This window comes from Catharus ustulatus, chromosome 10 (genome assembly GCF_009819885.2).
Source record: "Catharus ustulatus isolate bCatUst1 chromosome 10, bCatUst1.pri.v2, whole genome shotgun sequence".
NCBI classification, from domain to species: domain Eukaryota; kingdom Metazoa; phylum Chordata; class Aves; order Passeriformes; family Turdidae; genus Catharus; species Catharus ustulatus.
In genome coordinates this window covers 11,692,977-11,981,334 of record NC_046230.1, presented here as the reverse complement: position 1 = coordinate 11,981,334, position 288,358 = coordinate 11,692,977, and the positions used below count along the sequence as shown (strand labels likewise).

The window sequence follows — 288,358 nt, the reverse complement described above, 5'->3', positions numbered from 1 at the left end:
GTTCTTATTTCTGAGAGAGAGGGAGGAGAAGGGAGAAGACAGAGGAGGCATTACTGTTATTCTTGGCTCTGGGTCAGACGGGTCTGCTTTATTTGCTGACTGAAGAGTGGAAAACTACTTAAAGCTGAACAAAATAACATTAACATAGATTTTTGCTATTTTTTATCTGGTCCTCTGGCAAAAAAAAAGAAAAAAAAGACATTCACATGCTATTATTTTGGTCTCAGGGAAAATATGATGAAAAAATTGTTTAGATGAAACAGTGTGCAACCGTTTCCTTTTGAAATGAGCTGAATTGAAAAGAAGTAGCAACTAAAAGGTTAATATCATCATTAAAATAAGAAAAGGATGCTAAAGATCAGAACAGCCAAAAGCAGATGCTCAAAAGCAGACTGCTGAATCTACACTCAGCCACATAAATTAGATCCTGGGGATTTATGTGATTAGCCATATGAAGACACATTTCTAATTCTCATCTCAAAGTGAAAAAAAGAAACAATGATGTGTCAAATATTATTCAGACACATTTGTCTGTGATGATTTGAAGTATTCATGTTTAGTGTAATATATATTATTATTCGAATGGCAAAATTTGAAATCAAAATATACTTGAAGTCTTTGCCCTCTGCTCGTTGTATGTATGAGTCATCACCTTTTCAAATGAATTCAACAAAGTTCTTGAAACCTCTGGTGAAAATACATTAATCTAATAAAGGTGTATCATCACCTCATTCACCACTTGGTGATATGAATTCCTGCTCACACAAGCATGCATGCAGGATGCATATAGAGAGAGAAATATAAAATAAATAAATTAAGTAGGCAAATTTTGAGATGGTTCCTAGAAGAACTACCTTGGAAAACACTAGTAATACAGAAAAGCTGCAATTACACAGAGATCAAGGCTGGACAATTCTGTACCAAACCTCAGAATTCTCTGAATATCAATATGGCTGGAGTGATTAATGTGATAAAACTCACCCAGGTTTCAGAATTTAAGTATTTAAACCCCAGATTTTACATTGCCTTGCCCATAGACAGTGTGCACAGACAAATCTCCAGCCTGCAGCCAACTGCCTGAGATAACAGAGATAGGAAAGGAGGAGAAAAACAAAAGTTCAGCTGGGGTGAGCTGTCCTGTCATTTGCTGAGGGAAGATTTGCCAGTGTAAGCATGATAACATAACAGGGCAAAGTGTGAGACTTGTAAGGACTCACCATTGCTGGTTACCACAGCTATGAACCAGCACTGCTCTTGCATATTCCTTGACAGGAAGAAGTTGCTCAGCTCTGTGCAATTCAGAAGTCCTTGCTCTGCAGGACTATGTTCTACACTGAACAGTGCCAGCTCTTTAGCTCTGCTGCACCAAGCCATTAGTACTGAAATGCTCTGCAAGAACAAAATTACAAATCTCTGATCTGGCAGGATTAGGATGTCAGTGCATACAAAACAAAGATATAGATGAGAAAGAATAATGCTTCAAGAACAAAAAAATCCAGAGGTTATCAAGAGACTGAAAAACCTTTCAAAATACATCCAATGAAAACGAAGTACGATATCACAAGATGATGTGGTTAAAAATTAGTTTATATAAAGCTTTGTGGGACCAGGAAAACAGTAAGGTTTTTTGTCAGTATTTAATCATCACTTTCTTTGATAAAGAAAAAATCATATGCAGTGAAACTTACACTGAATTCTTCACTTAAAGAAATTCTAGGGCACTGGAATTATTACTAAAAGAATTAATTAGAAATACCAGACACTATTTCTTCATGTAAAAAATATGAAGATCAAAGTTTGTTCTCTCTGTTGTTCACTTTGCTGCATCCTATTTTCAAGGGCAGACTGAAAGAGGCAGTGCTAAGGCAAACAAAGCTGGGACATATAAAGATAAAACAGAGTGATACTGAGGTAGTCACAGACACTAATTAGCCACAGTTATTAGTGTCTGCAGGTCCCATCCCAGAGATGCTCTGCCAGCCATGGCATGGTCACACAGTGCCAGCACAGCCCCAGAGGGGGCTCTGCCTGCAGAACATGGTTTGTGCTGCCTGCACCCACTGACAGGACACAGGGACAAGCAGCTTGAGGGAACAGGCTCTAACCTCTCTTCCCTAAATCTCCTGTACTACAGTGGTTCAAGTCCTTTAATTTTTGTCTCCCAAACACCCAAATTACAAAACACAAGGTTGATTTCAGCCTTGGTGAAAATAGGTGTGAGTGCAAGGACATAGGAGAAATTTTTCAATTGCACCAAGGCCACAGGTATGTATAAAAAGTTATTAACCATATGGCAAAGAAGGAGAGGAATTAGAAAGAAAACTCCCCAATAACTTACCCATATTTCAATTGGTTTCTAATGTGCAATTATTGTGACAGACATTATTTCAGACAAAATCATATATATGACAGCCATGGATAAAGTAAACAAGGGCTTAAGAATTTGAAAGCAAGCAGAAGAAATATTTAGATTTCTAAATTACCCTCCAGAGCTAAATGTTTGGTTTTCTGCACAACTAGAATGACTTCAAAGTTCACATTAGAGAAGTGGAGGGGGGTGGGGGGAGAAGACTCAGTGCTCTCTCACCCCAATCATAAAACTGAAAATGCAAATAAAGATTTGTGGCTTTGCATCTGCAGACAAGCAGAAATTGCACTCCATCAGTGTTCACCCAGAAAGTCACAAACAAGAGCTACCATTAAAAGCTTCGAAGAAAGAGCTCCTTTTCATGGCTTCCAACTGCTCTGCTCAGTGCAGTACAATCAAACACACTGATGACTTGGTGACCCAGCCACTTTGACAGGGCCCAGGTAATGAGGGTAAATACCAATGTAATCTTGTTAAGCAATATGGTTTTCAACTTCAATCCCACCCATATTGTAGGGATTTAAAGAGATTGGAATAAACTTGCTGAAGCCAGCAATTGGAATGAGAAATGTAGACATAAGTTTTTTTTTACCTCTTCCATCTCAAAACAGTTATTTGCTCTCTTCTGTCTCATTTTAAGTGGGACCACTGCAGCGCTTTACAGGAAGAGAGAGGACCATAGAATAAACCCTCAGGTAAGCTGGCTGCCTATGTCACCTGTGCCCTTCTTGTGGGTGACAATTCCCATTGGTTTCCTTTAAATTTTCCACAGCTACTGTCAAGGAGGAGTGCTTTTCATCAGCCCTCATCAGGATAGCCCTTACAAGCCTCTAAACCAAACAGCCTCAAAACCTGTTGCTGTACCCAGGCACACACCAGAGCATTGCCTGGAGCAGCAGATGCCAGGGTTATTATTGAGGAGAGGAATAACACAGACTCAGCCTCACAGCATGCACCTACCCCTGACCCCAAACAGTGTTTTTAGAACAATAAAACTCAAATGTAGATCAACTCCAGTGGAAAGCAAATTTTCACTGGTCAATAGCAATCAATTTTGTTATTTTATGTTAATCATTCCACAGACCTATTAATTGAAAACAACTGAAAAAACAGAATTCCTGGGGAGGCCCAGTATGCCAAGCAACACCTACAAGTGCAGTTCTAAGAGCACCTTTTCCAGTGGCACTGCCAATTTGAGTAGTGCCTTTCTACCTTCTTGTAATCCCCTTAACTGAGCCATGCATTAAATAAATTAACCTGCACATGTTCACTGTGCTACCACATGAGCCAGGCACCATCAAGGGCCATGGTGATCCCCCAGTTCCATCAGCACAGAGAGGGGGTGCTTAAATCAGCATTAAATCAGTGGCACTGATGGAAATTCAGCTGAGTGTATGGCATAACTGCAAGCAAGCCAAAGTACAACTCCATGGGGATATTTAAGGCACTCAGACTAGAATGTGGTGTTGAAAAAGGCAAAGAAATTTCTGATAGCTCTGTAATGTAAGATTTGGTTCTTCCAGGTTTGCCTTTTTGGGTTGTTTTTTTTTTTGGTTTTTTTTTTTTTTTGGTGGGGGGCAGTGTTTATTCGAAGGTTGGCTGATGAGAGGAAGCAGAGTGTTTAACATTAAACCATCTGAATAAATGTGAAAAAGCACCAAGCTCTGGGGTGCCTCCCTCGAGAAATTCTGAAGAAAATAAGGCTTTAGGACTTCTGTCCTTTAGCAGCAGGGGTAGCTCAGGCCATTCCTTTCCTCCTGCCCACCCACTCTCTTGCTGCCACCTTCCAGTTGTGCCAAGTTAACCATTTGTGGAGCTGCTCTGGGCAGCTGAACAGTGAATTAATTGCTTGGTGTTTTATAAAAAGACACCAGAGATTCTTTGACTTGCATGAATCTGGGTACAATGTGCTACATCAGGAACACAAGTGGTGGGAAGCAGGAAGAACAAGCACAGGAACTGCTCAAGAGAAAAGGAACTGCCAAGAAAAGGTTCCTCAGTATCACTGCCTCCAAGACCATGATTTAACCTAATTAAGTTAATTAACTGGAAAATTTGAGAGAAAGTAGTTGGCATATGAGAAAGGGAAGACAAAAACCATGGAACAGAGAAGGCTGTTAGCAGGAATTGCATAACAGATCATCAGCATCTACAGAACAGAGAATAACACTGTAAACAGTGAGATCTGAAAATTTTTCAGGGACTGATTGACAAGCAAGTATGTTCACCCAACTGAATTAGAAACTAAATATGCAGAAAAGCCTTATCTTCTAACTTGTGGCTTCAAGTCATTTCAAATCTGCTGAGCTCCAGTGCTCACAGTCCAAGCCTGAGCTTTAAATCCATACATCATGCTCAGCACCAGTCACATGAACTATATCACATGAGTATCAAAATAAATCTACTACATACATGTAAAATTTAAAATGTTATAGAGGTCATGATCTTAGTGAAGTATAAAGAGATTTTTTGAATAATTTTCTCAATGCACAAGTTTTCAGAGTCATGATATCCCAAATGACATAAAGACTTTAATAGAATTGATTTTTAAATCTCCTTTTGTGAAACACAGTAATACAAGTTTTTAGGACAAATAAGTTAATCATAAAATCATGACCATCTCAGAAAAGCAATTTGAAAGGAAGGGACTTTATCACCTCAATTACAATAGAATAACAATTCAGCCATCTCCTCACCTATATGCAATTGCAGTGTTATAACTATAAATCTAGCATCAAAACACATCAAAATAGTCAGAAGATTCCTCATAGACAATACAAAAAAAAGGCAGGATTAATGCCTTAAGAGCAATGGCAAGCAGCATTAGAAATATCCACCCAGTGATGACCTGTTCCCCTAGGTTTCACTGCTTGTCACTAGATAAGGCAAATTATTTCAGTAAGCTCTTTCTCTCCTCCCTCTCCACAGATGGAGCAGTTTTATATTTTAGGTTAGATGGATTGAAAAAAAAAAATAAGTTGTGTCATTATAAGACCTCACAGAGAAAGGCAAATTGGCAAGGTGTGGACATCACCAAGTCCAATAACAAAGTTTGGGAAAGATGCATCCTCCTGAAGCAGGAGAACAGAATTATTGTGTTGGGCCTATAAACAGGCCCAAATGCATTGCCTTGGGAATACCACAAGACTAAACATTTGATACCTTTAGATACCCAGGCACTACAGGATTGTGTATTTCTGCCACCAACCTCGACAGTGTTATATACACCTGCACTCTGATAGCTGCAATGCAGACATAATATATTAAATACTGAACATGCCATTCCACCAGGATCACTTATAAATATCCTGAGAGTGCAAAGTGGGACTTGATATGAAGCAACCAAAATTAACAGGCCATTCAGGAAATTTTCACAACTTAAAATAGAAGAACTTTTCTTGGAGTACTATAAATATTGCAGGAAAGGGCCTATTGTCACTATTATTTAACATTGTTTATAGATGACCACACAGAATCTGACTCCTGGCTAAACAAAAAAAAATCCTTTATTTACTCTATTTATTTCCTTTCAGCCATAGTTTTAAGTCATGACAAATACAGAGACAGGGAAAAGGTGCCAAATAAAATAAGGCCTAAAATATCACTCAATTTAATTTCTCTTTTCTCTGCACAAGAAGTACTCAGAGGTAGGGGGAAACTGCCTCTGTTTGGGGACAGATGAAAATTCCTCCTCTACTGAGTTTCCAAAACAGTAAGACACGTTCTAAGGGTCATTCTAGTTTGAGCTGCATAAAGCTGGGATTCACACTCACACTGAAGATCATTAAAAACACTTTTGATTGCTTTTATAATGTATGGTGACAAGCCTAACTCCATTAACCTACTGAGGCTTAAAATTATTATTGTGCTCACTGTCCTCATCACTAAAGGATAATAAAGATGTCACAGCATATTATTTAAAGAAAGTTACCATTAAATAGACAAAGAAAGAGGCAATTGATACTGGTGCAAGGTTTCAAATGTACTCTATCTATACTTAGGAAACCTTTCAAGGGATGCTTGTATTTTAAACCAGAAAACTTCATGGATTTGTGCTCACATTTGCAAAGATTAAATAAGAAGTGCAGCCTTGAGCTTTTCTACAGAGAAACATCAGCCACCTGGGGCAGAGCCTGAACACAAGGCAAGCAGAACAGAGAAGTTGCTTGGGGGAAAAAACCAAAACAAAACCACGTGTAAGGAGTGGAAGGGAACCAATTTGCAAGCAGTGGGGAGAGAAACCACACTATCACCCAAGTCCTCTCTGCTGCAAAGGCAAGTCAGGATTCTGAGCTCTTTAGATCCTCACACCTTTCCTGCAGGTCAGCATTTCCTCCTGTTACACAGCAGGAGCACGTGCAACTCCTGTTATACAACAGCTTCATTGTGGTACTTCCCTCTTTTATACTAATACTGAAATCCTTTTTGCATTATTTTCTAATTTCAGCATTGTGCCCTGTTGTCCAGTTTCTATTATTCACTCTCACAAAGGAAAACTAGAACAGCTTCAGTACAGCCTTTTCCTTTCTCTCTACTACATATGACCTCAATAGACTCAGAAAAACATGCAGCACTCTAATCAGACTACAAACAGCATATGCACCAGCCAGTACTTAATTTCCACAGGGCTGTTGGTTTTGCTGTTTACTTCTTGTTTGATTTTTGGAGATTTTTTTAATTATTATTTTTCTTCTGCAGAGAGTATGCACTGTAAAAACAAAGGCCTGAGAGAAATGAGAGCTAGAAACCATTGATAGTCTTCTTCCTAAATCTGTAAGAGTTTTTAACCCCAAGACAGCCAATTAAAAATTAAGAAAAAAACACCTCACTTCATATAAAAATAAAAACAACAAAAGAAAACCTGAGAAAAACCAATGAACCAAATCCCAAATAAGCAAAATAAACCAAAAAGAAAAATCAAAGACACAAAGAACACAAACCCAAAGTGTTCAAGTATTCCTAGATCCCCTGCCAGGTGGAGGGGCTCACCTCCCTGCCTGCCTCAATGCAAAAAAATACACTTGTGGACAGGGTAGAAAACAGGTGAACATCTCTCCCTAATAAAAATAAATAAGCAGCATATTTAAAAAGGGAGGGCAATAGAACTGTTAAACTAGCAACAGTTTAGAGCAGCTTAATAAGCAGCATTTTAAACAGCATCTAGACATGCCTCTGGTATGTGCAATTTTAGCTAAGGGTGAGTCACTTCTGTATGCTTGGCTGCAATGAACTTGAATTTGGCCATGCCAATTAAAGCTCAGCATTCGAAACTACTGAACTAAAAATGTATTTTGAAATCTCTCCTTCTAAATATTCTTCTCTTCCAGGAGGTGGGGGGAGTATGAGCACCAAATGCAGTGTTTGGAAATCAGCTGAGTCATGAGCTGGAATTAGAAAAAGGCTATCTCCAAAAGAATACTTACTAAATTAAATTCAACCAAAAGCCAGGAGAAATTAAGAGAAAAACGCAGAAAAAAAATTTATTTTTTATCTTTCATTTGCATAGAAAGCAGCAAAGCTACAGATAACTTACCAAGAATAAAAGGAAATGCAAATAATTGTGGAACTTAAATGTGTTACAATGTCCAAATATAGCTTAATACATCCAGTTATCAAATTAAAACACTAAGCATGGAATTCTGATGGACTTTAAACAAAGGTCAGACACATGCCTACAACAGCAAATCTATGCCAATAACAGAAAACACAGATATTGCAAAACTGGAGTAATTTGACCAAATCCAAATGGAAAAGTAAAACTTCTGCCCTTTTCCTTTTTTCTTTTTAAAGGTTAAGTTTCTGCTGCAGCTAGACAAACAGTAGCCAGAAAAAGATTGGCTTTAAAGTGAATCATTGTATTATTACTGAACCATTTCTCCAAATTTTGCAATACATACATTTGTAACAAACAGAAGCAAAAGAAAAGAAAGCTTATACAAAGTATGCCATGTCTCAATGGTGAATCCTGTCATTTCAAGGCTAGAGCAGATGAATAAACATTTTCTTTAGAAAAGGAATGAGAGCCAGTGCCTGGTGGCCCAGCACAGCTGCAGTGCAGCACAGAACAGCTGGTTCCATAAGCCACAGCCCCAGCCTGTCACACGTGCTCAGCTGAAATTAGAAACTGCAGAGTTCAGGGGTTAGGAGAGAAGTTTCATGACACACCAACTGCCCAGAGCATTACTGGAATCTGCTGCTGAACTCTCACTCGGGGGAAGAATTGGTCAGGGAGATTTTCAGAGGAACAATGGATGGGAGCTCTCAAGCCCTCAATTTTTAACATGCTGTCCTGGCAGTGAGCAGGCTGGAGAATAAGAGACAATGTTTAATCAGGCAGAAGCTTCACAGTACATTTCTATGGGTTCTGGTTTTAATTTGATCAGTGCAGCCCACGCTAACATACTCTTTCTAAATTGAAATGCAGTGTTGTGTGCATAACCACCAGGAGAGCAGTGAGACATCCACTACTTCCTTCCTCTACATCTCATGTTCAAGCTTCTCTCAAACTGCTCATCCCACATGGAAAAACAATTTCTACTCTGATTTCTTTTCCCAATCCTCTGCTGCTTTCTGTAGTCGGGGCAGTTTGTACTTCCCTCTCAGCAGGCAGGAGACTACAAGAAAAGTCTATAATCTCATGTGGAACACAGATTATATTTTAAATTTAAAGTCACTATTTTAATGCAATGGAGCTTCCCCAATTTCCACACCCAAAACTTCTGTGCCATTTAGCAGAGTTTTTTCTACATGTAAGGAGTCTCAAGATCTGCTAGTTTATTCTTGGAAAGACATTGCAGTCTCCTACTCTGTGTTTCATTTATCTGCTTTGCTAAAGGACAGTTGCAGGAAGGTAAGAAGTTACTCACTTCAGAGGCTTTACCAGCAATACCAACAATGCAGCCTTTGAAGAGACCATGCCAAAACAACTCCTCCAGTCTAGACCCTCTTGGTCACCTGGGGGAGAACAAGCACCTCCCCACCGCTGGGAACTCCAGGCACCATCCTGCTGCAAAGTCCTATTGCCAACACCACAGACCAGTGCTTATTCCTCAGAACATCCTCGCTGCCAGAACTGTCTCATGCCACTTGTCACACCACTTAGGTGAATACTCACCATTTGTGGGTTCCCTCTCCTGACAATGGATATGCTGACTAAATGCTTTCATTTCAAAAACAGAATAAAGGGGAATGAGTGGCATTGTTTAACAATCAGCCCTATAATGTGGATCTTACTGAAAGTTATTGGAACAACATTCATGCAGTCACATCATCCTCAGGACAAGAGCCCTGCATTCCAGCCTTCCTCATTCATTGTCATAAATGGGTAATTGGCATCATTAACATTCTTCCCAGCTGGAAAGAATGCCCTTCTACATTGCAGCTACAATAATATGTTGTTCAGAGATGCCTGTTCTTCCACAGACATTCAATGGCAACTGAAATTTTCTATTTATTCCTTTTATGTAGCAGTATTTTAATAAATAAAGTATTCCTTGTACTCTTAAGGAAGCTAAAATACACCATTCAAAGAACAAACCCTGCAACCACTATAACCAGCAATGACTATTTTGGCATTTCAGCATGACTATATCATACCCATTCCTAAGACTGGGAAAAACAGAACTATAACTACTGAAAGAATCTCACTGTATGAAACCAAAACCACAAATCCCTTTTAAACAGAAAGCATACAGTGGAAATTAACACCAAGTGACAGAAACTTAGTTTTTTCTTATGGAAGTTTATGCAGGCTGTGATTTGTATGTCTATTTATATGAAAAGCCAGTTCTCTTTATATAATTAGAACAGCTCTCGAGGCAGAAAGAATATAATAGGCAGTAATGACTTCGAAGGGAGAAAGCCTCTCAGGAGTTAGCACTACATCACAGCCAAAGCACGTTGCATAAGGAGGGTTCTCAAAACAAGAGACAAAAGCAATCTGGGGGAGGAGCAGCATTCAGCTGCAGACATTCTTCCTACTCCTTGGCTGTGAACATGAATGGCTGGAAACCTGACAAGTTTTCACAGGCATGACTGAGCCCAGTCTTGACTCAGAATTAAATGGGACATAAGGCTTTGGCTGGCCAAAATCACTAAGCATGAACAAAAATTAAAACTAAAATTACCTTCACTATTTGTATCAGTGTAAGAAAAAAAAAATAAAAAAGAAAGCCCAAAAGCAATTGGGAATGGCACTGTTTATTGCTTGGCAGGAATCCATCATTACTATGGGCTAATGAGAACTAAAAAGAACGAAAATTAACCTGAGTGTTGCTCCATCCTGAACAATGAAAAGTAGTAAATTCTTTTTTGCCCAAATTGAAAAATAAGTTAATTTTGTTTACACCCATGATTACAATTAATTATGGCTTAATTTTGGTAAGCTAACATGATCACACTTTGGGCATTTCATACTTGCTCTGCATTTGGATTTTCAGCTCCTGCAAGAGCCCTGCTAGGGTGCACAGAGCCCCTACATATCTCCACTGGGCTGCTGAATCAATCAGCAGGAAGGGTCCGTGGTGAAGCTAAACCCAGAGTTTCCGTGTTAATGACACTGCCCCACAGCAACATTGCTGTGAGGCAATTACTCCAGCTGTACCTCCAGGACAGTGAAGACCAGCACCAGCAGAGTCCCCTGGGAGTGCTGGCAGCTCTCAGCCCCTGCAGGCACAGGCTCAGGGTGTCAGAGGTAACTGAGCTCTGCCTGCCTGCCCATCCAGAACTGTGCAGGTCAGAGCTGCTGCCCTCACACTTCATGGCTTCATAAGGTATGGGTTACAGACCAAACTGAACTTCTCCATTTGCTCCTGTCAGAAAATAAAAGGTTTGTAGCACTTTGTACTTCTTAGAAATGAGGCTGAGCTGACAGGCACTCTGACACTTGAAACCATGCTGACTGGACAAAAAAACCTGATGAGCAAGTTCCCTGGTGGAGTCTGGAAAGCAGCTTCCAAACATGGTTATCTCTTTGCAATCAACCAGAAAACTGCACTGCAGCCACACTTAAATACAAGCTGGAAGAAAAATAAACAATATTAATGAAGTCCTCAATTTCTCTTAAACTCTAAAAATCTGTGTCCATTTATATAATTTGGCTTACAAAATTACCACTCTTACCACCCCTATTCCAGCCAATATAAGCTTAAAAAAACTTCAGCCTACTCAACATTAAATGACACAAGAACAAAAGCTTAAAATAATTGTTGCTATCTTAGGTTTCAATCTTGAAAAAAATTAGGTGGATGAATAATTCTGTATCCAAGGTTATCCCCATTGACTCAAATACACGTAGAGTCAGCTTTAATATCAAATTCCACCTATATGTAAATTCCATACACCTGAGGAGATTCTACAAACACAGAGTAACAAACATTGGTTTAGAGGGATGTGAATTGCACAAAAAACAGACAGGATAAAAACAGTATCTAAAATTGCAGCTCTAAAAGTTATGTCTACACAGCAACATAGTCCTGGGACCAGTAAGAGAAAAGTGTGACTAGGAAATAATTAATTAAAAATGATTTGCCAGTAAAACTGCAGAATTATGAGCAACTTCTTAGCTAAATGTGGGACAATGATGAAAGATGGGAAAGGTTGTGGAAACCTGCAAGTTTAAAACCAAGATAAACCAGTGCTGAATAATGGGGAAGTCTGAGTGGAGAGCACACACATAAAAGTTCACAGTAATACTGATTAGCTTTCTTCAAATATTAGCATTCTTCTTCTGAAGACTGCTCATAAGATATATGACTGCATTTCCCTGTTTATTTGGTTTCATATTCTCCACTCCACATATGCTGCTGTGCAGCAAAACAACTCACAAAATATGCAAAAAGAAGGTTCAGCACCACTTTGATCTTACCATCTTTGACAGCAGCGGCTTTTTGTAAAGCTCTTTAAAAATTTTATGTTTATAGAAACAAAAGTGTTGCTGCTAGAGCTGCTGTGCTATGAGATCATGGCAGTGATGGAAGACAGTAGCAAGGCCACTGGAAATGCTTGCTGTTATACAAAAGTCCAGAAATCATCACGATGCCACAGCAGTGCGTGTGGCTGTGGCTTGGACAGGGGATCAGAAGTGTTGACCACCACAGGAATGTTTCAGCTGTTGCTGCTCCATGCTTGCACAGCATCAAGGCCTTTTCCATTTGCCATCCTCCTGCAAGCAAGGAGCCTGGGGGTGCAGGAAAAGCTGGGAGGGGGCACAGCCAGGACAGCAGACCTCAGCTGGCCACAGGGATGTTCCATACCAAACCACATCACACTCAGCATATGCAAGAAGAGGGTGATGTTCCAAAGTCCAGTCTTAGGAGTCCCAAGCAACCATTACCTATGGCAAAGCTCAGCTTCACTGAAAATGGCTGGATACCTGCCTTTCCACAGGAAGCAGAGAATGAATTCCTTATTTTACTTTGCTTGTGCACTCAGCTTTTGCTTGACCTAATGAGCTGCCTTTATCTAACCCCTGGAGTGCTCTCAGGTGTAGGACTCTGTTCAGACAGCTCTATAGACATTGCAGAGCTTCTGGCTAAGGTATCCAGTCAGGGAAATCAGAGGTGGCTAATGCCACTGAACTGCTACCACACAGTTCACTTCTGTTCTCAGTGCCAATGGAGGGCATTTTTTGATGTAGATGACAGTATCCCTTCCCACCTCATTTATACTCTTTCAGCTGCTCCCATTTCCCTCAGGAATCTCTTGTGCAATAGTCTAATCTCACTGAGCTAAACTGAAATGTGGACTCCCTTCCTAGGGAATAAGAACAAGGTACAATTTCCCTTTCATTTGGTGCTGTACTCAGACCTCAAGCTGTAACACACAAAATTCAGCAGGATACCTATGACAGTACTGAAAGAGCCAGGTGAGCACTGGAGAGAGGTTGGGCTCCAGTCTTGCTTCTCAAGAAGGGCAGCTGAAGCAGCACAGAAGTTAAATATCACTGGCATGTAAATCACTATAGCCCTAAACAAGTGTAGAAAAGATACTTGGGACTGTTTCTGAACTAGTGCTTCCTGAATTTTTCCTGAAGTACTTGCAACTTGTTCAGTGTTTTGCACCAACAAAACTAAAAATTATGAAAAATCACCACCACAGAAAAAAAAAAATATTTTTTTGCACTACTGAAAAATCAGTTATTAGAAACACAAATTAAATCAGCTGTAGTATATGAATACTACACTCAATCATTTTAGTTCCTTGTATGACAAGGCTGCTACTCTTAACATTTTGAGCTGCCTTCATAAGCTTTAGGTCCACAATTTCTATCCACTTCCAGAGGTTCTTAATCTGAACCCAAGTCTGTAAGATCCTATTAGCTAGGCAGCTTCTATTTGTCCCTTTTTTTTATTCTAACCACAAGAGGAATGAAACTATAAAAAATTTTCAGAGACCTTTTACAGATTCAATTATGCATTTTACAAGACATTTTGGCACACTGGCAAATCATCTCTATCAGCCTCTATACTCAGGTGAGCCTTTTCCTCTGAATAACTGGTAAATGCTCCTCACTTCCAAGGCAGCACATCCAGACTGATACCCTGTGTCCCCTGGCTCTGGGGACAGCTGGGTTCATGGCAGGGAGGCCAGTGCATGGATCAAATACTAATAAATAACAGAGGGTATTTAAATCTTATTGTTTTGAGATTATTCTTTAAATTTCAGCTCAAAACTCTGAATCCAAGAGAGAATCCTGGCCTTGGAGAGTACAGTAAATTCACGAATACAAGCCGCACTGAGTATAAGCCGCATCTCTGGGTGTTGGTAAATATTTCGGTTTTTGTCCATAGATAAGCCGCACACGAATATAAGCCGCTCTGTCGTTCGCAGCGAGGACCCACGTGCAATTAGTAACAGAACCGCGGGAGGGCGGGGTTTACTGGCTGAGCTAAGGCTGTGCAGGCTCGGCCCGCTAGGGGCCGCTGACGGGGCCAGGTGGTCCAGCACGATGCTGCCACTCGGGGCCGGCCGCCGCTGCCACTGGGCTCGGTCACCCCGGGTTGGCGCTGCCCCGCGGTGGCAGGCAGGGACGGAGCTTCCCCCGCTCCTACGGCAGCGGCGGCGGGCGGGGACGGAGCTTTCCCGCGCCCGTGGCGCCGGCAGCGGGCATGGACAAAGCACCCCGCCTCCTCCCCGAGACGCGGCAATGGCGGCGCGCACTTCCCCCCCCCTGCCCGGGCCGCGGCAATGGCTGCGCAGGGCTCTCGTCGGCTCCCGGAGCCGCGGCAATGGTGGCGCCCCCCCCCCCCCCCCCCCCCCGCCCACCTCTCCTCCCCGGGCCGCGGCAATGGCGGGGCCCCCCCCCCCCCGTCCCCCGGGCTGCGGCAGAGGAGGGAAGAAGAGAGCTCTCCCGCCTCTCTCCCCGCCCCCCGTGCTGCCTGCAGGGAGCCAGGGCAACACGGTAACACTGTAACAATTGCGAAATGCCGGCTTTTACTGGCCGGTGCTTGGCTCGGCACTCTGGCTGGCACGTCTGGGGTTGTAAATGTCAGAAAATTATTCACATATTAGCCGCACCTGACTATTAGCCGCACTTCCGGGTTTCCACCAAAATTTTTGTCAAATTGTTGCGGCTTGTATTCGTGAAATTACTGTAGCTAATGTTATGATTTTTTTGTTTAAGGATTCATAAGAGAAATTTCACTTCCTTCTCCCTCCCTATTAAGAAAACAGACCTTACACAGATCCAACTGTTTACCTGATAATTTACCACCTTGCCCAATATTTTCAGCAGCCTATTCTAGCTGATCAGAGCCAAGGCTGATATCCAGACACACAATCCATTCTCCAATACAGCAAAAGGCCAAAATGACATTTCACAAACAGCAAGTTGTTTTTAAGTAGGCATCCATCAAAAATGCATTTTTCCTCAGTACCTTGGCCTTGAAAACACTGCATTTTCCAATTTCCTACATGCTGCCTAATGTTATGCAGTGTCAGTCACACCACATTGTGTCATTGTCTGTAGCAGGTCAGCAGGAGCCACCATGTTCAGAGGTATCTGAAATTTTGCCAAATCATTTGGCACATCTCACATTCTCATCAGTTTGAATTACTTGTAGATCATTTCAAAAGAGGGACATAATTATTGGCAATCATTCAGAAAATGGCAGACAGTCTGAGTGCTTTGCTGGACTTCTCCTCCCTCTAGAAACTGCAAGATAGACAGATTTCCCTGAAACAATATACTGCATGTCAGATTAATACCTGTGCAATTCTTGCTTACATTTACTATTTTGGGGAAATGGTTTACAATTCTTCCTTGCAGTGAATATTACTTCATTCTTCAGCTTCCCTAAAGGCAGCTCATAATCAGTGTTATTAGGGATACCAGATTCTGACCCTGAGGCAGAGATTAAATAATACTGGATTCAAGTATTAATTCCCCACCATACATTTTCTAAACTAAGCATGTCTTTCATTCTTTAAAACATTTAATGTTTACAGTAATTCTACACCAACTAGAATAATGAAAGCATTCTTTACATCGATAAATAACCCCCTCATTATTATGCATGTCTGGTTTTGTGTCACTTAACACGTTGCATGTAGGAGGACAAGAGGTAAATGGTGCCACATTGATGGTTAAGTTCTGCTTACACAAACAGGAACATTCTCAAAAAGGCCACAGGTAGTGAGAGGAAAACAAATCCCAGACTGTGTGTATCATAACAGTGAGGCAACTTTCCATAGATGGCTGCAAAACAGAGCTGCTTTCTGTGCAGAAGACCCTTGCCATTGGGAATTACAGGGAGCTGGACAACCACAGCTGGCTGCAGTCAGCAACAGCAAAGCACAGGGCGTGCAACTGGAGAAGCAGTCATTTGGAGTAAAATAATACAAGCTCTTCTATTGCAAAACAGGCTCCCATACACTGAGAAAAGCCTGCAGAGCAGCAAATAGACCAGGGGCTAAATATCTGTAGTGAGTTTGCAGTGATGAAAACACAGGCCAAGAAGATCGACCAGCAGCTGAAGTCTGATGGATCTGACAGACGTGTCTGGGGATGTGCCAAGAGCTGCAGCCTCACCCAAGGGCAGCCAGTGAGATCCTAGACTGAAATGTCAACACACTAGAGCCCATTTATGAAATACAAACCCCCAAGCAGAGAGGACTTGACATTTTCATAGGTTCTTTGGCATACCTGCTATCTCAAGTATAGTTTTTCTAATTTAAAAGCCTTGGTTTTAGTAAACAGTAATTTAAAAAGGGGCATAAAATTCGATCTTTAGCAAACAAAATTTAAAGAATATACTCCAAATCAAAGCCAAATCCAAAGACCCCCTGAACTGAATTATAAGAGTATCTGCATGCTACAAGCACATAAAAAGAAATGTTTGTGGTGTTTGATCATGACAGCACAAGCTGGCCATTGAGTGCGTGTTTGGAGAGATAACAAGGAAAATGGAGCCTGTAAATCTCATTCCACCTCGAAGGTGTGGCAAATCTCCTCACAGGCAGGGAATGAGAGCAGTTCAAGACTGAACAAGCAGCTTCCATTGTGATCTGCCAAACAGTGACAATTATTTCAAGTGAGAATATTTTAGCTTGTGCGGGGGATAAAATAATTTTTAAGTGTTGCAAGGCAGCTACGGGTTACTCAAAACTTTATCTAATGTTCACCTACAGTTTTCCTAAACCCAGGGATTCAAACATAAGGAGTTTGAAAGCAAACCTGAAACCTGTGTGACCTCATGGACTGCTAAGAAGGTGGCTTGTTATCAGATACAGCCATCATCTGCCCAAGATGAAGAAGGAATAGTCCATCAAGTGGAAGGGAAAAGGGAGGAGAACTGAGAGTTAGGAGAGAAAAGGAACAGTTGTGTCTAGCAGAGGCATAACACAAACCTTATAAAAAACTGGTTAAATTTTTTTTGTCAAATGAAATCCATTGTCAATTAAATTTTGCAAATTCTCAGTACAAAAGGTTTGCTTAAGACATGGTGAAAGTGAGGAGAAAATTATTTTTTATATTCCATCCTATATGGAACAATAGCACTTGTCTAAAAATGGGCTTAGACTCATATTACTTGTAATTGTATTTTCCTTTCAATCATCTTCTATTCCCAGTGAAGTTCCCTCTAAGTGAATGCTCTCTTTTCTCCACTGTCTATAAAAGCAGCTGTGCAGCAAATCTCAATAAGGGTAGACATAGGAATATTCCACCAACATTTCTTTACTAACTTCTCCTGTTCTATGGGCACTTCAGTTAGGCTACCATCATAATATTAGTAATTTGAAGCCTAGCCCAAAAAAACCCATTACATGAAGTTTTCTGATCAGAGGTGACACTAAACAAAAGGTTCATCACTGAAGAATATATGTGCATTCAAATTTTGCTTCCAGAAATGAATTCTTAAAAAAAAAAGTGATTCTTTTCAGTCAAGAAAAATGTTTGATTTTTCTCCCAAAGTAATTTTTTCTCCTTTCCTAGCATTTAAAGAATAGCAGCAAAATCTTTGGACATGAGTAGTCAGCATGAGATACAACCACATACAGTGCTTGTGTCCAGATGTTCATTTGTTCACAAGCTTGAGCATTAAAAGTTCCAAAGAGCAGCAATGTGAAAAGCAGAAGTACATGGTGAGAAAGATAAATCCTTTCAAAGCCCATCTAGTACCCACATTGGATAGATAAGGAAACATCAGCATATGTCCTTCTAATTCCCCAAAAATTACTGCAATTTCTGGTTTCATTTAAAAGAAATGACATATTTTTCTTCATCAAAATAGAATTTCAGTACAGACATGAATTTAAAAGCAGGGCAGGACAGGGGTTACAGTCTTCCAAAAACAGGCAGGTATTTACTTCATTTCAAATTGGTGTCTTCTTTACACATCATGGTTCAGCCTTAACAGCCTTAATATTTGACTTGGACTTATATCTTGCATTATTTATGCAGACAATTCATCTGTTTCCTTCTTTTCTACCCAGATTTGGAGAAGTTTAGGAGCAGAGAGCTGCAGTCAGTCATTAGCACTGTCAGAGCTCATAAGAACACAGGCAAGGTCTGCTCTGGAGCAACCAGGCACTTTGGAAGGGGCCTTTGGCCCAAGGAGCTTAAACTTTTGAACTAATGCTGAAAGCTCTTCTGCACAGCTTAAGCCAGGGTTAACTGCACTGCAAACACAAGTGTCAGGCTCCTCAACTGCAAGATTTTAACAGATAATTATGGAAAAAGAAAGGATCAAGCTGAAAATAAGATCACTTAATTATACAGCTGGGTATTATATAAGTACAGCACAGGCTGATGGCACCTGAAGGTACTAATTATCATTACTATTTCAAGAAATATCTTCTGTGCAGATGTAAGCCATCACTTATTCATACATTTTGCCAGTTACAAGTATCTCAGTGGAATTTTTTTCTTCTTTTTTTAAGTTTGTTTTGAAATAACAATAAAAGTTTAATTTAGTAATCATTTTTGTTCCATCCTAGTACTTATTTCACTAGGAACACTTTTGGTGCCTGAAATTGAAAACATATTTTAGCACTTTTCAGAACTAAGCAAGAACACAATCCATAGGCAGTCCTATGAGACAGGGTCCAACAAACACAGGCAGCATCCCTGCAGCTCATTGAAAGAGGCTCAATAAGAATCCCTGGGGAATATTAACTAACAATAAAGCTCTTCTCAAATAATGAACATACAGAGGACTTGGCAGCACCGTGGCAAAAGAAGTGCAGACAAAAAGGTTGTTTCCAAGGTGCTGTGTGAACAGATCCCACGTTCTGTCAAATGAGCTGCTTGCATAGGACTGATAACACAGCTCTGAATGGGATGCTGTGCTGGGGGGCTCCTAAGACAACCCTGCAATGCCCCCTGCATGGGGAGAGGCAGATGGACTCAGCATGTTTTCATGCTTGGTCAGGTGTTATTAATCTATGACCAAGAGAGCAGGTGGCTGTCATAAATTGCAAGAATTTCTCAAAAATCATTCAGGCTCTCCAAAGCCTGGATATGCTTTTAAAAATAGAGGAAAGGAAAAAAGAGGAAGAGATTTTTGCAACCAAGAGCTGCTTCAGTAATTGCTAAGTTTAGACAATGGTACATAGTGTGGCAATTTTTCCCCTCTAAAACTTAGTCTAGAATAGTGCTTGCTCAGCACAAACAAACATTTCAAAATATTCAGTTTAAAAAAAAAAAAAAAACTTAAACCACATATCCTCTTGATAGTAGGTTCCTCTGAAGAATTACTATGATAAACTGTAACCAAACCCAAATTGCAATGTTCCCTGAAAGAACATATACAAAATCTCATGTAGAGACAACACAGAGAGGTCAGGTTATTGTCTCATAAGGGTGCCTGATACACAGTAAGCAGAACAATTTTTTACTGGGATAATATAGGAGACCATTTATCCAGTGGGGATTTTATGGACTGGTGTATTTAAGTTAGCAGTTTGTACCTTCATAATAAAAGTAAAATTTTAAAATACGTTTCCCTTTTTCCTAAGTTAATGCATCCAGTTACAGTTTTACTTTGCTCAGCCTCAACAACAAAAATAATTTTGAATGAGCATAGAAAAATCAGTTTCAATATTTCATGGGCAAAAGTGTCTCAGAAACCTTATCTACACTGACTCTAGTATCCCCATTCAATATAAACTTCTACATTGCACCTGTTTACATTTCAGAAAAGACTCCATCATATAATGTACAGAATAGCTAATGAAAAGTTTAGAAAAGGCAGTGTCATTCAAGCACAATGGAAACAGATGCTTTCCTCAAAAACTTCTAATACTGCTACTCTTCTATTTAACTTGGATCCCATGAATTAAACACAGCTCTGCAATACTGACAGGACTTGCAGTACTGTTTCTCATTTCCACTGTGCTGGGGGATTGGAGGGTTCAGTTAGGAGAACAAATAAAACAGGAGCTAAATCCATCTTGTGTTTTAATCTAGGCAATGTCACTGGACATAACAACTCCATTTCCCATAATGTAAAATTATCTACTGCAATACATGCAGATTTAAGCAAAAGCATCCTTTCATTGCAGAACCTTTGGACTAACACAACCTTTCTCCAAGCAAGGAAGTGGCTGGTTTTAGCTCAAATGAGTTCTTCACTCTTGTCACCAAGCTGACTGCTCAAAAATGGGAACTGAGAAGGCAGGGCAGAGAAGAGAACTGACTAAGCCTGTACCACAACTGAAAAATAACTCCTGGATATGTATCTTCAGTGTCAGTGTCTCCAAGACAGACTGTGTTAGAAAAAGAACTCCAGATTTGCTGGCTAAGCACTGGCTAAAAATCCTTTTGAGAACAGCAGCAAATGCACATTGTCTGCTAATACACACCAATCATGTTTGAAAGTAAAGGAAATGCACTATTTCATTTACAATTCAGTTACAATCTGATTGTTATTATTTCCTTCCTAAAACCAAAGGCGCTTTTCTTTTGAAGAAGGAAGAGTGTAAAAACCAAACAGAAGAACAACCTTGCTACATTTAACTGCAATGATTATTTCTGTCAGCAAGGTCATTCATTAACTGCAGCACTGTGATAATTGCCTCTTTTTATTGCAGGTGTTGCTCAAGACTTTATAGTCTGTTACCACATTGTTGAATAGTAGAAATTGGACACAAGTTCAGGCAAACAATGTGGTCATGTAACCACTACAAATATGAATTTTTGTTTCTCCCCTGCTTGCAATAACTGATTATCTCAGTAGGCATTTTCTATATGGAGACTAGTGGATTTAATTTTACATATAATCATTAAAATCTAATTGGTGCAGTCTTTCCTTAGAGCAGACAAGGTCTTTAATATAGTAGTAATTACTGCTTAAAACTTAGATTATTCCAAGCTATTTTAAATGCAAAGGAAGGAGTACTGTTATGACAGTCCCAATCTTAGAGTTACAAAATATGACCATAGGAGAGGAGCAGAATTCCCCTGAAATATATCCTGAACAGGCTGAAGAACTGGAGATGGCTCTGAGATGTACAGGTCTGCAAAGCTTGGTAGCATTAACCTCAGCATGTCAGGCAGTACTGTCACAATGGCATAGTGCTGCCTGCAAGCAAATAACCCTGACACACCCCACCCAGCACCACCCATGACACAATCTGTAAATAATTGCATGCTGATTGCCTTCCTTCCCAAAAATAACAGTTTGAAATGCTGCTTGCCAAAGTATTTGAGAAGTCATGCTGACATATTGAGGCACATGTTTCAAAAAATGTGAGTTTCTTCAACTGTTTAGCAAAATATATCAGGTTACACTTTCAAAAAAAGTCTTTGGTATTACAGAATTTAACACAAAAAAGCCTATTTGAATATTAAAAGGATGTCAGTTTTTACATTACTATCTATACTGGGTGGTGAAGAGTTTATATAAACTCTTTGCATAAATGTCTTCAACAGACATGAGCCATAAGACAGTCACCAATATCAGAACACCAAATGGTTTTAGGGAATATGCACAAACTGCAGAATAAGGCCCCTTTACTAAAAGACACAATTCTCAGACACTTTTGCTGGGAATAGCCTCAGTGAGACTCCAGGCAGATGCAAGGATCCAAAACTGAAAGAAGAAATGAGCTTCCTATTACCAAGCATTTAATAATAAAGAAGAAATGAAGAGTATTTCTATAAAAACTGAGGTTTATTTTTCTCTAGCTTTCATCTCTCATTGCTGCTGTAGGCCTAGATTAGTATTTGCAACAATCAAAATCTTTATGTAAAAATATCACACTATTTCTCCTTGCAAATTACTTTGGCTGCCCTGTTCTCTGAACAGTGTCATTTTTAGCATGCTTTTAACACATACTTTTCCTCTAAAAGCTGTTAAAAGGTCTCAGCTCTGCTAATGCAGGCATCCCTTTATCTGACACCAATGATTTTTACCAGGTCACTGGTTTAATGCCTTTAAGCCCTTTATAAATTAATCATCAGTGTGGCCAAATGATTTTGTCAACTTCCTAACAGTATCTGCAGTTCTGAATAACTGGCTTCCAGTGGAAGATCTGCAATGAAAACCCCATAGCAATTTTTAAAATCTGCTGTCCATGAGAGTTGAGGACTGCAAGGAGCACAGTGCTGTCGTTCCAGTGCCACATCCCACCCTTGTGGATGGCAAAGGTGGGGTGTGGAATTAATGCAGGGCAACTGAGGCAGTTTTATTCCTTAGGAATAAACACCCACCCCTGTCTGCCCCCCTGGACCAAATCCAGGAAACCATTTCAGCTGGAGACAGCCCTTGCTGATCTCAACTGGTTGTGTGCATTTTTAACATTAGGTATTGTTTCAATGCTTGGATCAAGCTGCAGCACTAGATCCTAGATGAAAATGCAAAAGCACAGTGCAGAAATCTTTTTCCCATGTAAATGCACTTATAACTCAACATTATACATATTTGTCTATTTAACAGCCCTTCAAAAAAATAAAAAGAGGTGCCATAATATAAGAGAATTTCAGTCTCCCTTTCAAAAATCAAATTCCTTCCTAAAAGAGTTAGAACTCAATCCTGTACAAAAGCAGTCTGAAATCACTAATAAAACAGTGCTTAAATGAAGAAAATTTATATTATTGAAGGTTGTCATGACCTATGAAGAACTGCTGGTGAGAAGGACAATTCCAGTTACTAAACCATTCAGCACTTCAATGGGATCTGCTTTCCTACTTAGAGTATTACAGGATTTTGGGAGCCAGACTTAAACAATGCCTGCAAGAAATATCTGTGTGGGAGCTGTACAGAGCGTACTGATCCGGAAGCACATCTGGCTGGGTCAGGAATCAGCAGCAGAGAGGCAGATTTCAGATTTGCAGTCCCTGGCAGTGCTGCCCCTCCCTGAAGAGCACAGGGCGTGGGCAGGGCAGCTGAGTGACCTTGGTGCACTGAGCAGGTCACACTCAGCATCACAACACCAGCTCCAGGGAAGCTGTGACGTTATCAAAGCAAGGCAACAGGAGAAACACTGCCAGATGTGCTGCTCTACAAAAAGAATTTGTGAGAAGGGGGAAATTAAAGAAACAGAAGTTGTTGGGAAAGAGGATTATGACAGAGGATGAGTAACCAGCAGGCCAAAGAGAAGGAACTATGTGATCTGTATACAAATCTATTTCATAAAAATAGCAACCTGTTCTGTATTTTTGCAACGTTATTGAATGCCAGGCATGATGCAGTTAAGGTACCAAGGAGCTGTGCACAGATAAAAATGTGTTCTGTGTGCTGCAGTTGAGCTGAACAAATAATGAATTACTTTTTCCTTACAGCAACTAAAAATCACTGGAGGTAGAACTGTCTGTATAACAGATTTTGACCAGAGAGGCACTGCATTTCTCAAGATTAAATGTAATGTCTGAAGTCATATGCAAGTGTCTAAAGCAATTTTTATGATACATATTTCTTTCCCCCCTCACTCATTGCTAGCTTTCTATTAGTTTGAAAAGGTGGTAGAGTTACAGCACAAACTCTCATTTAACACCCCTGAGCATATTTACAATTGCCATTGCCCATTCCTGTACCAACACAACTCCAAATTAAACAGGAAACTAAATTCACACTTAGAATCAGCAAGTTCATAATTTTCTATTCTGGACACTTACGCTGAAACCTCAAAATAGGACAGGGGAAGGGGTGAGAGGAAGAGGCAGGGTCAAGTCTCATTGCTTTGACTTGTCTTATAGTAGCTGTTGTCCTCATTCTTTGTTGGAAATATGAACCCCATGGTACTTATCACCAGGCTAACCAGAAAATGTTTGGTTCACAGCATTGTAACTTCAGCATTAAAGTTCCTTGCTGGCAATTTCTAGCAATTTGTAGCTGTTGTTGCCAGCAAGTGCTAACAATCACCAGGAGCCAGGCTCCAGCTAATCCTGTCAGCACTTCAGTTTTTGGCCAACATTTCACAGATAATGTTTTGACACCTCTGTGCTCACTTGCCAGTCCAGTCAGATTAGAGATCACAGGTTGAAGTACACTGTACTATTGTGCTCTTTACAACGATTACCCTCTGCTAATCTTTGAAATGAAGGAAACAAGCTCTGGCTTCCTAAAGGAGGTTTCAAAAGTAGCATACAGTGTATATAACCTTGTAGGTGAATTGCACCCACCACTAAACACACAAATGGGTTGAACTAGATGACCTTTGAGCTCCCTTCCAATTCAAATTGTATTATGATATGCAGGAGAAATGGGTTTTCATTGGAACATGGGAAAATTTCAGTACACCACCTTAAGATTCAGAAAATTTCCACATCAAGAAATGCAATGGCACAAGTAGCACCTTTGCATTGCCAGGGCACCTTGCAATTGTATGCTTGTACTTAGTTCAGACTTAAAGTTCAAAATGCCATGAACCTCAGTAGCCAGCCAGCGAGGCATCTGCAGGTATGCACAGTAAAACTTCAGATCAAATTGAAACAGAGATATATCCTAAAAAGGGTTCATCCTAAATCTAGCATCTTACTCTCCCTCCTTACCTCCAATCTGGATCTCAGCTTCTTGTGGCCTTCCCTGTCAGATCCACATTTACCTATTGAAAGTCTCTCACATATTTCTTGCCTGACTTCACCTTAGAGGAAAGGCATTAATATATTGAACTCTAGCCCCATAAATGTTCCCACTGGAACACATTTTGTACAGGAATATGCCCCATTGTGACAGCAGCTGGAAATTTCAGACAAGAAAATGAAACAGATTTTCAAGAAAGTAAAATAATGTGCAATTAACCTTTAAACAGCTTATCAAGGTATGTGGCAGGTTTCCAACACTCACCATGTCTCAAATCAAAAATTGAAGATTAAAGATCAGCAATATTTTAGCTAGTGGGCATGATACTGGAGCTATCTGTGAAATATTCAGACATCTTATATAAGGTCAGGCAGTAAGATTCCTCTTAAACATACAGACAAGAATATCAGCCTGTAATAACCAAGAGAGCTTTGATTATGGAAATCTATAAAGATTTCCACAAGAGAAGACTATCATGTGTGTTTTGGCTGCTCAGACCTCTATGATCATTTTCAACAAAATAGTTTCATTGCTTTATCAATAATCTTTGGACAAATTCTGTCCACGACTACCTTAGGAAAAAGCAATGAAGATCTAAGACTAGAGTCTAGATAGATTATTAACAAGGCACTCACAGGACACAAAGTACAAAAGGCATCTTGTTTGCAATCCAGCAACCACAATCAAAATAGAAGGACAATAAGGCAGATGGAGTTAATACAAAGTACTAAAATGTGTTGTCTCTTTTTAGTGATCCCAATAGCATCATTCAGGTAGAAAATAATTCTCTCTTATTTTGCAGAGTTATACTTGATAGTAGTCCTAACATTTTAGGTCATGCAGTTACATCCAAACAAATAAAATGGTACAAATAGTAATTTCATATATCCTCCTTCAACATACTATATGTTCTGATATTAAAAAAAAAAAAACAGACAAGGTTGCAAATAATACTCAGACTAGAAACGTTACAGGTATACATGATCAGGGAATAAAAGAGCTACATATACTAACATATTGACACAATACCAGAACCTACTGTTGTCACTTGAAACTGATAATACAAGTCATCTTGCCTTTAGCATCACTCCAGTGTTTTAATAGTATGCAAAAAACTGAATCTTATTAAAATATGGAAGGGTTAACCTTAAATTATCTACATAATCTGAAATTATGTCTGAAGAGTGTATTACTCTCCAGAGTACTTTTGTTTTCTGACAGCTGCTTAGGCAGCCAAGCTGTGTGCTGAATACACTGATGATGAAGCATTCATGAGCTTAAACTGGAGCACCACTTCACCATATACTTGTGCATCACTTTCACTGTGTGCTTTTGGGATGACTGTTTTTTTAGAAAGTCTGTAGACCAAAAAAAAATTTAAAATTGAAAAGTTTTTAGTTGAAAAGAGCAGCCACCACAGTGAGGTACTTGGGTGGTTTGTGCCTCACCCCAGGGCTCCCATGGCTGGGCCCTGGCGCACAGAGGTTTGGATTCAGTGCTGCTGAGTGTACAGTGTGGCTGCTCTGCACTTACAGACAAACCAAAGCAAGGTGCAAAGGACAGCTCTGGAGCAGAGCCAGGACAAACCTTCACCAGCAGCTCAGCCTTGTCTTCCTCAGCCTGGCTGTCACAGCGGTGGCAAGGAGCACCCTGCACAGGACACTGCCCTCCATCAGAGCTCCAGCACTGTGCCCCTGGAGCTGGGCTGCCACATCACACTCTGCTCGTCCTCACGAGTGTCACAGACACATGGAACACACACACAGACACCATGGAACACACTCACCACAGAACATGCCAACCATGGAACACACCGACCACGGAACATGCCAACCATGGAACACACCAACAGCTCCTGCAGCAACAGCACCTCACACAGCTCCTCCCTGGGGTCTCCAGGTGAGACAGGGCTGCCAGGGCCAGCAGGATTCGTCCATTCCCACCTTCTCCCAGCCATGCCACCCCTTGGGCTGCTGGCTTTGGGTCCCTGTGCACTGGTGTGATGCTCTCCACCATGTCCCTGTGTGCCCAGAACAGGGCTCTGCTGGGGCAAGGCAAACACTGCACACCACAGCCCAGGGCCTGGCCCTGCAGCATTCCCAGGAGGGACACAAAATCAGAAAAACAGAAACAAAGATAAAAAGGGGAGAAGGGTGTGAAAAGCAGGACTTTAACAGCCAAAACACTCAGTGAGTGTTGACCACAGCACAGTGCAAGTGATGGTACAGAGACCAGTGGTACCCTTTAGAGACTGACAAACAGCCAGCTTGCTTCAAAAATAATTGTTCCTGGAGGTGACTGACAATCAAATAGATGCATGAACCAAAAGCTTTACACAAGCATATGCTTAACCAAGGATTTACTGCACTATTTGTTTTTTCCCACTCAGCCAGTGAGTTATCAAATTCTGAGAAGTCAAAAATACTATTGGAAAACTGAGCAGTCATCTCCAGAATCTCATTGCCAGTATATTTCTTTATTGGAATTATGTCAAGGAACATCCCTTGCTGGTAAAAGCTGTACCAGGGCAGCACAGACATGGAGCTGGCACATGGTGCCTGACCCCACATCACAGCTGTGCTAGGAGGTGTGACAGAGGAAAGAGCAAGGCAAAAAGGTCTAATTGGGACAAATAAATAATTCTGAGAAGATCATGATGTTTCTTCAGAGTTTGTTTGTGTTGATGAAAAAATGCTGAACTGTTGACTCTCCTTTTCAAGCTAGACAGCTGCTAACTCAGCTCTTACTACAAATTTTAGGTGATGTGTCTTCAGGGTATTTTGCCAAACTAGAAACTAGTAAAGTCATAGCACAAATAGCTTGTGAGATTAAACTGTCACAGGTTATAAAGAGGGTCAATCATCAAAGTATTTAAATACAGATTTACTCTGCCGTACATTAAGTCACTTTGATATGCAAGAGGGCCATTTCCTTATTTCCTTCTTCATTTCTGTATTACCTGAAATAAACCAGAAACTTGGTACCTGACACAAAACAAACTGAAGCCTGAAAAAAAAAATGGAGTATTGAATTCTCCAATAACACATCTCATGGGATACCTGTAAGCTTCATTAAGCATAGTTTTGAAGAGAAGATTAATTAATTGGAAATCTCTGAAATATTCTGTAAGATCAATAGACAAGGCAAAACATAGTTATCTCTTTCTTCAAGTTAACAGTAAAAATACTTAAATTAAAAATAAAAATAAATAAATAAAAACAAATAAAAATAAAATACTTAAACTGTCATTCTGAATTCGTTTCTTTTAGGATTAGAAGTTCTGTACTCACAAGGTACTATGCTTTGACCTCACTCTCCTACAATAGTACACAATGCTTGCAATACCAAGGAGGAAAATATCTTTACACAGACCAATTTTATGTTATATTTCATAATTGAACATATAAATAGTTCCACACCCAATATGTCCAGCTGAATAATCAACATACAGGCAGCACAGTAACCAGCCAAAATCAGATCTCAGGAAGGAGAACTAGACAGAAAAAGCAAAAAAAACTATTGCATTTTGGATTTACTGACCCATGTTTTTCTACACAGCCCATAAAACATGTTTGCTGGTAGACCTTTTAAACTGCTGGACCAAGATCAATCTTGTTTAATGTAAAACAGAACTACATCTATTGTGTATTTTAAATAGTAATTGACTTTGAGATCATCTGAAGAAATGAGCTAAATTTCATTAAAGATGATAGTATCTTTAACCAAGAGGCCCCAGAAATGATGGGCTGACATGGGCAGTAAGTATGCACAGCAGAGATAACAACCACCCTTGCAGGAGGCAAATTGATTTTCTGCTTCTGTGAAGCCTAACAAATGCTACCACATGCTTTGTTCCCAAATCGCTCTCAAACCAACTACCATGTTTGTCAGATTTACTCATTCTCTTAAAGAAAAAACTTCAACTTTTTTTTAAAGTTAGCTATTTATCTTTCAAACCTAGTGTCATCTTATTAGACCTCTAAAAGCACAAGCTGGTGACTGTGCTAGTTTCCCTTCATCCCCATCATAACAGATGCAGTTTCTAAAGATATTGTCAAGCATAATGAGATGATTAGAAATGATTGACTGGCTTTCTGCCTTTATACAATTTACTTGCTCCTGATTTATTATGTACACAGCATTACACATACAACAATGGTAGACAGATCCAGTACAAGACTGACAAAAGATCATTTATTTCTCTTTTGCTGAGCTAGTTTTTTGGTAAGAACTATCCCACTAACATATAGCTGAAGCACACTGGCATAAGTTCCTGCTTCTGTTTTCATGGGCAGTGGGGGTACTTGCTATATTTAAAGCAGATTACTGTCCATAGGAAAAATAATTCATTTGAATCCAGCAGAAACGCACTGAGGTGTACAGCACACTTGTCAGAGAGATTAATGTAGACCTCAGTAATAAGATTCACCTCAGCCCTAGGGTTAAGCTCTATCAGCCTCCCTGCAGACACGCCAGGAAAGCCACAGCAGCAGAACACCCCACAACACTTCCCCACACCAAGGCCAGCAAATGCCAAAAGCCACACACAGCCCACACAAAACCAATTAGTTCCTTGGGTGACCCCAGCAGCTGTCTCTGCCGGGGTTTAGGCAACATCTCTGAGCTGCTCTCAGGACTGTTCAGCCAGGTAAAAGGCAGAGGAGCCAGTGTCCAGCACACTGCCCTAGCCTTGGGCTGAGCTCCAGTGGGAGTGGGGCTGAGGCAGACACCAGCTGGGGAGCCCCAGGCCAACATGCTCCCAGTGCTTTCTGCCAACTGGTCACAGCTCCAGGGATTTCACCCCAAAATGTTAAATGTGCACTCATATGAATCACCTCTCACAATAGCAAAAGACAAAAAACATCCTTGGTCTTACCTGCAGCCCTGTATTCTGATTTATCCAATGTATTGTCCTTAAAAAGCAAATGAGAAGAACTAGGACATGCCTAAATGGACTCCTTCTAGGCAGCCACCTAGAAAACTCTCCTAATTAGGCAGGCACAATTTAAACCTTCTTGATGACAACAAAAAACTCAATTAACAAGAATCAGCTCCACAGCTGCCAGTCACAAAGGTGTTAACCCCTCCTCCAGCACAGCTGATTCTGCAAGCACAAATTACCATCATCTTCCTCTCCCATCAAAACCTGCAGCCCTCAAATAGTTACTGTATTTGAAGCAGTTTTTATTTCCCAGGTATGAATTCAGTTTCCTATAGCATAATTGCATCACTGGAGGTAACTCTGAAACATCCCAAGCTGTCTGTCTGATTAGGCAGTCCCAAAATCTGCTATGCCAGTCTTGGATCAAAAGCCAGTTTCTAGCCAGATGTGCCATAAGTGAATAAACTAAATGGGGTTACAGAGAATAAAACACAAACACATTTTGTAGGTGTTCCATACTTCTTAAAGACATTTGATTCCTATGAGCACCCAGGAACACCAAACTGCTGTGCTTTAACAGTAATTGGAACTGAGAACAGAGAATGAAGTTTCTTTAGTTCATTACTCCCTGTGACAAGAACAGGTTTTGTTAATGTAAAGTTAAAAAACAGAGAAGCTGCAAATTTCCCCTAATAGAAGCTAATAAAATGAAATAGTCTTTGAAAAGCAACAATGGACCACCTGTAGCTTGGAGAATTTAAAACAGCCCTAGCCAAAACACCAAAGTTGGTACATAGCAATTTTCTTCTGGCAGGAAATTGATCTAGAAGAGGAAGAGAATCTTATTGGTTACATCGAATTAATATTTATTCCACTTGTGTTACAACAATGCAACTGTGCTGAGGCAGTAACAAGTGTTTTATTTTGTGAGACTCAAAAGGCACAGTAAAAGACAGAGATGTTCAGGGCCTGTGTTGGGTATGTGTGTTGTCATGTGCTGTCACCTGCAGAGCATAAACTGCTGCAGGCCAGGCTGTCCTTGGTTACACCTCTGCAAACCCTGCTGAAAGCTAATAGGTTTGGACAAGTTTATTCAAAGTTGTCTCTTAAGAAAGAAATAAATGGGGGCAAAAAAAATTTTAATGATGGCCTCATTTAGCCTGTGGTGCTCCTGCAAACAGCAGAGGAGCTGAAAAGGAAAATATCCACCCTGGTTTTCAGATTTAGGCGAGGCTTACAGAGTTAGCAGGCATCGTAGAAAATCTTTTATGCATAAGGAGAGGACAGCTGATAAAATTCCATGACAAAAAAGAAAAGTCTCCTTGAGTCATTGACACCTTTACAGATGTAGAATAACCAGGTTTGATTTTGGCTTGAGAGATTTTTTTCAGACCTAGCTGTAGAAGGTAAAAGTACACTCTTATCCTGTCATCCCCTGTCCACAATGGCACACCACGTTCTCTTTCTAGAAACTACATTGACTGAGATAATGAATATTAAAAAACTGACCATTTTTCATGCCACAGAAGTAATAAGTACATGTATCTACATAAATTAATAAATTAATTAACCAATCTTAATAATGCTGCTACCAAACCCAAAGTAAAGCAATAAGGATAAGGCGTGACTTGCACAGAGAAACAGCTCAAAATGAACAATGAAAAGAATGTAAAGAAGATTATTATGTCATCTATCATCAAGGAAGCCATGGCATTCCTGAGGGATTACTGTTACTAGGGAGGAACATGACTCTTAGACTAAGGTCAATCAATACAGAGCTAATCAGAAAACCATTGGCTCATATTGATCTGGTGCAGCAGAGCTGAGGTTAAGAACACCCCAGTGCTTGATCTATTGGCATTTGAAGATGAACTGAGTAACATTAACATTTCCATAAGAATAAATTCTTTAAAGCAAATTAGTAGTAAGCTGGCCTCTGCACCGCAGTATAGTAACTATGCCATTGTCCTTCCAGAAAAAAAAACTTTCTCCAGCTTTTTATGGATTTTCTTTTTGCCTTCATATTTGATATGAGAGTGAGCCCTCTGATCTAACCAAGCACTTCTACTGCAACTGGAAAATCAACAGAGACTGTGAATGCCAAAGGAGGTGTGATGACCAGCTGGAGACAGTAATCTCTGGGATCTCTAAGAAGGATACAAACCACAGTCTCACCCTAACATTTTTGCTTGTTGCTCTGAGAGAAAGGGGCTACAGAGCCAGTTTTCCAATCCTGTCCTGGCTTGTGGAGCAGCATTTACTCCACTTTCTGTTTGGAAACATGCCCAGAAAGTGTGTGTGAACTGCCTCAGGAGATGAGCAGGTCTTTGCCAAAGCACCTCTGAAGAAAGCCAGGATCTCTGTTCTGTCTCTTGCATGTGGAGCTGACAGTGCCTCTTACAGTCAGCACATTCAAAGCCTTCCATGATAAGACCTATTTTTAGTTGTTTATAGCTTTGCCAGTGTTGACCATTCTGAGGAATTTCCTGTGCTGCTGGGTGCTTGCCGCAAGCTGAAAGATTTTGGAAAGCGTCAGCTTAAACAAATGTGCCAATTTCAAGGAAGATGCAAGTGAATAATGATCTACAATTCAGAAAAGGAAAGAGAACAATTCATTTTTTGATACCTTTAAGCTAGAGAGTAAGAAACTAAAATGTGGCAGAAGGAAAATATCACTGCAGTGTCATGGTGTGAAAATCCTCCCAAATTTGTTTAAAATATAAGCTTCCAAAATTCCAGTTTCACATGAACAGTTAACACTTTTGGTACAGCCTGACAGTAAAATGCTTTGAATATGCAATTTCTGGCCTGAATTAAAGAAAGGGTTTTTTCTGCAACTGCACAATTGCCATGGTTAATTTAACACCACACTTGAGAAACAAGAAAAGAGAACCTCCTCCTATGTTTTTGTAGTTTTGGCTCTGAGGACAAAAGTGAGCTGTGTAATTCAGCAGAAAAAAGCTGGGACAATTTGGAAAGACAAGAAGTTAGAAAGACTTGACAGTGACAAGGAGAAGAAAAAAATCAGTAAGAATGACTGAAGAAAATAAAAATAATACAATTTAGAAGAGAAGGCATAAAAACAAGTGGGAAATGGTGCAGAAACAGGACAGGTACAAACACAGTGCCAGGACAGGGCAGGGAAGGTGCTGCCAAGGTCCCTGGGGACACCCGAGGCAGTTGTCCCAGAACAGGTGACATCCCAGACAGACACGGGCTGACACATGCAAATTTTTGGTTTTGGACCTCTGTTATTTATGAGAGGATCTGTGATGCTTCACATCCTTTCTCCCCTGGCACAGCTCTGGCACAGTTGGGAGGATTTGGGTCCAGTCTGGTTTGTCTAAAGTCTTCCACTGTGCTCAGTCTCAAATGAAAGGAAGTGATCTGCTGGAAAAAAAAAAAAAAAAAAAAAAAAAAAAGAGAGATCAAAAGTTCATCAGCATCTCCTTTTACCTAACTCACAGTTGTAAAAGATGGAATATTTGAATATTTTGTGGGTTTTTTTAAGGATTATAGAAACAAGCAACCCCTTGGCAGGTATTTAGACCCAGCAAGGGCATTAAATTGCATAATAGCACTCTTCTGTTCTTTTTCTCAGCAGGGTTCAGTTTCTCCCTTCTCGTGCCAGTGTAACCCTTTGTGGTGGGTATGGCCATGCCCCGCCAGACTTCAGCACAGTTGTTAGTTATTGAATAAAACAACAATACATTCTCTAGTTTGCAGGTTTCAGAAATTTGAAGTGGTTGACCCAGGTATACACCATCTTGGAAGGGCAGTTTTCCTCTCCTGTTTTCTCCTGGAATGTGTAGGACTGAAGGCTGTCCAACAGTATCCTGAAAAAATTGATCTAATCAGAAATCAGAGGCATGCAATGAAGGAGATAATTAATTACCTCATAAGTTTTATGTGGAGAATGATTATTTTGTACAGTATGACAGAGGAACAGAAGGGTAAAACTTACCAGTTGTACTTATCAAGGCAATGCAGACTTCACTAGAACCATAATATAATTAAGGAGATGTCTCTGATCAAAGAAAGTTGTGCTCTTGCTTTTGAACTCATTCTGAGGAAAGGCTCAGTCAGCACTTTGCTACTGTAAAACTGAAGCCCTCAACCTTTGAAGTTATTAAAGATTTTAGAACATTTTTTACAATGAAAAAAGCAAGTTTAGCTAAGTCTCTAAGTACATTATATTTGAAGTAAGCATTTCTTCCAAAATCTTAACTAAGTATTTCACTTGCTGTTCTGAAGCATTTCTGTGATGTTACTTCACACAGCTAAGCAATAACTGCATCACATTTTAGCTTTTAGTGGTTTTGTCAACATTGTTCAATTTACATAGAGAAGGACATTTTGGAAAATACAAATTTACTCCCTTCAGCTGCCTGCAGAATTAGATTATACATGTGGTTATTTTATTTCAGTGACATCCAGTTCTACCCTACCCTTAAGGAAAGGATGTCTGGGATATTAGGTAGGTCATTTCTGCGACAAAGTCTAAGATAACTGCAGTGCAGGCACAAGCTGCAATGCTGCCAGCCACTGCTAAAGACAAATACTGTGCTTGTTCTTGTGCCCTAGATAGGAAAGTGGTGCATTAGAGGAGCTGTATTGAATCAGTGTTTTGAATAAGTGGCAGTGGAGATCACCATGCTTTAATTACACGTCTGTCTCCATAGTCAGATTGGCCCTCAGTTTCCTCATGGATAATGGATACAGAAAGGCAAAAGACACATGCATTTCTACTGCTTGATTATGGATGAAAATCAGATACATGTCAGATTAAATTACAGATTTGGTGTTTTGATTCTGTATGAGTAAAAACCTTTCCATTTTCACAGGAAAAATGCTCTCAAACTATGGGTAACTTTGCACCAGTTTGCCATTCCTTGAGCAGAAAATCCCACAGAGGTTACTGGTACCTACATGAGGCTCTGGCAACCTCCACAGCCATCTCTGGGCACTCTGGACTGTTTCCTTTGATGTTAATTAAGACTTGGATGTTTGTGTTTCCCCATACCCCATAATTTTTTAGCCAGCTCTTAGCCCATGCCATTTTCTGTTCATCACAGACCTTCCAGCCACCAGTCAATGGCTATTCAGCTGCTAAGGAATAAATGACCAAATTTCATCAGGATCCTTCAGGATTAATTTAAGATTCTGCATGAGAGAAACAGGTTTATGTGAGGCTTTAAACCTATTTTTAATGCATTTGACCAGATAGTTGTTTCTACTGTCAACAATAAAATATCTTGAACGTACACTCAGTGAAAGACCAGAGTTGATTGAGTTTTACAGCCAAACAGTCACTGCTTATTTAGTTCCACATTTAATGAATGTGGCCTTCTTTCATTTTCCTTTCCTCAAAGGAAAGAAAAAAGATAAAAGAGAAATGAGCATAAATTAGTTCTGTTCCTTACCTCTGAGCTCCAAAGACAAGTCTTCTCTAGCAGTGATTTGGACTCACTTCCCCAGTCACTGCTGTGCCTGGACACACAGGAATGCCACCAGGTAAGCTCAGACTGTACAGAGCTGGACCTTTTAACCAGCCCCCCAAGCAGCCAAGCTGCCACTCGATGGGCAGCTGGGGGTCACAGTGCTTCCCTAGTGCTGCTCCTGCTCACATCATGTATTTGAGACAGTGGCAAGACAGCCTCTGCTTCATTGATCAGCTTTTCCAGTGAACTGCTGTGCTTCCAGTGACATCTGAGGATAATATTATTATGAGTGCATAGCTTCACTCCTTCACCACAGACATTTTACTGACACCATGACATTTTAATAGTGCATCAACTTTGTAAGCTACATTTCATTAATTATGCTAAATTACTAAATACACACAGATACTAAATCCAGATAACAGAAAATGAGGCTTCTGTTGTAAAGCAGTTTCTCTTGAGAATAAAGTAATTTTGGAAAGCTTAAATACATACTTTTGCTTGCTAATAATAGTGTTCTTGATATACAGAATATTTTAATTCTACAGTCTTTAACGTTCCCTGAGTTGTTAATTTGACTAGTAAATTCCACATGCCTTGAAGCAAAATATTCTTGTTGCTTAAGTCCACAATGAAAGATAAAGACAATTAAACTGCATCTCAAATTATGGGTTTAAGACAACATCCAAAAGTCTTAGAATACGCCTGAAAACTAATATGAAAAAGGACCTGCATTTTTCTTGAGCATTTGACAGCTTTTGTTCCTTATTCCACAGTTTTAAACATAAAATTGCTTTTACATTGACTGTCTATTGAACTTTAAACTTTTTAGCCAGTAGACTTTTTGGGAATATCTGATAACACACTGTATTGCACACTCTGACTTCACAGATTCCAAAGTTTCAGCTCTTGGATAACAAAGCATTTCTGAAAACTTTCAAATACCACCCCAGAAATATTATCTTTTTTGCTTGCTTCTTAATTTAGAATTTCAATATTTAGACTTTCCCAAGACATTTTCAAAGATGAGTTAAAATTTGAATTTACATAACTTCTAAGTTGCACTTTTTAGATATATTTCCATTACCATCAGTATCATGAGTCAAAACTATTGTGAGGAAAAACAGATTATTCTGCTTCAAGTATCAAGTAGCAAGTTTTCTATTTTCTCATGGCATGAGAATATTTCTTGTTAATAGTTTTTGCAGTCTTTTTCCAAGACCATTTAAAATACTTAATCTTCCTCTTAAAGCCTAATTCATTTGGGATACTAATTGTATTTAACAAAATAGAAGAAACAATTTCTGCTTGGCATGATTTATAAGTCAGACTGTTTTACATTCATATATTCCACAATGATTGCTGACCACTCATAACAGAGACAGGGTCCTGGGCTGACTGAAATTTGCATATTGCAGTTAAACTGATAATCTAAAAATATTCTAGTATGAGAAGCTGCTTTCCTTGGTAGCATTTGCAAGGGCATCTCAGTGATTTTAAGGCCTGAATATCCTTTTTAAAAATCAAACTGGCATTTATGTAGGAGCCCAGTTCTGAGTGTACCCCCAGCGTTCCATGCACAGACCTGCCGCCCACTGGATCACACTGGAAAGCATTTGCACAATTTGGGAAAGCCCAGTGTGTTCCTTAGCTGGTCTTTAGGCAGCTAAATACATCCCAAATCTGGCACTAAGTCATAACTGACAGTGAGGCTTGGTTTATAAACTTCTTTGGTTCTCTGCGATTTGACCTGTAGAGAAAACCAAGCAGCCTCCATGCAGCACACTCATGTTCTGTGGGGGATAGGAAAGCCAGCCTAAATCACTGTAAGGCCTTGCATTGACTTCAACAGCTTTTGGATCTGCCCACTACTGACAAAAATCTCTGTTGATTATTTTCAACTTTTCATCTATTTAATTATTCCTCACAAAACTCCTTAACAGGATTTATTTTCTATATAATGCGTAGCTAAATTATACTGATAAAGCATAACATGACACCATTATTTCCCAGAAAAAAATGGTCATGCCTTTTGTTTCATTTTCTAGATGTTTTATGCTTAATTCTTCAATTTCTCTGAACAGAGAAACCTATGTATATGGTGGTTTCCAGCAAAGATCAAAGAAGAGCTTATTTTCATGGCTTATCAATAAGAAAATCTTTCATTTTCCTAACTAATGTTTTTATTCATAGGTTGGAAACTGAGATAAACTCCCACAGAAGAATAAAAAGGCATTTACTCTCCTGTGAAGGCTGCACAGTTAGAAGGAAAGCAGTTCCTCCCTGACTAAATGGAGGGCAGAAAACAAGGACAGGGTTAGTGCTGCTTCTTTTGCAGCAGTGCACCAATTAGCACAGGGAATTCCTCCACCAAATAAAGGGGGAGCAAGGATTAAGTGTGACTTCCTGGCTTGAGACAGCCAGAAAGGTGTTGCTTTTTTTTTTGCAAATGGCATTGCTGCTGTTCTTCTGTTTGTTCTCCCAAAAGATGAGGAGAAGAATATTTACCTTATGCAATATGCAGGGATTTGAGGATAAAAGCACAGAAAGCACTGATATTATAAGCTGCTGAGCAGCTCTCTCAGATAATATGCCATTAGTCCAGGAGCTGACAAGGATCCTAACCTTAAATCTTCAAAGAATTCTGCCATGAAAATCAGACCACTAGAGACACTCATGTGTATTTGACTACAGTATAGGAACAGTGTGTGATAGAAGATAAGAATTTATATTAACATGTCCTGAACCTGAATTCAGTAACAAATTCAGAGCATATTTAATTACTAGCCAAGGTTACGTCTCCAAAAATAACTAAGTATGACTGGCAGGAGCTCTGATTAAACCAATGTCCATCCTAAAAACGAGGGAGCTGTGAGAAATAAGGAGCACACAGAATCCCAGGGAGAGTGAAGCACATTCATCTTGTCTGTACTTGCAGAACCCTCAGCCTTGAGTAAGAAAAGACATATGGCTACAGTTTTCTAATAAAAGCCTGCTTTATATGAGAATGAGATTCATTATATTGATAAGGATTTTAAAGTATTCATTTTGGTTACTGGGGAAAAGTCAGAAGCAGAATTGTTAAGTAGTAATTTTTTAGCATAAGAGGCAAGTATTGGGATGGGATGATCCTTGACTGGCAGTACTGCCAAGTGAGTAAACACTGCTCAGAGTAAGTGTGTGCTCAACCCCAAACCTCTCAGCGAAACACGGGGGGCTGTGCTCACAACTGCAACCCACAGCTCATCACCCAGGCAGCACAGAGCCTCCAGAGCCTGCTGCAAGGACACAAACTTCCAAGAATGTCATTTCCACTTCAAATCCACTTCCATCCTGGATAAAAAGCCACGTGTGAAAGTACATTTCCTTTGCCTACAAGAGGCTAAAGAGCTGTGTTCAGGTCTCCTGGCCTGCAGCCCTGTGCCATTCCACGAGGTTTAAAAGTTTTCCAGTGAGGAGTGTGAATTGCAAGTTCTCCAAATGACCAAGATGAAGTTAGGGAAAAATGAAATATATATATATACATATATATATACACTTTAATTCATCACAGAGCTTTTTATTGGAAGAAGATGGTTTGGCTGCAGTAGAATCCTGCGCTTAAAATGTAGAAAAGGATTGTGGGTTTTCTTCCCTCTGGGATTTTGTTTTGTTTATTTTACAAAGCTAACATCTCAAAAAGGTGTCTTATGTTCCAAAGCCATGTGTAAGTAATTTCTATAATTTGGTATAATTTAGGAAAAAACCGAGATCACTGAAACTCTGAGTCAGTAAAGTACTGAATATGTGCTTGAATGCCACTGTGAATAGTTGGCTTTTCCTAAAACTAAGCTGAGCACTTGAGCAGGCAGTGGCATGAAGAAGTAACTTGCATGAAATCCATTTATTCATTCAGCAGCCCCACAGTGCATCCCCTGTGTGTCCCCAGTTGCATCAGCACATGCCAGCAAAGGCAGACAAGTGCAGGACACTTTGGGACAGCCCTTACAGGCAGCACTGCCCATTTTTCTTTCATGGAAGTGCCCAATTGTGAAAGAGAAGTCAGGAAATGAGAAAAGGAACAACTACAGAAAACCAGTGTACTGGCCCAAACTCATAGATTAGATTATGAGGTAAGAGATAGAAAAAAAGTTTGCAGTAAATAATATTCTAGCTGAAAGTCTAGAACACCAGAAAAGTTGTGCTGACAACCATTTTCACACAATGCTTTCCTATATTTCTTATTCTATCTTAATGTGTCAATGTAACAATATTGCCTATCTTGTCAAGGCTTAGAAGGAAAGGCAAAAAAAAGGAAAAGCTTAAGAGACAACAGTGAAAGAGTAAACATCAGTAAGAAAAATGTGACTTGACAGGAATGTTTCAGGGGTTTTTTTCTCCTTTCTCCTAAATATAACTGTATTTTCCTAGGGTACAGTAGTGTTCAGACTTTGACCCAGCAGTGTTTATTATACAGCAGTCAATGTCACTCAGCCTTCATTCTGATTACATTAGTCATTACAACAAGTCCATGTTACAGACTTCTCACCCTTCACTTCAGGTTCCTGGTTGTTTCTATCAAAGCTGGCAGCTCTCACCACCAGCGAGCTCTGATGGGCACAGGGAGTTCAGCAATTAGGAGGAGCCGAAGGCAGAAGAGCTGAACTTGCCCTGCCCTGCAGAGGCCTCTCGCATCACTCCAGCCAAACACGAAGTCTAACAACTTGCTGTGTCTTGTTTTCCAAGATCTTGCTTTAGAAAACTTACATTGTTTCTCCAGACTGCTTCTGCCTCCAAACAAAATGGATGTAACCTGGCCTCTCCTCTTTTCTGCAAGGGTGGCGTGCATGGTCGCATTTTGGGAGGAAATTCACACTTCTTCATGAAATAGAAAAAAAAACCACAGAAGTACTGCAGCTAAGCTGCACAGCTAAATTATACCAGGGAAGAAAATATGACAAGGGCAACTAGGGCAGGACCAGTTCTTCAAAGTGTAAGGTTTATACAAGTCTGTGAGTAGTGAGGAAAATACATCTCTAGAAATTACTGCCTGCCATAAGCATCAGTATTTCACAGTGGTCTAAAACTTTGTGTTCATATCTATCATTTGAAAACACAGGGACACACAAAGCAAGCCCATGTCCAGCCAGATGCAGCAATACAATTTTCAGAGGTAAATCATGACCTTTAAATGTAAACACTAGTCCCAACTCCACTACTTGTGCTCAGAAAGAGCAACTTTTAAAATAAATTGCACTGGTGATCTTTTCTTTTCCAACCATTCCTAAATATCTTTGTTTTCCCCCTTCTCAATAGACACACTATTTTTTATGTTTCTGCTTATAAACACTTTAAAGTTAGTTCTGTCATTTCCCATATTACTTGAGGGGCAAACAACAGGGGTTTCTAAAACAATGTCAAAATTTCACTGCAATAATTTTTACATAAAATATGCCAGTAATTATTGTCATTGCAGCTATCCACTGTTCCCAGCACTGTTTACAGTCCTTGTCATACATGGTGCTGGAAGTGTTCTCTCACAGTCACTGTCATTGACTGTGCCAAAGCCTTTGGACCTGAACCTGGTTCCATCCAGGTGCATTTTCCAAGTTAGCCAAAGCAGCAATTCTGAAAATCAAGTTGCCTTAGACTTTTATGGAACATTAGTCTGTCTGCAGAAGACAAATAATACCTGTTCAACATAAATGAACTGGTACAATGTTAACTTGTCAATAATCTAAAAACTTATCAGAACATGCACAGGTTTTAGACAGAGTCAGCATCTTTGCCATGTGCCCACAGCAATTTTTTCAGTACTAAGAGGGAGTGCTAAATAGGGATTTATTATATCATTAAAACACATCCCTACTCTGCAAGCTGAGTATCTGGACAGAAGTACAGTCTTCCCTGAATGGGAAGGCCTTAAAACCCATTGACAAATTTAGGAATTATCATAAAGCGAATATATAAGGTGATAATGGAGACACAGGAATGGAACAGATTGAAGTTGAACACTGTATCTGTCAAGGTTTAATACTACAAGAATTATAAAAGGCCCAAGTATCTCCAGTGCATCAGATGCTCCAGGTTCCACACTAGGAGCTGCAGGGAATTGCAGCAGGCACTGAACCCAAGTTCTGTGGGACACTGCACAGCTGCACCTCGCTCGGGCACTGTCCTCAGATGCAGCAACACCCAGATGTCCCTGCACAGCTGGGGCTGTGTGCACCTCCCCTGCTCACATCCCCAGGCATTGGGAGACACCAGCACCTTCTACCTTCCTTCTACATGTCAAAACCACCTCTGAATCCATGGGAATCCACCAACATCACCCACATTTAACACCTCAAGCCTAAAGCCTGCTGCTCTCTTTAAGGATTCAACAAGACTTGGCAGCGTTGCCAAGAGGCATCGACCTCTAAGAGCAGCTTTAAATTAAGTAAGAGCCTCTAAACTTCATTACATGTGGTACCCTGGAAGGCTCAGCTGAATCAAGAGGTTGCAATAATAGCTCAGCACAACAATTACACCAGTCCCAGATCTTTTGGTTTGAAGCTCATCCATAACCTTCAATTTGGGTTTCACACACACAGCTACCATGGTAGAACTGTCATTTTAGTTCTGGTTTGTGCAGATTTTTGTTTAACAGTCTCAGTTTCAGCTACCACTTGTGCTACATCACTTCTTTGTGACAACCTTCTCTCAAGCTCTCAGTTCTTGGCAATCCACAGTAGATTAAAATAATTGTTATTAATATTTTACCATAGTAGTTCTTTTCCAGTACAGCTTTGTCATCTCATCTGTTTCTCAGCACTGGTGTGTTTTTCTGAGCTCAAAATCACCCTAAACTGATTATTTTTAAAATATGTAATTTTTATTATAGAAATTTCTATTATGCAGTATTTGAGTAAAGGGTGTAATGATCAAAGCACTGCAGTTCCTAGAACATGTTCTTCTCACATAGTCCTTTTTTTCCTATTCCAACTAAAATAAAAGTAAAATTTTGTTACTCTGAAAAGCCCCCTTGTCTGATACAAAATATATATAACATTATATAACATTTTAATGCAACACCTTCTTAGTTGCTAGAGCTCTTAGTCTAGCATTTCAGTATGATCTGCCCTACTGATTTTACATTCTAAGTATTTAAGCCACTTTCTAAAATAAATTTTAAAATCTGCATATATGAGAAATTATTAATCATTTATGGTTTACCATACCTTTCATGAAGAAAAATTTAGAATAGTTTTATGGGTCATAGAGTCGGTTGCCTGCAAAGAGATGTTGAATATAGGGACCCCTTAATGATAGCAACCTCTCACAGAAAGTTAATAGTTATTTATCCAGCTGAAACTGGAAATTCAATAACTTAATGTCAGTGCAGTACCCTAAATCCACACTGGGGCATTGGCTGATACTGGAGTGGAGAATGTCCTGCATGTAACCCTTGGGAAGCAGTGCCTTTGGGCACCCAGGAGTGAGCCTGTGCAGCCCCTGCTGCTGGGTCAGGGCTGTGCTGCTGGGTCAGGGCTGTGCTGCTGGGACAGAGCTGTGCTTCTGGGACAGGGCTGAGCTGCTCTCTGGGACAGGGCTGTGCTGCTGGGTCAGGGCTGTGCTGTCTGGGACAGGGCTGTGCTGTCTGGGACAGAGCTGTGCTGCTCTCTGGGGCTGTGCTGCTGGGACAGGGCTGAGCTGCTCTCTGGGACAGGGCTGTGCTGCTGTCTGGGGCTGTGCTGCTGGGACAGGGCTGTGCTGCTGGGACAGAGCTGTGCTGTCTGGGACAGGGCTGAGCTGCTCTCTGGGACAGGGCTGTGCTGCTGGGACAGGGCTGTGCTGCTGGGACAGGGCTGTGCTGCTGGGACAGAGCTGTGCTGTCTGGGACAGGGCTGTGCTGCTCTCTGGGACAGGGCTGTGCTCTCTGGGACAGGGCTGTGCTGCTGGGACAGGGCTGTGCTGCTGGGACAGGGCTGAGCTGCTGGGACAGGGCTGTGTTGCTGTCTGTCTGGGGCTGTGCTGCTGTCTGGGGCTGGCTGTCACGGCTGTCACGGTCAGGATGGCTCTGCCACGGCCATGCTGAAAAACAAACTCGGAATCTCAAATGTCATCTATTGTTCCAAAAGCCACAAGCATGGATGAGAGCCTTTTACATGGATGAGCCTGTTACAATGCTAGAATGGATTTCAGCTATGGCCTAAATGATTTTGAGATGCCGGTGGCACCTCTATATGTTTCAGGCAGGACACGTGGCATTTCCTCTGTTGGGGACCCCATATGCTTAGAATGTATGCATGTTTTTGGTGCACAAAATGACACCTTTTTTCATATGATTCATTAACTGCTATTCACATTGCCTTCTGCAGTGTCTAGTCAGCTTCTACAGGCCCAAAGACAGGGCACAAATCCATCTTCAGAATGAAATAGGACAAGACAGAAACTCAGAGGGAATTTCTGTAGAGTGCAAGCGAGTGACATGAACACATTCAGTGGGTGTTTCAGAGCAAGCAGGAGAGACCTGCAGTTTTCCAAGGTGCAGTTTCTGACCTAAGCCCTGTCAGACCTGCCACCTGCCTTGCTGAGAGGCTCCCTCTGGCCCCCAAAAGCACTGAGGCAGCTGAAAGCAGCTCATGCCCCAAGGCCAGCCCTGCTCTGTAAAAATAAGAAGCTGCTTCAGCATCCCCACTATGTCTCTGCCTTACTGACTTGAAACAGCCCATTGTGTGACCGAGGGATGTGCCTTGAGGGATTTGGGTATTGTGTTCTAAAAGTGCTGAAGGACAGCTGTGCCACAGGAACTGGACATGAGTTAATTATTGGCTCTGCACAGTTACTCAGTGAGATATTGGGTGTTTGCTACTCTACTTGTTTTCTTTCTGCACTGACTGTAGTGTTTATTCATCAGTTTTCTGTGCTTTAATTTGGTTGATTGACATGCCCAGAGAACAGAGAGTTCTGGTCCCTTTATAAATTCAGAAGAAATACTAACACAAAATAAATCAGCTCTGACATTAACCTACATTCAAAAAAAAAGTGAACTACTTAGCTGATGTGCAGTTTTAACTGTGCTTTTCCTGATGCACGGTAAAACCTTATCCTGAGTGTAAAATCCAGTCCTCAGTGGAAGAAGCCATTCTGGGGACAGGGACAAGTGCCAACCACACATTTCCAGAGCCACCCCACCACCCTAGTTCAGCATCAGCCACTCTGGGCACAGGGCACACGCTGCTGGGTTTGGGAATCACTAACATATTACCCACCAGAAATAACATTAAGCTCCCTGCTGACCATCCATGCTCACTCAGGCCAGCTCCAGGAGTGTCCTGTGTCCTACCCCAGCCCCACCCAACCCCTCCCAGCCTTTTTCCCAGCAATGGGGAAAAAAAAACGAATGTAACTGCTAGGTGGAGCTGATTCAGAAATGCTGGAGCTGGAAAGCTTGGTTTTCCTCATGAGTTTTCAGTTCAGCTGCCCAAAGAGCTGCAGGTTTGCCAGTGCCTGAGTGAAGACGATGGCAGCACTACAGAGCCCAGGGTGCCACAGGGGACAGGCAAACCTGCAGGCTCAGCTTTCTGGAAACTTTCTTCTGTGTTTGGTTACCTTTCCACAGCTACAAAGGCAGGGAAGGAGCAAAAGGTTCTTCTCCCAGTAGCATATGTGCAGATCAAAAAGGATTCTTTGCTCTTATTTCCTGAACCAGTGTTTTAAATCTTTTCTAATACATAAACCTGAATTTACTATCAGAAGTATCACAAGTATTTGGACAGGAATTAAGATCTTCCTCTCTAAAGTCTCATCTCCATCCTACTCATCAACAAATACTGTAGCTAGGTTCTGTTTTTCTGTCCCATCTAGTCTAGACTAACAGCCCATGAATATTTAATTATTCTAGATTCGTATCAGTATAATTGAAAGCACAATTTCTCTGTCAACTAACCAAGCAAAAAAAACCCAACCCAAACAAAAGCTCTCTTCAGGAAAAACAAAATAAAATTAAACTCCATAGCTTCAAGCCATTTACAAAGAACAAAACCTGAAAATGGCAAATCCTAAAATCTCACCTCCCATAACACTGGCAAAGGTTGCCAGTTTTTGCCCCACTGCTATCAACTTTCTCGTGCAACCTCTTAAAAATATTTTCCAGTTTGGTTTTGCATTGTATAAATTAAAATGAAAAGGTAACACACATGTCTTAAGCCATCTAATAAGCTTTGATTGTAAAACCTAAGTTGCTCAATAACTTATAAACAATAACAAACTTTCCTGTGTAGCAAAGTGCCAACTTCGTAGCCTTAGAAAGCCCTGAGATCCTGAACTTTTTAACAAGAAAGTAAAAAGTTAAGAAAGTGTTATTGTTTTAGATAATTTGGAAAGGTTTCTGAAAGTTAGATACAGTGCCCGAGGCCACTACACTTGAAATCTTAATCATCAGTGTCTCCAACACTTTGGATATGAAGGTTTTATTAAAACAGGGCTAATAGATATTTTTAAGAGTCTCTAGCCTTTAAAAGTGCACACATAATGTGCCATCCCCTAAAGAATTACTGGCACAGATTTGATATGACCTACAAAATTAAGCCACAGCTTCACTACTTCAAACTTGAACTCATGAAACCTCTGAACTCATTACATTATTCCTCTGTTCTACAGATACAGAATTGAACTTCAAATCAATATATAATCCAATTACCAACCTTGTGAGCAACAGAGAGATCTGTCTCAATATTCTTTCCCCTTACTGCAAATGCATACAAGGGCTGACAGATTTTAGATGTTTCATTGTTTATAATTTGGTTCATGATTGCAAAAGGAATGCAATTTTGACAGTTCTCAAACCAGAAATGTCTCTGTTTAGAAAACATTCACCAACCAAAAATGAGCAACATCTAAACAAAACCTCCTCAAAAATCTGAAATGGGGCATCCACATCAGCACCATTTGAAAATAAAGCTGTGGGTGCATACTAGAAAGACACATAGCATCAGTTAAAGCCAAGGGGCAAGCACTGCACATGAGCTCTTGGGGGGATGATCTTTTGATTCTCTGTGGTTTGCACAGCATCTAGATTGCCAGGCTAGACTTACCAGTCTGGCCCTCACTGGTGTGCTGTAGATCTCACCTGGGAATTAAGAATGGCAATTTCTCCTCATTTCTCTTAACAGTGTGCAATCTCCAGTGCAGGGATAACTCACAGTGTGGCTCCAGGCAAAAGCCTCCTGCAGACACTCTGCTAGAAATGCCATTAGCACAGCTGATACCAAGGTCACCCTCAAAGCCTCTCCAGAGCAGCTGCACAATTCCCACCTTTCTGCCCATGCTCCAGCTCTAAGACTGATTGCATTAACAGTTGCACATAACATCTGATTTTACAGAATGAGGTGTAACATTTGTTGCCAAATTATTTAATTGCCTGGGAAGCAGAAGCTCCAGACATAAATGTATCTCCAGCAGAATCATTAATATTCAGCCTCATTTAAAAGTTTGCAAAGACACTATATCTTGGTATCCTGGCCTATATAATAGTTTGGGCACTTTAGGGAGTTGAAATGTGACCTCTATATATTCTCTTACATAATGATAAAATAAACTAAAAACCTAAAACAACTCATTACTTCAATTGCTTGCAAGTTTTAGGCAGCTGGCAGTAAATTTCCTTTTATATAAATAAATGTTATCTCATTACCAACAATCTCCATTAGGATCTAGCAGACCATGAAATAGACTTTGCAAGATCAAGCAGTGTGCTAAGGCCCAGAAAACCATTACTTTAGCTCCCAGCTCCAGAAATTATGTGGGAAATGAAGCACTATATTATAGTGTGAAGCACACACACTAAACAAGCCTTTTTAGTCAAGGCATTAGGAAAAGAAGCACAGATTACTCATTACTGTGAAAAGTACAGTTGGGTTATTTGGCACCTGCCTCTTAGCTTAATTTCCTACTGTTATTAACTTCTTACAGAATGTGCTTTTTGCAGAGGAGAGGCTGTAACACTTCTGTTACAGGATTGTGAAAAACTCACTTTAGACACTAGGGGAGGCAAATCTATTCTAACATATTACCCAAAACGACTTACCTGTTCAGAGAATAAAAAATATTTACAGATCTATGGTAAGAAAAAAAATCCAAGTATCACAAGAAAAAAATAAAATATTGCCCTGAATGCTAACTAAAATATTTGAGCTTCCCTACTGTTTGAATAGAAATCATGTCCAGTTTATGAAACACACTCAGCTTTAATCTCCCCATGAGGCTAAAAGGATATATTTTAGGTCAGTTCACTAAAATAACAGAGGATCACATTTGGTTCCCTGGATGCCACAAGACACCTAAAGCTCAGGCAAAATGCAAACTGTCAACCAAGCCCAGTGCTGAGCCATCCTAGCCACACATGGGGGGACAACAGGGATTTTCCTTTTGTAAAGGAGCTGGGACTTCAAACTCAACCGGGCTTCTCAAGGTTTCTTTTCAAGGTGGGTTGCAGAGAAGAGAGACCCAAATTAGTAAATCTCAAGAGGGAAGATTAGCAAAATCAAAATCTAAAGATATTTGCCCATCTGCAGCCATTGGAGGGTCAGCAGTCTTCCCTCCAAACCCCAGCACTGCTCTTCTTGCCCCGTGGTGGGGTGGAAACAGGGAAAACCAACTTCAGGGGGCTTAGGGTACAACAACAGTCCACAGCAAACGTTTAATTCATGTAAGAACTTAAGAAACAACTTGTTTCCCTTAGTTTAAAAAAAAAAATCCAGTCCATGAATATTTAGAAAAAAAAATTCAGAAACATAAAATGTTATGATCCACAATAAGAATGCTTTTGAAATTCTGTATTTAGCACTTCTTCCAATCTTACTTTTCCTGAATCCATATTTAAAATTATCAGAATCAATTTTTAAATTGCTGTTTAATTTAATATGATCTTACATGGGCAACAATAGAAACCAAAGTTCTGTGACACAGAAATCAAGCCATCACAATAAGATTATAATAATCATAATGGTAATACAGTAGCTTCTACAAAGGCATTCAAATACAGGTCTACAGGAGCTTTAAAATGTCCTTAATTGATAAATTAAACATGTTTTTGTGAGAGTTTATAGTGCAGTTATGCAGAAATTCCAGCTTTTACTTTTCAAAATATTGACAATGATCAAAATTCTTTTCAGAATCCGCAGCTACTCTGTGCAATTGGTTTTGTTATAGCTATAGCATTATTATAAAATCAGAACAAAAAGAAAAAATGTAATTGTTTGCCATGATAGTGATGCTTACAGCAATTCTACAGGTTAAAAGTCAAGGAATTATGAACACTGTATTCTTAAAAAAATAGAGGGAGACATTTGCAACCAATTTTGCTGTATTCTACCCTTCAAATGTCTCCAGAATTACAGTCTGTCATGTATTATATTATTTCTTGCAGTCACACTCTTGAAATCAGTTGAAAAGCTTCTAAACTGAGAGATCCTGAGAGCTTAAGACTAAGACTGTAATTCCTTTGGGTCATTATAGGTTTTTCAGCTTTAGCTGATAAACAATAGAGGCCAGAAAAAACAAGGAACACTTTTAGTGCAAGTCCCTCATGCTCCATTCCTGCAGCTCCCCAGCCCTGTCACCCCTCAGAGCTGGCAGAAGAACCCAAAACAGCCACTGCCTCTCTCCTGCCTTGTCCAGCTCCCAGGGCTTTGGGGCATTTGCCACCAGTTTCTCTGTCGTGCAGCCAGCAGGAAATGTGCATCATGTGTGGGGCTCAGTGGAAGATCACACCCTCCCCACTGCTTACTGCCACATTTCAGGGAATTTGAAATAAGAACTGAACTGTGCAGCCCAGGGGACCTCGTGTTCGAAACCAGCACAGCCCTTTGGGGCTGCTGAGGTAATGGCAATTGCTCTTTTCTGTGGAGGGAATTTCAACTGCTACAAACTCAAACCCAGCTGAGAAAACTACTGTGGCCACTAATTTATCTGAGAGATATAAACTCACTCACTGCAGGGCACTCCAAAGAAACTCAAAAATCACGCTGCTGCTCTGAAGGGGATTTAATCCTCCAGTGAGTCCCAAACACAGCTAACTGCTCCATCGGGGTTCCTGTGTAGAACCCATCACCCAAGTGCCTGATCCAGTCTCTCAGGAGTGAATTTCCACCCATCCCCTCCTGCCACACCAAGGCAGCCTTGGGTAGCTCTTTCCCACGAGCTTTTCTGAACCTGTCAGAAAATATTTCCCATTTCCCTCACTATAATTAGGTCATGTTCAATAAACCACTCATCATCTGAGCTCATTCACCAGCCCTCCTAACAGGAAAATATCACCCCCAAAATCCAGGAGACTTGAACTAAGTGTAAATTGTTGAAATAAACACATTTGCCCTTGTAACAGCCACCTTTGTGAGTGTCTCTTCCAGGGTTCCACCTGGATTAATTCAGGATTGCCCTTGGCCAGCCTGGGTTAATGTTTCATGGCAGCCCACACCCTGGTGAGGTTTGGGGTTGTGACTGAACCAGGCTGGAGAATGCCCCAGTGTTCCAGCTGAGCCCTGCTGGCACCCTGGCAAGGCTTTCTCCAGCCCCCTCTCTGTCCCCAGGGCACAGCAGGCTGGGAGGGGACACCTGGGGACACCCCACAGCCCCAGCACCATCGTGGCACAGCAGGAGCTGGGGCTGGATATGCGCCAGGACTGGCTGGTGGGACGTGGTGGGTGACTCCTGTGTGTCCCTGAGGATTCTCCTCCACCCACTGGAATGTCTTTATGCCAAGCCCAGCAGGTTTTTTGCCTTTGCTCTCCCTGTTGTCTCCACCAGCCAGAATCTATTTTTTTTTTACAAGACTTCAGTGCTCAGGTGCCAAAGCCAGTGGACATTTAGCACAGATGTTTCTGCATTCAGCTTCCTTCCCCCCTCAGAAATGATTGTCACAATTTATAGAATAAGAGTCATAGGAGCAGAGGGATCCAACTGCTGCTACATTTCCGCCTCAGAACAATTTGTCTTTGTTCTTTCAAAAATATCTCTGGAAATGTTTCTATCCCCCCAAAGCAATGCAGCTTCAGTGCCATGTCATGCAATGACCTATATATGCACAGAGGATGCTTGGTAAATAACAAACTCAACAGAAAAGCCTCTCTTCCAAAACACTGAAAAAGGTTGGGGGGATGCAAGCTAGCACATATTACACAGGAATTTTCAAACCAAGAGAGAAAATAGATTTCTTGGCCAAATCTCTTTTTTAACAGTCAGGTTGAAAGATGGACAGTTCCAGATGGCACTTGGGTGAAAACATGCAGCTTCACTGACAACGTTTACCAAAGATATTTAAAAAAAACACAAACAAATAAAAAGTTTTATGGCAGCACTTTAAAAAATGGTTTCATAGCTCTTGAAAGTTTAACAGAAACAAGAGGGTAGCACTGCAGATTGTAAAGAGCTGCTTTCTTTTGAGGACAGATTTTTCTCAGTTTCTTTAGGGAGAAAAAAAAAAAAAAATCTGTGTTTACCTGCTGAAAGGCAGAGTGTCTCTGTGGAACAGACCTGTGGAAAACCCCAGTGACCGTATGTGAATGCCTGGAGAAAATGACAGCTCTGCACATCTCTCATCAAGGTGTGCTGAATCTGAAATACATTTTGGTTTGCTGTAACCACACTTAAAGGTTATGAGCCATATGTAATGGAACTGTGACATTTCAGGAAATATTCATCTTCAAAGTTCAAAATACTGAAGAACCTTTTTCAATTTCAGCCAGCTCTCCTGTGCACACACTACTAGAACAATCACTTCTAACTTTTACCTTTTCAATTACATTTGGGAAATATTAAATGACAGTCCCACATTCATATATATCTCTTATGTCAGTCAATCCATGGCATTAAATTTCATATCCAAGCAGCAGCATTTTTGCTTTGTCTATTCCTTTAGCAGAATTTCCTGAATATTATTGTTTCTTTTTTTTTTAATTTATTTTCTTTTTTTAGGTAATATTGAATAATTCATATTTCTAGAAGTAGGTTTTAAATCACTGTCTGAAACAGCCTCTTCATTATGCATGGAAGGACCAGAATATAAGAACTTAGACAGTTAAGGGGTGGTATTGAGGTGCATCCTCAATTAAACCAATATTTTATAAAATGACTGTTGTTATGTCAAGCTAAAACAAGTTTTATTTTCACTAAGATTAGATTTTCATAATAACTACTCAAAAAAAAGTTTCAAAAAATTGAACAATTAAATTATGTCTCCTTTGTAAACCAAGGAAGAACTGTGCTACACCACCTACTACGGAGACCTCCTCTCCCTCTGCAAGTTTATCCCATAGATACAGGAGCTCTTTGCTGAGCAGGTGCTACCAAAACATGAAAGGATGATGCATTCTATTAATCAGTCTACTCAATTTGCTGGCCCCCTTCAGTCAAATGTTACTCCAACTATAAGAGGAAGTTTGAGATCAATCTTCCTTTAAAGAGTTGTTTGATTATAGACCTCAGTTAGCAGAGAAGCAAAGCTGAATGGTACTACCAGCTTCTGGAGATTCAACAGCTGAGAATGTAACACACACTCTACAATTTACAGAGCATAATCTTCTCACTATTATTAAAGCCTTTCACCTGCATGATTAGTTGGTTATAGTCATAATAATAGTTTCCTAAATATTTTGCTTCTTTTTAATTTTCAGTTCTGATCTTTAACCCAAAAACTAATGGACAGCAATCCCAGTGCATGTTAAGGCTATATAAAAACTAGATGTAACCAATTTTTTCTGGTGTCTAATATGGGTTTCCAGAAAGGATGAATGTGCTAATGGTCCTCAAATGCATTTTAAACAAACACAAATGTAAACTGCATTCTGTGCAACTTCATTCAGACCTCAATTTAAAGTGTGTGTTTAAGTGTTTTGCAGAATTCATTCAGCTCTGTGGTACAAGGGAAGATCACAGTGTTCAAATCTTAATCTTTCAAAACCAGTTCTAGTGAACAGAACTCCTCTGATCCTTTCAAGCTGACAGGAAAGCACTGCAGTAAATGGAATTGGGAGCACAAATGTTTATCTTTTTCCCAAAACAGAACAAGGAAATGTTTCTGCTGGAGCTCCTGATTTACCTTTTTCCACAGAGGTTTGCATTGTGAGACTCTATATGGGAAAATATGATATTATGGAACAGCACATAAATGCATTCACTTCACAGCATTGTACATCTGGACTTAAAAGCTGAAGAAAAACTATAAAGAAAACTCTCTACACATAACCTGGGAGAAAAGTGGGAAAGAAGCAAATAATTTTCTGAAAATCAGAATTATAATGCAGATTTTTCATGTGCTTTACATTTCACGATTAACCAATTCTTTGCCACTTCCCAGCCTTTCTCCTGCACTTTGACTTACTTGCTACAAAAAATCACAAGTTATTTCCAAGCCATCTTCTCAGAGGACTCCTGGACTGCTCTGAGCCCACACACCTCTATTTTCCTTCTGTGAAACCAGGAATGTGCAAAGGAAACCAGATGGGAGATTATTATGCCTTTCCTACCAGGCTTGGAATCACTTCCTGCTTCATTCTTCAAAAATAAAGAAGTATATAGATGTTGTAGCACAAACCTTGAACATTCAGTCCTCTGTGAGAGATTTTCACAGCTGAGCCCCAAGTGTGGCACTTGACTCACCAAAATGATTGCTTAGTGCCTTGCACAGCTTCAGCAACTCCCAAGAGTTCTCTTTGGGGAAAGACTTGGCCTAGAACAGTCTGCTTGAAATCCCCACGTTGTACAACAACTGCAGTGATTTCTGTGTCCTTCTCTGCTGGGAGCTCACCCTTTCCTTGCTGAATGGAGCAGTGGAGAGATTCCCTCACTCCCTGCAGCCAGGATGGGACAGGCAGCAGCTCAGCCAGTGGCTGCAGCAGCAGCTCCCAGAGCTCACCAGGCTTGTTTGCTGTCACCTCCTCCCACATCATTTGCTGATGCAACCACAGCCACATCAACACTCAGCTTGAGCAGATTCTTTTTTCTTTATCTTTTTTTCCTTTTTAATTTCTCCAGTCACTGTTTTGTTCCACGGAAAACCAAGGTGGTATCAAAATCTTTTTTTAAACAGAATTCTTGCTGTTGTACATGTAACTGCAATGAAAAGATTCTCTATCACACAGCATTGTACAGACTAGTATAGAGACATCATGCACAGCAAAGAGAAGTGAGAGGTTTATCACAGCCTTTTGTACAATTTAAGCAGCAGTTAATGCACATGTTCTTTTATCTATCTTTTTTCCCTAAGAAAACAAGCTGGCAGTTAAGTGGCTATAGTTGAGAATTTACACTATCAAAGCAGTTAAGTATGACTGGATTTCAGCATAGTCAGCAAGTACAGTAAATGCTACCAGATTCCATTCAGCTTTGAAACGTGATCTTAAGTATTAAAACATTCCCAAACACACTGGGAAAAATACCTGCAGATCTACAACCAAGAAGAATATAAAGGCTATTTGTGAACATTTTAAGCCCAAAACTGTACTCAACGTATAAAATAAATAAATTTTAGAAACACTGCTTGGCTTTGAAGCCACTGAATGCATTTCTTAAGAGACCAAATTACTTCAAAGCACTTCTGACACCTCGGACATCTATCCAAATTACAAAAGGCATTGATGGGCTGTTGCTCGTGTTTTCCCCTGTGGCTTCATACAAACATCAAGGGCTACTTAGCTGTCAGTCAGTAGGACAACTAGCAAGAACCTGGAGGCCTTGAAAAGCCTAGAGAAGAACAGGCTTCAAGAAATGTAACATTAAATAACAGATATTTCAATTACAAACATATGGTCTGAATACTCTTAAGTGGCTTGCCTTTAGGGGAATCATCTGACCACACTTTCAGTCACTGTGAATATCTGATAGATATTGGTGGAGAAAGAGTTCCCTGGAAACTGGGCTCAGTCCAGCTACAGGACTTGCAAAAGAATTTTCAAGACACGTGGCTATCCCACAGTTAAACACCATTTTCTTTGTAACTGGTACCTGACAAGGTGCACTGGTACCTGATAAGCTGTCCCAAAGCTTCCTTTGGCAAGCAATTGCTTCACGTCAGCCTGAACTAGGAAATCATTTCCCCAAGGCCTTTGCAGTCTGGAGGGCTGTGGAGGTGAAGCCCCCTTGGCTGCCCCAGCTCCTTTGTCACTGTGCAAGGAAAAGCAGAAGTCAAATTTACTCTGGCTCTTGCATGCAAAGCAGAAAACAGCTACCAAAATGAAATTAATAGAACAAAAAATCAACATCTGTGGAACACAGGATGATCATGGGCTGCTGAACAGATTTCCTTCTGCAGACCTCTGACAGCTGCCTGGACTGAGGTGCTATTTCAGCAAACATCCTCCTTTCATTGTTTCTGCTTTGGAAAAAATACTCTTATCCTGGTTCATGGTCTTCTAATTATACTTCTTTTCTTTTTGCTAAATATTAAGTACAAATAAATCTTAAAAACAGATCCTGACCCCCCAGTACCTGCTCTTCCTGCAATTCATATGCTGATACCATTGTATACCACATGCAAATTACCATGGTCAGCTCATGGAAACAAAAGCTCTTCTCTCTGGATGACTTTCCAATGTGTGGGTTATTTTAAACATGGTTCACTCTGCCTGCAATGCATGTGAAATGAGAGTTAAACTTCAAACCCATTGCTTCTGTATACTGTTCATTAATCCACTTTCTCTAACTTTGCCAGCTCCTTTCAATTCACACCAACACACCTCAGACTGTGGCTCATGTGTTGGGACCCAAACAATGCATCACATTGTTTGTCTGTAAAATAGAGAAGTTCTGGTAATGTACCACTGAAGAGCTGTGCTACAGACCAGAAACAAGCACTGCTCCATGTGAAACTGCAATTGTGTCCTTACTGCACATCAATGTTAGTGATAGCAGATAGAAAAAGCAGTGCCTCCTGGGCAAATCCAAGAGTGATGCTAGTGATGGTTTTGGTGAGCAGGCAGCGTTCAGTGTACAGAATAAACTGCTAGCACACACACAGAAAAAAGCACATAGAAACCATAAGATAAAAAATGTGGTTACACTTAGCAAATTTTTTTGTAATTACTGCTTACTTATGGAAATACATCACACTAAAATTTAAAACTTCTACTTAAAAGGCACTAATACAAATTGTTAAAAAGTGACTTTTGCAAGATTTAAACATTATAGAAGCAGCAGAATTAGATTCATCTCAGAAAATGTAATCAGCTGAACTCCAGGTAAGTATGGAATAATGAAAAAAAAAAAAAAAACCACTCATAAAATCACCTATGAGAATGTATCTTCTTTTCAGAATGTTTTTGCCTTAATGGAGATGGGTTAGGGTCTCATGTCTCAAAAAGCCAGGCATCAAAAGCAGCAGTCTGCCTCAATGCTACACCTAGTGAATTAGTAGAGATGTGGTTCTTGTGGGAGCATTTCAGAATTCCTACAACAGATTCAGCTGAGGAATGCTGGACATCTAAAAGCCAGAGCTCCAATCTTTCCCTTACAGAACTATCAAGACACTGCAAGTCTGTAAGAGTAATATTCCAAAACAAAATACCTTTGTAACTACCAAAACAATCAAAAACCACAGTTCCTTTTCAGTAAATCACCAAAATATAAATACAACAGTGCCATGCAAGCTCAGTTATTACATTGCAAATCAAAAATTTAAACTTGAAAATAACTTAAGAATAGGAAGATCCTTAGTTTGTTCCAAATAATAGCTGGTTACAGATCAGTTTTTAGGTCCTCAAGACATCAGATCTGATGAACAAAGTCACAAACAAGGCAGGGAAATTAGGTTATCAGACTTTCCACAAGTAAAGCAATTGAGTAAAGCATCATTTGTGAGCCTGAAGTCCAACGTGAATTCTGTAATAGTAGCTTATGCTAAATACACATATACATATACATTTATATCTACATTTGTATATACAGATCGAATTTGAATATGACATTAGTGAAAACTGATAGAAAAATAATATACAAACTTAACTCTAAGAAGCTCAGTCAAAATGAGGGTCCCCATTCTGCCTAGTGAAGAATATATTCAGCTCTCAGAGCCTGGGTTTACATCAGCCCTGCTCAGGAGGAGTAAAGCAGATTTGAAACAAATGCCTCAGTCCTGCTCCTATTTCCCAGTGCTGGTTTGGTTGCAGAGCAGTGTTGATGCACATGAACCAGGTTCCTTGCCACCAGCTCTAACCCACGTGCACACCCCATGTCTTCCAAGCCCCAACAAACACAAACTGGAACTGCTGATTGAGCACCAACACACTGAGGCTGTTCAGTGGAGGAGCCAAGTCCCAGCTCAGGCTGAGGCAGTCTCAGACATGCACACACTGAGGATGCAGAGGCTTTGCTGCAGTCTGCTGAGCCCTGCACTGAAGGTGCACCACAAGCCCAGGGAGCAGAGGGCAGTGCCAGGGGACAGAGGGAGGCCCTGCTCAGGGCACACAGACTCCTCAGCCTTTGTCTCCTACCTACTGCACATGCTGTGAGGCACCTGGATAATGCAGTCATGACATTGCAAACCTTTATAAATTCAGACAGCTGTGTCCACAAGCAAAGAATTTCTACAGAATTCTTTAAAGAACCATTTCTGATAACATATGTGGCCCTGAGGCAGGAGCATATCATAGCAAGTATGTGAAGGTAGCACTTCTATAGCATTTTCACATTCCAGTGAACAGCAGCACACTTCACCAGCCAGCTCTTTTCACCCAACCCCACCTTCCTGAAAGGAACAGGGAATGAGGCGACCCAATACTTCTACTTCAATTGCCAATTAACTATTTAGAAAAGAAGACATTGTTAGCAGAAAGCTAATTTGGTCTATTTATACTATAATAGTGCTAAATTAAGCTGAAAATAAACAGGTTATATAAAGATGAAAGACAAACAATTTAATAACATATGTAGACATAATTTTACTATTTGGCAGAGACAAAATACCATCTCTTCTAGGAAGTTGTTAACAACAACCCAAATATGAAGTTTTCTATAATACCTTTGGGGGAAAAAAGTAATTAGAAAAATAATTAGGAAAATATTTTAATGGACTGCTCACAGTATCTACAGGAGACACTGGGGAGAACTGCAAAATATGTACAGCTGAGAAGGACAGGAAGGCAAACAGCTGAAGGGATAGCTATTAAACTGGTTTTATCTTCCCAGTCAATTCTCCTCCTTTGTAAACTAGGAAGTTTTTAAACAAAACATCACCACCAACAAAAATAAACACAACCAAGAACATCTAAGTAAAAGAATATAAGTAGCTGGTCTGAGAAAGAAATGTGTTTTTCTAACCTTTGTCAAGTCTCACCTTTCTCTGAAACAAATTGAGAGGTGGCAGGTGTTTACATATTTTGATTTTATAAAACAGTAAGTAAACTGAGATATTTTTTTCAAGTATATTGATTCATAATGAAAGTGGATAAAAAGTAGGATGTGAATTCCAAGACTAAAATGCAGAGTATGCTTTGCCATATTCCTGTTATTGTACCAACTCCAGTCGTCTCTATGTGCTGCCTGTCAATAAAGACAGCAGCTCTTGAAATTGTTAAATGTGCTTTTTGCCAGAGCTCTAAATTGACCCTTAGGAAAGCAGGCATGAGTGTGCTCAGCTGAACCATCTCCACACAGTTTCTCAAATGAGTGTATCTAATAAACAATTAGAACTGCTCCCAATATTCTGCAAGAAGTGGAATAATTAGGCCCATTATTGGTATTCTCATTTTCTACTGTGAGGAACTGAAGTCAGCAAGTTTCCCTTCATTCAACTCCCCAGCAATATTCCCCCAATTTTTTTTCCTCAGAACTCTGGTCCTATTGATGCCCTCCCCTGATGGAGGTAGTCCCTTCTTCTCACAAAAAAATGAAAATTAATTTGAAACAGGAAACAATTTAGTATGTGGAACTACCAAAAATCACCACAAAATAAGGAAAGCTTTAAGTTTTCTTGTAAGGAAAATACATCTACTGGGGTCCAGGTGAAATAGCTGCACACTGAGAACCTGGCACATTTTACAGAAAACCAGACATTCCTATCCCAGCCTGAAAAGCAAAGCTGAGACCTTTCAATTCAAAATTAACCAGCATTCCTGGTTAGCAGCAATGGTATCAGCTGTTTTAACTGTTTTGAGGAGTTTCACAACTACTTTTGGAGAGGGAAAATCCCCACAAAATAAAAATGCACTACATTTCAAAAATCCCATTCTTTAAAATTATTCAGGGTATCTATCTGGGAATGTGTTGTCATACGGAGGATGCATTAAATGGGTGCATCAAGCCTCCATGCTTATACATAAGCTCATGTTCAGAACAGAAAGATATTGTATTGCTTGACTAATATTCCCCCCCCACCCAGAAAAGCTCTTCCTCTCTGAAGAGAAGCTGTTTATTAAACAGCCTGTTTTGCTTTGAAGCATATTCTTTGAAGCTTTCACAGTGCTGTCCTCAGAACACTAGAGTTCACTCACCAAATATAAAAATCCAGCCTCAGATATTTTACAAGTCAGAACATTCCTGCTCTGACCTGAACATGCAAGTCCCCATTCCCTGGCACTGTCCACTACTAATGCCCCTAAAATCTGCCTTGATTTCCAGCCACACAGAACAGGCACTTACTGTTACCTTCAGCACAGACTCACCTGCTGCCAGACCAGCCCCTGCCCTGTCCCAGCCAGCAGCTGTCCCTCTGCAGCCACCCCAGAGGCACAGGGCCCTCCTGCAGCCAGCCACAGTTCCCCAGGGCAGGGACAGCAATGAGCCAGCCCACCAAGGGCTCTGCCTGCAACACGGCAACCAAGAGTCCTGACACCACTCACACTCTTCATCAAACTAGAGAGGAGGATGGGAGAAGTTCCTGTCACTTCTGGTGATGGTACATGAAACACTACAAAAACTAGTTCTATGTGTATTTTAATGCATCCTAGACTAAGACAATGCTAAAAGACTTCCTGATCTGAAAATGAATAGCTGAGATGAGGTTCTTAAAGTATTCTTTATTAATATCATTAGAAGTTGCAGAAACAACTTTCTTGTAATATAAAGGCACAGGGAGACAGTTTTGATAAAATATTCCAAACAAACAGTAACTTACAGTACAAAAGGACAATTTTAATGCACATACAAACCCCAAACATCTCATTCAAAAATATTTCACCATGTTCATCAATAATAATGGGCAATGACTAAAAATATAAATTGTTATTGTACAATAAATATCTGACAGGTGCAAATGGAACAAGATTTATTGCTCTCCACAATGTTTTCCCTGTAGTGTTTTTGTTGTAGTGGGGGGTTTTGGGGTTTCCTTTAACTTCCAAGTTCCTTTCACAAGCAGCTTTAGTAGCTTGCTTCTGGAAGGACTAAACCCCAAACAAAATCTAAGAGAACATTCTGACAGTTACAGAACTGTCTCAAGTAGCAACCAAAACTGGCAGTGTTTATTTCTTTCACAACTTGAACAATCATAGTCCACTCTTTCTTTGAGAAATGTGGCAGATGTTTAAAAATCAACTGTAGTGGTAAGTCAAGGCTTTTATGGTAGGGTGGTAGTGATGCCTTGAGAGGCTGTCTGGAACAGAGGCTAGAAAATGTTAAAGGAATAAAGTAGGTATTTATTAAAAACACCTTCAAAGGATACACCTGGGGCAGTACAAGAGCCTGGCTGTGGCTACACCCAAGATGGACAGTGAGTCAGGAGTTTTCACACTTTTACAAGTTTTGGTCCTTTGACATATTGGGGTTAATTGTCCAATTACAGCTTCAGGTTATGCAGTCCCATCCTCCCAGATTGCTCTCCTCAGTTCACTGTTATTTCCACTTTTTGGGCCCCAAGCTGCAAGGGTGTCCTTGGTTCTCAGGCTGGAAAAGGATTGTTTTGTCTAACTAAACTGTGAAGAGAACTTGCTGACACTTCATATGAAGTTCAGAGTTACATACTAATGCAGTACAGAACCTGGAAAATATGAAAGCTAAAACTTAAGGCATCAGTAGTACCTACTCTGAGGGTTAGTCTGTTTTCTTCAAATAAGTGGATTTTATGAAGAAAAGTAACACGAACCTTCTCCAAAAGCTTGTACCAGAACAAGCGCATAAAACTGTTCAAGTGAGGAGAGAAATTAATATTAAAAGTTGCACTGGGCATTCCAACTTCAGAAAACAAGACAAGGGACTGGGAACAAATTAAGACAACATGAGGCAATGATGACTAAGAGTGAGAATTTCCAATTCTAAAATATCCTTAATCATAGAATCTTTAAAGTTGGAAAAGACCTTTAAGATCATGAAGTCCAACCAGCAACCTACCACCACCACCACGGTCACCATTAAACTGTGTCCTCAAAATACAGAGACCTAAGAAATCAAAGAGCATTCTGCATCTCTGTGTGGCTCCACTCTGAGCTTTGAGTGAAGAGGGCAAGCCAGTGAATTTGCCCTTTTCCTCACTTGCAGAACAATTTCCATCAGGCTTCAATGTAGAAAAGGAGGCAGAGCAGCTCTGCTCTTGGAAGTAGCACCCATTACCTTGCTCAGAATTCAGTTTAGCTTGTACAAAATAGTGTTTTATACACGCATTTAAGAAATATTAGTCTCCTTCATACTGTTACTAGAAGTAATATGCACACATTTCCTAAGAGTATCTTTGCATGAGCAGGATTTCAGGAAAATGAAGCATGGTAGTTGTAAAAAACAAAAGGCAAAACCAAAAACTAAGGAGCAAGCTTTCAAGTGAGTTCTTGTAGCAGTAACTGAGGCTTTTATACAAAAACTGATTTATGAGAACAACTCCATATTTACACAAACCTCAACAAATCAATTTCAACTGTACTGGAAATAGTCAAATTTAGTTCAAGAAAAGGTACCGAGAGTGAGTACAGCTTACTGGTAAACCCAAAGATGAATATTCAGAAAATTCCATTCAACACTTGGGAAGGATGTAAAACATCCTTGACATTATTATTCAAATTAGGATTTTCTCTAGCATGAGTACACAGTTTTAGAAGTTCTTCAGAAAGTAACCAAGGACCATCAAAATCTGAATTTTGAATATTATTAGCTTCACTACAATTCAGCATTCTTTGTTTATTATATGTTCAAAAACTAATAAACAAAACCATTTTCTTTGGCTTAAACTACACCAGACTAGTGATTTTTTAGTTTTGTCAATCTTTTATCCCCAATTTAAATTAACACAGATCTTTTTATTGTAGTGTCTTTCCAATTTTCAAATTACCTCTTCTAAAAATAAGAGCTTGTTCATACCACGATTTCCTGTTAAACAGCCATGTGTATATACTGGCACGAAGGGTAAGTTTTGTACAATAGTTACATTAAGTGATATTTCCAATGGCAGAACCACAGAAGACATGAAATTAATGTTAGTTCAAGTGAGATTTGAGCTTATGATGATCTTAAAAAAAAAACAAACCACAATGTCTAAGCATAATTAAATACAGTGTAAAACCCTCTAAAGTCAGACAGTAAACTCAGGAATCCTGCACTCACAGTAGGAATGTTCTGCACAGCACTAACATGAAAGCCTGTTCAGTTTGAAACAATGCAGACAGCTAGATACCCGGATGTAAATGCCACTTCAAGGTGTTTAAACAAACACAAAAATGAGACAATGATGTCAGAAAAAAGGCCTTTAAAACAGGCCACCAGTCTAACTTGACTTTCCAAGTAAGAACATCAGTTTCACAAAACTGTGACACTAATGCAGTTTTATGTAAAGTACCCTTTGACACACAAGCTGTCAATTAAGCTATCACAGTCTTTTGTGACCTACTCCCTTTTAAACAGTTAGGGAGGCCAGTCAATAGTAGCTCAAGTTTTAATTCAGTAAGTACCTTGTTTGTTTGCAAAGGAACATTATAACACCATAAAATTCTATTTTTACAGTATTAAGAAAACTGATAAACTAGGGATTTTTATTCTCTCTTTTTAACACAGGAGTCCAAAACTTTGTTTTCTATGTGTCTTTGCAATAGTGTTTCAGCCAGTGTTGCCAAAGAATTTCACTGTGGACTACCTCACGTTGTTACTGAGCTGTGCGAGGTATTCCCGGAGTTCCTTGGCGGCCTGGAATCGACCGTATCTCTTCTTTGGGTTGGCACACTCATCCAGCAGGGCCTCCAGGCGCCCCTCTTTGGCAATCTCAGCTGGGGGGTCGTGCAGCAGCCCCCCCGAGGTGCCCCGCCACGTGGCGTGTCTGGACAAAAGGTTCTGACACACGGCGTAATAGTTGTGGTCCACAGTGACACGAGCACAAAGAATCTCCTTCGAGAAGGACAGACAAGCTTCTTTATCACAGTCATCAAACTTGCTCTCATACCACACATCCCAGTTCTCAGGTTTATCTGTGGAATACAAGGAGACAGTAAAACAAGTGAGAGAGGGGAGGCAAGAGCATACGTGTGTCTGAACACAATCAGAAGTTCAACACACAGCAAACTGGTAATATTTAAACTACAAACCAGTTTTGTTTAGATAAACTCAGAAATGTTTGAGACTAAAACTGCATCTGACAGTCTGATACATCCTTCTGCTGAAATGGTCCTGGCTAATCAAAAAATAAGGGAAAGAAAGAGCAAAATAGATAGCAAAGAAAGGGCAAGAAAAAAAGCAGCACAGTAAACACATGAAATCTACATTTACACATACCCAGAGGAAAATATGCAGCATGAGCAAGTACAAGAGAACAATCCAGAGCCAAAGCTCAGAGAGAAAAACAAACAAGCAACATGATTTATTTTAGCAACATAGATTTGGGTTCTCCAGTTGCCCTGGAAACTACTGCTGGCAAGTGGTCTACCAAAGACTAAAACAACACTGCAAAGTAATTGCTCTAAACTTCTGAAACTTTATCTTCTTACTTTCGACATGGCAGTAACCAGAAAGAATATAAAAAAGCAGATACACTACTTACAATTTTTGAAAAAAGTAAAATTCAACAAGGCAAATGGCATTTAGGCACATGTACAAACCCTTCTCCTTGTCACAGCTTTCTTTAAAACCTGATTTACATAGAATACCTCATGCAGTAATAACAGTTAAAAGGTTACTAAGTGGGAGCTCTCCTGAGTTCTTACTGCTTTTTGTCAGAAAACTTTCAGCTTAAGATTCCAGACTACTGCCAGTTGGAGAAGAGGTCCTTATCATGCAGTCCCAGTTTTGCAGATCTCTCTTAGCAGTGTGAGGTACAAAGAAAAACTAATCTTTGCTAGTCTCTGAGCTGACTACTGGTCTTCTCATTCACAGCACACTGAGACAGTTTAGGGAAAAAAAAGAGTACTGAAGGATGACAGCTAAAACAATAAAAAACATGATATAAGATCTGTAGAATTAACAGCAAACTCAATGTGGAAAAAAAAGCCAGCAAAGGAGAACGGGGAAAATGGGCTTCAGCAAACTCAAATGAGACATCCCACATAGAGTACAATTAGGCATTAGTGTACAGTGCAACTGGACAGAAGGTACATATTGAAATATCTAAACAGGTATATTGATCACTCTGGACAGAGACTGTCCAATGGAAATTCCCAAAAGATCCATGAAATCAGTATTAGATGTCAACCACAGCACAGTTTTATACAAAGACGAAGAATTTTCTCATGTCCTCTTTTGTTTTCTTCATTGTTACATCATAAATCACACCAAAACCCTGTTTTCTTTTTTGTCCTGTTGGGACAACAGATGTGACACTTGCAGCATTCACGTTCTGCAAGGACCTACTTGTTCTTATTCCACATACATATCAACATTTTCAGAGCTCATCTGGACTTCTTTCTGCCTGAGCAATTCAGACATGCTCCAACAATAAAAGCTTTCAGTAATATTATTTTAATAGGGAGGGAAAGGAACAGAAGAGAAAGGAATGGAGCGGAGCAGAAAGGGTTCTACAGTAAATGTACTGAATATTCAATATATTAAAAGGTTTCCTTGGCAGGCTCATATAGTTTTAATCTAAGCTGCTTGAGAACATAATAAATCTAATTTTAAAAACCCAACCAAACAACCCTAAAACACACATTCTTGTAGAAAAGTGCGTGGACAGAAAAACACAGTCTAAAAGTTAATTCTGCAGCACAATACATGAAGTCTATTTGCAAAGCTTAGAAAAATCCCTTCACCCAAAGCAAACTGGAATCACTTGGGCTATTGCCATGAATTTCTGCAGAATCCAGAGTATCATGATGAATGTCTCCAGCCCTTAGGTCTCTAAGTTTTCTTTATAAGCTCAAAAAGAATATAAACCTACGTGATGCCACTTTGTCAAACACCTCTCCTGCTGCCACTGCTTTGAGCTTTTACAACTGACAGGAAAAAAATGAATTTGTAAACAGCATTAGAATTACCCATTCCTTTGGTTCCATTATTACAGAGAACCAACGGGAAGCAAAGTCAGCCCATGGGACTAAGGCAAAGCAGGCACTAACACTGTTTGCCATTCACAGAAAGTAGAATTCCACTACTTCCGTTGTTACATAGGTATCTGGAAGAGATAAAAAACCCCTCTCTCTCTTAGCTAAGGTGGTCAAGACAGTCAGGCTGCTAATGTGTCTGTCCATCCACTTCTCCAAACACACTCTCTTCCTCTCTTCTGAGCCAACAGCCTCTCTTCCCACCCCCACCTCTTCCTTTATGCAGGTTTACAGTACTTAAACAGTTCATAAAATTGACAAATTGGTCAAGCTAATTAGTAGTCTAATTGCAGAAGAAAGTTAATTCCTTCGTTAATTAGTAGTCTAGTTGTAAAGCAAAAGAAAATGCATTGACTAATCACACATACTTCAAATATTGCAGAGAAAGAAGTGAGCCACACAGGGTGAGGGGAGTGAAAGAAGACACTTACTCTGTCTGATCAGCCTTTTGTCTGCTACCAGAACGTTTTCTGCGTCTACAATGATAACCTTCCCATCTCTTGGTCCCACTGCAAAGTTGTCGAAGCTGACATCAAGGAGGTAGAGTGCAAATTCAAAGTCATTATTTGTCAGCTGCTCAGCTATTTCCATCAATTGCCAGGCCAGATCCACTCGTTTCTCCCATGGTGCATTGAAGTAACTCCACAGCTCTTCTCCAACATAGTTGACAGCCACCATTCTTCCACATGCTCCCAAATACTTTGCAAATGGCCAACCCTCATCAGAGGGAAAACTCTGCATATAAAAAAAATTTAAATTGTTATTTAATACAAAACAGCTTATGTTTTAAAAGGTTTTTCAATAAAACTAAGAAGAGAAAACTGCAAATATCCAACACAATAATCCATGTATTTCTAAGTTTTGAGGGGAAAGGAAAAATGATACAAAATGCATTTATGTGACCAAGAGGCCTTGCTGGACTAATGCAGGGAAAAAATTGGATGACTGAAACAAATCACAACCCATATCTAGCTTATATGCTTATAGCTATAGCCATCTATACACACACACTCACATATATTTACACACACAATTTCACCAACCATCTTTTTCTCTTGGTGTTTAATTACACATCTGTTGTAGTAATGCAAGTATATTTCCCCAAGTATTTTTGCATTTGATCTTTTAATTAAAACCAGTTCATTTAATAACCTAAAAAAAAAACCTCTACAAAGTGGCATGTCCTCCTCCTCACCACCACCCCTTCCATTTTCCCAGTTGATGGGATTCCTTTGAGGTTTCTTAATTTTCTAGTGTACCTTCACAGTCTCTTGATTAATTGCTACATATATACGGTGTGTTTATTACACACAGTCACATAACACTTTTATCAACAATAAAATCTGTCTCCAACAGTACCTTTCTTGGGAAAAAGAAAATCCTTTCTTATGTTAGCTTCCTTTCTTGGAGGTTAACATAAGAGACTGAATAGAAGCTGCAAGCAATTACAAAACAAGCCACAACGCACCAGCATGGTTTTCCCAGTTCAGTTCTGCTGGATGTGCCCTACGACTTCAATATGAACAGACAAGCACGTAAAAGCTACCCTCCAAACTATGGAGGAATGCAACAGGAAGAAACTACAAAAGCACTCATTTAAGAAACCCAAATTTATAGAATATGATGTACACCAATTTTAACTATTGGGAGATACCACCACGTGCCCATGCTCCTTCCTCCTGTTCTGCCTCGCTGTGGTGTCACCAGACACCGCTCATGATCAATTCTGCAGTAAGAACATAGCAAAGGTTTTACCACAGCTGGGGTGAACAGCATGGTGGGTTTCAGGATCAATGAAAGGTTTACACCTTCTGGAACCCCCGATGGCAGAAAACATTTGCTGTCAATTGGGGAAAGAGACTGAAGGAAACACCATGCAGAACAGGTCTGAACTACAAGGCCATGCAGGGAAGATGTGCCTAACATAACCAACATTGTCTGTAGAAACTAAAGAAACTAAAATCATAATTAATATCCATAATTGACAATGTTTGCCATTTTTATGGCAAAAGCCATGAAGCTGCTCTCTAAGGTGGCAAACCTTAGAAGACAAGTAACCATATCTACAATTACAAAGAATAACCTTGGCTGGGCAAAAGGACATCAGAACCATAAGAACATAAGAGGTTCAAATTTTTTTACATGTCTGCATGTCTGAACTTCAACTCTATTTTTATCACATGATCTACTCACAGAAGCAAAACAGGTTGTGATAAATCCTGAGGATAATACAAACTAATTTGACAGGTTTGAGAGCAAGTGTCAAGCTGTGACATCACATAACTCAGCAGAACTAAATCTCTCTCAGTAATAAATGTACCATGCAATGGGAAGACATTATCCAGCCTCCAGGTTTATTTACCTGTAGGATTCAGGGCAATTAATGAAGGCAGAAGTACAGCCACCAGTTCAGGTCAAGTCAAATGTCACATTCCACAGTTAAGAGGGCTTGAGGGGTGGTTTTTTCTCTTGTTTTGCAGTTAACAACCTTCCAACAACTGAAGTATGTGCTAATTCACTATTCCCTACTTATTCTGAACAGACTATATTATAAAAACATGGTTGTGGCATCAATGAATGTCACCAAAGAGGTATTTCATGTGCATTTATCGTGACTGTATGCAGTCCTGGATCAAAACAAAACAAGAAGAAAATAGCTGTTGTCCATCAAATGAAATTGTTTGACCTACATCATATAAACGTCTTTCAATTGGAGAAAAGTTATCTGACTACATTTCCTGATAAACACACACTTAACTAATTTCACCAACTGTGCATGACATTTTCACATTGCTGGATTTTATCAGCACTCCATGAGGCTTAAATATTTTTAATTAAATATTACTTTGGACCACTCCACTTCCTTTCCACAGTTCTCCTTCACTATGTTCCAATCCTGCCCTGCTGATGACTTTGCCTCCCTTTTCAAACCCTAATTCAACCACGAACAGTTGAACCTGGCAAAGGACATGCAGCCATAGGAAGCAAGGGTGTCCCTCCCTCCCTCCCAACCCACCAAGCACACTCATTTCAACCCCCTGCACATCATTAGGAAAGCAGGGCTGGTACTTGCTGGGCTGGTGCTCCCTTGGATCAGAGCTTGATCCACACCACATCAGCACCCCCTGTTAGGATGTACTGCTGAGAGGAAAAGAGAAGGCCTCGACAGCTGGGTGCAGAAGAGAGGAGGAGCTAAGAGGACTTCCCCTTTCCAGCAGCAGCAGGGATTTATGTAATGCATTAAACTGATTTTCAATGATCATTTAGTCACTGATTTTTCCAAACACATCTATTATGCTTCCTGCACTGTGTACACTGAATTTCATTCCAGACAAGAAATTCCAGGAGCAGTTTGGTTTATTCGGAAGCGCACACCTTCCTGTTACCAGTAGAATAGCTGCATGCCATGCTGCACCAGATATATTTACAACACTGTGGCAATAAAAACATCTTTTGACAACAGGAGAGCAGGGAATCCTGCCAACATCTGCACATGTACAAACAACATCTCTGCTTTGGCTCCCTTCCAACTGGCATGTAACAGCCACATCTACACTTCATTACCCAAGTCAGTAGCGGAAGGAGGGGATAAAAATATGTACAAGTGCCTCATTCAGTAGGTTTTATATTCACTTGGTGAATTTGACAAGAATATTAATTGAAGTGCAGATCTCTTGTCTTTGCAAGCAGCGGTTTGTAACTTTTTGTACCATTCTATTTTGGAAGCTGCTTTCTAAGAGGAAACTGCACCTAACTTGACCAGGATTTTTGGGTTCATGTATTAAAAGTTTGAAAGGCACTAAGAAATGAAAACAAATTTATATTCTTAATAAATACGTTTTCCATTAACAAGTTGCATTTAGAAACAAAAAGCTTCTTAGATCACTGTCAAAAATCTGATTTCTGGGGAATAATACATAGCTTTATTTTAGGTTTTATTTTAGTAGTCTGCATATTTAATTGGATGATTTTGTACTTGAATATGCTATTTGCGGGCTTAAAAACCTGCATTTGACAATCAAGGCAAGAAACTAAGCTCTTGCTCAAAACCAGAAACAGCTGTTTGACAAAAGAATCTGATTCTGATGCACCCACTCACATTTCATCTGTGAACATACACACAAGTGCCATGGAAACCACAGACAATTAAACTTCGTAAAGTGTTTTAAAATCAGTAACGCATATGAAAATCTAAAAACAGATGGCTTAGTAAGGTTCCCCTCATTAATGTTGTTGTCTTTCAGTATTCATAGAAATATGTATAATCTTCTAAGAGAAAGATAGAAAACAGTAATGATGCCAAAAACTTCTGCTACCTCCATTCTCAATGACACACCCCAAAACATATTCTGCTTGCTCTAATTAGTGCAGCTCCAAGATATCTCTCTAAGCAAGGCTTAAAAACCCAAACAAACCCTGTCAAAGGGACAATGGACATGCTGTTCCTGAAAGAATAATACTGCATTTATGCCTTTAAAAAAATACACTGTAGTCTCAGAAAAAAATATTAAGAATTAACAAAGCAGATTTATCACTTCATTGAAGCACAAAACACACTATCAGTGCATTTGTCTCCCTCACTTCCATCTGTCTAAACCTGAGAAGATACACAAATGTGCCAGTGCGTTTTGTTCAGAGTGTGAATTAGATCAGGCAGTGAAGACTCACCAGCTTGAAGCTGATAAGGCCTATTGTGTTCTGCAGTAACACAAATCCCCTTTGAATTAAACACTTAAAAGAATATTAGTTTATCATAATGAAGCATATAATTCATCCTCATTCAAGACCAAAAAAGCCAAATCAATTTAAGTAACAACTGACATTTTTGTACTACTGTACCACTAAAAACCGTGCTTTTCATTCTCAAAACTACTCCAGAAGATGCTCTATTTGTCACCTCCAATGTTTGCATAAAGTGAGTTCCAGCTCAGAAAAAACACCCCAAAGCCGGCCCAAACAAAGAGCTACATCTTATATCTGATGAAATTTAAAAAAAAAAAACCACACAGAGGGGGGACTTGTCTCTGTAAGACCCTGGCAAACTTCATGGCAAGGTGATCCTCTCCCTGCCACCTTCACTAAATCATCCTGCTGAATGCATCTGCCCAGGCACAAATGGACAGGGCAAGGAGAACTCTAATAACATGTTCTTCCTCAAAAGGAAAATTAGTTCTCTCTGAGTACTGCTAATTCTGCAGTGTAAACAAAAGCAGTCACCAAGGCAAATAAGCAAAGCTCTGGAAGCAGGAAGAGCTGGAGAGCAGATTTTACAATGACATTTTTCAGATCCAAGGACTTACAAAGCACAGTCAGAAGAGATGCCTCCTTTTGTCAGGAATTGATCTGCATTCTGGAAAATACATACTCAAATGGTTTTTTGGATGCTAGTGAGTACAATGAAAACCATGTAATTCTCAACTATATGCCACACCATTTGACATTTACCTAGAACTCCCACAGAAATTATACATATATAGCCTACACACAGAGCATGAACAGTGGATTTCATTGAGTACTGCAGATACTGGTGTTCCCACTGAAACTATGTTTTTGATTTATTTGACTTCTGTTCGAGTTTGACTACATTTCAACCAGTAACTACATAGAATTCATGCCAACAAGAAGTTCACACCAGGCTTAATTGACACACTACAGAACAAAACTACACAAAACTCCAAATACTCAGTTGTTAAGATGAAACTTCAGCTGCAAAAGTTGTATTTCACCATCTCAGCAGAGATACACCTCTTTTCCAAATAAATTAATGAATAATGCTTATACTCAAAAGCCACAGTAAAGCAAATTTAATGTCATTATTGGTTGCCACCTGTTCAAATTGGTTTGTAGTTCATAAAAGTTTTTTTTCAGATTACATTTGCAACAGAGGAAAATAATCACTGTGTATTTACTTCTCATCAGTAATGAGCCTGGAATATGTCACTATAAAGGAGTCGTAGCAGAGATGGCCTTATTTTTAAAGTTACTTTGCAAAACTGAAGGCTAAAATAAAGCCTCAATTACTGAATTCAGGGAAGCAAAACACAACTCCCCCTATATATCTGACACAGCAGAACAATATTGATATTGCAAGGTTTCTAATGTGGGGTAACAAACTTTTTTCTGCTACTGAAAACTGCAAGAGTGAGAATTTCTCAAGAGAATTTCTGTTTAAGTCTGTAGAGTGACTTCCCAGCAGCCTTTAAATTCAAACAGCCATTCATCATAATATACACTCCAAAATAACTTCAAGAATTTCTAGACTATGTTAAAATATCCCTTGTAATTCACCCTACGTATTTTCACTCTAGGGAACCTTCACTAAGAAAGAAGGATGAAAATAGTTTTGATAACTTAAGGAACATAATTAAACATGACAGTTAACATGACAAGTACAAGCCAGTTCTGGTCTAATATGTACAGTCACATGTCACTGAAGAAAATGATTTTTCAGTTTTCAATCCAACCACATCAGGGGAACATTCTTGTAACATGAGGCCACTCAATTTGATTTCAACTAAGAACAATTTTTTGTTCCTTTTGAAAAGGTTCACAATGGAAATTCAGTCTATTAAAATCCTAGTACCTGTATGAGCCAGGACTTACAGAAATTTCACGAGTATAAGCCGCACTGAGTATAAGCCGCACTTCCGGGTGCCTGCAACTTTTCATTCTTTGTCCATACATAAGCTGCACCTGATTATAAGCCACACATTACAATACAGAGTGTGATAAAAGGTATCTGTTCTATGACCATCTGTTGAGGGTGGGGGCAGTGATCCTTATCTCAACGGCAGATATTCTGCTAATGGGCCATCCATTGAAACCAGGCAGGGCATTGTTCTTTATCTTTTCACAACCCATCCTTCCTCCAGAGAGTCATTTTCTCCTCATGGCCATTGAGTCCCACTGTGGGACTGATAAAATTACTGCATCCCATTGGGAGTTGCTCCAGCCAGGGGGAAGAGCCCAACATTTCTTACCAAGATAAAAACAGAGGTTTTGGGACACTAAGGGAGCCCCTTTCTCCACTGGACTCCAGAGGAAAACCGGATTTCTCCACATCACCACTGGAGTTCTGGACGGAAACTGCACCTTGTACAGGAGCACTGCTCCAACTGAGCCACATCTGTCACTGCAGGAGGATGCAGCCACCATGGAATGGGACTGCTGCCAACACCCTGCCTGACAGGGTGTCAGGCTGTACTCTGACTTTGTCAGAGTTTGGGGTTTGTTTCTTTGTAGTGCTGTATTTCTATTTTGATTTCCCTAGAAAAGAACTGTTATTCCTAATTTCCATATCTTTGCCTGAGAGCCCCTTGATTTCAAAATTATTATAATTTGGAGAGAGGGGGTTTACATTCTCCATTTCAAAGAGAAGTTCCTGCCTTTCTCAGCAGACACCTGTCCTCCAAACTAAAACAGTAACTTTTTGTTCTTTGTCCATATATAAGCCACACCTGATTATAAGCCGCACTTTGGGTTCGGACCAAAATTTTAGTCAACATGGTGCAGCTTATAATCGTGAAATTACTGTAAATTAAACAAGCCCAACCAAGGACATGTCAGGTAGTGCAGACAGCCAATTTAAATCTGCTACTTGGTTTATGGCTTCAGAATTACACAGAAACACCAAATTCAGTAATGAAAAAGTTAAAAGGGTACCAAGTATTAAAACTGACTTGTTATTCTACATCCTGTCAATGTATTTAGAATAGAACTGCAGAAAATAACTTCTAATCAGAAGAGTGTGTACAAAACAACAAAAAGGAAAGAGGAATTTTCCCATTCACTTCTTACATATGGATCAGCAAAAAGATTTTGTGGAGCATTTGGCTAAATTGCTACTTGGAGTGAATTCTGTGTAAGAAATTGTTTCAAATTGATCAGTTAAAGTTTGAATATATGTTTACCAGATGTCAACTATTGCTCTTCCCATAACAAAACCAAACAGAAAGCCCAATGATGACATGCAGAGAAACCAGAAGAATTTTAGGCTATGTGGCAACAGACTGTTCATGCAGAATAATTATACTAGGAACAGAGATACAGCTGTTGGGTTTGTTTTGCTCTTTCCCCACAAGGAATAAGAATGATCAGAAGTCGTGAGAAAAATAAAGCCATTAAGCTTCAGCATTTAGAATGCTAAAACCATATCTGAGGGAGGGGCAAAGATTTACAGTCTATTAAAAATGCAGAAATCCTGCTATTTGGCACATAGAGATTGGCATTTCTCTTAGAGTCAGAGAAATAAACGTCCTTGAGACTTGTAATTTACAGACAAGACACAAATGTTCACCATCATTCTTTGAACAATGTTCATTTAAACAGGTTGTTAAAAGCTGCAGCTCAAGACAAAGTTGCATTAATGCACTCTGGATTTAACTGACAGATTCCTTTTAGAGTTTGAAAAAATCTTCATTACATGCAAGCATTTTATTTTAATTGCAAAAGTATGTGTGCAAATTTCAAGTTTGCTTTGTGTGCTGGTCTAACTTCTCCCATGGTAGCTGGTATGGGTCTGTGTTTGGGATCTGTGCTGGAAATGGCACTGATAATTCAGGGATGTTTCAGTTATTGCTGAGCAGTGATTACACAGAGCCAAGGTCGTTTCTGCTCCACACCCACCTGCCAGGGGAATGGGGGTGCCAAAGAAGCTGGGAGGGGACACAGCCAGGACAGCTGATCCCAGCTGATCCAAGGGATATTCCATTCCATATGGCATCCTGATCAGCACGTGCAGCTGGGGGAAGGAAAAGCCAGGGGGACACATCCAGAGGGACAGCATTTGTCTTCCCAACTCATTCCATGTGATGGAGCCCTGCTGTCCTGGCAATGGCTGAGCACCTGCCTGCCCATGGGAATTGCTGAATGAATCCCATGGTTGGCTTTGCTTTCCTCACTCAGCTGTCTTGGTCTCAACCCACAGGGTTTCTCACTTCTGCTCTCCCAATTCTCTCTCCCATCCCAATGTGAGAGGAGGGAGCTGTGTGAGGCTGAGTTCCCAGCTGGGGTTAAACCACAACACCGAAAACCAAAGCAAACAACTGACATTTTCATATGGCCCCTGGCAATAGTGTAAACCAACACCACAGCCAACACAAAGGCATGCCTGAGGGTTGCAAGACCAGCTCTAGATGCACTTTTGTCAAAACAATTTATAAATCCTGTATTTCAGTTTTGCCAGTACAGATGTAAACTGTTTTTTCAGGTAAGCATAAGAACTTAGCAGAAATACAACCACCTTACTGAAAAACAGCTTTCTTATCTAGAAACAATTTCTTATTGCAGCAGTCTTGAGTCACATTGCACTTTTCCTAACTGCAAGAACGAGGATTTGGGGCATTGTTGTTTTTCCATGTTTAAGCACAAAACATAAAACTTTGCCACTGGCAAAACGTGTCAGACACTGCGTGGTTGCACCCCACGGCTCTCAGCACAGCAGCTACGGTGGCACCACCACAGCAGCAGCTCAGGAACTGTTATCCTAAACTGTCACAGCCTCCAAAGAGGAAATCTGGAGGCTGACAGGGATCAGAGGAGCACTCTGAAAAATGAGATATCACACCTTTCAGTTCTATTAACAGTAAGTTTATGTTCCAACTTGCAAGTGAAGATAAAAATTAACCAAGTTACTTGATCAAGTTGAATAACATCCACTATTTAAGCAGATATCACTGCTGAAAATATTTCAAAAACTTTCTCCATTACATCTATTTTACAAGACAAACTAGAAGCTGAGTGGTTTGTAGAAAGTCACAGGACAAGGATAAATCTGCTTACTTCCACAACGGTTCTATGAATTCTGCAAAGAGTGAACAGTCACACTGCACTCAGTCTCTAAGTTATTTTTACAATTTTTCTATTTCTTCCTAAGGCAACTTCAGCCAGCCTATCTTTGCAAGTGCTTGATGCACACCACCATCATATTCAGTTAGAAATGGGATGCCATGCACAGATCCCACCCTCTAGGTGACTCCCATTTAAAACACTCTGTTTATCATTGAATTAGTTGAAATAGCAGCAAGTTTTGTTGCTTTTGTCCCAATAAGCTGTTCATGCCTATATGAAATACTGGTTTAGATGCAGCATTCTGATTACAAATCCCACCTTATTTTACTAAAAAGTAATCATCTTTATTGCAAAAAACAACTATGGGGGGAGAGGTGAAAAAACCCCAAACCTATCAGAAGTTAAATCTTTAGCATATAAGTTATTTGGTTCGAAAGTGAATTCAGATTAAAATTGTGAGAGGATTTAATTAGCGAGCAGTTTTGCAAGATTCTACAGAAGAAAAATTAGTATTTTAATACCGAAAAAATACGCAAACTGTACATGAACAATACTACATCTGTCATTCCATTTGCTTAACAAAGTAAAATGGCAAGAGGGGCTGAGTTCTTCTTTGAGTACACCTACACAATAAGTAAGTGTGAACAAAGAAGGTTAACAAGAAAGCTACAGAAAATACAAATGGCGAGTTAAGATTACAATATGTAATCTATACTAAACTGTGCAGTGTTATACTTCTGATACAAATCCCTGAACAGTAATACCATGCTATGGGTTAAAGCCCTGCCTGAACAGCTCCCACAGCAGAAGCTGTAAATCACTTGTGACAATGCAGCTCACAAGCAACACCACTTCAGGAATAATCCATACTCTGCACAAGCTTCAAGCTAAAATCCCAGGCTCTGATGAGAAGCCTCATAATCCACAAATTGCTAGCTCTTGTAGACAACTACAGTGAATTTTCTATTATAAATTAAAGACCAAGCTTTGAATTCCTACTAAATTGCCTATTTAGATTTGTCTATAACACAGTTAAGCAACACAGAACTTGCATGCCCTGTACACCAAGAGTTTAGACATTATCTCCATTTCTAAACCAAAACTGTTATGAATAACAGCGCTCAGTCACTGTAGTGTTCCATGAAAGGCTTGAGGCAAAAACAAGCAATATTTTTCCTTGTGCCCTGTGGTGACAGACAGCACAAGTTAAATTGATCAATTTATTGATTGCTTTATTTTAAATTAAAATCTTGATTCTTTATACAACATCATGTAGGTTTCTTTTCCTGGAAACAGCTGATTTTTAAATCAAGCTTACAAGTTTCATTCCTATAGCACTACCTGCCTTCATCCATACTGTAGAAACTACACCATAAAATGTTTTACAAATGTTACTTACAGACACAACCAACCTTCTCAGTAGTCAGCAATTCTAGAAAGTAACCACCTCTCAGTGTCTGGCATGTTGCTGTTGCAAGAGCTGCACAATACAGAATTACCTACTCCTGACATGTTTCTGAGATGGAGACTAAACCTGGAGTACTGTGGAATGGGAAGAGTTCATAAAGATTCACGTATTTTACATATGTCATTCCTAACTGAGGGAAGGTCTTCAAATCTCAACCACCCAATTAATTAATTAATTAACACTCTTCTGGAGAAACAAAACCACTAGGAATGTTTAAGCACACAAAGCTGGCCTGAATCTCCTCAGAAATATTGTCCAAGATGTGCCTAAACATGAGCATTTACAAGACTCTATGGAACACTTCTGATCTGTTAAAAGGTGACAGACTTGCTTTACCTTGCTCTGAGCTGCTAAAGGCTGCCTCACTTCCCACAAACGTGACCTGCTCTGCTCTCAGCTGCACCCTTATTAAGGTACATCTCGAACACAGTGCTCAAGTCCACCCAAGATTTTCTCCAACAGATTTGCGCCACAATCTCAGGACTCATCTACAGTTCAAGAAGTTGAGAGGAATGAAGGCTGCTAATCAACCCTCTGCCCACTATTTATGACCCAGCCCATTACAGTAAATGCCACAAGTATACCATACCCTTTGTCTGTAAAGAATTATGAAGAAATACAGCTGTTCCCTGGCCATCGAGGTCTACACTCAGTATGTTGGAACCACTGTTCAAAACCAGAAAAGTAAGTTGTATGAAACACAGCCAAAACAAATCACTTCTCAAAGAATTTCCGAATACACTCAGCAGAGCAAAGCAGTTTTGATTTTCTTGCTTAAGTGGAGTTTCCATTCTCTGTGCTCAGGATGAACTTCACAGCAAAATGAGAGACCTACTGTTCCCTCAAGTCTGCTGAGAAGCAAACTGAAAACACCTCAGAAACAAAACTAAAGAGCCCTACATGGAGCGACTGAAGGGCAGAAGGCATACTACTGAAAAACATACTTGTAATTAAGTTCATAAATTGATTTTCTAGAAATCAGTCAGTAGGCGAACTTTCTGGAGGGTAAAGCCTGCAGCACTGCTTTTTAAGCATTTCTTGGCCTCTCACTAGAGAAACAGCAGATGTTAATAGTTATCATGAGGTAATGTTTTCAAAACATATTTGCAAAATATTGTTTTAATCATACATTGGATAAAGGCAAGGACAGTTCAGTAGTTAGACAAAACAGTTCCGATTCCAAACGTACATGCTAAAGGCACACTTGGGAGTTCCCCTGATAACGTTTAAAACCAAAATGCAAAGCTCCCCATCTAAATAGACATGGAATAAAAATAATCCCGTGGTGCCACAGAATGGAAGTTTCCTACACATTTTTTACCTAAAAATTTACATAACATATTAAAGCACAAATTTCAGGTGTGTGCCCTGAACCGCCCCCCTAATTAAAGACTACAGGACATGTAATCGCTGAGAAGAGAACATTGCTCATTTATTTGTGGGTCTATTTTCAGGCTACAAATACCTATCTCTAATTTTTACCAGCACTAGCTATATTTAGTTCACATTAAGAACATGACAAAGCACATGAATCAGATTCTGACAAGGAAAGCTCAACAGCATCGCAGCAAAGCCTTTATGCACTCCTCTTAAACTAGACCCTAAGAAATGACTCACGGGCACCCAAGAGCTGCCTGGGAATACAGGAATTGTGGAACACGCTGACACCGAACTGTGCCAAAGGCACAAGTCAGCGGGGAGCAGTACCAGCCTCCAGCACTGCCCCGCACGCTCCTGCGGGACCGCGGCTGCCGCTCGGTACCCGAGGGCACAGGGGATGGGGATGGAGCTAAAACCCTGAGGAGGATGGCAAATCGGGAAAACATGCAGTCTTTGAGGGAAGAAAGAAGGAGGAGAGCTGATCAAGGCTGAGTGAGCTAAAGAAACGCCTCCTGGCCGGAGGCAGGGACCGGGGACCCTCTGCTCTTCCCGCCCTGCCGGCACCTCGGCAGGAGAGTCAGCCAGGGCACAGAGCCCCGCGACCCGGCGGGGCTGGGGCCGGCTGCCCGGGAGCCCTCGCACACACGGCGAGGGGCAGGCAGGGGCATGCCGGCGAGGGTCCCGCCGGGACGGGCGCTGCCGGCCGCGCTTACCTGCAGCACCAGCGGCTCGGGGTTGAAGGCGAGGGTGATGAGCAGCTGCATGCGCTCCGAGTCCTTCAGGTTGCGCAGCAGGAAGCTGCCCGAGTCCTTGGTCTCGGCGTAGCGGCGCACCAGGCGGTCGAGCAGGCGCTGCGAGGGGCAGTGCACCAGGTCGGACCAGCCCTCCACGGCGCCGGGGGTGAGCAGCCGCACGTCGCCGTTCAGGCTGGCGAACTCGGTGGCGGGCAGCGCCTGCAGCAGGTCGCAGCGGCCCCTGCCGGTGGCGCGCCGGCAGATCTTGGTGTCGATGTCGGCGAGCTCCTGCGCCGAGCCCAGGCGCTTCAGCACGACGCGGCGGGAGCCCTCGCGGGGCTCCCCGTACCGCGCGAAGTACACGTTCTTCACGTTGAAGAAGTCCAGCAGGCGCAGGCGGCCCCAGCTCTCCAGCCGCAGCTGCCCGTTGAGGAACTTGCGGCACCAGCTGGTGCCCCAGCAGGCCGGGCACTTATTGAGCTGCAGGAAGCGCCGCTCCGACAGCTCGTTGCGCTGCAGCGAGGCCAGCAGCGAGTGCGTGTTCAGCACCAGCGCCGCCGCCAGGCTGCCCAGCACCGCCAGCTTCACGTAGCGGTACAGCCGCCCCAACTTCAGCGACACCAGCCGCAGCATCGTCCCGGGCCGCGCCGGGCCCCCCGCCCTCCGCCGAGCTCGCTGCCCGCCCCGGCCGCGCCGCGGCTCCGGCTCCAATAAACTCCCCGCCTCGCCGCCCGCCCGATAAAAGGCGGCCAAGTTACTGAGGGGCCGGCGGGGAGGGGGAGGGCAGGGGAGGGGGGGCGGCGCCTGCAGCGCGCGGGCCCGGGCGGCCCCGCCCCCGGGGAGGGGCTCGGGCTCCGCCGCCGCCGCCGCTCCCGCCGCCGCCGCTCCCGCCCGCCCCGGGGGCTCCGCCCCCGCCCGCCGCCGGACACGCCCCCGGGGGCGGGGCCCAGCACGAGCGCCGCCGGCCGCCTGCGGTTGGCTGCGCGTGACGCGGCGCGGTCGCGTGCGGCCCCGCCCCCTCCCCGCCCCAGCCCGGGGGCGGGGCCGCCACGCGCGCGAGGGGCGGGGCCTGGCGCCCTTCCCGCCCCCTCAGCCCCCGGCCCCGCCGGAGTCCGGAGCCGCCGTGGGAGGGGGCGCGGGGCTGGCGCTGCCGCCATGTTGCGTGTGGCTGTGTGGCCGTGTCTGTCCGTGTCTGCCCGCCCCTGCCTTGCCCGAGGCCGGCCCGGGACGGCTGTGCTGCCCCAGCAATGTCCGCCACCCCCCGTGTCCCTGCCCGCCCTCACGGTTCCCGCCGCGTCCCAGCTTGGCTCGCTGGTGCCACGGGACAGGTTCTCTCTCTCCCAGGGCAAGGGGCAGTTGGTGTGTCTCGCTGTATCTTGGAATGCCAAACGCGATGCTCTGCAGTGCATTCCCCGGCCCCGCTCCGTGCTGAGGAACGCGCCGTGCTCTGAGGGGGATCCCCGGCACTGCCTGCGGCTGGAACCCTTCCATAAAACACAACCGAGTAAGAGATTAAGAAAAATGTGAAAGTCTTAATCTCGTCTGACACTATGCTCGCACAAGTTAAAGACAACCTTCATATTGTGAGAAGTAACTCACTTTATTACCTGTTCAATCCCAAAAGTGCAGTAGGGATATGCTCGTTGGGAAAGAAGTGTAGCAGACTACATAATTTCCAGTTATTTTATATGCACTATACAAAAATTTAGCTGCTCAGTATCTAGAATATTGGATATATATTTGTCTTTTTATAGTGGCATGTACTGATATCCCTGTGTACGGTGTTCCTGTGTCTCTAGTCTAAAGTACTTCTCATACTTTTTTAGTTTTTAGTTTTTTTAGTTTTGTCACTGACCAGATCTGTTTCAATATGCCTTGTTAAATGCTGCTGGTAGGGTCAAAACATTCCATCAGCAAATTCTGGTCTACAAACCAGTGGGTTTATTACAAAGTAATGTTTAGTACAAAGTAATATTACAAAGTAAGTATGTATGTAAATATATATAATCTCTCTTAATTCAAGTCTTCATTAGGGGGTGCACTGTTTGATGCCATATTTCAAATAATCATAATTGATTCTGAAAGATCAACTGGTTTTTCTGCATGGAAACTCCAGGCTCACTAGTTAAACGTGTTTGGTCTTTACATGTTGGTAGTGGGTTTTTTAATCTAACGATATCTACTCTGTATGTTATTAAATCACTAACAAATCTAAATATAAACAAATATACTGAATTAATGTTTATTTTCTGCATTGCTTATTTCTCAAGCTTTCTCATTTGCTCATTTATAGGGAAACAGCTTGATCCTTCTGAACATGAACAGAATATTTTAATCTTTACTAGATGAAAACATTTTAAAGTACAAAGAATCATTTAAATAGTTTAATGCACTCAACAGCAATATAGTGTAAGTGTTCTTAAAGCATTTGACATTGCAAATTCATAAACAAATACATCTGCTGTTTCTAAACAGATCAGAAAACTTGTTCTGTAGCTATTTCTGGTTTCACTGGCATTCACTGGAGTGGGGGTTGTTCGTGAGGGATAAGGGAAGGCAGAGGCTGCCTCTCTACACAATGTGTCTTTAACTTGGTTCCACAGATTTACGAATTTTGGGTAAAGAAAAAAAGGAGACTGAGGGGAAAATGCAACCATTTGGAAGATTGAAATGTGTGGGGAGAAAAGGTTGAGGCAGAGTTGGAAAGAAAAAGCAAAGGAAGGGGACCAATTGAGTAAAAAAATGGTTACTTCTGAAAGAATGACAGATATATCCTGTAGTTTTAAAAACCCTGATTTGTGAATGATCCATTTCAAACTGCAAAGGAATGCAAAATAAACTAAATAATGCATTATAATACATGCATTTCCTGTCCTTCTAGAATTGCCACCTTCTGACTAGCCTTCAAAATCAACTACAGTAGTTTTCCTGTGAAGGCTTCATTACATATGAGAGTGTAATTCATCACAGGTTGCAGGGGCTGGGATGCAAACCCAGGCCAGCAGCGGCGTGCCAGTGCACCACGTTCTCCGATGTGCAGCGGGCTCTCCCAAGGGCTGGGCTACAGCACAGCAACAGGCTCTGTTTGCTCTGGGGGATGGAGGGCCATTCCAACAAGTCCCTAACATTGCTGCCTCCATCCGGGGATTTTTTTACATGTCCTGTAACAATGGTGTGTTGGAGTTATGCACAGACGTTTTATACAAGCAGACATAATATATTCCCTCTGTTTCCAGAGACATCGAGGCCTCATGGTGATCACAGACTCCACAGCTGCAGAGACGTCCCACACAACGTTAAATTATCGCCTATATTGATTTGAAAGAAGACTTGAACAGATCCCAGTCTCCATAATAAGAAAGCAAATAACCCTCATAATTTAAACAGTTTAGAAATAAAAGATAATCCAGCAGCTCTATTGAAAAGTCTGATAACAGACTCTCGCTCACTAGGGCACTTCACTCTGAGCTCTTATTGCAAACTACAGAATAAGCAGCTGTTCAAAATGGCAGATATCTCAAAATCCTTGCAGATACTGCAAAAGAGTTTGGAGTATCTTTTTTTTCTTAATTGTCTAGACACTCATTCCCACACTCAATCACCAAATCACTTTGCCACTTTTAAAGTAGGGATCTTTGTCCCTTTAGCCAGGCAGGTCTGAAAGATGTGCTGGGAAGAACAGTTCTGAGTTCTTCACCTTTATAACCCAGAGTGGATCAGACTGACTGCATACACAGAGTTCAGAAGCCTGTGTCCCAGCAAGGGCTGCAATGGGCATGTCTGAGATTTCCAATATTTTCCCTTTTTATGTTTGGGGAATAGCCACGGGTTGGGACAAACATTCAATCTCCTCGAACATCTTTCTGATTTGATCCTTGAACAGACAGTAGAATGTATCTGAAGGAATCTGGATATATGGCTGGACTGTGTAAAGGATCTCTCCAACCAACCATCCATCACACTCAGAGGGACACTGTTTGCAGTTCTCTGAGGATGTGTAGTACAACTTCTGTTCTGTGCTCTACCTTCCACAGACTGAAAATCTGTTTTATTATGTTGTGCCACTTACTGATGGCAAAATGAAATTAGTATTGTGCTTCTGGAAAAATAACATCTAAACGATGGGTTAGGTTAGTCTGTTAATCTTACTAGTGGAAGGGAGTATCTTCCTTTAACCAGTAAAACATTGCAGTAAATTGAAGTTTTAACTGTCTGTGTAAAATACTAATTGTAGCTTAGAGTGCAAGCAAAAATGAAAAAAAAAGCTACAAAATGACAATTTTTTAAAATAATTATAAAAATTTTGATGTGTTGAATTTTATGCACATAGCATACTGTATTTGGTGCAGTGTAACAGAAATACTGGCTCTGTAGAATTTTTGCCTTTAGTAATCTGGCATTTTTCCTCAATTTTTTCTTCCTTTTAATTGCTGGCTGACTATTACAGCCTTTGAGCAGCTGAAAAACATCACAGATTATTTTGCTGAATCAACATCCTAGCAAATGTGCTTTATCATCATGAATCAGACAGTGCCTGTTTATTGAACTGAAATTGAATATAAAAAGCTGCAAAAGTATTTTCAAGTTCTCCTTTCTCTTTTCTCACACCTTCAAGTACAGATTAAGGATGATCTTTGTCCTTTAAAGTCAACATCTATTTTTATCCTTTATTCTTCTTTTTTGTATAATTTTGTATAAGTATGAACCTGATAAAACTGCACCAAATTTAATATATCATTCCTTGGATATTGGCTTGGACTTCTATGGAGTTGTCCTGTGTCTGAAGTAACTGATTCAAACAATAATTTACTTCATCATGTTCCTTCAGTGGGGACTGTCCATCTGATAATGAAGTTATTTAATTGTAAACATCTCAAATCCATAATATAGGAAACCACATGAATGCTATCAGCAACTTTGCATTCTTGTTTACTAAAGGCACTGTTATTATAAATGAATTTGAAAATGTCTATGGGAATGCATTGCTATGGTAACTGGGATCCACAACAGCAGCTGCTTGCTCTTCATTGCTGTTGCATATATACATTAAAGCTGACAATGCCTCTTCATTCAATTTTAACATGTGCAGCCTGAAAAAAGACATCAGCATTTCAAAAGCTACACATCGGATGTCAAATGCAGCCAATCTGTGAGTTAGGTTTATTCAGTTTTCTAGCTTCAGTCTTGAGAGTTGTTGAAAAATAGACAGAACCTTAGCTTTAACATGATTTTGTACCATGAGCAGTTACTCTTATGTACTGTTTTGTCAAATTCAAAGCATTAGAAGATTTTCCAGTAATTCAATTTCAGAAAATGCCTTTACTATCCATACTTACTGATTGTTATAGCAATTATAGTCAATAGTTATGAAGAAGTTTTGTCCCTTGCCAGCCTTTCTGAGAGGAATCTGTAACTGGGGCTTCTGTTCCAGTTTTTAATGTCCCATACTCTAAGAACCAGCATCCAGTCAGTTGTCCCCCAGCTCTGTGCTGTATTCTGTTTTACATTTCAGAGATGTCTTTAGATCCAAACTATGCCATTGTGCTGTGCCAATGAGACACTTCCTAAACAGAGTGTCTTTTGGTCCAGTGGGCAGAGGAAATATGAAATGTGTTCCTCATGTCAGTAAGAGTAAAATAATCACAATCATCTTCTTAAAAATCTTGTCAGAGAACTATTTTATCTCTTCCTTAAAAAATGAGGAAAATATCACACAGAGAGATTACAAGTCAGATTGAAATCTCTAGTATTACTTCTATAAGTAGAGTATTATGTGGCATAGAAGAGGGTTGGAAGAATTAAAATCTCAACTTACTGTTTGTTGTGCTGGTCCTGTTAAAAAAATAAACCATAAACTAGGACTAGAAGAGATTAGGAGAAGAGTGGCAGGTTGACCAAAAATATCACTTCCTCCCTAGGAGCCATGAAGTAAACTAGGACTGTTGGATTTGAGAAAAGATATCCTGGAAGGATATGATAAAGTTCAAGATGGTGAGTGTGATGGAAAGGCTGGATATGTCTCAGAAGTTCTTCAGCTTTTCTACTACCAGAACTACAAGAACCAAATAACCCTGCCCTCCCAAATTAAGCTCATAGGATCCTGTTTCAGAGCAATGAATGCTGCACTGGGTGACAGAGCTGTGGTACTCCATGCCAAAGGCATTGCAGATGGCCAGCGTTTCTGTTGGTTGTAAGGAAGAATGCAGAGTTCACAGAAGAGAAGCACATCAGGTCTAACCAAGTACATGGAAAGTGACTTTGGAGGTCGCTGAGCTGAAAGGAGTGCTCAGGTGCAAAAGGTCTGCAGAAATATTTGGTGACAGTACAGGTACACCCTGTTCCTGCTGCTTCCTAGACATCCATTTCCTGGATACACTTAATGACAGCCTACTGGTCTACAGGGATATTTGCTTTGGCCCAGTAGCTTGTCCCTAAGTGTCCCTGCTCTGCAAACAGCATCACCTTTCAAAGTGTAAAACAACTATAAGATATTTAGTATTACTATATTTGGTTTTCACACATGAAACAAATGCAAATATTTGAACATTGTTGGCAGATGAACTGTTTGACAGTTAAGTCCATTATTATTCTGTTTATAAAACATTGCATCTTCAAATGCTTCAACTTCAGTCAAAACTGAAGGGCTAAAACACTTGCTTTCATGTCCATTTATTGATACATTTTTTAAAACCTAATTGAAAGTTTGCTGCCACTGGCATGAATCTTCTAAAGATGTAGAAGTTCTCTTAACTGCATTTTGATACTTCCCAGGAGCAGGGAACATAATGTGAAATCACAGAGCTCATTAAAATTAAGTCATACTGGAAGAAACAAAGAAACAGTTGGTGGTTCTGAAAGTACTTACCACAGTCATGAAATACTGAACTAGACTTAGAAAGAGCTGCCACAAAGGATGCTTCTTTTTTAACAGACAAGTTTTTTTCTATTCCTTTATCAGTATCACTTAAGATACATTCATACCACCCCTGCAGCACACACACCACGCCCCTGTGAGCAAAATCTTGCCACATAAACCCAATATAGAAATCGTTGAGAAAATTAAATATTTGAATATGCTATACTTGCCAAACAATCCTGAAGCTTCACCTAGAAAACAAATATTTACCTAAAGTAGAAGAGAAATTAAATACATTTTACTGTGGTACAAAGTATGTGCTAAAACCATTTATGACAGCTAATGAGAATAATAGTAATGAGAAATATAAAACTAAATTTTAAACTACAATAATAGGAGTTAAGTTTTTGTAAGGAGCGTTAAATACAATTAATGAAAACAGAACATACTACATGGTGATAAATATGTTTAAAAATTAAGATTTGATGTAGAAAAGATAGAACATAGGTAGGAGTTGGTAGATAAATTCAAGCTTTAGCATAGGGCTGCCAATATAATTGTGTCTTTAAGCAGAGCTTCTGAAAACACTGCAAACTATTGTAGATAATTATAATCAGGAGACTACACCATTTTAAGAATATTTGCTTAGGAAGGGAAGATCTGAAATTAGTTTCTAATTAGAAAATGTTGCAGTCAAAATCAGATTTCCAAAGTAAAGAATTAAACTGTGAAAGCGTTACCAGGATTCACTAATGGCCTACATGTCCCTCCCTAACTAAGGCTACTCTTTTTTCCTGTGAGGACTCTTCCCAAGTTATTTTCTCCTGTGTAGGTCATAATTGAAGTCATCTCAGACATCTCAGCTATCAGCACTGCTGCAGTGTTCTGGACGCACCAGTCCTAATTCCTTACAGGTTCAAGTGTCATTGATAAATGAACACTCATTTTAAACACAATTATATCTGATAAGTCAGAGCACCAAGGAAGTATGTGTTAAAGGAACAAACAGCAGAGGGTGTTTGAAAAGGCATGGAAGACTGAGTCACTGAAAACAGCACTGCTGAAGGAAATTAAGGTATTTCTGCTTTAATGCTAAGTGTTGGATAAAGCTTTAATTTCTATGGAATGGAGAAAATCCACAAAAGGTGAAATGAGGCTTTTACATCTTACAGTAGTGGATGAAACCAAACTAGTTTTGTTACTCTTATTTGAAACAGAACACACAGAGAAGCAACCTGAAGAATAATAAACCACACCAGGATACACAGCTTTAAAAAAATTGTAAGGGCCCCGCTTTCAAAGAAAAGTCTGACCACATAAGAAATTAGCACACATCTTCCCCAAAAAATACAATTTAAAAAGAATTTAATTTTTTTTCTTAATTGTTAAAAATGTTACTCAGTGCAGAATCAGCACTATTACTATACAGGAGCTATGAAAAGTTCCACATTGTCTCATGAGTTGGATTAGTTTAGTCTAGGAAAAAGTCTTTCCGAAGTGTTTGTCTAATAAAAGAGAAATTTATCTCCAGCAAGGAAATAATTCTCTAGAACAATTTTTCCTTCTTAGTCAAGCAATCACTGAGGATTCTTAAAAATTTAATAAAACAACCAAGGTGTATTGGAAACAGAAGAGTTTTCTTTCAATGTTGCAGGCTGGTTTAAAAGTTTGGAAAATAAATTTTTGCTGACAGGTGGAATCGACTGTGTCAGTCAGCACCTATTGCAGCCAGTGCCTGTTGGTCCAGAGTTGACACCAGCTCCTGCCACAGAGGCACAGTTCATTCCCATCTACCTGCAAAGTCCCACAGAACCATTCCACTGCTGTCACAAGGGCAAGTTGATAGCAAGGGCAAGTTGATAGCAAGCCTAGAAGAGTTGAGGTCTCATGGAATCAGCTGAAATCAGCCCACAAGGCGCATGCATTAATCAGGGAAATGGACTAGATGATCTTCTGGCTTCCTTTGCAATCTAAATTAATCCATGATTCTGTCATTTTTTCAATTCACACTTGCAGAATAAACTGTTGGTCAGTTAAGCAATAGATTTAACTTAATCAAGAGGCAGCTTTCTTAAATTTAATTGTATGCAGTATGTTCAGGCACCAAACTGATCTAGTGTCCTTTCTGGTCTAGGAAACTATGAAGCTCATGAAAACCCAACTTTCTATGTTGCCATAGTAGATATACTGGAAGGAGAAAAATGTATTTGATATATGTAGTCATCTGCTTAACACTCTACTGAGGCTTTGCTGAGAAATAAATAACAAATTGCTGTCAAGTTAGTGTAACTTGAAGCCAGTTCTAGCTGGTTCAGGCTTCAGCCAACAGTTTCACATATGGAAAAATGTACAAAACGTACAGTGCTTACCCAGCTTTGCAGATGGACAATCTAACAAGGTCTATATGTTTGCAGACCTCATAATAACGATGACTAGAATTAAGAGATCATGGTTATTCAGGCTTTCCTGAAAGGTGGTTATGTCAAACTGAAGTGGTTTATCCAGGGAAGTTGCAGATTAATTACAAAGCAGACTGATTTTGTGTCTGAAGTTTGACTTAAAGATCACAATATGAAATTACACAATTTCTAGCATGCGCTCATGAAAATGAATAGAGCTGTGGTTTGTGATTTGCAGTCCAAAGGAACTTACTTTTAGGGATTTGAGGTCATAGGATTGAGCAGCATTATTGAAGAGTGCTATTTTACTAAAATGGCATGTCTTTCAAGTTCACAAATCATTCGCATTTCAGAGCAAGTTGTGCAGCAGTCCTTATCAACCACTGATACATCTCGTACGAGGGAGAGAAGAAAAAAGGAAACAGCCTCACCAAGAAAAACATCAAGAGTTTCATCCTCTGATCTGGAAATTCCTACAGAGACAAGGTCAGTTAAACTACATACTTTCTGTACTTTACTCCAGCTGACAATCTGCTGGTTATAATGCAAGAACACAAGGGCTCAAATAGATTTTTCTGCCATGGTGTGCCATCTGGCTCAGAGCAGCCTCACAAATGCTGCTTCCCTGCTCTGTTTCTGCAGATCCAGTGACAGCATAATTGTAAACCCTGTCAGTTTTCAGCAGCAAAGTCAGCTTAATGCAATCTATCTGTAGGTATCAAAGTCACTCATGCCAAATGCAAATGTTTCATTGCCCAGACTTAAAGATGTAATTATATTTCCATGCAGAAAAAAATCTCCAACACTGGAAGTACATTTGAAAGTGCAGGAGGATTAAAACAAAAAGTAGGGGATTATATCTGGGACTGGTTGGTATTTTGGTGCTTAACGGAATAATGCATTAGGCAGCAGATGAGTTATTTCACTGCTGTGGTGCCAAATTGTGATCCTGTTTTCCTCTGATACAAGAGAGATGAGGACCTGCTTTTAATAAGTGAAGCAGTAACACAATGAAGCTTCATGCAGTCGCTGCTGAAGTGCTCCCCAGCAGCACTGTCAGTACCTCTCACTGCTGAGGCAAGGATGCGTGTCCTTGTAACTTGGATTTCGGAACGATGCTCGAATGTGTGCTAGTGCTGGGATGCTGCACAGATGGTGACTGGCATAAAATTACTCTTTCATTTGTGACTCAACTCAGAATCCAACCTTGTGTCTCCAGCAGGGACAGGACAGAAAACCAACTTACTGCAACAGCTTTTTTTTCTTTCAATTAAATTTTTTAAGTATCTGTCCAAATGCTGCTGTTGCAGATAAAAATCTTGCTTCCTAGACACTAATGTTACAAGGAAAAAAAAAACAAAACATTGCAGAGTTTATAGTAAAAATATCATGTATGAAGACCTGCTAAACATCAAGGTCTGCTTTTCTGAAAAACATCTTTTAATACACAGATTCCATCCTAGTGTTTCCCCACCCTTATTTATGTATGGCACTGACTGGTGTTGATTTCATCTCCCTCAATACATTATTCAGTATTTAAGTGAACAGAAGGTGCTCCTTCATTTATGATACAATATTGTTCAGTGGAGCTAATACACATCTCTCACTTAGAGGTACACAAATAAATTGTGTATGCTCACATTTGACAACCATCATTTTATACTCCTACAGGCAAGGTTCCAGCTTTCTGTGATTCTGCAGTTTTAGAAATGCCATTCTCCCATGGAAACCTCTGTACACTGCAGAAGTAACTTAAAAATGGAGGCTTCTGAATTGCACTCCACAGTTAAGTGCTTAGAGAACAAAGACACCTTAGATTACTGCAAGGGACTGAAGCAGAGGGCAGCTGGAAGGGAAGTTTTCCATACAGCTATTGGCAGCATTTCTTCAGTAGCACATCCAAATAAAGTGGTGGGCACAGTGACATCAAAATATGAAGCTCCTCTATAGCTAGATGTGTTACTTTAGAAAAATGTTGAATTATTTGGCAATTCTTCAACTACACTTCTGAACACTTGAGCTGTAACTTCTCAGGAATCCCAAAATCATTTGCAAACAGAAATAAATTATATCTCACAAAGACATAAATGATAACTACCCTATGGAAAATTTGTGGTAAAGTCAGGAAAGGCATTCAGATGTCTCAGCTCTCTCATATCTGGACTTTAGAAGAAGTTGACTTTATAAGTTCTACATTTATTGTTAGCAATTTTCATTCTGAGTTTGTCCTACCAGAAAGATAAATTTCTGAAAAAGAAGTTCCATAGCTCCCAAAATAGTAATGCTGTGTTTAAAGAAAAAACGAAACCACTCAGTTATTGGGAAGTGGCTTCCTAACAGCTCTGTGCTTTTGAGGCAGCTTTTCTCTTGATTTACAGGATCCATATTTTGACTGATGCTGCCTAGTTCTAGCTCCATCTCAACACTAGTCTTGGTATTGAGGGCTCAGAGTTTTTCCTTGATTATACATATGAGCTGAATTTGCCTATCCTTCCTGTATGAGATTTCTTACAACACAGTGTGACTGGCCCATAGGAAATGGTTTCTGTTTCTTCATGAGAGAGAGATGGGACCAATTCCCACTTTCTTTGTAGATCTACTGCCATGAGCTGCAACAGTTGTCCAATGTCTCAAAGAGCTCAATGGAAAAATACACGGTGATTTGCTGTGAAGAGTAGTTTAATTCTAGGACCCCTTTTACATTTTCCTTCAAGATTTCTTAATCACTGACTGTTTTTTGTTGTTGTTTTTTGTTTGGTTGGGATTTTGTAAGAAAACCCTATGAAAAGGAGTAGAAGGAAAAAATCCTATTTATATGGATTTTTACTGTTATTTAAGAAATAAATATCTTTTTCTCCACTAAGTCACATTATATTGACTTTTATTTGCTTTGCAATGGAAGCTCAGAAAACAACTTTTGCTTACAGATATGAATGCTAGAAACAAAATCCATTATTTACAGTACTTTTGGAAATGTTATCTCACTTACAGGAAGTTGTTTGGACTATTTAAAGTAATTTTACTGCTTCCTTAGGAGAAAGAACATACTCTTTTTAACCACAGTGTTGGCATTTTAAAAAAACAAAGGCGGCCTAAAATGGCTAAATTCAGATGTAAAATTACCAAATGTGATTTATTTCTCTAATTAATTTAGGTAGAATGACAGAACACAAGTAGCAAGTAGTCACTGTTTATTTTCCTGGCAATATTACTCTATGAACTGCAAAAAAAAACTGTTTTTGGTTTAGATTTAGATTGCACAGAAAGAAAAAGCCAAGCTGAAAACAACAATAATTTATGGCCAAGCAGATGGCAAATCAAGATTTAGTTCCTAAGTAAAAGTTCTGTTTAAAATACATTGTTTATCTGGCTAGCTATTCTTATGGTCTCTTCCCAACCACTGCAAATGAGTGATAAATTAGAGGATTGTCTCATAGGGTTCTTGCAATATCAGAAATTGTACTATTTTTCTTTACAAAATTGTAATTTTAATATGAATTCTAAAATTGTAAATGAAGGACATAAAAATTTGCCAGTTGCCCTTTGGTATCTATATATTCCTCTCTTTCAGTTTAAAATTGCATCTACCTACCTTTTAAAATGCTGTATGTGTTGAAATATTACATGAAAAGCTACATTATACATTGTCTTTTGAAGAAAGCAATATAGTAAGAAGTATTTCTCAGCACACAATATTTCATTTTGAGGATATGCTGAATGATGTTTTAGTAACTCTAAATAATATATGAAAACATTTTTGCTAACTTTTTTTCCTAAGAAGTCTAGCTCTTATGTGAGATGGGAATTATTGAATTACATGGAATTCTTTTCTCTGGGGGATTCAGGAGGAGATTTTGAAATCTGAATTTTCACTGGGAAAACACAGCCCATTGTATTATCAGAATACCAACATAGTGTTTTCTTTTACTATTTTAACACATGAAAAATACCTATTGCTATAAAACATTATGGTAGCCACATTCCAAATGTTGTTTGTAATAAGATTATATTTTTAAATTCATAATTCCTAGATAGAGGAACAACAACCAAAGCCACATAATGGTATTTTCAGTTTTACTTCTTTTAAAACCCCTACAATTAAATCAATATGAAAGATGGAAATGGAACTCAAGGAATTGCTTTCTTTCACAGGCAATAAGTGACCATTTGCTGCTCACCCATGTTGAAATGGCTCTTTCAACAAAAGGCCATATTCAAAACCAGAGAACAGATAAACATAATAGTCTGTGTTTTTCTGGCAGAGTCTTCCAGAGTCACAAAGAGAACCTTTAAGCCTGCAGAGGAAAGTGGCAAACATGTTTTATGATGTAATATATGCCATTTAACACCCCAGAAGTACCCTGGGTTTAGTTTTGTTCCATGGGGAATATTGTGAAATATGTGAAGAACTACATTCAAAGACTTTTTCTCTATGCATTTAGAAGGTGGGAAGAAGATCTAAGCAACATGAGGAATGCTCAGTCTTTATGACTGTTCTGCTTTCATATCCAGTGAAAGACAACTGGTCAGTAAGTTCCAATTTCTTCTCTTTTCCAAGACCAATTCTGTTGATTCCTCTTCAAAGTGACAGAATATGTGGATGCACAAAAGTTCTGGGGATTGCTGCTACCAAAACAAATTCTAAAAGGACTGCTGTGAGACATTGATCTAATAATCCCTTACTTAGGGCTCTTTCCATTTCAGAGAAGCTTGTTCCTGGTGGGTGAGGCCCTACCCTGCAGTCTTCTGCACACCTGCAGGGCTGTGCTCAGCAGGTGCATTTTGCCAGACTGTCAGACATGGTGGAGAGAACATGAATGGAAGAGTTCAAGCTGTGCTCCAGAGAAGCCATGTCAAGCACCAATACTATGTAAATCTAAGTCCAGTGCCCTTTATCCTTTTTTCTTGCTAGAGATGCTTTATAAGGGACAACTCTTTCTCCTTACAGTGGAGGCAGAAGAGTGGCAAGAGAAAGGACAAGGTGGATAAAGAACACTGTTAACAGCAAATCTGAGAACAAAGCAGGAAAGCCACAAGTGCTGGCTCATCTTCAATAACTTCCTACCCCTTTCTGTCTGGGATACTTAGCTGATTTATCCTAACATTGTTTTCTTGTACTTCTAAGGATGTTGAGCAGATATGCTGTTTCTTTCTAAGCAGTGTCTAACCTGTGAGAGACAAGAACATCCACAGCAGTCTCAGTGTCCTGGGAGTGCATTGTTTCATCAGTTGAGCACTTGTCAGAAAACAGGTGTGATTTGAAGACACACAAATCTAGCTTATTCCAAGCCTCCAGTACCTTGGCATGGTGAGCCCCTGCAGTTGCTCTCCCTACCAGGGCCAGAGCACTGCTGCAAGTTTTAATATGGGGTGTGGATGGAAAGAGCAGCCCCAAACAGGGAATAAGCATCTGTTTGCCCTCTGATAGCAACACACACAGCCTTGAGCTTGTTTGTTGCTCATAGCAGATAAAGTAATTTTCTTAGAGGGGCATAGAAAATAATACCTCTCTTTCAAATACCAGAACACAGTTTGTCTGTAAATCATACAAGAATTCACTAGACAGCCAAGCAGACTACATGAATAATCTAAAATACATTGTGCATGCATGTTAGAAGATAGGAAAAAATTCCTCACGTGGCTCAGATACAGAACAGATTACACAGAACACAATTCATAAAGTTTTTCTAGCAACACATAAAATCTCACAAAAATTAATGGTCCCCAAGAATTTTTAGTATTTCAGTCTCATGTGTCTTCCATGGTAGAAGATGTGCATGTAAAGCCTAAGAAAGTGAAACTTAAGCAAGGAAAGCAGCAGCTCTAATGTTATTCCATGTCCAAACTGACAGAGGAATGAAAATGCTGGAGTCGTCATAAGATGCTTTGATTACTATGGAGTTTATGTATGACTTTTGAATTTCATCTCTACATTATGAGGTTTTTTTGTGTATATAACTCAAAATGCTAACACTACTGAATGCAGTACATTTTGCTTTCTCTCTGTTATACCTGTAAATTAAATACCCACAAAACAAACACAGTGAGACACTGAGCATCTTGGAGCCCGATCTAAGCTGCTCCAGACTTTGGACAAGGTGACCCTTGAAGTCCCTTCAAATCTGAATTATTCTTTCATTCTGATTTTTTGGTGCTAAGTTAATCAGAAATTCAAGAAGATAATTGCACAGGATTCACAATAGATCATTGTTTACAATTCATGAGCTTCTACTCACAGAAAGCCTGGCATTCATAAACAGTAAGAACAACACTTTGACCAACAGGCTTATGTGAAAACAAAGGAATGCCTAAATGGTCTTTGATCAGCAGATGAAACTGATCCCCAGAGGAGAGCAGAATTCATAAGAAAAGATTTTTTTCATGATTCATCTTAGGAGACTTCCACAGCTTATCCTTGGAGAGCAGAAGAAAGAGAAATAAAAATGACTGCTGCAGAAAAAATGCCAGGTTTTGAGGAAATTATATGAATGGAAAGGAGGGATAAGTGAGTCTGCACTCCTTCTGTATCTCAGTCTGGGTACAAAAAATGCTACAGAGAAGTAAGCTCATCAAAAGCATGGGAGTACACAGAGTCCTGATGTTCTGCAGGTATCTGGCTGTGCCTGGGGAGTGACTCTTGTAGAAATGTGCACACAGTATGCGTTGATATAAGGTGTCACTTGAGTTTTTCAGCTGTAATGGCAATGCTTCTCCATTTCTTACTTTTCCCTTAGCAAAAGAAGAATTCTACTCTGTTCATTCTGGCCTAGCTTTTTCCAAAGAGATCAATGGCATTTATTTCAGGTACTTTTCTTTCATCTAGTCATGACTGCTTAAAATGAGCAGATTGTCACACAAAATATGCATGGTAGAAGTCTGTAAGGGGACTTCGTAGGTTTTTAATTTTGTAACAGCTGTTGAAGTGGGCATGTCAGAGTTGTTATTCTGGGCATGCTGAAAATGAGACATTTTGTAATGTTGCCTGTAACTTAACCCTTACAGATGGGATCAAGGGTAAGAACTGTTCTGACACAAACTCAGAGCAAATTTCCCCATACCTTCACAGAAACAGTGAGGGAGAGAGGTGAAAGAGAACAATGAGTTCCTGAAGAGGCTCCCAGATAAAAGCACAAATGACTACAACAGTCATAGTATGTGATAATTTGGGTATAACCTAACAAAACTAACATTTGTGGATGGACACATCAAATACAGTGCTTTCCAACCTCAACTTCCACTTGAATGGAATTCCTGTGACTTTGAAAGTATCTCCAGGATACCTTAAATAGAACAGAAATAGCTCAAAGACAAAGTTTACTTTAAGGCATTCTTCAGAGGTCATTCCCATAGTGTCAAAAAAATATTCAGGGATACTGCCAAGAAATAACCTCCTTTGGAAGAACAGCATTGTATCTACCTTTTCAGTAGGGATACCTCTTCTGTAGAGTGATGATATCTCCTTGAAAATACTTGCTTTCTTTTCACAATTTCCACGAAGCAACAAAAGGGAAACGTTCCTCTTAGAAGAAAAACAAATAGTCTAAGTCTTTTAAAGATTACATTTTTGTTTCACAGTTCTGTTTAAAAGCATACACATCAGTCCCCACAAGGACTATGATGTATTTCATCTGAGAATTGACTATTTAGTCACAGAATTTCTATGATATTCAAAAGAAAAAGATCATTTAAGTCAGACTTTACTGAAATACAGTCACAGACATCAAAGCTTTGTTCCCAGGTTCAGCTGTTACTGACTGAATGAAGCCGTACCCTGTTGGCCACAGTACAGAAAGTGGATTCCTTTTGTTATTTATGGGCAGAGGAGTTTAGGATCAAATTGTGGCCTCACTGAAGTTAATGGCAAAACTCCCACTGACTTCAATTAGAACAGAATTTGGCTCACAGTCTCATTACTGAGCATAACAATTAAAAGAAGCTTTTACAAGCTGTATTGCTGTGTAAAAGGGCATGAACCATGTAGCAGATTTCATTGAACCCACAGCCAACAGTCATTGCTATAGCAACTGAGGTTCTAACAAAGGTAGTCACTGTCTCTGTAATCATCAGGTGTCTCTATAGCAACTAGAGTTTCCAGAGAACAAGAGAAAAATAGTTGAAAACTGTCAGCTGGAAGAAAAGAGGTTTGTGAATAAGGAGGTTGAAAGAAAGAGCAACGTAAGGGTAAAACATGGCTCGGAGTAAAGAGAAATTATTGTCCCAAACATACACAGAGTATGACAAAGGAAGAGAGAGCACAGGCCAAGGGCTCAACTGGAGATGAGAGAGGGCTTTCCCTTGGGTAAGGAAAGCAATATGGCACTCCAGAGATATTTCCACATCTAAATTAGTTATGTTTCAGACATAATTCTCTTAAAGAAAAACTGGTTACTACAAAAGAGTGCAGGGCCAAACTTTGTCTGCAGTAGGAGTTACAGTCCACCAGGATTTTCACCTGCTTCCACTTCTTGTGCCCACATTCCTTTACAAACATAGCCCTGTTTGTCTTCAAAATGGAAGAACACAATCTGTTATCCTGAAATGCTGCTGTGAATAGCACCGTACAATTATGTAGAAATTATTATTAACTGTTCTTAATGTTACTTATTTACAAGTTTTTAAACAGTGTTGAAATTAAAAAAGGAACAGCTGCTGTTTGGGTACTGATAGGGATGAAAACAGCAGTGTTAATTATAGGTCTATTTCTGTAAAATATGTGTTTAGGCTCTGAGGTAGGAAGCAGGGTTATCTGCACGTAAGAAAGGCCAGCATATGTAAACACGAGTTCCCACAAAAATAGTTCAGTGATAATGGCAGAAAGTATAAAAAATAACCATTTCAGACTAATCTGATTCCTACTGATCTAATGGAAATAAGAATTGGGGCAAGATGGTTAGTTTAATTAGGAATTACCCAAAATGTTCCTGTTCACAAACTGAAAATAATTCAGTTGGATCAGCACGCTTCCTCTGAAAATAAAGTCACAAATGTAATTATGAATTCCAAAAGGGATCCAGTCCAGTATATTGATGCACTACAATGCTTTATTTAAATAAACCAAGACCTATCTTTAAACTGGAAAATTGATAAAAGACCCAGTAGTGCTGGAGTTGGATTTCCATTTCATGGGTAACGAGAGCCCTCTAGTGGGATGTGCTTTCAGAGCCTTTGTCATCCAAGGCAGTTTAATCAGGTTTTTGTCTGCATTCCTGACAACACAATACAATGTAATATAATTTGTATCTGAAACAGGAGTCATCAAACGACACACTGATGAACAATGAACCTCAGTAAAACAAAAAGCACTGTGCCAAAATCCTTTTTCAGTAAGCCTTTGGGGGTTTTTTAAGGGGGAGGAGAGTTGAGTTTGGTGGGAGTTTTGTGGTTCTCTTGGGGGTTTTTATAAGCCTTAAATGGCAATGAGAGTCAGGATGATTGCTGCAATGGTGTGGCAATCCTGAATTCAGCAATTTTTCTGTAGCTGCTGTACTCAATTGAATCAGTGATGTGGTATCACCATTGATATGGAAGTGTGGGGTATTAATATCAACAGCCCAGAGAGGCTGATCTCAGTGAGAGCTGCTTCAAACCACCAAGAGCTCCCAACGTGCAGAAAGCCAAGCAAACCTGGCAGAAGGCTGGTGTGGATGGAGGAGCACCTGGCTGAGCTCAAACGGGAAAAGAGAGGAGAGAAATGGAAGCAGGAACAGGTAACCCAGGAGGAATAGAGAGACATTGCCTGAGCATGCAGAGAAACACTGATCAGAGCTGTAACTCAGTAGGGATACAAGGAAAAGGGCAGCAAAAGTGGCTCCTGCACGACCCAGGCTCAGCGGGGCAGAGACACTAGTGACAAAGGACATGGCAAAGACAAAGGAATTCAATACCTTTTAGCCTCAGTTCTAGCCCATCACACAGTCTGTGAGACTGATGCACTGCCTGCTTTTATAGGACACTAAACTTAAACCAGCATATATACACAAGTGCACAGCTCTAAGAGCTGAACATGAGTCAGCTCCCCAAAGTGGTCTACCACCAGGAAACTGTAATTTAGAAAAGTTAAAACTGTAAATTATAAAAATTAGCTAGACTGTTTTTCAGTTTATTAAAATATTTTTTTAAAATATCACCGGGCAGCAGTTGAAGCTGAAAATCAACACTAAACCCACAGAAGTAAACTTGGAAATACTTCCTTCACAACCCTGACATTCAACTGTGTGGATTAATTTAAACTGTAATACCAGTTTTCCACAATTTTGTAAGAATTTTTTTCATTCTGAACCTGTTGGCTAAAACTGTCTAAGCTGGAACAGATTGACTCTCTTGTAACAACTCATAGAACAAAAGTGCTCCCTGTCTTTCAAAGCTTTTATTTCTTCAGACATGCTGGCATTTCTGTCTTCTCAATGAGAAAAGCACACGAGCATTTCAGGTCAGTATAAACGGAATTTGGTCTCTGAAGGAAGACTCCAGCATGATGAGCTGATTGTTACATCACAGAGTGCATCAAATTTATTCATACTCTAAGGGGAGAAAAGATTTTCCTGTGTTGATACAATGTCTCTAGACAGTGACATATGAGCAGAAGGATCACAAGTCTTGGGAGATTAAAAGTCCAGTTCTACTCAATTCCATGTATATTAATCATAATTAGTACAGTATTTTAATAAGTCAGTAAAACAGGCTCTGAACCAAAGAGGGGGAAAAGCCCAAAACAGACTTTACCTTCTGGATAGAAAGCTGTATTGCAGTAAACAGAAATTATTTTTAAAGCTATTTTTCAGCTAAGTGTAATAGCTGTAACATAAAGATACATAGATTCTGTGGATTTATTTCTGTCTCTAGAGGCTCTGTGACCCATGTAGATTGAATACCAGCAATATCAAATATGAAAAACCAGAGTCTGACCTCAGGAAAAAAAAAAGAGAACAATATCAATAGCAACCAGCAAATAAGCTGGTTTCATAGGAAGCCTATTCTAAGCAGTAAAAGAGGAGATTTTAAAATGCACAGAGGCCTGGCAGTTATAAATGATACTTAGCCCACCACTGTGGGCTTAGTGGCCTTAAGTGGCCTTAGCCCACAGTATTTCCTGGGCAGCTGTGGATCAGAGCAGGAGCTAGCAAGGCAGAGCTTCTTGGCTGGAATGGATTAGAGAAGGATAACCACTTGTGATCCCACTAATCCTGTTCCAGTCTGTCTGGGGATTTTAGGCAAGTGAGCTGTGACAGAACATTTGTTATCTGTGTACTCACAAAGTGGTTGATTTTTCAGTTTCAGAGTTAGTTTGGCTTGGTCTTTTAATTATATATACAGATGCACTTGTTTTCAATGTTTGCTTTTACTCTTGTCTGTCTTTTTCCTGGGCTTGCAGAATTGCCAGTGGTGGTAGAGCACAGTATCTTCGCTTGGAATTCCCACTAACTATAATTTATTACAACTACTACTACAATTTACTACTGATTTTAAAGACTTCTCTTGCTTTCTATTCCATCTTGGTGGTTTCTATTAGAGAAGACATCTACATCTTCCAAGCTAAGGATTATTGTTCTGTGAAATCCATAGAGTTGATAAGGTGGACACAGAAAATAAGTAAGACTACTACCGCTTGTTCATTAAAATTACATGTCAGAGGAGATGAAGCAAATACTATTTGTAGTAAGAACACAGTATTATGAGAATTTCTTGACATACTGCCTTCCACCAAAACTTTCACTTGTTTTGTCTCTTTCATCTGTTAAGTAATATCCAAGATAACTTCCCCATGAAAACTTTCTTCATTCACCTGGTAGCCTGTTCTTAAAGCCAAAATGTACCTTTCTATTTTATCAAGTTCCCTTCCTTCTTAATTTATCATCTGTTATCAATATTGGAAATATGATACAGCTCAACAGATTTAACCAACCAAAACTTGGAGAGAAGTTAATCCATTTCAAGGAAGCAAAATTGCTGAATGGCCTGGATACCCCTAAAAATAGGTTTACCTGAAATAATATGGAAAGACCTGAGCACAAAAAATATCAGATTGCCTGCTCATATTGCCAACAGTTTTTCAAGTGAGACCTTATTATATTATATATATATTATATATATATCAAACCCAGATAAGGTTTTCTGAGTCCATACTGCATTTTCTATGGGTAGCTCTATTTTCTCAGTAGAGTCGCTCCTAATCTACTCAGACTCATCCTTCTGTACAAAACTGTACATAACAAAAATTTGCTAAAGAAACACTGGAGAGGTGATTTGGCTTAATTTAGCTCAAGAGGTTTCTGGCTCTGTGTACCTCTAATTAAATCACATGGCATACAGAGAACAGTAACACAGCCATACCGGTGGGGACAAGGTGTAACAAAACTGACAGGACTGAAACATTTCATACAGGCTCTTCTACATTGCCCCCAGCTTTTACATTAGCTCTTCTCCATGTATAACTCTGGACATTTGAGGCATCCCTCTAAGTAGCCAATGACACCAGATACCAAATGACACCAGATTATTATAAGCAAAAAGCATTCTTAAAGTCCTGCACCATTTAATTCCAACAGATCTCCCCCAACTATGCATGTACAGAATTATCACCTACAAACATCTTGCAACAGTTATCCTGCCTTAATCATCTTATCTTTGGCATATTTCAGATAGTGTATAGTAATAATTAATACAATGGTGAAAATGCAAAATTAAAAAACCAGTTTTTTAGATGTCATTTCTGGATTCTTCAGAAGCTGCAACTGTGATGAGTGGCTGGGTCTGGAAACTGATTTGAAACTGTCTTACACCTCTGAGAGGAAAGCAGCACCTGAAACCCCAATCCTGTAACATGTGAGTGCTATTTAGAACCAAACCTTCCCAAAATTGTATAAGGAGTTTCAGCAGAATTTAAGCCCCAAGTCCAACACCTGCAAACCTGATACTCAACCTGAAATTCTCTTTTCATTTAAGCTCTGGCCTGGGGCAAATTGCTGTAACATGATTGCTTCACAAACATGTATCACCTTATCTTGTGAGATAGAGCAGAATCATAACCCTATTCTATTTTGCAAAAGAGAAAAGGCAACTTTGGAAATTCACATTTGTTTCTTTCAAGTATTTCATGCCACACCTGCTCTAGCAATAAGACTAAGGAGCTCCTTGTTATTTGGTGAAATATATGAGTTCAGGTAAATTCAAATAAACACCTGAGCCTGGTCTCCCAAATCTGAAGTGAATAGTACAGTCACTGAGATTTTCAGAATAAAATTACCTTCCTTCACTGTTTTGGGTTGCTTCTCCATTGATTTTATTATAAGTGCTGTAAATTACTTATTTCACAGGGTGGGAAAGAACTGGCTTTCATAATAAACAAATCTTTGGGGTTTATTGCAAAACAAAATAAATGTGATTATTTTCAACTGGTTTTTTTTGCTTGCTTATGATACTTTCACATTGGAGATGGATGATTTGACTCACAAACTCACTGTCATTTCCTAATTATGAATATGAAAACCAAATCAAGGCTTTATTTTTTTTCTCCTCTATGAAAGTTAATAGCCTTGGCTATGTGACTAACAATTTTTTAAACAGTTACATTAGTTATATAATTAAATTGCTACACCCAATTCCCTTATATTATTTTTTAATTCAAAATACAGTATCGAACAATTCTCAAAAAATACCAGTTAGCATTGTTACCCTTGCTTACAATTGTTGCACAGTTCATTAGTTTAGGAGGTGTCATCTGGTTTCTGCCAACTTTGCATCTCACTGAGGGTCCCTTGAAAATTAGTTCAGAAATACAATTCTGACTTAAACAACCTTGACCATGTTTGCAAATTATGAGGTAAACCTACAAAAAGAAAGAGAAAATGAGGGAAACACAAAGGAGAGAAAATAGTGAAACATGTAGAGAACAAAGTGAAACCTCTGATAGAATTTGAAGAATATCTGGTAAACAGAGAAAAAGCATTAATTAAAAAATAACTAGAAGGATAATAATTTTCTTACAAAGTGAAAGGAAAACGGGAAACCTCTAAAAGGGATGAAATTTGCTTATGCAGAGGACAGAATTGATTGATTATTGAAAACAAAATATTTAGATTGGAGAAACAGTGCCTCCCCAGGAACACTCTGTTATGAGCTACAGCTGAGTATTCCTGAGTTACACACCTTTGACACCTACCTGACTTGGAATGGATTTGTACAGATTAGTTTGCTCCAAAATATATTTTTAAAAAAGAAATAGTTAAGATATTTTTAGCATCAAATAATGAGAAGATTATCTTTTAAAATTAGTAGAATTGTTTTCTCTGATGAAGATTTGAGCTTGCTTGAAATTCTCTTTATGTAAATGTGTTGTAGCCTTGAGCGTAGACAGAGTCCAGGAGTATTTGCTATACACAGAGGTTTTCTACTGTTTTTCTGGCTTAATGGAATAATTAATTGAATAAATCAAAATGTGCAAACAGCAGAAATTATGAAAAGTATATTCCTCTGCATTTTATTCAGTTCAATAGAGGGGTTTAAGTACTTTTAACTCCAGGCAATTGGACCCTTGCTTTTACAGAGATCTGTCTTTTGGCAGGATCAATACAAGTGCCTAAACCTTGAAATCCTTACTCATTGATTTGTTTTCTTCTTCTGTCTTCGCACCATAGTAAAGTGCCACCTTTATTCTATGTCATTTACATCTGAACATGGGAAAATGGGAAAGAGGAAGGATTCTCAAACTTCCAAAATTTAGTGAAGTTTGTTATGCCTTTTTTTTAACATAATATTTTCTATCTTAAACTGTGAAGACAAAATAGGACTCCTAGGATTCAGATTGGGCTGTAAACTACAGGAAGAAAACATAATGAACACACGCTGAGTTTTATAATAGAATTTTAGAAATGGAGAGTCTGAGCCTTGGAGGCAATTTGTGAATCCACAGCCAGAGCAAGTGCAGTCCAGCGACACAATCATAACATTAAAAATGAGACAGGGCAGCTTTAAGAGAGAAACAGGAAGCTGTAACTAGAATCCAGCTGAATTCTGAGCTGGGGCACTTTAGCATGAGGCTGCAAATGACACAGATGTGCTTGCTGTGAATTTCTGTAGTGCCTGGAGTTTTTGTACTAAAGGTGGCAATACTTCTCTTCCCGTGACTTTTTTTTTATTCTTTTATTTTTCACATACTTTCTATAAAGGGAAAGAAATGGACAAGTTGAAGAATTACGTATCAGTGAAAAATGAAGATCACTTTTATCATCAGGGAGCTGTGGAGCTGCTAATCTTTAACTTTCTACTCATTCTTACAATATTAACAATTTGGTTGTTTAAAAACCATCGATTCCGCTTTCTGCATGAAACTGGAGGAGCTATGCTTTATGGTGAGTATAAATTCAAGTGCCAGCATAACATTGGACTAGTTGCATATTTATGCTCAGGCACTTTAGATCAAGTGCTGACAAAGCTCAGAAATGTGCTGAATTAAATGTCATCAGCTCCATAAGTGCACGGTGACATAATGACTTGACAGCATCTCCCCTGAAGTAGCCAGAGGCCACCTTGATAGGGGGGCAACTGTGAGGAGCTGGTTATCCTCAGTATGTGCATTCTGCTCCTCTGTGGTCAGACAGCAGAGCTGGGGAGTTTACTGTTTACAAAAACAGTTTGCTTGGGTCTTTATAACATCCAAACTGTTAGTCTAAGGAGCCTTGTGGATACAGACATGTTGTCTAATAAAGCTTAAATGATTCTCGAGAGCTTTCTTTCGGCTTTGCTCTGTGCCTTCAGAAAACACGCTGAACAATGTGTCTCAAGTTTGCTCTCAATGCTGTCATTGTAGGGGAACTTGAGTTTGCCTGTCTAGCTCTAATCTCTAGTGAAGCTTTGCCATGTTGCATTTCGCTCTCACAGAACTTTCCCCATTGTCCCCAAGTACTCTCTGGTTTAACAGTGCACACTTAGATGTGTAATGACTTCTCTTGTCATTCTCCTAGTGCTGTTTCACTGAGACTCAGCTGCCATAAGATACATACAGGAGGGCAAACTGTCAAAATGGAAGATAGAAATCAACAGCTCAGTCATTATCTGAGTAACAGCCTGTTCTGACACTCTGTGCACACCACATCCTCCAGCAGTGTAACACCCAAAACTGATTTTGTTAAGATAGGTGCCTCTACTACTGCAGTAGCTTCCTTCTCACTATTGTGCTGTTTGCCATGTGCAGCTGATGGCATTTTCTGAAGATTGGCAAAAGCCAGTCTAAACAGAAATGAAAGATGGGAGTATACAACAAAACAAAAATAAGTAAGTATGGAATTAGTGTTTTATTTGTCATTTGGTTCTGTTTTGCTGCCTGCTCAGAATATACTCTGCACATCATGAGGATAACCAAAATTCTATTGATTGGTTAAGAGATCAGTGCTCCAGCAGGTCAGAGCTTTTGAATTATTAAAACATTCCTCATGATTGTAAATAAACTATCTCTTTAGTCTTGTATTATTTATGGCAACCTTCAAATAGGGAAAAAAGCTTATCTGTAGGATCCAAAAAGGTAATGACATCCTCCTTATCCTTCAAAATTTTGGATATGGGTGTAGTTATCTTTAACAACAGGGAATGGCAATATTGAAAAGAAAATGAAATTTCAGAGGTCATAAGAGAGGTTGTCAGATCAACAGGCAGCAACTTTGGGAGAAAATCTTCATGACACCAAGCACTGACAGTGGGACAAGTCCTCCCCTCATTTAATTTCACCTTTTCTATCCAAACAATTGATTTCTGCCTTTCTGTAGAAAAAGAGGTCCCAGTCCTTACAGTTTTCTTTGCTCCAGCCCATTGAGATATTTATTAGATATGTGGACAGCAATACAATGAACTGATAATTTGGCTTCAAGTGACAGGATATGGGCAGGTGGGTCCATATTCCTCAACTGTGCCCTTAGGGGAGTAGCAGTGGAGAGGACAGGGAAGACAAAGTATGAGGAACACCAGGGGGAAAAAAAACAAACATAGATAAAACAAAACCAGGAAGTTTTACAGTAACTGCAAAGTGCTGAACAGCCACAAATTGAACACAGCCTGATAGAAAGTTCTATTTAAAGTAGAGAACAGATGAAAGGGTGGGTTGCCTTGGTTTTTTTTTTTTTTGCATAGGATCTGTAAGAAAATTCAGTTTTAGACTGAATATTTCCAGCTAGGAAAAAAAAAAAAAGCCATACTGTCCATTTATAAACTTGAAGGTCTGAGGTGCATTGTTTTAATCAAAGTAATGGTTCAACAATAAGTATAGCTATATTTAATTTTAAAATCTTTCTACAAAGTAAAAAAAAAAAACCAAAAGCATTTTGAATAATGCAGAATTAATTCAACATTATTTCACAAAGTGTGTGTTTATATACACCAAGGCATTTACCTTGAAAGCATTTAAAGACTCAAATTGTTTTGTTTGTTTTGAGACTAAACTGAAAAATCACTCACAATGAGGAAGAATACAGGCTTACCTGTTCATTCATTCCTTCCTTGGTTTTCCTGAGCCTCAGAGAGCAAGTTTCTCTGCACATTGTAGTTGGGTTTGATAAACAGACCACAAATAGTAAACTCAATTCCTGATTTGTGTTCACCAGGAAGACAGGTGGGAATAACAGAGTTTCCTATCCAAGAGCACACTCAGGAATAGTGTGGAAGATGATCTACACCAGCACTGATGAAAACAAAGCCATGTGCCAGGGATCAGAGCAGGTGACCCCTCTCAGAACACCATGATGTGCTGGAAAAGACACAAGCCAGTAAAACACCAAAGTGCCTGTAGCCACCTGCTGCAAGGCCAGATATCTTTAAATGCCCCAAGCATAAACCATTAGGTCCAAATTCCCCATATAAGGGGTAATTGATGGCCCTTCCCATTAGTGCAGCAATAAGTGCAAGTATCCAAATTCCTCATTCTCCCCAGAGCTCAGGAATCAGGCTCACATAGAGGTACCACCCCTTAGCTCCGAGTGAGAAGCTAAAACACTCTTGCAAGTAAACAGCCAGAACTGAACTTTAATAACAAAAAAACCCAAGTCAGTACCAACCCAAGCTGTGCCTTTTATATGGGAGGTTAATTACCAAATTTATATTGAAATTGTTCTCAGCTGAGCAGTTGTCACTCCTGGGGAGGGGGTGGTACCCCCTGGGTGGAGGTGAGGCTGGCTGCAGATGTACCAGCCTTCAGCCTTGTGCTCCATAGGATTAGTTGGTCAGGCTGGAAGGAAAACATGAAAAGGCTGAATGACAGAAGAGCCATTATGGTGCTCACATAAAATGGCTTTGAGTTGCAGTGGGTAGAGGTGTTCCACCAGGTTTTGAGGGGACAGGTTCTGGCAGGTGTGCAGAGGGAAAGCTGACTCCCAGCAGTCCTTTGCAGCCCTTCTGAGCATCCCATTCAGTGTGTTTGGAGTGAGGAACACTCAGTTCTGGATTTGGCTTTTGTGGAGGTGTCCAGTGATGAACACTGTGATTCTTATACCTTCTAAATCCAGTATGCCTTTTGTGTGAAACAGTTGTAGTTGCCTTCTGCTGGTGCGCTCTGAGTATCCTATTTCTCACTGGCAGAAATGGATGGAACAGGTCCCAGAAAGAGGAATCTCTGAACCTTAATAAAACAGAGTATTTCATTGTCTTCCTGATTACAACATTCACAATGAAGAAAGGTTGATGGGACTCAGAAGACAGTATCACATATGTGGGAAAATCACAATTAAGACAGAAACTGACATTTTGTAGTGGTGAGGTGAAGAGAGGAACATCATTCTTGAGTTAAAGAAATTTGAAGGAAAATCTTAAATATTTGGAAAAAATCAAGTAATGAGTAAAAACTGCATCCCTGAATGTTATTACTACAAAAAGCATTTAACAGCTGACTAGATTAAATCCTGGGGAAAGAACATTCCTGTTTCACTCAGGAGTTTGGCACAATGACTTAAAAAATCCCTGCAATGGTCACATCTAGGATTAACAATTTTATCCTGCTTCCAGTGAAGAACCTGGAAAACCTGCACTGCCTTCAGCTGAAACATGACTGAGCTGTAGTTAGAGTGAGATTTTGCTGCAAGATCTCACTTCAAAGGACAGTTGAGATTTTTTTAAAGAAATCTGTAACAGAAGTGACATCCTTTTCTGTTTCAATGCTGAATTTAAATAAATGTGCTTAAAACGCTTTCTGAATAATCTTTTTTAGCCAGTGTCCTTACATCAGCTTTGGTGCATGTCTACAAAATATTTCTGTTACATGAGCAGATTAAGTAATACCTGGTAATAGAAGTGTATCAGAGGCTATAGTTTAAAACATTGAGTCATAAGGACAAAAATGGTAAAGGAAAACATGTAAGTTTTCTGCTCCAGAGAATGAAAAACATCAAGTCTCATTCAAGCATCAAATTAAGTTGAATTTTTAATGTCTTTGAAATTGAATTTAAAAATTAAAAATGTGATTCTTCTAGAGGAAACCTAATAAAAGTAAGATGAAAGCCCTGACAGTTTTAACTAATGAATGGTTTCCTGGTTTCTGAGTCATGATTTTGGACATCTGGGCTGACCACTGCAGAAGTCATATTTCATAGTTGCACATGCAGTGCTTGCTTCCCTTTACACACACTTTCCCCTAAAATTTTGAGGAATTCTGTCTTTTATTACAGCAAACTTATTATCTGATTTATTGCATGAATGCTGTGTAACTTAAGAAAGAGGTTTTGGGATTTTCTACAGCATACTGAAATCCGCTATCATTTACAGAGAGTAACCATACTGAACAGTAGATCCTAAACAAGCACACATGCATGCACACACTAAAAGAGGCAATACAGCTGTTACTCAGCATCACTCCAAGAAGCTACAAACTTGACTCACAGGTATGCCAGGAATCTGCAGTTCTGAGGGTCTCTGTTAGGAGAAGATTCTCAAGGTCCTTGTGGTCACTTGTATCCCCTTCTGATTATAGGATCAGTCTGTAACATCATATTTTGCAGATGCTTCTCTGATATCTCATATAATTTAATTTCTTTCCTATCTTTTAATAGTAAGTATATCTATCTAGATGTATATGTCTTCCATCAATATTTCATCTGAGCATTCTTAGCTTTTTATGAATGTGTTAATTAGTAACTGTAAAGCTATTTGTTCTATGCATGGGACTTAAAGCATACAGGAAATAAAAGTATGGAAATTAAATCTGAAATCAAATTGAAGTCTCTGAGGGTGGAAATAATCTCAGTAATGTTATCTAGCTAAATATTACCTCTCCTGTAGTAAACATGCAGCCTCCCACAGGAGCCAACAGAAAGAGCCATACCATGCAGAGGATGGCTGCAGAAGTACATTTTCCTTTTGTAAAATGTAAAGAGAAACAGAATATCTGTCTTGGGCAAGAGCCCTAAATTGTAGTCTTATTATTCCTTCCCTTCTTCCTGATTTTATTTTTCTATTTTTATACAGTCTCAAAAGTGCAGTCTTCCACAGAAAGCAGAATGTGCCTGAGGACGTGTCAGTTCTGTCCCCACAAATGAAGTGTGTAAAATACCAACAGCACAGCTGATCTTTATATACTCAGTTCAGCATATAAGTTGTGCAGGCATCTCCCTGCTCTAAATAAACATTGAAAATGCAGTGGATGAGAAACTCAGCTAATTTTTATGCCAGCAACTGGATCACAAAAATAGGAGTATGACTGTGTATATGTCAAACCAACATCTGCATTCTAATGAAATGACCATTTTGGAAGAATATTTTGTGATCATCCATGAAGTGTTGAGAGAGGTTCTGTATGTAGAAACACTGAGGTGTCCTAGCTTTGGCAGAGCTAATTTTTCTTTAAATGTGCAGCATCAAATACTTAAAAGTAACTGAATATCTTTCTTTTTTTTTTCTTTACTCTCCAGGCCTTGTAATGGGATTAATTATACGTTATGTGACAAAATCACCAGATGTTGAAAGTGGGACTGTTTACGAATGTGAAAAGCTGAAATCTGGGCCATCCACTCTGCTTATCAATATAACTAATCAGGTCTATGAATATCAATACAAAAGAGAGATCAGCCACCACAATGTCAACAGCCACCAGGGCAATGCAATGCTTCAAAAGGTAAAACCTATCTTATTTTTGCTCTAAACTCTGTGAGATATTTATTTTATTTTCATGCTTGAGAGAGGAAAACAAATTTCAAGTTAAAATGAGACAGAGTCTATTCTGAATTGAGGGTGGACAAGGTAGGTGTGGAAGAAGAATAGTAAAGGGAAGGAAGTGTGGTAGAACCCTGACCATCATTTAGCTCCAGGCTGACTGTGCATTCACAGAATGTTGCCTGAGCTGTTTCAAATGTCAGTCCCAGCTCCTGCAGACACTGAGTTCACTGCAGACACAGCTGTTAATTTGGATTTATTGCCACTAAACCTTTATAAACACCACTGATATCTTTATTTTTTCTGTGTCTTCAAAGTGACTTGCTCTGGCAGGATAATGCAAGGGGAGGTTACCTCCATGGATAACACAGGAAACTGCAAACTCTAAACATTTTACAAAACACAAACTAGTAAATATATACTTAATGTACACTTAAATTCATCACAGCATTCTCATACATTCTTCCACTCCTGCAGTGATCCTCAGTAGGGACTTCACTGCCATGGGGAGACAGCACTGTGGCAATTCAGGCTGGATGAAAAAGGGAAGGGTGGGAGAAAATTTGCAGTCTTTCACAATGTCATGGTCTTTTATTTTTTCCAATATATAATGAAATATTTTACTTTGTTAGTGTAGTCTTTCCCTGCCCATGTAATATTTGCTTCTTATAATGTTCCCCTTATAACTTTTTTTAAAATGGCACCCATTTGAAGAACACTGGAGTGCAGAGACACTTTTTAAAACCTGGATTTTGTGCTCAAAGACATTGTATATTCACATGAAGCTCCTAAACCCTTATCAATAGCTTTTTACAATATTAGAATATATTATTTTGCTTTTTTCCAAGTATTATTGTTTGTCTAGGACAGTAATGCATGATCCTGAGTATTACACAGTTATTGTTAGGAAAACTTGTAAGTTATGCTTAGAATGGACAATGGGGAGCTCAGCAGAATTAGGATTTAACCATCTGCTCAAATTTCCTGCTGATGCAGCACCATTGTGTGCCTGTCTGCTGTTAGTGCCAGACTTGCCCTTCTCAGAAAGAACTCGACTGTCAAGGACCATTAGAGCTGTGGTGGGTGGAGACAGGAAAACACTGTGGCAGTCAGACCAGTCAGGTTTTGCTGAATTGCTATCCTTTTTCCTGCTAGCTGGTTGCAGTTCCAGCTTTGTCTTAGTCAAAGTGCATGTTTAGTTTCCAGGGCATATGTACTAATCCATTACATTTGATCATCTTCATCAGAGCTGGCACTGAGGCTGACTTAGGAGAAAGGAGGAGCAATAACTTGCGCTGAAATTTCTCTTGCCCTTACAGGGAACTGCCTGATCATGTTTCCATAGTCTCACTTTGCTGGAAAGCTCTTGAAAGTCTCCACTGTGAATTGTAGTTCCTCTAAATTATTGGAGAGATCTCAGTCTGCCTGGATTTTCACTTGTTTTTCCTTTAAAATTACCTAGCAGATGCCCTCTTGAAAAGAAAATAAATAAAAATGGAAAGGGTGATGAATTCAGCTGTATTTAGGAGACAATAACAATGCCTGGCAGCCTTCCTGACTGGCAGAAGCACTAATGTAAAAAACAGAAAGCATGCTCTGGGTTTTGTACAACTGTAATTCCCTTTTGACTGCACTAAAAGCATTTACTTCATGCCTTTTATCAGAGAGAATAGATTGTGCCATGACTTACAAACATGTATTCTTCAGAACAGGATTTTGAATAATAAAACAATGCAGTCAGTATTTCTGATACTCATAGAAAAAATATTTTAACACATCTGCTGAATTAATTCCAAAATTAACATTTGAGAATGTTAATTCATAAATTAAGAAAATCCTTTTTCCGTTAGGTTTTCAATGATGGTGCCAACACAGCTAACGTTGCTGGCAGGTTATTTAGCTAGATTTTTTTAGCTTTATAACTCAAAGGGAGCAGGATGAAAAAACGTCCCAGCTCTCACTTCCTGTTTATTGAATCAAGCTGTCTTTTAGTAAGAAGACAGAAGTAATTTTGCAGGCAGGTCTTACTCTTTTGAAGGAAAATAATCTAGAATACTCTATCCTTAAAGTATCATTTCATCTGAACAAAGGAGCTGAAAGCCTTTGCACTAATTACCTCCCATCTCTTAAAAGTATTGATATAATATAGCTCACTGACAGTACACTAAACAGTACACAGGCTTATTTAAGTAGTTTGGGGTTTTTTTGTCTCCAGCAATGCTGTAATTTTAAAGAGAATTCTATTTTATTGAAAGTTATTTGTAATGAATTGCAATGGCTGAGCAATGTCCTTGGTCTTTCTCTGTGCCAGAAGTTGAAGGCCAGTATGATCAGTGCGCTTCCTCCTTCTAAAATCCTCTCATTTAATGGCTGTTTTATAAATCATTTCCTTCAAAGGAAATGTTACATTGGTTTTGGTGGCGTAGGCCTTTTGTCACCCTTCTGTACATGCAGAATTGGGGCACAACACTGCTGGTGTGTCTTTCCTGACCAGGAAAGTGGCCAGGAGACCCATGTCTGAAGCAGGAGTTATGTGCTGGGACAAGTTGGATGTCTGGTAGGGCAGCTGCTGTCACAGGTAACACTGCTTTTATGTGTTCCCTGTAATGTAGCCCCTGACTGATTTCATTCTTGAAGGAATACTTTTCAGGTAGTTATCTGCATCTATAAGGAACTGCATATTCATACTTGCAAAACAAACAACTCAGAATAATCCTGCAAACAGTGGAGGTGAGCCTGATAAGAAGATACACTTGAAAACTACAATATGAAATTTTATTTGTCCTTACCCTCTCTTTTGTCCTTCCTAGCAGATGACCTTTGATCCTTCCATCTTCTTCAACATTTTGCTGCCACCCATTATATTTCATGCTGGATATAGTTTGAAGAAGGTATGTGTCTTTTCCTGATGTGACTAAAGGGACTGAGTGTGGTTGCTGCTCTCTAGACCCAACAGGCCAGTGACAGAGGACAGAGTCATGAAATAACAATTTTATTGCCTGGAAGGACTTGTCAGGCATGGATTTAAATGATTCATGATTTATGGCCCTCATTCTGCTCTCTTTCTGCCCCTGGGTGTGCAGTTTATAGCACTTATGCCTCCCTGTTTTCAGAGAGACCACTTGAACTGCAGGCAGGAACAGCCTGTGTTTCATATCCTGCCCGATCAGGACTTTGTTCAAGGGAGGGACTATGTTGCATTTGCAACAGCTACTTCCAATGTGAACTTCTGCTATGACCCTGAAACATTTGGCCAGATATATAAAAAAGAGGGAACCTTGATGGCATTCCACCAGGGGAAAAAAATTGAACATCTTTAAGTTGTATTTTCCAAAATAACTGAAGTAGCCAATACTGCTCCATCTTCTATATGTGTTGTAACAAATGGCACTTCTAGATGTGTTTCTATGTGGTCTGAATGCTTTTTTATTTACTATATAACAGAGGACTTTCTTTCAAACTTTCCTCCCCAGAGACATTTTTTTCGTAACTTAGGATCAATTTTAGCCTACGCCTTTTTGGGAACTGCCATCTCCTGCATTGTCATAGGGTAAGTGAGTGCCTTCTGCTATTATCACATGCTTGGTGTTTCTTTCAATTAAAAACTAAACTGTAAAGAGAATTGCAGACCCTGCATGGTCAATATACTTAACGACTGGTGTATCAGATACAGTAATTACCTCTCAAGGAATGCTGAGATGGAAAAGGCAAAACCCATGGGTAGCCATGAACTGTCCCAGGCATTGAGAAAATTGTGTCCTTCATTTTTGGTCTATGACTGGTGTAAGCATGAACACTCCATCGCTTTAACCATCTGTCCTCAGAAATAAGACCGTTCTCTCAATTGAAATTCCATGCTTCGAACTGGAATTTCTTCCAGAAAAGAGCAGATCTCTAACAGTAAATGAAGGACTTTAAATCTCAGAGGCGTAGGAATAGATACCTCCTGGCATGTATGTAAAATAACTGGAGTCATTTCAAAGGCTAAGTGAAATTTGTAGTTGAAGATCACATGAAAAGCCTCAGTCTGGAACTTTGTGTGAATTGAGCTGGGGTGTGACTAAATGGCTTCTGCAGAAAAAGAGGAAGGAAAAAAAGCAGAGTGGCAAAATATTCTGTTTTATTTCCAGGCATGCTTAGGGAAAAATTTCTACTTCTGTGTCAAAATTTGCCTAACTAAAGAAAATAATTGGTACTCAGAAATTAATTATATATTTCCAGGCTGATATGGTGTGAAAATTCTGTTTGTCTGTGTGATTAGCTCACTCAAAATTAAACAAAACTTTTCAAAATCCTTTTGGACCTTAAAATTTCAAGTTTTTACTAATACTTGTGAATATCACACAGACACTTCAGCTCTCACATTTAGGAAAATTCCTGATGGAGTTGAAAATGAATGAGCAGAGTTGGACTCTGCAGTGAGAGGGTATCTGTGCCTGCCCAGAGCCTTACTGGAAGGAGCAGGGCACTGCTCCCAGTTCAGCCTTAGCACTGACATTCCCTGGCATTTCTGTGCTGGGCACTCGCAGAGATAGCTGAGCTACCTCAGTCTGGATGGTCTGGGGAGGTGATGGAGGAGTCGTGCTGAGAGGCCTTGGTCTTGCTGGTATTGAGCAGAGTTAAACTGGCAAAAAGTCACCGAACTCTCTGGTGTTCAGGCTTTAGACTAGGAAGCACAATATAATTTGTAGCTGTTATTTGAGGGCCTGGGCTGTAGAACTCTGAAATGTACATTTAATCTCGTATGATATGGAAAGGTATGTGGAAAAACCTCAGGTATTGTGAGGGTGCTTGAATTTAAAACTGGTCAAGATTCTGTACCTGTTGACAGCAGAGTCAAATTATAAAAACAGTTAATTTTTTAGTGTCTGTCTTTCTTTGTAGTAAAGATGTATGTATGCATCATGGTATAAATTCCTTACTGTCATTATTATGTGATGGAACTTTCTCCTTTAATATCATTTTAATAATAGTAAAATACATTAATGACCTATAACTTCGAGTTCAATGATTTTAAAACTATTCTTTTGTGGGTATGTCATCATATCTATCTTGATATCCTAGATTCCTAATAATCAAGCTTAGTAAGCATAATGCACCAGAGGCACTGTGCTATTAAAAGTTCTGCAAGACATGGTGGCTCCAAGTGCCAGGAAAATTTAGACTCTGCAATCAAAGTATGATCATCTTCTGTGCTGAAACACAAAGGAGTGTAAACTCTCAATGTGGCTGTCTCCTCTTCATGTAAAAAAAAAACACTGAACATCTATGGGCTCAGGGAAAAGGATGCCTTCTGTTTCAGACCCAAGTCTGTAACTACAGGAGGGATTGTGCCATGTGTCTCATTTATTGGAGAGGAAGATCTTAATCTCACTTTTCTTTCTGAAATTTTGCTTTCCTTGAGAAATGGCACCTATCACTTCTTGAAGTTGACAGCTTGGACAGCTACATCACTCATATTTTTCTGTTGTCTTTATTTGCAGCAACATACCTACAACCCTTGCTCTTGTTTCTTTCTGTACCCATCTATTGCAGAGAGCACCCCTAAGATTGAAATTACAAACTCAGTAAAAAAACCAAAATCCAAACAACAGTTTGAGCCAAAATGGCAGCACATGTCTAAGGTAACAGTGGATCTGGATCTCAGTAGAACTCTTCCTGTGCTTCCTCTCTCATCTCAGCTTTTGAACACAAACCAAAGCCAATGGATCTGTGAGACTGCAGGAAAGTATTAGGGTTGTCCAGCCCAGTAATGCTTTTAAATATGCCTTTGGTTTATGACTCTGACATTGCCCCTTGTAAATGGAAAATGCCAAAGCAGCTTTGATAAGTTTGTTGTAAATGTAATATATTGAATTTAACTTTTTTAACTTTCATTCCTATATCCATGCAGTTTTACCTAAAACAGAATAAATGCAGATAGAATCTACCACAAGAAGTTGCTATTCCTACTAGCAATTCAAAGTTCAAGCCCAAAGTCAGTGATGTCAGGAGAGTCAGGCAACCTTAAGGTAGAGAGTAATAAGCCCTGGGCCTTGCACTGTGTTCTTGTACAAACCCACAGCCCCCACTGGAATCACTGCAGAGGAGACAGTAATATATTCAGAGCAGGGCTTGTGTGAATGTGAAGTATGTTTGCATAATGTACATGTCAGGATAAGAAGGAGATAATGACTGCATGAAGAAGAAAGATGATATGAAAACTTCACTGAAGGAAATGAAAAGTAAATCCTAAAAGAAAAATATGTCCTAAGAGAGAAAGGGTGAAGAGATAGTTGCTGTTACAAAAGGGCAGAACCATGAGTACTTCAAGGCTACATTGCTGTAGACAAATATTTTGTGCATAGGTATGATCAAACATGTGCTTTCTTCTCGTTATATGAGCACAACACATATGCACATATGCAGCACCTCGATATCCACAAAGCTCTGGGTGTCTGCAGCCTCTCCCTGGGGCTGTGCTGCTGCTGCCTGAGTTACAGAGCTCTGGGTGAGCCCTCCCTGAAGTGCCAGGGCACAGCCTGTAACAAAGAAGGACCAGACCTCTCTTTGTCAACCAGAAACAGCTGGGAAATATCATTAATAAAGAACAGAAACATCATTTGAATTTGCTGCAAACTCTTAGAGTGCTAAAACGTTGCCATGGAACACAGGGATACAATAGTGCCTGTCTGCTCTTTGTGAGTCTTTGCTTTTGTGTGAAAGGCCTCAAGAAAGAGGAGCTGTGTGGAATTTGAGTGAAAAGGCTATAATCAGATATTCCCACTGAGGGTGGGGGAAGGAGGAGTAAGAGAGATTGGTTTCTTTAGTGAAGGTTGTGCCAAAACGTACTTGCTTTCAGCTAAGTACTGCTCTAAGGAATGCCTGCCCATATTAGCTTAAGACTGTCCCCAGCCACTTAACACACATGAAAGATAGAAAGCTTTCCCAGCAGAGCAAAATTATGCCCTTGACACCAAATCTGACTAGCAACGATCCATGCAGAGAGATCCCATGAGGGAAATTCTCCCCCTCAAGCCCTGCTGACTGCAGAATTGCTGAAGTGGTCCCCTTCATGGTGAGCAGTCTGTTCACTCCAGGTCTGCATGACATACAATCATATAAGATCCAGTCTTTCAACAGAACTTTTCTCTGTCAGTGGTTCCAGCTTCCCAGCTTCTGAAGAGTAGTGTGGAATAATCACGGAGACAGCTCTTTCTTCCTGAGAAAAAGCACACAGGCCAAGTGTCTCTGAGGCTCAGCCTGATCAGGGCAGGCAGTCTTTTGCTATAGGAGACTTCTTGAGTTTCACAGACTCAGAGAATAACTTCATCTGGAAGCAATGTCTGGATGTCTGCAGTCATCCAGAACTCTGGGGTATCTGTACCAGTCTTAATGACCCTCACTACAAAGATTATCTTTCTGTTTATCCAGTTGGGATTTCTCTTGCTTCACCTTGTAACTTTTCCTCCCATCCTTTCCCTATGCAGCCTTCAGAAGTTGCCTTCATGTTCTCTGTGCCCACCTGAAGATAGCGCTTAGCTCCACTCCCATCAACATGAGAGAGATCAGCTTCTCATTTGCTGATCATCTTTTCTAATTTGCCACGGGCTCGAATTCTCTTGGTTGTTCTTTGCTGAGCTGTCTCCTGTACTGGAGTCCAAACTGAAACACTTTTTTCCACATGTCACCTCCCAGATGCCAACAAAAGACTTCATGGCTTCTCTTGGTTTGTTCACAGTGCTTCCATGAGTACAAAGTGGTCTGCATAGTTGCTCTTGAGAAGCCCCACTCTGGTTTGTGCTCCATTTGCTGTCCTCCAGAACTCCAGGGGTTTTCTGCACACACTTGTGTAGCCAGCCATGGCTCAGTGGGCCTGCTGCATAGGGTTGTTTTATTTTCCACAGGTACCCCACTATTAGCTGTGTATTGTGACCATTGTAAGCTGAAGCACCACTGAGCTGACACTACTTAGTGAGTGCAGGAAAATTGGGCTGGTGAAGTATTAAATTAACACCTGCCTCTTGCCTTTTCTTATTTTTTGCATCTTAGGAAGAAGCAGGGAGAAGGACCTAATGTTAATTTCTGCAAGGAATAGTGTTCTCTTCCCTTAGACTCTATTTTTAATAAAATGTACTGGGGTGCATCTTCCAGAACTGATATCTGTCATAGATATTTTCTATTTTGGTAATGGAAGAGTGCTTAAGTATTTGGAAAAATCTTGACACTGTGGTAACAACCTATCAGAGCAACATATTGAGTGGCAGAGGGTGTAGAACTATTTGCATTTTTTCCCCGTCTTGAAATCTTTTTGACTTCTCAAAGCTTTGACTTCTTGAGCATTCTCAGTGGCAGCCAGGGCCAAAATGCCTATGCACAAGAGCACTGACATCATTAAGCTGGTCTTATCTGTGATTTTTTTATTTGGTTTCACTTGGGTTCTGTCGAATTGCAATGCCAAAACCACATTTTCGATATTCAGCATGCAGCATGTTTGCAGTCACTTACTCATATTTTTCCAGCCTGTCTACTACATTTGGCAAGGTCTGATTTTTCTGGAATTTAAACCTCTCTGAGTGTGCAACTCAAATAACAAATGTATTTACAGAAAATGTAAGCCAAGTTTGATCTTTGTGGCTGCTGTGAGAATTTTGCTTGAATAAAGCTGAGATGAAAAATGGGGTTTGGATCAGAAAAAGTGGAGTAACTGTAGTTTTGAGCAAGTGAAGTTACAAAATGCAAATAGCTGATAATAGTGGTGTTAGCAAAAATCATTCCAGGATGAGCCCTATTTTAAGAGGAAAGATGTTGGTGTTTTTATGAACTGCTCGGTTTGCACAACCCTCTTTGGCTGGGGAGACAGGGCTTCTCCACATTTCAGTGGGAGCCACAGGTGGTTAGTTTGGCTCAATTCATTCCAGTACATCTGTGAGGACATGGATGCTGGATTTACAGTAACCATGTCAGATCACTTCATGGCAATCAGGGCTCAAAATTCAGCTTCTAATGAAAAAACCCTCATAGAACCAAAGTATTTCTTTTGTGCATCTGTGTTTAACTGCAGTGAGTAACAGCTTGGACAAAGTCTCTTCTGACATTTAAATTCAAGTGTGAGGAGTAAATCATCGTACTTGATTCTCACAGGCAGTCAAGAATCCTTTCCTTTGCCATTCTTCACCATTCTACAAATGAATATTCAAATGCTGTTTGCAGAGGATTGCTAAATGCTGATACTATAATAATACAACATAATAAATATAATTAAATATAATATATTGTAATATAATCAAACTATACTTTCTAAATTCTTTCTTTTAAAAACTGAATCTTAAGTGGTTTTACTTGAAAACCAGAACAGTTTTTTTTGTTTCTGTACATAGATATATACATAAGTAAAATTTTTAAAAAAGAAAGGAGCATCAAGAATATCAAATACCAATCCAGATTATTTTGTTGATCATGAGATTATATATTTTTTTGATCATAACTTTATATGAAAGTAGACATTCTCCATTCAAATATCTGTAGTATCAAGATTCCACCATCACAGGAAATTTTTTTCTTCACTCTGAACTGTACTGTTAGGGCAGTCCCTCTTTGTGCCTTCCAAAGAAGGATGAATTGGGCTGAATTAATAACATTATTGCTCAAATGCAGCACTAGCAAGAAAAGTTCAACTTTCCTGGGTAAGATGCATCCTGACATAACTGTCCAGCCAGAGATTTAGTTCTGTCATTGTTATACCTACCCAAACATTATTCTAAAAGTGAGGAGACACCTACCCAAAAGCTTCAGCAGGCAGTAGTTGTGGTTACTGAGCTCTGCAAGACTGGGGATATTTTTTCCATTTTTGTAAGTATTTTGTAGGTTTGGCAAAGGCTAGAGGGGAGTTTAGTGAGGTTATGGGTGTGTTTATTGCTTTCTGCCGGAAGCTTAATGGAATATACAAGTGGGCTCTGCTGATAGGGAACAGTACTGAGCTTGTAATCTGGCTGCTCTTTCTCACTGGAGGGCTATGGATAGACTTTACAGCTTGGAAATGAAACACTTGTAGCTATGTGCTCCAGCAGAGCAAAGCCAAATGTTTTTTGGCTTGAATTTACTGTGCGGTGCTGAGGGATTCTTCTGGATTTCGGAACTGTTTCTGCACGGGAAAATGGGGCCAGGTTAAGGGTAACAAAAATCAAAATCTCCTCTGTTACAGAGCTCTCCGTAAACTAAGCAAATACTTTTACAAGGATTAGCTGCTGCTGCACCAGCTAAACTCTTGCCTTCCAGGTGATAACTTTTATATTAATTTAGGCTTAATTCATGAACAAGTAATATTTTTTCCTAATTAAAATACTGTGTTGTACTGCATGTTCCCATCAAATGACACATAAAAACCCCCAGGTCCATCTTTCCTCCACACACCACTTGTAAATGGCAAATGCTTTACCTCCCCACAAGCAAGAATAAAAGCTTTCTTTTTGGTACAAACAGAAACTGGTGAGGGGGAGTGTTAAAGCATCTTAGTGCTGTAGAAATTAACTGAGGGAAAAAGAGGGGAAATTATACATAGACCGCTTTCCCTCCTCAGTGGTAAAACCCCCTGAACATTCGATGTCTGACTTCAATTTCTAACAATCTTTTGAAGCCAGATATTCAGCCTATGAGTGGAAATAAAGACAAAACTAGTAAGAAAACATTCACTGAATGCAGTGTAACTGTTATAAGAGTACAGTGCCGTGCTGGTACCCCTTTTTGAGGTTTTGGGTGCTTCCATGTCCCATCTTGCAGTGAATGCAGGCACCTTCTTTCAGTCATGAGACAGTATTGTCCCAGTTTTGCATTGGCTTGAGGAAACTCAACAGAGATGATTTAGCTGAAAAATCAAGCTAAGTTTCTCAAAATTTCTCCAAAGGCAGATGAACACTGATCCCCAGCAGGAAAAGAACAGGTGTTTAGTTGTTAGTGTGCAGCTCAGTTGCCCAAAGCAGTGGCTTTGACTCTTTGGTCAGTCCAAATCTAAGGTAATTTCACTGCAGTCTGTGCAGTTGCCATCTGCAACTCAGAGCTGAGGTTGCAAGGGGTAGTTGCTGCTTCTCCTTTTGTTCAAAGGTGTTCGGTGAATTTAAAATGGGTTTGTAAAGTGTAAGTTTAAAGAAGCTTGAAAATATATACCCACTGTGATACCTGGGTTGGGGAATTCTGCACAGGGAGTAAAGAGGGAAGAGGTTTCCTCAGAGAACTCAGAGAGTTCTGGCAGGTCTAAAAGTTATAAAGTATTTTTAAAAGCACCTCGTATTTGCATGACATGTGAAATTATGGATAAGAAGCTGGATTAAATCAAGACACTGATATAAAATAGTGTTTCCCAGATCATTGACACCCACACAGAGTGCATGGAAACTACTTCTGAGAGTATTTTGATGCCTTCAAGTATGTGTTGCTGCAAGTTCAGCCAGAATTTGTAGCTATTTCGCAATAAACATCTGACATTGTTTACTGCAGTAGAGCTGATCATGCAGAAAACAGTTTTTCTTATCATAAACAGATGTGCCAAACAGAAGGGTGTAATTATTTGTATTGTCCAGAAGAACCCCTCAGCACACTAAGGAAGAAATGTATTATAGGGAACACCAAAGGTATGGGGCTGCAGAGACAAACAGAACCTGGAATAGCAGGAAATTCATGTAAAATAAAAAGGATGTTTAATTTGGTATTTGATGCCCAGCAGGTTCTCCAGGAATTCATTAAAAAATTTAAATCACGCTTTCTTCTGAAAAACATGCAAATGACATTTGTTGCAAAACAGGCTAAACACTAAAGTCCAGATATTTCCCAAGAAGAAACCCTATCTATCCTGGAAGGAAGAGTTCGTTTGTGTGGTTTTGTTTGGTTTTGTAGGGTGTTTTTACAAAGTGTCTTCCCAATTGCATTGAAAGTCAAAGCTTTAACTGCAGAGATGAATACGTTTGAATAGAGCCCCTCATGTCTTCTTCCCTGATATTCATGCATCCTTTAAGAGTTAACACGCAATGTGGCCTCCAAACATTGCCAGTCCCCTGTTTCTCTGGCTGTAGATCATCCATTCACCTGTGCAAAAAAAGCTTCCTTGGCTGCAGCATCATTTGCAGTCTCAAGTTTGCTAGTCTGCTCTTGCACTCTACATTAACTTTCAGGGAGAACATCTTTACAGAGCTGGTGAAATGGAAAATATGCATCCCCTATGGCCCCTTATCCTGAAATTCACTGCCTGTCTCAGTACATCCTCTTTTTTCAGAACAATTCCAGGCTACAGAGGAGATGAAAGCAGAGGGAGGTGCATTGATGTGTTAGTTCATTTTCCACCTCTTACAGATATTTTTCCATACTGCATGAGAAACCTGCACACCAAGCCTGTAACTGGGGAAGGCATCTCCAGCAGGCTGTGCATTGCTGCAGGCCATAAATACCTGTATGGCTTTGCTAGGTAGCGAGCCAGGCCACCAGTGTGGCCTCTATCAGGAGCACATGCACTTGTGAATTGGTTGCAAAGTGCTTTGAGCTGCCTCATGGTGAAAGGTGCAACAGAAATTTAAAACAGAGAAGGAAAAATCTATTCCACTACAGCAGCATGGAGCTACCTGCAACCTGCAGTCTCTTCAAACTGACACGCTTACTCTTAGATCAAATGCTGAGCAACACTGGCAAGTGCACAGGCAGCAAGTAGCTCATTGGAGCAGGAAGAGAGTGGGTGACTGAGTTCTCATGCCTGTTACCTTGAAAAATTCATAATATACCAGCTCAAAGGATGCTTTGTTCTCCCACTCACCACCATTTTACATACCCTGCTTCTGAACCAGTTGATCAAATGGTGCTCTTGTATCTGACAAGTCTTTTATGGAGCACAACTGGTTTTGGCCTGAAATGCTCTGTAAACACACCAGTTTTCATGATGGCCCTGGGACAGATGCTGCATTCATTGGAGACAAAACCTACAAAAGCTGGTCTGGTTAGGTAACCAGATCCTAGACAGTGAGAGGCAGATGGCATTTAAATAGTGCACAGAGCTTTTCTTCTGATTATTAAGATGACAATAAATCATGTAAGTTATGTCCCTGGTCTTGGCTCTCCTTAAAATACTGATTGTGTAAGAATTCCATTACTTTTTACTCCATTTTCCATACACTTGACAATGATGATAACTTGCAGCAATGCAATTCAGTGGATGGCCACCAAGATGGACAGGGGTGGGACATTTGCCCCATAAAGAAGAAACTGCAGAAACTGGGCTCATTTAGCCTGAGAGGGGCTTTGAGGGGAGATCACCAAGAAAGAAAAGCCAGGCTCTTTACAGTAGTACATGGTGACAGGACAAAATTGACACACATAAACTGTATTTTAAAAAGGTCTGACTTGATATAAGCAAAAACTTTTTCTTCATGAGGATGCTCAAGCATCGGAACAAGTTGTCCAGAGATGCTGGATGTGTAATCTCCATCCTGGGAGGCTTTCACAACCTAAGCAGCTAAAACCCTAACTACTGTGGTTTGAGCTCATAGCTGACACTGCTTTGAGTAGCGATTTTGACTAGAAACATCCTCTGGTCCCTTCTAACCTAAGTTAGTCTAAATTCTATGTTATTGTAAATAACAAGCCTTACAGCAGAGCATATGCTACCCATAGTCCATCTCTTTCAGCCTTTTTCTGTTTTAAATTTTCTGATTAAACTCCACCACCCCATACCCAACAGTTATCTTGCAGGATATTTGTCTTTCTCTTCACCTTTTGCTGAAATATGAAATCTGAAATAAAAAGGTCTTTCTGAAGAAAAGTTAGGATTATTTAACTTCCTTCTGAAGCAAGGACTTTATGCATGAAGATGGCTCTTAAAATGTTGATAAGTGTCGATTCTTAGTCAGCTCCTTATCTTAGAAAGGAAAAAATCACTTTCCCTTCTATAACACACTGATTGGGCACTTGCTCTTTGCAATACCGCCTCTCCCCAGCTAACCACTCTCTAGCTGAAGCTTGGCAGCAACCAAAATTGAAATGTGAAAAGACCACAACTGCCACTCCTTTTTGATCTCTCCATTATTGAGAGCACGGGTGCTTTTATCCCTGATATGATTTTTATGTGCATGCTGCAAATTTTGAGCAGGATGATGTCACTGGTAAAAAAAAAAAAAAAAAAAAACCAAAAAAAAAAAAAAAAACAAACCCCACCCTTGATCCTTGATCTGCAAAAAGACAATGACTAAGAGCAAAACCTCTGCAACAAGAATTTAGCATCACATACAGGCACAGTGATTGACCATGAGACTGCACCAGCGATGCCTTTTCATAGCCTTGTTGATGTGGAAGAGGGTTGCTATTCTTCTTAAAATGAAAAACTAAATCTTGTTCTTAATTGCTCACGTTCCTTTCTTCCATCCTTACTACCCACTCATTGATGAAAACAAGGAAAGACTTGATTTTCTGATGAATAGGAATTATTTTCAGAGTTCTGTTTCCCTATTTTATTTAACCCAAGTGGGACTGCACATTAAAATATTAGATGTGTTCCCTGTGATTGATCTCCTTTTGTTTGATTTTGAGAAGAGAAGGAGTGAGTGTTTATGCAACCTCAATGAAAAATAAGTGTCATAAAATGAAAGTAAGAAAGAAAATCTATCTGAAGTTGTTCTCTCTAGCAAATCATATCATGTGGTTTATGCAGTTGCCTTCTGTTGTTCGTAGGGATGTGAATAGTGGTAAATACTGTGAATACTGAAACTGGTTTGTTTCTTGCCCTATGAATAACATTCAGAGTGAGATTGCTCATCACCGCTCTTTTGTCACATTCAACAAATAATTTAGGATGGAATTGACCTTAGGTCGAATTCCCTGACAAAAACAAGGCTTACTTCAGAAGCTGGAGCACATAATGTGGAGCCTGCCTGGTTATATGGTCACATCTTGAATGCACCTTGGTGTCCATCTCTGAAGAGCAGCATTAGTATCCAAGTGCAGCTGGATTTCAAACCAGTGGTCATTACTTTCTGAGCCCAGCAGGAGGGAGGCTGTGCCACCTTCCAGGTCTTTCCAAGATGGGTCTTTCCAAGAACCAGCTTTCAAAAATCTTCCTACGGGAGTTACCTCACCTGGCCCATACAGAAATCCATGGCTCGTGCTAAAGCAAAACACAGTACCTGTCCAACCTGCCTGCTACTCAGACCTTCTCACTCAAAGATGTTAAAACACCTTTTAAGCTGGGCTTGATTTCCAGGAAGCAGAATCCTGATCTCGCTCTAACACGCAGGTGCTGGCAGGTTTCAGGGTGACTGTTCGGCGGTGTCAGCTGGGGCACAGCTCAGCCCCCTGCCCTGCCCTGCCCTGCCTGCCCTGCCCTGGGCTGTGCCACACTCTGAAAAGCACCGTGGTGCTGTCACCACTCAGAGGGCTCAAACATTCATCACGGGAGAGCAGCCTCAGAGAGGCTGGCACAGAGAGCAGGAGCCGCATCGATTTAGCTGGGATGCTCAGTATCCGCCTTCCTGTCCTAATCCCATTTCTGCACCTTTCCAAAACACCCTCGGCTGCGGCCAAAGGATCGTTTGTGTCTGATCCCCCATCAGACCTCGCTTCTGGTTTGGTTCACATCCTCAGTGGTCCCATTCTGCTGTTGGGCTCAGTTTAACGCGCAGCACGCGTGGCTGGGGCTGCACAGTTTTAACCCCTTCCGCCATCACACCCAAGCTTTGCTTCCCCTCCCAGAGAGGGGAGAAAAAACTCGACTACTTTCAAAATACAAAGGACGGGAGAAGGAGCAGGCCGAGCGATTCCCAGCGCGGCCGGGTCCCGCAGTGCCCGCAGCGAGCACCGGGTGGCGCCCGCGCTCTGCCCGCGGCACGGCCGGGCCCCTCGGACCTCAGCACGGCCGGGCCCTGAGCCCTCTGCAGGGCCGGGCCCTCAGCCCTGAGCCCTCAGCACGGCCGGGCCCCTCGGACCTCAGCACGGCCGGGCCCTGAGCCCTCAGCACGGCCGGGCCCTGAGCCCTCTGCACGGCCGGGCCCTGAGCCCTGAGCCCTCAGCACGGCCGGGCCCTCAGCCCTGAGCCCTCAGCACGGCCGGGCCCCTCGGACCTCAGCACGGCCGGGCCCTGAGCCCTCTGCACGGCCGGGCCCTGAGCCCTCAGCCCTGAGCCCTCAGCACGGCCGGGCCCCTCGGACCTCAGCACGGCCGGGCCCTGAGCCCTCTGCACGGCCGGGCCCTGAGCCCTCAGCCCTGAGCCCTCAGCACGGCCGGGCCCCTCGGACCTCAGCACGGCCGGGCCCCTCAGCCCGAGGCTGGGCACTGCGGACACTGCGGGCACTGCGGGGAGCGGGCGGTCAAACAGCGCTACCCCCATCGCAGGCAAAACTCCATTCATTACATCCCCGGGGCTCTTCTCGGGCTGGCCCTGGGGGCCACATAGGGAGCCCAGTCTGGGACATCCAGATCCAAGATACGCTCCTGTTCCAGATCAAGAGGAGCCAGCACCAGCTCTCGTATTTATCCTGTGACAGAGCAGCATCCAAAGCCAGCAGCAGCCAGGACTCTCACTTCTCTTTTCTCGGACTTTGAGCACGGTTGTGCTGGGGTTACTACGAGTTACTAAACAAGCATCATCCTTTACTTGTCAGTTTTCAACCACTGATCTACCCAGGCGTTCTGAATAATACAATAAACAAAACAATTCTGATGAACAATTATTAGAAAATTAGGGATGTCTTGGGGATACAACAGTTTCTTAGCTAAAATTGTTCCGGTCTGCAAAAATATCAGAATGCTAATAATCAGTCTGATTTTCAAAAGTTTTCATGTAGTTTTCTAAGTAGGGACTTAGTTACTGGAGTTGTGACACAACGATGTAAGGACATCACTAACAAAGTTACGCAATTTGTAAGACTGGAAGTGACTCAGAAGCCTGCAGGAGTTGTTACAATGCCCTCCCAGTAAAAGGAATAGATTGCAAAATCCATTACAGTTGCAACCTCTCACGGGCAAATTGCAGCCTCATTAGTAATCTTGGCAACTTGATGGGGGTTTTACATTACTGATCCTCTTGTTAGCCCCTCAAGTGTGCCACTGAAGCGCTCTTTCGGGAGCAGTTTGTGGAAGTGAATGTTGTAAATATATTGCCTTTATAGGCAAACAGACGCTCTCTGTCTTCGGGGCCATCAAACTGGCACATTCACAAACTCACAACTCACTTAAAAATAAATGGAAAGAGAAGGTAGTAGTTAAATCTGCCAAAAATTAGGATCTAATGATAATTGTAAGCACTTAAATTTTGTAGTATTCTCCCGGTGAGCCAAGACACATGCAGTAACATAAAGTAGCTTCCTTTCCCCACAAAACTCTCTCTTTAGTAGTGTGGATATTCTTGATAAATTATCATTCTTCTATATGCAAGGATGACATACATACAGACGTATATATATGCAAGGATGACATACATACAGACATATCTATATATATACACACACATATATGTATATGTACTTTTTAAAACTGAAAAACAGATTTCTCTGTCAACATCATAGTGACGGATTTAAATGCACTAACATTACTGTAGGGCAATAGCAGTTGTTCTCAGGCAGGCAGTAGGGGGTTCTCTTCAGGTACTCCACTAAGACAAGAAATTTATATAATTAGGAATCCATCTGTCACAACTGTCCCCAAGCACTCCCTCGGTGTCCCTCTCACCACAGTCTGGCTGACAGCATGTGGTGATGCATGTAGTCAAGGAACATCATTATCTCTCCACTGTGCCTCGGTTTTTCTCGTAGGTTCTTTAAACCTGGCTGTTCTTCCATTAAACTGACCTGGGAGCTGTGGAGCATCCAAGGACACTCCTTCCACTTCAGTAGAGCACTGGTAGCAGTTTAACACATTTCCCAATAATTGCCCACAAATGCTCCATGAAGGACAAACAGTTCCACAAAGCTTCTCAGATAATATTCTCCCTGATGACAGAGTCTTGGGAGTGCTTTTCTGCCAAGGAGAAGAAAATGCCACACTTTGAGGTTAGCTCCTGATAGGTTGAACAAGGTGTCCGTAGCCACACTGTTATAAACTTTTTCTCCTCTGTGTTCTTCCTCTGTTTATTACTGGCTTTTGTGTGGCTTCTGCTTCGAAATAATTAATTATTCAAGCTGCCTACATGTCTCTTTTCAACAACAACTAGCCTCATTGTGTTCCAAGGACAAAAACCTTCCCTAACAGCCAGGACAGATGGCTGAAGCCGGCAACACATTTCAGAGGAGTGCCGCACCTCTGTGTTATCAAACCTGGCCTTATATGCAAACCTCCTTATCTTTGATATTTTAATTTACAGTGCTACTCTTGACAATATTCTTGTTGCACAAAAACATCATACTGAATTATTTTTTAGTGCCTCATTAAGACAAAAAACGGAGAAACATGATCCAGATGCAAACTAAAAGCTGAACAATCCAAAGAGTACAAACTATGTAATTTAATAAAAAATCTTGTTTAAGGACTTATTATTTATCTTTTGCTGGGTTTTTAACATGTCGGGGATGGAAACACTGCAGTATTATTCAGCAAATATCCCTGCTGGAATACTTTTTTTCTTGCCATAGTGATACTATGTAAGCTATGCTATCTCAAGGGAATGTGTAACAGTGCAGTGCCAAGATGTTGTGCTGAGGTATCTGTGCCTTCATACTTCCTTTCCTGCAGGGTTTTCTGCTTCTAAAAAGATGTCTGAGTTGCTTTCTCGCATTTCTTTGATCTGTTTGATCATTATATTCTAACCCATTCTTAATTTTCTCTTGCTGGCCCATTTGGAAAGCTTCATGTATGATTTCCAGTTGATAAAATTGCCATTGGGATGCCCTTGCTCTCCCTTTAGCATTGATCATCATCACTCACGAACAGATGCTGGGGAGGCAGATGATCTTTCAAATGTAGCAAGGAAGACTGGGAGGAGAACGCCTGGAGGCAGATTCAAGCACTTAGAAGGGTGTAGTGACACAGGCGGTGTTAGCTTGCTTCGGGGAGGGAGGGGAGCGAGAGCTGAACATCAAAGTGCAATGGAAATGTAAAATCCTCAGTTCTGTGATTCCTCCTTTCATCTGTGCTTTCTCTCCTGGCAAGGTGTTGCAGGCAGTTCTGCTTTCTGTGTCACAAAAACTCAAGCTTCAGTGAATGTAAATGGAGCCCCTGGACCAGTTTTTTTTTATCCTTCAGAAGTTCTAACACTCTCTGAAATTAATATGAGGTTGGATATTTTCGATCAGCAAAGGCAGGTACCAACAGTCTTTCTAGGACAAACAAGGCACAGGTATTCTTCAGGCTCAAGTTGCCACAAGATGGGAAAGAGCAGGAAAATTGGGAATAATCCATCCTAGGGGATGCTTTAGGCTAGTTCAAGCCATACTGCATGGTGGTGCCAGACTGGTATCTGGGACAGAAGCTTTGGTGCAGGATGCTCCTGTCCCATGGACCCCATGTCTCACCTCAAATTCAGGGTGGCAGATACAGGCTCAGTGTGCTGGGGCTCCCCCAGCCTGGGTTCCCCTGCAGGCCAGGATCCCACAGGCACTGCCCACCCTGGCTCCCTCAGCCTGTGTGTGGGATCCAGATGTGTCCCCTGACCCTGCTGCTGGTGCTGCTGCTTGGCTGCAGCCAGCCCTGCTCTGCTCACTCAGTGCCAGAGCAAACACTGGCACCCTTGTCCCCTTGTTCAGCCCAAGTGCCTCCAGTTTGGGGAGGTCAGTAAATCTGTAACATCTCTCAGTGTTCCCACAGACCAGTGATTTTGTATATGAGAGACCACTGTGAGAAAAAAAAACAAGCAAACAAAAAAAAAGGCTGCATGTATAAAAAATACCTGAAATGTAATATGAAATGTATAATATGAAGTTAACACAGCAAGAACTCCAGATTGAAGTGGAGATCTTAAGACCAGTTTTTAAGTTTTGTCAAGAAAATCCAGAAATAATTACTAACTTAATTACCTGGAACTATACCAACAGGCAGCCTAAAACAATGCTTGCTTATTTCTGAAGCACTTGTAAGTTTTGTGAGTAGTCAAAAATTTTTTTTCCATCTGTGAGGGCCTGGCCTGATTTAAGAAGGACTTCTTTAGTGTGACATGAGCACTATCTGATGAACTGAGGTTCAACCTATAGAAAAAACTGCTGTTGGCAAGCATTTTGGGTAATCAGTTGTCCATATGAGATTGAAGGGGAAAAAATATTTCTGCAACTTACAGCTTACAGCGAGGCCTAAATAGACACACTGTTAAACTGTTCTTGTGCCAGGCTGACCCTGCTGACCCACCAAAGCTGCTCTGTCCCTGCCCTCCTCAGCTGGACAGGCGAGAGAAAGTACAGTGGGAAGCTCTTGTGTCGAGATAAGGGGAGGGAGAGATCACTCACCAGTTACTTTCACGGCAAAAGAGACACAATTTGAGAAAATTAGTTTAACTTATTGCCAATCAAATCAGAGTAGTATAATGAGAAATATATACAAATCTTTTAAAACCCCTTCTGTTTTTCCCAGCTTAGCCAGTCACACATTCACTCCCTTCTCCCCATGGCTGCACAGGGGCACAGGGAATGGGGGTGGTGGTCAGTTCATCACACCATTGCACCTTGTCTTTGCTGCTCCTTCCCCCTCAGGGGGAGGAATCTTCACATTCTCCTCCTGCTCCAGCTTCCCATGGGGTCACAGCCTCAGTCAGGCACATCCCACTGCTCTGCCATGGGGTCCTCCAGGGGCTGCAGGTGGATCTCTGCTTCCCCATGGACCCCATGGGCTGCAGGGGCACAGCTGCCTCTCCATGAGCTTCAGGGAAATCTCAGCTTCACTGCCTGAAGCACCTGCTGCCCCTCTTTCTTTGACCCAGGTGTCTGCAGGGCTGTTTCTCTCCATATCCTCACTCCTGTCTCCATCTGTGCAGGTTTTATGCCCCTTCTGAAACACCTCATTGCAGAGGTGCTGCCACCACAGCCAGGGGGCTCAGCCTTGGCCAGCGGCAGGTCTGTTCTGGAGCCTGCTGGCATTGGCTCCATCAGACACAGGAGAAGCTTCCAGCAGCTTCCCATAGCAACCACTCCTTTAAGCCCCCCTTTAGCTGCTTTAACTACCAAAATACCACCACACAAACCCAATACAGTGGTAAACAAATTTGGCTACAGCTGCTGTATAAAATCAATCCCAAAAGTTACTGGAGTTCATGGTAAGCCATGCTCAGTGATGTAGTATCAGTTAATTTGTCTCGGTGTCCTCCCAATGAGGGAATGTACTTCAGTCTTGCTCATTTAAGAATATAATCTTTCTCTGATCTTTGAAGTGATGAAATGAAGGAGTAGATCACAGAGGCATAGAAATTAGAGCAGTAAAAGAGCTATTAGACTGTAGAACTCATTATTCCACCCCTAAAAGGCTACTTTGCAGTTCATTCTTGGGTGCTTTGTCCCGTATACCTAAAATCCTGGGAGCAGGGAAGAATGGAGGAGCAATTCTAGTGTGCAGAAATGTCAGTTCTTTTCTCTCTGCTTTGATCCAGCTATAGGATGAAGCAAAGCAGTAATTGCTGCCATTATAGAGAACAAATCTATTTGCATTTCTACACTGCTTCAGCTCTAGCTGTGAATGCCTAATCAGTCCTATTGCTGGAAAAATATTTTCCAGCCTCTTGTCAAATCCATGTCTGATTGCAGTGCATTACTGCAAAGCCACTTCACCCTGCCCTGGCCTACACCACCAGAGGGCTGGGTGAGAATTTTTGAAGCTGGTGCTGGTATGTAGGAAACAACACAGCAATGTCTGTCAGTGCCTCTAACAGAATCCTGCCCAGAGTAACATGCAAAGGTGTTTGTTTTTCTAGAACTGTAAAACCCTAAATAATGGCTGTGTAAAGATCCCCTTACACACCTTTGCAGGAATAGTAACATTTACCCCAATGTCCATGGTAACCTTAGCCTTAATAATTACATTGCATTTGCCTCACCAGACTTCCCCAGCAGTTTTGGCTGTAGGCTGTTTCTCATTCCCTGTTCTGCATGCTTTATCAGAGTGATAAGCACTATCGAGTCACTGCTACATCCTGATGCAAACGTAGCTGCACAGTGTGACACACATTTGTACATTTACCCTGAATCCCAATGAGTTGCACCTGCTTTTCTCCTCATCAGTAGTTTTATTCTGCCTTCACAAACCCTGGAAATTTAAGGACAGTTTAAGCTTAGCGGCTTGGTTTCAATCACCCAGCACAGAAGTGTTGTAATCTGGCCAAATCCCGTATGTTTGTCTTATTTAAACTTATACTTAATTTGAAACGTAATGTGTGTGAGTCAGACAAAAATCATTTTTCCCATGATGTTTTTACATACACATTTAAGAATTTTATCTCCTGTAGTCCTCTGTCACTGTTAGCACTATTGCAAAGTCAAAATAATTTAAACAAATATCTCAACTTTTCTCATCAAAACCGTTCATTTTTCATGTATTTACAAAGTAATTTTTTCCATGAGAAAGCAACCAGTACCTTACAACTGCATTTCCTTTTAATGAATTTAATTATCATTCTTTTGCCTCACCCAGGAAACATTTAAAGCAATTTTCCATTTAATCATTTCAACTAAAAGCTACAGCAGTGGCTTTGGATTTGGAAACTTTGTTTGTTAAATGAGACACAACAATCATGGAAGATGCTGTAATGGGAACAGCCTGTCCTGTAGCTGGGCATTGGCATTCCTTAGTTAGGAAAGTGACCTTCATGAGATGCACCAAATCCATCTGTCCTAGAGAAGTTACTTCCACAAACTGTTCAGGAATGGTGTGGTAAAACTCTTTTATACATCCAACTTGTGCCTGTGTAAGTCTCCTTCTCAGATCCAAGCACTAGAAAAATAAAATACATTTATTTAGAAGGTTGCTTTGCCTTCAGGGGAAAGGAAATGAAAACTTGGACAGGGAATGAAGTAGATCTTGACACATCTGTAGATTTATACTAGAGGTTCAATCATATATCCTACAGGATCCTATAGGTTTATATCCTAAATCTCTGAAGGAATAAGAAATAACTTTCACCCACTGCCTTCTGCTAGCAGTAACTAACCGAATGTTTTGGCAATTCCTAAGCTTTAATGGGGTCTGTCCTTGCCTATTTTCAGTGAGGAGCATGGATAAGGACAGAGCCACAGAACATACTCATACTGCTGTGTGAGTGGGCTTTGTGCAGTGTAAACTATAGTAAAAGACGGAAAAAAAGAATTCTGCAGAGGGTTTTTTATGTGGTTAAACCCTGTGAGGATCTCCCTGGTAAGTCCTGATCTGACAGAAAGCAGCTTGCACTCTGAATATCTAGAACTTTCTTGGTAGTGGGGATAGGATGTTTTCACTGACATTTTCACTCACTGCCTTGAACTTGTCAAGTTGCTGCAACACACTGAGAAGCAGAGGATTGGGGAATGACTGCTCTCGTCCCACCCCTCCACTCTCCACAAACAGCATTTGCCTAATGTTCCACGTTCCACGTGTTTGGTTATTGAGTCTTTGCCCCAAGAGATGTACCGTGAAAATGCTGCACCTCCTGAGGCTGAGGGCAGGTATTTTTGGCAAACAATGTGTCAGAAATTGTTGGGACCTTTTAGGCCAGTCACTGGCATAAACCTTGAGGCTGCTGAGGAGCAGGCACTAGAATGGACAGGGAACACATAAACATAAGTTGTCTTACTTCCCTCTTCCCCAAATTCACTCTTCCCCCATTCCCAGAGCTGCCCAGGTCTTTGCCTTACACCTGTTTATTTCATACCCTATTTTATAGCAGGTTATTCTCTAATCTAATTTACATTAGTCTGAAATCACAAACTGATCCTAATAACCCTTTAGTGATAATACAAGCTTATCTAAAGGAAACATCAGGTGCTGCAGTGGAAACCTACTGTAGAAGTTCCTTGCAAATGAGATCAGGGGTTTGTGTATTTTGATGCGAAATATTAAATGAAAAAATTTTCTTGTTTTTAAGTGTTAAGTGTATTTTCAAGTGTGGGGCAAAAGTGTTGTTGTTCCAGAATCTTTGGAGGAACCTATTCTGAAATTTAGAGAATAGATGAATTATTCATTTATTAGTTCAGCATGAATAATAACCAGAAGCATGAGTCTGTCTTTAACATAGACTGATAGCAGGGTAGGATCCAGCAATGTTTCTATACTTGGAGAGAGAGTTCAAAACATTATTGGCTCTTACTTTCTTGACACAAAATACTTTTCTTCTGAATTTCTGCTGAATCAGACTTGGTTTTACCTTTAATCATTCAAATCTGAGAGGTTTGAGGGCTTTCCGCAGACAAGTCTTTTATACTAACATTCTTGACTGTCCTGAAAACTGTATCTGAAAGCAGGATTTTTCTGTCATATGGAGTTCTGAAGAAAACCCATAGAGTTTTCTTGACACATAGAATATTCTTGAGGTTGAAAAGACAAAATATATCCCTCTGTCAATATAATAATAATGTGATACATAGTGATATTAAATGTTGAAGTTTCAAAGGTAAAGAAAGGCAAAGAAACAGATACAAAGTTTTGTTCTGGGTCCATAGCTAATCTGTGACACTTTGTGTTATCAGATGTGGTTAAACCATGGATTTAGCAGAGGCTTTAATATTTAAGTCAGACATTTATATTGATAATGGGATGGGATTAAGGGTCCTAACATTTCAGAATACAAAGCACCCACTCAGATGAGAACTAGAGAGACATTTCTCATATTGGAGGCAATTTTATGAGCTGCCACAGGTTTTCTTGAACTTACAAAACCTCTAAATATTTAGACCAGACTAAATTCTTGAGAATATTGACTTCTTGTAGGTAAAGAAAGACTCTTGCGTGTTATGATTGCTAAAAGTGTGGTAATCATTGAAGTATCTCACTGGTGAAGTGAATTCATTGCTGGTGGACTGAATGAGCCAATTAACCAGTGAACCCGATTTACCTGACCCCTGACTGAGTTTGTTAGTTCAGGATGAGACAACAGTTGTGTAGTCTGAGAACTCTGAGTTATTGACATTTAATTAGATTTAACTCCTGTAGATAATACAATCACTGTCTTATTTTCTCTCTGTAAACTGGGTATTTTCAGTCCTTTTTTCATAATGAAAGTCTCTTGGTGTCACTAATATTTTTTTTAGAATGCCATTACCTTCTGTACAACAGTGATTTAGGAATTTCTAAAATAATTTTCATTATTGTATCTAGAAAATCTTATGTCTGCTTCTCCTAGATTCATTCTCATTTTCATGAGGATATCTGTCTCAATTTATTTAAGACTATCAGTAATTCATCACCTTTTCAAATGTTCTCTCCATTTATAACACTGAGTAAAGTAAATCTTGAGGTAACATTTAAATTTGTGTAGTGCAATAAAATATTAAGTGGACACAGTACAGTTGTCAGTGTTTCATGGCTCATTTACCCAAGTAATTATTACATTTTACTCAGCACTCTGAGATCAAGTGCAGGTTTTTCATTGCAGAGGTTCAAGTTGTTATGTATATAATGCATAATGGCTCTAATTTAAGTTGAGCTCAGGAACACAGGATCCTGAAGCTGTGTTATACTCATTAAAGAAATATTAAAAATACATTAAATTATGGTGTGCAGTTGTGAGTGGTGGTGAATTGGTTTGTATGTCTATGATACACACCGTTGTAAACCTCTAATACAGTAAGGGCTATTTGAAAGTTAGTATGAAAAAAGAGATAAGAGTGTTTTTTATAAAAACCAAACCATGAATGCCATTTATTGACAGATTCCAGTGAAGATCGGTGACCTCAACTAACTTTCATCTCATGTATGTTCACACCTTACTCTCTTTTTTCACTCCTTACTTTTGCTACGCTGTTAGCATTTACCAGCAAAATCTACAATTGTATCTTGAAATTTTGAACCTGGGCAAAATGCTTTTTTCCATTTTAAAGGAAAGCATCTCTATATTTCAAGAGATATTTCCCATGGTTGACTATACTACAGAAGACTAACCAAAATAAAATTCATACTGACATGTAGCTATTCTTTACTTTCATGAGCACAAATCCATAGGAAGTAAGCAAAGGCTCAGACACTGAGGCTTTCTGAGCACTCAGGCCTTCTGTATAGTCTCCTTCAAGCCAGTCCTAAAACCTCAAACACAAATATGGTTGGCCTTCCCTCACGTGAAACAACAGGGCATGACAGCCCTGCAATTTTGAAGCCTCTTTCAGATCTCTGAACTTTTTCTATTACCACTGGCCCCCAAATTGACTGACATAGAAACTGGGCTGGATTTGTTATTTGCAGTAATTTCACATGTATAAGGCGCACCCTTTTGACTAAAATTTTGGTCCAAACCCAGAAGTGCGCCTTATACCCCGGAGTGCTATATATGGACAAAGTTCAGAAATTTGCCAACCCAGAAGTGCGAGCCTGCAGCAGCCCCGAGTGGGGAGAGCTCACCCGGCCCCGAACCGAGCCAGTAAACCCCGCGATCCGCGATTCTGTTACTAATTCATTTCTTTGTTGCGCGTGGATCCTCGCTGCAAAAAAAAGTGCGCCTTATACGCCGGTGCGCCTTCATAGATGGACAAAGTTTGGAAATTTGCTGGCTCCCAGAAGTGCGCCTTATACTCATGAAATTACTGTACATTCAGTATCCATTTACTTGATTGAATAACTGTGAACAGCCTTCACTTCCCCAAAACTCCGATAGCACAGGACTGTCAGGAGCCACGGTACCTGTGGACCCAAGGCTGCTGAAACACTGCCTTTCTTTCCTTATGTCTGAGGTGTAAAGTGTGTTTCTCTCCATTTAGCCTTCCCATCCCAGCTTCTGATGTAAGAAGCGAACAGAAGATGATGTGTGACTGCTTCCAAAGTCTTGGTGGCAGATCTCTTGCCTTGCCCTTTGGGAAAGACCCGGGAAGGCGCTTTGCACCTCCCCAGAGCACAGCCGTGCTCACTGGAGCTGTGTCAGCCCTGCTGATGCTAAAGCTTTGTGAGAGCCAGAGCTGTGTCCTTCTAGTGCTCTGCTGTTGGACACTCTGTGCCCCAGGTAACTGGGGATGCACTGAATTTGTAAAGCCGGGCTCTTTTCTGATCTCTGTTATTTCTATAGCCAGAGGGCTTTTCTTCTTGTGTGATTTATACAGAATAACTTCAGGTAATGTTACTATTGCTTTATTGTTACCTGACACACTTCAGTGAGGTTTTCTCCTGCTTTGATTAGTGAGAAAATGATTTTTTTGGAGAAAAGCCCATGATAGTACTCTTTCTAGTAACAAAACTGATTTAAAAGAGGACTAAAAGAAGGAATATTAGCACATAGAGCAATTTGAAATTACAGATCACTGCGGCCAGAACATTTGATGTGAAGAATTCTATTGTGTGGGAAAAGTTACAGAAATATATTGGTATGGTAGAACTAGAAAGATCAAAATAAAGGAAGGAGTTTTTAATTTTCATCTCTACTATTTATGTTTTTCAGCATATATTTTATATTCTAACAAGTGACTTCTTTATTTCTATTATGGTATCAGCTAATCTATGTTACTTCATATACAAGCGAGAATAAAGTCATCCTCTTTTCCTATTGTTGGCTTATTAATATCAGTATTCCTTGTGAAAAAGAAGAAATGTGAAGGAAGAAATATTTTTCAATCTTTTACTAGCTTCAAGCTACAAGATAATCGTGTCTAGATAGGGTAAGATTCCTTAGGGAGTTAGACTATGAGATAAAAAATTCTCTGCAGACTAGCAAACATATTTGTCAAGAAAGATTTAAATTACAAGTCTCTTCTATGCTACATAGCAGAACTGCACAAACCCTTTAAATCTGCAATTATACTTTTAAAACCGTTAACACAATAAAGATCCATAGTGAGATTCAGCAGTGAGATAATGCAATGAATAACAAAGCCAAAGACAATACAACTGCTGATAAAATCATCAGGCAGATGGGGCTCTCTATACTGAGGATACAGGGCATGTGTGTGTGCTTTATATCTTCACTGAGCAGGTTCTGTTACATTCTATTTATATTCCCTAGAGCTTTAAATTAAGAATATTCTTTTAGAACTGGCAGGTTTTCCCATTTTAGTTTGCATGAGAGGATGCAGTCAGTTTTCAAAGAATCAGTAGCCTATAAACTAACCTGCCAATACGTATTTATTGCCATAATTTTTTCAGTTTCCTCTGTTGCAGAGGGATAGGTGCTGTGATGCCAGGTCCTGCAATGCGAAGATGTGGCTGGGATTTTTAGGAGGCAAAGCTCAGCACAGATTTCTTACCTGACTACACCACTGAGGCATATTTTTATCCCAAGGGATTTGAAGGACTTTTTTCTATTTGCATTTGTCTCATCTCACATGTACCCAAGGTAACTTATGCACTGTCATCTTGTCCCCTTTGTGCACTGTTCACAGGTGCTCTCAAGAGTTCTTTTGGACCCCCTGGTGTCTCACATTCCCAGGAGTGCTGGTCCCAGGCTGGTTTTACCAGCTGTCTTTAGGAACAGCACAGCCTTTGCTGTCCATTACCTGTCAGGTGTGCTGTGCTCACCACTTGTCACTTGTATGGCCTTTCTTAGGCACCCAGAGAACTGAAACTCTTGCCAGGCTTTCAGCATCCCTCTCTTGAAGACTCTGGTATCCTGTCCCTTCCCAGTGTGATCTGATCCTGTCTGTGACTACTTACAATGCTTCTGTCCTTTGCATCTCTCCTGCAGCCTCCCCATTCTGCATCAGACATACCCCACTTCCTCTGCTCTAAAACTACCAATTATCTCTCTTCTGCTAGCAGTGTGCTGAAGAGAGGTTTTGCTATTGAGAGCTTTCTGACAAGAGCTTCCGAAAAACCCCCAATGCAATTTTCCTGTCTCTTTTCAGATCCTTTAAAACCATATGCTGCTAAAGGAAACTCTTGCAAAAAAAAAGTAAATCTCTGTTGAGCTGCATCTAGAGCTCTTCCTGAGCATTTAGAAAGTTTTGTGTTTAGTAATTACTCTTTAAAGGCCTTAGGAGATGGTTCTCTTTTTTCCCCTCTGTATGTAAACAGCAGCTAGTTCACAGATGTCCCAGTCCCAAGTAGCCTTCCTAGACAGCAGCTTTATAAACAAACTCACTGGAACCTTCCAGCAGTACACAGACAGCCAGTGTGCTTTCCAAGCTCCTTTCCTCAATGATAGCAGAGCTGTGGTAGTACAAAAACTGGACCCTGCACAAATGGAGACTCTCCACCTCCACTTTTTTACACCAACAAGCTTCAAAACTCAGTCTGGCTTCAAAAATCTAAGATCAGCCTAATGCTCAGAATAATTAAAGCCTCGAAGTGTTTTTGTTCTTGTTCTTCAGTGTCCGTTATTATACTTTTTGTTTTAGTTAGTTTAGTCAGTTTAAAGGGTTTTTTTGTGTTGTTGTGCTGAGATTTCATGTGGTTTGTGTGGTTTACTTGCTGGTTCATACTGGAAATTGTGGTAGTTAAAGTTCAGTTTCCCAGAAGATTCTTACTTCAGCAAGCCAAATATTTATATGGTGTCTCCTCTACTGTGTAATGACAGCATTCTATGTAGCATTTTTTAGTGATGAAGCACTTTGTAAGTGCCAGACTTGCGTAATCTGGAAAATTCGGAATTCTCGTGTGTTTCATTACATTACTGTTTTTCTCTTTTCCTGCTGAAATGGTAAAATACTTTCTCTAACTTGATGTGCTCCTCCCAAGACTTAAAAAAATGTTTGGGTGTAGAAAATGTCAGGTCTCCTGCAGCAAAGCTAATCTGCGTATTATTCATCTTCTTCTTACTTCATCAATGTTCCAAATCTATGACAAATCAGTTATTCACAAACATTTTTTGAAGAATCAAACCACCACTATATCCAACTGAGAAGTTTTCAGCAACTTTTAATTACTGATCAGTTTAGCTGCAAATTGTTTATGAAGTATAATGTCTCTGATCATCTGCACAAATACATTGATGAATTTGAAGATTTGTTCATGACAAAAAGAAGCTGATAAAGGGGTAGGACAATTCCAAGTCAGCTCCCTGCTCTGTCCTGATTCTATGTAGCTTCTACAACAGGCATGTATATACTTAGCAAAAAAAATGGCATTGCTTGGGGCATTTTGTCACCCAGCAGAATTCATAGCTTCAAGACACCCACACAAAGCCAGAGGGACAGAGGGAAAGGAATTTGCCTTCAAAGTGTAGGCTTAAGGCCAGACTTCCATCACCTGGACAGGACCCATGGCACCTGGTACCACATCACACCTTCACATTCATGCACATTCCAGCTGCCTATTTAATGAATAATGGCTTAGTATGAGCAAGGTGGAGCAGCTTGTAGGAACTGGGACCTAGTCTGGCATGCTCTTAGTGCAGGAAAAACAAAGGACAATGGGGTTGAAGCAGGGCTTTGGATCTGAGGCTCACATGTCCTGCTCCATCAGAGTGAAAAGAACTGCAAAGTGGAGCCACCCCTTTTCCTGCAGCTTTGGGCTCTGTGAGAGTCAGGATCTCTACAGTTCTCACTGGCAGGCAGGTCATTCACCAGTTTGTGAATCCCAGAGGATCTCTATACAACCAGGATGTGCATTTCACAGTGCTGAACAAACCCTCCCAAAAAATCTCTTGGGAGTTAAAAGTGCAGCAGGCACCGAGGCAGCAGCTCTGAGCACCAGGTTTTTGGCAGAAGTCTCCTATCCTAAGTCCCTGCCCAACTCTGTGCCCCATTCTTTTTGCTCCACAGAACACTACTCACTGCTTCATTTGGGGAGAATGAAGGGACACTATCTCTTGTGGTAAATACAGTGTTCTAAATGATGCACAGGTCACACTATAAATGCAAAATCCAGGCTTATATGGAAAATAGTTCTTACTCTATAATATTATCAGAGAAGGATCATTTAGAACACAGAGATAAAGGTCCCATAGTTTAAGAGGCAACAACTTTACCAAGGCGTTTGCAATATAGATAAATTTTTAAAGTAGATAAAATATAATTACTTTTTTTTTAAATTAAGATTTTTCAGAGCCACATTGGAAATTAGAGTTAGATTGATTTGCTACTCAGGTTCTGTTTCCTTTTTACTGCCCTGAAGATCTCCACGCTGAAATTCTAAAGCAATAAAAAATTCTCTATTAGTAAAAAAGTAAAAAAAGATTATTTCACACACAGGAACTGGAAATAGAAGTGCTATCCTACTCAACAGATTCAGAGCTTCATATGTTAACTGCATTGGTGTCAATAGCCTGCTCTGTGTCAGCAGTGAGCACTGGGTGGGAGCACGTTCCAGTGGGACAGGAATATTCTGCGGGAAATTCTGAGTCACTGATGCTTTGATTTATTTACAACTTACTAACACGCATTTAATAAAAATTTTAACATCTATTAAATGGATGCTTGAAGATTAGCTAAGCAATCAGATTTACTGAAACTTGGTGTACACTTGCTAAAAATACACTAAGTGTGTCAATTGTATGACGGCAGCCCTAAAAATCAGTAAGACTATTTTTTTTCCAATTTTACTTTATAATAACAATAGGGGCATCAGTGCAGAGCATTTGCTTGAGATTCAAATCCTGCTGTTGTTGGGGTGTGCTTTCCTTGTCGGGTTTCCATCAAGAACTGCTGTGTTGGGCACTGCTGGTTGATGTGTAATATCACTGCCATTGGGAGCCCAGGTATCCAGCTGGGACCCAACTTTTCAATATGTAGAATTATCATTACTAAATTTGCCAAATAGAACTTAGTTTTATTTACTGTTTTAAAATATTTCTAAAGGACATGGCTGTGCTCACTTCCATTACTGTGGCTTTGGATACAATTGAAAACTGGGAGAGCAGCACTACAGTCAGGTTTTGAAGGACTCATTCCTTAAAGCAGACCAATTTTGCTGGGGCTAAAAAGACTAAGTTCACTGCAAGGTCTTGAGTGGTTTTTCTTTGGGAAGGGAGAGAAAGTGAGCCCATCAATCAGGGAGACCCACGGCTGGATGCAGTGTTTTAGGGCAATTGCTGGTGAACTGTTTGCTAGAGAGTTTTTGTAAAAATATGTACACAAATACTCAGGGCCACTGGGGAAGGCTCTGGTGACCCATCTGCTTCTCCCCTTGTGCAGTACAGTGAGCTTGGTGAAGTGCCTGAAAGCGATCTGTAATTAACTCTCGAGCTGTTTGTTAATGACACTTTATCTGTCCCTCAGATCTGTGTTTGTGTGACTGGGAGCACCTCGGGAGGGCAAAACCTCGCTCAGGATGAGCATGCATGGAACTTGTTTAAATGCTTGGTTTAATCTGAAGTTAGAAGTGCACAGTTGTTTATGGAACAGGCAGTGAATGCAGTGGGGTTTATTGTTAACTAGACTCAACATGAATAATATTGTAAAAATCTGCAACAGGTTCTAACAACAAGTGAATCTGTTTTTTCCAAGTTATTTCAAGATCATCATCGGAATGCACATCTCAGATAGCACTGCCCAGTTACATACACCAGTGATAACATTTCCTGTGAAACTAGTGAGGCTGTAGCTGTGCATTTCAAAGTGTGACTGTTGGCTCACTGTCACTGTGAGAACTGTGTTAAATATGCCCATTTAGAGACCTTACGTAGAACTTTGAATGCTGCTAACATTTAAAGCTGATAGAATAAAACAATTCATTTCTAAATACAGAGCTGATAGTAAAACTGCCTTTGTTTAAATGTTCTACATTAGACAAATTTGTCTTAATAATGTCTTCTTAAGCTTACCTTATCTTTCCTTTTGAAAAATAAACAGGCCAAACCATTGTTCTCTGCTAACAGCAGATGAAAATTACCCAGAAAACCTTTCATTTGGAATTGTCTCTGAGTTTCTATGCAATATTTGACACTCAAACAGGAAATAGAATTTTTATATTATACCAGTTTATGTTCATTGTTCATGTGATACATTCATTGAGAAGAAGCTGAAGAGAAAAAGAACGTGTTTAATACTGTAAATTAAACATAAGTATTAAATATTCTGTCTGAATACCAGTCTTATCTTTGCCCTGACAGGTTGATAATGTATGGCTTTGTGAAGGCCATGGTACATATCGGCCAGTTAAAGCAATGGGAATTCCACTTCACTGACTGTTTATTTTTTGGATCACTGATGTCTGCCACAGATCCAGGTAACCATTTCAAATAAATTACTTTTTCAAAAGTCAGAACAGTAAATAAGAACTGTATAAGAACTGTCATATAAATGTTCAAGGTCTCTTTTCTCGTTTTGATTTTTCCTTTCCTTAGCTGTTAAATATCTGATATGCTGATAATCATAAGTCAATCAAAGTCAAAGTCAGCTCCAGAGGTCTCTTGTGGGTTTCAGTAGCTGGTTTTCCTAGGCTGAAATCACAAACTTTATAATTGAGGTTGCTGAAAAGATTGGGAAAATGTTCTCTGATCTTCAGGACACCACCTGTTGCTTGCTGATATGAGAATTGCTGTAAGCTGGAGCCTCACGGATAAAAATCACAACCTCACATCCACGTGTGACCTAGCTCAGCTTAAAGATATGGGGAACACAGCATTCTCATTTGGCCATTTAAATGCTGTTTATATGGTATCAATGAAGTGTTCATGATAAATACAACTCTAGAAAACCACATACCAAGAAAACCACTTGAATTTGCAGATGTGAGATTTAAAGCCCTAAGTTACAGTAAATGGCAAAGTCTGGGAAGCAGACTCAGGAGGTCTTCTAGTTCAGCCTTCTAATTAAAGCAGTCGTATCTCAAAGTTAGCCTAGGTTTCATAGATGTGTCCAGGCTTTGTTATGTTGAAAATTTCAATAAGAGCACTTAGATATTAAAACAAAAGTATTTTCATTTGCAGCTGTGGGAACACAGTAAGGAAGAAGGTGAACAGAATGTTTTAGAGGTTATCTACTAAGACAAAGTACGAATTCTACAAGAGTGCATTGGAATTTTGCAAGATTTTCAGCTGAGCTGTTAAAGGAGAGGGAACAGAAAACATTTTGTGATGCATGTGAAATGGTGCATTAGTGTTAAAAAACTACCCTTGAGAAGCTTCTCTGAGAGACTTAGGAAAAAAGCTTTCAAATTCCTGGCTTTTAAAAGAAATGAGAAAAAGTAATATTGTTCTACAAATTTTTTCCAGTCTTTAAATGAAGTCTCAATATTTAACAAAATATTTTGGGCTTGTGATTTATCATTCTGACAGTTCAAAAGTAGGGTATGAAACAATTTATTTCCACAAAACCAGTTTCTGCAAGATTACTGTAAAAGCTGCATCAAATTGTTATTCTCAAATTAATCCACACATCCAATATGCTGCCACTTCTTAGATCACCCAGCTATATTAACAAGATTCAGCACATGATTGAAGCCTATCCTCAGAGCAAGAGAAAAACACAGAAGTTGGAAGCAGAAGGAAAACCTAGGAAAATAAAGTGCTTATGGAATAAAAGTGTCCTTACAATTTCCAAGTATATTTCTTAATAGTGCTATTAATAGAGTTTTGCAGCTGGCTTAGTTTGTTTTCCCATTTTCCAGTCCAAGACTATTTAGTTTCACAAATGTTGACTTATGACGAGTAATGTATAAGACAAATGCACTGATTTTGATTCTAAGAGTAATAAATCACCACTGATTAATCTGGAACAATCAAGAGGGGAAAAAAATCAACAAAACAGAAGCTCCCCTTGCACTGTAAGGAATAAGTTACAAGGATTACTTTTCCCAGAGTTTTAAACAGGTTTAAAAAGCTAAAGCTGCAGTTGAGAAAACTATTTTTAGTGTGACAAACTGTCATTGATTAATATTGTTTCTAATTACTTCTCTGCTTATACAGTGTCTGTGCACATCCAAGAGTTTTTTAATTTTCCATCTTGCTCCCTCTGCTATCAGTTCACAATACTCTAAGTTGTTTCATGTGTTCACTAATCTTATTCATAAATTTTAACCCCTCAAAAACTTCAGAGAATTTTGAATTAAGTTTTTCATTAATTAAATGGTTGACACTGCTTAAAATATTTCATTGTGCTGTAGGACTTGCTAGTGAATAATAATCTCAAGTATATAAATAGCTCACTGCCATTCCAAAATCAGTTAAAGTATGGTTCCCTAGAGGACTGATATATATTAGGGCATAAAATAATCAGTATAAAGATTTTATCTGTGATAACTAGGGTTCATTTTGGGGTTTTAAAAGAAATTTTTAGTAAAATTTTGTTAGTGTTATCAACAATAAATTAGTCTTAAGACGAAATAATAAATTCCTGTCAGATTAGCTACATGATTTTTCATTTAATTCTTCATTGGGTAGGATTATAAACTCATTTTAAAAAGAGATTTAATTTCCCTTGGCTGTGGAAAGCAATTAAGTCTCAAAAGATGCTAAAAGCTGATCTGCTGATTTGACAGAAGTTGGTTTGATTGAGCTCCTTATTTGTCATACTAAAGATAATTGGTAAGTGTTTACATGTTAAATAAAGACTTTTACTGTCAGGGCAGTAAACAAATGTATGCCAGGTAAAATTTTCTAGTATTGTTATGGAAAAGGAAATAATGTCACAGCACTCTGTAGGTTTTAGCTCTGAAGTTTATCTGAAGATTTTTAATGTAGATATTTTGGCAAAAAAGCAATTCAGAAGAATTGCTCTTACATGCTCTGTCTTCTCTTACATAGAAAACTAGCACTTGAACTAAGATTAAGAAGTAAATTTATGACTGGATATACTTGGGACTATGTTTTGCATTATAGACTGTGATCTTCAAATATCAACAATACTGTGTGATGCTCCAAAAACTCTTATGTCTCTAGAAAGGACCGTTAGAAACTTCAGGGACAGAACAAGGTTACTCTCGACCAAATAATTAATCTTACAGAGAACATCTCCTTCCAATAATTTACCATTTTCAGTCGAGAAAGTTTCTCATTCTAAGACTTCAGGTGACAGGTTAAATTTTAAGAAATGGAATTTTAAAATTCCCAAATTATCCCTTCATTATTTTTTATTTAAATCATGGGACCAGTATTTACATTTTTCTTTATTCTGATCAATAGGCATAATTAATCACATTGTCAAGGAAATCTTATCTTATTGTTCCACGTGCATAAAACAGCACAGATTTCCCTGTTTCCTGTTGAGGGGCTTTCCTTGTGTCAGTGCTGGGATTTGGTTTCTGCTGTACCCTGTCCCTGGGGTGTTTTGGTGTGATCCCAGGTGGCAGGGCAGCGCTGGCTGTGCTCTCCCAGGAGCAGCAGAGGAACAGGAGCAGCTCTGCAGCCCCAGCCCTGGCTCCCTGCCCTCTGGGGACCTGCCACGGGGGGCTGCACATCAGGAGCTGTGTGAGCTGCACATCAGGAGCTGTGTGAGCTGCACATCAGGAGCTGTGTGAGCTGTCCTGTGGCACTGACAGCCAGCCCAGCTCAGGGTGCCCCTGGCTGCAGTGGGATAATGAACAGAACAGAGCTGGCACGGGGATGTAAACAGGACACCTCTGCCCCAGCCACCCAAGATACACCAACAACTCTGGCAGTCTCCAGGGCTGCTGCTATTAGCACCTGGGCAACCACCTTCCATCCAAAGACATTTCACATACCTTTAGCCCTTCCTTTTGGTTTTTTTCCTGATTTTTGACATTTTAAGTACAGAAAACCGATTTATCTGCCCAGGGTTTGCTGAAGCACAGCTGTTTCTGAGCTATATGAACTCCCCTACCTTTGGGCACATTGACAATCACACGGCTCTTCCCTATTTGAAGTTACTATGGTTACAGCTGAACTGGAGCTGTGGGTTGCACTGCTCTTGTTATTGATAAAATTGGATATTTATCAGAAAGAGCAGTTTCTGTTTCCCATAAAATTGAAGGATTTTGCATTGAGAAGCATGTTGTATAAATACAACAAGGTAATGCATTTCAAACACTCATTATGTAAGATGGTTTATAAATGTGTTTTTAATTAAAATATATGTCTGCTTTCTTCTTATTCAGCACTGAACTAATCTGTGAGTGTTGTGCCTTATTAATAGGGTAAGGAGTCTATAATTCAAATTGGAATCTTTATTTTTAGACAAAGTCAATAGGAAATAAAAGTTAGATTTCTCTAATCTTATTTTCTTCCCATTTGATACTGCACCCCTAAAAGAATTTAGGCCCATGAGGTATGAAAGATATTAATAGTTCCAGTCAGAAGACTGAGGTAAAATAATACCAGTACTTTATATAATGGTGCAATTTATTTTTTGTTTCCTTATTATTTTGAAAGTAACAGCAAAGTATCATTGGATACAGTTAGCAAAGGGATTGTTGTAGTAGTTTGGTGATATTTCAGTTATATATACTTTTTACAGGATCTATAACAAGCCAATATTTTTCTAAAGTTATCAAAAGATACCTTTCACAAAGCAGCTTCACAGACACTTCTTATGACATGGGTACAAGTGAAATCATGTTGGGCTTGGCATGTGACAGATGCTACCCCAGCCCGTGAAGTCCACGAAGAAGTGAATCAGACTTTTGTTGGCATAAATACTGTGGAAATCTTAGATGCCTCACTCTTTCCTGCTTCCCATCACTGAATTTTTAACTGAAGTTCACAACCCTTTCTGAGTCAGCATCTCTGGTACATGTTTTTTCTGTTGGTGCCAGTTTTCTACTGCCACAAAAGGTGTTAGTGCTCCTCACTGACCTGGCCTTCCAGCCACTTCTTTACCTACCTCTGTTTCTCTCCTCAATGAAATAGGAGATGCTGTGCACTTTAATGAAAAGTAGTTTGGTATTTTTAGAATACATATTGTATCTAATGAATTATACAAGTTTTTTAGTAGTTACCACACAAAACCCAAGCCCTATTTACTGTTCCTCAGCAGTGCCTTCAGAAAGCCAGGGGCCAAGCTGACTGCAGTGCAGCATCTACAATCTGTACTTAGATATCAAAGTTCTCACAGACCAGACATGTTACTGGGGTATAGGATTATTTTTAAATTACTTCCCTTGAGTTTTAAAGTCATCCATTAGACAAAACATGATGTGACTTCATCGGACATGATGACTATTCCTAGAGCATTATTCTATCCAGAGGTAACTTAAATTAACTTTCTTCCCTAGCAGAGAATCACATCTCTTTTGATGTGCCCATTCTGACCTAAGCCCATATTCTCATAAGTAATGAAGGCAAATGTGGTCATGGGGAAGTGCCTGGACAGTGGTGGTCAAAACAGGAGCTATTAAACATGGTGGATGTGCTAAAGATCCTGCAGATCTCTGTTTTGGGCAGATACTATTTCTAATTTTCATTAATGAGTTCGCTGCTGTAACAGAGGGTGTTTCTTTATTGTATAACATTCTGCTGAAAGGAGATTGCAAACACTTTGAAAGGCATGGTTAGAGCTCAATATGATTCCTGTAATGATTTAAAATAGACAAGGATAAATGCTACACTTCATGCTATCTTCATAGATAGTAGATAAGTGAGCATTCAATTCTGAAAAGGATTTCGAGTTTAGAACCTATGAAAATGAGTCATAAGTACCAATACATAGCAAAAAACCCCAGGTAAACAGATTTATTAACATGTTCTACAGCATTTTTTCATTTTATTTCTTGACAGCAAGTGTCAACTACATTACTGGGATCTGGTTTTAGGTACTGTATTTCAGGAAAGATATGAGCTGATTAGAGGGCAAGAAACATTACTGAAAGGAGGACATTGAAAGAAGTGAATCATTTTAGGGAGGAGATGTCTGAAATGAGTCTTTGAATAGACAAATTCCCCTGAAAGAAAATCAGAATAAATATGACAAATTTTTGTCTCTCATTAGACTAGGAATGGAAATTGCAGACTTGAAAAGCAGGAGGGGAGATTTGGGTTAGAAATGATTCAGGAATAACTGCATTTATAAATTGTATGAATACTGAAGAGCGAGTTCAGCTCCCTTGGGATTTGGAGAACCAGCATCATTTCAGTTCTTTGAAAACAAATCAGATAAATATCTGTCAGCAGTGGTAGGGCTGAAGTTTGCTCTGCCTTGGGCCAGACACACAGAGGGCAGAGCAGAGACCAGGACCCTTCAGTCAGAGACACGCAAAGAAGATCCAATAACCACCCTTGGAAATGGGAAAACATTTGGAATGGAAGATACTTTCTGGGAACTGGGTGAACTGAGGCCTTTCTCCCAGAAGAGGCAATTGAAGCATCACTGTGTTGCTTGCTTTATTACTTTGCTTTTGTTTGAAAAGATTGAAGTCATATTTTTGGAGTAGAGTTGGGTAGAAAGCAAGAAGAGAAAGTTGTTTACTTAGGAGGCAAGAGGAAGAAGAGGAATGTGTAGGCATCTGTCTAATTGGCTTGGCCTGCTACACACACCCCAGCAGTGCCTTGGACTTTGATTACTGTTTGCTTTTCCTTCTGTCATTATCACAGGGACTATTAACGAGAGCCCAAACTAATTAGCTAATAAGCAAAAGCTGAAAGTGGCAAATAGTTTTAGAAAACAAGTCTGTTTTTATGCCAATGACATTAGAGAGCAGGAGATGAACTGAATCCACATTTAGCACATTAAGTCAGCATTGCTAATTAGACAAAAACCTGAATATAGATGTCGGTGAACTAAGAAAATATCTTTTGTCAATAAAGCTTCTGCCTACACCTTTGAGCTATTCTGGGGAAAGAACTCTTTCCCTAGTTTAAATTATAGGTGCAGTGGGAGTAGATGGGTGAGGTTACCAGGATGGTTAAATATAACTAGCTAATTTAAATATAGCTATATCAGCAAATGTTCAGCTACACGCATCTCCTAAATTGTCTTCTGTAGAATAACACTTCCAAAATTCTTCAGAGACAGCACATCAACAGAGATCACTTTAACATAAAATCTCACAGGAGAACTGAGAATCTATTTTGGGTTTATAAACTGATTTTGAGATTACATAGATATTTAAGTACCATTTAGTAATCTTAGCACCAATGCTTTCAAAGATCCAAGAAATTTTATTAAGCCAAAGCATAACCAGCTGGTCATGCTTTTGCCTGAATTATCATTCATGTGAATGTAAAAGTATATCTTTTATTTCTAAAATGTCAGATGTGAACATGGCATCCCAGAGGCACTCCCAATCCTTGGGATTCCTGGGCTATGAGGACTGAGTCAATTGCACAGTTATGTACTAGAATGGGCACCAGTGAAGCAGTGAGTTACCATGTAATTTTTAACCAGACAAGTAACTGGGGGTCTTTACATTAAATTCTGTTTGAAATGAGAAAGCTTTGCTTTATCCATGCAAATAGAAGATAAGAAGAATAATAAGAATTCAAATAATACATGCACAGAACATAGACAGCCTTCTTCAGCTGGAGATTATGAAGCACAAGATAGACCACAGGAAGGACTGTGACCCCCTGTCTGCAGGGAAGAGGGAAAATCAGAGAAGGCCTAAGTTAATATCTGCAGGACTTAATTACCTGAAATGAACCAAATGTCTAAATACTCCTGATGATGTTTTTTTTAAATTGTTTACTCAACTTCATTTTAAATTCACCACACTGTATTTTTTTTCTATTGCACTGGGAAACTGAAAATCAAATATAGGGTCTAACTCAGGGAGAAGGAAGGAACTTAAACTACTGTTATGCTGAGGAAGCCTCAGAATGGATTACAGGAGTCAAATATCCTGGTCTGGGTCAGAGGCTTCGTGGCTGCCCATGAGCTGCATCCTTGCTGGGCGTGGGGCAGGACAGGCTGGTTATGCTGCACGTTCCTTAGAGAACATGTGTAACAGCTGGATCAGTGCTATTCTATCCTTCTTAAAACAGGTACACCCCTACTCATCACACACAAAATCCACAGCAAAACCCAGCTCTTTTCAGCACCCTTATTCCTCTGTGGTCACAAGATCACAGTGCTTAATGCACAGTGAAACACGCTGTGACATTTTCATTTCTGTAGGATTCTCTGTGTGAGAGGGAAAGCTTCTCCCTAACTCAGCTGAAGCAGCAAAACTCATAGACATGATGAATTTAAGGATCTTATATATTCCAGTTGATCCTTCTTAACTCATTTTTATCCACTTAGGCAATATATAGGACTGGGTTTCTCAAAACCAGTATTCTAATATTGCTTTATTTCTTGAACTGCCAGAGGAATATGAAAATAACTACTCACTTTGCTTTCTTTCCATACAGTGACAGTCCTTGCTATTTTCCATGAGCTGAATGTGGATACAGATTTATACACACTCCTCTTTGGAGAGAGTGTCCTAAATGATGCTGTGGCTATCGTGCTGACACAGTAAGTTGCACCCACCTCTATTCTTTACTTGGTGAGATAATTAAAGCTTTATTCACTGATATCATTCTCACTGATATAGTTTGTTCAAGTGTAGCTATACCATTTGAGGGTTTTGTTGTAAAGATGTAGTTTTAGAATTTTTCTTGGTTTGTTAACACTAGAATTCCAATATTGCTCATAGCAGCTGTATATCCAGAATGCAATTTTAGTTCATGTTCTTTAACCCTGAAAGCAGTATATTCTGTAAAATATTAATTATTATTTATCATTTATTATCATTAATTATTATTATCATTTATTTTTTCATCTTAACAAATTATCTTGAAAAAATAATGCTAAATGAGCACTTAGGACATAGGGCAACTATAAAATTCAAGACAAGTTCTTTTTATATTTTGCAATCTATTATTTTCCAAGATTAAAAACACAAAGTGGTACACAGTGTCTGTTTATCTACTTCTGCCTATGGAAGCTGGCAGAGCTTCAGCTGATAATATTATCTTAAATTTATACATAGCTTTTTTATTCTCAGGAATCTGTAAACAGTTCACAAATGGTGGGCCAAAATGACACAAGTATGTGGTGTCCTAAAAACACAGATGCTAAGTACATGATTAACAGGATCTCAAGTTTACTCCACTCTACATGTATTATGTGCTTCCCAGAGCTTTGCTAGAAATACAAATAATCCTCTCAGATAATCTTAAAAGTAAGAGAACTGCAAAGTCAGATTCAGTTCTCCAAAATGTTTGAATGTGCTTCACAGTGAGCCTCAACTCAGTGCCAACTTTCTCCTTAAATCATGATTCCTTGAACAAGGATTTATCCTACCTTTCAGGGGAAAAAAAAAAAAAAAAACACCTTTTTAAAAAGAGTTTACAGTAGTTTAAAAAATGAGCTTAATATTTTGTCTGAAACCCCATGGGGTTTTGCAACAATAATAATTGTTGCCAAAAAAACCCAAATTTGTTTCACAATACAAAAAGGAAATAGTATTCCTATTTAATTTATCATTCTTCAATTATCGGTCTAGTAACCTCCACCTACACTAGACCCACACAGTTTTCAGAGCAAGAGCAATGTTTTCAAAGGCTGTCAATGTCTGAGCACAGCAGCTCAGGATCAGCCACAGCGTGGCTGTCACATCCAGGGACCAGGGCCGGAATGAGTCACTTGGGAGAGCATCTGGTACATCAGATAATAAAATGCACAGAAGGAAAAGTAAGCAAAGACCAGACAACTCGGTAAGAGAACCGACAGAAAAGCACTGAAGGAGCTATTAGAATTGGAAACAACCGTGTAGGTGGCAATATCTGAGATTTTTATCTCTCTCCCTTGCATTGTTTAATAACAGCCTGGACATTTTCTGCTCATTTATACCCTTCATCTGTTAGTGCAAGGTTCCCAGAGAGGAACAGTGAGGCTCCAAGTAACTCAAGGGAGCCCAGAGTGTTTTAAGTCTCTCTAGTTTTCAGTCACCCTGATGCCAAAGCACACACATCTCCCAAAGGAGCAACTTAACTGCAGAACAAATCTAAAAAGGAAAGTCCCATCAGATTCCAGTTCCATCAGTTTTCCAGTACATGATTCGTGAGTTCCTAAACTCTGCTCTTCCCACTACTCAAGTCTAGGTTATGCACCTCAGCCTATCTACTGCTCATGTTTTCTTGGCTTTTACATGGGAGATTACAAACCTTTAGTATAGAACTAGAAGACAGAACCAACATAGAACCTCTTGTCACTGGGAAATGTTGGAATTTTTTTATATTCCCTGTCACTGATTCTTTGATTTCTATAGTCATTTGTAGAGACTGAAGAGAATATGTGGCATCATCAGTTTCACATTTCATTACTCTCTGGCTTAAATAATCAGCTTCTGCACAAATACAATACTTCTGTAACCCAACATAATCTTCTTGTAACATTTTAACTAAAGATATATGTTAATATTGCCAGCTTCAGGTCATTAATGCCCTACTAAACCAACCTGAGTTTAAATGAAGAAAATTAAATGAAAGAAATTTTCTGTCACTGCAAAAGAACAGATTATTTTTCCTGTAACCCATACTATTCTTGTGTGCAAACACAACATGTTCATAATTACAGCAATAGAAGTCTATTTAAAAAGGTGTGAGAATAATGTTTACAAATCTGGAAAAGCAATAGTAAGTAATTTAGTACACTACATAATGATAACCAGAAAAACAGACTATTAAAATAAACATTGTCTTTCATTATCTACCAGAATAAGTAAGATAATGTCTGCAGGAGTGACTCACTGCACAAGAGTCAGGAAGAGAAAAGAGAGAAGGCCCTTATGGCTGGAGGTGAAAATTGGCAAGGTGAAGGCAGCATGGCTGTCTGCCAACAAGGGCTTAGATTGATCTCTCCTTTCTTTCAGCTTCTCCCTCCAATCTCTATTTTTCCTGTGCTCTTTTATCAATTGGTTTAAGAAGGACAGCAGCAGGACCAGCCACCCCTGCATTTTTCTGTGGATTTAGCAAGTCACACAAGATGTGTTGCTGCAAGAGCATGCCTACAGTGGCCAGCTGCCCTCAGGAAATACTAACCAAGGACAAATTCTCTGGGCAGGTTTCACTGCTCTCCTCTGGCCATCCTGCCTCACCAAACACCTGGGTGTTTGTGATAATTGCAAGATTTCATTTATAGTGTGCTATTTTAAGATAATCCGTGCAGGAGGGATCACTGTGACTCAGATTGACAGCAGTGGCTGCAGGAAGGCTGACAAGCTGCTGTGCATCTGGGACAGCTCACACACACAAGGGCCTCTCTAAACAAGGGCACTGGAGATGCAACCAGGATTTTCTCATATAGAAATCACTTCCAGAGTTTCTTACAACTTTTCATTATTAGGATAAAATTCCCCTTATAATAAAAACATGTGAGAATTCTCACAGAAGGTGATCATCAAGGCTTCAAAGTACTTGAGAAAAATTATAGCAAAGCCTTACAAGACAATACTTATTAGATTATTAAACATGTCTGTTTTACCTAGAAAAACACATATGACAAATTATGCCACAAATATTTCCTACATACTTTGTTTTCCAGGATACTGACTGAGGAAAGTACTGACAAAAGTAGTTTCTTGGCTCCTGTTAAATATTTCCAGGGTGAACAAATACCAATTCAGGTCCTAGTACCTCTTCTTCACTCAAAAAATACTTTGATTCTAGTCTAGGCTTAGGTTATACAAGTTAATATCATGCTAAATCCATTCTTTCTTGGCAGAAGCTTGTATAGAGCTTTCTAAAATAACATGGCAAAGGTTACTGATTTATTGAAAGGGTAACAAATTTATTGAAAAACAGTATCAATTTCCAGGGGAAATAACTCAGAAGTCAGAGTTCAGTTTAGTTGGTGCTGAGCACCCTCTAAGGTTGTCTTTTCTCAGACACTGATTCCTATAATTATCTTAGGCACACAAGAGAATTCCTTCTGACACACTGGTGATTGTATTGTCATTGTATTACTAACTTTAGTACAGTTTAGATCTTTTCAAAATGTAAGAAACTCTTGTGATATAATGGACTTCAAATAGAAAATGAATAAAATCTTTAAACCTTTCTGATTCTAGGTACTTGTTTACCTGTATTGTTATTATTTCAATGGGTTTAATTCTATTATTCTGTCATTGAACTTGAAGGTAGCATGCACAAGAGAGAAATGCAGTCAGAGACTAAAGAAACAGACATTTGACAAACATCAAATGCAGTTACAAGTATTCAGTCTGTATTTCATGTGGTCATTGGCCCAGTGAGGTAACTGTCCATTATCTGCAAGTGTTACTTCCCTACTTTTCACAGTTTCTAACTGTTCCTTGTGTATTATATATTAAAATCAGCTGTTCTGCAAAGGGCAAGAGCAGATATTGTAACTATTCTGCTGAATAATTAAGTTGGGAGCTGGGAATTGCAGGAATTGGCTTTGAAAGTTATGATGGGTGTCTCCTTGGTGCATATCTCAGTAGATGTGAAGCTCCCTTTATATTTTTCTTTTTTCTTTTGTCTTGGACTGTCTCTAATTTGGTTCCTTTTCCCTTCTACTTTTAAAGTATCATTCTGTATAGTTTTTGCCACACTTTGATCCCTGAGCACATTGAATAACAGATTTTACAGAGGAAAGACATCTGAATGTTCTCACATAATATTTTTCCCACAAACTGCAGTTACATTCAGAAAGTGGCCTTTAAAAGTGATATTGTGGGCTTCCATATATACTGTGTCAAAGTTTTTTGTTTCACGTGCCTCAATTAAGAATCAAAGACTTTTAGCTAATCCTTTGTTTCAGTTTCTTCCCCACCTGTAGGTAACTGGGAGTTTGTTCAGTCTAAGAGCACAGGGAATTCTGTCAGCCTGAATCCCCTTCCTCAAGCTGAGATTTGTTAGGCACTATCAGCAAATGGCAAAAACCATTGAGTCATCACATTAAAAAAGGGAATGCTGGTTTCTCTGTAGCCTTTATATTTTAGTCAGTTCTTAAACCCTATTTTTTCCCAATTTCTTAGTGTCTTTTACAATACTATCTCAGCCACTGGAGTAAAAATGAAACTCATTTAAGAGATATTTATTTTCAACATGTATCTGAGTGCAGACAAGATGTTATTCACACATCCTAGGCATGTCAGTACATAGAAATAGTATAAAAAAAACATTTCTATGCATAAGTAGGCCATGTACACACAGCTAATAGGTTTAGTGTACCTACACTTAGATCTCTTCAGCCTAGATAATAATTTTTCAAAAGCATAAAAGCCTTACTCCTTGCCAGCTAATGTACAAAGTGTGCACAGAGCCTTTCCAGGAAAGAAAGAGGAAAATAAAAGCACCTGAGCCATCAGATAGGTGAAAGGTAAAAAAAAGGTAAAAAAAAGTTTTAAAAGTAAGGTAAAGGTTAAAAGTATCAACACATGCAACATTTTCCTGTTTGAAACAGATTTCTAAGGTGAGAAGAGAGGTGATATGAAGTTGTAAGAAAATGAGCTGGTGAGAGCAACAAATGGACGTGGTGAAGGCATGGCTAGGAAAAGGAAGCAAGGAACAAAGACAAGGCAGAGTGTGTAACTACAGATCATGACAGTGACACATAAACCTGTAGCTAGGACTCTTTAGAGGGAAGAAAAGCTTGTTTGCTCATAGGGATGCAGAGGAAAACCTGATTATCTTCCTCTGATGCAATTTTGTAGTTTTATATTATTTTGTTATGAATGTCTATGTTGGAATCCTTAGGTAGTACATCAAAATCTACTCCTGAACTGCAGAAAACTGGCAGCAGAATAGGAATTAGGACAGCCAATTCTAAAGAGGGATGTGCTGCAATCAGGCAGTGTATCTGAATTCAAAAAAGAAATGAGATTCTGCCAGAAGTACAGGGGGTTGCTCCCAGACCCTTTCTTTGTAGCTGTCTTTACACTGACTGGTTGGGCAGCCCTGGAGGGGCTGGGGTCTGGATGAGCTCAGTTTGAGCAGTGGCAGGTTTAGGTAAGGGGTTGCCTTTGCAAAACCTGACCTAGAAATCACAGCTCACAGTAAGACCAGCACTAGAACCCAACAGGCAGAGGGAGAGCTGCTCCGTGGTACTGACCTGCATGACCTTGAACCCTGACAAATGTAGGGATTTCAATGTCTGTGAGCTACAGTTCTGGACAAATTACTAACTGAGTCTCTGGATACAGGCCTTGCTTCATTCCACATAAATACTATTCGTGATTTTATTCCCACAAACATTTCTGAGGAAGAATGTCTGCAACATTGCAGAGGAAAATAAAATAAAATTCCCTGAAAGCCTGAAAGCAAACGAAATGGTGGATGGAAGCTCAACCCAACCATTGCACTTACTGGTTCCCCTTAGACAAGATGAATTTGGCTACTATTCCAAATATTGTTGGAAAGGCTTATATACCAAACAGCCATTCAAACTATCAAAAACCAGAGTAATTTATATATTAATAGAGCAAGGAATTAGTTGTACCACACATTAGTGAGTGATTTTAAAATGTAGATGAGGAGTCCTTTTTCTCTATTATTTCTATAATAATGAAATTATGGTTGTCCATCTGCTCTTTTTACCTTTGAGGAAGGGTTTAGTCCCAGCTTATTTTGTTGATGATAATTAGAGTTTCACGTCACTGACCATCTGGAACAGGAGATGTGAGCATTGGGAAACTAACCAAACTTGCTATTAGCAGGAACTTAAAAAGAGCTTCTTTCCCAGAATGGAGGAAATCCCACATTAAATGTTTGTATTTTTGCTTTTAAAAACTCTTTTTTTCCCTCCACGAGCTTTACTGTACAAACCAGTGCTTTGCTTGAATCAGAGGGAAAAATGCTGTTGAATTTCTGTAATGCTTGTTAAAGCCAAAATTTCAGTATGAAAATGGGTGCTTGGAACATAATGTTTTCAGGAGGTAATTCTCACTCCTCTATTTTTTTTCACATTTCAGTATATAATATCCCTTTTCCCAATATTAGTGCCACATTAAAATTATACTTAGGATCTAGTTAGTATATGCTAAAAGTCTTACTCTCTGTGGTGCTGGGTCAGAGGGAGCTGGAGTTGATTTCCCCCAGCAGAGCTCACAGAGCTGTGCTTTGCTCCTCACTGGAGCTGGAAGGGTGCTGATAACCCAGCAGTGTTCTGGCTGCAGCTGAGTGGTGCTGGCCCAGCAGCAGAGCTGCATCTCCAGCATCCCAGTGGCAGGAGATGGACAAAGACTTGGGAGAGGTCACAGCCAGGACAACTGACCCAAACTGACCAGAGGGATATTCCATACCATATAATGTGCACAGCAATAAAAGCTAAGAGAAAGGAGGAAGGGGCAGGTAAATTTTACTGCATTTCTCTTCCAGAGCATCTGCTACTCATACATGGCTGGGCACCACACACCAATACTAAGCAGAGAATAAAACTATTGTTATCCTTTGCTTTTACACACAGCTTTTGCTTTATTAATGTGCCTTTATCTTCACTCCTGAGCTTTTTTCCATCTTACTTTCTTCTCCCCACCCCTTCCTGCAATGGAGGGAGCAGTGGAGTGGCTGGGTGGGCACCTGTCATCCAGCCGGGGTCAGCCCACCACAGTTCCCTAATTGGCACTGGTTTGTCTGTGCAATTTATTTGAACAGGCAGCCTTCAGTTGCAGACTGCTAAGCTAGAGTAGATTTCAGTGAGCAATGTTATGGAGAGGGCCTGAGGGATGTATGAAGATGTAGCTTAGCTCAAATCAGCTGGGAATGTCTGTACTTGTCAGACCCAATCACATCAGAGTAGCTGCAGGTATCTCTGTCCACTTAGACACAAACAGACAGATAAGTTTTAAGTTCAGAATTAAGAACGCTGCTTGCAGTCCTTGCAAATCACACCTAAGTGGCAATTATTTAGCTACACTTTCCCTGCAAATGACCAAACTGGCATCAAAGCTTCTTCATTTCAAAGATTTCTGTTGGGAACTCTTCAGAACTGAAGTGCTCCCTGGTACAAGTCAGCCTGGTTTTTTAACTCATCCAGATGTTTTTTCTTGTCCAAATAACCTTTCTCTAGTGAATATGACAGATTTTTCCTGAGAGCAGGATAATTACATACAGAGCCTAATTCCACTTGCAGAGACAACTCCCTTTTAGTTTAAAATTACAGTATTGATATTATTTCCCTTGAAGTGTTCCAAAAGAAAGCTCGTTTCATCCTCTCTGCATGAAATACTGTGTGTAAGAGTCAGTCTGGCTCTTGCAATATATTGACATACATATCATGTGTCCTCCAGAGAAGATAGAGGAGGAGTGTGTGTCAGGAAGGTGAGGGAGTCCCTTCTGCCATTGCATTTGTGGGGTAGCCACCAATACCAATTCACTGCCCAAATCCTTCCCAAAAGCTGGGGAGCACAGCTATCTCAAAGAGACAGAGTTTGTCACAACAGGGTACTCCATAAAATTCTGTATTCCTTGGAGATCAGGTTGTGATTACATGAACAAAGAACCCATTCCTATTGTGGGAGAATGGAGTATTTCCAGTGGCTACCCAGGAGCGCCAGGAAACACTGATGTCTCTTGTGATCCCTCTGTGAATCCCTCCAGATGCTCTGTGCTACAGTTCAATTTGAATTTCATCATTCTGACCTGCTCTAAGCATTTTTACTTTTTTTACCAACAATATCAGGTAAACTGCTTCCTCCTGCAAGCCTTGATCTTTTAAGGCTCAAATCCTTAAGCTACTGAGGATGTTAGAACTGAAACCACTCTCCATAAAATTCTTTTGCATGTGCAAAAATATATATATGTATATTTCTGTGTGCATGGGGAGCTGTCCATAAAACACATCAAAATAATAATGTTATCAAATACTCCAAAGTTACATAATGCCCAAAGATTTTCATATCTTACAAAGGACGAATTGAGAGGTACCTTTTGTAAGCATTTTAATTAAATGTAATTTTTAAGTTTCTTTTTTCATAGACAGAAACCCCCCACTCTCCATACCCAAGACATCATTTCAGGGTGCATGTTTCACCTTCTGGAGTAGGAGCTTTAATGGTTTCAGGAGGTACTTTTGTCACTTGAGCAAAGAGAATAATTGATAACAGCAGCATCAGCTGCCTTCCTCCAGTGCCAGGCACAGCAGGAGGGACTGCAAGCCTCTAGTTACTGCACTTCACAGCTACTTAAATTATGACACTCAGCAAATTTCTATTAGAATTTATTGCAATGGTTGCAGAGCTCCACTCTTTCCTTGTTTCCGCTTGCTTTTGTATTGGTCTCAATCTTTCTCTCCTTTATCTTTTCAGAAGACAGTGGTCACCATCTCCCTCCCACTCTGCCCATTCCCCTGAAAGCTTCATTACCAGCTCCACACTTCTGTGGCACTCCCCAGTCCCTCGGTCTCCCACCTGAGATAAAAAAAAATTATTTCTAGAGATAATCTAGGACTCTAAACTCCAACCTCCTTCAAACCCTAGAGTCGAGAGAGACCCTGACTTCATTTCTGGTGCTAGCACCTCTTCACTATCCTTCTTATTATTGTGACAAAGAGGGGAGGTAATGAGGGCAAGAGGGGTGATGTGATGGTCACAGCACTGGGGACAGCAGCTGGCTGAGTCTGAGGACCAGCAGTTGGAGGGAAAAAACACATCTTTAGGTTTTAGATGGTATATGCTTAAAGAAATGAGAACCTGGAGGATTTTTAGTTGATGAAGTTTATCAGGTCTCCACTGAGATTTGTGAACTAAACATTTCAGAAACCTTTAAAAATTTGCATAATTTTGTCACATTTTCACAAGGGTAAAAGATATGGTAACAGATGGGTAATTTCCTCTTTCCTCCCCTTGGAAATGACAAGTCTGAATTTCAAAGTGGTACAGTGAGAAAGCTTTGCAATTGTGTGGTTGTGAGGTTTATGTCCAAGATAAGGACAGAGATACTCACTCTAGAATGGCTCTGCAGAATGCAAATTTAGAGAGGGAAGGGGAAAAAAAGAGAGAGAGAAAAAAAAATCTTCATGGAAATTGCAAATGCAACATGGCCATGCCAGAGACAGAAAACATTCAGGGCAGCAGTTGTGCAGGTGGCCCTGGAAGAGCTCAGTGTGACAGAGCTGGTTCATTTCTACTGTTCAAGGCAGTGGGACTTAGGAGCATTCCCTGTGAAGACCACTGTACCAAGGAAAGACACCCAGAGTTTTTATCAGCTTGTGCTTAATGCATTTGGAACTTTGATGTTCTCTAATTAATTGCTAATTATAATGATCTACATATTCTGAATGTGATGTGCATATGTGCATGTTATTTGGATTCCTAATGAAATTTCAGCACGTTTCTGGGCAGACATAGTGACATTAGAATTTGGATTTTAAAAAGGAAGGTTCAAATATGATTAAAACTTTGAACAGAGTAGTATTCCAACAATACATTGAATCAACTGATACTCACATTTTTTCCCTTACTAATTTCTCCATTACAAAATCTCACAAGAGTGATATAGTTTTTCGACTTTAAAGCATTTTAATTTTGTATCCCCATTCACTGAATGTTTATTTTCACTTAAGAGTAATTGAACATTTTTTCTTTTCACATTGTTCTACTGATCTGTAGCAAGCACAGCCAGAAGCAATAGTGAGAGAAATGAGAATAATGGAGTGCCTAGCAGGCTGCTGCTCCTGCCTCAGACACACTGGGAGAAGGTTACAGCTGGATGAAAATATTCCTGAAGAAAATTTCAGCCTCCTGAGCTATTTAACAGTGTACATCTTCTTTATTCAGGTTTTATTTTTTCTTAGGAAGTAAGGTGAAAGGTATCTCTCAACTTTCATTATAGGATGTTCACAGTTTTCCCTTCTATTTCTAGCACTAGCAGGACTTAGTCCATAGCTTGGAGAGCATTTTTATTGTGCATTGTAGGAGTGAAGTGAATGCAAACATTTCTGAGGCAAGACTCCTACGTTCTGGTAATTATGAGGGTAATGAAGCCAGGCAGAATTATTTTCCTCTTATTAGTAGCTGTGTTTAAGCCTCATAGAACTTCCTGACTAGGGAAAGGATTTATTTTTAAACTAAGTGGTGGAAATTAATGTGTTACACTACATGTTTATCCATAAATCAATGGAGTCTTTACACAGCCAGAAAGAAAAACTATCTGTTTGGCTGCCTGTCATTTCTGTGAGGTATTTCACAGTGTACTGGATAGGCCAATAGTATATACCTTAATTTTAACAAAGGAAGATGTTCCTTAACTCTTTCAGTCTTAGCACTGGGGAATAATTCACAATCAGCTGGCAGCTGTGTGTCCAAAAGCCTTACAAATAATTCATTCTTATCAAAGCATAACCTCTCATCCAGTGTGTTCTGTATTAGGTCACTTTGATCAAGTGATTTATATTTAGGAAATTGGGATAGGTGGGATTTTAATATCCAGATTATTTTCAAGATTCCTGTTAACTTTTATATTTCCTTCAAATATCATATGTTTAAGTAGCAAGGCTTAAAGGTGACTTATCATTCAAAACTCCTGGACAAAGGATAAAGAAATACAGACTTCCAATTATTTTGAGTAAAATATCCCAAAGGATGGAAGTCAGAGAAACAGCGTGAGTGTTTGAGTGTGTATTTGTGTGTGTTTTCTTGTTTTCTCTTCTTGCTGTAATCCTTAAGGATAAAAAGAACGTTTTACTGTTTTGATTGTCTGAGAATTTGGGACTGAAATACTATCCACATCAACTTCCCTGCCTAAGTGGTGATTCCCTGTCTTTGTTTAATTTTACCGTGAGTGCAGCTCAGTGATCCTCCAGGTTGCCAAGAGCTATTGGCAGGTGCTGTAATCAACCCTGACCGAACGCTTGAGCAACCCAATTTCCACAGGGTCCAGCAGCCCTGTCTGTGCTCTCTGTTCAGCGGCCCCAAGTGCTGAAATGAGCCCCCGAGGCTGTGGAGAGCCAGCTACAGTTCAGAAGGGCTTCAGACAGAGCAGCCTCTGCAGCTCCAAGGCAAGGAGAAAAGGTACGAGATGGATGCACAGCCAGCTCCCAGCCCACCCTGTCAGACTGCACAGGCTGCCTCTAAACACCTCTCTGCTCGTGCTTTGAGCTGCTGCTTTTCAGTCAGCATTTACCAGGGGCTAAATTCACTTTCAAATAAGTCTGGACCTATTCTTCTTTCACCTTTTCAGAAATTCTCTCTTTAAATATTTTTTCCCCAAAAGAGATTTACTTGGACTATTTAACGTCCCAGCACAGTGGATTTTCCCAGTGGATGACTATTAGTACCTGTGCTGGGACTTGTTGGATTATGCTTTCTTTGTAGACCACTGTCCAGTAATTTTGTTTTAATGTTCTAACATTAAAGGTATAAGAGGTTAAAGAACTGCAGGCTGTAGAGTGATAAAGTAGTAAACAATAGGTAATATTGCAATTCTAAGATTTCTACCATGGCTGGGATTTTTCTTTTTATAAGCTGTAAAACAAAACAAAACAAAAAGCTAGCATATTAGCAGAAAGGTAGAGCAGAGCTTGAGGCCCACCTTTCTCCTACAGGAATATTACTGCCATTCTCTATGCAAGGCTGACCAGCTTTTCTAGCAAGTGAAGTGCCTTTCCCTAAGGTGAAATTTCATTCTGTTTACTTGCTATATTTGGATCAGGAACAGAGACTTACAATTCAGAATATCCCTAAATCCCCATCCTCAGCTCCAGTATATCAAGAAAACAAAACATGTAACATGTTTTGTTTCTGACGTTATTACTGCCAACACTAAATCATACAATTCACATCTGGATTTATTTTAGACTTTCTCATAACAACAGCTGCATTTCTTGTCTTCAGTTGGATACATTTTTAAAAATTAAAATTGCCATGGCAACAGCTGCAACCATTTATTATAAAGCAATAGAAGTGGAACTAATATTTGTGAGAGAAGCTTTGTTATCAGGCAGGGTAACATTTCATTCAGACAATGCCCAAGTCATTTTTCCCTAGTTGTTCCATTTTTTAAAAGAAAAAGATGGAAAATATTTTCAATAATGAAATGTAGGTGGGATTGAACAGCTCAGGAGATTAAAAAGATTTTGTTCTTTAGATTACTGGCTCATCTCAAATCCAGATTAGTAAGAGCAGAAATTATCAGCTGTTCAGTGGGCACATAGAAAAATCGATAGGGCTATGGAGCTCTGAAAATCCCATTCCTACAGCAGCTAGGTTCTCAACTGCAGCACAGAAAGAGACAACTAAAAGCACAGGGTGTGTCTTCACTGGGGGGAAAAATGATGTGAGCCATCCCTGAGGAGTTCTAATGATGAATGCAAAGGAAAACTCCGCAGGCAGCTTGCAGTGCTGGCACAAAAGAGTTCCAAGTGAACTGTCCTGCCCTTCACATCCCTGGCACTGTGTCACCTGAGAGAAGGGAACTGCATTCCTGAGTAAAATGTGGCTTAAAAGGGATGTTTGGCACAACTTCTAGGTTAGGTTGTTCCAAGTCAGAACTGAGATGGGGTCATCTAATGCATGGTCTGAGAACATTAGAAATCATGCACATCATTTTGTTTGCATCTACTGACAGTATTTCCTGCAGCTTTTTTTTTTTTTAATCTCTCTAAGATTCTGGGTAGGAGATAGACAAATTGTACTCCAGATATTAAAAAGCTATATGAACTGTAAATTTTTCTCATTTTACCCCCTTCTGCCTATGAAAGAATCTGTTTTGCATGCACAGGCTATACAGGGATGATATACCACCTACCAAGGATCCTATTTATTCCACATTAGGCAGGGTGAGGGAGAGCACTGAAATAAAAAAAAAAAACTTTAGGCATACTTTCATTCTCCTTCCACTCAAATTTTTGTGGGATTCAGTTTTCCTTATCTTTATATCAATTACATTCAGCATCAGGCCTTCCACTGTGCTGCTCTGTTCAGAAGTTCCTGAAGATGCTGAAGTTCTGTGAAGGAAGTGGACCAGGGGCTCCTTTCTTAATCACTGGTAGAAAACAGTCTGCAAGTGAAAAAGCCCAAGGCTGTTGATAGGCCAGAAATTTGTCCCAGCCCCTTAGTATTGGCAGTGAATTTTCCACCTGCTCCAGGGATTACCTGCATCCTCTAGCAGCACACTTAGCTGTGGCTAGTATATAATAATTTAAACACAAACAGTAGCATCTCTTAAAAGACAAAGAGTACCCACGCTTACTAAGCTCTAGGTTTGTTGCAAACAAAGATTATTATATAGTCTGACTTCATTAGATTACTTTTGTGTCACAGACAATTTATTTCAGGGATATAACAGGAAAAACAGAAGAAAAAGAAACTACACCTTGTGCCTGAGAAAAATCTATTAAAGCATATGATTAGTACATTCTATTTTTATAATGAGATCTGGTAGAATATATGGCTGGTAGAATATAAAACTGACATCTGGTAGAAATCACAAAGATAGTTTTCTTTCTCCTGCTTTCTCACTTAACCTTTCAATTCTTTGTAGCATATTCCCAGCAGCATTCTCCCAATTCTGTCCTTCCACGTTCCTAGGTAAGCTTTACACCCACTGTTACACCTCCAGCAGTGACAGGGCACAGCTGAGGCTGGGCAGACCAGTGGTGAGAGTGGGGTCCTTTCCTGTCCACTGCTAAGAGGAGAAAGCAGAGAGAGCTCAGTCTGCTGTCCTCGACATGAGGAGCACTTGGAGCTTCCCCCACTGTCTCTGGGAGTATTGAGCTGTGCACAGACAGGCTCCCACAGAATTTGGAATGCTGTCTGTGAAAAGACATGGGCTGCACCACCCTTGGACATGTCAGATTTTCATAAGCAGAGGTCATGGAAGACAAAAAGTCCTTTGGCTATTAAACGAGAACCTGCTGCATATGTTCTTCCATTGATCAGCTAAGCAATGTGATCTTACCCTTCACTCCTTTGTTCACATTCATTCAAGGGGATTTCAGGGAGGATTTCAGTGTATTGTAGTGCTGTTAAACCAGCTAAATCTCAGGGACAAGTTGGTTTAAAGCCTGGAGGAGAGTGAGGTGAGTAGGACCATGCATTTGTGAATGATACAAAGCAGTTATTATCACAAAGGAAATGCTGCTATTCATCCCTGGGTATTTCAGTGCTCACGGGTCTCATGGGTTCTCCTGCAGGGTTATGAGGATGAGTCAAAGCCTAAATGAAGGGAATATTGTCTGGCATAAAATATACATCATTTTCTGGTGTTTCAATCTTAAACTGCTCCTGAACAAAATCGTGGGCTGTGTGATTATAAGAAAATTACTGTTTAATAAAGATTTAGTGGGAACTGTTTCTGTTTAATCTCTGCTAGTTGCCCACAAGAGCAAAGGATTTTTCATGGCTAACCAAGCTGCTTAAAACCTTCCTTAAAATGTTTGGGTCATATCCTGCTTTTTTTGTAACACCAGTGCACATCTATACCAGCTGCACTGAATCAGTGGAGTTACTCCAGATGCTCATCACTGTCAGGGTAATTTGAGGCAGTTTCTCCAGAGCAGGATGACAGTAAATCACAGTGATTTCCTGGTAATCTGCTGCAGTGTTCTAACGCTCTGTGCAGGCAGCCATCAGCCCACGTCATTTTATCAACAGGCAGGTGGAGCTCAATTGGCATAGATAAATTAAAAATTTGTTAGCAGGAGTGAAATCACTGTGAAATACAAGGGTAGTTGAAAGGCTTTGTTACCTTATCCTTGAGTTATCCCAAAAATTTTAGTAGAAAAAGGTGGGGGGTTGATTAAGACGACCCATTCTTCCAGTAATCACCTTCCCTACCCCTTAGGGACACATCAGTCAGTGATTGTGAATGTGCTCTGCTGTTTTATTCTTTGCACTCTGATTGTAGAGTAAATGAAGCCCCATAGTATCATATTCTGCCACTTTTGTACAAATAAACCTGAGGTATGGATGGAATTAGGCCTCCAGGAGCACATTGAACTCCTGCTTATGCTGACAGAATACTTCTAATTGCACATTAATTCAATTTTTTGCTTTCAAGAGAGATGTATCATTTTCACAGAAAATCCTTATTCCAGGGTCTCATCACTCTGCACTAATGGGAAGAACTGTCACATAAAGGGAAGGCTGTGTAAATGTTACTGATAAATATTTTTCAGCTCTTTAAGTAACTTTGGAGATGAGTGGCTTGCAAGTAAAAAATTGAAAGATAACACAAAGGTGAGTAATGAGGAAGAATGTAAAGCTAGCAGTGCCAGAGCTGGGAGTGAACTCCCAGCTCGGGGTCAGGAGGCAAAAAGATTGCTCACGAACCAACATTAGCAAGAGTCTTAACACACAGAGCACATCTAAGTCCCTTATGGCACAGCCAGCATCATGCAGCAGATTTGGTTCAAATAACACAGAAAACTATTTCATTTTTCCTTCCAGATACTATCTGAAGAATTTTTAACTTGTTCATTGTTTCTCATTAACTCAGAGGGTTGATGGGTTGTAACTTCTACAGTCATGTTTTCTTTGCAGAAAAAAATGCAAATTTTTTACAGTACTGTTCTACCTTGTAAGTTCTATTTTGCATAAGCATTAGTGATTAGAGAGAGATGCCAGGCAGGGGAGAAGTTCAGCTCTTTGTATTAGTACAATAAATATATTTATGTCTTCCTTGGTGGTTGATTCTTTGTTTCTACTTTCTTAGCACTGTGTGCATCTTCCCAGTTGCTGAAGCCACTAAAAGCTCCCTAACTGGGAGGACAGACTTCAAGCTGCTCTAGATACACACAGGCCTTTCCTCTTCATGCAAGGTTTAAAAAGAATTAAACAGTGAGTTGGATTACAGTTCTGATATCCAAATGAGAAAGGATCATATGTACAGGCACAGAAATATGTAAATTATGTGCCTTTTGATATGATCAGGTCATAAGGACAGTCAGAGGGATAACACAGAATGCAGCACATGCTGTCACAGGCAACTCACTATCAGCCATCTGGTTTGTGCTGATGTGCTTCATTCCTCTGGAAGATATGGGACAGGAAGGAGTTGTCACCGTGACTGTGATATTTCCACATAGATTTATGAAAATTAGGTATTTAGAAGCAATAGCAGTCATTTGAGAATGAAATATTCCTTATGCCAAGCCTCAGAGATACGTGAACAAATTTTACTGTTAAAGCCTTAGGGGTTTTTTACACAGATTTTAAGCCCATGTTGCTGTTCATCAGGATTTCTTTCTGTCAAAGATAAAAACAGGTTAGAACAAGGTAATGAGAAGCTAAGATACTTGTACAGATGACAGTGCACACCATTTCTCAGATGCACTAAGGCAGAGAAGCTCCACACCAGATCAGAGAGGATGTTAGACTTCAAATTGCTCTGCCTGCAGGTCCATTAGGTCCTTAATCAATGTCCAAACTATCATCTCACATCTCCATTCTGTGAGTCAGTGACTGCAGTCTGTAGTGAGCAGGTTCTGAGCAGGGTCAGAGGGATGCAGGGTGTCCAGCACCTCTGCCAGCAGGGGCTCCAAAGTTTTCCTGGGCTCTAGGGAAGCTGAGCTCAGCCCCATCCAGGTGGGTGAGATACAGGTCCTCTTATGGCACCTTTTATGGAATTTTAGGGCAAGAACAGGATCACCAGGATAGATGTTTTCCAAGATTCCCTGAGGAGGTAGAGCAGACTTCCTAAGGATAATGGGCTGGGACACAGAAGGAGGAGGGAGAATGACAGATTTTCTGCAGTCCCTGGTGTTTGGGGGTAGATGACAACTAAGATCTGCATTAGGGAAAGTCTACCTGGAACAACACAAACTATTTGCTGTTTTCTCTGATAAGCTGCTGCTGCTGTGTGTCAGCTCAGGCTTGGACACAGAAGAAAACTGAAAATAGTTACCACTGTAAAAGCAATAAAAGTTCATATACAACAACAGTAAGTGCTAGCTTGGTTTAAGGTAATCAAGATAAAATGTCCTCTAGTATTTTAGAAATTCTGGAAAAGCCTACAAAGGAACAAAGTAAGGTCAGAAAACAGAGGAAGAAAATAAACCATGACACAGAGAAAAAGAAACAGAGTGTAAGTCCAGATAGAAAATAGTTTCTAAAAACAACTGCTAGACCTTTTTCTAGAATTAAAAACAATACTAGTAGCAGTGATGAAACCAGTCTATAAGTGGAATAAAAACCATGATCTGCTGTATTGCCAAGGAGAATAAAATTTTGGGTATCCATAATGAAGATTCAAATGCTGGCCACGTGGGCAGTAATTCAGCTACTAGGGTTTTTTATTTTTCTCCTTTTTTTAGCTATTATATGAAGATCTATAGAAACAGGAAGATTAATATCTATATTTTGCCAAGTCTCTGTTTCAGGAACCTTAAATATCTATAAATTTGCAAATACTGTCAGGAATAAATTCCATGGAGACAGATTCATTTATATAGAGACATGTACAAAAGACTCCTCTGTGTTCTTTTAATGTACTGATCACAGTTTTAACACATCTGAAAATATGTTTGTTTGTTGTTTGAGATTTTTATCTAGAAGATCTCCACATATTTGTTTCAAAACTGTTAAAACTGGCTGTCTCTGCTAGTCCTTAACCCTCCTGCTCTGATGTGTCTCTGCTTTGCCTTAACTGCCTACAACCCTTCTCTGCTTCATACCTGCTTTTGTTGGCTTGGCACAGCCACATCCCAGATTTCCCCAATTGTTTTTATCTTTATAGCTCATTTGTTTGCTCTTCCTGTGTGGAGATCTTTTGTGAGGAAGCCTAAGCAGTCTGTACCAATGTGCCAAGAGAAGGTGTGGGTGTCTGGTGCTCTGCATGGGCTTTCACATCTGGCTTCTAGTTCTAACACATATTGGGGGTAAATTACAGCTCTGACATTCTGGCTTTCTTCCAAAACTTTTAGGAAAACTATATAGCCAAAAAGTTGTGTGGGAACAGAAACTGTTTGATTCAATCCACTTCTCTGAAAGATCCAAGTTTTCTAACGTGCTGTAGTGACCTGCCTTTGCATAATTATAATCTCAGCAAAAATAACCTTCTTTCCCTCTTAAAAACAACCTTGAACTCTGGAATACTTTTTTCTGGCCTGTTTTATTTTTCTTAATTAGCAGCTGATGAAATCACCATGTAGTTCTATAATTATTTATCTCCTGAGGGAGATCCCACTTTATTCAATGAAGGTATTTTAGGGAACATCTGACCTCCCTGTATTTTCAGGTACTTTTTTCTTTTCTTCACATTGTTCCTGATTCTCTTCTGTGCAGTATTACATGACACATGATGAAGTGGCAAGGAGGAAGAAGGGCACTTGGCCAAAGGAAACCCTTTGGCTTTGCAGTAGAAAGAAATGTTCCTCTCCAAAGCTGTTTATTTTCATGTTGGTCAAATAGACAGGAGAAAGACAGGAATAAACCAGTTTACTGGTTATTTCTAATAACTGATTCTACATAATGCCATTAGAAATTTTCTGCTGTTTACAGATTTTCCTTCTGATACTTGAGTCTATTTTCTTCAGCAAAATGCATTTTTCTAAAATGTACCTGATACAGGTGTTGTTTCACTTTGGCTTCTATCGAAACAAAGAATCTTTATGCTGTTCTGCTAGTTAAAGCTGATTAGTATCTATTTGATGCTGCCACATTATCTCTCTGCACATCAGGTTTGGACAGAAACAAAAGTAGGATACAGGATTTAACCTTAGCAACAGATTTTTTTCCTCAAAAAGCTTGCATGAATTATGGGAAAATCTTTGCTGCAATGCTAAGTTCTTTCTATTTTATTTCTTTTTTCCAAGGAAAATGCATTGACCTCTACTCACAGGCTGGAAAAACTAACAGGAAGAAAAAGACCTTATGAATAAATTAGATTTTGCTTAAGAATAACTGAAGATGTAAAAAGCAATCAATTAAGATGTATCTGGAAACATGACTGGATACTTTCTATTGCAAAAGCCCTTCTGTCATGCAGACCGTTAGTATTAGATCCCTATAAAGTGTGCAGAATGAAAGTGTGATGCTGAGTTTTCATCCTAAGGTGATCTCAACAGATGAGGGGAGGGAAGTGGAATGCTTCAGTGAATGTGTCAGTGGTAGAACTGACCCAGGCTGTTAATCCTTCTATCTGCTCCAAGAAAAACTACCACCCTAACTTGCAATATATTGCATAAATAAATATTGCCTACATTTCCTTTTTTGAAAGCTGTGAGAGCACTTGAGCCTGTCCAAGTGCTGGCTTGTCCTGGCTCAAGGAAGCACAGAAGAACTGGAAATAGAAAGAGATCTGTTAAATAGATTTCTAACATAGAAAGTGCTGGCTAATCCTTATAAGAGCCAGCCAGGAAGGGAAGTGTTATTCCTGACTCCAAGCAGAAGGAGAGGCACAGGTTACCCAGCTCACACACAGACAGGTAGAAGGGACTGGGACAGGTGTCTGTGAGATCCACATATGGAGCATTCAGTGAGGAGCCAACAAAAATCTCTCATTCCTATCCCCGCACTCTTTTTCATTATGGGTGGCAGATAAAGCAGGTCTTTGCCATCAAATCTGTTCATTTATTAACCTCTGAAAGCAGTTTTCTACTGCATTTACTTTGAGGACTCCCTTAATCCACCTCTGAAACAAATTTACAGAAATAAACCTTTTTTTTTTCTTTCCTTAAACTCATTCAGCGTTTAGAAAGCCTCCAAAACCTAAAAACAGTTTGAAATTTAGTATCAAACTCTCCCTCACTGCTTATTAATGAACTGCAATCAAGCCCTTTGTGCAGAGAGCACAGAGAGCAGATAGCAGAGAGGGCAAGTCGTGCCAGCAGGGCTCCTGAATTGCTCTCCAAGGAAAAGCAAGAAGAGTAGAGGCACTGTAATTTTAATTATGGTTTTCTCCAGTGTTAAACTTTGCAATTTTGTTTTTAGGTCAAATAATTGGTTTGGCAGGAAGTAGTGGCATAAACAAGATAAAATCCCGTTCTGTTAAATTGCAGCTTATATAGAAAAACTGTCAGGTAAATTACTGTGTATTTTGGATGCTTGAAAGGATTAAAAGTTAGTGCTAAGAAGAAACATCTCCAGAAAAATAAATAGCTCTAGTAGAGAATAATGCAAAATGAAAAATAGAAGTAGATATTCTTTGAGCTGCAGGGAAACAGGAGTTCTGGAAAGATTTAGAGCAGAAACCACAGTAGCATAATGAGCATATGTCATGTTATGGTGCTTTTAAAAAATCATGGGGGGCACAATGAGTAGAAAAATTTTTCAGTGAGAATGAGTCACTTCATATTTGTTCCTGAAATAACTACATTAAGAATAGGATGCTTTCTTCTAGTTTTCTTCATACCTGAAACCTGGTAAATTGGAGGGCAAACTGCAACCCTAACCAGCCTTAATAAAGCCAACTTTTCTTGCCCTAAGATTAATATACTTAATAAAAAGCCATTTACTGACTATGGCTCACATTTGACTAATGAATTTTCACTCCATGTCAAGACCTTTTTTGTTACTGAGCATCCCTGTCATGGTCAGAGCTCATCACTCTAATAGAACCATTTTCCTTGATTTTAGGACCTCTCTGAATTCACCACTCAATTCAGGCCACAGCACCAGTGGCACAAAAGATCATTTCCTGATTTATAATTCACTAACCAAGACAGGCCAGCAGCTGCATTCTCTGTGTACTTGGCTGGGACAGACATCAAAGAACCAAGTGGCTGTCAAGACACACCTACAAGTTTTTAGGCAAGGAAAACAAAGAAATGCCCTAGTATAAGAAAGCCACAGTTGAAAAAGGATGGAAAATTTAGATAGCAGCATGTTGCTGAGTACCAGTTCCTCTGCTGCCAGTTTTGTGTACTTTTATCAATAACACCTTCCACTAGAAATCCTCTCACTGATTTTGTGGTGCTGCTAATCAGCATAACTGGAGATAACAGATTTCAGTGCTTAGTTACTTTTGTTGTAGTACATGAGCATTCACCCCTCATATTTGTGGTGCTCCACCATATGCCTTGAGAATCCTTGTGCCATTTTTGCAAACTGAAAGCATGGCAACTGTTTTCACATCATGTTATTTCAGTGCAATTATTTAGAAAATCCTTTCTACAGAACTTCAGACTCTAAGCCTTATTTCCAAATGAAAACCATCAGACTGCAAGGATCACATTTTTAATATCCAAAAGCTTAAAATAGTCACAACTTTTTAAAAATGCTAAAATGTTAATTCTTAAAATACCAATCATTTCCCGCAATCCAAGGCCCATTCTGGAATCCAATGCCAAGCTCAGCACATATTCTTTGACAAGGATCATAAAAGTACTCAAAACAGTACTCAAAGCAACAGAACACAAAGATCTAAAATATTGCTTAATTAGCTGGGGAGGCTTAGAGCTGCTTTGTATCTGTTCAATATAACATTTCAACAAGAAAAAGGACACACATACATGGAGTTACTGGTGGCAAATAACTCTGAGATGCACAAAGCATTACTTAGTGCACAGCCCCTTTGCTTTGGGGGCACCCTTTCCCATTCCAAAATACTTGTGGTGGCTGCACTCTGGGCTGGGAAACAGGAGATGACCTCAGACAACTGCAGCACTTTCTTTCTGTGGGACAACATTCATTCTGTCCACAAGGTTTGCTATTGCTGAGCTCTTGCTACAGCTCCAGCCCTGGTTATGAAGGGCTACACCAAGAAGGAAAATACTTGGTGGTTTGTGACAAAATTGCTGCTGCATGTGTGGTACCTGCTGTGCTTTGTGTCACCCATTTGAACCTCAGCCACAAAGCTGCACTCTTTATCAAGGATATTTGTGAATATGTAACTGCTCTGAGGACATATGGCCAATAAATAATTCAAAGTTATCTATCTTCCCTGCAGTTTTCTTATCCACCTACCACCTTTTAATGTTTTGTTGGCCTGGAAACAATATTGTTTATGGCACTTCTGGTATAAAAGTGTTGCTGACTGGCAGTAGACTATTTCCAGGGTGATACCTGGAAAACAAATTGTTTCTCCCCAGTCTCCATCTGCTTTGCTCTCATCTGCTATTAGCCCAGAAAAGTTTTGTTGTGCATTTCGAGTGCCTAAAACTGTTCATTTTCAATTAGTAATTCCAAAATGGTTACAATGTGATTGAATCTATTATTCCTTTTTCTCTCCTTTTCCCCCACCCCTTTGTTTTCTTTTCAGCTCTATATCCATTTACAGCCCTAAGGAGAATCCTAACACTTTCGATGCTGCTGCTTTCTTCCAGTCAGTGGGAAATTTTCTGGGGATCTTTGCTGGATCATTTGCCATGGGATCCTCTTATGCTGTTGTCACAGCTTTAATATCCTTTACGATTTGTTTTCAGGGAGAAAATCTATAAATGTTGGGGGGAAATGCAATATCTGATAGTGACCATCTTTAGTCTGAGCCTGAAGCTTTTCACTCTAGGCTCAAGTGTTTGAAAACAAAGAGACAAATCATAAATTGACAAGAAATGTCATTTGTCAGAATCTACAAATTTCTTTTTACATTTACCATTACCATGACTCTGGCCTTTATCATCCTACTTGTGAATAATTACATTTTAAGGAAATTGGTTTGAAGTATTTTGAGGCTCAAACATGAACTTATTAAGAACAGCAACTTATTTATGAACTCCAGGCTAGCAGCAATTATACAAAAGTACAAGGGAGCACTACACCGTGTCAGTGTGACCAACAAGCCCATCAGTTTAACTAAGCTAGAAATGAAAGGTCTGTCTGCTGCCCTGCATTTTTTCTTGTGTTTTACAGTTCATATAAAATGCTGTGGTAGAAAGATCAATGATTTTGATCTTTCTTGTATTCACACAAATATAAACAAATACCACTTTGTTTATAAAACCAGAAAAAATTACTTCCTTTTCCTTTTTTTCTGGGAAAAAGAATATCAAATGTAACTAACTAGGTATTAATTCAAATTTCACAAAAGTACTTTAAAATCTGTTCTGGATTTTCCTCTCTGAGATAAGTTAGAAGCTGTGCAGGTTTTCCAAAATTCAACATGTGTAGATGAGTATGGTGGGGGAGCTTGCTTTCTTTCATCCTTTCTCAGACTGAGGGTAATTTTAGTTTACAAAACAGTTGGGTTTTCATTTTTCCTTAGTAATCTTTTAGCACTTGACAAAATTTACAAAGCTGTGTGAGTTTCCTATGTTGGAGACAGGTCTGTTTTTCCTCCTATCCTGGAGTGCCTTCTTATCAGCAGAAGCTGCTGGGCTTACAGGTAAGTGCTGCATTTAATTAAATAAAAGCAATTTTATAATATGCTTCTATTGTCGGTAAAATGCATGGTTTATTTTAGGCATGACATCATACATAAAGCTTCTAAAAGCCTCTTGCTACACTGAAGATTGTTTCATCTTTAAGAACTATTCTGTAGTGACATTGCTCTTCCAAAGACATAATAGATCAGGCTCAAGTCCTCAGTCTTTCTTCCCTGCATTATCCCATCCCTATTAGTCCCTCTATTAATCCCCCTATTTTCTGGCCAGCTGTGGGACCAAAGATAACAGTAAGTACAAGGAAGGAAATAGGCAGTGCCTTGTGATAACCAGACTGTGCTCCTCTGCACACACTGCACATCCTGGGCCTGTCTTGCTTTCCTCAATTTTCAATAATTGAGACCAATTATCAATAGTAAACCAAGAACAGGGCCAAGGGCCAGTGGGTTGCATCCACCTTTGTATTTAGGAAAAAAAAGTCATCTTGTTCAGTCCGCTTGCATGAACATCTTTGGCACAGCCATGTCCCAGTGACAGTGGAAAGATGTGTGATCCAATTGTCTTTTCAATAATGCCAGGAAAGAAATTGTACAATCACAGTCAATTATGTACCCAGGGCCTCCATTAAAGTGTACACAGAAGTTTAGGCAAAATTTGTAAATAGATATAGTTTACCTCCACAGTAATCTATTGTCTGTTGTATTCAAAAGTACAAAGTTTCTATGACCTTGATTGTTTTAATGCTCTTGAGGTTGTCACCCCTGAAGTCCAGTGCTCTAATTAATGCCAGGGAAAATCAGGAGAAGAAAAATGCTTAATGGAGTGGTAATGCAGCCGTGCTGGTTTGTTTGCAAAATTTTTCCAAGCCTTTGGAAGGCAACAGTTACATTTTTACTGAGTTCCTTGGAGCCAGCATGTTTCTTTTTTAATATCAGCCACACATCAAACTATTTCTGAATGGGTGTTAGTATCTGCATCTTTGCCTCGCTAATTACACAACTTTGGATCCTGTTTACTGCCAAATTCTTCAGGCCAATGAATAAAAACAGTGGTACATGAACTGAACAAAAGGGTGGTATTTCATTACATTAAGAAAATCAGATACCAGGGGAATGAAAGTCCATTTGGTCTCTTAGCAGCTCTGCACTGTTTGGGAAGGGTAGCGTTAATTTTTCTCGCACTAGCTGATGTGGTGCTGGGAACAGCAATGGTAATTCAGGGATATTTCAGGTGTCCCTGAGAAGCACTCATACAGAAACAAGGGATTTTCTGCTGCTCACCCCACCAGCAGAGGGGCTGAGGGTGCAGGAGGAGCTGTGAGGGGACACAGCCAGGACAGCTGACCCCAGGTGTCCCGTTCCAGGCAGCAGAAGCTGGAGGAAGGTTTCTCACTCTTCCCCTTGACATTCTCTCCCCCATCCCGCCGGGGAGGAGGGAGAGAGGAGTGAGCAGCTGTGGGAGTCTGAGCTGCTGCCTGGACTTAGACTCTACAAGCTCTTAAAAATGTGGCACGAATAGCTCAGAAAAATGGGAGCACAGGAGGATGATTGCTGATCCCTGATTTCCTCATCCAGTGACTTCCAAGTAAGGGTGTTTTCAAATGCATTCCTCACAGAGCACAAGGATGCTATGTTTCAGCAACTGAACAATTGATTATATATTACACACAAAAAGTAATTTGTAAAGGAAACACTAATATCTTTCAGAGCCTCAGGTCCTGCACCAAAGGTAATTTCCATTTCTCAGGCATAGGAACAGACTGTATGTCCAGACAAAAATAATTGGCATATGTCTTTTTTGCATGCTGCAGACATGATGATGGACAGCAGAGTCTCTCCTGGTAGTTACCCTGAAGAGTGTTTCACTGCTGTCTTCTGCTGTAATATATAAAATATCTAAAATAAAAGACTTAATTATTGAACACCACAGATGGTGGTGGTAGCCATGGTAAGGAATTTTAAATGGGCAGAGACAGAGAGTGGAACCAATGTAAAGTTTCCATTTAAGGAAAAAAATAGAAAATTGTTGGGAAATTTAACTAATTCTTATCAAAAAGGAACTGATGAAGGAAAGGTAATTACTTCACCAACACATACTTTGCAATAAAAAGTATCAGGCATTTTTAGGCATCTGTCACTAGCATTTTTTCATGGGTTCTGAGTTTGACAAAGGAATTGTTTAATTACCCTGTTGTGAGAAGACAAAGTTTAATGTTGAAACTTTCATCAGTTAAATCTTTGTCACTTGACTTCTGTAAAAGGGTTTTGTTCAGAAGCTATTATTACAGAAAAAAATCATGGAGCCTTTCTTGTGGCTTCAGAAGTTCAAAGCTGTGTTTTATAAATGCATTTACTTTATTAGTCCTGTGCTGACATTACCCTTTAGTTGTCTGACTTAACCAGTTTTGATGTTGCTTTTGTCTTCTCTCAGTTTCCTCTGAAATACTTTGAACTCCCCTCCTTTCAAAGTATTATTTTAAACTCCAGCAGCAGCAGAAATACTCTGTTGGTTAAGGAATTTTCACCAGACTTTGGTTTAGCTCTGATTTCTCGTACCCATGCTAAGGAAATCTGTGCAAAATGCAGTTGGGAGCAGTCCCCACAGGTGGGCACACACAAAGCACCTGTTGCAGAAGGCAGAGAGAGCCCAGGAAAAACTCAGTTATGCTTCAGGACACACTCAGCTCTTAATCCTCACTCTATCATTTCTAGTCTTTTGCAGCTTTCTTGCTTTGCCCTTTGTCTGTCTCAGCCCATGCAGGTTTTGGTTTTACAGTCACCTGTGGCTGTCCTTAAAAGCAGCTGTGAGAATCCAGCAATGGCACAGCTGCACCACTGCTCTCAATGGAACACACTCCTAGGGGTGACTTGCTTCAAAAATTAACTTGTCCCATCAGACATCTATGCCTATATTCATCTTCATTTTCCTTGGATATTGTGTTTTCTCTGCTCATTCCTTCTAAATGAACTTCAAAGGATTAACGCTAGACTAGTACTTCCCTGTAGCTATTAAATAATGTAATTGAAAAATAATTTTATTCTTATAATGCTTTCTGCAGCAGTCCTTCAATCATTCTGAGCTTTTTGAAGTGTAATATTGAAGTATTTCATAATTTAGAAATAATGGGCTATATGGTTTTTTAGTGGGTAAAGTAGGTGGTAGGGCTCGCTTGTTTAGCTTGCAGATTTCTAAAATAAAATTTAAATGGAGAGCAGTACAAGTCAATATTTCAGAAAATATTTCATTCCTCTTCCTCAAGATATCCCATGATGTATAACACACAATATATGGGCCTGACCATGGCTGAAAAATGGATGTGATTGAACCAGCAAATCAAAATAAAAATCTGGGATGACTACACAATTATTGTTATACTGGGAACTGGAAATTATAAATTAATGTTATGGTTATTAATCTTATAGCTATATCATCAAGCTGTGACATATGCATGATAAATTGATTCTTATACAGTAGAATCTAATTTGTGCATTTTCTCATTTGCCCTGGAGTATATCATTTCTGACTGCTGAGCAAAGCTGTAATAACAGAATACTAGAGGAAGGTCAGTGTTAATAGAGTTGTTTTCATTTGCAAACTTCATTACATAGTACTTACTAGTAGGCTACGAAAAAAATCATAAATTATTTAAATTAAACACTTGTTGAAATAAATGAGGAAAGTACCTCTTGCATTTATTAATTGTTTGTTATCTTGTTTTATAATTGATAAAATTTTCTAAATTTTAAATGATCACTCAGTCTGAAAAGGGTTCCATTATGTGTATGGGCATTTAATGGTCACCTCAGTTAGAACTTCTCTGTCTACAGCTGTTTGAAGTGACCAGATGCTCAAAAGAGATTAATTTACCTGCAGAAATACACTCAAGCATATGTATGGGAATTGACTTGTATGTATGTGTTCATTTGATGCATACTTCAAAGTCACAGTGACTCAGTGTAAAGGCATCAAAATTGCAGCCAAGCTCCTCTGATTTTTACACTCTAAAGACCTGCATTATAAAGACAAAAAAAACAATAGACCTTGAAGGGAAAAAATTGTTGGAGAGTGTCTTTTTTGTTCCTTTACTGGTTTTCAGAGCCCTTTGATTTCTGATCATTATAAAGCAAAAAAGCTTGTGATAATAAATTACTGCTGCTTCCTCACCTTCAGCAATTCTTTTCTGAACATTTTGTGATGTTTCTGCCTTTGTGACACCTGTCTTCTTATTCAGGGGTTCATAGGAGAGCAGAGTCTACCTAGCAGGAAAGCTTTTTCCTCTTTTCCTCCAAAAATAAATAAGCAGCATATTATGAATGAGGTACCCAGGATGAGTCCAAAGATCTGGTCTCTCACTGGGGCAATTTTGTGCTACCTTTATATTTAGGGCATAGCAAGAGTGAATGTCACCAGCTCCCATTTGCTTTAACACTGCTGAAAAAGTGCATTTATCCTCATGCTGTTCACTTCTCCTATCTGTTTGCTGTGATTTGTCTAGAATCTGTCATCTACCTCATTGCTTTTTTAAAATGCTGTGACCAGCTCTTGTGACACTCTCAGAAGGGATCCACAAAAACATTTCTGTCTGCAGTTCTGAGCACTGTGAGCCCAGAGCAGTTTGGTGCCTGATGGGCTTTATTTCACTCAGCTGACATTATTCCATACAAGGAAGATATTCTGGGTTTCAATTCCAAGCTGTGTGGTTTTCTTTATTCATTAGTAATGTGCCATGCTGTGCCATGCAGAGTAGGCAGAGTCCTGTCAGTAAGGAGGGAGAAGGGATGCTTTGGCTTCCAAGTCAAAAGGAGAGAGACCACAACTCTTGTAAGCTCTAGTCCTGCCACTCCCAGGAGCCCAGGATGAAACCTAAGCCTAATTAGGAAAACAACAGGTAGGAAGATGGCATTTGCCCTGCTGTGCTGACAGATGACAGCTGAGCTGATCTGCTGCAAATCCATTACCGGAGTCAGGACTTGGCTCTGGCTCATTTAGGCCTGCTGTAGGTACAGCTTTGTAAGACAGTAGAAAAAATGAGAAATGTGTGTGTTTTCGGAGAAAAGTACATATTCTAGCAAGGCATTAAGCTGAGATCAAGGATCAGTTGCATGAAATGTGGACAGTGGAGTCTTATTGCTGGTGCAGAGGTTCAGGATAAACAGGGTAAGCACTCAGAGCACGTCAAGAATAAAAGCTGTTATATGTCACCATAGGAGTTCCAATGTAAATTGAGTCCAGCAATTTGTTTGGGGTTACAAAAGTACAACACTGAAGCCCAAGTCTCACTTGAAGCAGCCAGGTGCAGTACCAATGAACAGTCCTCAGACAAGGGCCTAAAAAATCCCTCAGCTCCATCTTTTGTTGCTTTCTGTCACTTCAACATAAAATAGATAAAAGCCCCATGAACAAAGCACGAGCTTGGTTCTGCACTGGTGCAGGTGTGGTGTAAGGAGCCTTAAATCATTTCTGTAGTACCAAGAAAATGATTAGCCACACTTCTCACCCCCAGTGAAAGCAGCCTGGCCTGGGGTGCTGCTGCCCCTGGGGACATTGCCTGGTGAGTGCAGCAATTCCAGGCAGACACAGCCTCACTCCCTGCCTCTTACACATCCAGTCTGCAGCCCAAGAGCTGCTGGGGGGACTCTGACATAAATATGGCTCCAAAGTAAACGTTACTTGATTTAAATAATTTCTCTTTTACCCAATCCTCATTGTTCCATTTTCCAATCATTTCACCTCCTTTGATGAAAGACCAGTTCCTGCTGCTTTACTGTGAGATTTCAGTATGTTATGCAGCTTTAGAGAGGTATTCCAGAAGCTCTGGAAACCTTCAAAGTTGGGGTGAAAACTGGTCAGTTTGTTTACAGATCTTCTGAAATGAAGCTATACTTTTTATCTATTCCTTTGGTCCCAACAACCATTTCAACTACATGTACAGTAAATTCACGAATACAAGCCGCACTGAGTATAAGCCGCATCTCTGGGTCTTGGCAAACATTTCGGGTTTTGTCCATAGATAAGCCGCACCCGAATATAAGCCGCTTTGTCGTTCGCAGTGAGGACCTGCGTGCAATTAGTAACAGAACCGCGGGAGGGCGGGGTTTACTGGCTGAGCTAAGGCTGTGCAGGCTCGGCCCGCTAGGGGCCGCTGACAGGGCCAGATGGCCCAGCCCGGTGCTGCCGCTCGGGGCCGGCCGGCGCTGCCACTGGGCTCGGTCACCCCGGGTCGGCGCTGCCCTGCGGTGGCAGGCAAGGACGGAGCTTCCCCCGCTCCTACGGCAGCGGCGGCGGGCGGGGACGGAGCTTTCCCGCGCCCGTGGCGCCGGCGGCGGGCAGGGACGGAGTTTCCCCGCTCCTGCCGCGGCGGCGGCGGGCGGGGACAAAGCACCCCGTCGGCTCCCCGAGCCACGGCAGTGGCAGCGCGGGGCTCCCGTCGGCTCCCCGGGCCACAGCAATGGCTTCCGCGGGGCTCCCGTTGGCTCCCCGAGCCACAGCAATGGCGGCGCGCGCTTCCCCCCCCCTCCCCGGGCCGCGGTAGGGGCGGCCCGGGTCCCCCCTCTCCTCGCCGGGCCCCCCCCCCCGTCTCTCCCCTGGGCTGTGGCAGAGGAGGAAAGAGAGCTCTCCCGCCTCTCTCCCCGCCCCCCGTGCTGCCTGCAGGCAGCCAGGCTCCACCCGCAGTGCAACAAAGTAGCGATTTGTAACAATCGCAAAATGCCGACTTTGCAGCTGCTCGGCTCAGCACTCTGGCAGGCACTTCTGAGGTTGTATTAGCCGCTCCTGATTATTAGCCGCATTTCCGGTTTAGGAGCAAAATCTTAGTCAAATTGGTGCGGCTTGTATTCGTGAAATTACTGTATTTGTAAAAACTAATGTAAGAATAAGTTCTGCAGCTGTATTAACAGCTAACAAGCTGTCTCAATTTCTCAGTTACAAAGAAATCAAATAAAATGGTAGGGCTTTATTTCTAATAAAATCTCTTCAAAGAGGTTGATCTGTAGCTGAAATTTTACCAATGATATAAGCATTTTTCTGTGAAGTGTCTCATCTTTTATATTAAGAGAAAAATTTCAGTAATCTGTTAATAAACACAAGGAGCTGTATTGCACTTAACAACTTACCACCTATTTCAGCTCAAAACATTCCCTGCTTACTTTCAGTTAGCATTTTGTTCTCCAATTGTAGTAGTCTCTCAGTGATTGCTAATTTTGCCACTTAAGAAAGCAATGAGTGAGTGAGCTGTCTACAACAGCCTGAAATTGAGGCCAAGTGAAAGGGCCACCTGGCTGTCTCTGCCTTCCTGCATCTAATGGACACCTCCAGTTTGCAGCTCCAGTATTGCCATATTTGCTCTTACCCATTTCTCTGTGAAAGCAAGCCCACAAAAACCACCTCATCCTGTGCCATACTCTGTTCATACAGTATTTTGCTACCCAGCTAACCTCAAAAATCCAGCTTTAATAGTGCTACAAAGAAATCCAGATTTCTTTTTCCTTGTAACTAAAAAGTTCTGTGTTTGCCTCTTTGGGTACTTCTCTTTCCTTTTCACTTAACATGTAATTGGTCATTACTCTTAAGTAATCATTTTTTATGGATATTCATTACAAGCTATTTTGTCCAAGCCTTTTAACAAACTATTCATTGTGAGAGTCCTGGCTGGTACATATTAAGGTTTCAATTGTAGCAATTGAAATATTCCACTGCATTCCCCCAGTCTTCCCTGGAAACAGGGTATCTGGTTTCCACACTTGCATAATTGCATGGTTCAGTTCATTTATTCTTATTGCAAAATCAGATTTAAGCTATTTTATTCTTCATGACACTCTCTCAGTCTTCTCACTACCCATAATTAACAGTTTCTTTGCAGTCAAAACCAGTTTATAATCACAGCTGAATTTAATAGTCAATTTTAAAAATGCAAGACTTGACATCCTGATGATTAATAGAGAAGAAACTGCATCAGAAACTCTTATCTCCATTTCAGTTACTGAGCCTGGAGCTAGTGATACTTAGCAACATTCTGTTTGGCTGTATTTTTAACTGAAATGTCATTGTTTGAACACTCCAGTGCATATTATTAATGCCTTGAGAATTTTTAAACTCTCCAGATCAGTTCTGCACAATCAAATACAGTTACTGAGAAAAAATAATTGGACACATTTATGAGAGCAATTAGACCTCACAAAAATATAAACTTGCTGGAATGTATTTAAGCAGTGACAATCTCACCACAGCCTGTATTATTTACAATGAAGAAAAGTCTTAGTGTAGCTAAAAAACAAAAATATCAGAATAGCCTTAAGAAAATGAATATAAAAAACAAAGACACTCTAAAAGGCAGCTGATACTTGTTCAGTTTGTTCCTATCCATTCTTCCTGGGGCTCTGAAGCCTGGCCTGCTCCCATTAATGCTTTGGAAGTGCAGATGGTTTGTGTTGGGTTTGCTGTGCTAAAGGTGCAGGTTCTGCCCTTGCTGAGCCCGTTCTTGCTGGCCCCATAAAGCCAGGAGAATCCCTGTCCTGGAGGAGATGGAGGGAGCTTTATCCAGGCTCCAGCCCAGCACTGCAGGAGCACAGATTCTTTGCACCATTCCACCTCGTGCTCTTTGCTTCCAGTGGAACTGGTTTATATGTTTCAGTTCATGCTTGTTTAACCCCATAAATGCTTAGAAAGCTGTAGCACAATCACATCACAAGGATGAGTAGTGCCTAAACCTGAACAGCAAGCATCTTTCTGCCTGCTTTGTTGCCTCAGACTCATCAGTATAATGTCAGTACATGTGAGCAGCCTGTGAGCTGAAAATTCCCCAGCAATGTGCAGAGCAGCCCATGAGGAAGCAGCACTGAAGGGCTAATGAGGACACCCTGCACGGGAGGCAGTGAGAAGGGCTGAGAGGCACAAGGACTAAGGCACTGAGGGGTGGGTGGTGGGAAGTGGTGTGGATGGGAGCCCCAGAGATGGCAGGCACACAGCACTCCCACTGCTGGCTGTGCCCAGCCCATCCATGTGTGCAGGGATTCAGGGAATGGTGAGCACAGTGGACACGAGAAAGCCCTGAGCTGTTGTGTAAATAATTATCTAGGTAGACATGCCCCAAGTTTAAGAAAAAAACAGAGCTTTCTTCTTCTGTGGGCATTTGCACATAGCCATGTTGGACACTATTTTTCATTTTCTGTCTTCTCCCTGTGTGCCTTCCTCCTGCATTATCTGTGTCCAGACCTCACAATTTTGTCAGCTACTTTAACTACAACACTGCGTTACACTGATGTTACTCTGTGATTCCAGTGAGTTAGGACCAGGGCTCAGGAAGTATTGAAAAATATCCCTATAAAACAAATTTGCTATTATTGTTCCTGACAATCCCGCTTCCCTGCCCCTCCAGACCTTCCACAGGCTGGGACTGTAACTGTGCCACGTGTCTACAGCCACTGACCTGCCTGTTCTGGGCAGCACAGCTCAAACCTGCCAGGGTATCACTTCTAAGCAACATGTTTTGTTCACCTTGACATTGTTACACACTGCTTGTGATAAGCTACAATCAGGCACAGACTGAAATTATTTTACCCTGTTGCAGTCATTCAGAACCAAGTGGTCTCAAACTATTGAAATGTAACAAAATTATTTTTTCCTTTCCTATTCAGTCTCCGACAATTTTTTTAAATAGTCCAAATTCTTACATATTACAATTATGTTAGTCCTACATTTACAATTACTGTCAGTTAGATTATGGTTGGATCATACCATGTATTAACTGAAACAAATTTTCTACAGCCTTTGAATTTCCAAATACAAAACAATGGAAATGCTATGAAAGCATGAGTGTCCTTAGAACATATATCTCAAATTTCTTTTGTTGTAAAAAACTGTTAACAGACTAATTTGCTTTTCTATGCAGCCTACTGCAAGCCTAAGTAAGAAAACAGAAGCAGCTAATTCTGTTTTTCTTTGAATTTCAGGTATTGTTGCTGTCCTTTTCTGTGGAGTCACACAGGCCCATTACACCTACAACAATCTGTCACCAGATTCCAAAATGAGAACTAAACAGGTAGGACATGGAAATAACTGACATGGTGTAAGGATTAGCAGTTACTGGAATACAGCTGGATGGGATTTCATTAATGCAAAGCAAGAGACTTATGTCCTCATCAGGGGAAAGACTGGAGATTTTGTCAGGAAAACAGTAACAATTACCAGGATAAACAAAAAATATAAGAACATAAGAATCTGTTCTTCCCAAGAGACCTGAAATGTGAGACAGGTATGGAGATAACATCTTACACCAACTTCCATACAAAAAATGCTTCAAAATTAAGGAAATCAAAGAGCTCCAGCAAGTAAGAGAGAAATGCCTGAAAGAGTGGATCCCTCTAGATTTTTATAAAGGCATAGTATAAACTGCAGTCTGGTCAGCAGATTTAAGCAATGGCATAGTTTAATTTGTTTCATTAAAAATTTTCATAATTAGAAAGATAGATTTTTTTTCTTTCTGCTATGTTATTTAGAGTTTAGAAATGTGAAATTTGATCATCTGGTTTTTATTTGAACAAAACAAGTAGAATTGTAATTATTGACTAGTAGAATTGTAATTATTTTTTAAATCTTGGAGCTGTTCTCAGATCCATGGCATTTCAGTGTTCAAAACACTTTCCAGCATGAGTCATTTTAGATAACCCTGCCACTACCTAGATCCTGTAAGAAGTCATTTAAATGCAGTTTTCTTCCCTTTTAACATTGACTGATATGGCCCAAGACCCCAGGTTGTAGTAAATCTATCTCCTAGAGCAAAAAGGAAACTTATAGCCCAATACTATAATTTTCATGATATAGTCTCATTCCTTTTTCAGCAATTCTTTTCTTTTAAACATTGGAAATTTTACGTAGAAAAATTCATCATTTCTTGCACATCTCAATTTAATCAAAAATCCAATTTTCTGTCAAAAACAGCTTGATAGAAAAAAATACTGGCCACAGTATCAGTTCAACTGTTAGAGTCTCACAGATTTTAAATCACAAAGAAGTTTCTGGTCAGTAGTCCCATAATAAAGTGTTAGCTATTGAACAGGATAAGCCTTTTCAATTGTATTTCTACTATAGCAGTAGAGGCTGATGCTTTCAGAAAGTCTTCCAGAAGAGAACTAACCTTTCTCTGATAACTGTATTGTAAGGGAATGACACTGAAATCTACTACAGAATTGTTTCTGTTTTGCAGAAAGATTGAATTACATATGCCATTACTCCCCTTGCATATAACTTACAATTTGAATAGAAGGTTTTTCAGGGATTCATCTGCATATTTTAGTGATGCACAGCCTCAGAGAGAGACAGAAAAAGCCAAGGTTGTGATATTTTTAATTACCTGTGAAGCTTTTCAGCTGCAGAATTAACTAATATTTTGTTTAAATGCATCCTGGTTTTGTTCATGTTTACTCTGTTATTCCCTCCTATTCAACAAGTGCAAAACAAAATAGTGAAAATAAACCAAATTTACCCTTGAACACACACAGAAAAAGGATTATGTGTTTCTCTATGGAGCTGTGACTTTTATGCACACTTTCCTATTCTGTTTTTCCCTTCCCCATAAGCCCTTAATCCTCAGCCTCCTTTACGATATGGTTCAAACATTGTTGTTGAATTCCTGTGAATTCTTCTAATTTATTTTCTAATCCAAATATTACCCTTTCATATGCAGCTGTTTCAGTGAGACCTGCACTGCCTCTTTCCTTCTCTCCTCCCAAGAATTCTCTTCAAGCAAATTTAATAAGCCACACACTTGGCATTCTCATAATCATATATGACTTCAGTGCATCTTCAATGAATATTGTTGCTCAGATAGTTGGCTTTGCTTCCAATCTAAGTCATTTTTATTACTCATAACTGGCTAAAATCAAGGGCTTTTCAGTTCTTTTATAGAATTATTCCAAAGCAGTCTCTCTCTTTTGTTACAATATGACAGATCTCTCAGAAAGGAGTGCTGAACTGTAATGCACACTGACAAAACAGTGAGTTAAGGCTGAAGCTGCAGCTAACAAAAACCACGGAAATTGGATTTTAAATTGTAAATCACATTGCAAAATTGTGTTAGCTGTTTTTAAACAAATATTTTTCTTTACTGCTTTGCATAATTTTCTTTAAATTTTTTTAATTGTTTTAAAAATTTTATAACTTGATGGTAAAATTCAATATACAGTGACAGAGAAGGTATTTCTGACCCTGATGCCAAGTTCTGCATTTCCCATAATACATCATCCTCTGCTCTAAAAATATTTAAAAGTTTCTCTTCAGTCACTGATGTAAAATGAGACTATCCACATTTCTTAAATGAGAATTTAAGAACATCTATTTTAAAAGCCTGCTAAAAGATGCCATGTAATTATTAGTCCCCTTGTATCCTTTATTATTCCATCAATCACTGTTTAAGATTCCATGAAAGAGAAGTATTAGATTTCAAGCATCTGAAACTTACGGAATCTGAAACTGTGAAGCAACACTTATCTTTTCACAAATAATTGAATTATTTTAACACTCTTATAAGGAAAGTCAGATAACAAAAATTTAGTGAAAATGGAGGCTTTAGATAATTTCATTCAATTCAATTATCCCAATTTTCATTAGGTATTTATAAACATTCTGTGTGGGTTTGCAGACATTTTTTTTTAAGATGGCTGATGTTTTACGGCAGTAATTTTAAGTCATCATCATTTTAACAGTGAGATTGACCCTGCCCTCCATGGCAAAAAGGTTAGGTCTAAGAGAGTGCTCCTGAATTTCAGGCACTTAAAGTTTAATTTATCCAATGTATCTTTAGTGAAGTAGAAGATGAAACTGCAGGGATCTGATCGAAAGCCATTTGATTCTGAGCAGCTTTCACCAGAATTATTTACAGCTGCTATCTCCCCTCACTTTATGCTGCAGCCACACAGTTGCTTCTAAATCTTGGGACATTACAGCTGAGATTTTACATTAGGCTTCAGATGTACAGCTGGGCTGGGTTGATTTGCTCTGCTACAAGTAAGTCAGAGGCTGGGCAGGGTGTTTGTTGTGAGATAAATAGAAATCCCTGTTTTGTTAAAAGTGGCCAGAGTGGAAATCCGTACAGGTCACCTCTAGGAAGGGATTCATGGATAATACTGTGTTTTCTACAGGAAGCTGACATTCCTCACTCTCTTTTGCTCTCTGCCCTCTATCACTTTCACTCAAATGCCAAGCTAAGAGCAGCACATTTTCCTAGTGCTGAAGTGGGACTAATGGCCACAAATATTATCCATCACTTATGAGTTGTATCTTTTCTGGTTATGTTCCTTTAACTCTGGGGAACAACTGCAACAAGAGTGGGGAGGGCAATGCCTCTCCTTGGTTAAGTGTGCAAGGGTATGGAGAATTCTCTTTGCAGACAAAATAGTGTCAGCAAGCTATAAATTCTGGAAAGGGAATTCTGAAATGCATCACCTATGGAAGAAGAGGCAGGGAATTACAAGAAGACACAGGAAAGCATGTCCAGCCAGCAAGGGAATGTGTCACACACTGCCCTGCCTGTCTCCCCTCATTCCCCACTCTAAGCCTTGTTCTCATGGTCACCTCTGAAGCAGGTGTGTCTGACTTGGTGAAGGTTGCTTTCTCAGATATTCGGTGTAGTAGCCTTTCTAATCACATCAGGAGTTAAACAGTTACTCACCTGTTGTGTTGCTCCTGATAGCAAGCCCATTAAGGGAACAAGCTGCCTTGGAGATAAGAGCTCCTGGCCTGATTGTTCAGCTGCACCAGGCGTGCTGTGTGCACAAGATTCCAAGTTAAGATTTCAGTGGCCCTTCACCTCCAAGGTTTAACACAGGCAGGAGAATGAGGTAAAGACACACCAAGAGAGCTCAGTGCTGCCTAACTTCTGAATGACTTTAGCCAGACATGCAGTCTCACTCAGAGGCTTGAGCAGATCAGTTTGCACTGGAGGAATGAAAATTCAGACTGGTCTTGGGCTTTGCTCTCTGATGGACGTAGTATTGATTGCTTCAAATTTTAATTTCCCCACTATACAGCAGGCATGATTATCTCTGATTAATAAAAGTCATCACTTTTCAGGAGAGCAGCTAATATTTCCTGGAAATCCCTGGAAAATACATGAAGCTTTCAAAATGTTCTTAGCTCATTGATGATGCAGCTATATGTCTTCCAACAAGGACACTGGCTAGGGATCAATCAGCTGACTGCTGGATCAGAAATTAAACTGCATTCCAAAGCCACTTTGGTGTAAAAGGATTGCATTTATCAGTATATCAATTTAATTCTAATTAATCACATTAATAAACATAGGTTGAAAAAAAGTCATAAAAAAATTTTTTTTAATTTCTCAAAACCTGCAAATCGAATCATTATAGTTCCCTGACCCTAATATGTTATAGTATAGTCTCGATATAGACCTAGAATAATAGAATCATTGAGCTAGGAAAAGACCTCCAAGACCAAGTCCAATTATCAACCAAATACCATGCCACATCAACTCATTTTTTGAACACTTCCAGGATGGAAATTCCACCACTTCCCTGGGGAGCTGTTCCATCCATTATTTCATCACTTTAGAAGCAAAGCAAAACAGTAAAGTATGACGATGAGATGTCCAAATCAACTCAAAGGAGAAAAAAAATCAATTAATCAAAAGAGTGTTACCTGAATGCCAACAGACAATGTTTACTAAAAAGAGCATTGCAGGACTAAAGGCAGAGAGGTGACTGAAGTCACTGTATCCAAATGAAGCACCATCACTGGGATCTCCACATTCTACTGCTTTTCTGCTGGCCTATGTATCTTGTAAGCCAGTTACAAGCAGACCTAGAGCCTGCACTGCAACCACAAATCTCCTTTCCCCAGATACAGGATACTGTCTTATAGGAGTCTCCCATCAGCTGTCTTTTGATAAGAAAATAAATAACACACTGCAAATTCTGCTTTAGTAGCAGAATGATTTCTCCTGGGTTTGTTGTTAAAAGCACATGCCAGGAACTGCAGCTACTGCTGTTATGTTTCTGTGAGAGAAGGAGAGCAGCTGGGCAGAGATGATGCTGCACTGCCAACATCCAAACTGCAGCTGGCTTGTGAGGGTCCCACTCCAGACATCCAGCACCATGCTGTCGGGAGAAGCAGCCCTCTAAGAAGCATTTCTCTGACTTCCTAGGGAGCTGCAGCACAGAATGAAATGGTTTGGTGCCTTTATCTTAAACCTTCCACAGTCACATTGGACATGTGTGTGCCCTGGGGCTTTGGTTCTGCTATTCGTATGAGTGTTTAAGATACCAAATAAAGAGAGCTGAGCTTGCTTCTATATTACACAGCCTACATTAATTTATCTCTGGTTAATGCCTACTATTTTCTGTTACCAAACATTGGACTGTTTATAGATAATGAGTTTATACTTCTAGAAGGAAAAGTGCATGCACAAATGTCAGGTTTAAATGGCTCCCCTAATTCAGGCTCTTAATTTATAAAAAATGGTGAGTATTTCAAGGCTGAGGAAAACCTTAATTACAGCAAAATGTCCAAGACTATTAGGATTATTAGCAAGGGGAAACTACCACAAAACATAAGGACACACAAGGATAATTCTCCTCCTTTTGAAATGAGCAGCCTAATTGACAGCTGTGATTGGTTCAGCAACTCTTCTTGGGGGAAAATGACCTTTAAGGCACTGCAAGAGGTCAGGTATTTCTACACAAATGATTGGCAGAGAGAAAGGCTGAGAGAAAAGTTATCTCTCAGAAAGGTTACCACCAGTACCAGATTCTAATCAGTCTTTGCATCTGTGCTGTGCAGGAGGAATCTGTTTTCCCAGCACGGCACAATCGCAGTGCCCACAGGAAAATTTCATACCAGAATGGGGGGTTTATTATCTTCCAAGGCATATAGCTGGCTGTCTGATATGAGATAACATATTTGATGGCTAGTCCTCTGAGAGTAGACTGGAAATTCTTTCTGACTAATACACAGCATTCAGGTCTGGCACTCTTCAAAAATACACAAGAGGTCTTTGCCTAAAGAATCCAGTAAAGTCCAAATTCTTGGTTAGCATTAAGTAGGTTGCATGCATGAAGCACATTTTTCCATTTAAGTGGAGAGTGAGCATAAAAATTAGCTCTGATGGGCTCTGTATCATGGTTCCCTTTCTGCAGCTGAACAAAAAAAATCCCTAATTTCCAACCTCCTTGAACTCCTGCAAGTTCAGACTCAAAAGTGATAAAGACTGAGGCTTCAAGCACTGCTGCTCAGGAAAAAGCACAGGTGATCAACTAAGAGGGCTCAATGGAAATGTCTGGGGAGAAGATGCTCCTTTTGGTAACAAGAGTCTGAAAATAAAATGGCATTTGGGAAGGTTTAGTTGTACTGGCATAGCATTAGTATAGTTTTGCCATGTTGTAGCCAATTTTGCATAAATGCTTCAGAGATTAGTAATATTAGGGGAAAACCCTGCTCTTGTCTTCTGGTATTTCACCCAGATTTTTTCTTTCTTTTGAGAAAAGGCCTATAGCAAAAGTTTTCATTGTGCAGCTGTTGGAAACAATCAGGGAGAACATAGAAACGTGCCTGGCTTTTTTTCTTTTTGAGAGAAGAAAACAATACACACATAAAAGGGTTGTAAGCACAGTTTAAAAAAAAGAATGGTTCATGCAGTATTTATCTTATGGCTATTAGGATCAGATACCTGAAACTGTGGGTAAAAATCATTGCTAATTTTGAGGTAACTAACCTATATTGAAAACAAGAAAATCCAGAGTCTTCTACCCTTCTAAAAGTCCAAAAGCTGAGGTCTCTAGACATTAGCTATCACCACAGCTCCAGCCTATGTACCCTGAAGAGAAGCAGCCCCTCATTCTTGTCCTGTGCTCTGCCTTCTAAGCTCCACTTTTCCTTCCCAAGGCTCTGATGAGCTGCAGCAGTGTCAGAGGTGCTGGCTGAGCCCTGTTCCTGACTGCAGAGCCAGAGCATCTCTGCAGAGCCCCTGGGTCTGTCACAAGCAGCCCTCACTCAGCAATTGCCTGCTTTTCCCCAATTGAATATGCACCACATGCGTGGTGCTTGTAATAATTATTACCTTTAAATGGATTGCAATTGACAGGAAGTGTACAATGAATTCCAGATCTCTGCAAAGCTATTTTCTGTGTTTAGCAGAAAAGGATGAAGGTTGGAAACATGCCAGGTGCATTGTTTGACCAGATGTACCATAAGATCTTATGGAACCCTGTAGAACAGTGTAATGCTATAAAGAAATCTAAAGCTGCTTACTGTATGGGTTTAGCAAGAAGAATCGTAACAACACAAGAAAATCTTGATTTCTGCAGAAGGAATTATACTGCCATGTCTTTCAATCTGAATTTCTTAACAAAATCCCTCATTATCTGACTGATGTTCCTGATTACTTAACCATGCTAAAAGAATGTTAATCTGCAGTCTCTTTACATGTGACTCCCTCTAAATTTATGTGAAAATGCTGAAATTGTTTCCTCTCTTTCAGCTGTGAGCTACATGATAGATGGTAAACAGCTAGGAAATATTGCTATGAGTAAACCCATAACTGCAGACTTTATAACTCTGGTGCATCAGTAATTACCTGCATAATTTATGGTTTATATAATAAATTAGCTGCTTTGCTATCCATAATACTGAAAATATTGGGTGTCCATGTACAGAAATCCTGTTAGAATATTCAGTTCTATACTTCATTCTGTAGTTCCCATTTCCCTCTTTTTGTACACCTGTATTAGTGATTCCTTAACTGAGAATGTGCAGATGTGCTCTGGCCTCATGAACTCCCATCAAGCATGTGCCCCTTTGTCATCAGCATTTTATGAGGAATATCATATTCCAGTGTCTTACACACACAGAGAATAAGAAAAAGTACTTTGGACCTATGAAGAAATTCTCTTGAAAAACAAAGAAAAAAACATTTTCCTTTATTTTGCTTAAGCACAGAAACTGGAAAATAACACTCAAATGTAATTCATACCCTGAAGTAACCCAGAACTGTAATGAAGCACTATTTCTACAGAGAAGCTTATCTTGTTGAAAGATGATGTCATATTTGATGCTGGTAGGCTAAGGAACATAATACCATATGCAAACTAGTTTCCAAATGGCTTCATTAAAGTTTTTACAATCTGCTTAAACATTAAACATTTTCTTTAAATATTAATAAAGATCTTAGATTGTTAAGGTTGTCGTTTACTCTTTACAGCACAGTATCAGATGCCAGCAGTTAGCTAACATATACCAACTGGAATTATAACTGATAGGCCAAAACCTCATTGGCACATGGAGAAATGTGTAAGGAGCTCCTGAAGCGAGGCTCATGTGTAGCTTCTCTGAACTGCCCTGCATCACAATTGAGGCTCTCATGTCCTGCCTGCTCTGTCAGTGGGGTCAGACTGCTTGGGGCTGTGAGCTGCTGCAGAAGCCCAACACAGCTTTGCAGAGCTCTGCAGATGACTGCTGTGCTGCTGTCAGTGCTCTCACAAGGGGTTTGAAGAGAGACCTCTGAGACATTTCTCCTGACTTTGGGTAGTGAGCACTTATCCCTAATTTTTAAGTCTGCAACTATGCAAATACCCAGCCTTGTGCCCCACTTCTGTAAAGCACATCCAGTTTTGTGACAAGAATTCTCTCTATGTATGTAGCCTGTGAAATCAAGCCCATCCTAATAATTGCCAACCTCATAGCAGCAACTGTGGAATGCATAAAGAGAAAAAGCAAACCAGAATCAATCTAGTCCTGGGTTAGGAACATTCTCACATCATCAACATGTAGTGCTGACACAGAGCACGGTGCACTTCAGCATCCAAATATGGTTAACTATAGTTTGAAGCATAACTTATACAATCTCATGTTTTGTAAAAGTTGATAATTGCAGCAATTCCCTCAAACGTAGTCAGAACTCCCTCACCTGAGAATTTGTGACAAGGATAAAAAATGAAGATAGGATTCTTCTTTTAAGTCTCCCTCAATTTTCATACAGGTATGAAATAATGAACAACTAATTTAGTAGAATTTTAGTTATGAACCAAAGCCCTTTGACTCCGATGACATTTTGTTTATGTTATAAATGAGTGAGTTCTAAATATATATCATGATAACAGAGGTAAAAGCACTCAGTCCCTTATTTAAAATATAGTTATGTCCCAGTGGCAACGATTTTCTCTAGCTTGGAAACACTGACAGTTTATGTTGTTGTGTTAGATGATTTTAATAGAGGATTTATCAATAGATTCTTCAGTTATGGAAATAATCTCTAGAAAAAACCTGTCTGTTTTGTATTTCTGTCCATAGTACATTATACTGCTAAATTGGAATGCAGTGAAATTGTTCAGCACATAGGTTAAAATAGTTTTTAATGTTGAGGGTATTAGTAATAGGTTCCTTAATTAGAACCCTGTGTTGCCTTACACTTGCATGAGTATGTGTCACCAGGTCCATAATTGCTCTTCCTGCGAGGCTGTGTTTGGAAACACAATTAAGATGCTATTTCTGGCTGGTTGGAGAGGCTGCACTGGGATCTCTGCAGAGCAGGGAGAGTTCTGCTGCAAATGGGGACTGACCTCAGCCAAAGCAGGCTGCTGCCCTGGGAGCTTTGCTACTTTTGTACTTTATATTGTTTTAGACAGAAATGCTTTTGCCCTGCCCAGAGAGCCCTGGGGCAATGGGAGGCCTTAAGGAATCTGAGCTGTTGTGTGATTCCCAACAGCACAAACTACTGCTGACAAGGATCCGTTCTTGCAGTCTGATGTATCTTCTTTTTAACTTATATGATTTTTGGATGAATGCTGATTCCTCACAATTCTCTTCCAAGGGTTTTTATCTGCAAAGCTCCTTATGAGCTATAAGAACTGCACAAAAGCTTTGGTCAGAACTTTCGGAGGTGTAGGTAACACTAGAATTCTCACAAAATAAACTGCAAGAAGAAAATTAATACATGCAAATAAGGCAATATAATAGTCTAAAGCCCTTGCCAGCATCCTGTCCTTTTAGTGACTGCACAGCTGTGTTTCCATTGCACCATTAATGGATTTCCTACCTTCCAAAGAGACATTTGTACCAAATGGAAGCACAGTGCAACACATACTAAACAGCTGACTACAGCTCATCTCTTTCTCATGGTACCGTCTGTGCACATAATTAAGGGCTAAAAAAGCCCTTTGTCAAAAGTTTTCAGACTAAATGTCTAAATCATGACTAGGATTCAAATAAGTGCCCTACTTTTGTACATATTTTGGTACCCATATACTTTCATTAACCTACAATAATGAAATGTACAGATCTGAGGATCTTTTTCAAGTTGTGACTTTTGATTGGGCTTCAGTCCCACAAATTAAAGGAGTTATTGACCACTCTATGCTTCTAGAGAACCTGAGAAGAGTCAGGAGTATTTGAAAATTCCAAGCAGACATTCAGCAACCTCAGAAGCCCACACTCATGTAGTAATTAATATTTTTCTTGTAAAAGCATTTTTCTGAAGTGCCTGATGATCATGTCCCTAGTTCACCTGCCTTCTTTCCCACAGAATTTTACAGAAGGTATTTTTAAGGTGCATTAGTATCTTTTCACTACATATTCTTAATTTTATGTAAAACAGTCAGCTGAGCTCTCAGATTTAAGTACAATTGAAGATGTATCCTAGTGTAGCATCTTTTATTTCTGCTTGGTTTACGGGTTTTTTTTTTTCCCTTTGGTGATACCAGTAAAACATTAAGACCACAAGCAATTCAGTAGTCCTGAAAACACTGAAAATCTTTGTAATACCTTTTTCAGCAGTTCAGCAGCTTCTATTCTGCTTCAGCTGGAGTCACATTATGTCTCATTTATCACATCTCCATAGAGCACTCTAGATTACAGCTCTAAGTGTAAAGGACTGTTAGATGAGAAAAGCCATGTACTCTAACACTGAAGGAAAAAGTCTGACACATAGAAGATAGCTGCTATTCACATTTCTCAGTCTTCTTGTTCAAATTAATCTCAATTCTTCAACAGTGGTCTACATCAGGAGGCAGAGAAGTTGTTTAAAGATGACTGTAGAAATGAAACAAAAGAATTCCCCAAATTCCCACATGTAGACATGTAAGAGCACATCAGTGAACACACTAATTCAATATCCTGCTTCAGATACTGATGTTAGAATTGCAGAGTAGTTGCAAATAATTCTGCCCAATTTATCTCTAGGGTGGCATTCTGCCAAGGTAATGTAGTTCAAAGTTGTCTTATCAATAACAGGTCTTTAAGAAAATTAAAAGGAGTTTAATATCATGAGGATCTCATGCCATTCAACGCTGTCCAGAGCAAGAGCAATTCTCAGTGTGAGGCTGCTCTGCCTGGCTGGAAGCTGGTGAGGCCTTGTGTCCATTCCCCTCCAGCCTCTATAAACAAAGCAGTGTAAATATGGGAAACCCTGAACAAGTAATTGTTGCACAGAAACTAGAAAAGTTATTTAGTAAAAACTCTTTTATCTTAGATTAAGCCCTGAATAAAAATTTAAAGAAAAAACAACATGGTATCAGAAAAATGCATGTGAATACCACAACTGCTGTCTGGTTTTGGTAAAATAGAGTAATTTCTATTTTATAGTTCTACAGCTTTATTTTTTCCACAAAATTATTTTTACAAACTTTGAAGGGAAACATCACCTATTGGTAGGTAGAAGCTGCAATATCATCTCTATAGAACAGATGCAAAGAGGGCAAGTATTTGTCCTGTAGTGTCAGATTGGCAGTGAAACTGAAATCTCATAGTCACAAAAAGACACCACAGACTTAATAAGAACCTTTTGGTTTTCATCCTGATAGGTTAAAGGCCCCCATGTAAGTCACTAATTCCTAATACATCAAAGACTAACTGAATTTCTTTCCAACATCCAAAACTTGGCAAGGAAGTTTTTAAGAGTGCACTTCAATAATTAGTATTAGAGTATATTTCCTTACCAAAAATTGAAATAGAATAAATTGCATTTTTCCTCTCTAGAAATTGAATTGCTTGTAAGAGGTTAGGACTGTGGTGGCAGGTCACAGAAAAAATAAAAACACACTTGAGAGGAATGAATGGGAAAAATGAGATTGATTTTCTGTTTTAATTTTGAAAACCTGCAGCAGTTCCTCTAATTCTAATATACATGCAGAGATGCAAAGGATCTATTAGCTCATTGCCATTTTAAAGATAACTATATTACATTGACAACATTCCTATTTTTCTTTGATCAGAACAGTCATGCTTTAAAGCAACTAAGTCCCCTTTGTTACCCGAAGTTTGCTTTGGCAAAGCCACCAAGTGTTTCTTTCTTTTGCTTTTTTTTTTTTTGACAATTTTTCCACATAGCCCTCAACTCTCAGTTTATGTCCCCACTTCCACAAGATCAGTGACTGTCCACCCCAGAAGAACCTTCTAAGAAAGTATCATTCAAGTTGTTCAGAATATGTCCTTTAGCTTCATTTTCAGTCATGTTACTATTTATTATCTTTAATTTTTTTTTATTCTTTTTTTTCTGCACAGGGTCTATTTCCCTGATTTCAGCTTCATAAGAATTCTTGCTTAATCCTGGACAGCACAGGCTGTTAACAGCCTCTTCATTTTCCATTACCGTCATTGCCTCTATCAGGGAATGGAAGAGGCATCAATATTCCCAAAAATTTCCAAATTCAGCCTGAAAACAGTTATTCCAGTACTACCACTATTTGCTGACCAGTCAAAAGTTCTTTATCTCTCTTCAAACAATTTTCCAGCTGCACTTTTTGCACCCCATCTGGAGCAGAACCCTTCCTTAATCCTTGCAGAATCCAGTCCTGCTAAAATAAACGGAGCCAGTTTGAACTGCAGGAATCCCTGAGCACATAATCTTGTGACAACAGAGCACTGGGGTGCTCCTTTCTTTGTGCCTGCAACATCTCAGCTCAGGAATTTAAGATAAATAAGCATTTTGAAAATGGCTGTTTCTAGTTTGTGACCCAAGGAAGAACCTGGCTGCCAAGCTGCAGGAGCAGCAGCACCATCCCCTCTCTCTTGGTGACAGCTTCCATTCAGGGGTCATGCTGGGGTTACTTTTGGGTACCATTTAAGGTGCTGTATTTTAGCAAAAGTTGGTTCTGCTGCATGAAAAGGAGATACTGATCTAAAAATGTTCCCTCTCTTACAAACTGGGCCACATTTGAAAAAAAAAAACAACTTTGCAGAAATCCTGTTTTCTAAGCAACTTGGCAAAACTAATGATCTAGAGCTAGATCAAATTCGATTGTAGGCAACATTTAATTTAAATGGCAAATTCTTTTTGGCTGCTTAATTTTCAACATTTTTAACTTCTGTTTTTAAGCAAAGACTATTCAAGACCTGTGAAAATTTTAACAGTAGGTTTTGCCTTTATATCTGAGGCCAATAGTTTATCCAGCTTTTCCCAAGCTGAACTTAGGTTATGGTGAGTAGATTATGCCAGAAAGAGTAAACCATACCATGGAAATGCAAAATATTGCTGGCCTTTCCCTCCCCTTGGTACTGCTGTTTTCTTTTATATCTTTTTCCTTTCCTAGTTCTTCCTGAGTCCTTATGAATCCTTTAAACCTCTCAGATCTATAGGGAAATAGGAAGTTATTGTGTGTCTTCAATAAATCTGTTGGGGTAAAATTCATTTAATTCAGTAGCAAAGCCTATTGATAGAAAAGACCAGAATTTTTCCCCAGGACATTAAAGATCCTTTAAAAATTTGTCTCTGCTAGTGTGTTTGCAAGTTGAGAGTCAGATATGTTTGCATATCAAAATTAGCACCATAAACAAGTTAATATTTTATCATGAATTTCAGTTACTTTTCCTGATTCTTTTATCTAAGCACATTCAGAAATGAGCATTATATCACTATGCTGTGAACATTCATTATAGCAGTATAAGATTTCAAGAGGTTCAAATCCAAACCTTTTCCCAATTTTGAAACTTCTAATCAGAAGAGAAATTAAATAAAGCAATTAGGCTGTAATAAAGATTTCTATAATCTCAGGAAAATCATGGTAGTTTGAATTCTCACTGCATTTTAATTCAAAAGAGTTAAGGAAAAGCAATTTTCATCAATTATTAATATATCAATAACCTTGACTTCATGGAGTATTTTGATATCTATTATCTAATTAAATAGCATTATTCAAAGATAATAAATTTTATAACCACCACTGCACATTGACTTCTGCAGTTTTTAATAGCTCTGCCACCTTTAGATCTTTATTAAAAGTATAATCAATTTTACATCCTAGCTTCCCAGCTACTGCTGGCTGTGGAAACTCTCCCTGTTTTGATGCAAGGATATATCACTGTAGGGTGCACCCCCCCGGACAGGTGGCATTTTCCATGTTTTTAGTGAAATCAGTGCAGCTGCAGAAAGCCTGCAGGTACCTTCAACAGGGGGATGACATTCCTTCAGCAGATATTAAATCAAGTAAACAAATGGAACGTTGCCATCGATGATTAAAATTCACTAAACTTTGCTGGAAGGAATTTGAGGATGTAATTCAGCTTCTACCCAATACCTCCATATAATGTTATTCCCTCGAGAGGAAAGAATGCTGTTTGCCATTCTGCTTTTACCCAGTCCTGTAACTTTATTCCCTTGAGATGAGAAATATTCCTTAAAGTATCATGATTTGAAAAATCTTGCATTTTCCATCTCCCCAGCCACAGGGGGACTGTGGCATAGATTATGTTCTCATTTTGATGCTCCTTTAAGGAATTCTATTTTCATTGCAGATGAGATTGGTACTTAGTGTGTTCCATCTTCCAGGTGCACTAATTACTTACCTAGAAAATCTCTCTAACACTCAGTGAAAATACAAGTAGTTCTAGAAAACAAATTGACTTGCAAAAGCCATTCTGGCATAGCTTATTGCTCTAATTGGCTGCAACTTAACTGTGGGGGTGGAGGAAAGGAAGCAGAGGAAAAAAGATCATGCCTTCCTTATCTCACTGAAAAGATAAAATGATACAGTTTTTATATCATTTACATTTTTTCATTTGAGTTAAAATAAAACATTGGATAAACTCAGTGGCTACAGCAAGGCTTAAGTTACAGATAGCCTGCACCAATTCCTTCCTCTGCCAGTGAAAACTGGACTGCAAGTGGTGTTTTCCAGAACAATATCCCAGCTTAAAACAGAATTTTTGCACGTCTCTTAGTACTTAAAACAGATGAGAGTAATAGAAAAGTGAAGCCTATTTCATGAATGATGTGTTTTTAAATACATAACTATTATGTCAATTTTAATATAAATCTTTTGTAATAACCACCACTTACAGAGGAAATTACCAAAGCAAATACCATTTTCAGTAACTCACTAAGCTAAGCACCTAAACCAAGTGCCTGGATTAGTTCTGAACCAGCGTTCTTGTAATTAATACTCTACTCTGCAATATGTTGACATTGGTGATTTATTACAGCTCTTACATTACAAGTATAACCAGAGTTATAGACTTCTTGGAGAGTTAGAAATGCTGCATTGCAAATGACGAGTTTTAGTTTTATAACAAAAAGATGTCTTATTGCTAGGTGCATGTTAAAATGGTTTTCTGGTAGCCCTGGGAAAGCTAATAGTGGTGTAGAAGCACTTTATGACAATTTCCTTTAGAGTAGAAGGAGGTTGGTTGTCTGTGTGGGTGACAAGGGAAGGGAATATATGATTATGGAAAAAATACTTCCAAACACTCAGTATCCAGGACTTTAGTCCTAATATTTTCTTCCACAAAAGTAATCCGACTTGCAAGTACATATATTCAACAAATTAAGAGTTTTTGGGTGGCATTTAAGCCATGGGCTACAGCATGGGCTGGCTCATGGCCCCTCAGACAGGAGAGGATCTGTGCACCTTACACCTGTGCAGCTCCTTGGCTGACCCAGGAATTTTTAAATTCCAGTTGAAAGCCTATTGCTCCTATTTTTCTACTTCTCATCAAAAGGTCTTGACATCTCCTCTTTAAAATAATGACAGAAACATTTGACTGAAAGGCATGAGAATTTGGGGAAATGCTCCTATGGAAGCTGTTTCTTAACATGGTTTTCAGAAGATCTCTTTAGAACAAATTGTTTTGCTCTGAAGGGGTTTGTGCTGCACAGCACTGACAGTTAAGTGCTAAATGGAATCTCTCCATGGGCTCTGTATTACTGTTGAAAAAACACAGGAGCTGAACACTAAATAAAACACTACACTTAAATACATGAATAAAAGCAAAGTGAAGAGAACAGTGGGTAATTTTTATATCAGCAAATGTCATGTTCCAGGAAAAGGCATTCAGGTATCACCTCTTTCATGCCAATAACTAGTTCTGAAGCACTTGTTTTATTTAATTTTTCCTAACTCTTGGTGAGAAATTTGAATAAGTTGCAGACAGTGAATAAATGTGTCATATGAGTGAGTGATAGACTTTTAGAAAAAGAAAGCAAATGATGTGGGGAACACAGAAGATTCTGAATGAGGCTAATAAGCTACTTTTACCATTTTAAGGAGCTGAATCTTTGATAATAGACCATATCATGGTTGTGCCTGGAATAGGAAGGAGTGGAGCCTGCTCTAAATTAGCAATTGAAATAGCACCTGGATTTTTTGCTACACAAAGGAAGCAAAATAGTCTGGACTTAATCTTCCAGCAAGCAAGCAAGCCATGCTCTGAAAGATCAAAATATAGAGAAACCAGAGATAAGAGGAAAAAAACAGCACAGTTCAGCAAAGACATATACACACATGGGAAAAAAGGCTCACAAGGAAAAACAAAATATTTGGATTATATTTGCTCTCTATATATATATATCTCCAGCTATACAATTCCAGCAGTAGAGGCATCTCACAGATGCTGTGGCTAAAGATGTTATAGATGTTATATCCCCTGTGAATAGAGGCCAAGGAAGTCACCAGGCCACGACACAATTGTCCAGAGAGCAAAGGGAAAATGTTCATGTTGGTCATGTTGAGTGCAAACACCCAGACAAGAATGAGGGATTGTTTCCTCTTTAACAATCATTTATTGAAATCAGCCTGGAAGTTTGAAGTAAGAAGAAGCAGGATGCATGTAGTGAGTAAAAGGAAGTGAATTTATGGGGAAATGGAAAAGATGCACTAAACTGGATTTGCAAGAAATGCATAAAGATTCCATCTTGATGGAGACTAGCAAGGAGAAGTTAAAATCAGCTGTGCCATGGAAGCACTTCAGGCAGGAGTAAAGGCTTGGATTTAGTGGGATTGCTGAGAAAAGGTACAGAGGCAATGATACAGGAAAAAAAATCTCTTTTCGTCCAAAAAATGTATATTAACAGAAGTTTTGAAGATAGGACAAAGAAAATTTAGTTTGAGAATTTCTGTTTCTAAAATACATCAATAGTAAATCTACTTTAAATTTTTTGAGCCTTGAATGAGATTTCCTACATGAAAAATGAAATATCATTCAGCTCTAAAACCTGTGGAGTACTTTATCTGATCCCAACAATTAACATCACAAAAATGCAGTTGTGGCTCCTCATAGCAGTATCCTTCCCTCAAAACGTTTTCATATATACACAGATATCTATCTTATAGAGATGTAGATCCTGCCGTGGCACTCCTGATACATTTTTCTATTGTTTCAAACAGTGCATCAGATGATATTCCCACAAAGACATGGGATCATATTTGCTCTCAAGTGGAAATGCAAGAAATTATCATAATTTCTATGGGTCGCAAGATCCCATACTTTGAAGTTTTTGACAACTGGTTTCTCTCATCTAAATTTAATTCAAATAATGTAAGACTGCTAACCTGCAAATATTTTTTGTGTTTTCATTTTGTTCAGTATTGCAGCACAAAATGAGGGCTACAAATGTGTGCTTGGGATAATTGATGATGCTGCCGTGGGGTCCAAAATATTCTCCCATCTACTAATGGGTTTTATGCCATTTTGGCTCTCAAATTTGTTTTAATGATTGTGACAGCTCTCATTTTCCCTTTGTTAAATCTTAGTGACTGTTACTGGATATTTATTTCTAGAAGCACAAACATATAACAAAAAATACAGAAGCCCACTGAGGATGAATAAAACATCTCCATAGTGACATTTTGGATAGTGATGTATGGATGGTCACAGACAGATTGACAAACCTCAGTCCTAACTCTGCATCAGGATTTGTTGGCATAGAATCCTGAGCTCAAAAGTGACTTCAGAAGTGAAATGCCCCTTTTTCTCTCTGTAGTTATTTGGCAGCAATGATTGATTTTTTCCAAATGTGGTTAAATAGGAAAATTTATTTTATTAGTTTTAATATAATCAGTTGCAAATACAATCAAGAACATCCCCGTGAGGCAAATGAATATTTTGGTTTCTACTCTACTTATGTATTTTAAGCTTATTTTATAATACCTTTAAATGATATTTTAAATAGTTTGGTTTGAAATGAGTATTGATATTGATGTCCATACAGTGCAATAAGAGTTTCCATCTGCAGGATACTCTTAATGGTAGTAAGAAAGACTGTGCTATATTTTAGAGGGACAGGTTCTTAAAAATCCATTTAGGATTTTTTTTTTTCTCTCTAGGCCTTAGTGTACCCGTACTCAGCACTGCATTATGCACAGCCACTTGTGTAGCCAGGAGCTATTTCCCAGGCTCACCCCTGTAAACATGACTGAAGCTAATTTCCCCCAGCTTCTTGCAGTTTGCATTGAAGCTCATAAAACTTACTTGCTGTTTATGTATTTTACCAGTTGTCTGTGTCAAGCTTTCATATACAAATCAAGGAAAAACATGCAAGCACCTATGACTTTTAAAGCTAAAAGACACCTTGTTATACTGTATAGCAAATTAGGTGGGTTTAAAATCCTCCCTTGAAACAGCAGCAATTTCTGTTCCTTTCATCTAAACAGTTCTGTATTCCAAGGGAACTTGGGATAATCAGTAGTTTGTTGTAGACATGAATCATAATTATGTTCTTTCTCTCTTATTTAAGTTGTTCGAGTTCATGAATTTTTTGGCTGAGAATGTCATCTTCTGCTACATGGGACTCGCACTATTTACGTTTCAAAATCACATCTTCAATCCTCTTTTCATATTTGGTGCACTTGTATCCTTTGCTTTAAAGAAGTATGTATCTCTACACTTGTGTGTGTGTGTGTATATATATACAAAGAATGCATGTTCCAGGTGAAAAAAATAATTCAACAAGCAAAGCAGTCAGTTCCTTGAATACTAAAGATTATTTTTTGTCAATTCCAAGTGCAATCATCTATCACCTATGTAGCTGCCCCAATGCATGTAAGCACATGTTCTTTGGACAGTTGCTGTTTTGGTCCTCTGCTGCAGGCAAAATGCTTTAAACCAGCTGGAGAACTTTTGCCAATGACTTACAAGTGGTGTGGGAAATTGGGATAAGTACTGGGACACATCTGTGGGGACAGGTGCAATGCAAAACCTTTTCTCCTGTCTGGATCCAGTGCAGATCCACAAACTGGAGAGCTGCCTCCAGACAGATGTGTGCCATAAGCAAGACTTCCCCAAAATCACTTAAAGTATATGAAGCCCTTAAAAATCACAGTTCTGCTTTGCTCAAATCTTTCCTTCTTTTATTTTGATATCTCTAACATACATGGAATTGTTTACACCATTGTCTGCCCAAGTGACTGGTAAGAAAAGCTCTGTCTTTAATTCTGACATGTTTTCTCAACAAACCTTACTTGTACAGCAGTACAGATTCTTTCCACGCTGACAACTTATACAATGATTTTTTTTTTTTTTTTTTTTTTTTTTTGGCTCAGAGCAGCAGCCCTCTGCTTATCACTTTTAAATGAGCTGTAATAGCTTTGAAAGTTGGGAGCATACTGTTTATGTGCAGTAATTTTTCTATGTAATTTCTAAATGAATGATCAGGGCTGCACCAGAGCTCCCTTGGCTACAGCTGGGCTGGATGGCAGCGAGGAGCCAGAGCTGCTGTGTCCCAGCAGGGCAGCAGCACAGCCTGTCCTGCCCTCCAGGCAGGGGCAGGCAGCAGGAGCAGCCCCGGGATGGATGGGGCAGCACTGCAGGGACCCACTGTGGCTCTGTCCCTGTGTCCCTGGGAGCCAGCAGGCTGCAGAGGGGCTGCCTGAGCCCAGGGCAGCAGTGCTGGAGCTTCAGGCAGCTCCTGGTGCAGCTGATGGGACACAGCCTCACACCTCCTGTTCTCCAGCCCTCATCTCAGACTGGGAGTGCCATCCCTGAGCCACAAGACAAGGGGAGGGCACAGACCTGCAAATGTGCAAAAAGCATGTGTAAGGAGCTCAGAGTGCCTTTCTTTAAATCTGATCGTGAATGGCCTCATGTTTCTCATCAAGGCAACTTTTGGGATAGTTTCACAGAGGAACTTCATCAGAAGAATGTCCTCAGAGAAGAGGAAGAAAAAGCAAAAAGTGCTGGATATAGACAATGTGAATTGCCAGGAAAGAAGGAAGTAATAATCAGGTCCAAAAGCACATTTATTCTCTGCAAATTGCTGCTCAAAGAGATAATGCTCTCTCTGCAATTGATGATGGGCATTTTGCTGAAGGGCTGAAGATGAAGTCACGTGTGACACAAATGTGATGAGCAGAAGCAGAGTGATTGAGGTGAGATATATTATGATGAATATAAAACCAGCCTGTCTGAGGAAGCAGATCTCTGCCACTGCAGAGGAAGCATTACACCATCGCATGTAAAACATGAAAGAAGATAATATATTTGTTTAGTTACATCTTAAAAAATTTTTAGAGAAATATTTGGGTTAATTATGGTTTTGTTAGTAGTTTGTCCACTATTTTCCTCAACATCTTACATTTTAGGTGGCAGTTTTTGTAGCAAGAGCTTCCAACATTTACCCACTTTCTTTCCTTTTGAATTTGGGTCGAAAACAAAAGATTCCCAGGAATTTTCAGCACATGATGATGTTTTCAGGTAAGAGTTAATTTGGGGTTTTTTATTTTTTTTCCTGTTCACATTTGATAAATTAAAAAAAATAGTCATTTATCACTTGAAAAAACCACATCTGTCACAAATAATTTGTTATCTTAAAACTCAAGGTCATCTCTCCAAAGGTACTGAAGCAAATGGATACATTCTGATCAACCTCACTGTGCTCTTAACCTATTTTAATTTACATTTTGGAAACTCCATGCCCAGGAAGCCATTGTCTTTCAATCCATTGTCACCCCATCTGTCTACACTTCCATGGCAATTTGGGAATACCAGGCTTTTAAGTTGTTTTGTTTTAGAGGCACCTGTAGTATACCTGAGAGTATTTTACATAGCAACAAATAAATATCCAACTTGGACAGTGTTAGTACTGATACTGAGATCAGACATGGTCTTGGGCAATTCCTTAAACTTCAGGAACAGTTTTACTTTGAAACATGAGACGAGAACACTTCAATTCCACAGACCTATTCATATTCATGTATTCCAGCTTGATATTTAATTTTATTTATTTTGTTAACCTTGCAGAATAATAAAAAAAACAAATTAAAATCCAGAAGAGGGAGACATGTTCTGGTCTGATTTGCACATCATCCCCAGAACTGTTAAAGCTCATCTGGATTCCATATTTTGTTTTTTACTTATACAAGCTAGAAATAATTCCACTTGACTTTCTGATGCTAGTTAGGAGACTCGACTCACTTATAAGCTAAGAATATCTGTTCAGTAAAAGACAGAAATGCAGATACCCCAATGCTATTGATGATACCATTTTCTAAAATTAGAAAGCCAGCACCTTTTTTGCTTCATTTTCCTGCCTTTTATGCAAAAATTTATTCCACATTTGTATGGATAAAAGTTCTTGATTGACAGCATTGATGTACAGAGATCCATTTAGCCAGATAACAAGTGAAATACGATGTGCTGCATTTCAAGCTTCCTCATCAGGACTGCTCCACATCAGGGGGCCTCATTTGTGCCTATGTAATTCCAACTCTCTGGAGAGCAACACAGCAGTTCATTTCTATACCCATTCAATCCTTCTGCTAAAAGCTGCTACAGAAAATGTCAGCTAATTCCAGCGAGGCTGGAGTGAGGGATGATGACACATCCAGCAGGAGCTGCCTTTCAGCCCCACTGCTCCCTGCAATTGTTCCACAGCTAACTTGGGTCTGCAGGTCCCTCAAGTAAACCTAGCAGGTGGCCAACTAGACAACAGCAAGAAAAATAGCTTCATATCATTTGGTATCTAGTTCCTGGGCTCCATTTTGGCTTTTGGTTTTCATCAGCTGAAGTACAGAATAGAAAACCTTCTGAAATCTCTCTTATTCTTTAACTTTTCTGTCCTCGTTTCCTGCAGTCAGATTTCATTCTCCATGGAACAGGAGCAGAAAGCAGCCTGCAGCCAGCAGCTGAACGTGAGAACTCACACACATTAGCTTTCCAGGACAATCTGGCAGCTGAGAGCTGAAACAGTCGTATAGCAGGCTTCTAAAATGTAAATGTTAAAATTCCCAGAAAAGTAATTTTTAACTCTTTTCAAAGAAAAAAACCCTCTCTTTTGTAGAGAAAAATGTCTTTACATTATAATAAAGTAATGGCATAAGCTGCAGCTATAATAATAAAGACAGTCTCTCATGTTGCCAGCAGCTGCATACTTCACAGAACACAAGAGTCACAGATTTTCTGTGTAATTCTTTTTTTAAGATGCATCAAGATTTGTGCTTAGCTACCAATAACATTCTTAGTGCTGTAAACTGATCATACTGCTTATAGTGATAAACAGAGAGGACAATGGCTGCCAGAAGAAAGACTCATCACGTTTGTGATGAGTAAACAAGACATTGAATTTGAGTTTGAATGAAATTATCTACAAAGATCAGTAGCAACAGTGATAGAACAGTTTGGGCTGGAGGGGACCTTTAAAGGTTATCTAGTCCAAGCCCCTGCAATGAGCAGGGACTGGATCAGGTTGCTCAGAGCCCCATCCCTGACCTCAAGTGTTTCCAGGGATGGGGCATCCATCAGCTTGGTGTGTGTTCTACCAGCTGCATTGTTCTGGTACAGCATCAGGTTCTCATTGATCACAGGGGGAAATGGCTCCATTCACCACAGCATCACACATTCACGTGTAGAAAACAATGAATTTGGGGTTAGTTTTGTTTTCTATATTATCATTACCAAATCCACCAAACATTTACTGCTTGTTTTACTGCCACAATCACCAAAGTGATTGCTGAGAAAAATTGCTGAGAAAAGCAATTAAGGTCAGACAAGTACACTGTTGATTAGCATTTGATTGTACCTTACTCTGCAAAGAACTTTCCTGAAGTCATTGAAATACTGCTTTTTGATGGATATTAATACAGTTAAGAAAAGGTGGAAGAGTTAGGCTTGGAGGTGGATTATGGAGCATTTTGATTTATAAAATTCTTTATCTGCTTCTGCCACTCCTCTAACAATACATTACAGAGGGTGGATTCACTTCTACAACTGTTTTTAATCATGATTCCTGATAACATTCCATAGTAAATGAAAACTTGACTAGTCCTTTATATAAGGACTAATTAAGCCTGAGCTTCTCAAATTAAGTTGATCATCAGCTAAAGTGAGCAGTCCAACAGTCTCTGCTCATGTGAAAAAGAAATATTTTAAAGTCTTAGACTTTACGGCACCTTCTACTCTTCTCCCAACATATTTATTTATTTATTTACTCTGCTTTCCTCTTCTCTACAACACATAAATAGGCAACAGAGAGACTTGTGGGACACAGTGCTACAGGGGTGGTTGCTGTTAATATAAGGCATTACAGCATCAGTGGAGTCTGAAAAGGATGAACACAAATGCAGAATTAAACCAAAAAATGCCGGTGCACAGGCAGCTGTTGTGCAGACATTTCCGTCTACACACTCATACAGAAACGGAGGTGGGAAGTGGCAATGTGAACTTTCCAAGAGATGTAGATATGTGAAGAAAAGAAAGCAAGGAAGAGCAGAAAACTACAGCTGAAACTAAAACACCAGAGCTACCCACAGAAAGCCTTCTTTCCTGGCAGATGCTTTTCACACCAACAACAAATGCTCTTTTTTCTTTGTTTGTGCCAGGAGTGGGCAAAGGATGTCTAACAGCCCTACAGGGCACACGGGTCCTGTCTGGAGCTTAACCCTGGCTTTGAAAGCTCTGGCACATTAAAGACTATTGCTTAAAGATAAATCTCTAAGGGCTGGCACAATATAAAATATGTTAGGAAATCTGGGATTCAGCCCAAGGATGAATGGATTAACACAGATGTGGAGCTGCCATCAGTGCACCTCTAAAAGATGAGGGGAGAAAATCTCTGCTAATGGCTCATCAGACCCGGCCCTTCTGCTGCACCACTCCTTCCAGGTGTAGCCAAGGTACCAACATCCACTGCATCCAGTCATTCCACTGGGCTTTGGTGGCATTTTTCCCTAAAAAAATTTTACAGAAAATTTAGTCTTCCTTAATTTCAGTATCTCAGCATTTTCTGAGGTTATTAAAATTCCCTTCCTTCATTTGTATTATTACCTGGAAAGTATTTTGAGATTGAGGATTGAGATATATATAGATAGATATAGGTATAGATATATACATATAGATATAGATAGTACCATTCCTTGCTTCTCATTGAATCTTTGCATTTTAAGTGTAATCTGCTTCCCACTGCTTAGTTGTTTAGCTTATTTTACTTTAGACATGTCTTTAGCTGAAACGGAATTATCTCCTATAGACCATGTTGAGCCTTTTAGAAATTAAAAATGCAGAGAAGTCACCCATTATTTTTCTGAAGAAACAGCCAGTCTACTGCTCAAGAATATATATATACACACATATATACCCCCTCTTACAAAAAGATATGTTCTAGATTTAAAATTAAAAGTGTGATGCAATTGTTGGAAGCAGCATTGTTTTGTACTGGAATGTAGCTGTGCTAATCATCCAGGTTAGCACAATAACCACTGAAATAGAGACCATTTAAATAGTAGTTCGTTCTCTCCTCGGATACATATTTAAAATGAGATTACAGTAATTTCACGAATACAAGCCGCACCAATTTGACTAAGATTTTGCTCCTAAACCGGAAATGCGGCTAATAATCAGGAGCGGCTAATACAACCTCAGAAGTGCCTGCCAGAGTGCTGAGCCGAGCAGCTGCAAAGTCGGCATTTTGCGATTGTTACAAATCGCTACTTTGTTGCACCGCGGGTGGAGCCTGGCTCCGTGTAGGCAGAACGGGGGGCGGGGAGAGAGGCGGGAGAGCTCTCTTTCCTCCTCTGCCACAGCCCAGGGGAGAGACGGGGGGGGGGGCCCGGCGCCGCCATTGCTGCAGCTCGGGGAGGAGAGGGGGGACCCGGGCCGCCCCTACCGCGGCCCGGGGAGGAGAGGGGGGACCCGGGCCGCCCCTACCGCGGCCCGGGGAGGAGAGGGGGGACCCGGGCCGCCCCTACCGCGGCCCGGGGAGGGGGGGGAAGCCGGCGCCGCCATTGCTGCGGCCCGGGGAGGTGGGGGGGAAGCGCGCGCCGCCATTGCTGCGGCCCGGGAGGGGGGGGGAAGTGCGCGCCGCCATTGCTGTGGCCCGGGGAGCCGACGGGAGCCCCGCGCTGCCATTGCCGCGGCCCGGGGAGCCGACGGGGTGCTTTGTCCCCGCCCGCCGCCGCCGCGGCAGGAGCGGGGAAACTCCGTCCCTGCCCGCCGCCGGCGCCACGGGCGCGGGAAAGCTCCGTCCCCGCCCGCCGCCGCTGCCGTAGGAGCAGGGGAAGCTCCGTCCCTGCCTGCCACCGCAGGGCAGCGCCGACCCGGGGTGACCGAGCCCAGGGGCAGCGGCGGCCGGCCCCGAGCGGCAGCACCGTGCTGGACCACCTGGCCCCGTCAGCGGCCCCTAGCGGGCCGAGCCTGCACAGCCTTAGCTCAGCCAGTAAACCCCGCCCTCCCGCCGTTCTGTTAATAATTGCACGCGGGTCCTCGCTGCGAACGACAGAGCGGCTTATATTCGGGTGCGGCTTATCTATGGACAAAAACCAAAATATTTGCCAACACCCAGAGATGCGGCTTATAGTCAGTGCGGCTTGTATTCGTGAATTTACTGTATATTCTTTCTCTGTTAGAAAATACTAAAGCATCTGCATCCTCAGAGATGCCTTTTACACAAAAGCAAAGCCAAGGCCAAGCCCAGTGTCTGCCTGTGGGGTTCTGAACCTGCTGCCACTGAGTATTTCCAGAGAGTGCAACTCCAGTCTGCTCCTTCCTTGCAGAAATGGTTTTGTGCTGTTCCCTGGATAAACTTTTATACCAAATCATTGGAAGCCCTGCTTCTATACCAAATAATTCACATTCTAGCTATGTAATCTTGAAGAGCTTTGGAGTTCTAGGCCAAAAATAACTGCATTTAGCAGTTAATTAAATGATTCTGCATATGTCATCAGTGCCTTACAAGAGGTTTGATTACTAGATTTAATCTCTCAATACTTTGCAGAGTACTTTTTGGACTCAGTGTGTATTGTATGCACGTAATGACTTTGCTCTCCACACTTATTTTGTGAAATTTTTTTGGAAAACAATAAAGTACATTTAAATAGATAAATGAAAGGCATTGGAAAATATAGAGTATTATATGTATTATGCATCCTGAGGGCTGCAGGCACAAGCAGATTTTTTCCCTCTCAATTTTTAAACATGGCATTCTGTCAAGACTTATTTAATCACCTTATTACTACCTATGGGGCTTTTTTTTAAAAACTCATTTAGCTGTTTTCAGAGTCATTGTAATTTCTTGTTTATTCAGTCTGTGGGTGTATAATTCTACAACTATTATAATGTTTCAAGTACATTAATTTATTCTGCATTCCCTTTCAGATATTTAAAATCATCTTTGAAAAGCTATTCATTGTTTTTAAGTCACGTTTTTTCTGACTAGTCTGAGAACATTAAATTATTTTAAAGGAATAGATTCTATATTTTCAAGGAAGAAATGAGTAGCATATTTGGGTACAGATGCTTAATGTCAATCCTTCTTTTTCACTTGCTCCTGACTTCATGATGAGTCCCACTGAACACAGGATATAGATTTCTTTCTCAACCTGCACTAAGTTCAGATTACTGCTTAATTTGCAATTATTGAAGACAAAGAATTCAGTGTATAAAAAGCAAAGGTGTGCTTATTATGTGAACAGGAGAGTATTTCCATTGTTCACTTTTGCAAATTTGCTGCAATAAATCCCACCCTTCCAGTTAGCATGACTCAGTACTTGATAAGCAGGATTATGATCTGAAAATTTCCTCTGCCCTTGGAAGTGGGTTTGGAGCGCAAAGATTGCAGTTGTGTTTGTCCATCCCGTTCAGTTCCTGTCCCTGTGGTGTTTCAGGTCTGCGTGGAGCGATTGCGTTCGCCTTGGCCATCCGGGACACAAACTCCCAGCCCCAGCAGATGATGTTCACCACAGCCCTGCTGATCGTCTTCTTCACGGTCTGGGTCTTTGGGGGAGGCACAACCCCAATGCTCACCTGGCTGCAGATCAGGTCAGTGCAGCACCGCCAGCAGAACGGAGCCCTGCAGCTCCAGTGATCCATACAGATGAATCTCTACATCCCTGCACTTCCTAATGCTTACATTTGTGCTTTAACACTCACAAAGGAGATATTTCTGTACCTGCTAGAGGTTCCAGACCACAGGGAAAAGGCTCTTCCTAAGTTTGTTATGGGTTAAGACATAGGTTAGATACATCCTTGTCTCCTAAGAGTTTGTTTCACTACTGCTCCTTTTAAACACCATGAATACATCTCAAGAGTGTCCTCCTTGCTGCTGAAGGAAAAGCTATGCAGGCAGATTTTGCTCTCATCCTAAAATCTGCAGTTATTACACAAACATGTAATAAATTGTGTATTTCTGATTATAATGAGAATATGCTGGAAAAATCTTCCTCCACTGCTGTCTTATTCAGGCATTAATTTATTATGCATTGTTTTATATTTTTTTCTTCACTATATTTGTTTTATATATTCTTCTTCACTATATTATTTTTAAATTACTTCATAGTCACTTGTGTTCACAGAGAATGACAAGGGAGGTTAAATAACAAGAGGGAGGGAAATAGAAAACTGGAAAAAAGGATCGAATTTAAATGCAGTGTCCTTCTAATAATGAGTGTACTCATGCTGATTATTGATTCTGCTTACTTCCCAATCCATTCAGAACTCCCTGCTGTGATTTGCAAGATCACCACAGAAAAACTCACTATTGAGATAGGCCTGCAAATCCCAACTCCTTACCATTTATTCTATATATAGCATATGTTTTCCTTGTTTACAAAATGATGTCTGATTACAAGCCTTCACGTCAGACTTGCTATAAAACAGCAGCTGAAGATAACCAAATTGGGGCTTTTACAAAGAGCATAACAAAACTTGCAGACAAAATAAGGAGTAGCGTACAAGTGTCCTGGATAAACATGAAATGCAGGCATCCATGTACAGTGTGGAGGTTTTCTATTTCTGTGACAGTTTGATTCTTCTTTGTGACATGTCTCATGTCCCATAATGTCAATCAAGGCCATTACACTTTGGATACACTGGCACTATCAGTCATCTCTCTGAGATTTGCCACTTTTTCACTGTCAGTCAGCAAGAGGTTTTCTGTGTGGCAGTGGAAATGTGGATGAGGAAGTTTTCTTATTAGATCACAAGGAGCAAATCAGTCTGGGTTTCTATAACAGGAGATAAGGAATAATGCTGAGAACACAGCAAGGAAAAAGCTGTGAGCAGTAGTCAGTGTGCAGTCTGAGAGCTTGTGTCACTAGATGCCCCTCATGGTTTAGCTCTCTAGGAAATCTTTAAATTCAGATTGTGAAGTGCTTTCACAAACAAGCAATTGAATTGGATGCAAAGCATTTCTCCTGCTGCTTAGTGCTACCAGAGGTGCAAAGCCCCCCAAGACCACAAGTGAGGGGCTGTTAAAAACTCTCATATTAACTGTTCATACTGTTCAATGCACCTGCTGCTCTCTCTAGCCTCTTGTACAATCGATTTCACCAAAGGCACTCAAATAGGCAGTCATTATTGATTTGAAATGCTCGTCTCTGAGGATTTCCTCTGAATCCCATCAGATCTGCCAGACATTTTTACCAATAAAATTAATTGGGTTTGTAATCAGGATATTGATTTTCTTACTATAAAGCTATTAGGTTCATAATTTCACTTAATTTCTTGACATTGAAACACATATCTTCATAAACTATGAGGAGGCCAAATTAAGATAAAATTTTAAATAGACATCTTTAATTACAAATGTATCTTGAGGCTCTGATTTCTCCTTCTAGTGAAGGTATTTAATTGTCTTTATAATTTATTGCACTTCAATGTGGACTTTTGTCCTCAGCTACCAGCATTTGTCTTTTTAGTCTAGAGTAATTTCTCTAATAATTGTATTTAAAGGTGGTGATAATTCATGGCAATTGATGCTTGTATGGATTCTGGCAGATGAGTTTGCTGAGGAAAGTTATGGAGCTGTGGCAAATGACACCAGCTTGCTTGGTGTAGCCCCCAGCATGCTGGCACCTGTGTCTGAACAGCAATTCTGAGCTGCATCTATCCCCATGGCTCTGCAGAAGAAAAAGACAGTGTTTTTCAAGCTACTTTGAAGTGTACAGCTCACAAAGCCAAGGGAAACTGCATTACAAGTACAAAAATTATATGACTGTCTCTGAGGAGATTTATTGGGATGGGTTTGGGTGTCATCAGTTACAGAAAAAAAGGGAGAAGCCAGGGAAATGCTGCAACCATGGCTGTGATCAAAGAGGGTCCTGTGTCACAGCAGCCCTTCGCGATCAGCTGATACAAATGCACCTCAGGCTCCTTCCCAGGGCAGTTGGAAAATCTTCTGTGTGATTCCCCAGTGCTCCAGGGAACCAGATCTACCACTACTGGTCAAATCCAAAGCACAGTGCTAGCTCAGTTAATCTAAACAACTAAAGTTATTCACCTTATCAAAATAAAGTGCTTACAGGAAATTAAAAATACGTGAATGGTCGCAGTGTCTACACTGGTTTTCCCTACATAAACCACAAGTTGCTGTACAGGTAAACCTTCTCAGGAGAGAATGGTCAAAAACAGTTTGATCAAGCAAATAACAGTCCCAAGCAGAGTGTGCTTCTTTTGCCAATTTTTCATAAAAAATTATTATCCTGCATCATCCTTATTATTTAATTGAACTGAAGACATTCAGAAACTAATAGAGAGGAGCATGTGGTTTCTGAATATATTTGGATGTATTGAATCTTATTCACATGCACTGTTTTGTGTCCCCTCTCCCTCTGTGAAACAGGCTCCAGTTCTTATCATTAGTTCAGGAAATGCAGCTCTAAACTCCTCAGTCTTATCATAGAGATAAATGCTTGAGTTTATATGGTACAGACCAATTTACCCACAGTTCAGATTTAAAACATAAATAAATCTATCCCCCTTTCAGACCAAGATATGTAAAAATAACATAAATCAGAAAGAACTCACACCAATATATTTACCATTTGCTGTGCCATAATGCATTGCAGTGTTAGGGCAGAAGGCAGTACTCAGATTCCTATATTATTACCCATGTATTGTACCATATTTCAATTATTTACTGCACTCTCCATAATTTACATCGTGAAGTTCTCATAACAGTGACCAGGACTCTTGGTGTATAAGGGAATAGAACAATAACAATTTAAAAATAAGAGTAGGAATTAAACTTTTTCTGAAAAAAAATATTTGTCTCCATAATAACTGGAATTCCCATAATTTCCCCCCTCTTCTCACACCAATAGCATCAGATCCACGCTTTTCTTTCTTAGTTAAAATTTAACATAATGTAAATGTAATTTGTCACTCTATTTTTAGAGAAAAGATTAGGATATGTCCTCAGAGATAACTACCAGTTGATTTGTTCCAGGAATATGTATGGCTTATACAACACTTGTGAATTGCTGCTAAAACATATAGCAAGATATACTATCAAAATTAACCACGTGCTACAGAACAAGGCTCAGCTTCCACCTCCCATTAAGAAATGTCCTATTTATTTTGGCTGTCTCCTTTCTAAACATCTGAAACTGAGTTTCAGGGAGTGTTAAGTGTTCCCTTTCTGAAAATGAGGTCATAATTAAAAGTTCCCAGTTGTCCGGTGCAGTAACTCAGCACTTCCCAGCACAGAGGCACATGCACGGTGTTTACAGCATTAGCACTGCCATGCTGAGAGCTGAACTGCCTGCACCACGTTCCTAAATAATACATTGTCTTTTGACTTATCTGGGAGTTGTAACAGGAAAAAAAATTGCTTTTACTCCCCATGTGAAAGGACTATAATATTCAGTTATTGGCAGACAATGAATAAACCTGGATCAGCATGTGAGAATGATTTCATAATACATCAACACCAAAACAGAGATAGCCATTTAAGTTTGCATTCAAATTGAACTATTCAATAAATGTGCCTTCAGAGATGTAGAGCATTACTTGCTAATGCTTTTGGATATATGATTCCCTTCATGCCCCATACTCTGATTAAAAATAGAGAGCTACATTTTACAGTAAATCTGTACTGAGAGGTTTGAGAAAGGATTCTCCTGACAGGAAGAGCAAAAATTCCAAGCTGTTAATAAAACATGTCCTATAAAAGTATCATGCTAGGTATTGGGTCCTGTTTGTTTATCATCACCTTCTGCGTAAATGTTTGTCAAGGGATTTCCAGACTCTTTGTGCATCTCTTTGCAGTGGTTCTTCAGTTATTAAGAAGAATTTTATTCCATATTCTGAATAAATACTAAGCAGCACTGAATAGTAAATTTTACTACTGTGCCTATCTGGCTGTTGCTGTTGGTAAATGTATTTTAGAGAAGAGCTGTCTGTGTGCCTAGATGCCCTTAAAATCACACCATTTCTAGTTCACCTGAAACTTCAGTTTCAAACATCCGACCTTCTCTAGATCCTGAGGCCTGGCATACCCCATTTTTGGGGGATGAACAAGGCTGACCTAACTCACATTCTCAGCAAAAACATCTCACTCAAGAAGTGTCAACATTTTGGATCCAATAATTTCTTTCAACATCAAAGGCAGTGCTAATAAGTCATTAGGGATGCAGATGGGCAGGAGGATGAAATGCTGTGCCCTGGTTATGACTATGGCTGTCTACCACAAAAACAACCCAAAAAACAGGTTAATAGAATACAATCTGTCTTTATCTCAGCCCTTTAACAACTAGTTATAGATTGCTGAAAGACAGAACTTAGCCAGGATTGTAGCTTCAGTAGCAAAAATATTCTTTTCATTGTTCCCAAACTCTAGAGTAATAATTATTGTTATGAACCTCGTTAATTGTTTTGCTTGTATTCCTTTGAACACATTTTCCATTTGTAAAGAGGAAGGAAAGTCAGTTAAGAAAAGAAGGTTTAACTTAATGTCTTTTCCTGGCCTTGGCAGGTTCTCTCTTCTATAGCATATTCCTTTGGGTCGTATTTCCTCTAGAGTCCTGGAAAACGTTTTAGTTGAAGCGCAGCATCTATTATTTACTGTTGAAAACAGAATCTTCAACTATAATTTGTGAGTGACCACCACACAGAGAGGAACAGTGCAATTAAAGGCAGGATATTTTCAAGCACAGTTGTATTTCTGTGCACTTTGTACAGGCTATTGTTTTGTTTTGTCTTTAGAGCAGTCATAATCAGCCTAACTGGTGTTCCTTCTGAGTAACAAATATAGCTTCAATAAACAAAGTTTGATCTGGTTCACAGGGTCATATTGCTCTTTGGGCATGGTACAGTATGTATTTAAATCACACTGCAATAAACACTCCTGTTGAGAGGCCAATCTCAGCCAAGTCACTTCAGCCTGCTGAGGTTCTCTTCACCCAGACACACTTTCAAGAGAGATCACACTGTCTTTGCCTGGAAAAGCATTTAATCCTAAAAAAACCCCTCTGGAATCCAGAAACAGCTGTAATTTAATGTAACAAGTCAAACCATAAATGCTGATCTATTTTTCATGCACTGTCCTTAGCTGGCCAACTCTCTGCTCCTGTGAACATCTGCAGGACAATCTTCTGCCTGGCATCTTTTATACTGACAATAGTTTGAATATTCCTGCATTACCACTAATGGGATGTACATGAGAAAACATGTTGCTGACCCCAGGCTCTCGTCAGCATTAGGATACTACTGACCAATGTGCAGACTCTCAGGTCACAAAATCTACATTGTTGTTTAAAAAGTGTTCTTCACAATTGTGAAGAACACCTTGAAAATTATCCAAGTAAAACTAAACAGGGAAGCTTTCAGGTGTTCATGAACAGCCCACAATAAAGGCTCAGAGGAAATGCTGTCCCAGAGTTACAGAAGGAGCATTATCTTCAAGGCACATTGTTTTGCTGATGAGCTCCATCATTGTTCACACACAATATTCTGAGTACAACAGAAAAACAGTAATTAGGGATTCACAGGAAACTTCGTGGCAGTTACTCTCTGTCTACCCAGTGACTCACCTACCCAGCAGGGTGGGGAACAAGTGCTCCAGGAAGACAGTGGAAAAGGCAGAGTTTTGACTTCAGCTATAGGACATGGAGCCACTATAAATAACTATCAGTAATTTCAAGTTTAGCCAAAAGATCGTTGTCATTCAGCATTTGAATAATTTGCATGGTAATGTACTGATTACTAGTGACATGAGTCACAGAGAGCAGAAGATCAAATTTTGGTTTATCACTGCTCCCCTTGATCCCCTGTAGTACCACAGACTAAAATACAGGGTTAGAACCAAGTCAAGGATATTTTTTTAATACAAAAGTATTGCTAGACGTGATACTTTTTCCTTGGTTGGCAGTTGGGGCCACCAGTTCAGGATCTGTGGGTATGTAAGCACCTCATGTGTATGTAGTAACTACAAGAAGTAGCAAATGCTCTGGAGTTTCTGACTGAACTCACATTAGAAAGGCATTCTGTTTCAAACCCAGAGGAGTTCAACATCACACATGAAATTATCTTTCAGCAAAGAAAACATTTCTTGGGTGACACCCATACTGAAAGGGTTAAGATGATAGCTGCTTTTGTAATAGTAGCTAAAGCACGGTTAGCCTGGGAAATGCTATAAATCAAGAAGCACTATAAAATTGGACATTAAATGTATTGGATGTTATTATAAAAAGAAGAAATTGGATAATTTCCTTTCATTTCTATCTGAAAATGAGAAATCATCCGGGTAATGAATCTCAGTGATCTCCTGAAATGCCTGTCATTTATTTGCAAGGTACTTCTCAGCAAAGATAAGGTGTGCATTTGATCTCTCTCAGTTATTCACCACCGCATTTTGCCTGAATGGCACTAAAAAAGATTTATAAACAGTTGTGCTTGATAACAAAATAAAAGACTACAATACAGATGGCTTGGGCTTTCTGACTCCAAATGTGAAGGCAGTCCAGGGCAGATGTTGAATAGGAGATTTTGGATTGTAGCTGTGACTTGTGCATGACTTGTACGTGGCTCCAGCTATCAACTCTGTTGGTCTTTATTGGCCAGAGGGGTCTAATTTTGAGCACAGTCTCCTAACAGGGCAGACAGTTAAATCCCACCTCACACAGCTTGTATTTCTAGCTCCACATGGCTATTTGAAAACAGAGAAAGAAAGATATGAAAGATACACTTTTATTGCTGGAATATTTGGTACAGGAGAGGGGGAAAATTACACAACAATAAAAGGTTTGTGCCTTTCAGTCTACCAGTAACAAATGGTAAGATGAACTTTCCTCAGACCAAAAACCCTGAATAATTCCAGAAAACTATAAATAAATCTATAATTTGGAATATAATCCATCCATCTGGATTTGTGTCAATCAAACTATTTAGTTTATCCTATATCAAAATACTGTTGCTTTGATATGCCTGAGTATGCTCAAAAAGTTTTCTTCCATCTAATGCAATAATTTTTTTTCTCCCATTAAAACTTTATCATACAAAAGGTAATTGCTATGCAGCAGTCAACATGATGAAGTTCTTCGAGTTAAAAATGAAGAAAAAAATAAAGAATCAAACAAACCTATCTGAAAATAGCGCTAGAGAACATCTTAATTATTTGGAACTTTGGAATGAGACTGATGATTTATTGCTTTCTACCAAAATATCCCAAATTAATCTGGAGCTCTGACTGCTCTGTCAGAATTAAATTGGTGCAAGTATAAACCCAGTTTATTTCAAACATATGTCAAAAATGTGTCACTTGAAGATAAGAACAAGGTACAGAAAATTGTTTGAGCCTTTAAAAGTTTGATATAAATATGTGGTATCAAACTGGATTCTAGAAAAAATAAGAATCATATTAACTATGATGAATCTTATATTCCTAGTCAGCAAGTATTGAACAAGATAGTGCTTAATTCTTTCTATCATTAGTTAGAAACTGTTGCTTCCAGCAAAATTCATGCTCTCAAAACTCACTGAACTTTCATATTTTAAGAACTGATACTGATATGGCAGTGAAACTGTCAGTTGGACTAAAAAAATAGAAGGGCATGGAATTAATGGTGTTCACATTTGTTTCCATAATTTTCATTTATCCTTCTCATTTTTCTTGACTAAGAATACTAGATTATCACCAAGAAAATATTAAATGAATGCTTCATTTAGAAGGGATAAAAGTTTCCAGCATAGTTTAAAACATCATTTCAGTTTGAAAAAATACAGAATTTTTTCAAACTTTCTCAGGTTTTTAAGCTCTCCTGTGGTTTTCCTTCATGCTATCAAATATTCTACAAAGTGCAAAACCATTTCATTCCATTTTTTAACTCTACATGAAGAAGAAACCCCAAAACATACTTGTGGCTTCCAACAAGAATAAAGGTACTAACTGGGAAGATTTGGGGTCTTACAGGTCTTAAGGATCTTATGCAACATATGGACAGTGACATAAATATTCTAACTCAAAAATAGTGATCCTAAACAATAAAAACATTACTGGGTACATCTGGGTTTGCAGAGGAACTTTGTGACAGAAGAGAACTGTGACTTCACCTTTCATTAAACTTGCAGTTCTCATGAAACATTCCTCTGGAAATTCTGAACTTTGTGTTCTTTTTTAAAATGCAGAGTAGAAGGACAGGTCTGGCCTGCTTGATAAAAAGCCTATCAAATTGTTCCAGAATTAGCTGATTGTGAAAAGTTAATTAAAGCAGATATTAAGTAATCAAGGCTCTGTATGGCAATCTGGGCTTTTAGCTTTTAATAAACAGATAACTACAGTGTAATGGACTTTTGTAGAGTGAGTTACCAGAAACAGCCCAACAATGACTGGCTGGTCAGTACATCGATGAGCTTTGCATGAGAAAATTACCTCTTATCTCAGCAAGAAGTACTTGGTTTCAATGTCCTTAAAAGTATATTCTGCTCTTGCATTCTTTACTTCATCAAATAGATACACCATTTTGTTATAGGGACAAATAATATATAAAGGAATCTTGAAAGCATACATTAAATTATTTATTTTCTGTGCAAATAAATAAACAAACAGAAAAGATGTCTGTACAAAAATTTACATACAAGTTCTGTTCATGTGAAATACCCAAACAGGAATTCTAAAAAACCACAGCTTTGCTGATTTAATCTTACAAGTAGACAAGGTGTTGTACAGGGTGACCTTGGAACAGTTGTCTTTGCTGCTCACTCATTCACGAGCCCTGAGCCTGGTCAGAAATTACAGAGTGGCGTCAGGGAGGCTGCCTGCATCTGGATCTGAGTCTCAATCAGTCCCTGAGATTTTCTCATCTCCACCCCAAAGATCCCTACAAAAGCCATGGCATCCTGTTTCCCATCCAGACCCAGCAGCAGCAGCCCTGCTCTCCCTCTTGCCTGAATGGGTCTGATGGTTTCTTTCCTCTGCCTCATCCAATTTCTTCCACCCTTCTGGAAGAACTCTAGCCCAAACCTCACCAGTTCTGCACATGAATGCATATGCACCATGAGGTGAAGAAAATAAAGAAGCTAGAAAATAAATCTAGTTCACCAGAAAATGAGATCAAATTATTGTGTAGACTGGTGGCTACTGTGTTCACTAAGGATGTGTCAGCTTCTGTCCAAGTAACCATTTCTGTTCCATTTAAAATCAAGTAAAATACAGTAATCTTCTGTAGAGTAAAGTTCAGAATCCAGTCTTCCAGTACCCTTACAGTTGTCTACAGAAGAATGATTGTCCACATGCTTTCTGATCTAGTAACCCCTTACATGTACATACTCTTGAATTTGAATTCTATTGCTTCAACATAATTCCAAAAGGCAGTGTGCAGCCAATGTACTTTCTTATCTATTTACTAGGAAAAGAGGCATTGAATTCTCTGTCAGAGTATTTACTTGTATTACCTTATGACTTTGAAATCTAAGTCATAATGGATGTGTGCCACTTTCCTATCACTTACATTGAAAATCAGAATTATAAATAAGCTCCTAAATTAGATTAAGCAAATATTGATACAATTTATTACAAATATCTCAATTTGCATGTCCCAGAAAGGAGTAATGATACATTTTATAAAGTAAAAGCAATGAATCTTTTCTTTATTTCACAAAAGAAGGGAAGAAGGTTCTTGCTTTTCCAGCTGTAGATGTGGCAAATGCTGTAGTTGTGGGCTTGGCAGTGTTGGGTTAATGGTTGAACTCAGCAATCTTAAAGATCTTTTCCAACCAAAAGGATTCTGTGAATCTATGGGGAGTTTTAGGCATTAGAGTTGCCTTTCAGCTCTGAAGTTTACTGGCTCTGCTCAGTAAGGTAGGAACCTGAAGCCAATGCCAAAATATCACATATTTATGAATACACCGACAGAAATATCACATTGCCTGAAGTCACTGGCCACAGAGAAGTACTTAGAGCCCCAGGGAAGCTGAGTGGAGAAATGGGGACAGATCCTTAGCTGGTGCAGGCTGTCATAATGACATTCATTTATTTCCTGGGCCTGTAGGCAGAAGTATTCTGTGCTTTCAGAATGCCTGATCAAGGCAGTTTCTCACTCTACTTTCTCACTATGTCTCTTCTTAATCTCAGGCAAGCTTTGCTTTCCTTGTTATCACAGCTAGAATTCAGATGTTGGCTCATAATTGCTACACACAGCAGTTTATTCTTATTTTTACAAGAAGGCAATGGGAATTGAGCCCTTTTTTAACTATGATGCAACAAACACCTCCCAACACACTACAAAGAAACACAAGAAGCTTAAATAAAAGTATGAAACTTTATAGCACACTTCCTTTCTCATCCCTCCCAGCACTCCTTTTCCCCTACACTCATTTTAAACTTCAACTGGGTGCTTCAGGAGTATTGCTCAAGCTGTATATGGCTAGACAGAGAAGACAAAATAAAATTTAAATTAAAAAATCCAAACACTAGAAACTTTAGAGTGCCTTCAAATGCACTTGTGAAAAGAGAGACTTTATTTAATTAAAAGGAAAGCGTTCTATCAGTGTTTCCCAGTTAATAAGTGCCATTCCACAAAGGGGTGATTAACCCTCCTTCTGAATGCTCATGAAAAGTTTGCAAGGACTAGTGCAGGCAGTATAAAAAAAAAAAAAAATCTCGAAACAGTACATGTTTATGAGAGAGCCCCCAGCAAACAAGGCAAAAATGCCAATTTGGTTCATTACCAAAAGAAAATTAGGAAGTTTTTGACTTGAGATCAGCAGAACTAGCAGAATCAAGAGGTTTGCAACCACAGTTGAGTTGCTGACGAAAAAGAAAAGGCCAACATTGAAATCTGAAACCTTTGCTTTGCCAGCATAAGAGTTCTGAAATGCAAAACAAATGCCTGATATTTCCTCAATTCTCCTAAATACAATGCGACACAATACAAAAACACATCTACAAGTTGAATTTCATCTCTCTTAGGGCACCATATCTGAGCTTCTGGATCATTTACATTCCATTTCAGCTCTTATTCTCTCCAAATAAATAAATTTTTACCAAGTCATCCATATTTAGAAATGTGAGTAAAAACAACCCCAAGCCTAGCATTTGTACTTAGTGTACTTTCTGAACTCTACAAAGGGCCTTTGCACACTGTGAAACACGGGCATTTCCTGCAGTTCTTGACAAACACAGCAACTAACTTACAAGTGGCTATCTTCTTTGGTGCTGCTGTACAAGTAAAAGTCATCTGCAAACTGAAAAGGAAACAAAACCCCTGAACAACACTGTCCCAAAGCCACATCTGCTGCTCATGAGCCCTGGGAGTTTTGGATGAAATCTGGTCCAAACTTGGCAACTGCACAGAAAAGACTTTTTTTCTCCCTGAAACCTCTGCAGCTCAAGGGGTTGGAGGGTTTCTGTGAGCATGCACACATGCACATTTATGTCAGTAATAGCTTTGCATTGCCTCACATTGCAAACACATAGATCATAAATAGATTGGTATCTATTTTAGATACAGTAAGTCTTTGTATGAATGGCCTAAATATTATTTTAAACAGTCACAAAAGATCTAAATGTAATGCTTGAAACTGGTAAGGATGGCCAAGTTTCTTAAGGAAGGATTATATTATGAAAACAAATTCTAAATCAACAGAAATCTGCACTGTCTAAACTAAATGGTGCAATTATCAGAACAACTCATGAAATAAAAACATGGAACAGCATAAACACTAGATAAGGGGAAGCAAACTTTTCCAGCACTCCTATAGTCACTCTGTCAAAAAGGCTATTATGCATGAATTGATATTTGCTATATCAAGAGGATATAATCTATGTAGGTTTGGGGGTTTAAATGGTATGGTAAAAAAATAAATTAAATGGGTGTCTTTGAGTCATTATTTTATTTCACGTTGCTGAGAAACAAAGTGGTGGAGAAGAAATGAGAAGTTAAATTTTCCATTAAGCAGTGTCTTAGAACGCTGCCTTCAGAAAAGACGCTACTGTTCATCCTGTTCATATTTAAAGTGGCTTTAAAGTGTTTTGACACAAATGTGCACAGGTATTTTTCTGCTATTTAAAAGAAAGGATAATAATTATTGGCACTGTACACATCAAAGAAAATTTAGGTAAAACTCCTCTGTTTAAGTACCTGACATTTTTCTGAGTCTGAGCCTTTTTTCCTAGCTAAGAAAACACAGAAGGATCCTGCCAATGCTCACTCAGATTATGCACTGCAGCATCTCTGCCTATAAGAGTGACCTCAGTTCTACACACCCTTGTGCTGCATGGTGTTGAGAATTCAGAAATGCCATTTTGATTTAATCTTTGATTTTTAAAAAGGAGTACAGCATATCTTATATAGTACACAGAACAACCTGCTTTGTACAGCCTTGGGTCAATCAGTCCATACAAGTCCTTTCTATAATTCCCTGCTGCTCTGAGCATTTCAGACAGAACTTAGGTGAACATATTTCAAAGCAGGAGTTAAATATGATCTTAAACAGTGCAGTTGATTTACAAACTACTTGTGAAGAGTAGCCTAAGTGGGCAGTGGGTGACAGCTTTCGTGGCAGATCTCAGCAGCAGAGGCATTTACTCAGCATGTTTTGGTTGTAACCTGCGTTAAGCTTGACCATGTTTACTCTTCCCTTACAATGGCTCTGTGCACAACTGCTCCCAGTACTGCCTGCATATGATAAATTTCAAATGTCAATGCAAGAGATGAAGCACATGATATATTTTTCCCATGCCATGAGCCCAGGGAACTTAGAGTTGGCCATCTCATTATTTAGACTAATGCCTCAGGAGGATTTAATGTTTTACTTTGGGTTAATCACATTAGCAATAATATAATGCATCTACCATGGCCTGGGCTTCTTTCCAACACTCTGCTGTTTATGTTCAAGGGAAAATAAAGGAACAGACACCTAAAGTGATTCAGAGAACAAACATTTTACTGCTCTAAAAATTATTGACAGAATTCACTGGAGGGAACTGTTATTTCTGAGCCAGAAATTGATTCATCTAATCGATAGGATTTTATCCAAATACATCTGCGTGCAGTTTCTTTTCCTCATACGGATCTTCTTATTTTTCCTAGTTGACAAAGTTTATTAGTAACCTAAGTAAGACACCAGCAAAACAGCGTAATTCCTTATTTTTTTTTGTTTTTAAATCTCCAGTTATCTCCATGGAGTCATGAAAGTAGAAGTTAGAATATTTACTATGTGCAAAAATGATACGTTTTGTAATGCAGTGGTGTTTCTGTCTTCTTGCATTAACTGAAAATGTATTTTTAATAATGTTCCAGAGATTTTTTTTATTAATACATTTCCAATAATGTGTACAGAGCATTTGATCTGTAGACTTCTTCAAAGCAAGGGGAGAGGCATGGTAATCATAATGAAATTCTTAAAGCACATGGAGGCTGATCAATACTGTGTTTTCTTTACTGCTTCTTATTGAAAAGATTATACACAGATGCATCTGTGTGTCTAAACCTCTCCATCTGCAACATCCTTAGGCAAAGCAAAAAAAGCACGTGTTGTCACCAGTAGCTCCTTAAGACATGTAGGCTGGGGTCAGTCTCAGTAGGTGTTATTGAAAATACACAATCTTTGACTTAAAGTAATGGAAATCAAAATGTATATGCCCCTCTTTTTTTTTTTTTTAATTTTATTTCCCTTTTATCATTATAAAGATTTTGGATGGGAGGCATCACAGTCACCTCATGACAACCTTCCCACACTGGGCTGTAATTCAGTATCCCAAAGGCTCACACCTTTGTCAGGATTAACTGGGCTGGCACTCAAAAGCAGTAACATCATTACTACCAAAAAAAGGGACCCAATCCCATCTTTACTTTGAATGTTGCATCAATATTATAATATGATATCTAGGGATTCTCTTATTCTGAGTTCCAGTTCTCATCTAAGACACGAAACTCAGGTGAAAACCAAATTGCAAAATGACACCTTGCTGAGAAAGTGATAATTGCCCTGTACAGATCAGCTACTTCCATGCACAGTCCTCATATCTGAACTTCTGCAGTTTTATAAAGTTACTCAAGTCACATTATTTTTCATGTGTTATTATTTTTCAGTTTCTCTGATTAGAACACAGTATTCCTGAGTGATGTGACCCTTGTATCCACGTTTTTCTCCAGAGGTGTCTCCCTCTCAATTAAGTCTGAACAGATTTTCTTCGAATCTAAACAAAGCAATTTTTAAATAATTTTATAAAATTTTAATATCAAATAATCTACTCTTAGTATCAGAGTTTCATTTTAGAAATCTTCTGGTAGCAGTTACCTTGAATTTCAGGTTTATTGAGGGTTTGGTGTTTGGTTTTATTTCTGTAGCCATGATTAAAAATAAAAATTCAGGAGGATTACAGTCCTTTCAAGCTTTCCCATCCTTGCCCATAAATCTGTGTCTGATTGCCTACAAGTAATCACCTCCCTGCTCAGTAAGTGCAGTGTTACTGAGGGGCAGTGCCTATTAACTCACTGTGGCTGTGCCTCCTTATAACCCTGTTCTGCACTTCCTGCCCTTCCTGCACTTCAAAACAAGAGGGAGATTATAGACAGAATCTAAAAGCTTGAAAAGCAGGCAGTGAAGGGCTTACCTTGTTCTACAGATCTCAGGTTTTACATAAATGAGCTGCATAAAACGATCCCTTTCTTTCAGTGAGTAAATGACAGCAATTCCAGTGAGTGCCAGTCTCCAGTTAATGAAAGCCAGGCTGATGAGGGACAGCAGTACAGTCATAAATGGAAAGTTAAAATGACCACCACATCCCAGTGTAACTGAGAAATGCTGAGAAGTTGGCACAAACACCATGGAAAGATGCAGGGCTGGTGTGACTGTGCCCCCTGAGAAGTCAATGCCAGCAGTGGCATTGCTGGACTGGGAGCTGTGAGACCTTGTCCTGGTCCAGGACATTTTCCTTGTGTCTGTGCCCAGAGCCCTGGAGAACCTCCCCTGACACACTGCAGCTCAGAGCCTGCTCAAAGACCAGTGGGGGCATTTTAGGATAAGAATAGATTATAAAAAACCTGCTCTTTTGGTGCAGGGAGAGTGGAATGGCTCACATACAAGCACATCACACACACACCAATCCTTTCTGAGGAGAGAACAGAACAAAGATTTGCCAAACTCCCAGAGGGAGCTGAATATTGCCAGGTTCCTAGAAAAACAATTGCATCTGAGATACACTTTCCAAATAAGGATATTAAAAAAAAGAGGGGGAAATGGTGGCATTTTCCACATACTTGAGAGCAGAAAGTTCATTAATCTAAACGTGGACCACTAAAAATATAATTTTATGACAGATTTTTCTCCTCCCTAAGGCAGAACTAGGAAAATAAAACATGCAAGTGAGTTGTTACTCGGCAAAGTGAGCTATAAACACCAAAGTAGGTGGTGATAGCTGGATCACCTACCACAGTACAGTGAAAGGCACAGAAACAACATTTGATATAAGCACATATAAATAGGAAAATGAAAATCAAAAGTGGGGGGAAAAAAACAGGAGGAAGTAAAAGGAAAAAATAGTGTTGATCAGCTCATGTCCCAAGAGGATGCTTAACATTGCTGCCAAGGGTCCATGGACTTCACTGGCTGTCTGTGAACCACATACTGAATATATTTAAATGTATAATTCTTGTGAAGTCCAAGGAAACAGTTCTAGAGAAAGCACAGAAATCAGGTTTCCCATGCACTCTCTTTGTATCAGAGGCAGGAAACAACTGTGAGTTTGGATCCCTAAAGACACACGTACATATAGACACAGGGATGTAAAACTTCTGTCAAGCCCTGCATTTCTCAGCATCACAAAACAGGAATCCCCTGCAGCCACAGCCTGAAGATGAAGAGTGCTGAGCTGACCTGCAGCCTTGTGCTGCGAGTTAAACCTCCTCAGCTCGCTGTGAGCAGCATGGGAGCAGGGCAGAGTGGGTTTGGCACAGTCAGTAGCTGCTATTTTGCCAATTTGACGCAGAATTCGATGTAATTTGTGTTTTTACTATGTCTGTGGACATAAATATACAACTTGCACTTCCCATCCAGCTGGATTTGGTGATCTTTGATGTAACAAGCCTGAATGTCATAATAAACAATAACACCTTTTATTCTGTCATAGAATCTACTATAATAATCTTTCCTTTAATCTGAAAACTCATCCCAGTTCTGACATTGTCATCAGAAGTTTTTTACTTTGGTTGCTTCCAACTTTCATGCTTTTTTCCAAGTCCATTCATGTCCATTGATACTACTACAAATTATGATTTCTAAGAATTCTACAGAAGTTAAATTGTGTTAACTGGACTCCAGTTCACACTTTTAAACAAGAGGCTTGATTCCTCTACGGGTATATTCACACAGCTTGATAATCTACTGTGTGTGCCAGCAGCACTGTAGGGATGGAATCACTGCTGCTCAGGATGCTGCACTGGAGTGCCCTGATCCCATGGCTGCAAGACATCTGACATTGCATTCTGCCATGCACATGTACCTTGTGACTCCAAAGTGCCATACTAATTTAGTGCTCATGCCCCAAAATTGGGATAAACCTGGATTATCAGAATGGAGATCAGATACCAGCTATCTACAGATTCAGTTCATCATTCTGGCTGTTCTGCAAATAAACTAGTAATGTAAATGCAAGCCGTCATCTGTTTTTAAACTTTAGCATTTTCTTCACACAGTTGCATAGCTATAGGTAAGTGGTAAAATTCTATGCAGTGACATTACCCTCAATTTCAGAACTTTTTTTATACTTAAGGTCACATCTAGAACTTGTGGATCTCTTATAGAGCAATGCACTTCTTTCTTCAGCCTTGTCTTCCATTTGCATTTACCCACAATCTTCACGCATTTCACCCCACCTTTATTTGGACATCATTTATACAGGTGTATTAATTTAACAGTCAATTCTGCAAGCAAGCAGTTCTCCATATGTCCACCAAAAATGGTTCATGGACTTTGACCACAGAACAAATGTTTAGCATTTTAAAAAAAATTTTCTTACAGTTTTATGAGATTCCAAGTTCAAAAGTCAAACTATATCACTTTTACCTCTTACATGGTTTGACAAGTTTAAAATTATAGTTTTTGTTCCATTTCAGCATGTTGAGTATAGAAAGCATTAGCTACATGACAAACAGCTGTCATAACCATTTAGGAAACATCATTTACCTGATAATTTCTTTTACCCCTCCTCAGCATTAAATTAAACTGATTTGTTCTTTCTACTGTGAGATGCAAGTGATTACTCTTGCCTTAAACTGAAGTGTTTTCATTTATTAACAAAATCAGCTTGAGCTGAACTTCAAAGATCTATACTCATGCTATAATTCCTCATGGGTTTATGTCAATGAAATACTGTGCTATAAAAAAGCAGATGTTTTTGACAGCATCAGTCCACAGAAAAAGCAGCATGTAGCAGCAATACAGCCATCTAGACACAAGAACAGATTTTAGGTATCAGTTTGCTAGAAATACACATCACACTTACTGCCACATGGACAAGAATAATGTCCTGGCAAATCATTATTTATCCTGAAGGTTTTTTTAATTTCAATTACTATGATTTATTAGAGATCATGAAACAATTTTTTCTGGATTTTGTTCATGTGTCTAGTCTTTACAGTTAATAATTCTGTACTGAATGCAATATACAGATGATGAATCACTACAAGCTTGAGATTTATTAATGCAAAAATATTCAAGACTCCTGTTGCAAATGCTGTTTAACAGCCATCTTTGAAAATTGGGTTCTAAATCACTTACTCGACAAAACCTTTCTGGGATGTGTAGCTTTTGAGATGTAAGCTAAGGCCTAAAGAGTGGTTTAGTTACAGTGAGACAGCAGTGGAAGGCTGGGGTGATTGCACTGACAAGGCAAGTTCTTCCAGTGAAACCTTTGACAAGCAAAGAAGCCAATATTGATATTAATTAACTTAGAGCAGCACTCTTGGAGCTCTAAACAAAATCACAGCTGTGCTAGATTTTGTACAAACATAATAAAGGATGTGTACTTACAAGCGAAATACACAAAACAGACAAGCAATAGAGTGAAGAAGTGTTGTCATCCCCATTTCACAGTATGAGGCCAGAAATGGATGGAGAGGCCAGACTTTTCACCTCTTGCACTGCCCTTGTTTCCCCACTGGTGTAGAAAAGGATGTAGAGGACACTTGGCTAATCCTGACCCTTATGTGACAGCTCAGTGATGTCCTGTTCTACCAGGTACACATTTGCCACCCTACACTTAGATCAGGGGAAGATTGCTACTTGCATTAGGAGACATTTCACTTTCCCAGCCTTGCTCTTTTGTTCATTAAATCACTAGCTGCATTAAATGATACACATATAAACAATTTTCCTAGGGGTTTCAACTAGACAGAATTAATTACATGCTCTCAGAACAAGGTTTTAAATGAAAGCAGTCCTGGCTGCCTCAGCTGGAGCACAGCTAACCCATGTGAGGCTGTGGTAGTTGCAAACCAGACTAGGTAGGGCTGCAACAAGATTTAACTTGCGTGAATCACGCTCTGCTGGACCAGTACAGAAAGCCCAGAAGGATAATTTCAGTATTTAGAATTCAGATCTCAGAGAAATGTCTCTATTTGCAGATTTCCTAGCACTTAAAGTGAGGGAGGGCTGAGAATCACACTTGTAAGTACAGACACCAACAGTTGTGCTCTGTGTGCCTAGATCCTCATGAAGATGTGAGTCTCTACAGGGTTTTTGGTGACTCCACTGCAGAAAGCAGAGATTTTATCCTACACTGTTGATTTTGTGGTGATGTGAGGGAATTAAAAGTTTACAAGGCCCGAATTGTGATTTACTACTCAGTATTCCTGGGGATTGGGTGTGTATTTCTTTCTACTGGTTCCCCTGGCAATTTGGGATTTATCTTTTGATCCATTTTCATTTCAAACCACATAAGAAAAGATGTTTTCAACTGCTTTGTATTCAGTGTCAAATTCCTTGTTACCAAACACATTCTGACTCTTGTTAAAAAATGATGCCCTTGATAGCACACAGGGATTTAAATTCCATCCACTGCAAGGGGTACTTGTGCAGATTAATGCAGAGTTCCCAGCAATTCTTGAGCCTGACTGCCAGAGGTTGGCTGAAGTCAAAAGCTTCTCCTCCAGATTTTGAGCGTAGCAACTCAAAGCATTCTCTGAATCCAGGTTTTGACCTAGTCCTTATTTAAAAACAAAAAACCACCACAGCACATGCCCTACCACACCCCAATCCCCACTCAAAAAAACCCAAAAGGACAATATAGAGAAGCTGTCAGGGTTTTGATTTCCTTCCTGTCTAGATCATCAGGACCTGAGATATTACTAAAGCCTATCTAAATACATAAAGTAAACTTCACTGCAGTGTAGAATTAAGTATCTTTGCATTTGTCTTCATGGAAGAATAATCATCCTAATGTTTAATGTATAGAATAAAAAGATGTAAAAATAAGCTGACACAAGAGCATACAATACTTGGAAAACAAACAAGGAACGGAGAGCAGCCAGGGAGTGTGGGGCAGAAAGACAGAAGAGAGGCTGCAGGAAGTAAAAGACAACAGGAGACTAGAGACAAAAGTGGATAGCAAGAAAAGAGAAAACATACTAAGAAAATATTTTTCTAAGCATCCATTAGATCTTCTCACAGGAATGGAAACCTGAGAATGTTAAAAGGGGCAAGATGTATGTACAAATATTATCAGGCTATTTCTTAGAGGCAGTTATAGTAATTCATACATATTTTAAGCTTGCAAATTCTACTGGCAATAGCATTAGATCTAGCAGGTCTTTTGAAGAAGTAAAGGTTGTAAACTTGAAGTGCATATTTATGATTAATTTCAGTCATCTTCTATAATCATCTACAGTCATCTTCAGTCATCATCTATAATTTGGTATAGCTTGTTTTTTCAATATTTAATATTTAGAAACAGCATTCTACTTCATGTCAAGTGTATCAGAGCTAATTCTAGAAGACCATGATTTTCAATGCCAGGGGCCTGATATTAGGCTCCCAAGCCAATGTTTGGATATGAAATAATTAGCCACAATTTCAGAACTGTCCAGACTGAGTTTGCTTAGTTCATATTTTGCTGTTTTAATGCATTAAAGAAATCTCCCATATAATGCAAAGAATAATTTGGTTCTTTTCCCACAAGATTTTAAATCACTTGGTAATACTGTGGTATCCAGACTAATTCCCAGTAGTGAGATACTATTCCGTGAGAAAAACAGCAACTCCATCTGACCATGTATTTTAACTGATGGCAAAGAACAGACCAAAAAACCTGTCAGCTCAGGCTCTGTGAATTCATGTGGCATAGAAGCCTTCTTCTTTTTCATAGGTGAAAAATCTAAGCTGATTTCCTTATTTATTGTTGCTTTTTTTCTGGTTTTAAATGTAATATTGCTGTTAGGATGTCGTGTGAGAATCTTCATTTGTGCTATATTATAATAATCTTTTGTCTGCAAAACAAACAAAGCAAAATGTCTAGCTGTCTCTGTAGCTATAAGGATGAGAAATTATAGATGCAGAGAAGCTTCAGCACACCACAAATTCTGCAGAACTCAGGAAAAAAAATCTGGATTTACAATACCAGTTAATTTCTGTTGTCAGTGGAATTAGCTATTAGTTATATCCCTGCTACTGAATCAGTATCACAGCCAGAAACTCTGGTCCTATCTTCCCCACGGCCTCTCCCTTTTCCCATTTGTTATCACATTCCTTTGAGTCCTGGGTGAAATATTTTGTTGTTTTAGCTCAGTCTCTATTAACACATCACAGCTCCAACACACACAGTCATTCAGAAGTGGTGGTTTCTCAGCCCCAGTAAGGTGAGAACTACACAAAGGCTAAGTTACTTCTGACCCAGAACTGACCTTTTTGAGGTCAAGTTAAGCTCATTAAGAAGGGTGCTGTGCAGCCTGTGCTGCAGCCCTGCCTTTCAGCTGCACCCACCACGTGTCAATATTCTGGATTGCTTCACTGCCAGATCTCTGCAGTCCTCCAGCCAATGTGCTGCTGATGATGCTGGTGAGCACATCTCACAAACCAGCACAGTCTAATAAACAGAGCCTGTGACTGTGTTCAGGAACAGATTCACGTTCTCTTCTGACCTGGGTTATGAGTTTGGGACCACAGCACTCCGCTGCAGCCACTGTCCCTACCCTGCAGCTCTGCAGGGCAGGGCTGCCTCTCACTGCTCTGAGCACAGATAAGGCCTGGACACTTCTGCTCTGCACATGGCAATGATAAACCCACTGTCAGATAGGTGGTTAAGCCTCTGGGAAATTATTCTTTTTCTTTTCACATGTAAATGTCTCAATTTTAATGAAATGGAAATACCTCACTTGCTTTATTCCAAACTAATGAATAGGGTTAGTGTAATCAGAAGCTTTTTCTTGCAATTTAAAGGCCAAGAGGACAAAAGAAAAGAGAATCTACTATTCTCTTTGTTGTGTCACCACCAGGATGGTTATTTTTAATAAAAAGATAGAAATATTTATGCCTGAAGGACTCAGGTTTGTTGAAGCTATAGAAGTATGATAGAAGAAATGTCTTTATTTTTTTGGTCCATTCAGTATTTACATATGAAAAGCATCCAGTTTTCATATAGTTCCTGTCATTGTCTCCAATTCAATAAGAGTGTATGAATAACATTCACAGGCAAGAATGCTGAGGTATGTAATTGCTAATATTAAATATTATTTTAAAATATAATCTGATAATGTTATTACCAAAAGCAGAACTATACTCAAGCATGAAGCCTATCAGAAAACCAGTAAAGTGGCCTGAAATTAATATCCAGTGAAAAACTACATTTTCTTTGCATCAGTAAATTCTGGTTTAGCTTAGTGGACCTGCTACTCTGTGGGAGCTTGTGGGGTATATGGGGGTTGTTGGTCACCGTAGCTGTGGGCTTCAGATTTGGGTGATAATAAGGTGTATTATTTATCATCCCTCACTGCTTCCCATACTTTCTTGTGTCTTTCATCAGCACAAGCCTCTGTTGTTCAACTTAAAACATTTTTCACTTGCATTTCTCCTCAGCTCTTAGTATCAGCCCTAATCAAAAGATGTCAGTTCTTCCACCACACCCCTTTAAACAGCCAATTTTACTTTTTTCCCACCCATATGTGATGGGGAAATGCCACCCAGGCTATCATCTTGCACATCACTCACTGCAGTCTCCTCTACCTTCTGGGTCTCTTCCCTGGACCTGGTGTGCCAAGTAAAGCCTTTTCCAAGTGTTTCAAGAGATCCAAGATTCACTGGAGGTCTGTAATCCCATCCTCCACTACCAACTGCAGTACCCCAGCTCTGCTCTTCTGTCAGCAATCAAGGATTTCCTAGCACAGGTTAACAGCTTGATTGTCTCTCCCCAGAGATGCATCAGAGCCACGATAAAGATCTAGTCTCAGGTGTTAGGAGTGGCTGTTACAAGGCATCTTAAGTTTTCTAAAAACTTCAGAAGTTCCTAAATTTAAAAAGTGATCCTAATGCTTTCCTAGTTCTTCTCTTCATTTCACATCTAGTAGGAAATGAGTGACACAAGAAACATTTTTACACTCAAAGCTGTCTAATATACATCAGATCATTACCATATGTGCTCAGGTTTGGTGTTTTTTTACAGAGTTGGCGTAGATCCAGATGAAGATCTGAAAGCTAAAGCTGCGAGCCAGGTATGTCAGGCTTTTGGATATACATGCCAAATTTAAAAGTGTTCAATGTTTGGCAGATCATGACTACATCTGCGAAAATGAGACATCTCAGAACAATGCTTAATCCCTCAGAATTAAAAAGAAAAATGTGTAATGTTCAATTCTAGTAGGTCAGGTGTATAAAAATATTTTTCAGTTATTTTCCACATGGAAGCCTAAGTGCATTGAGACCTTGAAACCTCTAAAGGGGGCTCCTGAACAAGCTGTTTTTCTGTGCCCTTCCATTTCTTGCCCTGTATGTATGGTGCAGTTTCAAATGCAGCACTGCCTGCAGCAGCAGGAGAAATCTGCAGAGTCAATGCACAGAGACGTGACCTGTGGCTCAGCATGGTGAGTGGACAGCAGTGGGACTGAGGAGAAGCCGCAGTACAGCTGACAAGATGCCAAAACAAAAAGCCAACAAGTGCCTAATGCTGGTGATACTATCCCATGTACCATTTCAGACAACACAACTGGAACTGAAATTTAAATCATCCAACAATAACATAAATGTAGAACATATGCTGAAGAAGATATAAGATACTTCATTCATTTGAAAATGCATTAGAGATATCATTAGGTAAAACTTTAATATATCTTATGTACTGAGTATTCCTAACATTTACACATTTACACATATCTGAAGGCACAGAAAGTGAATCTCAATTTTCACCATAATGAGTAAAATTCAGCTGCCTAATTATCCTAATGTTTCTTTTAAAAGAAGGAAAGCCAATATTATTCATACTGATCACATCTTCATTTTGCAACCCTATTCACTATTCAAAAAGGTTTAGCATAACCCTTCATTGCACCAAGGCAAGGCACTGTTTTATTCTGAGGCTGAGGAGACATGCTAAATTTACTTTGCTAAGCATCTTGGTAGGAATTCCTGCAATGCCTCTGTCTGAATTCTGAACAAGAGCAGGACACAGAACCATAGCCTATTCTTAACTGGAGTATAGAGATACAGAATTGCAGAAATTTTCTGCTTTTCAGCACTCATGAATTATCAAAGATCAAGTAATGCAGAATACAGCATAAAATTGATTGAATGCATGTTTTGCAAAAACCTGATTTCTTCAGAGGCTGCTAGGCATCTAATTTTCTCATTTTTTTACTGAAAAATAATAATTTTTATTTACAACAGTAACACATCCAGTGTCCCAACTGTGCTCTGTGAATTAACACATCTCTCTCCTGACAAAGCTGAGCAATACAAAGCAGAAGGTGTAAATAAATATAACACTTTTCATGCCCTATCATGTTCAGTTCAGCATTCTTTATAGTACTATATTATACCTTGGAAAATAGTTTTGCTGTTCTGATTATTCTTCCCCCCTCCCATGCTATTTTATTTTCATTTGTCTGAATTTTTTTATATTTGACATCTCAATCTTTTAGTAATTCAGACCTTTGCTGCATTCTCTGTAGCACTCACTGTTTTAACTCAGTACCTATCATAGTTATTCCAGTCAGGTTGTTCCTTCTCATTTTCTCTTTCATCTCATATCTCCCTCTCACTCCTCTTCTTCCCCTGTGTTTCCCCTTTTCTTTCCCTTTATTTCCTAAACAATATTTTTATTTAGTTTACCTTCCATTACTTCTTCATTTTCTTCCTATGTTCCTGTGTTTTCACAGTGAGAGCAGTTGATTTTCCTACACATATCCCTGCACAAATAACGTGACAGGTGTCAGTACCTCCCACTGCCAGTTAAAGCTCTTGCCCAGATGCACTTTAAACCACGTGCCCACTCTCAGAGCTGTTAATTGAAGCTTCAGGGGAGATTGTACCAGAAATAAGGAAATATCTTCAAGGGTAAGATGTTTAAAAGAGAGCAAAAATTGATGGGAAAGAAACCTCTAGGCTTCTCCCTGCTCAGAGTACTCAGCCAGAATGGGAAAGCTACAAGGTCTGCTATTGAGATTTGAATTTAGTTCTTCTGTGACCACTCTAACTACCAGGACACAGGTACCTCGCTGTGGGAACCTTTCAATCCTTGTCTGTAACCATACCTAGATTGGTTTTTTTTAGGGGCAGAGTAAACCTTAAAGACCTTCCACCTCATGGCTACTCTGTCAGATGCAATACCGGCTATATGACTGCAAAACTCTTTTCCTTCCTTACCTCTTCATCTTTATCTCCCTTCTTTCCTTCCTTTGCCTCCCAAAAATGCAGTTTTCTGTGAAAAGATTTATTTGATAATTCTATATACACAGTTATCTCTAAACTTCTGATTGTGCTCTATTTTGGGCTACCTGAACCAATAATTTTGGCAGCCAGCAAATTCCAGTTCAGATTGTAAGACCTGGAACATAGAACTCCTTCCCTAGAAAAGGCACAGACCGTTTTCACCTATAATTAACATCTGCACTTCACCATATTACGATCCATCAAAAGCATATCTCAGTTTCAGTTCTGTCTTAGCACCCTTGAATTCATCATTAAATCAATATCACAGCATAAGCATAAACAAAGTAGCCTCATATCATGCCCATTTACTTATTGATGGACTGTCATAACTTAGTTCTGAAAGAAATTACGTAATATATACTAAAATAATATGTATTATTGTGTAGAAGATAGTATGTAAAAACAAACCACTTTGCTGCATATCATGTACATCAGTGTATAAACACCAAAAGCTAATGCTGAAAAGCACAATGCAGGACACAATCACTAAGCAGAGTTATAAAGCTGGTCTATTTTAAAAAGGCAAAAGCTTTATGGCAGTGAGTTATTTAACTAAATTCCCCTTTTAAAAGACATTCAATAACACATTTCATTCAGATGGCTTACGTAGCTCAAATTCTGCTACGTTAACTTCAGTCGAGAGAGGGCAAGAATATATTTTCTACAAGCGCTTGAGAAAAAATGTAGATATGCTATTGACCTCAGAAAAAAGCTAAATAGCCTACAAAATGCTTATCAATATCATCTCTGTCAAAGTAATCTGCATAGTTTATTCAACTGTCCCTACTTCTTAGTTACACTGTTCTCATAAATTCCATCTGCCAGCTGGCTGGTGAATTTATTGCAAGGACTAATGAGAGTAATCTCCATATGGGCAATTCCCATATGGAAGAAGAGATGTGAGAAACTTTGGCATTTTCCCTTCCCAGAGAGAAAATTTTTGGAAGAGATAGAGCACAGTCTCCCTTACTTTTACCTCTCTGAACTGTAGGGAAAGTGAAAAGTTACTTTTTAAAATCATAGGATCCAAGGATCTGCAAGAGCCCTGAAACATTCACACCAACCTCTCCTGTATTCCCTGTACTGTTTCTGCAGGAGCTGCTCTCCTGATAACCACCCAGATCCCCACAAAAGCTGATAACACAACACAGATTTCATAAGCAAAAGGAGCAAGGTGCAACACATGTCAAACTAGAAATAAAAGGCAGCCCAGGTCAGGGGGTAACATTCTTGTGTGACACCTTTGTCCACTGCTTTCACACAGGAGCAATTCATGTTCCCAAACGAGGAAACTTTTTCCTTTGGTGGAAGCTAGAGGTACAATGAATTTGGAAAGAGGAATTGACAACAAGATTCCTATTCAAACAAAGGACACAGGCTATTTACAGAACTCCCTGTGCTGTTAACAAGCTGTCCTCTGCACCACACACAAGTAGCCCACTCCACAATATTTTTATTTCCATGCCTGTCCTTCTCTTCCTCATTTCTACCCCTGTGCACTCAAGTCCTTCCCTCTCCTTTATTCAGTGGTGTTCTTGTTCTGACCCAACACAGATTTTACCTACAATCACACTCCCTAAGTCTATCAACCCTTTCCCCAATCTTTGTCTTGCCAAAATGCACTATTAGATGTTTAGAGCTTGGAAGAGCGTTCTGCTGCTCGGTTAGGGATTACAACCATCCTCTTCCTCCCCACCCCAGCTTCCCCAGCTCCTGGAAAGAGTTGCTAAAATACTTAACTCAGTTAACAAGGAAACAGATCCCAAGAATAATATTTGTTCTATTTGTGCAACCACATTAGCAAAATCATAAAACCTACAGCATGGACTCTGTCTAACCTTATTCAAAACTCAATGACATCAGTGTTCCCATTGTTCCAAAGTTCCCATGAACAGGTTGCCTTGGAACTAGAACTTACTCTTTTGAGGGTGAGACCATTGACATTATCATCAGCCAATTTACATGTATATTAGTCTACAATAAGGTATCTTTTAATATATTATTAGATGAAAACATGAAAATTAACAGATTCATTGGTTTAAAACTGCATAAGGAAAAATATTCTTGTTTAAACTAAACTAACTTGCCAAAAACCAAAAACAAGACAACAGCTGAGTATCCTTAGAGAGCTGGCCATCCCATTCCTAATTTCATCCTGCTAGTAATTGTTACACTAGTACTGATGTGATACCTAGGGTATGACCAAACTGGCTGGTTTTGTACACATAACTGTTCCTAATTCATTATTCCAAAGTATGTCATAATAAAGACCTTCAACCTCTGGGGGGGTGGAAAGGAAAAGGATGATCCACCTCTCTACCTGTCCAGCATGTCACAGAATTATCTCACAGAATGGAAAGGGTATTTTGAGCCATGTTACTTTAACTCATGTTCCCCTCCCCTTGGAAAGAAGCATAGAAAGGACTTTTCTAGTTATTAGAATATCTCAACCCCTTTGGGAAAGGCATTTTGTTAGACATACACAAACTGCCTCTGATCTTGTAGGGGTAGACTGAAGTAATCCCACAACAGCAATTAAATCAAAATATCATTTTATTGATCTCAGAGTATAGTGCTTCTCAACTGCTTAAAAAAATTGGAATCATTCATAAAAGTAAATGCTACATTCCCCCAATGAGTGCAGCAATGAGAAATGTGCTGTATGAGCCAATTTTCTCCTGAACTCATTCGCAGGGATGACATTTGTATGACAACAAAGCTCTTTAAATTTAAAAAAAAGAAAAGTGCAGTTAATTATAATTTGGTCTGACATGTATTATTAATATCTGCACTCCATGTTTTATTTATTTTATAAAAATGCTTCTCACTTCATTCATTTATTTTGCAGAGCACATCTAACTTGGATAAAAATACAACCAAAGCTGAGAGTGCATGGCTGTTCAGAATATGGTATGGCTTTGACCACAGGTATCCTTTTTTGTTATAAACCATGAATGAGAATTGCACTGCAATTTGCCTTTGAAATATTCAAGAATCAAAATATTATTATACTTTTAAAAACCAAAACAGAAGTGTAATCTATTTCAATGTGTTCCCAAGGAGTAGAAATTTTGAAAGTCCAAGGCAGCAGAAGGTCCAGCCATGACTGAGGCTACAGTGAGAGGGAACAAGTTAAGGAGCTCTGAGTAGAGTATATAGACAATACATTTACATTAATTAGCCTTCTTAAATTCCTGGATTAAACTAATCCAATCTTTAGTTAGATAGGGTGTAGATTCTGTGTTTGGGGAAACCAGGAGATTGGAGCCAGAAGCAGCCAAATGCCTGCTGCCTGACCCTATACTCAGGAAGCTACCTAAGGTAAAAATAAGACAACACTGGTTTACCTACACCTCTAATAAAACACAGCAAGAGGGCATCCATTATGAAAAGTCCCAGGGCTTTCCTGAAGCTCATGCTTCCTGATCCCTGGATTCCTGAGCCTTTGTGCTTTTATTCACATTCCTACTGAGGCATGTGGAGTACAGACCTTGAATACAAGTGTCTGATGCTTTATTCCAGGAAGTCTGATTTCCATGTCTTTTGCATTTCAAGAAAATATTTTAAGTGATAAAAGAACATCCTCCCTAAGCCAAGGCAGAACATACAGTCTGACTCTATTGCTTGTGCAAAAACTGTAAATCTACTATTCTAATTTATTGTAATTTTAAACTGACTCTGCACAGGCTTTGCATAGTTGCCAGTGAGATCCCACAGTAACAATGCCACCCTAAGCAGAGATGCACAGTGAATATAAGAGAAGCCCACCTGCTGAGTTCTGTGCATCCTGGCTCAGGAGCTGAGCAGGCAAAGCCCTGCCAATACTGTCTCCATTATCCGCTAGCACATCTATTGGCCAGTCACCCTGCACTACTGAGCAGAAATTCATGTTCAGGCTGCATCTGTTTTTCCTGATACCAGCTGCAGCAAACTAGAATGAAATATTTCAGCTGATAAAATATAATTCTTTGGGAATACAGCTTCCTTGGAGAGTTCAACTGAAGTTATCCTTCAAAGAGACTTCTGATGGAAAAACATCTTTTTGGTTAAAAATGGATGTTTTCCTTAATTCATCTACTCGAGCAATTTTAAAGGCCAAAAAGCATTTGGCATTAAAATGTTTTCCTTGGATAATTCTTGAAGAATACATAGAATTAGTAGGTAAATTTATATGAAGTGAGAAAATATGTTTAAATGTTAATGTTGAGTACCAACATGACTGTCTTTAACCATCCCTATTTCAGAAGGAATAGCCAGAGGTGGTGGTGGTATATCCTAAAAACTATAAATCAAAAGGAACAGATGAACAGGGTGAGGGGAAGGAGAAATTTTTCCTCTGAAGATAAAAAAAAAAACAAAACTAAGAGCAAGAAAAAAAAGTGGAATGCAGGAGCAGGACAGCAGTGTGAATTAAAGACATGAAGGAGAACAAGGACAGAGATAGAAAACAAGGGACAGAGGCAGAAGAGAGAAAGAGAATTCAATATGAAAAAGTCAGAGAGCAGTACATGTAAAATGAGAAGTCTGTAGAAGGCACCAGAAGTACCACTTCTCAGAGATTATCTCTGTGGTAGAGATCTTGAATATGGGTTCCTGATGCTTTATTGTAAAAATTCTGGTTTCTATGCCCTTTGCATTTCAAGAAAATATTTTAGAGTGACTTTAAATAATAGTATTTTTTAAAGAACACATTTATTCATGTCAGTCTCACAACCAGTCAAGCCATAATCTTTCTTTAGAATTCAGATGTTCAGAGATTATAGCTGTGCCATTACCCTAAAATATATATTTATTACAAATAATACATCTCCATTTCACTAATCCTGAAAATGTATGCCCATATTCCTGCATGGAATGATAGTTCAACCCACTAATGCTGTGACTCACAGCTCTGAGCTTTTCTTTGGTATGACTGTTTCTGAAAGACATTCTTTTCAAGGAGAAAAAAAATTATCCACCCAAACTTTCTTTGGCCTTTCTCTGCCTAATGTTATAAAGCCATGTTGCTAAATTTAGAAGAAGAAATTGTCATGGAGCATAGTACTTGTCCCCAGTACAAGACTGCAGAGAGGAATATGATAAAGTTTTCAAAGAAAATATACAGCAAACTAATAACCTATCTGTTCACATACTTCAAAAGCATACAAGCCTCTGACATTTCTATAGGCTGACATTTGCTCTTAGGCATTAACACAAATCTGCCCACTCTTCTGGCAATAACATCTCTTATGCCTATTTATTTCACAGGAGGAAAGCAAGAGGGAGGAAATATCACTAAGGAAATCAAAAAGTTGTGCTGTTCCTTGCTGTCATTATGAATGATTTCCAATTAGTTCAGTGATCGTAGGCAATGGCAACATGCCATGCTAGGGTAGAACTATGCAAAAAATCCCTGCAATTCTGTTTGAGAATCACATTTTATTTTTATTCTGAAAGAAACATCAGGAACCTGATCCAGAGCCAGATGGGTTCAATAAGGATTGCATTCTTTCACCAAAAGTTTCTTTAAATCAGGTATTGACACCTAGAAAAAACATCATTCTCTAAAATCTAGGCTAAAAAACGTTAACATTGAAATAATAAAAATTAAGACCAGATCTCTTTAGTACATAGAGTTATCTTCTTGGATTTCCATCTCAAAAATTTAAACAGAAAAATGCAAAATAAAATACTTGCATCTAACGGGGGGCAACTTGCAGTGAGTCTACTTTTGTTTTTACCGCCTACAGTGCATTACACCATTTGAAGCCATAATATCCTACTGAAGGCTAGTGGGAAAGCAAGGGAATAAACAGAAGTTAATCAAGAATTTATCAGGAAAAAGAGACACTCTAGATTTACAATCCAGCATTATATACACATCTTTAAACTGCTGTGTTTTTTCAAATCAGATGTAGGCTAGTTTAGCTAACAAATGAATGAGTAGGTGGAAATTTCACCATGCAAGAGCATGAGTCTGTGTGTATATGGGCAGAGCTCAGGCAAACAGCAAGCAAAATTTTCCCATTCCACAGTATCCCCAGAAAACTTCTAACTTTGCTCCCAGCTAAGAGCAATTTGCCTTTAACTCACCTCAGTCCCAGCCTCTCACTTGCTTACTCTGCCAAACATCCTCCTCTTGCTGTATTGTCCTAAGGTACTGTGGGCCTGGCTAGAGCTGGAATTCCTCCTCTACACAGGCCTGCAATCCCAGTTACAATTCTAAAAATTAAGGGAAATTAGTGCAATAAAAGCATCTTGCAAGCAACCTTCACCTCATTTTCCAGCTACTCTAGACTAAGCTCTGCAATAATTTCTGGCTTTGTGTATTTTTATACAAGGCTCTTCATCCACTAAGGATCCATTCTCTCGCAGAATCCATCTAATTCTTTCTTCCTCATGTGGGGGCATTCTTGCTCTTGCTGGCAGTTCTATAGCATCAAGAGGATAACTACAATTTTCTCCCAGCTTCTTATGCTCTATAGTGAGAAGTGAAGGAAGGACTTGGAATTGCTGCACTAAAACACAAAAATAATGCAAAAATAATGGAAATTGAAGATGAGAAAAGGAGATTGCAATGCATAGACCAAGATATTTCTGGATAAAAATGTTCACTATCTTCATAAGAGGAAGCCCACATGGTGTTGTGGGACTTTGATAGTACATACTGAAACTTGCACTGAGAGCAAAATAGTTACTGCATAACAGGAAAACATATGCAAGATTAAATAGGAGAAAGCAAGAAGGGAAGGAAGGAGGACAGGGACATCAAATGCATGGTAAGTTTCTTTAAATACTTTAACTCTTATAAAGTGCAAGACGGGTTTTGGACCCACCTGCAGCAAAGTCTAATGATGGTTTGGTGGCAAAGGGGTGAGGATGGCACTGCACATGATGTGCCTTCCAAGACTAACACGACCAGGGCACCAAGGTTGCCTACCCCTGACATAAGGGAGAGGCCAGAAGGAGGCAGGAGAGGGACTGTGATTGTTGTCACTGCCTGGGGTGGCTTCTAGGATACTGTCACGACAGCCCACTGCACCCTTGGTACTGCCCCAAGCTACCAAAGAACAGTGTAGCTGCCTAACTTTGCACAAAACTCTGCTTTTTAAATGGGTCACACACACTGATACCTGGAAAGCAGAGGGAGGAGAGCTTTCTCCTTCAGTACAGATTTCTTTTCAATCTGAGAATACCAAGTTACACTGAATAGAAGCAGGTGTCTGGGACAGAGTGAGACAATTCTCCGTAAAGTAACTCCTAAAAGTATTTCTGCTTAAACTGCAGTTATCCATCATTCAAATTCATGCCTTTCAGTTTGGTGGGGAAAAAAAAAAAGAAAAAAAAAGCTGTTTATGTCCTTTGCACTTGCCTGAAATCCATCAGCCAAAAGGAATTGCATTATCTGTAGACTTCAAAAGTTTATCCTCCTTATCAGGGCACCTATCATTTTATTTCTCCTGTGCTCTGTATGTGGATAAAACAGACATAATGGCCGACTATTGAGTAAGATAAGTACTATTCTGTGCCTGGGAGAAAATGGAAAACCTACTAAAAGCAAAAGTGCATTCTAGGGTGAACTGGCAGTCAAAGACAAGCTCAGCATTTTGTGGTCTTTTCAGCTGAATGAATTATCCTTCTGGGCTGCTTGTGACTCTCATCTCAGACCCCTTTAGAAGGAAAAAGCAAGGAAGAGCCTGCAAGCATGTTCGTGCACACTGTTTTCTTTTACCTGCTGGAGAACGAAAAGTTTCTTAATACCAATATTCTGATTTATTCTTCTTTTAGCACTTCACTGAAAACAGGAAAGTAGCACATAGGCTCCTTGTTTTGGCCCAGAAACTCACTTTGCTACACAGTTTTCAAACAGAAAAGAATGTTATCTGAGAGACAATTCAGTCCAATCATGAACCAAAGCAGCACTAGAGATAACACAGCTCAAGCCAAGCACTGCTGCAGAATGGGCTGGCAGGGGAGGTAGCCAGGGTGGCACAGAAATGCCAAGAGAGCCCAAGAATCAACTTTTCAGGTGTTAAAAGCGGATCATAAAAGCTGAGAGGGAAGCACAAACCACAGTAAATGGATTATAGTGGATCTCATAACATGAGCACAAAAGCAGCTGACTCTATCATCAGGCTTCCTCAAGCACTGCAAACTTCAGCAGTGCTGGGAGGGTCCCCAGAAGGTATTTTATCATTAGAAACAATTGCCTGGACTTGGTTCAAAATTCACTCCCAAAACACATTTTCAAATACATGATCTAGAAAACTTCATTGTTCTTTCTAAAGCACAGATAATCAGTATAGCTGATTTGGTGCTATTTCCTGACCCTTTCAAGGACGTGGGATTGTTGAAACTCTGCAAGTTAACCTAATAAATAAACATGGCTAATTATTAACCAAAATAAAAATGACCTCAATTTGTCCTCCATTCACAGAAAGAAACCTAGATAAATAATTCTGACACAATTCCACGCTGAATAAGCAAGTAAAATCATTCTCATTTGTAAAGCTTTGCTCATGTCAATTCTTTGAAAGTCTCATTCGTGTCCAGGTATTTTTTTTTTTTTTACAATGAAAAATTACTAAACATTACTTAAATAACAAGTATGAATGCAAAATTAAATACAAAGTATTAAATTAAAAATCCTTGGTATATTTACCATATTTGATATAGGATCCTTTTCACAATTACACTGCAGGGAGACACACAAAGATTATTCGTGATCATTTATTGATATATTTATCAAAAAATGTAAATCTTTAAGCCCACCCTTTCCTCACCCCAATCCTGGAATAAGGGAACTTCAGGTATTTTGAGCCCACAAAATACAATCAAAAGGAAATAAAGCTTGAATTTTTACTATTTACATCTTTGATCCTGACACTAAGATTCAGTACATTGCAGAAAGGCCCATTTACATGTTTAAAACAAACAAACAAAAAAAAATACCCAAAACAAAACAAAAAATAAAAATAAATAAATTAGGGCGAAAACAGACAAGGGGAAATTATAGAAAAAACAGATTATTTTTCATGCTCTAATTTTAGCTCTTAAAGTTACATAAAATAATAAAAACACTAAGTCATGCTTAGTGAATAGGACATTTTTTTACCAAAGGTGTTTCTTGACTGGTAACAAAGCCATTATATCAAACTTCTTGATTTCTCTAAAGCCTTCAAAGTACTGTGCAGTGCTTTTGCATTCAAAGGAAGAAATAGTCACATGGGAGAAACTTTATGGGATTTTTTTAAAAAATCAATGTTCAAAATAATGGCAAAGCAATGGGGGGATGGGACAAGTGGAGGAGAACACGCCATTATTGTTGCAGTCTGAAGAGCAGGGAAGAGCTTTTCTGGAAGCTCTTACCAAATCCTTGTTGTCATCTATCACAGATTCTGCACCTGGTTTTCTCTTCTTTCCATCAAATGCTGATTGATTTTTTTTTTTAAAATCAAAGGCAGAACCTGACCTAGAGGTTACAGTGGACAATTGCTTAGAATTACCAGCTTTTCTATGTAACATCCTGGCTCACATGACATTTTATACCTTTTTTCTGTGCTGTTCTCTGAATTTCTCATAACAAGGACCTCAGCAGAATACAGAGACTTCTCACAGATTCTAGGTGGCTCAATATAAGTACATGGTTCTTTATGCAACTGTATCACTCTCTTTCATGTTATGTATTAAAATGACTAGAACCTGCAATACATAGAAATCACAAACATCATCCCATATGGGGCTTAATTTGAAAACAAAACTGTTCATTGAGGAAATACACTTTAATCTTTCCAGTACAAATCCACTCCCAAAAAACCAAACAAAACCAAAATAAAAACCCCAAACCAAACAAAAAACACCTTCCAGTTCTGCAGCTTACTTCTACCTGCATAGCTGCCTGTTCCAGTACCTGTCATATGAAAATACAAAACTTGGAGTTGATCTACAGCTTAGTGAAGTAAATGGACTCAGTTTATTGACCCAAACAAATTATAGCTTAAACCATCATAGTATCTGATTTTACTGATAAAGAATTGTCACACTGAGAATGATAATACCTATTTTGCTTCCCTTCTCACTTTATTATTATAGCAAACTGAAGGCTGACTGTACAAAAGAAGCAGAAGCCTAGGCTTGTATTAGTCCACTCAAGCATGAAATTATAGTTTGCTGGCTCACAATAGTTAATGGCACCCAAGAGACCCAACTATGATATAAGAGTACTGGAAGCTTATAGCACAGATTTAATCAAGCATAACTTAAAACCCTCTTTCAAGTCTCTGATTATTTCATTTACACCTCTGTACGTGCAAAAAGTTACACCTTGCAGTACAGCTGAAGTATTTTAAGTGTTTTTCTGCACGTGTATCTTCCACTGTTGTGTTTCCAGACATTTAATGTATATTGGAATGCCTACTGCATCTGTAATGCCATCTATAAATGGCACTTCTTTCACAGCAGCAATTGTCACAGCAAGATATTGCTAAATATAACATCACCTAGGCAAGAAATTGGTAGTACTTCCTAGTAAGGGGCTGTTATTAATGTAAAATTACAGTGGTATTCCGGTAAAGGCTGTGAGACTAAAGGAATCAGGATGATTAATGTTATCAACCAGGAATGACAAAGAGCACACCAATGATTTTCCATCAGAACATATTGTTGAATTGAACTCTTTTACAGAAAGTTAATATCTGGATGCAAACTCCTTGTAAAGTGATTGATATGTTCCAGTGCCTCCAAGTAGGTGTGAACAGGACCCTCCATACAAGTCTTATTTGGAAGCTTGGTCTGTACTATTGGCATCCTCCCCATTTTGCTCTAGAAAAAGCACCACTGGTCCCCTTGGTTTGTGTTGGCTATGATAGTTTCAAGTTTAGTTAAACTACTTTAACACCCTAACCAATAAGGCTGAGGCAAATGTGCAAATGTGAGAGGAAAAGAAACTTTTTGCCTCTAATTTTAAGAACACTCTAGTAATCAGCAATTCAAAATGAAGCCATTTTTGGCAGCAGAGAAACTCAAGAGCCATTTTCTATTTCTGCTATTGAAATAGGCACATGATTGACTAGAACATGAACATCATCCTGCATTCAGATAAACTGTGAATCAACCAGGCTTAGTACCAGTTCTTAATTCAGCTCTTCTCCTGGGGATGCCAAGGAAAGGTGGAGAGGATAGATCAGAGGAATGAATACACTGATACAGGGCTGACTACAAGTTTGCATGAGGTATTGCAGCAGATCTTCACATCTGACTAGCTCACGTTAACTATTGTCAGAGGATGTAAAAGTCCCAAGACAAAGGCTGATTTCATCTTACACTATAATACAGGTTTCCTGAAATGCATACTTAAACACATGAAGGAATAGAATAAGTATTTTTATCTGATTATTTTATTCAAATTTTTTAACTTGTACTATTATGCCCAAAGAAAACATATTTTAATCTCTTAAATACATATTTAAAAGTATTGCAAAGGATGTCTTATTTAGACAGACAATTTTACAGATTTTTTTATTTTGTTCTTCCATGTAATTGTGCACTGAACACAGTTGTGCTATGAATAGTAAAATCTCATTCAAATTTTTAAAAACTCCTAGTGCTGATGGATTTGGGGTGCTATTCATTCATTAAGAGTTCACAGGGAATGTTTTATTCTATTTGCTATAAGCCAGCTAGTGATTTTCTGAACTGATTCAGTAAATTGTTATTTATTATAGCCTTAGTAGGCAAACTTCTGGTCAGTGCTATCAATTTTAAAAAATAGAAAGCCCCAGCTTTACAACCTCTCTAATAGTTCAAGAGGAAGTTCCCCCCTTGTTTTATTTGGCTGCTTGTTGCACTAAGGAGCTGTGGTCTGCACTCAGCTCCTGGCACACCAGCAGCACAGCCCTGAGCACAGCCCTGCAGCCTGGGCTCACACAGCGCAGCAGAGCTGCAGTGCACACCTGCAGGCCTTTCACTGCACATCTTGGGCTTCGGGGCCTTCAGTCTTAGATAGTCCAGATTTTAAAAAAACATCCCTACTCACACCCACTGCTTCCCCACGCTGTGGGAAATTCCCTTCATTCTACCTTGGTTTAAGTTGGATTCCTTGAGATGAAGTATGAGGAAAGTGGATTTTTCCCCAGCTATTGCACTGCCCTGCATAGCCTTGGCCATGAAACTGCTGATGCTGCCCCATTCTCTGGTGATCAGCTGTCAGGTGGGAAGGGGGCACAGCCTGATTTACACTTCTACTGTTGATAGAACATCTAAAACCACTTTGAGGAATTTTGAGCAGTAACAATAACCACTAATATTTCCAATATCATTAAGATAAGAAGTGATAGACAGTTCTTTAATTGGAAAGCACAGAAATGGTTTTTACTCATAAAAAGACCGGTATAATTTGTTCAAAGGTTGAGTCCTCATTAAAGATACAGAATAGTGCATGTCACAAATGGTTAAGGCTTTGAAATTCTTTGTGGATTATTCACTGAAATTTGCATTGCTACACAGCATGAACTATTTTTGGATTCTGCATAAATAGAATATCTAATACAGAATTACATTATAATGAAATATGCAATAATGCAAGTACCCATAGAGTGCTTTTCATGTACTGCAGACATCCAAAAGTTTCAAATGCATAAAAGATGGTTACACTTGCTGCACAAATGACTGCATATGAGGTTCATTCCCATTTAGTTAAAACTCAGTAGTAAAAAATAAATACATACAGGCTGCTATGACACAGTTAAATTACTATTGATATTCTGTATCTTGGCAAGTGTCAGTGGGAACTGGAGTGATTAAAGATTGTGATTGGTCTTTAAGGCTTGGTCCTCCCAGCTCAGCTGGAGACTTACACTTTGTGTGATGCAGAAAATGCTGTTTGTTAATGATCCATGAAAATGCAGATAAAACAGCTCTGGATAAGATTGTTCTATAAGTTGCCACATAAATTTAAAGAGGCAATATAAAACACCATTATATTTAGTATAAAACACCATTATATTTAGTTATCTTTGATTGTCAATTCAGTAATACCTTAGATCTTAAAATATAAGAAAATAATAAAAATAATATTAAAATAAGTAAATTTACATCCATATGCAGTCCACATTGATTATGATATTTTTCTACTGTCATTTCCCCAACTCTCATTCTCCCTTACGAAACAGTACAACCTCAGAAGGAGGATTGAGGAGAGAAAGCACAGCCTCAACACAGGCTGATCTCTATCGTGCCTGCTAGGATATTTTTAGGAAATAGAAACAAGGGTTTCAAACCCTCTTGGGCTAAGAGGAAGCAAAAATCCTGATCTTTCCCTTCACAGATCAGTGCTTTAACACCTAGGCTATTATGTAAAAAGCCAGCCAGCAACTCACCTGGCAGCATGAGGGGTTTTTGGTTGAATTCACTGCTGTCTCAGTGAGTTAGGGATGGTACAAGGACAACTAACTTACCATGTCACTTTAGGAAATAAGGCAGAAATGAAATATCTTCACAACCCTTTCCAAATTACAGGGATACTAAGGCATCCGCCACTTTGTCTCTCCCCAGCCCAGGTTGCTTCTTAGCATGCACAGGGATATGATTAGGAAGCTAAGGAGATTAGTGGCTAATAATGCAGATGACTTGTGGTTTATTCTTAACAGGGTAAAATGCCAATTGTGCTCCTTTTATGCACGTTCATCAATTTTTCTAAGCACACAAAGTATAGCTGAAAATTACATTTTTACTTTAACTTCTTACATAGCAATAAATACACCTACTTATCTATGTTTTTGCTTTAGGCTGTATTGCTACAGGCTTAACAAAACAGCCATGTATTTATGGTGATAGCTTTACTTTTGCACATAGAAGAGCTAGATCCTATTTTTTAAGCATAAATACTTGGATGCTTCCATTATGGTGCAACTGCAAAATGAACATTATGTCTTGGATTGCTTTCTCAGTCTTCCCCTATTAACATATCTATTGTCTGTACAGCACAGAATAATAATCTGCTACCTATTTCAGTAAAGACACACTTAAAATATCTTCCTAACCTCAGACAGGTCTGATCACAATAGACATCTGCTGGACCAAAGCTCACACAGCAGTTGTGAGAGCACGAGCCCTGCACACAGTGTGGTGTGCATCCCTACAGAACTGGTCAGATCAGACCTGACACAAGGCATGAAGTGAGTTTGGGATACGATTTCATGCACACAGGGGCAGGTCCACTCCCCACAAACGAGTCCAAATGCTCCCATGCCTGCTCTGCCTCCAGGTGTGAGGGAATTGCCTGAAACCACAGGTGAGAGCTGTGCCAAGCTGGGGCTGCTGCCTCAATGCACGCCCAGAGCAGATCAAGGAGTTCCCCCATGGAATACAGCTGTGTGAGCAAGGAGCTGGGATCTGCTCTGCTGGGAAGCTCAAGGCAAATGCATCACAAGGGCTTTCTCAGGACTTCCTCATAAGAGACAGGAGCACCCTCTCCAATTCCCCTTCCCTGGAAGCTGTGCTGCTCTCTGGGGTGGGGAGGGAGTTCCTGCAGCAGAAGCTTCAGCAAGACCTTGCCTCCCTCTCCACAGCTTGTCACTACAGATAGATATTTTCTACTCAAACTTTCTGCAGAGCAGCTGATCAGCTGCAAAGCAAATAGCTATGACTCAGTTTATCACAACAACAGAATGGGAATTAACGTTAACAAGCTAATGCTTCATCTGATTGTAAGGAGCTTTTTTAATCTTGTTTCTAATTAATTTTGACAGATTGAATTAAAATGCTTATTTGCTTTGCATTTGGTGCATGAGGACCTTCCTGACTTCCTCTCCTAAGATATGCTGTCAGCACCAACCTTTGAGAGCCCTTTTTTTTCCTAGGTACTGGACAAGAGGACTAATTCCTTACTTCCACTTATTAAGAGGCTTCTGTTTTTCAGCAAGGTTTTTCTTTTTTATTTTGTTTTGAATTTTTCAGATGTCAAAGTTTTATTTTAACTTGGATAACAATGCGTGAGCTCCCATTTTGACTATGGAGCCCCCTCACTATATTCTTTTTAAAAGTCTTCCTGTGTTAGTTCCAGCTGAAGTATCAAAGGAATAGATCTCTTATCCTTCTCTGTACTTTCTGTCAAAGCACTTGGAAGAACCCTTTTTGAGGCATTTCAGCTGGAATTAACAAGAGAAGACTGATTTCCTAAGGTGTATGTTCCTTCTCCTGACAGTCAAGGAGACAAGCTGCTTCAGGAGAGAAATGACTTTTCTTGCATTCTATTCTCCTTCTGATACATGAACAATTCTCATTACCATTCATTTGAATTCTAGTTGCTTGCAGGGGTGGGTGTAAGTTCCTCAGCAATGAGCATTTTTTGAGCTACTGTGTGCAAAACTGTAACTATCAAACAATGCTCAGACTAATTCTCACGAGCTACACTCTATCACGGTCAGGAGATTATTGGATTCCTGTGATTCTGTACCCCGTGCCTTAATACCTGCAGTGTTGATGACTGCTGCTAGAGTGCACAAATTTCAGGGAAGGGGAAACAAAAGAGGTGAGTAAAGTCTGCTAGGAAAAAAAAAAACAATCACAGTAAATGATAAAGAGCTTGGAAGGTCAGGAGGTATAAAGATTCTGCAAAGAATTTCAGCTAATCTTCTTAGACTACATCAACCACACTTGTAAAAGGCATGGCACTGGAGCACACAGGTAGCTTTTTTGATCTGTTTTTAAAAAAACCTACAGTAACACAAATTGTGTTAAAACAGCATACAGGAAAAGGATACAGATGAATCAATAGATGAATCACATGCAAAAATAGCACACATTCACTGCCATCTTGTATTAGCATCAGTAAAATAACAAATGGCCCAACAAAAAAGTAAATCCAAAATAAGCCCTTTGGAATGAATGGAATTGATATTGACTCCTGACATAACTTAGCTCTTGCTCCAAGTGCTAAACCCAGAACAGATGGAGTCAGGTACTCTGCCTTAGAATTGCTGAGGGCAGAATTTTCCTTGGTGACTCCTTCCAGTTGTTTCATTGGGGTGGTAAGACTTTCACCAAAATAAATGCAAGATCTTCACCAAAAAAAACCCCAAAAACTAAAAAATCAGTGAGATCCTGTCCTTCTGATCATCCTACATGGTTTTATTGGACTGATCCAAATTATGGCATGTCATGCATTATTTAAAACCACCATCTGCACAGCAGAAACAAGACTTTGATGATCCCCAATCTGTAAGTTAAAAGACCTCCAGAAATCAACAAATATTCCTTTCATAGGTTCATTTCCGTTATTGGAATCTTCCATTTTCTCAGTATTATCGTGACATTTTCAGATTTTAAAGTTGCCTCATAACTGGTTTTAAGAGCTAAATGCACATAATGCAATTTTGTTTCATATGTGTTAAATAACATGAATTAGATATATGTGAAAACTAAAAGCAACCTTTTTCATAAATATTAGTTATGCCATATACAATGTAGTACAATTCCAAACTGAGCCATTCAAAACCTGTTTACTGTGGAAGGCAACTTCAATAATTCCACACAAAGCCTCCCACCAGTGTAGTTATCTCCACTCTTCCTCACTAGGACAAATTGCAGTACTTTGAACTGATCTATAAGGGGAGAAATACAGGTTCACATATTTAAACATAGCTCTCCTCCTTCAGCCTGAAAATTACAAGCCAGCAAACTTGTGATTCAGAAAAGCTTGCTGAGGTGTTTTCTCTAGTACCTGGAGAAATCTCCAAGGCAGAGAATTCGCTGCAAAGGATGCAGGAAGAAAAGGTTCTGCCCACTAACTCCATTAACAAAATTGTTTCTTGGTAATCTGTCAAACTCTGAAGTAGCTGAATTTCTTCCCTACCCCAACTTCCAAGAGCACTGAGCTGTCCTCCATTTGAAAATCAGCCCTTTGTTGTTGCAACACATTTTAGCTTATGTTTCATTTAGAAACTTCTTTTAAATGTTCTTTACAATTCAAGTGCAAGTCTCTCAAGGTTTCTCATTTTTCAGTTAAATATACCCCAGCATAGTCTCTGCTTAGCAAATTGTAAGCTCTAACACCAGGGGCTGTGACTAACAGCCAGTGGAGAAGGCAAATTGTTGACCTCATATGAATAGAAGCTTATTTTATGATGTTCACAAGCATTGGATAATGCCCTGTTAATGAAACTTCAGTTACTCTTTATTCCTGACAGACAAGAGCTTGTTCTGTATCTTACTAGATTTAATGGCTGTGACACTTCTTGCCTGTCTGCTTCTAGCAGTGCCTGTCCTGACAGCTGAGTCAGTTCCCAGCCATTGATCCCCACCAAGGCAGAGCAGAGGAGCAGCCTGGGCACGCTGCAGTGGCACCTCTGACAGCAGCACCCAGTACATCTCTGCATCCAGAGGAGAAGTGACAAATCAGCAGAATGAACTTTGGCATGACATAAACCAAACAATGTCCTGGCTCACAGAGCTGACAGGTCCTCAGACACTGAGGTAAGCTTTGTCTCCAGTCTTGGGAGGCAAGGATGGGCAAAAGACTACGAGATTTTTTTTATTTTTTATAATATGCACAGCAATATCTTTCAGTTCTGAGGGCACACGGGAACATCTGGGGATGAGCAGAGCTCTGGCTCACCCTTTTCCCTCTCTCAGCACAGCAGAGAGCCACTGAACCCCAGCAGCCAGGCACTGGGGCTGTGTCCCTAGAGGCAGCACCACTCCTCTCCCAGGCAGAGCTTTAGGGAACCCCAGCTACCATCCAACAGCTGGGCACTCCCACCACATCCCTCCCATGGTACTCTTTGTGGCAATTCTTCAGCACCACTGTGTGATCCCAGAGTGGTTAAGTGGCAAAATTTTTCCTTTTTAACAAAATTAAAAATATGGATACATAGATTTTTTTTTTTTCTTTCAGCAGTTTCTTGGTCTTTACACCATTGTTCCCCTAAAAACCAACTTTCCCTTTTCTTTGCTTTTTACTTCTATGGAAGTCCTATTTTGAATGCTGAAATCCCTCCCAAATACTTCAAATATTGGACATGACTGGTTCCCACAGCCTTGATTCTATGCCATGTGGCACCAGTAGATATCATCCACCCCTGAACATGAATCACTTTCTGTAATGATTGGCATTTTCACCAATTAGCAATCCTTCCATGAGATGCACATGTCAAAACAGTATGCAAGTTTGTTTTCAAGCTGCTGCTATATGTCTTAATTTGTTAATACTGCTTGGACATAAAAAGCAAGAATATTGCCCAACTTCTTTGATTTTTTTTCCCCCCTCTTTAAAAATGTCTCTAATTTTAGGAGTCAGATTTCACAAAATACACTAAATATTCAAGAACTGCTGAATTAGAAATAGCCTGAACTTTTGAGGAGAATCTTAAGGAATTTTCTACTTACTACAGAATTTAGCATATGACTGAGGTCTGCAAGGTAAAGGACCTTTGACTTCTGTGCCCAGAATCTCAGAAGTTTCACTGTGTAACTTTCCAAAGTTGCATGGGCCATGATCAGCACCAGTGAAGATTTTTCTCTCTCTTAATACCCACAGATTTGGGCCTTTTTGGGCTCAGTTGTCAAACCAAAGGTCTTTAATGGATGTGTAAGAAAAGTCTGTCAAGCAGAGGTCTCAAATCACCCTACAATATTTATTCTTTCAAAAGCATTTATGATATAAATATTCCTGTTCCCTTTTTGCAGCTGAATAAACCACAGTACAGAGCCTTCAAGTACCAGATATCCATTTCTACAGATGCAGTAACAGTAAATTGCACCTGCAACTTTGCTTTCAAAGATGATTCACACTTTTTATAAGGATTTTTTTTCTCTCCACAAGTAGTGGAGAGAAAAGTACATTGCCAATAGAAAGGAAAAGTGTTCATAGTATGGGAGACAGTCTGGAGAAAAAAAAAAGAACCTAGAGTGTTTTAAACTGGTGGAAAGAAAGAAAACACTAACTTCATAGATCTCTATTTTGCTATTGTTCCAGCTCTTATCAAAACTTTCACACCAGATTTGCTGTCATGATAGAAGCAAGACAAAAAACTGGCCAGTGAGCATTTCTTATGCTATCAAGTGTGCTGCCTGCAGGCAGGGTCACTGTTCTTGCTACAAAAAGATAGGTTGATATTTAGAAGAAATTACAGAATGAGAAGTTAGTGAATTTTGCTTTTGTGCACACATTAAACAATTGAAGAGAAGCAAAATTAATACCATTTCTTTTGTAAAGATGGGAGTGATGAAAAATGCCAGTTACATAATAAAATTGCCACTGCATAAATGCAGAACTGAATGCTTCTATATATGCAAACACATATGCTGCTCCATTGAAAAAACAGGGATTTTTTTGTAATCCAGAGACAAAAAAATAAGGAAAAACTATCTGGAAAGCAATTGACATAAGAAAGTAGGTGGAAGAAAATATCAGTGGTATCAGAATAGGTGGAAGCATTTCCCCTGACATCACTGAAGTCAGGATTCCACTGCACCTCTACACTGGACTGAAAACCCTTCTCTTTGAATACTGACTCATCTTGACAGTGAAGTATATTTTTACTGACAACAAAAGGCAATATTCTAGCAGAAGGGGTTCTAAATAAAGGTCAAGTAAAACTGTACATAAGCTCGAGGTCAGGTTTAGTGTGGCCTTTTGGCCATGAAAATGAGAAATAGTTTCCTGTTTGCAGCTAAAAAGTAAAAATTTTTTGAAGTCTTTCTTGACCTACTTATATGTGGAAGCCTGATGACTTCAGAGTACTTCCTACTGGGAAAAAATATTTAAGAGCAGCTGTCCTTTCAAAACTGCACACACTTGCCAACTTTAAAAGATCTGTGTTATTTTCCTGCTCACCAAAAAGTACATTTTAATATTCTACTAACACCTTACAATAACTAAAAACATATAATTTCTCAAAAATTTATATGATTTCATTTGCTATTTGAAAATTCATGTTAGACTTTTTCCCTTTCGTGGATTACTGTACATTTTTCTTTTCACCCTTCTTTCCCTGTAAGGGAGGAAAAATGAGGTATGTGTTTCCTAAGGGAAAGATTCACTGCTGTCTGCAGCTGCAATGTCAGCCTTGGCCAGTCTTGGAAAAGCCAGATGAGCACTTGTTACTTGAGAGGTGATCTGCATTTCTTTCACTTCAGCTCTCATCAGGTTATTATTTTCTTTGCAGTAATTTAATTTGGGGAAAATCCTTTAAAGTACCACAGGTAGTGAGAAAGGAAGTAAAATGCACCTTCTTTCACTCTTCAGATAAATTATTAACAATTAACTGGTAACTTTTTGAAGAAGGTGAAGCTTATGAAAAATGCTGCTCTTTGAGAATCTGATTTATCTCACCACATAGAGTCTTTGTAGATTAATTGAATAGATCCAAGCCCTGGTTCTTAACTAGCATCCCTAGATTTAGAAGAAATTCTAAAATGTTTGGCACAGCCTTATATTCTGCTCCTATTAATCTGGTTTTTATGACATTTTCTGTTTTGCTATCTTTGAATCTCATCTCAAAAGCTATATGTTTACAGTAGGCTGACATACTTCTGTGACCTTCAGATATCTTTATTGTAGTCTAGATTTATTTCCCTTATCTTGAAGTTCATGGTGGAGCTCTGAATTTTATCTAATATCATGATGAGAATCCCACAGCAACGTCTTTCCCATCTTTTGTCATATTTGCCCTTTCATTTGTCACATTTCTGTAAAGAAGCCAGTACTGTCTGCCAATCTAAAACAAACCAGCCATCTGCAGCTGTGTGAGGAGCAGCTGAGGGCACTTGCTCTGTTCAGCCTGGAGGAGACTGAGGGGAGACCCCACTGCAGTTCCAGCTTCTTCATGGGGGAGAGGAGGGGCTGGCTCTGATCTCTGCCCTGTGCTGACAGGGACAGGACTGAGGGAATGGCCTGGAGTTGTGTCAGGGAAGGTTTAGGTTGGATATTATAAAAAGGTCCTTCCCCCAGAGGGTGGTGGGCACTAGAACAGGCTCACCAGGCTGGCAGAGCTCAGAAGTGTCTGGACAAGGCTCTCGGGCACTGGGTGCAATTCCTGGGGGTCCTGTGCAGGGCCAGGGGCTGGGCTCAGTGATCCTGTGATCCAACACAGACTGTTCTGAGATTTCTGCTATACTGCCATGTTGATCTAGTAACATTGACCAGCCAGATCAAGATGATTTTCTGGAAGACAGACTTTTTCTTTTAAGTTTCTCAAGGACACTGTTCCCTCACACCACAGTGCAATGGCATGACTGTTCCTGCAGTGACACCTGCCATGTCAAGAGTTAGGCCCTGTTACTTTGATGGGTGTGAAACACCTCTCATGAGCAACAGAACACAACACATAAGTAGTATCTTCACATATGAAGTATCAAACAATTATTTTCCATTTTAAGCACTTTTTAAAATTAAGACTGCACTAATTTAATTTCTGTCTTGAGTAGAAGTATTTGAGTGTTCCTCACAGGAGAGACAGAATGTGTCTCAAATATCATTGAGTTATATGACAAATGCTTAATGCTAGATAAAAATTTTATATTGCCTAATGCACAAGCTGTTAAGCCCCTGCTATTAAATCTGATGCCTAGTAGTAAATCCAAGCTAGAATGAAAAATAAAATAGATCTTTGTGTTTACTCATACTGTAGTAACTGTCAAACAACTAAGGATTTTTTTTGTCAATGAAGAATATGCTTTCAGTAAGAGGAGATTAGTAAACATATTTCAGATTACAACTAAAAATAAAAATTAAAAATATGTTTTGATTCAAGAGTAGAAACTTGAATGTTTCCTGGTGTTCTTTGGACAAATATCAAGTAGGGACACCAGTTCTTGTGTTTCTAAAAGCTAGAGTAAGTTATAACTAATGCACAAAGCCAACATGTGTTCAAAACAATGCAAGACATTTGAAATGCAACACACAAACCTGATTCAATCATAACAATGTTCAGTTGACAGAGAAAAGTAAAATGTATGAACATCAAAAACAAATTTCAGGTTTAGTAAGCACAAAAGTCAAACAAAAAAACCAGTAGAATATGTTACTACTCTCAGTTACAATGTAGTATATTAAATGCAGAAATTTTGAATGTAATTCTGAATGTTAAGGGAAAAAAAGAGGAAAAATAAAAGAGAAGAAAGTTACCTGTGCATTAAAAAGTGAGTAATGGGGGAAAAAGAAAAGTACCTAGAGCAGAAGCCATAAAAAGGCAAAAAAATAGCAGGAGAATATACATACAGGATGTTTGTTTTATCTGTGACTAACCAAAATGCTGACGTGACCAGAGGAACCAGGGAAGGAAACTGGGCAGCCCTCCCCCTTCTCTGTTCCCACTGAAAGTCTCCAGTGCTACCAGCTGTCTCTGCTGTCCTGCTGCTCTCCATAGCTTGATCCACTTGGGATTGTTTTGCCTTTCTGCAGTCCTGAGTACTGGGGAGCAGGCAGACCTTGAGGTGGTAAGGGAATGGTCTGAGAGGACAGGTCCTTCTGGTTTTGATTAATTAGCAGAACACTACTCCGCTTGCCTAATGTTTTGTAGTGATACTAAGAGAACTAAAAATTATTCCTGGAGCAGAACTACTTCATGTGGGCAAAACTGCATTGTTAGGTTACCTTTTAATCCCCAAGATACTCATTTAGCTATGAGGGTTTTTCTGTACGTATTTGCTATGAGCACCTTTCTTACCGACTCCAACAGCCTCTTTTCTTAGTAACCAGCTTCAAACACACAAAGGATCTGTCTATCTGGATACTAAAAAGGAAAAACAGTCAACACCTTGGAAAAAGGCCCACTTTATTATGAAATAGCATGCCCCACACACCTGGCTTCCTCAGTACAGGAAATCCTTAGCATGACTTGACAATAATCTTCTGGATAAGCATCTAAGCCTGCAGAAATCAGTGTGCTCAGCACTGGACCATGCTGCATTTGAAAGCAGAGAAGACCAACCCAAAGTTAAAGAATAACTCATTTTTGCACAGTAAATAGGCTAGCTAATGCAAATGAAATTCCATAAAATATTCTTCCATTTTGCAGGCAGATATCCTAAACAGATTTCCTAATTCTAATAATACTTAGATTTATTATGCTATCTCTCACTTTTCCATTTCCTCTTTAGTCTGTCACCCAAGGGCATCAATTGCTTCCTGTTTTTTAGTATATACTGGCTTGATTTGCATAGACATCTCCCCTGACATATTTCTTATATTATTGTGTTTCTCTGTGTAAGTAATTTTCTAAAATGGTTGCAGTGCTGATCTCAAATAATATATATATACATTATGCTCTTGATATATTTAGGGTTGTAATCTTGTTTCATAAAGCTATAGCATGATTCATAGGATAAACCCAAAGGAACAAAACTGTTGGATTCAAGAACACTTTCAGTTCACCCAACTAAAACTACAAGGCATGAGAAGCAGTATACCAGAGTTCTATAATTTCCAGAAAAACTGTCCAAAACAAGTTAGAAGCTTCCAAGCCTTTACATATGCTGATGGTTACCAACCTAAATGGCAGACATGATACTCTTTATTTGTGAACAATTTCCAGAAGCACCTGCATTCTGTGGTGGTAAATTCCTGGCCCAGATGTCTGTATTCCCAGCAGCAGGCAAAGCCTTCAACCCAGCTCTGAGTGCTGCCATCCTGCAGCATGCCTGAAGGCTGGCATCCCCTGCCTCTGCTGCCACTCTGCTCCTATTCTATAGGTGTGCTCACCAGACAAGACCCTTTGAAGGCAGCTAGCCTCCATCCCAGCAGAGCTCACTGGCTATTTCTATATAATCTTTGCATATAATATATGTTTGCATCAGAGAATGAATCTCAATTTGTAGAAAACCCCTTCCCTCAGGTACAGAGTTCTCTTGGTTTCTCACAAACTTCACCTTGTCTAAACAATTAAATAGTCCCTGAGGCAGAGAGATTAATGCACTGAAGCCTGGTTTTGCCTCATATGAGGAAAATTACATCTAATTAGGTAAATAGTACTATTACTGCTACTATCACAGATGGGACCCCCAGAGACTGTCACAGAATGCCTTGTGGCCCTCACTGTGGTTCACCTTGCAACTCTGGATGAGGCAAAGTAAATGTGACACAAGGCTTTGGGACATGCTCCATTCTCCTGGGCCATGAGGTGTCTGGAGTGATGGGAGCCAGCAGTGCTTTCCACAGAGAATATCTAACATGAGGCTCTAGTTCAAGACCCCAAGAAGATCCACTGATGCAAGTGCCTCCCAGAGCTAAACAGGGAGAGGTAATTTTGCTTCCCTTCCCACCCTCTCTCAGCATCTCATTTCAATATAGCCTCAGTGGATTTTCACTCATCAGGACTTTAAAGTCTCTTTATGACTAAGCCCTGCTATTATAGAACTCAAAGCTCACAAATCCTGCAGGCACTTTGGGATTCAGGTGAGGCAGTGCTGAGTGCTACACCACCAAATATCCCAAAGAATCAGTTTCACAAACACATTTCATAAGGACTTTATAGAACCTTAGCAGATGGAGTTCCATAACTCCAGTGCACACCACATGGTACCCACACAAATGAGGTCAGGGGCTTGCTGAGAAGATGATTTATTGACAAGAATATAGAAGTGCACCCCCTGACCTATTAAAACAACACAATATCATAACTACTTTAAGTGTTCATTACCTTTTTTACGTTATCATGTAACTTCCACCACACTTGGTTCACTGCAGATGGCAAAAATTAGTGACTTCCTTCTCTGTTTCTAAAACAGATTCTGCAGCCCAGGCAGTGGCACAGGGTATTTCTGCTTCAGAACAAAGTCCTGCCCAGTCACACTGGCTAGACAGGATAAGGGGAAAGGGAAGCAATCCATCTTTGCAGAACTGTGCTGCATGAGCTTGCTATTTTCATGTGGCAGTTTGGTTTATGTGACTGCTGGTCTGTAATGTTACTTGTAAAAAAATCTCTCTTCCCTGTTCTCAGCATTACCCCATTAAGCAGGTGGAAACTCACACCCAATCTTTATTCAAAGTCACACTGGCTCCACAGAGATATTTTAAAACTGACTTCAAGTCAGGCAAAACCTTGAGTGGACACCTTTAGTGCACTAGACACTCAATGTACCTAATTTATGATTGAATTACCTGATTTGTCAGTGGTACAGCCCTGAATATATATGTGCCCAAAGCTAACAAATTAAATAGCAAAACACAGCAAAAGGTCTGAGTATTCTAGCAGTTCTTTGGAGAGATGCCAAAGTTTAATAGCACAAACAGAATAAATAAACTCTACGAAAAAATCAATTTTTCAAAGGTAACATCTGTTCTGCTCTGGCTCCTGGTGTGAATAGATTCATCTGTGCACATATACAAGTGGGCTAATGGGATTCAGCATGCTCCAGAACTCATCAGCATGCTTTGTCTTCATCAAAAACTCTGATGTGGATCGGACTCCAAAAGTTTTTCTGAAACAAGCCAAGCAACTTATACCTATTTTGCAAACTGTTTCATGTGAATCATTACATTAATTCCATAGAATCAAAACCTGAGGATACTTACTCAGAAATGTTAACAGTGAAAGGAGTCTGAAAATCTGAGAGAAACTGCTTCCCCTGGATCCAATTTTTGAATTTTGCACTTTTGATAACTTCCCAAGACTTCTTCCACACCAAAACTGCACAGTGCTAGAAGCCATGTGACTGCTTTCACTTATGCTATGCTTCATCAATTGAAGCCCAACTTTCCACAGAGTGACACAACCTAGCAATATAAACACAAAAAGAGAATGTGCATGAAACAAGTTGCAAAAATGATCTTTTATCTTTGTTTTATGAGTTCTCTGAAGGAGCAGAAATCAATGCTTTAGCTGGGTAGAAATTAGACTCAATATTATGCTATGCATAAACACAGATTAAATCTTAAAACTATTAAAATTAAGTGTGTTTTTACACAGTTCCATAATACTGATTATAAGGAAAATGGTGGGTTTAGTGTGTTGAGTTCTTCTTCATTACTTGAAAATTGCATGTTGGTTTCGTTTCTTTTGTATAACTTTATTTACCACTATGACTTCCTAAAACTCTTTAAGGCTTTCTCTTGTTTTTTCTCCAGCATGATTTCCATCAAATTTGGCTCACAATATAAAGTTATGGTGTCCTTGTAAGCACAACCCTTGCTAGCAAACAAAATCATTAATTATTAATAGGAGTAGTTAGTTTGAGGACAGAGGGACATCATGTTATTCTAACATCTCCTGGGAGCTGTGCAGTAGAGGAGAAGGAAGCAGTATCTGCAAAACCCAGGAAAAGAGGCTGGGTAGGCTGGGTCAGAATCTTCCTTCATGTGTGATAGGGCAGCCTCACCTTCCAACAGCGTTGCTGCAGTGCAAAGGGAAAGGTGAACCTGTCTGGTTCCTATCTCAGCTAACACCTCCTTCCTGCACTGCATCCCTCACATTCCACAGCTGGAATGCAGAGGTTCCATCCAGGACTTGGCACGAGGCTGCACCCACTGCAGCTGGTCACAGAGTGGGGCAAGGAGGGAGGGAACCTGATCTGGCCATTGTGAGAAAAATACCTGAGCTCTGACACCACACCATTAAGGAATTTTCAATTTCAGCCCCAACAAGACTCAGATAAGCAGCTGTGATTGACAGCAACATTAATTCAATTGTAGCCAGCTTCAGGATCAGATAATATTCAGTAGCAGAAAGAAAATTGGCACATTAATGCCCAAAAGCCAAAGAGAAACTCATTTTGAGGAAATCACTCCTGCACTGGGTAAAAGGGTACTGAAAGAAAACAGAATGAAAACAGCCAAATAAAATTTTAATTATTTCTTAGGGTTTGGGTATTTACTTTTTCTGGTTTTAATTTTGATCTTTAATTGAGTAGGCACCATTTTAATTGTAAATCTCTTTTTATACTTAACATTTGGGGGCACGTATGATGGAGAATGTGTGTATAAACATCATGATAGAAAACTCCTGCACAATATTAATGGAAAATCATCAGCTTATTTTTTTATTATTACCTCTTTACTCTTTGTCCTCAGAACAATCAGTAACAAACTAGGCTCTGCTGCACTCAAAAATGCACAAAAAACAAAGTTTTCCCACACCCTACAGGGTAGCAACTTGCAAGACATAATACCATACACAGATACAGATAATTTCTTTCTCTACCTCTCTCTGTCACATAATATATTTTTTATATATTATTATAATATTTTAAGGAACTTAAACTAGTTAAAACCTTTCTGAAGTGTTTGTCTAAGAAAGCTCAGTGGAAGTGAGAGGGACAACACAAAGAACATGCTGTCTGGAAAATATAATAAGCAGATAGCATGTGCTAAGATGATGACAAGCAGAGGTAGAAGGACAATTCTTAATCTTGAGAAAGTCATGATGGGGTGGAAGTTACTTGTGAAAATTATGTCAAGCAAAAAACGCAGGGTAAAAGACAAGAAAGAGTCAAAAGGAAGAATTAAAAAAAAGGGAGGACTTACTGTGTACATGGACCCCCTGGGATTAAGAATGACAAATCATCACCAAGTCTCAAATCTAGGGGATAAGTCAGCAACCCCTTAGCAGGATCTCACTCTTAATAACAGCAGCACACCAAAAGGCTTTGCTCTTCTAAAGTTGCAGTGTTTCAGCTCCAAAATTTAGAAAAGATCTCTACTGTTTTTATTCAGCATGCAGTGTACATTATGGTACAAACCAATGTTTGTTCACAAAAGTAAATTTTTTCCTTCACAACTATTTTGCTCATGTTTGAGTGATCAGTGCATATGCTACTATTTTTTCTATCCACCTTCCCATTGAGGACTTTGCTCACCTGTCAAGTCTGCATCCAAATACCAGGAGTGAGTACAATATGACAAGTTGAGCTCCCTTCCCAACCCCTCCATCTAGCTTGCTTGACAGAGGGTCAGAATCTTCTAGTTGCAAAATTCACCCAATTATGCTGTTCCTTTTGCCTTGTTACCACCTCCCAACTCCTCCAAGTTCACGCTAATTTTCATGGTGTAAGCACAAATGTACATGTGCAATAGTTTCTCCTGGCATCCAAAAGATAAAGATCATTAGGACAGGTCTTGAACAGGAGAGAAGTGAATCACAAATGTATTCCAAAACAATCATCCCTTGGTTACTGAAAAAACTTGCAAAATATAAATGTTTATATGAGTTCAAATAGTTTTTAGGTAGCATTGCACTACCAATAAGAAAATAAAACTAACATTAGTACTGGTATTGTGTATTTCAATTTTTCTGCCCTTTGCTAGGCCATCCCATAATGTTATCACACAGACACACACAGAGGGATCAACCATGCCTAAACTGAAAGTCAAACCCTGCAGGTACAGACCTTGCAATATTGAGTGAACCAGAATGACTTGATGCAGCAGAGGCACAGATAGTACCTGGGAGCTGGGACCTGCCAGTCTCAATTCCTCAAGGAAACTGCAGAGTATTTTCTGTACTTTGCTGAAGCAAGGAACAGAACTTGAAGTGGATGCAGTTCAGCAGGTTATGGCCAAAGATTGAATGAGTTCTCTCAGTTTCCTCAGTGACAGAACTGAAATGCAGGCAAATAAAACAACCTGACACACAGAATCTCGAAATGATGATAGGTCTGTTCCAAGTTTCATCTCATCTTTATACAAACACAGAAGCCTGATTTAGCCATTCAGACAATGTTACTGCAGCCATAAAAGATAATCTGCTGTCATCTTTTCTTTCAGGACAAAAAAGTCTTCTGCTTGCCTCTCAATATGATGTTTTAAGAGTTTCTTCGTCAAAACTGTGAGGTCAAAAGAATGCTCTGCTATTAAACCTTTCTGTATCTTAAATTCCTTCCACTTCATGTGTCACAGACTCCTTTCACTTTCCCCACCTCAGAAGTTGCACAGGACAATGCCTCAGTGCCCCAGAATGACAGGAGAGGAAATGTGCACATCTCAGGCACTTCTCATATGTCAGTGCTTTGCTCTAAGTGACAATCAGCTGATACTGAGAAAAACAACTAGGAATAAGAAAATCAAGGAGGGAATGATATAGAGGGGGCATAACATATTTTATAGTAACTATTAGCTACCACAGCAGAGGACAGCCATGCAACACCACCAGATTCAAAGCTGTCTGTTGCCCAAGATTTAGGTCTGAGGCATACCCCATATACTCTCAGTTCCCTTTCTAAATGCCCTTTCTAAGATGACCCAAACTGGCTAAACAGGAAATTAATTTCTTATCTGTCTTCAAATGCATATTATTCCCTTTGTCTCTCTCAAATAATAATGTCCTGTGAGGCAGTGTACCTTATGTGCCTTACTTAATACATATCTAGACTTGATTTGCTACTTCAACCTTGTCCGGTCTAACAGTTCTTATCAAAGACAGATACTGGTCTAATCTGACACAATTGGCTTTTGTTAAAAACACATTGTATTTTATCCAATTTTCCGTGTAACTCCATGTCCTTGACCTACCCTTTTCCTTCCAAAGTGGTTCAAAAACTTTGTTTAGTAGTGTGGTCAGACATACATAACCATCCTCAATCCAAAATACTTACAAATCTGTCCTTTACTACTATCATAAGTCAGACAAAACTGTATTAAATGTGGTGGTCAAATTTTTTTCTACTGAATGAAAAAACCCTTAGAAAAATTCTGACTTTCCATGGAACTGTCAGGCATTTAAACCCAGAATTATTTCCTACTAAGAAATCAAAGATATTTCTATTATAAATGATAACAATGTCTTGCAGAAAATTAGTTCAAATCCTTTACTGAGCAAATAGCTTTCCTGAGGGTGGACCAAGACCTACTACGAAAGAATCTGAAACACCCACCATCATGCACAGATACATAAAATAATAATTTAGGAAGGTCCAGGCTTCCTGAATTATTTAGCATATACACCTCTAGACTGTAGACAAGAGAGCTCTTGTCTGCTATCTAGAAGAGTATAAGCCAGAAATAGCAGAGGGAGCTGCTCCAATGGTGCTCTGGAAAACAATTAGCTACAGAGTGAAAAATACATATTTGTAGTAAAGGTGTCAATCTCTTATCTAGATCATGGCAATGCCAACGATCCAAATGAATGAAAAGAAATAGACCCTTCAGGGTATTTCTGTGGGCTGAGGAGGTATAACCAGAGAGAGGCAACCTTATCTAAATCTTTCATGACATTGACACTCACATGTGAGTGTTCACACACCAGATACCAGCTACTGTCATATTATTAAGCCTTGTGGACAAAAAGCTGATCAGATTTCTAGAGACCATACCAGTATCTCTGTGTTGGAGTTCACTAAACTCCCCAGAAGATGGGCACCTGTCCCTGGAGAGACAGGAGCAGAGGCACTGGGAACACCCTGTCCCAGCCCAGCTCCCTCCTCCCGTGCTGCATTCCAAGGTCCAGATGTGCACAGCTGGGCACACAGCTCTGCTCCAGCTCCTCGGGGACAGAGGGGCTGGACCCCTGGCCAGGCAGAATGCAGGGAAAAGCAGACCTTGTCCAGGAGAAGCAGAGACTGGGCAAAACACCAGGATAGGAACTGGGGAGCACAGGAGGGAAGACACAGCAGGCAAATGGGATGGGCCCAGCTATCCAGGGCAATCTGTGCCACACACAAAACTCCTTACTGTAGATACTGCCCCTGTCTGGTAATTTTACTGCTGATCACCAGGGAAACATGCATCACCATCTTCATGGAGGTTGAGTCTATTTAACTGGGCTTTCAGTCAGCTTCTGTGACAGTACTGAAGGTACCTATTGCCAGGGACACCTATTTTGTTCAACACCTGCAGTAAAATAAACATTTGAGCCTCTGAAAGCTGTTTATCACTAATCATGTTCTGGTTGAGATAGTGTTTTCCCTTTGCACCTGCTAACAACAGTTCTGCAGAAATAGAGGAATCTTTGAACTGGTATCAATTTCCACAAGATCTACCATTGCAGTTTGGAGACTCTTTCCCCCAGAGTCAGAGATTTTTTTTTCCAGATTCTATTACTGTAATTGTATTCTTATGTGTTAGAGATAGGAGTTTAACAATAAGAATAAAAAAACCTACTTCAAATCTAAATACATTGCACAAAGCATTTTTCTCAATATGCCAGATGAGTTAAGTGTTGCTTTGTTGACAATCTTCAAGTTAATAACTGTAACTGAGACAAAGTCAATACAGGATTGTAAAACTCATTAAAGAACTACAGGTTCACACACAAAGACAATGAAGTACTTATTCTACTGCTGGAGAACAAAGAGGAGCTAAGATGATGTGCTCCTACAGAATGCTGGCAAGATAAATGAAGCAGGGATAAGTAACTAGATAGGGCTTAGCAAGTGTAGTCACACAGACATAACCCAGGACACCTAGGAACACAAAAAAGTGCAATTTGAAGATTATTTCTTCAGATACTAAATCAACTAAGTTAGCAGAGGGAATTAACTTGTACAAGTATTTCTATGGCTTTCCTAACCATATAGTCAACAAATATCTTCTAAAGGTCAAAGATGCAAAAGAAAACAGTAATCTCAATAAATGTGTTTCTTAACCAAACATATTCATGGAACAGCTACAGCTGCTCATGCACGATATTGCTGGCTTTTGTATTATGAGCAGCTCATGACTGAAACCTTCTAAGTGACCTCTCACTCTGTTATAAAACAGAATAAGAACACCTCCTGCTCATTCATGTTGTACTGCACTTTTCCCCACCTCTGTATTAGTGTCAGGGCACTGCATGTGTGCAGTGTCCTGGCAATAAACAGAGGGAATGATGCAACCACAGAAATCATTTGTCACGTTTGCCAAAATCTATCTTGTTCCCACCCACGTCCTGCTCCATGCCTCTCCAGCTCTGTCCATCACATCTCATTGTCCTCTCACAGCTTGCCAGCATTCAGGGGCTCACAGGAAAGCCTCAGCCCTTTGCAGACATTTGTCCTGCTCCAGACTAGTGCAGGGACAGGAGTCCTCCTGGCTGGAGAGCTACCATTTGCTTTTCCAATTTCTGATTTATACTTGATAAACTGCTCTGCTGATCAAAAGGCAGTGTAATCTCTTAATATGTATCATCTGTTCTATTATTTCAATCTGCCACTGTTCATAAACAAAATACCTATTCAGAATTTTAAACTAATATTAGAATAAATACCTCATATCTCTTTACACATTCACTAACCTATTTTTTTCTTAGATATGTGCCATAATTAATTATCCTCAATAGTTCTTTGCACTAGAATTGGCATACCTGTTGGGGAACATTAAATTGTGAGGGCTTTCCAGCACATCTTTCTCTGTATGAAAATATCCTTTCAACTGCAAAGATCTGGCTTGCCAGAAGGCTGCTTTCTTTGGATCACAGCAGAACCTATTCCTGGGCGATGTGTCTTCACATCTTCAACACTGAGCCCTCCTCTTCTTAATGTGCTTTCTTCACAAACCTATCAGAGATTGCCAACTTTATTCAGTTAGATACTTGTGTCTATAACACAGGTTACACATTGGAAAAAGCTGCTGGACAACCTCAACACAATCTTTGGACTAATCTGCTCACCGGAGTAGAGATTTTCAGAGGATGCACTAAACTAAACAGACTTTGTATTAGCAAGACTTTACAAAGGTTGTTCTGCTCTCAGCAGCTCAGCTGAGCACAAGACATGTAAGGACTGCTTCTCTCAAGCTAATCCCAGCACCTTACTCATTACCAATCTGGCCAGAAGTACCACATGCTACCGAGTAAAATACACTGCAAAATGCTAAACCATGTCCTGATCTTGCCACACAACTTTTGAATCTAGTTGCATATCTGGAATGAGCATGGTTTCTCACAGTCACACAAAAAGCAATGCTCTATTTCCATGAATACAGTGTATGTTACACAGCTGCTCTTGGCTCCCTCCAGGGTTTTACCCAGGTCATGTTGGTATCCTGATTTTACATTCCACAGGGACACACACATCCCTGATTACAAGTTCTGTTTGCACACTCATACAGGGCCACTCCAGCCTGTCCTCACTATTGTACCAAACAGCCTCAAAAAGCTTTTTCAGAATTCTCATTTTCCTTGGAGCTACTGTTCCCTTCTGACATGACACCAGTCTCCTGTTTTATTCTTTATACCACAGTCTTCTGACAAAGGAAGAGACACTCTCTTTATGTAGATTTTCTTTTCTAAAATATATATAGTGAATTATCAATTTTGCTTCTATTTTTTTAGAATCTTTACAAAAACAAGCAAGCAGCAGAATAAGAGAGACATTGTTCCTCCAAGCCTTCTTTCACATTTATTTGTTTTCTGTAAGAAAAGTTCTTCACAGAATTTTTCTCATAAGGGATCACATTTTTCTTTCAAGTTGTACCTTCAAAACTGTGAGAGCATCCTTTGACTTGTGGCAATGCAGAAGCTGGAGCTTTCTCAAAACCCTTTCCACAGATCTGTGAAGTATTTTAACTATTATTATGCTGCTATATCTCATGTATTTGATTAAATATCTCACCTGACTTCCTGAAAAAATGCTGAATAATTACTTTTCTATTTGAACATAATTTTGGTGCATTGGCTTTAGCTCTCCATCTGCATCACCAGAGGACTGTAGCAAGACTATTACTCCAGCTGTTACTCACAAAGTTCAGCACCTATTTTCTTGCCTTGCTTTCACTGCAGTATTTTAGTTTGAGCAGAATGATGCCCATTTGTTTGCAAACTCCCATTTCCAAACTCACATTACTCTCTTCCACCATCCTTCTGGTCCCAAGGTTCTCCTGCTACAGGGTAGAGACACTACAAGCACTGCTGTCCCCAGGAGCTATCTTGGTGCAGATTCATTTTACCCGGCAATTTATGGATGAAGGTTTTATGAAAACTTTCACTTTATTTGAATCAGACCTTCTCTGTTCTCCTCTATGATATTGAAGTAATTTACTTGAACAAAAACAATTTGTACTTATACTTCACTGCATTTACTTTTTAAGGTTTATTCTCCCTGCATCCTGCAAATGGTTAGATTTGTGGTGCCACTGGTATTAAACTGTCATTAGCAAGGGCTGTAACCACTGCCAGCCCTCATTCCTCACACATCTGCTTTCTGGAATACTTCTCTGCCAGATGGGGATGCCAAGGACAATCTCATGAAACAATCTTCCACACAGAGTGCAGAAACCCCTGCTAACTTGCCTGTGCTTCTAAATTAGTTCCCTCTGCCAGCACCAGAGTTCAAGTGCTTTATACAAAGGCTGCACTTCAAGTGGAAAGCTTCAAAGTGATCTCACCTGAGGCAGCTGGCACCAGAGACTTTCTGAGGCTTTAAGGGTCTGTGCACAGCCAGGTCACAACAGTGTTCATCCTTTCTAATGCCATCATTTATCTCACCATTTGTAAGAGTACCTCCAGTTCTGTAATCATATTAAATGTACCATATGCTGAAGTTCCTTTTCTGCAGGAAAAGAAACCCTATTGCCAAGCTACGGGCAGAGCAGTTTTGGAATGTCCTGAGAAATTTCTATGCTGTAAAACATGCCAGGAAATCCTTTTAAATTTTCCAAGGTCAAATTTCTTTTTATGAATCCCATGTTCACTCAGGTTTTCACAAACTTAACATTTTTGAAGTTTTTGCTTCATTCATGGGTTTGGTGCCATATTTATTACACAGAAATTTACATGATTTTACATTTTTTTCTTCTAGCTATATTTAATGTAGTATTTTTTAATTATAAAAATTGATGCCTTTTATATGCTCCTAGTTCCCTTGGTATGGAGGACATAGTGTTTGATCTCTTATATTTTGCCTTAGGAATTCTATATTCTCATGTTCTGAATAGATACCCAATTGTTAGACTTCTAAGTCTGATTTAATTGTTTAGACTGTTTTACAGTCAATGAAGGCAAAGAACCTCATCCTAATCTCAGTTTATTCCAATTCCTCCTATCCTGCAGTACTGGAGTTAAACAGTCTTTGATTTGGCCATTTCCCGCTGCTGATGAAAAGTAAGGCTGGCAGGTTAGAGGTCTGGCTGATATCCTGCTCTAAAGTGTCTGGAAATAGGGGATACCAATGATGTCAACTTAAAATCACACTTTTCAGAAGAGTCCCATGCGTGTCCTGAACACTGATGTGATTAATGCAGCAGCCACACCCATTGCTGTGTGTAGCTGACTCTCCTGCATCTCTGGTGGTGCTGTTTAGTTAGCTGTATTGGTATTTTTCATTGGTTTGGGGTTTTGATCTTGGTGGTGGTAGTGGTTGCTTTGTTTGGGGAGGGTTGGGAGGCTATTTTGAGGGGCAATAGCTGGTTTTTTTGTCAGATGAAATGTCATTTTCTTGTTACTGTACAACTGATGGCAAAGAAGGTTTTCTTCTTCTCTTTATCTGCCTCACATAGTCTGCATCTTCCAAACCTCTTTCTAATGTTAATTTGTCTCTTCTTACATTCTTTTTTAATCCTATATGAGTATTCTTCCATCCTTTGCATGCTCTATCCTTCTATTTTCAAGAGTATCTGCATTACCACTCATCAGTTATATAAGCAGGTTTCCATTTAGGTCTCTGATTTTTACTTACATGGAGGCGTTACATTCACGATATAATAGACTTCAAATAACTTGAATAATGTGTCTTCATTTTCTGCTCTGCCTCAGGGAGCTATCAACTAAGACTGGTCTGCAAATACCCCAGACATTTTACTCAGCACATATAAGAGAACAAGCCACTTCTCAGTCTGCAGCTACTTATATATTAGAAGATGTGACTAACATCAGTTCCACTAACTTCCTCTATTTTGCCCACATCTCTGCAATGCTTCCCATTTCAGAGTTGAAAGCAGCAAATTTTTAGCCCTACTCTGCAAAAAAGCCAGAGTTAATTCTTGGGGTCTGACATTACATCTGGATCTGGAATTCAAGTCAGACATACTTTCCTGTAAATACACACATTGAATCAGATTTTATTAATACCGATTTTCATTACTCTCCCTTTCTTTCAGATATGAGAAAGGCAAAGACACAAATAAAGAATGTCTTAAAAAAGAAAAAAAAAAAAAAAAAAAAAAACACTAATGATTTGGCTTTGCAGAGCATTATTCCTTTTACTCTCAATTGTTTAGGATTTTAAGTTACAGCAGTAGCAGACTTTTTAATGCTTTTTAAACCACTCCTTGAAAATATTTTTAAAAGGCATAAATAACTAGAGCAGAATTTGCTAGTAACAGCTATAAGTTAAGATTAAAATATACCAGATTTAGTGATTCCTCCTCAGCTTTCTCCACCATGCAGATTAACTTATCTTTACATGTTAAATCACCATAGATCTCACAGGCTTTTCTAACACACATCTGTTATTCTAACAATTTAATCTAACATAACCATTGCCCAATTTTTCAACCAGTTTATACTGATGACTCCCCATCCTCTACAAATTCCATGGTACATGAGAGCATGGGCAGTATCCTCTCTTGCAAGAGCCCCCTCTGGAACACCTCTCCTCCTCTGGGGCATTTTAATCTGCCGGCGATGTCTCTGTGCCTCCCCAGCCCAGCCATGCACACAAGCTGTGCTCCACAGCCCCCCAGTAATCTCACTCAGCTGTTGGCAGGAGTCAGCCACGTGCACAACTAGCCAGAGAGGTTTCATGGTTTGCCTGCTCCCAACTCAAACACCACCAAAATGGAAATGTTTGCTCTTTAGGCTGAATCGTAACTCATACCAAATCATCCAATAAAAAAATAACACACACAAACTGAACTCTAACAAAGAGGAAAATCTGAGTTCTCCTTATTACAGAAAACAGACTGAAAAAATAGAAGTGATACCTTCAATACCTTTCCTAATTATATTTCCTCATAAACACAACAAAAAGCAATATTAAAAACAATCTAATTTGAGAATCTAAAATACTCACAAAAAAGACGCTAAAACAAAACACTGCAAAGCTCAACAAATCTTAAAAACATTGCCCAAAGCATGGATTTGTGGAATGCTGACATTAACTTTTAGAGATGCATGCCTGCAGCAGAAATATAGCACCTAGCAATAGAATATCAAACAACATATGTAAAAAATGTGCACTTACAGCAGTCTGATTAAGAAAACATCCTCTGAAAAAAAATTTCTATGTAATTTTTATTAGTATCACAAGAATCCCTATACTTTGGGGCTTTTTCATAGCAAATATAGTGTGAGCATATGTTCCTTTGAGAAGGATGGGATTGCCTTCAGTTACAGAGCCCCCATTATGTGATGAGGCCAAATGCAGAGCTTCACTGAGCTGCCACATGTATTTCCACCTGGGACCAAACCTGCTGCTTTGTTAAGGGGGTGGGTGGGGTGTCTGGGTTTGAATTTTTTTGATGTTGTGGTTGGTTTATGGAGGGCAGGGGGGTGGTCTCTCACCCCAGCAAGTTATTTCTCTCTTACTAGGATATTTTTCATAGCAGAGGCACAGTTGGACTAGCAATCTGCTCCTCTGACAAAATGAAAGTGGACTCCAGAGGTCTAAACAGCCACAACATTTCTGCCAGAATATCTTTCCCTATCTAAACACGCTAATCCTATTTTATCAAAAAGATAGTGATTTTTGCCAACAACAAAATTTGACTGAACACATCAATTAAACAAAGTGTGGCCACAGAAAATTTTAGGTTCTGATTTTTCATCCTAATGTTAAGTCAAAGCTATTTTCTACATCTTCAGCTTTTCTAAAGCTAACCTAAACATTCTGCAATATGGTTAATGGCAGTAGTGTTTCTGCTCAGATTTACCTGAGACTTCTCACTTAAAAATGTTTTCAGATTACCTGTATCTTTGTGAAGCAGGAGCTATACAGGAGAAAGATTTCCATAATAGCTGTTTAAGACAACACTAAAAAAAAAAAGTCACAATTCCATGGTTTGATTCCTGATCAATCCTCATGAGTTTATTGTTAAATACATTTCACTTACAGCAAAGAGGACATCAGATCAAACTCAGAATAGACAGAAGCTCAACCAGGACCAAGGAAACAGATTTAGATACTGAGCCTGGTGTCAGTGAGACAGAAAGAGAGAGGAACTGTGCCTGGCAAGACTGAAACTGCCTGGGCAAAGGGATGGTCAAACAGCAAGGTAGCAAACCAGGGTAAACATCTCTGGGTTTGTGAACTGAGAGCAGGAGCCAGGAGATCAATGGGAACACGGGTATTTATAATAAAGTCAGGGCATGGTAACATTCCTGCATTATACGGATTAGAATTCTATGCACATGCCTACACTGGCATTCTTAATCCAGTTTCACATCTCAGAAGCTGCCACCTTTCCGATATTAATGCCATTCCTTAGCACAGGGTGCATGGCACAGATGTGCAGGGGGGCTGTGCTGCCCAGGCAGGGCTGAAGTGCACAGCAGAGCTGCCCTGCTCTCCTCTCCCTACCCCTGAATTGGGCAGGCATGAATTTGGTCTAACTGCAATTTCCCAGTTATGCCAAGAGGTTTGCACATCATATCTTCCCATTTTTAAAGGAGCCTTAGTGCAACCTCCACCTTTTTCTATTACACTATTTAAATTACATCTCACTGGGGATGCAACCAGAGCAGCTGGAGTGTGATAAGGCTTCTTGCCAGCCTCAAAATGCACTAGGACCCACATCTGATATGCTTTTGAAATGCCAGCACTGCACATGGATTTTTCTTCCTCTTTTATGCTGCCCTAAACGATGTGATTATGTCTGTAATACTATAAAGCAACTGTGTCAACTATAAAGAGGAAATATTTATGGCATAGGTTATTAAAACAATGAAAAATAGGCCAGTGCAATTTAAGTTCCTTGAGTGGGCTGAATAATAACTAGTTAAATAAGGAACAAAGATAAATAATTTATTACAGAATCAACACAACAAGCACAAGAAAATTGCATTCACTTTAAACTGCTTCTCAAGAGGCTTCAGAGCAGAAGCACAGACAACACACAATGAATGTGTCAGAGCAAATGCAAAATGAAGGGGATTTAGAGAACCTGTTGCAAAATGGAGTAATCCCTCAACTTCAGAATATCCACATACAAAAACGCCAGCCAGTTAAACACACCAGACAAAAGTTTATGCTAAAAGTGGCAGTGGCTCAGGAGATTGAAGATTACTGTGCTGGCTGGGTAGATTGTCTGCCTCAGCACACAGCCCCTGGTGCTCTGTGTGGTCAAGGCTCTGTGCAAGCATGGCCAAAAACAGGAATCATTTTTACAGAGTGGGATTTAAAAAAGCTCATCAGGAAATTGTAAGGCTGCTTACAAGTAAGGCCTAGTTCAAACACCATTGGATTTAGAAAGGTAGAGTTATACTCATCTTCAATTGCTTGGAAGAGAATGAAAGAACAGAGCAGACAGAAGCCAGTACAATCAAATGCAACTTCCCTTACAAGCCTGCATTTTTCACGCTGAGTCTGACAACTCAGTTCAAACAATTCAAGTTGTTTATAATAACAACACAAATATTTCCAAAGATTAAAAACCTAGGGTTATACTTGTATTTCCATTTTTGGCCTTTTAATTAGGTTTTTTTGAAGTGCTGAAAACAGAGCAACTCTAATTAATGGCTTTCATACTTTGCTTTTTAATAATAGCTCTCAACAGTCTGGCAGTTTGGAGGTTTCAGATAAAATCAGGAATGGATCAGAAAAGGTTGCTTAGCTTGATTTTACTCTAACAGAAATGAGACAAATCTAAACTTTCCCTACACAGTTAAATCTCATGAGATTCTCACCTTGATCACGGTTCTGATAAGAATTTATATTAAGATCTCACCATCTTTTCTAAAGTAGACTCAATTTTTCACACAAATTCAGTATATGACCTTGGATGAAGAAATCAGCCTTCTGAGAGATGAAGCTAAACTTTTTAAAAGGAATACAAAATGTGCACATACAAACACCACTATAGAACAGTTTCCATTTCTGTAGCACATAGCACACAGCAAGTTATTTAGCCTTTCAGTTTTTAACTGAGAGCAGAAGCATGTTTTACATTTCTCCAGGATAAAGAATTTGTACTTTGTGTGTAAAGCAGTGATACCATAAACAGCCAACAATGAAAGACTGGAAAAGGAAAGAAAAGGAAGGAAAAGGAGGCACTGGTGTGGATAGGCCCAGGACTCAGTGTTCCTTCCTCAGTATTTCTACAATACTGCTGCAGAACCTGCATCACTCCTGTTACATTTGTTCCTTTCTCATTTAAGGAGGCAGGGAGAAAGACTGGGGAAAGTGGCACAAGCAAGAAAGCAAAAGAAAGGAGCAGGGGAGAGCAAGTGGGATGACCAATGAATAAAGTAAATTTTCCCAAGCAGCAAAAAGGGCTGGCAGATCATCTTCCCAAAGAACACTGAAAATTACTTTGTGAGTAAAAGTGGCAGTGAAGATAAGTCAGCTTGAAGGACTCACAGGAGAGCTGTTATTGGCAGATACTCAGATGATGTAATTGTTCAAGATGAGCAGGTTTTTCTTTTATGTCAATAAAGCACTTCTGGATGAAAAGATTGGAAAGACAACAGCATAAGGTCTGTTCTCAACTTTCATAATTTTATACAAAGAGTTGAAGTATGAAGTAAATAGATGTAAATATATGTGTTTAAGAAAACGTTTGCTATTGTTCTTATATAAATTAGCTAATAGAATGGGCTCTCAGTGTCCTGTTTACTCTTCTGTGTCTTGCTCTAAGTGTGATTTCTTATGCAATTTGATCAGGAGACAATTTAGTACACACTTCTTATGTTTCAAGTCCTGCTGCATTATGTATATTATGTATCCCATGACATTCCCATCAGCTATTCTGGTACCCATTCAAGACAGGTTTTGGGCATCAAATGGTGTGGGTTTGAGGGGAGTTTTTAGGTTGTTTTTGTTTCCTATTACTGAAAAACGTTAGTTAACACTGATGACAGGTGAATGTATGCAAGTTTTTTTATGGGGGGGATAAAGAGATTATATTTTCTATATTTCCATTTAGTTAGATGATTTTCTTGTGCTTTAAAATGAATTTTCTTAGTATAATAGAGCAGCATTTTCCCACCAGTATCTCTATTGCAAATATCCTTTAACAAACCTCACAGATATCTAAAGCCTCTCTTAACTCACACTGGGCCACCTCTCACATCAACCTTACCTGAGTGGTGCAATCCTGTTGCCAGGCTCCTGACCAGCCCCAGTGCCTATGGGGTAAGTACCCAGCTTGGTTAACTGTGTTCAAGGTGTTAGCCAAAACTGCCACTTTAGATTGAACACTTCAGTACAGTCCCTTTTCTTAAACTTTCTACTTTCAATGCTAAGAATTATACCATTTCTTCAGTTGTGAAGAAGACAACAAGGTAAATTTTCATGAATGGCCACTAAACACTATGACCTTCAAGTGTGAGTGATATATTCTAAATAATTCATCCAGATGCTGAAAGTATTGGCTACCCACCCCCACCAGCAATATTTAAGCACTGAAATTATCTAAAACATCTGAAGGGCAGGTTATGTTTCTCAACACTGCTTGAGAGCAGAATATGATAAGCAAGTATTGGCTTTAATCAACAAGATGGTAAATTAATACCTTAGAAAATAAGCAAGTAATGAAATAAAATGAAAGTGAAATTGCATCAGAGTTGTTGTTCGTTTAAGCTTTAACAAAAATCTCCCTTCTAGAGTCTCTCTTCCACAGATCTTTTTCTTTGTTTGAATACAGGATCAAGTGAAGGATGATGACACAGTTTATATCATCAATAACGATGAGCTGACCGAAAACTGTGAATCATCTGCTCGCGTACCAGTGTCAGCACAGGACAGCACAGGCTCCATCCAGGCTACAGGCAAGGAAGATATTCAGGAAGGAGACCTGGGATTAGGAGGATACAAACTCCAGCTTCAACATTCTGCAGGTCAACCCCAGGAGAATTCATTGGCATGAGCAGTGTAATGTTAATCACAAGAAAGACTAAAAGAAACAAAAGATCCTGTTAAGTGATCAAGAGGTCAAAAAAATTTAGTAAGCACAAAAAATCAAAGAAGATTCAGATTTCGGCAACTAAATACTTTGTTCTCCCAGGAAAGGGGTTTGCTATCATATCTGTATATCTACAACCATATGCAGGTTTTATAACTGCAGCAGTTTTTAGTATGAAGACATAGGGCAGTACCAGCCCACTGGAAATCCATTACAGTAATGCAGGATTTGACTGTACTGTGCCACTCACATGTACACAGACCCTCTGAATATCATTTAGAGTCTTCAGCAAGTTGAAATAGAGAGAAATAGCTTCCTAACATTCATGCTCACAGCTTTTTTCTACAGCTGGTCCTGACATGATTCACACCTAACTACTCAGTAGCTATTACATTTATAAAGAAGAAGCAGAAGATTCCTTGTCCAAGGAGTATGTGATCTGAAAATGCTTAAAACATGCATTGCAGAACCTCAGTCTTGATAAATAAAGCTCCTTCATGCTCACAGCATAGATTTTGCCTGACATCCAGCCAAATATTTGCTATCTAAATGCACCTTACAGCCTGGTTCACAGAGGGTTTCACTAGCTGCCACAGAGTAGGAGACATCAAGGTGTATGAAATCAGCAACACACACCCTTCATGGCAGCACCAAATGGGCACAACCGCTGCTTAAAACCTGCAGGTATTCCACAGGGCTGTTGTTGTTACACCTTGGCAACACACACAGCTTAAACAGGGGGCGAAGTTCTCTTGTCTTGAAAGATCATTCTAAACATATACTGTGATTTAAGAACTCAAATGTTTCTCCTTTTTTTAACCGTTTAAGAAGAGTTTTATAGAATCAAACATTTCTGCAAAATAGTTCTCTTCAGACTGCCTGCTCCAAAGATAAATTTGTCTGTCTCTACTTATGCTGGGTGCTCAGTGTTATGCTAGAAATGAGGACTGTGGTGGTTAGATACAAAGGGAGTATCAGAGTGTTCATTGCTCTGCATAAACACAGTAAATGGATAGCTGCTCAGCCACACATACAGCTGACTGACACACACTGTCAAGCATCAGTACAGACCAGCTTTGGCACACAGCAGCTAAGCAGTGCAAAACCAGGGATAGAGCCAGGCTGCTGTTGTTAGAGCATGTGCCTTTCCTCACAGCAGAGGTTTCAACTAACTGTGCATGATGATGTTCCTATTAAGAAAGTCAAAACATCAGGAGTTTTTAAGGAAGATCATTCTTAGTATACAAAGGGAATGGGCAAGAAGAAATTTGTGATCTAGAAAAATAAAAATCAAACTGCCTCTCTCCATAGTCCTAAAGTTGAACAGGTCTTAATTTCACCACAAATAAAACTTAAAATACAAATATAATCAAGTTTAGTCATTATTTTCCAGTGTAATTAATTTCTGGTTATATGTGACTCTGGAACAGCCATTTTAAGCATAAACCTGAACACAATGGAGTTGTATGTGCTGTTACAAAAGATCAGAAGCTTAAGCTGGAATTTTATTTTGTCCTAAACTCCAATCAAGGATCTTCAAAGGGCCTTAATCCCCACGTGGTTTAAAACAAATAATATTCAGGCATAATAATAACTCCTAAGAACTATTGAATTTCCAGCTCTGTGCTTTGCTTTGTTTAGCTGCATGGGCTGGGAAAAGATGTGCAGCAGCTTGCAAGAAGGGATGAAGAAGGGATGGAGAAGGGATGGAGAAGGGATGGAGAATGGGTGAGCAGGGAAGATTTTGTGGCCAAGTACTGGAGACAGCAGAGTGCAGAGGAAGGAGAAGCAGGCAGAGACACTGGAGAGAGGTGAAGATATGGCAACACAGCCAGAAGCTCTTGGGTTAGGTGCTAACACCATCCTGACTTCAGTATCCAGTTTCTGGTTTCAGTCTTTGGGATTACTGAGGGCATGTCACCAGGCTTACTGAGTTTCTTGGGAAGCCTGGATTCCAATCCTTAGATTATACTGGAAATCAATAAGGTGCTGTAGCATAATGAAGACACAAAGCTGTTTTTCATAACTGCAACATGAACTGGAAATGACAAGCTCTTCAATAGTTTTGCTTTAGATTCTACTCTGAAATATATCCTGCAGTATACTTTACAGGGGCTCACTGATTTATTTATTGTGCCTGTCTCCAGTTTTCTCACATTTGTACAATGATAAATAGAGAGCTCTGGGGCCTGAAATTTTCTGTTTATAAAAAAGTCTGCAACAAATACTTTTCACACTGTTCTGCCCCTATGCCTTAAAGGGATGCTTGGTAAGGAAAGTCATCCCTTATGACAGACGACTTGTACTTCACATCTTCACAGGTCAGATTTTTATGCTAAGACTACCAAAGAGGCTGAATCAGTGGCTCCAGCAGGAAGGGTACTTATCATCTGGGACCATTCTCAGCAACCAAAGTATCATTGGCTTTTAGGAAAATTAGCAATATGAGCTGCAAGCAAACCTGAAGCTTCTACTAAATGGCAATAAAAGTCTCAATTGTCCATTACACTCACCATTTCCCTATTTCAAGACACTCTTTTTGTGACAGCTCAAGAGAGTTACAACAACATTAGAACAAATGACATATTTGTATTCAAGAAAAAATTACTGTCAACTAGCAAGTCTGCATGACTGTTTAAACAGAATAATGAATGTTAAAAGAGGCCTTTAATATTAATTTACAGTTTATACACTGGAGATTTAAACTACTCAATATCACATGGTGTTTGAATGTGCAAGTCACTCATGACAAATGTGAAACTATTCCTTCTATTCTACAATCTAATAAAACACTGCTTGGAAAATGAAATGTAATATATATTGTCAAAAGTATAATGACTACATATTCAGAATGAAGGCAAAAATGTAGGACAAGGTGGAAATCTGGAATACTGCTAAACCTTCCATGTTTCAAAAGTAATAACTGACATAACTATAACTATGAAGTGCGTTTTGCTAAGTTTGAAAGCAGTGGAACAAATTCTGGCTATACAGCAGAGCCAGTCCAAAAAGACACTCTACTGAAAATATCAGATCACTATGATAACTCTCAGCAAAAAGTGCACTATTTGGTAACCTCACTGTAAAAAGGGGTCAGTGGAAGTAAACATGTTGCTGTGTTAAAAGCTTAAACTTTTCAATAGTAACAACGTAAGGGCTCTCTCCGAAGTGATGAACCCTGTGTGTAACTTCAGCCAGGAAACTAATTGCCTTGAAGCCCTGAGAGCAGTTCACACTCTTTTCACCCAGCACCTTATTCAAGTGCCTTGCTGAGCTGTTCTCTTGCCTTTATTTCTCTGCATTTTGCTATGAGCCATCAAGAAACGTGAGCCCTGTAACACCCCGAGTGCTGTGTACATTTGGGAGCAACAAATGCAGCAATATTCAGATCTCTATTTTAGGTTCACATGAGCATTACTCGTGTGCTTTTGAAATTCTTCATTTTCAGAGAGATTGAGAATTCTTAGGATACAAATATTAACTATAGACTTCAGAGACCCAAGACAACATCCTGAAAGTCACTGCAGAGATTGGAAACTACTACTTCCAACTCAGCATATTTTGTGATTCTATACCTCTAAGGACAAAATTGTTTTACTCCTACTTCCTTCTGGCAAAGGGGAAAACAGGCTTTATTGACATCTGAAAGCAAACCCGTTCTGAAATATTAAATAACTTAATACAAGGAAGCTCATCTCTGGCAATATAATCCCAAAAGACATGAGTTCTGCTTAGTCAACTGTAAAGGACTTGGTAAAATTTTATTTTAGAAACTGTCTTTCAGAACTTGAAAATTCTCCAGTTGACCCAAATTTTCTAAGCAAATATTAATTTATGCCACAGTCGTGGTCCCAATATCTGTTTTCAGAACATGAAATCCCATCCTTCCTTGGGCTCAGCAATTAGTTTTGGTGGTAGATATTACTGTTCAGGAGAGTGAGACAACAACATTTTTATTGGTGTTTGGGGGTTTTTGCTCTTGGTAAGCTATGCATTTTTTACATCATGATTACATAGAGTGCAGGTTTCTGAACAGTACAAAAGAAAGCTTTGCGAATATAGTAATTATCTCTCTATTCATGCCTTTCAAGAGTAATAACAATAATAAAAGAATAAGACAGCCTGGGGCAGTGATGGGCATCAGCCAGGTGAATATCTCCTTCAACAGCCTTGTGGTGCAAGCCACACTTCCCATCTTAAAACTGCCTACTGAACATCCTGGAGCGTGTTCAAAAATGCAGACTAATTCTTCAAAAACCAAGACAATGCCAGCCAGCCCCATGGTGCCCAGGTTTGTCTTTCCTCTGTGAAAAAGGGATTTTCCTGCAGTTACCCCAAGGTGGGTCAGGTGTCCACGTCCAGCCTGGGCTCTGCTCCTTGGCACCACCAGCATGGGCCCACTACAGCTGCAGTGCTAGAAAAGCCACCAGCCAAGACAGTCTCTTACTTCCATGGAATTCCCAGAAAAACCCCACAGGCCTCATGTTTCCAATTAGGAAACTGGAATTCCAGCCCTTCCAGCCTTCCCACACTGGCTTCCTCCCCCACCAGCCCACCCTGGCCCTGGGCACCTTCCCTCCTCCCCAGGGAGGCACTGAGCCTGCACAAGCTCTGCTGCTCAGCCTGCAACAGGAAGGATTCTGCTTACAAATAAACCTTTTGTTTCCCACCAGTGTCAGAGCAGAAGCTACATTTTCCCCAGCTAATTCAGTGTAACTGGTCAACATTATTACCCTACAAAAATCATATCTGCAGCATGGAAGAACAAATATTGTTTCAGGCCTCAGAGGCTCCCAAATCTGAGCACATCAAATTAACATCATCCTTCTGAGGACCCAGCAGAGCTTGAAATTCTGCTGCAGGAAGCAGTGTCAAGAATATCCAGGAGTGTTTTCCAGCTACTGTTCTACATCACTGTTTACCACAAGGCTGTCTGCTTCTGGTGTGCTACAGTAAAAGCAGATGGACATTAAAGAAGTATGGGTACTTTATTAAATAAGGACCTGAGACTAGATGGAGTCTTACACCCAACAAGCTACACACTGAAAGAAATAATCTTATGCCATGATATTAGACATCATGCAAGCCTAGGACAAGTTATATATAAGTGAATTGAAACAGGATAATATCCCATAAGCAGAATGAGATTTCTTATTCCAGAGGTAAAGTAACTTTACAATGCATGCCTGACTGGAAATGAAAATATAAATGATAAAATGACACAAATAAATGAAGGAAAGAAAGGGGGAGCAAGGGTGGAAAGAATCAGTGCCAAGTAGATTCAAATTGAAGAAAATCAGAAAGATATTCATAGCAACTGCAGGCTAAACCCAAATTAAGCAGTGTGAGAAACTAAGGATTATCTCAAAGAACACTCCTAAAACTTTACGAGCCATAGATACCCCTGATACAACTATATTGAAAACCTTAGGCAATCCACAGACTTAAAGGCAGGAACAGCTACCAGCTAAAAATTGACCAAATTTAAAGAAAATTAAGAAGAAGGACCAAAGCTGAAAGACTAATCTGCCAACAGCAATGTTGGAAAGCAATAAAAGCAACACAGGCCTTATATTTGCAGAAGGGTGGAAAAAATGACAGAAGATACAAGTTCTTCAGTCCTCTTATTTCATCTCTTTCCTCCTTCACCAGCTATTCATTTCCTTCACCCAGTTGTCTCTTATACCTTCTCTGGTTTACCTTTAAGATGAAAACTTTGCTTTTCCCATCCCCTGAGCTAACAAAATTATGAAGTCCTATTCACCCTCGCCATGATATCCACATCCAGCACAATTTTAAATAGTTCTTCAAAAAGAAATTAATATGATACAAGATCACATGCACTACGTAACTTCTACCCCAAGTGGTGATGGTGCTCAAAATCAGGGGGTCAAACACTCGGCAATATCCTTTAGCACTTCTCTATCACTGCTGAGGCTAAGGGAAAGAGCTCGTGTATTTTAAACTACAGGAACCAAGAAGAGGACAAAGCCTTATGAAAAGCTGCAGAACAATTCTCAGTGAATGACAAAGTTTTCAGTGCCAGGCAGCAGCACCATAGAAGCACTCTGCCTGCATGGTTCAATCTCACAGTGAGGAAGGGAACGTCCCCCAGAGCCCGGGCACCCACCGCTCCAGGGAGGGGCTGGCACCCAGGCACCAACACCCCCCAAACCCAAACCCTCTCTGCTCACCCTCTGCACATACCCCCCAGCCTGGGGCAGCTGCAGGAGGGACAGCTCACATCTAACTGCAGCAAACCAAGCAGATGTTTGCAGCTGGCAGAGCAGGGAACGTGGTGCTGCTCTCCCGCTCTTTTGTGGTCCAGACACGTTTTTCTTCTGGTACTCAGAGAGCACTGCTGCCACTGCTGATTAGAGAAGTGACTGGAGCACCTTTTCTGATGAAAGCTAATGTGAAGTGGACACTTGAGACAAGTACTCCAGTTTCTGCTGAATGAACCATCAGGCCCATTAAAAAAAAAAAAAAAAAAAAAAATCAGAAAACACTGTTTTATTTCTTAACTGGTTAACTGTTTTGTTTACTGCAAGAATCTGTCTACAACCACCAAGCCCCTGATATTTGCAGACCTAAACGCCAGTTTTGGAGATCTGTTAGGAACCCTCAAACTCCCCATGCTTGGCTCAGAACAAGCATCCTCCCCTTCTGCATGAGCTCCCCCATATGCCATCATCTGACAGGGCATCACAGGAAAACTGCAATGGTTATCCCTGAACTGGAATTTTCAAGCACTGGAAGAGAATTTCAGGCACACGGATCCAGATCCCCCAATTCTTGTGTAGTTCAGGTGCTCAGGAAGGTAACAGTAAACCACAGATGCCAAAAATTAATGTTCACCTAAAAAACCACACACACACCTAAGGAGCACTCCTGGCACATGTTTGTAACCAAAAGCATTCCAGCTGAACGTCACAAGGAATACAACTCTTATGGCTATTTTACAGAAATCTCCACCTTCTGTACATACTATAAAAGTAATTTGTAATATTCCTTTCTGCTCATGCAATAGCCTCAGTGAACAAGTAGTGACACATTCAGTGTGTATGATAAATATACAGTCAAAAACAAAGTTTCAATGCATTTGCATGAAGTAATAATAAACTTGTAAGCTTGGTTTATCTCCCAACTTAATCAGGTCTGAGGAAATCTGGTTTATTCTACAGAGAGCTGAAACTATTTACAGCCTGGTTAATGAAGTTTATTAGAGAAAAGCAAAGATACACTGGTACCCTTAGAAATAGTCAGTGCTCATTTACTTAATGTGGCTCCCCAAAAGATTTAGAAATGGTTATATCATGAGTGTTATCTGAACCACCTCAGATTTTCATTAGGTCCTTTTGTTATTAAAAAAATGCTCAACACAACATGCAATGGAAGTAAGGAAAATCACTACAAAAAAAAAAATTCTGCCTTTAGGACTTTCCAGATTATTTCTAGACCAGCCAGTGTCTTCTGATTTCTTAAAAAGTTATTTCAGTATCCCTGAATCTGCCTAACCAACCTGAGTGACCTGAGCCAGCAAACAGTCCATAAAATCACACTTCTCCAGCCTTGGGGACTGGAGCAGGGAAGACACAGATGCTGCCCACAGAGTACAGCCTCCCCTTTACCACTCCCCCTTCATTTCTTACAGAAACACTCTCGAGGAAAGGTTGGAGCACCATGTAACAACCCCCCATCCATCTTCACTACCAAATTCATGTTTTAGAAGCCCAAGGCTGTCCAAAGATTTGCTTCATGTTAAAGACAATTTTTGAAGGGGTCTAAACTTAAGCTTCTAAAATTCATGGGCTTCTTATTAAATAATCTAATTTTTGCAAGTGATGAATAGTCAAGAACTCACACTGAAACCTATTACAGCCCTAAAGTTGCACTAAAATTAGCCCAAAGAAGTGCCAAAACACACACTACTCCCAGTAGAGCCTCCAAGACAAAAAATACAGCATAAAACACACGTTATTTCAATTGGCACAATAAGCTCTCTATTCCAGGAATGAAACTGATTTTATCACAGAGTGACTCAGCTTCTGTGTAAGGAATAAATTAGCAACTGAAACAGGACTGACCCCCTTCAGGCCACTGCTGCTGGATTTGGTTTGGGGTTTTTTTTTTATTTCCTTTTTCTTTTCTGAAGGCTACCTGGGGTGGACCAGGCTAAGCCTGAGCAGTGATGACCTCACCTTTTGTTCAGCCTCTGAGCCAAGGCGGTGGGGAGCAGTCTGCCTGAACTCTCAGAGCCACAATCTGTGTGAAAGCCCAGTGTGCTGCAGCTCATTTTCCCTTGGCTGCTCCCACATTTGCCTTCTGTGTGATTTGGCCTCATGCTCAGGACAGCCCTACTGATGGGGATTTTTTTCTGAAACTTCTGTATCAAAAGGTATCACTTCAGGACCCAACAGTGCAAGGGAGAGGCTGTTATCATTAACCAGTGCCTGAAATTCCTGCATTCTTCGTGGTTTTAACAGCCAGGATTTACACATGGAGAGAACTCTGGTTGGGACTGTTTATTTAGAAGAGCTTTCACCATCTGTTCTTCCAAATCCTGAAAACATGAAGAAAATACACTTCACAAGCAGCTACAAACACACACGAGCTCTGCAGTTTATACAGAAATATACTGCATACAGGGAAAACAATTCATAACATTTCTGAGGTTTCTCCTTCAGGCATAAATTGAGAACTGAAGCTCTAATGCTTTCATTTTTTGCCACAGTGAATGAATTCTCTTGCTTACATGAATTCATCATACATCTTCATGCTGTGAAGTAGAGACCCAAACTCTTTGAAAAAAGATGATTTAAAAGATTTTCTAATTAAACTGGTCAACTTCACTAATCACATCACCTGTCATCACAGTTATTACAAAGACTTTTTTATTACTTAGAAATTAAAACCTCTGAGTAAATAGCAAGCTAAGTTACAATTTTTAAACACCTTTCAGACCACATTGCACTGAAGAAAATCCATTAATATCTACTTTCCTTAAAGCACACTTTCCAGCCCTTATCCCTGACTTTTCAAAACCCATTTCCACCCACTTGACAAATGATGCCTCAGCAAACACATAGGTATCAGGTGCCGTATCAGGTGCCTAACTGCTGGGGACAGGGCACTGGAGCTCCCCTAAGCAGACTCCTGTGAAGGAGCCCTCAAAGGATGCTCCACGAGCTCCCAAGGAAGCAGGAGCCTGCCCACACCTGCATGGGCTGCAGCCATTCTGGGCAGACCAGAAATACACCCTTCCCACTCTCCTCCTGCAAGGACTCCTATTCCCACACTTTACTCCCAGCTAAACTGGTTTGACAAGAAGCCACCACCCCTGAAGGCTGGAGAAACGAGTCCTTCATTCCCAGCACCTATCCCCAGTGCTGTCAGTGTTATGCTGATGCTTCCCTGAAGATGCCAAACTGCCCTGCACAGGCTGCTTCTCCTGCCTGACACCTCTGGAAGGGCCAGATCTGCCTCAAGACCCACAGAAAATGCAGTGTGTGCAAAGAGGAGGGTCAGCAAGCAACATCCCTCTGGAGGCAGCCATAAACCCTCCTGCCCTCACAATCTGTCATGTCCTTTTTGTCCCCCTCTACAGAGAATATTCTTTCTTCTCTCAGTGCACAAAACTGGCAAAGTCAGTGCAAGAGTTGGCAGGACAAAGTCAGAGAAGCCTGGTCTCAGCATTCATTGATAGTTCATTTTCTATAGTTATTTTTTCTTGGACAATCATACCTTGGCTATTCCACTGCAGTGCTGTTCATAGGTTATGGAATTCTGACTAACTCATCTCTTGTTTTTGCAGGGCACTTACTGTAGAACTAGCCAAAAATACCACTCAGATGTTGTGCAACAAAAAAGTACCTTTGCATCAAAATCAAAGACTTTACAGTACTGTGCTGATTTCATTAAATGTTCCATGGAACAGAAGTCTAACATTGATCATTTTGATTGTTTCGGTTAAAATCAATAATAAAATTTATTATTAATTGTATGCATTAAAATACAGCATGATGTTATTTGCCCATATACTATATCCAAATTCACAAGCAAACCTTCAGATAATCCAGTTATGAAACAATAATGGTTTATGTCCTCAAGAAATTCCAGGCTTTTATTCTAGTACAGAAGCAGAGGGAATATTTCAGATAGAAGAAATTTCTATCTTGCCTAGGATTAACCATCATGAAAACACCAACATGTCTCTTTGAACCTTAGCTAACAGTGTTTTTAGGCTGCTTCCAGCCCAACTACTACATCCCACAGCCCCTCTGGGGATGCAGGACATGCACAGGGCCTCCCAGATAAGAAAGGAGAAGTATCTCTCTGCTCCAGCCTGTGACAGGCTAGTAAAGAATGTCATTTATCACATGAACTCCAGCACTCTCAAACCAGCTCACTTCCTCTCTTTCCTGGCTCCCTGTCGCTTTCACCCAAACAAGCTCCATCCCACAGCAATAATCTTTTTC

The 288,358-nt window shown here is 39.6% G+C and overlaps 2 protein-coding genes across 3 annotated transcripts; one reads left to right on the top strand and one right to left on the bottom strand.

Annotated features, from left to right (window-relative positions):
- Window positions 1-61,150: 61,150 nt before the first annotated feature.
- Window positions 61,151-78,594, bottom strand: DIPK2A (divergent protein kinase domain 2A). Its single transcript, XM_033069147.1, has 3 exons — window positions 77,901-78,594; window positions 64,982-65,285; window positions 61,151-62,486 (listed from the first exon to the last, which is right to left on the bottom strand). The coding sequence occupies exons 1-3, from the start codon at window positions 78,552-78,554 to the stop codon at window positions 62,155-62,157; spliced, it is 1,290 nt and encodes a 429-aa protein (XP_032925038.1). The 5' UTR covers window positions 78,555-78,594; the 3' UTR covers window positions 61,151-62,154.
- Window positions 78,595-92,387: 13,793 nt separating this feature from the next.
- SLC9A9 (solute carrier family 9 member A9) lies at window positions 92,388-279,580 on the top strand. 2 transcript variants are annotated; one of them, XM_033069112.2, is made up of 17 exons: window positions 92,388-92,484; window positions 102,341-102,523; window positions 108,056-108,258; window positions 111,107-111,187; window positions 111,770-111,846; window positions 141,304-141,419; window positions 149,437-149,542; window positions 172,171-172,309; window positions 173,127-173,232; window positions 183,178-183,266; window positions 202,176-202,289; window positions 204,019-204,130; window positions 210,532-210,685; window positions 233,736-233,784; window positions 238,845-238,924; window positions 277,006-277,111; window positions 277,623-279,580. In XM_033069112.2, exons 2-17 carry the CDS (start codon window positions 102,349-102,351, stop codon window positions 277,842-277,844), a joined length of 1,929 nt encoding a protein of 642 aa, XP_032925003.1. In that variant the 5' UTR covers window positions 92,388-92,484; window positions 102,341-102,348; the 3' UTR covers window positions 277,845-279,580. The 2 variants fall into 2 exon arrangements, with proteins under 2 accessions (XP_032925003.1, XP_032925004.1); XM_033069113.2 differs by lacking the exon at window positions 92,388-92,484 and having other exon boundaries at window positions 102,182-102,523; window positions 111,110-111,187.
- Window positions 279,581-288,358: the final 8,778 nt, after the last annotated feature.

Excerpts from the sequence above, each read along its gene's own strand:
- DIPK2A (XM_033069147.1), bottom strand. The coding sequence starts at position 78,554 with ATGCTGCGGCTGGTGTCGCTGAAGTTGGGGCGGCTGTACCGCTACGTG. Across the intron at positions 65,286-77,900 it reads CCGAGCCGCTGGTGCTGCAG|AGTTTTCCCTCTGATGAGGG; the intron begins GTAAGCGCGGCC and ends TTTTATATGCAG. Across the intron at positions 62,487-64,981 it reads CAAAAGGCTGATCAGACAGA|ATAAACCTGAGAACTGGGAT; the intron begins GTAAGTGTCTTC and ends TGTATTCCACAG.
- SLC9A9 (XM_033069112.2), top strand. The coding sequence starts at position 102,349 with ATGGACAAGTTGAAGAATTACGTATCAGTGAAAAATGAAGATCACTTT. Across the intron at positions 172,310-173,126 it reads ATGCTGTTGTCACAGCTTTA|TTGACAAAATTTACAAAGCT; the intron begins ATATCCTTTACG and ends ATCTTTTAGCAC. Across the intron at positions 202,290-204,018 it reads TTTTCATATTTGGTGCACTT|GTGGCAGTTTTTGTAGCAAG; the intron begins GTATCCTTTGCT and ends CTTACATTTTAG.